General features: G+C 38.1%; 10 protein-coding genes, 1 non-coding gene and 2 pseudogenes across 24 annotated transcripts in view; 4 read left to right on the forward strand and 9 right to left on the reverse strand.

Annotated features, from left to right (window-relative positions):
* Positions 1 to 9,701: 9,701 nt before the first annotated feature.
* Positions 9,702 to 19,022, reverse strand: cab39l (calcium binding protein 39-like). The gene is made up of 9 exons (XM_028470559.1): positions 18,826 to 19,022; positions 15,368 to 15,505; positions 15,001 to 15,165; positions 14,089 to 14,207; positions 13,835 to 14,003; positions 13,684 to 13,743; positions 12,388 to 12,453; positions 11,312 to 11,455; positions 9,702 to 11,237 (listed from the first exon to the last, which is right to left on the reverse strand). The coding sequence occupies exons 2-9, from the start codon at positions 15,467 to 15,469 to the stop codon at positions 11,058 to 11,060; spliced, it is 1,005 nt and encodes a 334-aa protein (XP_028326360.1). The 5' UTR covers positions 15,470 to 15,505; positions 18,826 to 19,022; the 3' UTR covers positions 9,702 to 11,057.
* Positions 19,023 to 20,565: 1,543 nt separating this feature from the next.
* mcf2la (mcf.2 cell line derived transforming sequence-like a) lies at positions 20,566 to 68,527 on the reverse strand. Of its 11 annotated transcripts, XM_028466379.1 has the most exons (34): positions 68,513 to 68,527; positions 68,347 to 68,389; positions 66,635 to 66,732; positions 44,147 to 44,230; positions 41,995 to 42,109; positions 38,701 to 38,791; positions 33,376 to 33,489; positions 33,162 to 33,278; positions 32,919 to 33,068; positions 32,721 to 32,845; positions 31,733 to 31,847; positions 31,527 to 31,646; positions 30,584 to 30,967; positions 30,345 to 30,498; positions 30,112 to 30,164; positions 29,696 to 29,775; positions 29,544 to 29,610; positions 29,353 to 29,468; positions 29,196 to 29,265; positions 28,227 to 28,319; positions 28,051 to 28,143; positions 27,847 to 27,972; positions 27,516 to 27,737; positions 27,336 to 27,428; positions 26,780 to 26,858; positions 26,625 to 26,694; positions 26,436 to 26,539; positions 26,158 to 26,250; positions 25,364 to 25,438; positions 25,061 to 25,129; positions 23,510 to 23,619; positions 23,275 to 23,387; positions 22,211 to 22,314; positions 20,566 to 22,113 (listed from the first exon to the last, which is right to left on the reverse strand). In XM_028466379.1, exons 3-34 carry the CDS (start codon positions 66,690 to 66,692, stop codon positions 22,034 to 22,036), a joined length of 3,537 nt encoding a protein of 1,178 aa, XP_028322180.1. In that variant the 5' UTR covers positions 66,693 to 66,732; positions 68,347 to 68,389; positions 68,513 to 68,527; the 3' UTR covers positions 20,566 to 22,033. The 11 variants fall into 11 exon arrangements, with proteins under 11 accessions (XP_028322180.1, XP_028322188.1, XP_028322171.1 ...); XM_028466387.1 differs by lacking the exons at positions 68,347 to 68,389; positions 68,513 to 68,527 and adding an exon at positions 66,808 to 66,822; XM_028466370.1 differs by lacking the exons at positions 68,347 to 68,389; positions 68,513 to 68,527 and having other exon boundaries at positions 66,635 to 66,815.
* Positions 38,165 to 38,281, forward strand: LOC114479200 (uncharacterized; annotated as a pseudogene).
* A 2,140-nt stretch (positions 68,528 to 70,667) lies between the features above and the next one.
* LOC114475857 (radixin-like) lies at positions 70,668 to 89,412 on the forward strand. Its single transcript, XM_028467006.1, has 15 exons — positions 70,668 to 70,845; positions 74,258 to 74,353; positions 78,847 to 78,930; positions 79,017 to 79,112; positions 80,548 to 80,670; positions 80,762 to 80,913; positions 81,057 to 81,140; positions 81,307 to 81,453; positions 82,810 to 82,906; positions 83,002 to 83,165; positions 83,787 to 83,917; positions 84,131 to 84,291; positions 84,390 to 84,482; positions 85,263 to 85,499; positions 86,540 to 89,412. The coding sequence occupies exons 2-15, from the start codon at positions 74,342 to 74,344 to the stop codon at positions 86,702 to 86,704; spliced, it is 1,746 nt and encodes a 581-aa protein (XP_028322807.1). The 5' UTR covers positions 70,668 to 70,845; positions 74,258 to 74,341; the 3' UTR covers positions 86,705 to 89,412.
* A 1,446-nt stretch (positions 89,413 to 90,858) lies between these two features.
* On the reverse strand, positions 90,859 to 104,587 carry LOC114476045 (probable ribonuclease ZC3H12C). Its single transcript, XM_028467292.1, has 6 exons — positions 104,368 to 104,587; positions 95,764 to 96,608; positions 95,542 to 95,681; positions 95,225 to 95,459; positions 95,043 to 95,149; positions 90,859 to 94,784 (listed from the first exon to the last, which is right to left on the reverse strand). The coding sequence occupies exons 2-6, from the start codon at positions 96,537 to 96,539 to the stop codon at positions 93,205 to 93,207; spliced, it is 2,838 nt and encodes a 945-aa protein (XP_028323093.1). The 5' UTR covers positions 96,540 to 96,608; positions 104,368 to 104,587; the 3' UTR covers positions 90,859 to 93,204.
* A 1,108-nt stretch (positions 104,588 to 105,695) lies between these two features.
* On the reverse strand, positions 105,696 to 105,777 carry trnas-cga (transfer RNA serine (anticodon CGA)). The gene has a single exon. It is a non-coding gene; the product is annotated as a tRNA-Ser (tRNA).
* Positions 105,778 to 106,538: 761 nt separating this feature from the next.
* On the forward strand, positions 106,539 to 110,494 carry smim11 (small integral membrane protein 11). Its single transcript, XM_028467302.1, has 3 exons — positions 106,539 to 106,683; positions 107,384 to 107,592; positions 110,214 to 110,494. The coding sequence occupies exons 1-2, from the start codon at positions 106,669 to 106,671 to the stop codon at positions 107,570 to 107,572; spliced, it is 204 nt and encodes a 67-aa protein (XP_028323103.1). The 5' UTR covers positions 106,539 to 106,668; the 3' UTR covers positions 107,573 to 107,592; positions 110,214 to 110,494.
* An 11,255-nt stretch (positions 110,495 to 121,749) lies between these two features.
* gpr180 (G protein-coupled receptor 180) lies at positions 121,750 to 130,544 on the reverse strand. Its single transcript, XM_028468450.1, has 10 exons — positions 130,339 to 130,544; positions 128,504 to 128,647; positions 128,322 to 128,416; positions 127,155 to 127,260; positions 125,920 to 126,100; positions 125,779 to 125,828; positions 124,774 to 124,931; positions 124,515 to 124,697; positions 124,368 to 124,445; positions 121,750 to 123,087 (listed from the first exon to the last, which is right to left on the reverse strand). Exons 1-10 carry the CDS (start codon positions 130,478 to 130,480, stop codon positions 122,932 to 122,934), a joined length of 1,293 nt encoding a protein of 430 aa, XP_028324251.1. The 5' UTR covers positions 130,481 to 130,544; the 3' UTR covers positions 121,750 to 122,931.
* Positions 130,545 to 131,395: 851 nt separating this feature from the next.
* tgds (TDP-glucose 4,6-dehydratase) lies at positions 131,396 to 134,917 on the forward strand. Its single transcript, XM_028467932.1, has 12 exons — positions 131,396 to 131,573; positions 132,120 to 132,186; positions 132,266 to 132,334; positions 132,412 to 132,502; positions 132,581 to 132,729; positions 132,793 to 132,891; positions 133,549 to 133,608; positions 133,692 to 133,735; positions 133,802 to 133,967; positions 134,032 to 134,087; positions 134,178 to 134,275; positions 134,346 to 134,917. The coding sequence occupies exons 1-12, from the start codon at positions 131,527 to 131,529 to the stop codon at positions 134,447 to 134,449; spliced, it is 1,050 nt and encodes a 349-aa protein (XP_028323733.1). The 5' UTR covers positions 131,396 to 131,526; the 3' UTR covers positions 134,450 to 134,917.
* A 4,687-nt stretch (positions 134,918 to 139,604) lies between these two features.
* LOC114473198 (ATP-dependent RNA helicase DDX3X-like) lies at positions 139,605 to 153,107 on the reverse strand. 3 transcript variants are annotated; one of them, XM_028462647.1, is made up of 20 exons: positions 152,769 to 153,107; positions 150,512 to 150,563; positions 149,890 to 149,937; positions 149,621 to 149,680; positions 148,718 to 148,903; positions 148,532 to 148,634; positions 148,089 to 148,208; positions 147,754 to 147,853; positions 147,544 to 147,679; positions 147,371 to 147,468; positions 146,610 to 146,708; positions 146,370 to 146,530; positions 145,715 to 145,859; positions 145,473 to 145,617; positions 144,228 to 144,278; positions 143,416 to 143,597; positions 143,024 to 143,141; positions 142,785 to 142,938; positions 141,887 to 142,008; positions 139,605 to 141,136 (listed from the first exon to the last, which is right to left on the reverse strand). In XM_028462647.1, the coding sequence occupies exons 1-20, from the start codon at positions 152,811 to 152,813 to the stop codon at positions 141,057 to 141,059; spliced, it is 2,205 nt and encodes a 734-aa protein (XP_028318448.1). In that variant the 5' UTR covers positions 152,814 to 153,107; the 3' UTR covers positions 139,605 to 141,056. The 3 variants fall into 3 exon arrangements, with proteins under 3 accessions (XP_028318448.1, XP_028318456.1, XP_028318463.1); XM_028462655.1 differs by lacking the exon at positions 149,890 to 149,937; XM_028462662.1 differs by lacking the exon at positions 144,228 to 144,278.
* A 3,756-nt stretch (positions 153,108 to 156,863) lies between these two features.
* LOC114477983 (sodium/myo-inositol cotransporter-like) lies at positions 156,864 to 162,834 on the reverse strand. 2 transcript variants are annotated; one of them, XM_028470729.1, is made up of 5 exons: positions 162,736 to 162,834; positions 161,041 to 161,877; positions 160,752 to 160,947; positions 159,829 to 159,956; positions 156,864 to 159,750 (listed from the first exon to the last, which is right to left on the reverse strand). In XM_028470729.1, exons 2-5 carry the CDS (start codon positions 161,678 to 161,680, stop codon positions 158,519 to 158,521), a joined length of 2,196 nt encoding a protein of 731 aa, XP_028326530.1. In that variant the 5' UTR covers positions 161,681 to 161,877; positions 162,736 to 162,834; the 3' UTR covers positions 156,864 to 158,518. The 2 variants fall into 2 exon arrangements, with proteins under 2 accessions (XP_028326530.1, XP_028326537.1); XM_028470736.1 differs by having other exon boundaries at positions 162,701 to 162,753.
* A 1,714-nt stretch (positions 162,835 to 164,548) lies between these two features.
* On the reverse strand, positions 164,549 to 168,352 carry LOC114479088 (sodium/myo-inositol cotransporter-like; annotated as a pseudogene).
* A 21,441-nt stretch (positions 168,353 to 189,793) lies between these two features.
* ptgfrnb (prostaglandin F2 receptor inhibitor b) overlaps positions 189,794 to 246,599 on the reverse strand; it is a 59,480-nt gene continuing 2,674 nt past the window's right edge. Inside the window, exons 2-15 of the mRNA XM_028467596.1 lie at positions 244,498 to 244,610; positions 243,450 to 243,708; positions 235,451 to 235,858; positions 232,993 to 233,415; positions 218,513 to 218,659; positions 218,273 to 218,433; positions 218,080 to 218,200; positions 216,783 to 217,002; positions 215,503 to 215,690; positions 208,451 to 208,558; positions 191,651 to 191,837; positions 191,459 to 191,577; positions 191,325 to 191,375; positions 189,794 to 190,461 (exon numbers count right to left, since the gene is read on the reverse strand). Coding sequence (XP_028323397.1) covers positions 190,349 to 190,461; positions 191,325 to 191,375; positions 191,459 to 191,577; positions 191,651 to 191,837; positions 208,451 to 208,558; positions 215,503 to 215,690; positions 216,783 to 217,002; positions 218,080 to 218,200; positions 218,273 to 218,433; positions 218,513 to 218,659; positions 232,993 to 233,415; positions 235,451 to 235,858; positions 243,450 to 243,708; positions 244,498 to 244,610 — 2,618 coding nt within the window. The 3' untranslated portion in view covers positions 189,794 to 190,348. The remainder of the gene's footprint in view (positions 190,462 to 191,324; positions 191,376 to 191,458; positions 191,578 to 191,650; positions 191,838 to 208,450; positions 208,559 to 215,502; positions 215,691 to 216,782; positions 217,003 to 218,079; positions 218,201 to 218,272; positions 218,434 to 218,512; positions 218,660 to 232,992; positions 233,416 to 235,450; positions 235,859 to 243,449; positions 243,709 to 244,497; positions 244,611 to 246,599) is intronic.

Here is a 246,599-nt window from a genome sequence, read left to right on the forward strand (position 1 = left end):
CCATCGGACGCCGGGATTCACAGGAGGTCTATGGAGCAGTGGGCTGGATCTGTCTGTTCCGGACGCTGGAATAATGGATGATGATTGGATGATCTGTCTCAGGCTAATTCAATTTTGATTGACAGCGAAATGAGCCAATCAGAGAGTATGACGTTGTAAGCACACAGGCGGGTTTTTCAAATATTTCAGTCCGTTGCTCTGTGTTGACACGGAGACTTTGCTGATCCTCTCATAGCGAATTAACTTCTGACAAACCTAGTGTCTGTTTTTGGTGTTTGTGGAGACTGTTACTGCTTGTGTTGTGAGACTTTTGACCAAACACTCGCACTCCAGCGTGCAGCAGCTGTGTGTGATAATCTACAAATAGTTGTTGACAACAAAATGTGAATTCTACTACAATTCACATTTAAATAAACAGATACATTTTCTGAAGTAGGCAGAAAATGAGCTTCCCCTGCATGAAAGACCAGCAGCCGCCACTGACACACACACAGAATGACATAAAAACGACTCCAAAAATACAGATAATGGCTCCAAAACCTCACAAAATGACAGAAAAATGTGCAAAACGATAACAAAAATTACTCACAAAACAACAACAAAAACACAGATATTGACTCCAAAACCACAAAAAATGTGGAAAAAGACAACAGAAATGACTCCAAATACCCCAAAACCACAACAAAAATTACTCACACAACAACAACAAAAATACAGGAAATGACTCCAAAGACACATAAAATGACGAAAAAATAAATAAAAAATATTTCTAAACAACAAAATATATAATAACACACTAAACTCTGTGTTCTTTCCTATATTAATGCTTAGACTGGTCATTATTCTAAATGCTGACATGAGTGATAATACTAATGTTCATCTGGCTTTAAAGGTTCCAATTTTATTTTCATTTACTTTACTATTTTAGTGATTATCTGTGTTTTTTTTTAATTTAATGACTGGAACAAAGTAAGTCACACTGGAGGGAAAAAATACACAATTTACCAACTGTTAAATTATTCACATGAAATATTTTTGCTAATCCCTTTATAGGCCTGTTATAAAATGTACCACTAGAGGGCGATAAACATAGTTTCAGGACAGCAAATTGTAGCGTTGTAGTAATTATAATAAATAAATGTAATTTGAATTAATGACTTAATATTGATAACTGACACTAGAGGGCTGATGTAATTATTGGAAACACCTTTAAATTTAAAAAATAACCACATTTACAGTCATTCAGTGATGTTTTAAAGCCATTTGAAATCCAAAACTAATGCAAGTATTTAAATCTATTACTGACTAATAATTGCTTAATTTAATGTTTAACTTTATCCTATAGTATGTGCATAACACTGATAATATCGTTCATATTTAAATTTCATTCAGCAATGCAAGATGTATTATTATTATTTGCTATAAAGTAAAAAGTGTTTTTTTTATACTAATCATAGATGTTTCACACTCATTTCCTGATGTATTTATTTTATTCTTGTTATTTTTATGAATTAAAGTTTTAATAAAGTTTTGATTGGTTGGCTGATTGATGACGTGTAGTGTCAAAACTCAAACAGCAGGTGGCGGTAATTCGCCGATAAAGCTAAATGTTAGCTAGCTGCTAATGAGTGCTAGTTTGTTTCTCATACAGCGAGCTAGCAACACATTCTCCTGATCTTCATCGCTTAAACCTGAAGTTGATTGAGTAAGTGTGTGTTTTTTTAGGACTTATCGGAGATATTTGCAGGTAAACAGCTTAGTTTCACCGGACAGACCGCCTGTAAACTGTTGCCATGGTAGCTTTACCTTGGTTACCGTAGTCACGCGTAGAAATTAGTATTTAAGGAGATAATATTCAATTCAATCCAACTTTATTTGGAGAGTGCAAAAAAAAATTAAAAATATGGGGGGGCCGAAGAAAAAACTCTTCAAATTTTGCTAATTTTTTTTTTCATTTGTGACAAATTCATTTTAAAACTGCATGTTCTTTATCAAGGGGTTTTCAACTGGTCTCACCGTCGGACCCACATTTTGCAATAGTTATTGAATCGTGATCCACTTTGGTTTTTTTTTTTTTAATTCAACCAACCAAATTTAGTTTTTCAAAATAGCTGTTGAAAACCACACACATAATCTTTTTAAAAACATAAATCTATATAATTTCATGTACAACATGCATTACACAGCATGTCTGTCAAAAAAAAGTTTCTTTCAAAATTAAAGACAAGTCCAACTTGAAAGACATTAAGTACTTACTTATTTTTGACCAGCTGTCCGCGATCCACCCAGTACAGGTCCGTGACCCAACCCACCAGTTGAGAATCGCTGTTCTATATCATTGTTAAAAATGTGTGAACATTAAAAAAATCCGAATGTAAATGTTAAATATAAATGTAAAATTAAAATGCAAATGTTAAATGTAAATGTGACTCTAATTATTACATTTTAATCTAAATGTTAAGTTTAAATCTGAATGTTAAATGCTAATCTAAATGCTGAATGTAAATTTAAATGCTAAATGTAAATGTTAAATCTAAATCCAAATGTTAAATGTAAATCTAAATGTTAAATGTAAATCTGAATGTTTAATGATAATCTAAATGTTAAATGTAAATCTAAATCTAAATGTTGAATGTAAATCTAAATGTTAGATGTAATGTTAAATATAAATGTAAATCTAAATGTTGAATCTAAAAGTTAAATGTAAATGTAAATCTAAATGTTGAATGTAAATTTGAATGTTAAATGTTGATCTAAATGTTAATGTTAATCTGAATATTAAATGTCAATCTAAATGTTAAATGTAAATGTTAATCTGATTGTTAAATGTTAATCAAAAAAATGTAAATGTAAATCTAAATGTTGAATGTAAATCTAAAGTTTGAATCTAAATCTAAATGTTAAATCGGTCACGAAGTTTAAAGCTAAATGTTTAGAAATTACATAAAGTGGGCAGGTCGGTGCCTGTCAATCACGAGGCCTTTGATCATTTTAAAAACCAAAAATAATAATTGACTCGGTAACGAATGGGGGAATAAAAGTAAAAAAGTAAAGATAGGTAAATTTTTAATGCCAAATGTTTTGGGAAAAACCTTCAAAAACTGAAATTCTAAAGAGTCCGTTAGAACTTAGGACTTAGATAATTAGTTATAGATTTATTAGGGCTGTCCCGATCCGATATTGATATCAGATATCGGTCCGATATCAGCCAGAAAACGAATATCAGATTTTATCGGACTGCATCTAAAATCACCTATATGATATATATTGTTATTTTTGGATTTATTTTTCAATATCTTCTGTTTAATTTTTTTATTTATTTTATTCAATCATAGAATATTCTTGTTTTAAAAGGTTAATTATATGTAATCTATTGGTTTATAATAAATGGGTCTGTTTTTTTTTTTTTTAAATAATCAAGCCTTTTCTAACATTCCACACCACAAAATAAATAATAAAAGTATCGGTATTAGTCAATACTCAAGACTGCAATATCGGTATCGTATTGAAAGTGAAAAAGTTGTATCAGGACATCCCTAATATTTATATTACCTTTATTGAACAAGGAAAGTCATTAAAAGACAAGCTGTCATTGCAATAAATACAAAGGATTGCATTTCTAATAATATACATATTTATTAATATTTTAATTATTATTTAGTTCATATTAATAATTTGTTGCTTACTTTTATTAATAATTAATTAAATTAATTATTAAAAATAAAAATAAAATTACTAAAATGTGTGAATAAACTCTGAAATTAAAGAAAAGCTAATGTTATGTAAATATGATGAAAACCAGATATTTTGTTGTAGATAAAAAATGTTAAAACACTGATAACGTGAATGATGATTATCAAATATTAGCTTCATAAATTCATCCCTGCCTCATAAGGTTAAAATCAAACAATGAGAATAAAGTATAATCATTAAAAATCCTTAAAAAAACACATTGTGATTTGTGTTTATTCGCAATGATGAAATATTACCAACATGTCCCTCGTGCTATGAATCAATCTTTGCCCGTTAATAATTTCTGTTGTGTCAATATTTTTTTATTACTATGGTTACAGGTTTAAAAACATTCCATACTATAAAATATTGTATTAATTTCACACAGCAGAGAAATAGGATTCTGGTTTTTCGTTTTATCTGCACTTCATACTCTTGTCCACCAGATGACGCCATTATAACAATATAAAAAAAGATGGAAAGAACAAAAGGTTTTAGTCTTTTATTGTCATTTTTGTGTGTTTTTGGTGGAATTTTGTGCATTTTTGTCCTAATTTTAAACATTTTGTTGTCCTTTAGTATATTTTTGGAGTCATATTATAGATTATTGTTTTTGTTTTGGGTTTTTTTTAAGCCTTTTTGTCTTTTTTGTGTAGTTTTTATAACAATGAATGGATAATAGATAGATATTTGTGTATATCGGTATTTGTTGTAATTTTTTAGTTTTTAGAGTAATTTTGTGTTTTTCTGGAATTTGATGTATTTTTTAGTAATATTATATATTCTTGTTTTTATTTTGGGTGTTTTTGTTTTCATTTTGGGTGACTTATAAGTCTGTTTGAGTATATTTATCATCATTTTGTGTTTTTAGACTTATTTTTTGTGTGTTCTGATATTTTGCATGACTTTATTGTCATTTTGTGTATTTTTGTTATTTTTATAAAATTTTTTTGTTTATTGTTATTGTATATTTTTGTTTCATTGTTATTGTTTTTGGTGTGATTTTGGTTGTTTTTGTACAAAATAAAATACAAAAATAATTCAAGAAATGCACCAAATAAGAAAAAACTCTAAAAACACACAATATGACGACAAAAAAATCCACAAAATTTCAGAAAAAAAGCACATAATAATTCCAAAAATACACAAAAATGGAAAAATACTCAAAATCACTCCAAAATCACACGCACAAAACAACACCAACACACAAAATTACTCCAAAAACACACAAAATGACACAAATACATTAGATAATTCTGAAAATACACAAAATCACTCCAGAAACACACAAAGCAACACAAAAAGACACAAAAAAACCTATGTTCTTTCCTGTATTAATGCTAATATTCAAAATTCGGACCCGAATAGTAATAATGTGGCTCGTAGATTTATGATAAAAGTTTCTCATCTCTGTGTTTTCTTTAACAATATGTGAGCATATTTTGAGTTGAAATATGCAGAATTGTGTGGCTGAATTTGAATTGTGTATTTGTTTTATAATATTTGGAATAAAATCTGTTTACAAACAGCTTTAAAACACAATAAATCAAACATTTACTTTGGGTCAAACAGCTTATTTCCACAAATCTGTAAATGCATGCTTGCATTGCACCTTAGGAAACGTATATGAATTGTTTAGAAACAACATAATAATTTAATATTAATCTAAAAGAATATATAATGAGATCAAATCCCCTTTGTGACCAACATTTTTTTAAAAAACCAATGATAACTCTTAAACCTTAAAGCCTAAAGTTAAAATTTAAATTAACCACACGCAGTTCTGTGTAAGGAGTTTTCCATGGGTCAGTGGGAGAGTCTGTAGTATGCACCTTTAGAGGCTACAGTCTGACATGGGTTCAAATCCCACAGTAACTTAATATTTGATGTTTTAAAGTGAAAACCCCAAACCTAAAACTCAAATACGCCACAAACACCATCCTTGTGATGTGTGCCCCATGGGTCAGTGGGAATGTCTCCTGGACTCACTGCAGTGGCTCTAGACTAGCAAGGGTTTGAATCCCAGTTTGCACCCTTATTACTATCTTAATGTGCAATTGTTTTAAAGTGACAAGCCCAAAACTAAAACTCAAATACGCCACAAGTCTTTCTCTCTGTTGTGGACTCCGTGGGTCAGTGGGAAAGTCTGTAGTACATGCTGCAGGTGGTTGGTGGTTCAAATCCCTGTCAGTACATAAGTTAATGTTCAATGTTTTAAAACTTAAAGCCAAAAACTAAAACTCAAATACGCTACGAGCCTTTCCATCTGTCGTGAACTCCATGGGTCAGTGGGAAAGTCTGTAGTACACAGTTCTGTGGCTGCAGATGAGCGGGAGTTCAAGTCTCGCTCTGTGGCATCCAATCCTTAAAAAAAAAAAATGCCAATATTTTGAAGCTTAAAGCCCAAAACTAAAACTCAAATACGCCACGAAAACATTCCTAGTATCTGGAACTCCACGGGTGAGTGGAAGCGTCTGCAGTACACGGTTCCGTGGCTGTATGGCGTTGGGGGTTCAAGTCCCGCTCTGTGGCATCCAATCCTCCAAAAAAAAAAAATGCCAATCTTTTGAAGCTTAAAGCCCAAAACTAAAACTCAAATACGCCACGAAAACATTCCTTGTATTGAGTACTCCACGGGTGAGTGGAAGAGTCTGCAGTACACGGTTCCGTGGCTGTAGGGCGTTGGGGGTTCAAGTCCCACTCTGTGGCATCCAATCCTCAAAAAAAAAAAATGCCAATCTTTTGAAGCTTAAAGCCCAAAACTAAAACTCAAATACGCCACGAAAACATTTCTTGTATCGGGTACTCCACGGGTGAGTGGAAGAGTCTGCAGTACACGGTTCAGTGGCTGTGGGCTTGCGGGGGTTCGAATCCCAGTCAGTACCTGGAAAAAATCAAAAGTGACGAAGGCTAAATGAGGATGTGATCAGGAAGAAAAGACCTGAAAAGGTGTGATCACAAAGGACTGGGCACCAGTGAAAGAAGTGTGTTGACGGAACAGGTGGAGATGAGTACAAGAAAAGTACCACAGATAAAAAAAAAAAAAAAGAATAAATTTGCGCCGAGAAGTGGTTCTGGTATGAAAGGTTCTTGGTGGCATGATGGTGTGTCTGTCGCACATAAGCTGTGTGTTGAGAAGTTTGCAGGTTCGAACCCTCCCCATGCCAAGACCTGGAAAGATCACGAAAATGATGAGAGAGTCAGAAGCTAAGAATACAAGGCAGGGTGGCACCCCACTTAAAAAAGTGGGGTGGGGGCGCCTTTACCTTCTTCGTGCTGCCCCTTTCACCCTGCCTTGTATTCTTAGCTTCTGACTCTCTCATCATTTTTGTAATCTTTCCAGGGGGAGGGTTCGAACCTGCAACCTTCTCAACACACAGCTTATGTGTGACAGACACACCATCATGCCACCAAGAACCTTTCATACCAGAACCACTTCTCAGCACAAATCTATTCCTTTTTTTTTTTTTTTTTTTATCTGTGGTACTTTTCTTGTACTTATCTCCACCTGTTCCGTCAACACACTTCTTTTACTGGTGCCCCAGTCCTTTGTGATCAGACCTTTTCAGGTATTTTCTTCCTGATCACATCCTCATTTAGCCTTCGTCACTTTTGATTTTTTCCAGGTACTGACTGGGATTCGAACCCCCGCAAGCCCACAGCCACTGAACCGTGTACTGCGGACTCTTCCACTCACCCGTGGAGTACCCGATACGAGAAATGTTTTCGTGGCATATTTGAGTTTTAGTTTTGGGCTTTAAGCTTCAAAAGATTAGCATTTTTTTTTTTTTTGAGGATTGGATGCCAAGGAGCGGGACTTGAACCCCCAACGCCCTACAGCCACGGAACCGTGTACTGCAGACGCTTCCACTCACCCGTGGAGTTCCAGATACTAGGAATGTTTTCGTGGCGTATTTGAGTTTTAGTTTTGGGCTTTAAGCTTCAAAATATTTGATTTTTTTTTTTTGAGGACTGGATGCCACAGAGCTGGACTTGAACCCCCAACGCCCTACAGCCACTGAACCGTGTACTGCAGACTCTTCCACTCACCCGTGGAGTACCCGATACAAGGATTGTTTTCGTGGCGTATTTGAGTTTTAGTTTTGGGCTTTAAGCTTCAAAATATTGGCATTTTTTTTTTTTTGAAGATTGGATGCCACATAGCAGGATTTGAACCCCCAACGCCCTACAGCCACTGAACCGTGTACTGCAGTCGCTTCCACTCACCCGTGGAGTTCCAGATACAAGGAATGTTTTCGTGGCGTATTTGAGTTTTAGTTTTGGGCTTTAAGCTTAAAATATTTTTTTTTTGAGGACTGGATGCCACAGAGCGAGACTTGAACCCCTGCTCATCTGCAGCCACAGAACTGTGTACTGCAGACTTTCCCACTGACCCATGGAGATCACAACAGATAGAAAGGCTCGTAGCGTATTTGAGTTTTAGTTTTTGGCTTTAAGTTTTAAAACATTGAACATTTACTTATGTACTGACAGGGATTTGAACCACCAACCACCTGCAGCATGTACTACAGACTTTCCCACTGACCCACAACAGACGGAAAGAATTGTGGCGTATTTGAGTTTTAGTTTTGGGCTTGTCACTTTAAAACAATTGCACATTAAGATAGTAATAAGGGTTCAAACTGGGATTCAAACCCTTGCTAGTCTACAGCCACTGCAGTGAGTCCAGCAGACTTTCCCACTGACCCATGGGGCACACATCACAAGGATGGTGTTCGTGGCGTATTTGAGTTTTAGGTTTGAGGTTTTCACTTTAAAACATCAAATATTAAGTTACTGAGGGATTTGAACCAGTGGCGGATGCTTTAAGACTACAAGGGAACCTCAGCTTCCCCTAAAATCAGTGGTCAAATATGTAGTGTTGTGTGTACATTTCATTGACTAAATATATGACAGAACACATGTATGTTTAGTTCAGAATCAGCTTCTTATAACAGGAAACTGACAGTGACAGCGTGACGTTCTTCATTCATTACCGCAGCGTCACAGTGTTAATAAACAGTGGTGAAGTTCAGCTTCAATTGACTTCAATGGGAGAGGATTTAGTGGTTGATCCACTGCAGTCAAACTAGACGCTCATTGGATAAATGCTCGGTTATGACGCACTTAGTCCCGCCCATCGGACGCCGGGATTCACAGGAGGTCTATGGAGCAGTGGGCTGGATCTGTCTGTTCCGGACGCTGGAATAATGGATGATGATTGGATGATCTGTCTCAGGCTAGTTCAATTTTGATTGACAGCGAAATGAGCCAATCAGAGAGTATGACGTTGTAAGCACACAGGCGGGTTTTTCAAATATTTCAGTCCGTTGCTCTGTGTTGACACGGAGACTTTGCTGATCCTCTCATAGCGAATTAACTTCTGACAAACCTAGTGTCTGTTTTTGGTGTTTGTGGAGACTGTTACTGCTTGTGTTGTGAGACTTTTGACCAAACACTCACACTCCAGCGCGCAGCAGCTCTGTGTGATAATCTACAAATAGTTGTTGACAACAAAATGTGAATTCTACTAGAATTCACATTTAAATAAACAGATACATTTTCTGAAGTAGGCAGAAAATGAGCTTCCCCTGCATGAAAGAACAGCAGCCGCCACTGATATAACACTTATTTTTGTGGCCTCCGCTGTGATAAAAGTTGCTCATCTCTGGACTAAATATTTGCTGCCTCTTGTGGCACAGAGTGGTACTGCATGTTATCATACGAAAACTTACATTTAAGCAGTAAAAAAAAAAAAAAGTCACAAACACATCATCATGACTGTCTTTTTATTCATTGTGAATATGGTACATTATTAGCATTATGGTGGGAAAAGAATGTGGCTGGTTTATTGAGGAAACCCAGAAGAAAAGTGTAACTTTGAAAGCAGGACGTTTGGTTTACTTTGTGTTTTTCAGAGATGTCGCTGGCATACAGCTCATTAAAGCCAAGAAGTCAAAGCTCATTCATTTTTTTTTTTTTTTTTTTTTTTAAATGGACAAATTTTTTTAATGAACAGTTCTCATCATGTGATGACTTACCAGATGTTTGGTAATAATCCCCATCTTCCAGGTTATAGATACAGTATCCCTGCTCCAACACAGCTGAGACGATCATTAGCAGAGCTGCTGGATGACACTAGATTAGATTCAGGCGTGTTGGAGTAGGGACATTACATAGAAACCTGCTGCACTGAAATGACTGTAAATGCACATTAAATAAAGATTTTATGGCATTATTTGTGTCTTATTTTAACCTGACAAAGGTGCATCACTTCTTAGTTCTTATTTGCAGTAAAAGCAATTCCATAGCTATTTAAAAATAAAGCAACAATCTCATGACAGCGTAACTCAAATATAGCGAGTAAAGATGTTCAAACCAAAAGCATATTTTCATCAAACTTTTCCACCCCTGCACAGAAACCATGGATACATACCACGATGTAAAGGTTAAAATGTAGCCCAAAAACAACAAAAAGGCACCTCTGAATCTGCTTCAGATCATAAGCCAACATGGAACCCAACACATTTGTTACAGTACAGACAGGAGATTAAGGAAAAAAAAAAAAAAAAAAAAAAAAAGGTGTGACAGGCAAACATAAGCCGAGTGCCTCCTCCTCACATGTACAAACCATAAACTGTACACGACAATCCAAATCATATATTCATGTCATAAAAAATGAAAAAAAAAAAAGAAAACACCACTATGGAGCAGTGTGGAAACAGTGATCAGCTATAAAAAACAAAAACAAAAAAAAAAAAAAAGTAAACAACTAATGAATCTTCATCATCTATCATACAGAAAGTGCTATTAGCCACCAGCAAAGAGAACCAGGTATCACAATACAAAGTACCACATGTTAGCATTCAGTAGGCGGGTCATATTTTAGACCAATCACTTCTAATTTGATTAATCTCATTTTAGCCATTTTTTTTCTTTTTTTTACAGATTATAGTTGTCCATATTTAATTTTTTTTTTGCAGGGTTTACAAATGACGATGATAATCCGAGCGTTTTTGGTCGTTTTGGTCAAAGCTTTTCATTTTTCAGCGCTGGTTCTCCCAACGAAACGAATGAGCTGCCTTCGACGAGGCAAGTTATGGCACTACATGCTACGGATATTAAAAAAAAAAAAAAAAAGTAAAACCATCTACAAAAAAAAAAAAAGCAAATCAGTTTATAGTAACGAAACATGTTTTAATAATAAACCAATGAAAAAAAAATGTTTTGTCTCCAAATTGATAGCCATTACTGTTAGTAGTTTCTTTTCTCTATTCTTATTGATAAAAAGAGGCGGGGTGAAGGGAAAGGGGGCGGAGTCTTCTCTAGGAGGCCGGTTTCTTCAGATCCCGGATCTGTTTGATAAGGTACGTCTTCTCGTCGTTGAACTGCTCGTCGTCCGTGCGCTCCTTTTGGAAGTTGCTCAAGAACTCGATTAGTTTGGTCTGGTTCTTGAGCAGGATGTCTATGATTGGCTGTGTCTTGTTGGGGTTTGCGACGAACACCTGGAGGCGGGGTTCAGAGACAGCAGCAGATGGTTAGACCACGTTCCCGTCACCGTTAGTGCAGATGTTTTTACCTTGAAGACGTGGAAGGCCTCAAACTGGATGTTGGGACTTTTGTCTCTGAGCAGATTCATCATCAGCTTCAGATTCTCTGGTTTGCTGATGTAGCGCGTCATCACCGTGAAGTTGTGTCTGTCCAACAGGAGCTCGCCCAGAAGCTTTAGGTACAGATGGAAATATTGAGAGAAACAATCCAACAGAGGACCCAGCGCTTGTGATTCAGAGGTGAAAGAATAAAAGATTGGGATTAAATTAACTGCGTATTTACAAATGTTGGATCATTAGTGAATTACAAACTGAGCAAAAACAAGTTAAAGTTACCCAACAAATCAAATCAAACTTTTTATGTGCCGTCAACTATTTTCATAAAGTGCTGCTCACGCATGGTGAATGATGAAGCAGAAGACGAAATTTTTCAAAATAAAACACCCGGAAATAAAATATAAAAACTGTTTTTTTTTTTTTGTTTTTTTTTTACAAATTTCAGATTTTTACTTTTCTTAGAGTATAAATTTGTCATATATTAATGTTTACAATACAAATAATGTTAGCATATTGTAACACTGGTTAACTATAAACTGAATAGTCAGCATCATCATTTTTTTTTCTTTTTAGTGTGAAAAAAATACACAAATATGAAAAAATATACACACATTATTATATTATCAGATTACTCAATGTGTATCGATATAGTCTATTTTCCTGGAGGTGTGCACTCATTCAATCCCTATTTAATTAAGAGTCTTATTTAATTATGTAAGTTTTTTATTTTTTCTATTTCCCCCTAGGATAAATAAAGTATATCTGATTCAGATTTATATTAATAGAAATCTATAGTGCGAGGATTAATGAAATTATTTTATTTTCTATTAATCTCTAAAACCAGTAATTGACAACCATTGTGAAGCAAGAGATCATGAAATTTGTTTTGAAAAACTCTCCAAGATTTGCTAATATTATAGAAACATTGATGTAGATTGAGCAGCGGGAGATTTTAGCATAAATAATGTGGCTTATTAACGCTTAAACACATCTCTAGACTACAAACAGCATGATTCTTGTGTTAGCCCGTTTTAAAAACGTTGCTAACCTTTAGCGACTGGCGCTTGGTGACGTAGTTCTCCGAGTGCAGCAGCTTCTCGTAGTCCGCAAACACCTGCATTAGAAAGGAAAAACACATTTTATTAATAAAGAAATGACAGGAAAATGACAAGTGCAAACAATGTGACCCGAGTAAAGCGACCCCGTTATTTCAACTTTGTGTTCAGTTCAAACTGAAAGACTCCCTCACAGATTCCTGGATTACATCAGCGCCATTGAGCCCCGAGCATCATCCCCCATCAGACATCCATCAACACACGACTTCCAGGTAACACCAAGCCGTTTCTCAGAGAGTTGCTTCAGACCAGGACCTCTGGGGGCCACCCCCACCTCTCCCCCCGATAGGGCCCCCACTGTCTGAAACATAGAGCGTGGCTTTGTATCCACAGGTGCTGTGAGACGGAGCCACTTCCAGGGATTCTGTGTTCCTGGAGCTTGATTTTGAGAACCCATATGTGTCCGTTTTTAACTATGTGCACAATGACTGGGCCAGTGAGTAAAGTGGTGATGATATCTGATCTGATCAGGGAAAAATGTTGACCTTTCCATGCTTGTGACTGACACCAGTGGGACATTCTCACAGGATTGGTTAGATTAGCTGGTTTATCTCACATAGATATATAGTATTATTACAGTAAACAGAGGGATTGGTTTCTACTTCAGTGAGAAGCAGATATCTAGAAATGTTTAGAAAAAAAAGATGGACACTGGAATTAGGTTTATTGTTAAAAAGCAAACAGGTCCCCGCTAGACATGGGAAACTGGTGGCCTACGGGGCCACATGCGGCCCCTAAGACGAACACACAAAATTACCTTAAAAAAAAAAAAAAAACACAAATTAACAGACAAAAAATTTTTTACAAAAAATATACAAAATGCCTTTAAAACACAAAAATAGATACGACTCATACACACAGACAAGGAAAATACACAAAATGCCTTCAAAAACAAAAACAACTACATTTACAGGAAAAAAGACAACAAAACCACACAAAAATAAACAGAATTGCTCAAACACACAGAAACAAAAACACAAAAATGACCCCAAAAACAGAAATACACACAAAAATATGCAAAATGACTCAAAAACACAAAAAACTTAGACAATAAATACACAAAATGACCTAAAAACTCACAAAATGACTCAAAAACTAAACACAAAAAGCATTCATACTTTTCTGCGTTAATGCTCAGATTGGTCATTATTCTAAATGCTGACATGTTGATCATGTGACTCTCATGTCAGAACCTATTGTGTTTGTGTGTGTGTGTGCGCATCACTAACAGCATCGTAGTTCTGTTCGAGATATTCAGCCACCAGTACTTTGTGTCTCGTCAGGAGGTCCTGAAATCAAAACAAAAAACACAGGTTTTTGTTGAATTTGAGGCCAATTCTGAACTTTTCAAACCAACCAGGCGAGTTTCTCCCAACAAACCTTGAAAGTGGCGAAAGCGTCCGAGGCGATGTCGAAAGTAGACATCTCCACGTAGTTGAAGAAGTTGTTAAAATTCTCAGAATGAAGCACGATCTTGGCGAGCGGCTCGTGGCGAATGCACTCCCTCAGCATGATGCCGCAGTTCAGGGCCACCTGGGAGGTCTCGTACCTTCAGAGTAAAAGCAACGCGGCCAGCAATAAGGTGAGTCTTAGGAGACCGTGTGTGTGTGTGTGTGTGTGTGAGTGTGTCTCACCCTTTAAGCAGAATGAAGAGCACGTCTTGGTGAGAGCAGAAGTATTCCACGGTTGGACTCCTGGTTCCGATCTGCCTCCTCAGGATGTTGTTAAAAATCTGACACACGTCCTTCTTCCCCTAGAGCAACAAAACCACCAAGTTTACTTCAAGACTGACACCTGAAGAGAAGTTAGAAGCAAAAACACCCAACAGACAAACACAAAACCACAACAAAAACACCCGTTTTAAGAGAAAAAACATTGACAATAAAATCACAAAAAAAACAAAGCAAAAACACACTAAATTACCATAAAACAATAAACACCCAAATCAACAGTAACACACAAAAACACACCAAAAATAAAAAAATACACAAAATAACCTTTAAAAAAAACAACATAAACACAAAAACACTCCAAAACACACGAAAAGATAAGATTTGTACACAAAATTACCAAAAAACAACGCAAAATGACTACAAAACACATTAACAACAAAAACAAAAAATGACCCCAAAAACAATAACACACCCAAATTAACAGAAACACACAACACAAAAACACGGCAAAAGATAATTATACACAAAATGTCTCCAAAAAACACAAAATGACCTTTAAAAAAAAAATCCCACAGAAAACAAGAATAAAAACACATAAAATTATGAAAAATGACTCCAAAACACACAAAATGACTCCCAAACCATGAGATGACAGGAAACTGACAAAAAATGTTGAATTTATGTGCCAAAACAGATTTTTTTTAAAGTCTCTCTACTAAAATCAGCTCCCTGGATAGAACCTCACATGGAAATTACATTTTTTTTATTGATTATGGGCGGGGCTTGACTCTTTTAACCCTATTTAGCATGTTTGGTATTATTTCAGGAGGTTTCATAGACAAAGTAATCTAAACAGGGGAATTGATGTTTTACCTCAAAGTCTATGACCTGCAGGTTTTCTACCAGTGATATTAGGAGGCCACTGTTGTACAGCTCCTGGGCCAGCTGGGCCACGGTCTCAGTGTGAGGCTCCTTATCGTTGCTCCCGTACAGAATCTCCTTCATGGACACTAAACACTTGGACACCTCCTCAGAAGCCTGGAAGACACAAGACGGATTGCTTTAGCTTTAACTTGACTTGTGTCTGTGTGTGTGTGTGTGTGTGTGTGTGTGTGTGTGTGTGTGTGTGAGAGAGTGACAGCAAGGTGTCGGAGAACGACGAGGTCCGGCTGCTGCACGCGCTTCATTTCACACTGAGCCGTCAAACGTGGGCCCTGTGAGATGGTCGGCCTTTCTTTACCTTTTCAGTCTTCTTATCCTGTTTTACCAGGATGGCCAGGTTCTCCTTCAGGGTCTTGACGATATCTGCGGGACCTTTGTGTGACTTGCCAAACAGCGGCATGATGGACACGCACACACAGTCACACCTCGAGGGAACCTGGGAAGCACAGATGCACACAAAGAAAATGGTGTTTTACGTTAAGGTTTCCTTTATTCAGACAAGGTTTTTCAGGAAATTGTAATCTTTTACTACAATGTCTGGAGTATGAAAAAGCACTTCCTCACTCAGTAGCTTTATTCTTTGTTTTACTGAAGCAGAAGTTTAAAAAGGTTGGTTTTGTTCCTCATTTCATTCATTAAGGCTGAACTCATCAACTTACTTCAGTTGATGTCCATACATTAGTACAATTATGTCTGTATTCCCTAATGAGAATTGGCTTTGTATGTGATGTAAATCTCTGGGGGGTTTTTTTTAGGCGGACTACAGATTTCTGTATTTAAAACATAATTTATTGTCACTCAGTATCATATACAGGTATTAACAAAATTTCACATCATATGTAACAAAATACATAAATTGACAAAAAATACACAAAAGTACAACAAAACAAGTCAAAAATAGAGAACAAATTATACAAGATGACTCCAAAAACAGCGAAAACTGATCAAACCCTTTGTTCTCAGATTGGTCATTATTCTACATGCTCACAAATTACTACACTTTAGCACATTCAAGGCAAAAAAAACAAGGCTTTTTGTGGTGGATATGGTTACGGTTAATTGTGAGAATCGTGCAGCCGCGCTAAAGTAGGCCAGATCAGGTGCAGCCAAACAACTTGTGACTACTAAACCTCATGTGGGAATGTAAAAGGCCGTAACCCTCCTTCTCAAAGCTGTACTTCCTCTTCATCCCCCCTCCTCTGCCTCACTCCTTCAGCACACAGTCCCTCCAAACCTAAAGTCTTATCTACTCTACCTAATGACACACAAATGGTGGAGGTCTGTGTGCTAAGCAGAACATTAAGAGGAAGAATCAGCACCATACTAAAAATAAAAATGACCTGTTAAAGCTAGAGTATAAAGAGGAAAAGGTTGCCAGATTGGGTGGATTTTTGTAACTCTTCTCAAAAGCAAAACACAGCTTGTAGCAGGTGAACAAACGCCACATTTATGTCAATAAACACATAAAAACAAGTTTTTAGCTTTAAAGCTAGAATAATACTGACCATATTTAAGTAGCTTGCCTATTATTATTTAGTAAAAAATAAATAAATGCTCTTTTGGTCAGACATAGGCAACTGGCAGCTCTGGGGGCCATATTTTGTGTGGCCCCCAAACTAAACACACAAAATGATAGAAAATTCAGAAATTCGCAAAAATGACAAAAACACAGAATGCAAATTTACAGAAAAATACACAAAAACAGCAAAAAGGCTCAAAAAGACTGCAAGGCTATACAAAAAACACACAAAGGAACAACAAAAATACACAAAATGACAACAAAAATACACAAAAGCAGCAAAAATGCTAAAAAAAAAAAAAAAAACACAAATATACACAAAAATACCTATGATATACACAAAATAAAATATATACACAAAAATAACTATAAAACGATAAAAAAAAAATGATGCATGGACAATTCACTTTTTTTTTTCTTGTATAATAAATAGAAAACATTTCAATTTGACATTTTAGCGCTTGGTTACGCGTCACCTGACATTCTACAGATAAACGACCTTTTAGAAAGAGTTGGTAAGTTGCAGAAAAATAAAATAATATCTAAAATAAAGAGTTGTTCATAGAAACTAGATAAAATGAGGTGATGACAGGGAGCTTATCTGATAATGTGACTTTTACTGCTGACTCAGACTCACAGAGGGGCTGAAATTAGAAAAACATCCTCTCAATTTTCATATCCTTTCAGGTTTTGTAATACTTTGGATATATTTCAGCCTGCAGGGACATTTCAATTTAAATAAATAATGAGAATAATTATTTCTCTCTGCCTGATTTATTACGGTAGGTTTCCTTCAGATTCTAAATTTAAAACTCCATCTTTTAATATTTGTTTCATCAGAGGTTTAACTGTGATGTTGAGTCGGTAATGGTGACGGATGACTCTTAACGTATTGATCGTGATTTTCTGGAATGCATAAGCTACGTCCACACAGAGCAGGAATGTAAGAGAAAACAGCCCAAGATACAAGACGGTGATGTTAGTGTTTAAATTGAAGATGAGCAGTTCAGTGAAGGACAACTCACCATGTATGACCTTATCACGCATGACCTTATCACATATGACGCAGCATTATTCCTGCAAATGGAAGCTATCACTAGGTTCTGACTAAACGTCCTCTGCATTTTAGTGATACAAGCTAGAAATAAAAAAAAAAACAAGGTATAAACATTCAATATAGTATAAGAGTGCAACAATACATCTCTTACAGGCAATATAAGCTTCGATATATTCACATAAAAACTAGTATTTCCAATACGTATGTAGGATCTTTAGATTTTTCATAGTCAACAGCAAAACAAAATTCACATTCTGAAACGTAAAAAAAAAAATAAAAAATCAGAGCTGTTTATGAAAATGAATTAGAATTAGTCGCCAACATAATACGAAAATGCCTCACATGCATGTTTTGAGACAATATCACACAATTACACTATTTTTAATCAAAAACGCCCTCTATTAACAATTTTTTTTTTTTTTTAAATAATGAGTAAGTGAAATCACATATTGTAATGAAGGCGACTAATTAATTTGTTATATATATATATCTCAACTGCTGTTATACATTTATAGTGGTAACATATGTCTATAACATTTATGTATTAGTAAATGTCTGGCATTATATTTACTGTAATGGTTGATTATTTTCAATGTTTAGCGATTTATTAACTTAGTTTAAAACAAAACTACTAAATTATTCACATAAATATAGAGAATAAACACAATGTCTATTTTGTTTTTGGGTCGAGAAGACAATAACACGCATGCGCAATTCCATACCTCCATTTTTTCCCCTGCAAATTGTTCGCTTTTATTTTGAAAGTTTTCAGTGGAAGCACTGTTGTTTCCCCTTTAGGCCAACCTGACGCCGCTGTCTAAAGTAACACAGTAGGAAGAGACAAAACACCGACAAAATACAGACTTAGTGTCGGTGTTTGTGTGGTTTTAGGGAGCTTATAGACGCATAGGGAAGTTAGGACACACACGGCCGCAGTAACACTAGCTCACAGAGTGATTTAAACAGGCTACACCCCTCCTTCCGCCTGCGGCCAAACTCCGTGTTTGTGGGGCGGTTGAACACAGCTGTGAACACCGTCAACAAAGCAGCACCCGGCCATGAGTCAGCAAAACACGGCTCGGACCGTCTCAGCACCGTTAAAAGTTACTCTCTCTCACTGTCAAGGGCAGCAACGTGAGGCTGCAGTTCTTCGACAGCAGCGGCTGGTGAAGGTACTCACAGCGGGGAACTGGAGGAGGTCTGGTCCGGTCTGTGAGCGGCTCTCAGTCCGCGTCTGTCCCAGGAAGGCGTCTGTGGTCACGCCAGGGCGGTCAGTGAGCAGCTAGGAGGGCTAAAAATGAGCCTGATCCGGGTGAATATGTGAGGAATCTGTGGCGAAGGCAATCCAGACTGCTTCCGTTTTCAATGTGCGTCTATCCAACACCAACCTTCAAAATAAAAGCATCCAGGGAGTTTCAAACTTTTTTATATTTTTATTTTTTATTATTAAATTAAAAAAACAAAAACAAAACACTTTTCAATAATAAAAAAATCACTACAATAGAAAAAAAAATCAATAAAAATATTTCCAATCAATGTAAAAAACGGTCAAATGCAATTATTTGGTCTCAACAATATCTATATTTTTGCATTTGAACCATTTTTTCTTTGACTGAAAAAATATATTTTTATTTAAATAATTGTTTTTTTTTTTTTTTTTTTTGTAGTTCCGGGTTCCACACAAACCTCAATTTGATTTATTAAAACGTTAAAAAAAAAAAAAAACAAACATTATAATGACTATTTTTCTTTTGTTTTTGTGTGCAAATAATCAAAAGCACTTATTCAACTATTTGAAAATTATCATATGAGCGATGTGATCATTATAAATAAAATTAAGTGCATGTGTGCAAAAGCACAACACATTTAATTTAATTTGTCTTTGTCTGTTATGTTATATATTGTATTTTTATGAAAATCCCCCTTTCTGCCAGTGGAAAAAAACCCCAGCTATGAAAAGTAAAATAATAGTAATATTAATTAGATATCTTATTTATTATTAATATACTTATTTTGCTTTTCTTAATATTTTTTTGTTTAGTTCTTCTACTGGCAGAAATGGGCTTCCATACATTTTTGCTTTTCTTAACAATACCTAAATCTTGGGTTTGAGTTTCGAATTTTCAAAGTTTAGCCTAAAATATTACGCAACAAAAAAAAAAAAGTTACCAACTGTTGTATTTATTATTTTGAAAGGGCGATTAGAAAACGTCACTTCTGGTCGTTGAGGCGACGCCTTCGCCAACTTGACGTTTCTGTACATTTCCACATCTGAACTCTCGTTCACGTGCTCTCGCGTTAGTTTCTTGCTCTGATTTGCAAAGCGAGCCGATGTGATTGAGAAATATCTTCTTCCACCAAATATAAATAATATTTTGAATAACTTCAATACGATTTTAACACGTTTTTTTTTATTCCCTATTCTCATTGAACATCATTTACGGATAAAAACCTCCAAAATATGACAATTGCACAATCATTTGTGGGAATGCCACTGAAACTATATATTATTTTCATGCCAAAATGCACACATGGTTAACATTAAATATGTATTTTCTAAACTGAAGGTGTTTTCTTTGGATTAAACTTAAATACTGTAATCTAAAGTATAAATGCTGTTGAACATGATTTTATGCTTTGCCAAATTATACAAAAACAGAATTATTGTCACCACATTTTGTAACTTTTATAAATTAGTTAAAAATTCCCTAAAAAAGATCCAAACACCAAAAGCACAAGAAATAATTGGTCTGAATGCAAAGATGTTTTTATTTCTCCCATTAATAATAAAACAATTATGATTAATAATAAATATCCCATTACACTGTTATGTTTATTGGATTTCGTAACTATTTCTATGTTGTGCTGGAGTTGAAAAATCTAAATTGTTGCATTAATAAAGCAAAGTTCCATTCTCATAGAGGAAACCACTCAACCTTCATTAAAGTTTCTTTTTATTTTACATACAAGTTAGAATTACATATTTACAAATATACACAGATATTTTCTTTTTATATTATTACAATAATTCATATTCACAACTTACCCAGCAGATATACAATAGGAAAACAGACGTGATTGCTGCAATGTGCTGCATAAACAGGAACAAAAAAATATATAACCTTTTCTCATCTTTTCCACACAATCGAGCCAACTTTAACGTGTGAACATCACCAAACACTGACAAGTTTAATGCCCGCGTCAGCTTTACACACATTGGGCAGAAAAATAGTAGCAACACTCGCACAATTTTCAACAAGTGTGAGGTAAATATGTTGGTGGAACACATGCCACAAAGAGACACGGAGACTCACGGGGTGGGGGCGTGAGCCTGCGAACAATACACATGCTGTAGGAAGAAGACAGCGTGAGGTATAGAAGACACCTGTACAAGTGGAACACCAGTAACACACGACGACAGACGAGGCTTATCAACTGGTTTCTTGCTTCTTCTGCGCTCCCACAGGGAGAACGTGTGATGTCACAATCTGACTTGTTAAGACGACACGTGTTGATAAAAGTCACACATTGGCCATTCGGGCTAGGAAAAAAAAAAAAAAAGTTGTAGAGGATTGTGCAGGAAGATCCTCCGTGTGCTGTGTGGTCACTTTTACCCTATGGAGTGAATCACTGGGTTCTTTACTCGGCTACATTGTGGCATCAGGTAAATCAATATTGCTTGTCGAGCTGAATGAGCAAACAGGTCGAGCAGGTCGGGGATGGCGACTGTTGCATTCTTTAACAAGAGCTGCAGGGAGAGCACAAAGCCTGCTTTTGTTGCTGCAGCGAGTAGAAAAACTTGACTTAAGTGGAACATAAACAATGATCAAAGTCTTTTTTAAAGACCGTCATGTGCTTTATGCACAGGTGACATTAGGTCAGTGAAATGCACTAAAATGTCCCTAAAACAGGCTTTGTGCGTGTGTATGTAGGTTGGATTTGTTGAGTCACACTTGCAGGTATACAGTCACACCTGCCTGCCCACTGCACACGTCACAGAGTGGTGCAATCTGCAGCTTAAACCCAACTTCAGGATCGTTCCCGTAATTCGTCCAAATATTCAATCCCGCCGAGGACGCACGGAGAGTCTTCCTCCCTCTCATTGCAGCCACATGCTAGTTTTCACAGTGCGTGATCAGAGTCGGCGCCACGTGTGAAATACTCTTCTGATACCATCCGAGCCTGGGATGTCACCTGTCCATGCTTCAGAAGAATGGTAAACAACACCGTCCAGCTGATTGTAAGCTTTAAGAGTGTAAAAAAAACAACAATGAAATATTCATTTTTCAATGCAGCACGATCCGACCTTGTTTGGACTTTTCTTAGACCTTATAACAGGTCGCGTTCAGCTAAAAAAAACAACAACATGAAAAACAAAAGCTGGTGGATCAGGGTTTGATGTCAGAGAAGCTGGTGTAGGTCTCGCTGCAGCTGGAGGAAGTGCTGATGTTCCCAGAGACGCTGCCATCTGCAGGACAGTGTGTAAAACAGGGTCAGAAACAGAAAAACACACATACACACACACAAGCTGCTGAAATAAGGTGAGAGAGTCATTGATCGCCCACCTGAGCTGCTGAGCGACTGCGACGACTTGGACTCTGAGATGAGGCTGAGCAGGTTGGTCGCTGCCACCCAGCCCTCCTTACTGCTGCGGAGGTTCTTCACAAACCTGCAACAAACCAACAAGTGCATTACTGGGATTTTACAGATATTTAATTTATTTTATGTATTTATCTATATTTCTATTTATTTACTTATTTAAACAAAATGTAAATACTTATTGTTTGATTTGAATATTGCTTTATTATTATTTATTATTGCTATATTGTGTGTATCTGTATGCAGCCTGTGTATGTGAGCATGTATACACTGTCCTCATGTAGAATTATGTTAATAATAACAAAATAAACTGTTGAATAAATAATGAAAACCGTGTATTGTATTTTATTGTATTGCAAGGTTGGAGTCGTCTGTGTTGTTTCTAAATAAAACTGAATAAAGCACTGCTTTTGCACTTATTCAAGTATTAATTTAACACCTTTTTTTTTTTTAAGATGTTCGTATTGTTTAGTTTGAAGTAATAATATGTATATGTTCACTAAAGAAATGACTATCATGATTTTTTATTAAACATTTTTAATATAGATGTTTTGTACGGGTGGGGGTTTAATTGTTTATCTGTATTTATCTTGTTATTGTTGGTTAAAAAAAAAGAAACATTTCTAAATGAAAACACGGTTAATATGTAAAAGCAATAAAGAAAGTAAAAAAAAATATATATAGATTTTTTTCATTTTTTTTTAACTTTATTAATTTATTCCTTCATTGTTAATAAAGATAATCATGATTATCCTGTCAGAAAATGCAGCTCAGATAAATTAATGGATGATTTCAGAATTATTTTAATAAATCCAAGTAGAAATAATAATAACAAAAAAAAAATATATATAAATATATATATATAGTATATAATAATGCAAGTAAACAAACATCAAGAATAAGAAAATGATTAAATACAAATTATTAGTGATTTGGTCAAAGAGACTAAGTTTTTAATAAATTCTAATATAAATGAAGATATTTTATCTGATGTAGTTTAATAGATTTGAACGGCGTAACGTTTTCGTACCACTGTCCGTCGTCTCCTTCTCTGATCAGCTGAACCATGTCCCCACTCTTGACGGACAGCTCCTGAGGCCCCGCCCTCTCGCAGTCGGCTACCACCGTGTACTTCCCTGGAGCCTGGAGGGTCAAAGGTCACCAGGAGGGCTTGTTACAGGCGTATTCAACATGTTCACGCTCGTTCTAGAATGGTTGCTATAATTTTTTGACCACAGTAATATAATGTTTGTATTCAGGCTCACCAACTTCTTCCCCACTTCCTCCTCTGTGTCGGAGTTCATGGGGTCCTCGCTGCTGGAGTATCCTCCGTTCTCCTCCGACGTATCCACCGACAGGGACGCCTTGTTCCAGCCTGCAGGAGGGAGGAGGTGTAGGTGTTAAAAAAAAAAAAAAAACAGCTCCGTAGGCAGCAGAAAAACAGCTACGGATGTATGTAAAGTTAATGGAAATGGAGTGAAATATCTGCGCCACAAATCTCCCACCACACGTCAGCATTTGCTCCCCAAACACAGCAAACAACGTGCTAAAAGGTGCTCCAACGCTCCCAGAGCAGAGAAGATCCCAGTGAAACTCCACCAGAGATGATATTTAAGGAGTCAAATCTTCACATCATCAAACGGAAAAACACCCAGAGGGAAGTTAGCCACAGTATTAATACATTGATGAGGGTTTTTTTGACACCAGCTGTTCTAAAACCACTTTGTCTGACCATCAATCTGAGGAAAACACACAATCTGACCTTCAATTCAAGGTCATCCAGAAGAAAATACCACCATCTAGCATTTAACTACAAATCAAAATAACTTATTTCAAAGTAAAAGCCAGTGTTTTTAGGAATGGCATCAAAAAAGGGTATCAAGTATTGCATGTATAAGGAGCTTCAACCAAAAGTTGATTTAAGAAAGGATGATTGATTTGATCAGTTATTGTCATTAAGCTTTAAATTGAGGCCTCAAATATACAAGTTTAAAGAGCTCAATAAATACACTGTATGGACAAAGGTATTTGGACAAATGAGTGTTTCATTTTATCGTTTTAATGGCGTGTTTCTGTGGACATCTGTGCCCATTCATTTTAAAGAGTGCTTATGAGGTCAGGCACCGATGTTGGACGAGAAGGAAAAGTTCCACTTCATCCCAAAAATGCTAAATTCAGGGGCCAAATGCTGAGCAGTTAATCTTAAATTGGCCACAGATTTTAAGTAGGAAAATTAGTAATTTAATCATTATTGTGTTCTATTCTTGCACTTCCATGTATGAATGAATTATAAAATATGTGCTGCACCAATAATATCGAAGCAATAAGTTACAGATATTAGTCCCTCTGCAGGAGCTTCACTTTGAATTCATTTTTGATTTTCTGGCCAATTGTTATGTAAATTGAGGGAAAATGCAGGATTTGACCGCCATCATGTAATATACGCATGGGGAAAATGTGAGCACTGCTAATATTGTGGAGCTTCATTTAATTTGTCTATTAATATCTAGCTGAGATATTTTTCAAATGAATTAGTTGGTAATTTACACATTGATTCATGGTTTCTCTGACTATCGTGCTTGCTGCTGTGGGCCAAACTAGATGCTTTAAAGGGCCGTGTTTGGCTCCCGAGCCTCGAGTTTGACACGTGTGGCTTAAGCAATAAGATCGACCTTGAATGGCGACAAATGGTGAAATAATTTTGTCCATATTGCGTAGTTTGAACATGAAATTGATCACTTCCAGGACTGTAAGGCTCAATAAAAGCTGAATGACTTGTAAATCAATCAGGAGCACCACAAACACCCAGTGTGTACCTCGCTGCTTGCTCTGTAACAGACTAGAGGCACTGATCCATCTGACCTTGCTCAGAGTGACGGGGGGATCTGGAGGGGAGGGAAAGGGCCAGCAGATCATTTGGATGAAAACGTGTAAAACGTACAAACACAAGGAGCTGTGGATGCAGGATGAATGACTGACACACACACACACACGTTAGTGCAATGGATGACGTCCACACAGTGAGCACCAACAGGACTGGATCCCAGTCTAACAGTGGAAGGAAGGGTGAATGAGTGACGGCTCCTTCAGTGGTTGGATGAACCCGGGGATAGATATACCTTTGAAACCAAACGGCGTGGGGTCACTCTTGACCATGTGGCGTTTGGAACTGTGTTCGGGGCTCAGGGCGGAGCCTGCGATCACAGGCGGGATAGTGTGAAACGTAGGAGAGGAAGAAGAAAGTCAGGGAGGAAGCAGAGAGGAAACTACAGAACAAGCAGCTTTATTTAGTTTATTAAAGGAAACACTAAATAAAGGCAATATTATCATGATCAGTATAACAATAATAATTATTAATATTATCGTTATTATTTTTACTATTATCATAATTACCTTTATTTTTATGATTCAAATTATAACATTGATATAATCAATCAAAATTAGTATTATACTATTGATTATTATTATCATTTAATATTAAAATTATCAATAAAAATATACTATTTATCACTTTTACTATTATGATAACCTTTATACTATTATAATTTTGATATTGATATTATCAATAAAAAATATGATACTATTTATTATTTTTTACTATTCTACCGTACTTTATTATTATTGCAACTGATTAATCATGGCTCTTCATTTTTTATTTAGTATTTATTTTATTTACTATTTTATTTATTTATTTATTGATAACTAATTTGAAATTAATTTATTCAATTTCATTTATTTTGTTTCTTTCAAGCTGGTAGACTGGACTAGTAATGCTGCCTGTTCACCAGCAGATGGCAGCAGATAGTTAAAGTCAACACGTTTTTTTTACTTTCTGCTAAATAAACACATTCTGCAACGTGACTATTTTTTTTTTGATTAAGACCTAATAAAGTTTTGTCTTTTTTTTTTTTACCTTTTGGACTCTTCAGATTGCTGAAGCCCTGCAAAGTAAATCGTTTTTTAGCCACTGCTGATCTGTCAGTGGTCGGACTGGTCACCGGTTCATCTGAAAGTGATGATTAAAACAGGTGAGAAAGAGAAAATATATGAAGGAGCCACCCCCCAACCCCCCCACCCCCATGAGGAAGAGCGAGAGAGAGAGAGGGGGAGGAGGTGAAGAAGTGTAGCGGCGTTAAAACTTTGTCACTAATGCACATTGGGGAGATGCTGTTATTTGACGTATTCATTCACCTTTGTGTTTTGGTGAGGAGGAGATGGTGTCAGAAATCAGGTTGGACTCAGGTTTCTTCTCCTCCTGCTTCTTCTGGTTCTTCTGACTGCTGCTTCTGAAGGGGCTGGAAAAAGAAAGCAGCGACACAGAGTGAGTGAACACGCAGCTCAGGGAGGAAAAGAAGACGACGACGACGACAAATGACCGACCTGAGGGAGATGGAAGTGTTATTGGAGGAACTCGGAGACATGGAATCGGAGCCTTTCTGCTGGCTGGCATCTGGAATAATGGTTTACGGAGATTTAGGAAGTTGTTGGAGGAGAGACGGAGCAAATTAGCCTCTGAATGTTCATGTTTACTCCACCTCTGCACGCCTTCAGCTGCTCCGTCAGAACTTTACGGATCTCGTTCACCCACAATGTTTTGATCTCTGGTGTGGCAGCCTGTGCAGAAGATGAAGAAAAACTCATTATTTCCCTTCTTGTCTGTAAATTGGAAAAGGATTTGTTGCTGAATTGTTTTTTATCTATTTGTATATTACATGTGTACACACTCCTTGCTTAAAAAAACAAGGGAAGGGTATACTCAAATGTGTTTTAAGTAAGTCATGTCATTGTGATTCATGTGGAAACATGACTGTTCATGTGTAAAATGCTATCATAAATAAATCATAATCATAATTAAAACACATTAAAAGGACTCCCACAATGCACCATTTATTTAAAGCGACAGGCCATGCCGATCAACATAGCATAGTTAATGCCCAAAGGTATAAAATAATTTTAAAAAGTCATTTTAATGTGTTTTTTTTTAAAACTAAAACAAGTTACACATATTTTGTTTATTGGTAATACAGAAAGCTATGTATATTTCCACTACAGGTACCCATTAATGGAGGAAGGGCCTTAATGAAAACCTACCTGGACGATGAAGACTTCTTCTCTGGAGTTGCACCAAACCTCAAACTTCTTGTTGTCTCCCTTTGCGCTCTCTGTGATTCCCACTGCACTCATCTGCAAACAGACATGGATACGCTTTAGACACACGTGGACATCTTTCAGGTAGAATTATGCTCCATTGTCTGCTCTGTGTGTGTGTACTCTGAGCGAGTGCTTGAAGCTGTAGGACGGAGCCTTCTCGTAGCCCTCTCCGTTCTCCTCCCTCCTCTTACAGAACAGCAGGGCCTTCTCGTGCAGGAACAGATGCCTCTGCATGGGCTTGAACCGAGCCAGGTCCTTGACTTTGGCGTGGCCCTTCTTGTGCTCCGTCCACATGCTGAAGGAGCCTTGCATCAGGAGGCGACCCAGCTCCGACAGATTCCCCTGAAACCAAAAAAAGGGAGAAATCCATGTATGGAATTTTTCAAATGTACATTTTAGGACATCCTCAGGTCTCAGAATGAGGCATCAGGCGTGAACGTGCGTCTCCTACCTCGTATCCTGTGATTGCGATGAGGTGCATGGAGTCATTCACAGCTTTTAAGATGCCCAGAATGGAGGACAAAGCTTCCTGCAGGTCATCACAGCCATCACAGCCTTTGCTGTACTTCAACAACTCCTGCATAAAATCCAGAAGTCAGTCCATCTTTCCTCTGGTTCAACTTGGACTGAGATGAAGAGCATGAGCAGCACTCACCTTCAGCAGCAGCTGGTACTTGGTGATTCTCTGGACAGGTTTAAGGAGGTAGGAGTCCAAACCAAGTTTATGTTCCAGCTTCTTCTGGCACTCCTGCGTTTTAGAGAAAAAAAAACCAACTAAGTCAGTCTGTTAGTCAGAAGTTGGGTTGGTGCTGTTGGAGCTGCAATGCTAACCTGGAAGAAGGCACAGTCGGAGCACTGCCTCCACAAGCTCTCTGAGCGAGGCTTGTTCTGGCAGTAGGCCTCGTAGATCTGTAGGTCCTTCATCTGAAGAGCACAAAGGCTAATATTAGCATGCTACAACGTGTTTGTTTAAGGCAGGAGTGTCAAATTCGTTTCACTTCGGGGTCCACGCACGACCTAGTTTAATCTCATATGGGCTGGAGCAGAAAAAAAAAAAAAAAAAAAAGAAACTGATTTTAGAGGTAAAAGAACAATTCTAACATTTTTGTCATCAAAAGTACTCAAAATTGGCGATAATTCACTTAAAATACCCTAGTCACATTAAGTCAAAAAATAGTAACTCAACTATTTTGTCATTTAGAAGTCCCAGTATTTGTGGACAATTTGTGTCAATATTTTTATTGTAATTTTAAGAATTTTGGGGGGGAGAAAATTTTTTTTCATGGGAATAAAGAAAAAAAAGTTCTACCAAACTACCAAATCGTGAAACTATAAGAAGAGAAATTGGGGAGTGACATTAGTTTTTAATTTTTTAATTTTGAAAGAGTGAGATATTTAATTAAATGAAATTTAATTGTATCTAAACTCAAATTTCATGTTTATTTAATTATTTATGGTTAATTGTTAGGCACATACAATAAACATCGACAGCTGAACTAGCGAATGCTAGTTTGAATAAAAGACAAACGGTTGATTAATAAGGACGTTTTTCAGTGACAGTTTTGCAAAAAAAAATAAATAAATAAATCAAACATGATCATCTCTGTTGCAGAAATAAATATCTAGAACTAATCTTCATGTAATAAGACATGATTATGACATCATGATTTGTGTTTATGTTGTAAATGAATGTATAAAAACGAAAATAAAATCCTCCCACGGGCTGAAGTGGAGGCTCTGGCGGGATGAATTCAAGCCACGGACCTTGAATTTGACACAGCTGGTCCCAGGTGTGCTTACCCGTTCTAAAAAGCAGCGGCCCACGAGCTCTGGGCAGTCGATGTACGTTTCCAGCTCCTTTAGAAACGTCCTGGAACATCCACCGCAAAGTAAACACTCTTTAAACAACAACAACAACGACAGTAACGGACTCTCTGAGGTGTTTGACACCTCGTACCTTTTATGGAACTGGTAGATCTCAGTCATGTTTCCAAACAGGATGTCCTTCTTGCTGTGCAGCGCGCTGGGGATGAGGTGAGCCATAGACGGGTTGTCCATCTCTGCTGCGTAGCCCTAATGCATCATCACAGATCAGATCATTACTAAAGCCCATTGGTGATTAAAGAGGATTTATTGTGCTCTGCTCACCTCCAGCACACACAGCAGCTCCTCCACATACGCTCGCTCCGTTTCCAGCAGCTCGTTCATCACGTGTCTGCTCACACACAAAAGCACAAACCATAAACTAAAGCCGACTACACGCCGTTTATGATCATTTATCATCGAATGAGGTCATTTACCGACGAAGCACAGCCAAGTTTTCGTCCTCTTCAGACAGCGAGGCGTGCCGAGTGCCTCCGTTGTAAATCGGCGACTGTGTCTGCACACATAAAATAAAATGAATGAGATGTGAGCACATTTAAAGAAAGATTGTTGAATCTGGCGATATGATACGATATATCTTGATACCAAGCAATGCAATATATCATGATATCAATAAATAGAAATGTAAAAAAGGGTATGAAACACAATTTGTTTAATTTTTTTCTAACTTATGAAAACAAGTAAATGGTAACCAACTGTAATTCAAGTCCTAATATCAAAAACAAGTGGTGTTTTTATCAAATTGTCAAGAGGGTTTTTTGTTTTTCGTTTTGAGTGTTGTATTGTCTAAGAATGTATGTTCTTTAAAAAAAAAAGAAGATGGTGCATTTACCTTTTTGTACATGACGCTATCTGCAGAGTATCGTCTCTCTTTCCTTTCTTGATCTGGGAAAAAAACAAAGCAGACAGTTTTAATGCAGTTTCTTTGAACTACTCTAGATATTACTCAATGCACAACATCCTGTTCCACAACAATAGCAACAAATTAATTTTATCCATTTGTTTTTGTTCCATTTATCACACAGGAAGTTGTGCCCACAGGAGAAAAGGTGGAGTAAGACTCACTGGGTGAGGACTGTGGAGATTTGACTTCAGGTCTTGGTGCTACTGGTTGTACTGGTCTGGTCTGCTTGGCCGCGAGTTTCTTCAGGCTGACGCGTCTCTTCTCAAACATCTCCTGGACGGAGCTCTGCTTCTGGAAGACTCTCTCTACCTGGTCCTGATTGAGGACGGACAAACCGTGAGCTTAGAGCAGCTTTACATGCACTAGGAAACGACGAGCGTAACGTCATCGTCTTTCTGACCCTGAGCTGGGGGCTGAGCACCGCCTCATACTGGCAGCAGATGGCGCCGCGGTCCATGAGGGTGTGCAACGGCGCCGTGTCCTGGTATCGCTCCAGTTCCTGCAGAGCGGCTTCGGCTCCGTCCTGAGACTGGCACCGGTCCACGGGTTGGCTCGCCACCAGGAAGATGCCGTCCTCGCACCACCGCGACGCCTTCTCCAGAGCGTTGTGGAGCTCCAGCGCCCTGAGCAGGAGGCTCCTCTTGCTCCTCAGGGTGGAGCTGATCTCTTCACACGCTCCCCTCAGCTCGCTGCACTTCGGCCTGATGGAGTCCTCGGCGTAGTGGGAGTTCTCTATCAGCTGGTCGCCCTTAGTGGCTAAGGCCAGCGCCATGTCCAGCACGTCCTGCACACACGAAGCGGATCAAAATTATTCATTCTGCCACACGGAAAAAAAAATATGACTTATAATATGATTGTATAAAAACTGACATTTACAAAGTAATTAAATGCAAACCTGGGGAATCGTGTTAAAGTTCTATGGCTTACACATGGGTCTACATAGTTAATTATTCAAATATGTCTTTTATCAAGTTTACCTGTTAGTTCGCTTGAGGAAAAAAGGCTTTGACACCCACACCAAAAATATCAACACTAATATTTTCATGGAAGTTTAAGACATGGGTCAAAAGTGACCGTTATCATAACAGAAAGTTAACACAAGAGGATGATTAACTTTTATGAGCTCATTTATTAATGGCTCAATATTGTATCTAATTGTAAATAAACTTTATTGATTGAGAACGTGACTGTAATTGATTTCAGGGGGGGGAAAATTTGTATCTTTAATTGTAATTAGAAAAAATGCCAGTCAACGTAATCGCAATGTAATTGAGCATGAATAATCGAAGATGGAATTGTAATTCAAAAACGTAATTGACCCCAACCCTTGCTGCGTCTCTTACACAAGCCTTGTTCTCGTGGCCGCTCAGCTCCTGCAGGACGTGCTCTGCATGCGCGGGGCTCACGCTGACCTCAGAAAAACCCAACAGCCGCTCCGACGTCACCTCCAGCTGCCCACGCACCTGGGGAAACCACATGTGGAGACGCGTTAACCTGTGAGAACGGGGGGGGGGGGAAAAAAAACGTTCCGGGATGGAGCAACACTCACTTCACGGAAGTGCAGTTCAAAGTGTCGGAGCTGCAGACACTGCTCCAGCTTGGTGCTGTGACGTTCCCAAAAGTCATCGAACGCCGTTTCTGTTTCATCCAGCTGACCCAGCAATCTGAGGAATAAGAAATACAAAAATTAGGGAATATGTAATCCTTTTCATAGGCGGTGCAATACGAAATACACATCATTATTAAAAAGTGTTATCAACAAATCCCACCAAAAAAACTGTGATTTAAGAAGTTCACTGGACATGAACAGCTCATACTATACAAACATTTTCTCTTTTGTTTAAGAAACCAGCAGAGAGCTTCAGAAAGATAATTAGTGGTAATATTTTCATAATTTCATCCTTCTTTAAAGTTTATGTTTTAGGTAAAAGAAAATGAGAAAAGGTGGAAAAAATCCACAAAAGTCTAAAAAAAAATACACAAAATGCCGACAAAAGGATTCAAAACGTGACAGAAAACAACAAAAATAAACAACTTCGATAATAAAGGAAACAAAAGTTAAAATAAACAAAATGGCTCCAACAATACACAAAATGCCAACAAAACAAAGGCATAACAAAAACGCATAAAACAACAAAAAATAAAAAAAATAAAACACATTAAAAAAAACTGAAAAAACTAGAAAATAACTATTACTCCAAAAATACAGGAAAAAAAACTAAATGACAATAGAAAAATTACAAAATAATGTCAAAAACATACAAAATACAACAAAAAGACAAAATGAAAATACAGAAAATGAAAACAAATAACACAAACGGCAACAAAACAGACAAAATGACAACAAAAAGACACAAAATAAAACAACAAAACATAAACAAACCCTTTGTTATTTCCTGTATTAATGCTCATATTGATAAAGATTTTAAATGCTGGCATTTATTTAGCTAATGTAGCCCTGAGATCAAACACAATCACATTTTTGCGGTGATAAATGTAAATGTGTGATAATGATTTGACTCATTTCCTCCTCGTACCTCTGTACAGTAGCCAAGTTTTCCATTTCATCATGTGTCATGTTGTACTCTGGATCCGTGTGCAGAGGCTCATTGATGCACTCCAGCAGACGTCTTCCCTGAGACAGCGCCACCTGCAGGTCCTCCTGAAGGAATCACATCCTGATTTAGAACGGTGGATGTGTGTGTGTGTGCGGCTGCAGCTCAAACATCTCTGACCTTCATTGTGTCCTTTTGCTGCGTGTGTGCGTGCAGCAGGTGGGTGGTGGCGTCTGCGTCGTTTGGGAGTTCCGTCTCTGCGAGCTCGGTGCCGAACGCCTGCAGGGTCTGAGCCGTGGTCTTCACCATCAGGGCGAACGCCTCAATGGCCTGCAAACACAACCCAGGTGGATAAATGAGATAAAGGTGCAGACAAGAGAGTGTTTAGATACGATTCATGTGTGTGTGTGTGTGTGTACATACCGTGCGGTGTGATATCCAGCTGTCATGGAAGTATTCCTGAGTGCCTCCCAGCTCTGTGGTCAACTGTCCCGGGTCAATGTACGCATGGAGCTCAGTCACTGAGCTCAGCATCACCACCTGGCACAAAAGGAGCAATTTAAGAATGAGCGGCCAGTGAAATGACATTAATCGGAGAACACGTGCTTCAAACAGATCCATGCAGAGGAAAAGTCACCTTCATTTTGAACTCATCCTTGTTGTACTTGAACAGGAAGTCTGACAGAGTCCGCTGCAACAGTGTAGTGGGACGCAGCACCAGAACCAAGTGCAAGTTCCCTGGAAAAGAACCCTGAAAGAGGCAGAATCAGGAGTTAAATCCACATAAAATTCAGTTCCACACAGTTTAGTCCATCCACATTCACAAATTCAAAGAAACTTCCCAATAGTTCTGTGCTTTGATCGCTAATTGTTTTTTTTTGTTTTTTTTTATTAGAAGAACTGCCATTTATTATAAAATCCTGCAAAACCTCACAAACAATCCAACAAAATTACCGCAGATTACATTACATTTGAAAAGAAATTCCAAAATCCAGGAATTCTGAAGTGAACACCACAAAGGTACAATAACAGTAACCTATTGCTTGGATATGCAATATAAGATTTATTGATATTATAGTCCTTTAATTATTATAATAATATATTATTAGTAATTACTATTACATTACATTTTACCAGTAATTATTAGTCATTGTATTGTCATTAGTATTTATCATAAGTAAATTCTATTCTATTCCACTATTATATTATTTTAGGAAATTCATTCAAAATCAATCTAAAATCATATATTAGTAAATTGCAACAATATATTCCATTATTCATATATGATATTAGTAAATGATTAGTGAATCATTATGAATAAACAATAGTAAATTGTCATAAGTAAATAATTTTTCTATACTTCAATATTTTTCTATAATATATTATTACATTATGAAAACAATTTACTAATAAGTAGAGTATTATATTCCAATGTTATTTTACAACCTTTATATTGGTAAATGTTATCTTATATTCCAATATTATTGTTTATTTTGTATGTTATTATCAAAATTGTTACATTATATGCCAATATTTGTATATAATACTAGATTAACTTATTTTTAGGGTACGTGAAAACTGTGAACCAATTGTAAAAGTGGTTTTAGGCCATTATTGCCAAGTCTTATTAAGATAAAGACACTGGTGAGTTAAATGAATGCCATTTAGCAATGAAACTAAGTGTTTCCTATTGATTATCATGATACCGAATGAGCTCACACGTGTTTAAATCCCAGACTAGTCCCTAAGCGTTTACTCCGATTTAATATCTACTCCATCCCAGGAGCTCCCAGTCCGATTACTGCTGGATGACTGGACCGAACTTTATGAGTCCTGTGACTCTGGGACTAACCTGAGCTCTTTGTGTCAAACCTGTGCTCCACATTTAACAGGTTTCAATTCTACCACAGCGGCGCCGAGCGGCCCAGGAGGCCAGTCGGCTGAAAGGCCGTATTCGTTATTGCTTCCTCTAATTCCCCGAGTGAATTACTTCACCTTGTTAGACATCATAAATCAACGTGGGCTGACACACACGCACAAACACACACAAACACAGATGTACACGCGGCACCTGAGCCCATGCGTAAGTGTCAAGCCGGGAACATTTTTAGCGTTCCTTAAATACATTTCAGAGAAAAGACGATAAAACAAAGTATATAAGGAATGAGTTTTATTTTCGATACACACACCGGCATGCACACATGTCAGCAAGTAAGGTGATGTAAGCCTACATGTGTTGCCACGGTAACCGTGCTGCTAGGAAAAAGGACGTAGGCCAACAAAGCACATGAGGAAATACTAGTCAGAGAAATGATGCAGAAAAAATACAATTGCAAGCATTGGAAGAGTGAGCTGCCGCCTTATTTCCGCCTCAGACACACACGCGCGAACTCGCACAGACACACACACCAAAACAACCCTTGTTCTCTGCAGCAGCCACTTAAACTGTCAATATTGAGTATTAACAGTGGACAGTTCATCATTCAGCTACTAAATCTGTATTTCTGATCACACAATAGCCTGACACATCCAGTAAACTGGATCAAACCCCGAGGTTTACATTGAAGCTCCGCATTTACATGACAATAAAAACTGCTGCTCGCTGCGTCCCCCCCGACAGACGAACACGGATATGTAAATGTGCGCACATCCCCGCGTGTGCACTTCAACATTAAAGCCACAAACGTGCATTCACTGCTGAAAAGATGGTGTTAATAAATAATGAGGATTTAAATGTAATTTCTGTTGACCAGGGACATTAATATTCCTTGTGTGAGTCGTGTCCTCAATAATCTGCCTGCCATCGCCGCTTGTCCCAGTTCTCACAAAAAAAATTTAAGTTCAAGTCTCGACGCAGAGTTGAAACGCCTTTGAGCGGATCTTAAAATTATTTTGGTGCAACAAACTCCGGCCTATTGTGGGGACAGGTCCGCCTGAGGCAGTGTTGCCATGGCGACATGTTTATTACCCCCAACAACAAAGAAGAAGTGCTACAGAAGCTTTTAAGTGGAGTGCTTTTGGCTTCACCTAGTTTGACCGGACGGTATTTGCTGCTCATGTGGAGCTTTTTGTGTGTGTGCGTGCTCATGTGGAACCTTTAGTGTATGTGTGTGTCTCTTACAGCTTAAGTACAAAAACATGCACACTTGCACAGTCCAAGGGATTTTTCCTCTTTATTTAATTTCTGTAGGGAAAAGCAGAAGAAAAAAAATGGCAGACCATGACCTTGACGGGCCTTGATAAGCAGCAGCACAAGCCTCGCAGAAACATACTTCACTTCCCAATAAGACTGAGTGCCATTGGCCGGGAGACAAAGCAAGCCAGGCGTGTTCATGACAGGGAGGGAGTGCACGTGAGATGCTCATCACACCACCTGGTCTTCACGCCTTAAGGCACGTGTTTAACTCCTTTAGAGCATCAAATTCGGCCCGCACGTAAAATTTTAGAAGAAACATGAAACATCTACTAAATAATTCAGTTGTAGACATCTCGGGCCCTCCAAATACAAAATTATATAACTTGATGGCAGTCATTTTTAATCCCAAATTGTTAAAAGAACTAATTTTTTCCAAAATCTGACAAATTTTCCTGAAATTATTCCACGAAATTTCCCCAAATTGCCAAAATCTGGGAAATTTTAGTTAAGCTCGTGCAGGGACTGATATACTCACATACTTTATCATTCATATATCATTTATACATGGAAGTGCAAACCAGGGTACATCAATGTTGAATGAGTTTTTTTAACCACAACTTTTTACCATAATTAAGCTCAAACTGGTCTGTATTTGGCTCCTGAACTAGAATGAGTTTGACATTCCCTGCCTTTCTGCAACAGTCTGATGTCCTTCCATAAAACATGAGCACGGTTGAACACTAAACACTACATTTTCTGCTTTATAATAAATCTGATGGCTGACATCTGCCATACGTAGCATCTGCGTATTCAAACAGATGGTGGACATAATGAAGGCCAGTAGACGAGAATGATTGACCATCTTTAAAGCATTTTTCTTTGTTCCTTGTAATAATAAAGATATAGGAAGTAAAACCTTTGCACATTTTGAACTGCTTTGTCAATTTAACACAGCAAACAACTGAGGGGCACATTTAAGACTATGTAAACAAGATTTCACAACAGGCAAAATTGGCATTTTGCAGCCCCCGGATTTGCTTTTCAAAGGACTTCTGTGTGTGGCTCTAGGGCTGCAGAGAGGGAGGAGGGGAGGATGATGAGTGGGGAGAGGAGAGAGAATCCTGCTGACAACTCAGTGCGTTTGGAGGTGAGACACATGCATACTGGCACTTCAGTATTGTTGGAAATGAGAACAAAGAGCTGAACAGAGACAGAGCGCTGGGATGGATTTATTCAGTTTAGCAGTTGTTTATTATTTGGAATAAAAACATGTGACCTCAAGTTGATTTTTCTGTTATTGGTCATTTTGGGCAGCTTTTAAAAACATTTAAAAAAAAAAACAAACAAACAAACATATATAATCGTTATTTTTATTATTATTGTTTTTATTCTCTTTTTGTATCAACAATAAAATACATTATCATTGATGTTATAAATAATACAAACAAAATTAATAAAATAATATAACCTAAATATTATAATATATTTAATTATTAATATAAATAAAATCAACATCAGCAGCTACATGTACCTGTACACATAAAAATGTAATTAAAAATGTATTGGTACCCAATTAATAGTAAACACCAGTCTATTAACATCCCATTCTAAAACAAGGACTGCTGAGCGTATGAACCTGGATAATAGGTAATTATTACCGCAGACACCCTTCAGACGTTTGACTTACTGTCTCTTTTTTGGATTTCAGCCACTGAAGCAAGAAACTCCATAATGACTAACTGGCACAGAGGGGATAGTTTCATAAAAACACCACGGAAAAACCATTAGGTGTGATTGCAAACAGTGTACAATTAGCATACATTTGCATGCATTAGCATATGTGCTGCATGGTAGACTGTGTGTTACAGCAGATGTGAAGCTAAGCTGCTCAGTGAGAGCTATCAATGAAACATATCCTGGGACCATTAAAGATCAGGTTATAGTAAAGGTGAACACAGAGCAGACGTGGTGGCCACAAAAGTAAACCCAAAAAAAACAATAGAAAATGCTTACAAAAGTAGATAAATATCCAAAACGACAACAAAAACAATATGCCAACAAAAAGCACAACATTAAAGGGTTTTTTTTTGACGCAAAAAGAAGTAGGCCAGTGTGATAATGAGACACACATGCAAGAAAAGTTCTTATAAACAGGCACAGACAGCTACCAAGCAGCCAACTCCATTTGAACTCTGATGTCTGCTGCTATAGTTGTGTTGCCCACATGTAAACTCAGACTGAGTAACACACCACCACCCACAGCAGCCTATTTTGAACTCCCTACGGTCTCTTTTCAGGCCATACCAGCCTGTCACTGCCCGATCCCGTTAGATCTCGGAAGCTAAGCAGGTCTGGGCCTGGTTAGTAGTTGGATGGCGACCACTGAGAATTCCAGGTGCCACAGTGGGGGACGGTCACCCCAGTGGTATCTGTCATCGTGTCCTTGGGCAAGACACTTCACCCACATTGCCTAGTATGAATGTAGCGCGAGTGAGTGTTGGTGGTGGTCGGAGGGGCCGATGGCGCACCTTGGGAGCCTCGCTTCCGTCAGTCTGCCCCAGGGCAGCTGGGGCTACAATAGTAGCTTTCCACCACTAAGTGTGGTGTGAAAGAATAATCCCTTAATTCTGTAAAGCAACTTTGAGTGTCCAAAAAAGCACTATGTAAAATGGATGCATTATTATTATTATTCAGAAATACACATTTGAGAGGCATCTAGTGAAATAAAAGAGACTCACAAACCAAATGTGTGATCAGACACACTGAAAACAAAAGATAAAGAAACAGCAGCAACACTGTCTCTTACACCAACGTGTAAACACTCACTGCGATGCGGTGCAGGGCGGCCCTGACGGCGGCCCATCGGTCCAGCCGTCTGTCGATGACCAGGATGAAACCCACGCCTGATGCCTCAGCACTGCAGGAGAAGAGCACACACTGTTATCAGCACACAAAGCACTTCCAAATCACTGTCCTCCTGCAGCACATTTAGGCTGAAACCTTCCCGTTTAACTCCTTGTGTGCTAACAGATGACTGCGGGATCCCTTCAAACTGGTGCAAGAAGAAGAAGGGACTGGGGTATTTCAAATCACATGGTAAATGTTGCTCAAATGACCAATATTTAACCTTTTGTATCAGACCTGTGTTAGATAATTTAAATTAGAGGCGTCAAACTCAGTGGGAAAATACCTATTAGTTAGATTTCAAGTCAGCCGCGGGGAAAAAATAAGCAATTCCAACAAGATTGTGCACTAGTTTTTACTTATGCATATAACTGATAAAAACAGTAGGTAAGGCAAAGACAATATATTCAAGCAATAAATGTGTTGCACGCCGTTTTGTTTGAGTGCACACAGCGTGGTCGATATCCCTCTCTTTCCCTCTGTTCTCTCTCAGGTGAATCCCACCTCCATGATTATCCCTCACTATGTAAAGAGTGCTTGAACACAGCGTGGCTTTGATTTTCTGAATTTGCTTCTTTTTCCCTTTTTGTTTAATTGACTTGTATTTATTACATTTTCACTGTTCTGGAATTGTTCCGATCTTTCTCTACTCCTCCTCTGCACCTACCCGACAATTAATATTTATCATACCCTGCCTCTTATATGCAACGTAATCAATTTATTTATTAGCATATTGGTCATTAAAAGATTGTACTTCATGTCTTAAAATGACAAATGCAGATGTGGGGGAAAAAAAAAAAAAGAGACAAAATAAGGGAAAATGAAGGATTAAAATACATGTGTATATAATGTTATCAAATATGTGTGTTGTATTGGTTTTTACTTAATTACAAGCAAAAACGTTATCCATGTCGGATTAGGTTTTAGGGCAGTGCTTTGTATTTAAAGGTGCTTTACCAAAAAGTAACATAACAAAAATTGCTGTGGATTTGAAGTAACTCCAAATAATCAAAGCATAACAAAGGGGGCACTAAATTACGGAGTATTATGAACAAAACTGATTTTATTCAATACTATAGTTATAATAATTGAATTGATACATAAAAATGAGTTCACACAATATTAAGTGTCTCACTGCATAACAGGACCATAGCAGGTCCAAAAAGGTTAAAGGTTGAATCTTTAATACAAGCTGTAAATGCACACGCATCTGCAGTCGTCATTTGTCATGAGACATTTCCATGGCAACCCTTGGCTCTACACTGATGTGTGTGTGTGTGTGTGTGTGTGTGTGTGTGAAAATCCCACCACTCGTTGCACAGGCACAGCCATATGTAGCAGCCTCATTAGGCCTGTGTGCAGCAGTTGGTGTGTGTGTGTGTGTGTGTGTGTGTGTGTGTGTGTATGCAGCATTTTCTGCAAAGGTTAAGCTGCTCAAACCGACATGCATACCAACACCTACAAACAGCACGAATATACCGTACACAATCACTACGTTCACATTCACACAAGCTCTGAGGTCAATGTGGATTTTACCGCCGACTTAATTCATTCAAACTGGATTATTAAAGTATAGATATAATCTCAAACACACACACAGAAGAGCAAATATTGCTGGTGAATAAACACGTTTTATTACCCAGTAAATGCTGCAACGGCAAATCCTCAATCCATCCTCTAAAAATAGTCTCATCGCAATAACTGGGAAAACCTTGTTATAATTCCAGAAGATGCAACGACAAGAACAGTCAATATTCCTTTGTAAGCGTTACAAAATAATCCAATTGTCCCATTGAGATGGTGTCAATCTTTAAATCCTGTATCCTCCATCCTCTGTGTGCAGCTCGCGGATGCAGAGAGGTGACCCGTCGCATCCTCGCAGAGCATCCCCCCCCACCTATTCCTTCTCCCTCAGCAGCTCAGCCACTCGCTTCCCACCCTCAGCCAATTACAACAGACCCCCACAGGCTCACTCTCAGGCTAACAGCCAATCAGAGCTTGGGATGCAGCCGAATGGCAGCTGCGGCGCGGAGCCGAGGAGGAGAAAAGGGAGGGAATGATGCAGAGGGGAAGGGGAGGGCGATATATGATGAACAAACATTCTTTTAAAAATGAAGCAGCGAAAGACGGCCATGACACACACACACACACACACACACACACACACACATGCAGATAAGCTGATGGTTTCTCCTCCCCTAATTATGTGTGTGTGACTGTAACAGAGTGCAGAGCTCAGCATTCACAGGAAAATGAAAGAAAGGGAGGGGATGAGAGAAAGGGGAGGGAATAAAGGAGGAGATGGGATGAGTGACAGGGAAGAAAAGGAGGATTTTATTCTAAATATAATGCAAATTATACATTTGATTAAAGGTACACACACGCACAAATTGCATTTCACCTCTGACCACAGCAGTTTCTGCATGAACACAAAATGTCTTATTATTTAGCACCCAATATACTGCAATCTATTACACTTCAACAGCTAAAGAAGCTACACTTAGGACAATAAATCTCTTTAATTGAGCCACTCAAGCAAGATAAGTGATCAAAAAATGAAAATACAAGGAAAACAACAATCTTCTAAATGTCAACAAATAAAACAGTGCTTCATATGGGTCCTTTTAACATTTTTAACATGTATTTTCCAATAAAAACACAGCTTTTAAGCCTCCTAGTGGCCTGTGGTACATAGTTTGATTATAGCTACAAATGACTGCATCCAACCAGGTGATACTGAATAAAAGTGGTTGACATCAACATATCCAATAAGTTTCATTCAGTTTTTAGTTGATATATTACTTTTTTAGCTTTCCGCTGATTTAATTGACATTATTACTACGCATGAGCAAGATTGTGATAATCTAACTTGTCTTTTGGTGCCCAGGTTTTATTGTGATGATGAAGTGTTAAGCTATTATTAGTAGTTAAAGTTAAGTCAATATGAGTTTGTGTTGCAACCATGGATGTATCGTGGAGTTACCGCCACAATGCAGCATGCTCCGAGACAATTTGCACATTGTAATGAATAATTTGCTCATATTTGTTCATCTTGAATAATTTTGTGGCCTTAACTCCACGCAGGAAACATCCAGGACTGTGCTGCCATCTGTTGGCTCATTGTGGTGTTACATCTCTCTCACTGTGTTGATAATGACATCACACTACAGTTCTGGTCGGTTGTGTGTCGATGTTGAACAGATATCAGACTCTGACCTTGGTACGCTTGTGAGGTAGCCGAGGACATTTTCAACTTCTTCCTCCCGCAGCTCGCCGAACTCCGGAAATTCAGGGAAGACAATTATGGGACTGCCGTTGGTCCCGCGGCCCCCTGCAGAGTTAGAGGTCAGAGAAAAGATCATATGAAGGTCAGTGCGTTGGGCAGATGACAGCAGGATGCAAAAGAGTAAATGCACAGGATGACTTCAAAAACACACAAAACAAAAGCACACAAAAAAGGAGAAAAATACACAAAATGACAGCAAAAAATGCACAAAGTGAGTAAAATATTAAATTAGTGACAACAAAAAATATATAAAAATAACAAAAAACATGAAAACCATTAAAAATAACAAAAAAACATGAAAAAAGACACAAAATAGGAAAAAACACAAAAAGATAAAAATAGATAAATTGAATCCAAAAACAATTGAAACAAATAAACCATACAAAATAGAGAAAAACTTACAAAATGACAAATTAAACAGAGAAACATACAAAAAGTGATAAAATAAAACACAAAATTGACTCCAAAACTGCAAAAATGATGCCAAAAAAATTCACAATGACAAAAGAAATACACAAAAACACAACAAATACACACAAAACAACAAATACATAGGAAAACAAAAATTAAAAAAATACACAAACTTTGTTCTTTCCAGTATTTAAGCTCAGATTGCTCATTATTCTAAATGCTGACAAATATTAATAATGTGGCCCTGACAATTAATGCTTCACCTTGGCTCATGTTTGTCCTACTTTTTGTCTGAAATGCATGCCATGAAATACGAGTTCAGTCCAACTTAAAAGTGCAAATCTGCCAAAATGCTCAACCAGGAACGAAGGGTAAAATTAGACACACTGACAAACTTGGCACTGTTTCAATCAAGACTCAGGTTGCAAGCGTGCACCATCGCGGTGTTGAATTATTCACACGCCGTCACTGGGTCTGTATTATCGTCATGGTAACCTAACACAGAGCCCTGAGTGTGTGCTTGTTTGCATATACGTTTGGTGGCGCGGTGCTTTTGTGCCGGAGCTGGGTTCAGATTGTCAGTGCGTCGTCTAACTGGGTCAACCTGTCGCCAGGGTCTCAAGAGAAACTTTGTCTTCCATTGGAGGTCCAAGAGGGTTCGTGGGTTTCCTTTCATGCTCATGAGACCACCTCAAAAGGATCGTCATAATTAGAGCTGGTCACTTTAAATTAATGGGAAGCAATGTTGGCATTTCTTTTTTTACTTCAACCTACAAGGAGTGAGTCCATTTACTACTTTCTAATAGTTTCTTGAGCTTCCCTAATCAAAACAAAACAAATGGGGTCCCCTGATGCTGTAGAGAAGGAACACACACAACTTTTTAGAAGTTTTACTGTGTGTCAGTGCTTATTTTGATAAGCAAACTTTAGCTACATCTTCTTCCAAAATCCAAATTAGTTTGTCCGAATTTGGCCATTCAAACTACTTTTTTTTTTTGTTTTATTCTAGTGTCAGTATAATTAATTTATAGCAGGCATGGGTAAATGGTCCTACCGTGGCCGAATACATCCCTTGATCTTATGTTATTCTTTTAATTCCCTTTTATTTAGAAAGGCAAATTTCCATCACAAACATTCACAACAATATTAATTCTAAAATATAAAAAAAGGATAGTTAAATTCAGGTGATTCTATCCATACTGCCTTTCAGTGTTTTTTTACATAATGTACAATATTTCAGTTGAAAACACCAAGATTATCTATACTATAATAAAAACACACAAAATGACTCCATAAAACACACATTACAGAAAAATACACACAATGACTGAAATACAAAAAATAACTAAACAAAAAATACACAAAAATGTGTTATTGCTCAGATTGGTCATTATTTCATATGCTGACGTGAAATGTTGATAACATGGCCCTTGGATCATATATAACATTAAAATAAATGTTTTATTAATGATCAAAGTAAACTTTTATAATGTGCATTTATGAAAATGATTACACACAAGTGCTCAATGAAAAAACATTTGTTTGACTAATTTAATTGCCCATGCTGGGCACTACATGCGCAGAGATAATTATCTGCATTTGTGGTGTGCATAATGCATAACCGTTCTTTAAGTATCTAAACTTTGCATGTGGAAAAATATAAGAACAAACCTGGCAGGATGGCAAACTGTTTCTGCAGTTCAGAGCCGATTTCTGCTGCACACACGGGAAAATCCACCCTCTGCATGATGTCATCTAAACACAGAGAGACAGAAACTAAATGTTACAGATATCGTTACAAGCCCCCTTAGCCAAGTGTCTGCTTTTACAATCAATTATGATAAGGTGCACAACAAAAGTGAGTATTGGTCCATTATCATTAATGTGTCTGCATTTCAGCTTAGAGAGCAGTAAATAAGTTAAGAGCAGTGCAAATGATGGATTGAATGAAAAAATTTAAAGTGGAGAAAGGGACGAGAGGGGGTGAAAGCTAACGGGATGAACAGCGTTTGGATTTCCTCTTCCCACTGGTAAAGATGGATTACTCTAATCCAATTTGGTGCAGAGAGTGAGTGAGAGTGAGGGAAACCACCACCTGTGGGGACGCCATGTGCAAGTAAATACCAGCATTGGATCGGTAATTGTTTAATAATCCTGTGTGCAAAGAAATGCTTTATGTCTGGTGCAAATAAAGTGTGGCAAGGTTTACAAGCAGTACATCATCATCAACCATGGAAACAAAGATTCTGTCATCATCATCGTCGTCATCATCTAAATGCAAACCAAACAAAACGTTCACATTTCAACCCAGATCTTCCAACCACGAGGAAGTAAAGTCTAAACTAGATATTGGTAATTTATTTCTAACAATGATTTATTTTCTAGGTTGATTGGAGTCTCTAAATTGCCCATAGGAGTGAATGAGAGAGTTAATGGTTGTCTGTGTTGCCCTGTGATGGACTGGCGCCCTGTCCAGGGTGTACTCCCGCCCAGCGCGCTATAAGAGCCGGAGATTGGCACCGGCAGACCCCCGCGACCCTGTTAAACGGGAATAAGCGGGTATGAAAATGGATGGATGGATGGATTTATTATCTCCTTAAGTGGAAAAAACTTAATTTAATAAAACATTTGTTTGCATGGGAAGATAATTCAAAAACTGCTGTAGAAAAATTCAGTTTTTGTGAAAAAATTCTGATATTTTCCAAACATCTACCATCATCTTTGGCTGCATTGCCCCTAATTACTAGGATTACTAATACTAAGTAAGTTACTTACTAGTTACGAGTAAGTACATTTGTTTAAAACTGCTTATGTTTCTCTGTAAGACAAGCTAACCTACTCAGCAAAGTTCAGTTATAGTAATTCTGATGGTCGTGGGTCCCGTTTAATTTTTGTCTTTACATCTTTGTGTGGGTTTTAGTCCCTTTTGTTTTCAGCACCGCCATCTTTAGTAGATCCTCCTGATTCCACTCAGGTGTTTCTCATCTCCTGATTACCCCGTACTACGTACTAAGATGTGTTTGCTGGATTCTGACAGTTTGTTTTAATAATTTTTTTGGTCATTATTGACTTAAATTAGTGCTTTATTGGTTTTTGAGGTATTATTGAAATAGTGTAACATTCGACTCATGGTTTGTTACCATTTATCAGAATAAAACTTGAACAAAAAGAAGGAATGTATGAACCACTGTACTTCGCATCTTATTTTGAAGAGTTTGGGATAAAAATCAAACCGAGAATGCAGCAGAAGTTCTATAAAAATTAAGGAATTTAACAGATTAAGAGCTTAGATTTTCAGTAATGCTATATGCTGTGTGTCAGCATGCCATTGGATAGACAGTGACTCACGCTTTAGGTCTAATGTGGAGTTCAGTCTTGGCTTCAAGCTGCATGTGTTGTTGTAAGCAGCCGTTTACAGCCTGTTTGGGATGCACTTAGCCTCGTTTTTTCTTCTTATGATGAGGAATAAACAAGCAGGGACATGCAAAAGAGGAATAACAACGCAAACCAAGAGATTGCAAAACTCAGGACTTTTGTACGCATCTATATATCCCAATGACTCCTTTTAATTCCTTTAAAAATGCAGAAAAGTTAAGGAAAAAGTTAAGAAGGCTAGAATTAAGAAAAAAAAGACAAAAACAGTCCAGCCACAAAATAAAGCAGTTTGGAGGGATAGAAGTAGAACTAAGGCAGGTCCACTTAATAGCCTTAAACAGACCACAGAGCTCTCAAGAGCAGCCTGTAATTTAACCAAAAATACCAAGTCTGCTACAATTAGCCCTGGGGACGGCGCAGACCACAGATGAAGGAGAGATGGCAACAGCAAACTCCAGAAGTCACTTTGCTTCCTCCGAGCTGCCTTTTCTTTACGAGTGATGCCAAAAGTAGTCAGGATGGAATATATGATTACTGTATATATGATATCTACAATGTGTGGGCCTGTGCAGCCATGTAGCTTCAGTGTATTGTCAGCTTACAGGGCCAGCTGTCAGGTCAGAGTGACGCGCTTTAAGCTGAGGCCAAGTCTGACACGTTGGATCACAGCCAGACATGTGCAGCCACTCACACCTCCACACGATGCGTGAGTGAGTGTGTGTGTGTGTGTGTGTAAAATACACTCATCACGGTGTGTCAGTGCACAAAGTACAACATTGAGGCAATCACGTTAATATTGTTATCTCCTCGTAACCCGTGGCTCTAAAAGCTCATAATATGGAGTGTTAATGTACGAGACCAGAAAAATGCAGATTTTTCCTGTAAAAAAGTGCATGTTGAATATTAATGTGCGACTAAATTAATATTTTTAAATGTCCTTAAAAGGTGCATTAGTCCCTTAGAATCTATACTTCATAAACCTTTGAAGTTGCACCACATGTTCTCAATTTAAAAGGGCAAACATGTATTAATAAGAACAGAAATCAAGTCAGTAGAGGCTCTGAGTTTCAATTTCAAAATTTCCCAAATTACGTTTCAGAGTTTTGTTTTTGTCCCTTCAAATGCCATAAAAAGGCTTTTAAACTTCCCAAAAATCAAGCCACAAATGTTTAATACGATTAATCAAAATAACTAACGTTAATTTCACATTTCTCTGCCGTATTTGCTCTGAAATCATGCAACATTTCACTTCTGCCCGTTTGGTAAAGCTGCCGCATCTGTTTAGCGATGGAAAATTTGTGTAGAAATGTGCAATATTGTCCCAAAATATGTCACCAAGTGTGTGTCACAGGGCTTTTTCTATTACAGGAGGTGAACACCGACATATTGCAACATTTCACATCATATTTTGTGGGATAATTTGTCATTTCTGTCTCTTTTGACCACCTGTTTATGATTAAAAAGTGTGAGTAAATGATATTGTGCCAAAACTTGCAACATAATCCGTCCAATTGTAATTTAAGCTTGATTTTGTTCATGGTAATGATAAAAGGGTCTGGGATAACTAGAACTGAATGATTAGTCCATGATTTGTTTTCCTTCCGTGGGCCGAATTTGATGTTCTTTTGGGCCCGATTTGACCAGCGTTCCTCGAGTTTGACACGCACGCAGTCGTCAAGAGGCAAAGTAAGTTTTAGTCCCAATTTATCTACCAGTACTTGAAGAGATGCAGTTGAACACATGAAAATCTTACTTTGTGAATATTTTAGACTGATATTGTTATTTATCAACATTATAACAAACATTTAAACAATATTATAACAATTTAAACGCCTTATTAACACAGACTTGAAAAGATTTTTGGAATTTCTATAATCTGAGCCAAGCAAAAACATCTCATTTCATCAATTTTATTGCCATATGTTTTGTTATTGACAAATTTATGCATATTTATTGGCATTAATAAGCTATAATTTGGGTTTTTTACATGAAATACCGTATTTGCAGCATCCCATTAATAGGCCACCTGACATATTTGTGTTTTAGAAATGGCACGAATCGTAGATATAGATCGAAAGTAGACATTTGATAAAATAAAATACTATTGCCTTCTTCAGTAAAGCCGTTTTCACCGTGCCGTTATATATCAGACATTCAGGCGTCTGAAGCCTAAACTCCCTGCTTTGTTCCCACTGGAATGAATGAAATTTAACTATAGTGGCCTGGCTGAAAGTGAACCCTTTTACCCACTCACAGACACACACACACACACGAATACACGCCCTCTAAAGTGGAAGTGGGGCAAAGCTGCCCAACACAAATAATGATTACGGGGGGCCGAGAAAGAATGTTCCTCCTCCTCTGTCTGTTCACCCTTCCCCCAGGCTCTGACATCCCTTTTCCAATTCATTCATCCTTTTTGTCCTCCAGAGGCTTAACTCAAGGGAAAAAATACATAAAATCATTATTGTACAACAATAATCTCACTTGGCATTATTACATATCAGAGCTTCAATGACAAAATCAGCAGACCACATATTACATATTATTTCAGCATTTTAAGATAAAAAAAATATGTGATTTCAGTGACATATTAGAGACGATTAAACCTTATCGTTTCCCCTGTTTGTGTCTATGAGTGAGGGGAGACACTACGGATGTTCAGGGGTGAATAGATAGTGGAAATGAGGAGGAAGAGGGGAGAGGTAGACCAAGGCTGAATAAGACTAAGTGGAGCGCAGTGTGTCTTTACACATGCCTACATATTTAATACGTTTGCAGGTTGGGAGCTGATACCGTGGCCCTACCTGTAAAAAGGTGGTTACCTCTTTTTATTCGTAATACGTGATGATTTAGTTAAAATTTTAAAAAGGGCCACAAGAGTTAAACAACAGATTACAGTTACAACGATAATTATGCCAAAATCATAATTAATTACAATCATAATTGATACCAACCCCGGGCCTCCACATCCCGACCACCATGACTGTATTCAGTGTGTTTCCAAACAAATAAATCACTATGCTGAGGAGGTCTCAATGTACTGTGGCGCACACTTAGTGTTCATAATATTGTCTATTACATGCACTCACGCACACACACACACACACCCCTTTGTTCTGCAGTCATGTTCCTGCAGGTTCTTTTTGCTAAACACACGTTGTCAGTTCAAAGACGACCACCAGCTGCTTTCTGCTAGTAAATGCTTCCTGGTCCCGGTGACTGGTCAAAGTTCAAAGCCACGGGATGCTGACGGAGCTCGGCTGCTGTTGGAAACCCCACCAAGCACGCACACACACTATCATACACACACACATAAAAGACCCAGACTGAGCGCTATGCAAACAATAATAAGCAGAACATATTAAGAGACAGTAGGTGCATGACTCACAGAAGGGATCTCAGACTTTAACCACTTTACGATGCCGGATGTTGCCTGTGGGCTTCCAATTAAGGTTCGCTGCTGAGCAGGATGAGCAGGGATAAAAGTTAAGCTACATGTGTCAAAACTCAAGGCCTGAGGGCCAAATCCAGCCCTTTAGAGCATCCAAATCAGCCCACAGGAGGAGACAGCAAAAATGACGGAGAAACCATTAATCGTTGTATAAAATATCAAATCATTACGTTGTAAATAACTCAGCCACTCCAATTTACAGGGGCTCGCTATTTTCGTAGCTATATTTTGTGATTCCTCACTAACAATCCAAAATGTACAAAAATGTGTCCCAAAAAAATAAAAAAAAACAGGACATTTTGAAGTATGAAGATCCTGGAGGGACTGATTTGTTGCTTGGATATTGTCAGTTATAGGTGGAAAAGTGGAAACTAAGACACAAATCACTGTTTCATTACATTAAAGACATGAAAAAATAGCTTCTTACCATTTCACCAAACACTACAGCATCAAAACAATGTCAAGAAGCGGAGGATCATAAAATCTACATGGTGACTTTCAAATTCTCACACATTAAATCAAAAGTCTATGAGACCAGCGTTCAGCTGTCACAGCTCGAGCCCAGTGTCTCCCAGTTGTTGCACTGGTATGAACAAATGTACGAGCCTAAGATGGAATGTAGACGTGAAGGCACTATTTAATGGAAACGATGTAGGGTTTGAATGTTGAGGTGTTGGAGTTAAAGGGCAGCAAAAGTGCACAAATGTGTGTGTTTGAGTGTGTGTGCACACTTGTGTGAGGGAATGCAAGCTCTATTATCTGGCATTATAGTCCGGGTTTACCAAACCTCCCATCTGTCACTGCTGTGGGGCATCAAACACACACACACCCACACCACAGTCAGCTACAAATGGGCCACAGAGCCGACAGTGGACTGGTATGTATGAGCGACCTAAAATAAAGGCATTGAATGGGATTACTTTGATGTTCTTATGTAGGGAGTTATCATTCAGATATTGTTGACTATTGATTAAGTAATTATCGAGCGATTGTTTTTCCTGAAAACCTAGTTAACACAATATCGGCTTTAAAAATTGGTCAAAACTATTGAATCAATTGGTCGTCATGTGCTTTTTTATACACTACAAAAGTGAAGTGAACCTTTAAGAAGTGCATGCGTCAGATCAATTAATCGAAAATTATTTTATTCAAAAAAGGAAAAAATGTTAAAATTTTAACTTGAAAGTTTGTTTTCATCCTCTGTTTGCTGACACTTTCATGCATTGCATTGTGGGATGTGAAGTCCTGTAAACTGATGCATAGAAGTGTTTTGACTTCATTATTACTGTGATTTCTTGTTTTTTTTCCCACCAAAGAATACAGTGGCTCGATTCACAACATTTTTGTTCTAGTTTGCTACCAGTATTCCCGGTGATATCAGAAGGAAGTAAAAATACTTTTATGCACATGTCTTTGCGACACCACATCCCACAATGCAATGCGTGAATTGTGGGATGTTTACTGTGACGATAATAATAATTATGTGCATTACATCTGTAACTTTACCTGAAATTAACTCATTTCTGTCAGATTCAGAATGGTTTCCTAATTTTACCAGACTTCAATAAAAACAACTTTAATTTCCATTAAACAGGTGGTTAATGTGTAGTAAGTGTAAACATACGGACATGTCAAATATCACACAAAATCTTGCACTACAAAATCTTGCATGAGTTCACCATTTTGACTTCTGAAGCAAAGAAAAATAATGTTGTTTACAAGAAGACAAGGATAAATGGATTCTAAAAAGTTAAAGAAGTCTTCATTTGGCTTTTCTGACAATACCACTACAATAGAATAGAATACAATGGTAGCCGCCTTGATTCAGTCCCTGGCAACCAGCCCCGATCCACTGAATAGACGGTGGCATCATCATAATGTCAGTAAAACAACACTCCACTGTCTCACCGTCCTCAGTCTGCACTGCCCTCACAACACGCACAGACAAGCGATCCTTCATGGGCTTTCAATGATAAAGATGATTGATTTCTAGAGTGCTGGTATCTTTGGATACAGACGCATATCTGTGCAGGATGAGGGTAATTGCCTGTATTAGTGTAAATAACTTCTGTCACTGGATAATCTAATGGAGATCTAGAACCAGGTCCAGTTATAGGCCAAAAACTCATTAACAAATCTAAAAACAGCAACATGCAGCAAGGCAATCCGTTGTTATAGTCATTGAACTTATACTGGCATGTCCTCACAATCCTGTGGGTTTAAATACAGGTCCTCCTTTCTCTCGCACCATTAGTAAGAGGGGTCGGTAACAGCTCAGCAGATGGAGCATCAGCTTCTTCCGCGCTGCCTCTGGCCATAGCTAGCAGTCAATTACAGTACAGAGAACAAAAGCAAAGAAAACACAGCGAGACGGCATGTGATGAGTGGGGAAAAAAAATAAGGAAACACGTCACAAAGACTGAACGATGAGGTAGGAGTCGATGCGTAGAGAATCTGTCTCTACTTGCCCTCCAAGAAATCTCCATGTGACCCTCAGTATGTTTTACAACCTAAAATGTCTGCAGAGGAAAAGGATTTTGTAGTCAAAGTAAATTTACTAGATAGGGTGGTTGGTGAGCATCAGTAGCACAACTGCAATATATACTAATTTGCATTTCTTATAACATAAATCTAGACAAAAACATGCATTTTAAAATTCCTACAGTATTTTTTGAAGTTGCAGGACTTGTTAAACTTGCTGTGGCTTGTTTACAACAACAATTAAAAAACAATTTATTAAAGGAAATGCAACTTGAGATCAAAACAAACCCTTGAGCGTCAATTTCAACATTTTACATCTTGTATTTTTTTTGCAAATGATCTTTGATTTATTGATCTATGAGGCCCACACATGATGTCTTTATCTGAAACATTACTGTGCCTAGCATCTTTAAGTTGTCCTGTACATTTTACGAAGGTTGAATGCTTTAGTATTCAAGGAACTGGGAATGAAGTTGACAAAGTGTCGAAGGAGCTAAAAACATTTACCTTTTTCCATTTGAAAACTCCTTTTCATACATAAACGTTATTGTTATTTTACGGTTGTATCATCTCTGCAGGCTTAATTGAGTTTTTATACAAATTGTTCGTGTTCCTCTTGAGGATAGTAGATGAGGTTGCATGAGAGCTACAGTGCACCGCAGCAACCGCACATCATCTTGCATAATCCAAAGCAAATAGGCAAATCGACCTGCAGATTAGTGCTTGTTGTTTTTCTGATGCACCACCCTGGACTCAGAGATCCCTGATCCAGACTGATTTATGGTCTAGAGGCAAAGTCAGGGCTGTAAACTTCTAATCCCAACTTGGAACAAAGCTAATAACACGAGTCCATCTACCAGCAGGGCAAATATGTTCAGTGTAGACGCACACAGCAGCAGGAAACAAAACACTCACAACAACAAAAAGGTAACACACAGCAAGATCAGGGCAGTCAAAAGTCTCAAATTATATATGAATAAATTCAGCACCTGAAAATAGCAGAATGGGTATTTTTTAATGCCAGAGTTTGAAAAAAAATACCTGGAAATTCACTCAAATAACTGACTTTCGCGCGCACACACACACACACACACACACACACACACACACACACACACACACACACACACACACACACACACACACACACACACACACACACACACACACACACACACACACACACACACACACACACACACACACACACACACACACACACACACACACAGAGAGCTGAGAGTGCAAACAAGGAGGAGGGGATGTTGACATTCAAAAGCTGAAAAGGGTTTTGTCCCCCCCTGACAAGAGGAAACAGTGCGTTAATGAGAGGAGTGTGATTAACATGCCGTCAGCGTGCTCCAGTGCTTACTGTACTGTGGAGGACTGACCCAACACTAACGCACACCTGACCTCAGGGCAGCACGCTGCACACTACCTACTTCACATTTCATTATGCAACTGTATGACGGCCTGGTCAAGCTCTCAGAACGGAGAAAAGCATCTTTGTGCGTGGGGACAAAAGTCAGTAGAATCATCAAAGTCACGTTCAGTCATTAGGTGCATTCAAAAGGGGATTAATCCGGGTTATTAACGGCCTATGACGTGCATTTATCATGGGATCTTTCTTTCTACCACATCAACTAAAGGATAGATTACAGATTTCATTTATAGTCGAGCAGTTATAATAGCAGCTTTGTGGCGTGATCTTTCTTTGTAGTTTGTTATAGAAATATGGTACGTCCTGAACAATGTGATCAAAAACGTCACCACAATCACAACTTTTACACACATACATTTCTCCTTCAAATATAGGAAAATGTCTCATAATATGCATGAAGTATTTAGGATTTAAGCATCAAAGGTGTACAGGTATTTTTGTGTTTGTGTGTCTTATTTGCAGTCCAAAATAAGAGATTTAATTTTAGCCTCAACCAATTACATTTGATCTAATAAGATCACTTACAGTGCCAAGCACCAAATTTCCTCTTTGTCAAATCCTGATCACACAATCATGATCATTGATACATAAAAGGCTTGGAAGAAATGTATATCCTTATTAATTAACGTACAAGAAGTCCAATTGTTTTTTGTTTTTTGTTTTTTAGAAAAATTGCAATAAAATGCACAATGCTAATCCGATCTAGATGAAACTTGGTGGGAGGATTGAAGAATCAACCTGACATAACTGTGTCAAATTTCATTAAGAACAGGCAGTTACGAACTGAGCTATAATAAGAGATACAGAGCCTTGAAACTGATCCAGAATCAGTTTATTGATACAGTTCCCTGCAAAATGTAATGCAATCTTCCATGGCAACATCATTTTTTTTTTTTTTTGTAAAAATCTGTTCAGTACTTTTGACGTAAACCTGCTGACAGAAACAAACAAAAAATAAATAAACTAAATAAAATAAGTACATTCCTCCTGTGTACATGATAACGAACAAACAGAACGATATTTAAGCGTTGTTTACCCCCAGCTGCTTTTATTTTGGTGAATAGTCACCAGTGGGTTGCACAACTGTCGTTTTGTTAACTACTCCCAACAACTTTCAAATTAAAAGCCAAGTTTGCACAACGATGTGCATCAACCTTGTCATGTGCATCTTTCCTATATAAAGAAAATAGTGTAATCAATACATAATTATGTAAAATCAATGAATATGACTTAAAATGTAGCTGTGCACTGATGCAGCACCTGATGGCAAACTGAAGCGATGACCGAGAGGAAAAAAAAAGCCCCACCTGCATCTTTCTCACAGTGTCATCAGTTTGCAAATAAACTCGTTAAACTTCAGGCAAAGCATCACTGAACACACAATCGTACACCACTGTGATGAATGCAAATACTGGCTACTTCTTGTCATACTCTACAAGGATGCACACACACAGAGTACCTGTCATCATCTTCAGCTGCAGCCACAGTCTGGTGATTTCGTGGCAGAGTTGAGACACTCGGTTCAGAGCCATCCTTTAGCCGGTACATGAATCCCTCACCCACGCTCACACACACCCCACAATTTAAACTAAAATCTCTCACACACACACAGAAACACACAAGGACACATTTTCTGTCAGAGGGAACTTCAGCCACTCCATTCTGCCACGGCCGAGAGCTTCGGACGCTCACTGAGCTGTCACCACACAGCAATGCACAGCCCACACACACACACACACACACACACACACACACACACACCCACTCCTGGTGAGTGCAAAGCAAGGGGGCGGAGTTTCAGCAGGTCCCACCCCCGGGTTTAGATTTCAAATGGCCTTCACTGGTGAGGAGTTGAAGAATGAATGAAAAACAGCTTTACACTGACTTTCAACAGGGCAGGAAATGCATACTGCATGCATATATATATATATATATATATATATATATATATATATATATATATATATATATATATATATATATATAAACACAAGCTAAAAATGTATTCAGTCTGGCTTTTATGTAGCACTTTAATATTTTTATAATTTTTCGGGTTCTTTCTTTCTTTATGCTAATTTTAATATTTTATATTTACAAAATATCTGCTTTGTTTTTATTTTATCATCTTTTTAATTATTTTATTAAACTACTTCTGAGTGCATTAGTCTCTAAACCTTTTTATCATTTTTAACTTTTGTCAATCACATAAGCAAATTTCTGCGAAGCACTTTTATCTACAATTGAATTCGTCAGAAAGGTGCTATATAAACTGTATATTAAGGGTGGGAGAAATATTGATTAATGATTTAACAGGATTTCTTTTTTATGACAAAATCAAAATTGGATATTCCTCCTCAGAATATATAAATAAATTTTTTAAACCATGTCCGCATATCTGCTTAACACTCTGTACTGTGGTGAATTTTCATGTGCAGTAGAAATAAATGCCAGAGTGACTGAAAAAGTAGACTGAGTTTGTAGAAGTGTATGTCTTTTATAAGAAAAAGAAAATTTAAATCCTAATAATCTATGGAATCACATCACAATATCAAATTAGCACCAGAGTATAAAATACATATTTTAAAAAATCTAATTGTGATTAAAATCTATCGCCGGAGCTCTAATCTAATTATTTATGCACGCAACTATCAACGAAATACTTTGCGCTACTGGTTTTAAATTAAAACGTCTGAATATTTAATTCATCTTAAAAGTGTCAACGTGCTGCTGCATCATGTCGACTCAGCATACAACACTGTTAAAGTCAAACTAAACCTTCCTGACATGTTGATGTCAAACTTACCAGTTGCTTATAATAACACATTGCATATCATATTCTGTTAAAACTAGGGATGCACCGAAATGAACATTTGTGGCCGAAGCCAAATAAAATATAAACGCTTGGCCGAGCACGGTTGTTAAGTTTTTCACTATATTTTTTTTTAATAGTGAATAAAATGCCTAGAATACATTATTATGTGTTTTTAAAGAAAGTAAAGGTTTATTGAATATTTTGACATTTTTTAAATATTCCAGTAGCTTTTGCTTTTCAAAAAAAGCACAAAGTTTTTCATTTATATTAGGTATTCAAATAAAACAAAACAAGCAATCCAAAAAAAATAAAAAAAATAAAGTGCATTAAAAGGGAGGTATGATGAAAAAAAAAATCACTTCATAATGGTTTTGCTACAGTGATATACATCCCTTTAGCCTCATTCAGAGGGACAAAGTTCAAAAAGTTCAGTTTCCTCCCTCCCTTGTTATTCCACGTTTTGTAAAAAGTCAGCTGAAAACGGATGAGTTGAATTTTGCCCACATTGGCAGGTGACGTCACCTAACACGCCTCCTAGAATGTGAGCTCATTCAACTATCTTAAAGCTAAAAACAACACTGTGGTTTATAAATATTATACCTTATTGCCATATATGTAAATGCAAACTGCGCTACTTTTTCCGCTGCCGATCATGTTGGGAGTCACTGCTTGGAGCCATGGACCCATTATTTACACACATCAGCTTGTATGTGTAGCATTAGCACTCCGTGCTAATGCTACACCAGTCTATGCAGCGAGACCCGACATCGCTTGTGAACTGAGGAGGAAACAATGGCGATGTTTACGGATTCGTGGCTCACAGTGCTAACAACGGGCTCCATGATGACTGCTGGAGAGCTGTAAGTGGAAAGGAGAGAGTCTGGCTGCGTTTGTGTGCGGAAAGGAGGAGCTGTTGCTGCTGCTGTGCTCCTGCAGCAACGCGCACACACTTTTCCGACTCAAATTCACTGCACTTTGTTTGATTCCGTCGCACGCTACTATTCGGCCTTGCTTTTAACTCACTAAACCAAAGGCCGAATGTGGCTTTTTTTTTTTTTTTTTTTTCAGCCACTGAATATTCGGTGTATGCTTAGTTAGAACAGAAAAAAGTCTGGATATCCATTTGTGACTAGTGCGCTTATTATGTCACAATATTAAAAGGTAATACAAGAAGCGGCCAATATATCAGTTTCTATTATAGAATATACATTCTATGCTTGTTGGTGTAGAAATCCATGTGGAAATACTTTGTTCTTATTTACAAATTAAAAGAAAGCAGTTTTGGGGGGGGTTTTGTCTAGATTTAAGACAAAAACCATAAGAATATTCTACAACCAGATTTCCTTAATGTTGTCAATCTGCACAAAAAACAACTCATTTTTTTTAACCTTTCATAAAATAAACACAGAAGTAATTTTATTGTTGTTGTGCGCAGTGGATTTCTTTACTGTAACATAAATGAGCATCAGCAGTAGATTTTTAGGATCAACACGAAAATAGGTCATGTGCCTAATCCTCAGATATTTTCACAGAGCAAGAATAGAAATGCTTTTTTTTTTTAAATATATGGGAGGAAAACTTTAACTTAGAAAAAGATTACATGTGTAAAAAGATGTAAAATGTTAAAAAAGCGGCAAGGGGCAAGAAAAATATTTAAAAAATAATTTAATATACAAATAAAATCTGACTAGTTTATATCAAAGCTTAATCCGTCTGCCTGGTGGGACAGTAGATCGTCAATAAGCACAGTGGATTAGCAGCGATCTGCATGTGACACACGGCCAAAGGGTTGTGAATTGGTTTGCAAACAGCTGGTTTTAAAAATTAGAGTGTGTGTCAGTGTGTGTGTGAATGATCGGGTTCAGATCAGAAAAGAAAAGACGGGTGGTTTAGATTTGAAAGGAATATAGATGATGCAAAGCGATTATATATATCCTTGTGTGGTGCACAAGCAGCGTTCCTTTCTTTTACTAAAATTATTTCCAAACACTCATCTGTGTACGTTTCAATGCGCTGCACAGCTGGCTCATGTAAAACACGGTTTTGTTTCAGAACGAGGGATGTGGCGCAGACAACAGCTGAATTATTACAGCCTTTATCATTCCCCGCCATCATTTGGGCCTTCAAAGCAAAAACAATATTGACTTGCTCTGCACGGGGAAAAGAAGCTTTTAGTTGGGTGTAAACAGGAAGACGCCGATACAGAAGTGGCTCACAGTCCAAAAAAAACTAGAGGACAAAAACAGGGAAGGTGCCGATAAACTCTTAATGTGAATAATGAAGTGATTACATTAGGTTTGTGGATTGATAAATATGCTTTTAATCTGGATTTATATATTCTTTTAAACTGGTCGATCAGGGCGTGTTGTTTATTTATGCAGCGGCCTGTCATCTACTCTTCTGTTTCTAACTAATTAATTCACTTTCCCATGATGAGAACATAGGGCTAGGCAATTTTTCATAAAAAAAAAAATTCGAGTTTCATCAGATATATTGTCAAAAGTGCAACTTTATTGCTGTGATTGTCCTCAAGAGTTAAAATGCATAGAACAGTCCCAAAATAAAAAATAAATGAGGCTCTGTCATTCAACAATTTCAAGCTTTAACCCAGGTTTAAGCAAAAGTGCAACAGCAACTTCACAGTAGCTAAATTTTTCTGATTCAGAAATCAGATTACTACATATTTTATAACATTACAATTAAAAAAAATAAACTCTTCCTTTATTATCTCAGCATAGTGTGAATAAAACATAAAACATGCCTGTGGCACATATTGCATATAGCCTACTCAAAGGGTAAACAAATGTAAACAAAGAGGGGGGCTGGCTCACGTCGTGCTACGATAACACAAGGAAGGAAAGCAAAAAAAATAAAATAAAATAAATCTATAAATTTCAGAAATCGATTAAATCGATTTTTTGCCCAGCCCTACGAGAACATACATTACATCACTATCGGGTATTTCTTTCAAATATTGAACATAAAACAGTTGTAATTCTTGATTTGTCTAGTTATGTTTATTTTTCATAAACATGATAAAAAGTAATATTCTTAAACTTTTTTTAAAATCCTATCGCTCAATTTTTTTTGTCTAATTTTTATTATTTTAAAAGTGTTTATAAATTTGGGTTAGAGCAGGGGTGTCAAACTCATTTCAGTGCAGGGTCTGTTCAATTGGAACAGATTTTAGGCGGGAAAACCAGTAATTTCAATATTATTGTGCCATAGTTTGCACTTTCACAGATAAGTGCACAGATGTGTAAAGTGTGTGAGGCACCGACAATATGACTGAATTGAGTCTCTGAACAATTTCTAATGAATTTGGGGAAATAATTTGAGGGAAATTGCAGGATTTCGGAAATCTTTGATTTTTTTCCAACAATTTGCAACTAAAAATGATAGAAGCAAGGGAAAATAGAGCCGTGGGAACTAATTTGGAGTTTCATCTACAACTGAATTAGATGGTAATTTACACCATGATTCATGTTTTCTTTCGGGAGTTTTTTTTTTTTTTTTTTTTTTTTTTTACTGCAGGCCGAATTGAAAGCTTCAAAGGGCTGAATTTAACCCACGTGTCAAGCTCAAGCTTGATAAGTGGGTTAGAGCATTCACTTCAACTTTCCAAAAAAAAAGTTGTATTTCATTCTCCACTTTAAGTGTTGTAACAATGTTATCAGACGTAATGTTGCCCAACTGTTCCCACATATCTGGAAGCATAACATCATCCAAAATGTCTTTGTATGCAGAAGCATTAAGAATTCTTCTTTAAATCCCTGAACACACAGCGGGCAGAAATATGAGCTGATGTTGCTCTCGTTGGGAGTAAAAATCAAATCAACAGCACAGTGCCACAGTGCCTTTGTGACACAGCGTTTCTGAGGTAGCTAAAAATACCTCCGTTCTAAATAAAGCCTGAAGGAAAGGTACCAGAATAGCTCCAAACATGATCAAAACAATCATCTTTCCTCAGTAAAAACACACCTGTGACGCTCCTGTGTCCGTACACAGGCTGTCAGGCAATGACGGCAAAATGTATTCGCACCGCCTTGAGTAAATAAGGATGTATCTCATACTGTAATATGCATTTATTTCTTTGTGAACTTTGGCCTGAAGGCTCACTGTAGCGGAGGTAAAGATATTTTGTCAAAGGTGATGCTGAAGATGATGAAGGAATACACACTGTACTCAGTTTATGCACAAAACTCTTATTATATGAACATTCAGTCAAAATAAAGGTGATATATATATATATTAATGAACTCCAAGGTCAATTATTTCTAAACAAGTTTGAGAATATCAATAAATTATCAAGTGGTTGGTAAATGTAGATTAAAGCTTTTTTTGGTAATAAGAAGGTTGACAAAAATTCAACATTTAACAACCGGGGCATAAATTACAACAATTTAACGTGGAATTAAGGTTTGAGATGAGGGATTAGAGTTGGGAGATATATCGAAAGTCAAGATATATCGAGTTTTCTATTTTGGCAATATAGAGATTTACAATTACGACCAATATCGATACATATTTTCATTTTATAGCTTATTTTGTATTATAATACTTGTTTAATGAGTCTCTGCTTTCACTGCTTCTCAGAAATGCATAAAAAGCCAAGTGTGATGGATTTCTGAGTGCATCCTAACCCACACCTTCCCCCTAAACAAGCCACGCTACAGAACTCACTCACACGTGCTGTCCATTAGAAGACAAAAAGGGGCAAAAATGTTACGTATTGAGCCGCTGTTTGTTAATAAATGTTCCTGTGTGGCATTTTGCAGCTCGTAACACTTTATTTGAATTAAAGTTATGGAGATTTATATCATATATCGTTATGTAGACAAAAATACAGAGATTAATTTTGGTCCATATCGCTATGCCCTACAAGAAATTAACAAGAGTTGCGATTAAAGGATAAGAGGAAGAAAAGTCAAGTTTCCCGTGACCATCATGTGCACAATGACAAGAAAGAAGAACAGATTCTTAACAAGGATGTCAACATAAACTCAGCTGACCTGTCATGCATATTTTGAAGCATATTGTGAGGTTTTTCACTACATCCACCTTCTCCACGCACGCACACACACACACACACACACACACACACACACACACACACGCACACACACAGACAGACACACACGTTGACTCACGCTGCAGCTGCTGACAGCACCAAGTGTATCTGTAGTAACTCTCCATCTCCTTCACTGCGATGCACACAAACCTCCCTCCTGCATATTCCCGTTTTCCCACACATTCCTTCATCCCGCAGCTCCGTCTGCTCTTCTCTTCTCTTACTTTGTGCCTCATCCTGCTTTCCTCATTTGTGTTTCCAATCCCTCCCTGTCTGCCTTTCTCAAACACACACACCTGTCAACATCTCTTTAACGATTACACCACTCCTGTTTCCACGGCTCCTCCCTTCTGCTGAGAATATCCACCTTTACCTGCCCTCAGGCAAACCAATATAACGTCAATGTACTTGAGAGGAGTAGTTAGCATTATAAAGATAAAAAGGAATCGCGTTAAGCCCGTGCTGCAAAATCCAAACGATTTACTAGATCTGTTTTATGTATATGATAGCTTTAAGGTTACCAACTTGCAAACCTCTAACTTATGAATAAAAGTTATCAACTCATTGTTGAATTTATGTCATGCATTTAACATAGTCCTCATGGTTTTTTGTAAAACAGCAAAAATCCATTACTGCACCCGTCTGTAGACCATTGACTGCAAAGATAAAATAAAGTTTATTTTCGGGGGTTTTATTTTGAAAAATACCTGATGTGCCATGGGTTAGGCGAGATATATCACAATTTCTGTTTTGCCGGTAAACAATATTGCCTAAAATGATATATCTTTATTTTAGAGCTTAATCTTTTATCAAAACACTCATTTTAGGAGTCGCTGCTTTCGCTACTTCTCAAAAAGCCATAAGATTCTGAGTGCATCCTAACCCAGACCTTCCACTGAACAAGCCACACTATAGAACTCACTCACACGTGCTGTCCCTCATGGGAGAAAATGCCAAAAGTGGCACATATTGTACCGCTGTTCGTTAATAAATGTGCCTGTGTAGCGTTTTTCATCATCAAATTTAACCCAGTCTTTCTGGTAAGACTTTATGGAGTAAAAATATGTAGATTTATATCTTATAACGTCATTTTGAGAAAAAATATTGAGATATTAATTTTGGTTCATATCGCTCAGCCCTACTCACCAGTCTGTCAAAAACATGGAATTAAATTTACCTTGCACAAGTGGTAATTATTCTTCTTTTATTCTGTTAACAACCAAACATATTTCTCGCCCTCTTCCCATTTATGTAAACTCACAGCTTTTCCAAAAGTAACATAAGCTAATATTCACACATCGGAAAGTCAATATCCATCTATAATCCCATTATTTCTTCACCAATCTACCAGAATCAACTGGTAACAGGGAAACATTAGTATCCTAATGAGCCACACGTTGGTTAATCAAGGCTAATCAACTTTACAGTACAAATTTACATCTCGTTTCCTCAACTAAACTACCAAAATAAATGTGACTGAGAACGTTTACAGGCTCATTGCTGCAGTAAAAAACTAGACAGCTGTGAGGACATTAAACCTTGCAAACAAAGAGTATGGAGGGAAAAGTTAATGGTTAAAGACCTCGAGGATGACCCAGGATTTAATTGTTTAACATTCAGGAAGTCAATAATGACAGCACAGACAGAACATCGTGGACACGACATCAAGCCGTCCTTCACGTGTGGTCTATACGATGATGATGAGGAGGAAATGGGCATAGGTTAAAGCTCTTCTCTGCACTCACCTTCTCCAATAGTTTGGGTGAATCTGTGTGTCCGTTTCGTCCTGGCCACATGACGACCGCAGCAGAGGCGGAAGGACATAACGAGGACAAAAAAAAACAAAGCGTCCAACAGAACGCTTGTCTTTCTAATCAGTTCCTCTGAAACCAGTTTAGGTTTGTTTGCCTGCTTATTGGCCAGTGGACAAATAGAACTGCTGGAGCCTTAAGGCAGTGAGTTCCCAATTAGCCATTGACGGGTCTTTGTTGGGTAATCGGTTACAAGGGTCACACACACAGTACACCACAGTGTGTGGCTGCTTCTGTTGGTGCCAACGCTCCATCTTTAGGCGTTTATGTAGCGACAGCTGACTAATATTCATGTTGTATAGACATTTTATGATGGTGCTTATTGTGCAGTGATGCATGTCAGACCTGGTGCATGTTTTAACACAAATTTAGGAAGACATGACATTGTATTAGTCTTTCATGGTGTAAAGTATAGGGGCTCGGAAAAACTGAATTTTCTTCCTGAAGCGGAAAGAGAAGATATTTATTACCATTTTTAAATTATTTGTGTAATTGTTTTAAGCAATATCAAGGAGAAACTGTAATATGGTAAGAAATATACACTTGAATATACTCAGATTTGCACACAATTTTTCCACCTTAAACGGGTGGGCAAAGAGACTGGAATGTGAATTCTCGCATCAAGTCTGATGTAATATGAAGCAGGATGGTCCCTCATATTACAATGAGGCTGTATGACACAAACTAAACCCTCACCAACATATTTTGGGACAATATCACACATATACATGCAATTTTCCGCCATACAACAGGTAGCCTAGTGCAACTAGCAAATGGACGGATGTTAAATCTCACGCAAAATCCTAACAATAGTTACAGTAACTCCATTAACCATATTAAGCATATCTTGTGTGATTTTGGGAATTCTGAAAGCCAGTAATGATGACATGTGATTTTGGATGATGTTGAAATGGAAACAAAAAGGAAATGGGGAAATTTCTAAACAGAAAATCAGAACATCTCCTAAAATTTAAGCTCAAAACAAAAAAAACAACAGAAACCAAACTTGCCGGTGTGGGCCAAGGACAGGAGCCTAAAGATGAAGCCTTTCATTGCTTTATTACAGAACCAAGTATTGTTCACACAACACCCACTATCTATGCTCACCATCACAAACTCACCCACACCCACTGTGTGCCCAGTACGACTTTGGGCATTAAGTGTACACAACAGTGCTGCCAAAAATATAAATACGGTCCAAAAAAAGGGTCACAATCCATGTCCCAATGTTTCACAGACACACTGAGTGCAACCGATCAATGAACACCCAGTGCCAATCCAACCACCAAACAGTCAATTAGATGCGAACACAAACAAGTGAGCATCTAATTTGTCTTCTGGCTAATAGGGCTATAACAATGAGTGATGTTTTCTGTGATTTTTAACTCTTTGACTGCACCCTAAAATGGGTCATGGAATCTTTTTTTTTCAGTTGGTTGCAGGCAAACAATAACAAAGGCCACTAAAAGATATTTTTATTTTATTTTGAAAGGAAACTATGCCACAAAATGCTTTCTAATCACCCAAATAGGTGGCAGCTTTCTTAAATTTCATTTAAATTAAATTTAAACCTATTTTTGCATCAATATTAGGCCATTTTGTTTATCTGTTTTTCTCATTTCTGAGTGAAGGAGACGGACACTCATGAGGAGATCTCTGCTTAGGCAAAAGAACATCCTGTCATGCTGATTGAGAAACCAGACGGGAGCGGAGCACCATTAAAGCTGCACGTATTTCTCCTTTATACATCATGACTCCAGCAAACAACAATCATAGTCTGACCGAACGGACTAACCTCTTCTCCAGGTCGGCCGACAGCAGTGATGGCGCTGCTGTCGTGTTAGCAGGTCGACCGACACAGACACGCTATAAAGCAGACGACTAAAAACGACGTGGCTTTGTCGAGTTGACTCCAAAACTGACATTTTTCTCCTTATAATAAACTGGGAGCTTCTTTGTAAAACCAGTTCCCTTCCGTCAGGGAGGCTGTGTTTGTTTCTTCTAAATGTGTGATTATTTATCTCACTGCACGTCCGTGTTTATCGCAGGAAGCGAGGGGTGGATACATACATCCTCTAATTATAGCAGTTTGGCAAACGTAGCCTCATACCACATCCCAGAGTGCATGAGCTGGATCATGGAGAACTTGGATCCAATTAGACATTAAGGAGGGTTTTTGACTGAATCGTACACTTTCTGGGTGGGTGGATATAAAAAGTCCCTACTTCCCTAAAACAATCACTATTTTAGCAAAGCAGTCAGTGCAAAATCACAAGAATGTTCCCAGTGCAAAACTTCAAAATATAGCAACAAAAACAAGACAAATGTATTTAGTGCAAGTTATTTCCCACTCAATACAACTAAAGGTGCTTTAACCCAGTGGTTCTCAACCTTTTCAGCCCATGAACCCCAAAATAAAGGTTCCAGAGACCGGGGACCCCCACTGTACCTCAAGGTGGTTGAACACAGACATGACAAATCGTGAATGTGGTTAAACTGGAAAAAAATAAGCATGAAATATGGTGAAAAGAGGTTAAAAGTGATGGAAAGGGTCGAAAATGTCTTGAAAGTGGAGAAAATGAGCAGAAAAGGCATTGAAATTTGATGAAGTGGCAGAAATGGGAGAAAAAGTGATGAAAATAGGTTAAAATATGAGAAGTTTGGCGTAGTTTGAGAAAAAGGGTAAAAGTAAGTAGAAAGTCGATTAAAAATGAAACATTAAGACATATTATGAAGTCAAATACAACAATACAATGTTTTTAAACATAAGGAGTCTGTAAAAAAAAAAACTATATTTAAACAAGAGTTTAATAACTGACAGTAAAAGCAGTTAAAAGCTGAGTCACCCTATCCTACGCCTGTGTCCTATGTACAGCAGACATGGGCATCACATGGAGTTTATACTGTTTGCGTGACCAAGACATTTGTTTTCATTCATAAAATACAAAATGGCAACAAAACAAAACAAAAAAAACGAAATGAGAGAAATATTAACATATATAAAACAAAAAGATGCACAAAAAACCTTTGTTTTATACTTAATGCTGGGATTAGACATGATTCTAAATGCTGACCTGCTTCTAAAAATACATTTTTGTTTGCTACAATGTGCCGCTTGAATAATTATACTGTAGCCTGCTTAAAGTCAAAGAAAGGGTTGTAATTACTCCAACGGGAGGGATGATCCTAGAAAACACTACATTATTTTCTGAGGACTTTAAAATAGAGATGCTGATTAAATTAGTGGTGTTTAACTCAAGGCCCAGGGGCCAAATCTGGCCTGCCAGAGCCTCCACTTTGGCCCGCAAGATCCTTTTTTTTTCTTGCATACATTACATTTCTAAAAAAATTACATCAAAAACATAAACCATTATATAAATCACCAAAAATTAGCAACACTCCTCCACATATATAAGGACTTGTTATTTATCTCTGCTCATAGACAAGTGATTTCTCTAGTTTTCAATCGCAAATTGTTTGCCAGAACTTTCTTCTTTTGAAAATAGATTTAAAAAATGCCACTACTTCTTAATATTGATTCTTCAAATTAGTTTAAAAACTGTCCACAGACTCAATTTTAAGTGACTTAGACATTTTTTTAAACATGAAATAAAACGCATTGAAATTGCTTTTTTAGGATCAAAAATATTTTTTTTTTTGCTACGGATTAGAAATGTTAAAGACGAGCATTTTTTTTTTTAAATAACTCCTTACCGTTGATTGTCGCTGCTTGTTCCACCACATCCTCTGTCACAGACGGCTTCTGTCCCATTCTCGCTCCCAGGAAACCTCAACAACAGTTGCCACCTGCTCTAAAAACAAAGAAAAAACACACAAATATGACTTTAGATACGACTTCACGAGCGTTTTTCAGGTGCAACACGCACCACATGAAACCCAGTGTCCACTGTGGAGGAAGAGGAAGAAGAAGAGACAGTAAGGGCTGTTGAACTATTGCGCAACACATGACAATGTTGAAGCCTCTGATAAAAGACGGACTTCTGTCAACAGTGCATGTGCTAACTGAGTTACTGTCATCAACCGAGCTGTGTGCACTTCATCACGTGTGAGGTCAGCGACTTATTGATGTCTCGAGGCTCTTGTGGATAAATCTGCAACAGAAGTGACCAATTGAACAATATGTCACAACAAAGTAAAGTTAAGGCAGTTCAATGACCAGTCATCCCTTCAGCGCAGACAGAGGTTTCTTTCATTTCGTCGACAAAAGAGCAGCATGCGCTTAGTCATACGGACTCAAATCTCGTGATGTGGCGAAATAAGACTGAGGCCAGTTCCTCATGGAAATTCAATCAAAAATAAAAATCAATTCAATAAAAGCAAAAACAATATTTGAGACCCAAATAATTGCATTTTAACACTTTTCTTTGATTGAAAAGTGTTTTTTTTTTTTAAAATTGATTTATTGATTCATCTTTTTTTGTATTTGAGCCATATTATGTTTGTGTCTTTATCATTCAATCAATAAAAGTGTTCACAGATCACATTCGCACATTCACAGGTCGCCTTCTAAATCAGGGGTTCTCATCCTAGGGATCAGGACAGCATTTGGGGTCACGATGCACTGGGAGAGGGTCACCAGATGCCTTCAAGAAACTAAGAATATATTTTTTCTAACAATTTGAGCATATTTTAGCTTATTTAATTTGACCCTATTTCTGCAACTACACGAAATTTGCCATATTTTACCCTACTTCCATCACTTTATCTTGCCATATTTCTCTTTTTAATGCATTTTTGCTACATTACCACCATTTCTGCCACGTCTCCATCAAATTTCAATGCCTTTGATGCATGTTTTTCCACTTTCAAGACCTTTTTGGCACTTTTAAACCACTTTTCCCACCTAATGTTGCATATGTTGACCCATCATTGTCACTTTTAACCTATTTTCACCATATTTCATGCTGATTTTTTTTTTGTCAAATTTAAACTAATGACTCCTACTTTTTTTTTTTTTTTTAATCCCATTTCACCACCATTTTTGGTCACTTTTAACCCATTTCATTTCTGATTAAAACAAGAATTTACATCTTTTTATCTAATAATATACTATGGGGCAAATAATCATAATAACCTTCCTGGATAACAATGGATATTGATCAGGTAAATAAATAAATAAATGTTAAATAAACAGTTCTAAATAAAATCACACTAATTAGGGCCAAACTAAGGGAAATAGCTCAGGGGCGTGTGCAGATATTTAGGCAATCAAAGTGCAAACAAGAAAGTTCCGCTTTCACAAACTTTGGCTGAACCTCGGAGCTTCTTATCATAAATACACATTCAAGCAGCAGGAGAGACTTTATAACCACACACAACGACCAACCAATGCATCCTACAGCATCCAACAGCAGCTTATTCCACTCACTTGCACCTGTTTCCTACGAAGCCAATCAATTCCTCACCTTTACCAACATCCTGCAGCCAAAGTCATTCTCCTACATCCTTCTATAAACCAAATATAGTCTCTAATTAGTTAATTTGCATTAATTTGTTATTTTTTTTTAAGTTTACACCGATAATAAAGGCTAAATAAGTTTAATATATATCATTATTTTTACTCTAACACACCTGCCACGCATCATCATCATCTTCTTCTTCTTCTTCTTCTTCTTCTTCTTCTTCTTCTTCTTCTTCTTCTTCTTCTTCTTCTTCTTCTTCTTCTTCTTCTTCTTCTTCTTCTTCTTCTTCTTCTTCTTCTTCTTCTTCTTCTTCTTCGTTCTTCTTCTTCTCTTTTGAATTCACGTGCCGCGCATCACCTTGTGTTTTAAAATATTGTCGAAAGGTAAATTGAAGGCGGTGACGCCCTCTAGCGACAGAGTTTAGTAAATGCATACAAGAGCATTGCCGTGGCCCCAAACCAGTTCATAAAAAACGTTATTTTTAATGCAACTAGCTTATTTTTTGTCTTTTTAAATAGTATTTTTTTTCTTATAACTATTTTTGATAATGATTGTTGATTTTTGTCTGCTTTACATCCCCTTTTCAAGGTTTTATTTTAATTTTATTTTTTTAGTTGAGGTAATTATTTTTTTTTTTTTAGTAATAATAAAGATGATGTGGAACTACTCAAGCGAAAAAAATCTGAAAATCATTATTATTAGTTACAGTAACAGGGAAGAAAAAACAAGAGCAAGGTTTTTTTTTCAACAGTACACACATACAAAAAAGAGAATTACAAAAAACAAGACTAAATTTTAAAAAAGGACCAACATAACAATAATAATAATAATAATAATAATAACAAAAAGTTCTACAAGTATGAGTTAAAAGTCAGACTTCTTAGATTGATATATTATTTTCGATGAAGCCCCAAAATAAAAACACAAACTGAGTCCAAAAAACACAAAATAACACAAATGGCAAGAAAATTACACCAAATGACTGAATTAACACACAGAATGACTCCATAAACTCAAAAATAAACAACAAAAACATACAAACTAAAAGCAAAATACACCAAATTAAAACAAAAACAGACAAAAATACTCTACAAACACACATAACAAAATTACAACAAAAACACACAAAACAAAAATATAGAATATAAAAAAATATAAAAGTACTCTATATACACACAAAATCACATAAAAGAGAACAATAAATTACAGAAAATGACAACAAAAGCACACAAAATTACTCTAGAAATATACAACAACACAAAAAAAAAAACCATACAAAATAAGAACATAAATGCTCCAAAAACACAAAATCACAACAAAAATACACACGATAAGAGTAAATTATACAAAATGACAACAAAATTAAATTATAGAATATAAAAACCACACAAAAATACACACAAGAATACAATAAAAAGACACAAAATGACTTGGGGGGAAAAAAGGATAAAGAAATGACAGAAATTGCCTGTCTCTACCCCAGAGACTCAGATTTTCTCTTATTTATAGTTGTTCTAAAGTGCAATGTATAAATTTATGTCTGCAACATTAAATAAATCCTAAAAACTAACGATAAACCAGTTTTAAATCCTTAAATACAGTGTTTCACTCCCTGCCGCAGGAGCAGTGACTTAATGCACCTCATGGTGACACATCCTGCATCCACTTCACACTTTCTGACAGCCATATTGAACATCTTCACAAGTCAATGTGTCAAGTCTCACACACAACGTCAAGATGCTACCGGAAGTGAGAGAGTCAGCCTTTACAAAGTAAAGGCAAATCAAGTTCGTTTGTATAGCACAATCCGACATGGCATTTTATTTTTATTTTTTTTTACGTCAAACATAAAAGACACACACATAGAGTGTAAAATGATAATAATATTTTAAAAAAAATTAAAAAAAAACATAGAACACAAAACATATGTTTTAACATTTTTAAATAAAACTAAGGTTTTGATCAGTTTTTTTGACTGATTGATTGCAAAGCTGAAGAAAATGAAAGTTAGAAATTTTGAGTAAAATGTTTTATTTTATCAAACAATTTAAATTATGTTTTTTTTGTTTTTTTGTTTTTTTCGTTTACTCTGTTCAGTCCTGGGTTTAATAAATAATTACTTAAAAGTAGTTCGTTTATGAAGTTGCGAATAAGTGTTTTACAAAATAAAAGAGGAGGGTGCAATCTTTTGAAAAAATATTGAATGCATTGTGTTGCACATTAAATCAGCACAAGGGATATGTACAGGTACATTCTGTGCATCGATGACTCCAATATGGCTTTTATTTTTTAGGCACCAGCCGGAAATGTGGTCTTATACAGCGGATGGCGTGACACAGGAACCCCCAAATCGTCGTACGCCTGTGTAGACTTCACGGGTGTCTTATGTCAGCGGGAGTTTGTTTCGTCAAACGCGGCGGGAGACGAGAAACAGTGAGACACGGAGGAAGCGTTCACCGCACACCGACAACAGGGCGACATATTGGCTTGTTCAGGCTTTCGGTGAGTAGCGTCGTCATCTTCTTCTTCTTCTTCTTCTCTTTTAAAGTATATCTTCTCCCCCAAGTTAGCGGATGTCCTCGTGCTTCAGTCCTCGGTGTGTCTTTTACAAATGGTTCCAACCTGGTCCATCAAACCTCATCTCAACACCTCCGTGGTTCGTTTTACTGCTTTTAAGGGCGACAAAAGTGAAGTTTTATACGCCAATAAACTTCACAGACAAACCTCGGCTCGTCCCGTTATGTGGACTACACCCTCTGTTAGGAGTGAGCGTGTCACTAATGAAGTTCACAATTAAAAATAAAATAAAAGTCCTCAATTAAATTGACAATGTAAATTATATACTTAAAGATGTTTGTTAATAAATAAGTTTTATTTTGTAGCTTTTTTAGCCGTGCCAACGTGTGAAACAGCTGCTGCTCATTGGTTTAATTACTGTATTTGACAGCAAAGCTACAAATAAGTCTTCACAAAACGTTACTTTTCTTCCGTATAATGAAACTTAAACTTCCTCAATTTGGGATGAGTAATTGGATTCAACCTTATTGTGAAAGTTTGGGGGGGGGGGGGGGGGTTTATAGCCTCCAGCCTGAAAGTTGAAACTAGTGAGAGCCAGCATAAGTTTTTACATGTAGATCATCTGAACATGAGTGGAAATAGAAAAATAAAGGGTATTCCTACTGAAACCATTCCGTTTAAATGATATGGTCAACTGGAAGCCTGGGGGACACACATGGCCCCCAAAAGTAAACGTACTAAATGACTGAAAAATGAGGAAAAAAGTTGACTACAGATTACGTGAAAATAACACGAAAAAATATGCAAAATGCACCCAAAATGACTCCAGTAACACACAAAGTGGCAACATTATTGCACCAAATGAGAGAAAATTACACTAAGTTAAATCAGAAATGCACAAAACAACAAAAACACATGTAAAGTGAATCCTTAACACACAAAACGACAACGTAAATGCAAAAAATTACAGAAAACTGCACTAATAAACTAAAATAGTTCAAATACACTGGAGAATTACACAGAAAACACACAATCAATCCCTAAAAACCACAAAAAAGCATCACCTAAAACAGATGAAATGACATCAAAATGCACAAAACAAGATAAAAATGACAGTTAAAAAGATCACAATTACAGTATAAATGCACTAAATGACAGAAACGCCTACACTTAAAAGAACACACACAGAAGGAACTAAAAACAAACAAATGAAATACAAAAAATGGCAATAAAAACACACAAATGATGATAAAAAGAGCAAATATACAAAAATGGTTAGCTTCCATCTTTTTATGTTTTCAGTTTATGGTCAAACATTTAAAGAATAACATTCTCATCGGCATGTGCCTCAGACACTTTTTCAGTTTGGAATGATAACTTTTAAGTAGATTTTGTAAAATTGGTCTCAATAATGCACATAAATGAATAAAATACCACTGACATGGCACTGCTTCTTCATCTGCAGTCACCTTCATTACGATGGTTCGCCAGCCGTCACATGGCTAGCTGACGCAGACAAATCGTCACATGACATGTGCACCACCATCTTTCTCTAATACATTCGAGTTGATCACAGGAAATGCAATATTTACTAATATTTTCATCATTAATTCTACGATTCTGAATATTTAATTTGAGCTATTTTTGTTTTAAAATAAGACGTGTATTCAAACTCTTTTTCCTTGTGTGGAGCCATTACAGACAGAAGATGATGTCATCCACACAAATTCTTTAGAGTACTGCGAGAACATGCAAACTCCATGCAAAACCAGAGTCAAACTTCAGCTTTCTTCCTTTGAAACCGAAGAAATAACCACAAAAACCACGTGCTGGCCATTTTTCTGACTTGACCACATTAATAAGTGTCTTTGGTCTCCCCGAGAGAAACCCTTTCCGTGTCATGTTACGGTTCAACAGAGGTCATTGAAAACTATTTTGGGCTTGTGTTTTCTAGTAAAGGACACCTGGTGCTGTGAACTACACATTGTAGACAACTTGACAGAGAAGACACAAATAAAGCAGTCGGAGAAAACTAAATAAAGTGTTAAATTTCACCCTGTGGGATTTTGTGACCGGGTCATTAAAGTCTGCAGGCGCACAACAGCCAGTATAATGTAAAAGATCCAGTTTTAATTATGTCCAATTCCTGTTAAAAAATAATAATAATGCACTACGTGTTATGGTTAAAGTAGTTTCACAAATAATGTTTTGGGTTGATGTGATGGTCTCCTCAAGGAAAGCACAAAAAGAACAAATGGCTTGAAATAAGAAGACCAGAACATAATTAAGGACATCACACAAAGATTCATTTAAGTGTTTTTAATTAAATAAATCAAAACTCACTAAAAGGGCCTGGAAGCTCCAGCTGAAACCAACAAAATGCAGGGGGAGGCAAGCCAACCCCTATAGGGCCGTTGAAGCTGCTCCCCCTCCCTAAATTAGAAAACTGGTATTAAACTACATATATAAACGAAAACATTGACTACCGGTCACTCCCAGGCCAAGCTAAAATAATAAACTAAATAAATACAACAAAATAGAGCATGTGCCCAGCCCTGCATCCTCTCCAGTCTGTCCCAGCCCCTCTCACAGAATGACGTGCAGGCCTTAAATAGCCAGCAGACTCCCTCCTGCAGCCAATCAAGCAGGTTCTCTCGATGAGGTACCTGCTCAAAGAGAAAAGATTTAGGGGAGAATGTCATGGCCCCACGCAACAGTTGATATCACGCCTTTCCACTGTATTTTTCCAGTCCAACGGATGGCTGAGGAGAGGGTGTAGCAGTGTGGCTAATCTCACATGAGTTCAATGTAACCGTCCCATTTTTGTGACTCATCTGAAGCATATAATCAATAAATAAATAACAGTATTTGACTCGATTTAGCCTATTTAGCATGTTTGGTATGATTTCAGGAGGTTTAATAGCCAGTAAAGGTGCGTAAAACGGAAAATACAATACAATAAAATGGAAAGGAAACGTGATGTGGAAATGGGACCCCAAAATGGAATTTGGGAAGATGTTTAAAGGGATTTTTTACTGTTTTTACAAATGTGAACTAAAACCTTTCAAATGTAGTTATTAGAAGATCTATGCCTAACAAAATGCATTATTTTACACCAAATTTGTTTGAAAAATGGGACTTCTTACGTTACTGTTTTAGAACCTGTTATCTGCCACCTTGAAATCACCTGATTGATGATGTCACATGATCCCATTTGCATATAAACATCCCATCCCATTGTTTTCTATTGGAGTAAAACATTCAGCCTACTTATTAGCTATTTTAGCAGCTTTTTCGGTCAAAATGCCAATTTTTGCTTGTTTTGAATTGCTCCAAATAATTAGGAAAAATTAAAGATGTCAATGTAAACCGTTCCATGTTCCTCTGATGTTTTCAGGTCCAGTAGCACTGGTGTATCTGCCGTCCTCCTACGAAGTTTTTCCATCTCTTCCATCAGGTTTAAGAAGGAGAGGAGGCAAAGATGCCGAAGCCCGTAAGTGCATCAAATGAAAATGTGCTGGGATTGAATGGGTTTCATGTGAATATGAGGCATAAAACCAGCTAATGTACAGACGTTACGTGGCTCCTACCCAGAGCTACGTGTGAGCGTAAAGTGGCACTCGTGTCCCCGTGGCTGCTCCCACTCCTCACGCTGCTTCCAAGTAAACAACAGCCGGAGTGTGAAGTGAAGGGCTGGCCCTCAGGCCCCACTGCACCAACACTGCTGCCATTGTTACTTAAAGGGTGGAGAGAATGCCAAGGTTCTGAGATGTGAACTACATCGAAACAAAACCATTTTATTTCACACAGGCAACGGGCCACACACTGTCATCATCTACGTCCCCACCCCCCCCGTCCTCGAAGTAACCCAGGTTCTGTCCTAAAAAACAGCTCCCAGGATAGCTGAGTGCACAAGGCTGTGCTGAGGGAGACGTTTTGCTTTCATTCACTATCTGACCGACGGGATGGCTTGTCACAGACTTGGCGCTGTGATAACAAACGGAGGAAGTGCGAGCAGGAGCCGTTTGACATGACCTTCCCTCGGATTGATGCCAGACATCAACTCCTGCTCATAAAGTTGTTTTTAGTTTTTAGTGCTGGAAGTAAACGTGTCTGTGAGGATTCTCACTCATCCAGGTCATGTTGGTTCTAGTTGCTGGACTTGAACTTCTGATAGGAACTGAAGTGAACCCCCAGCATTGGATTGTGAGGTTACTTCTAATGCGTTTTTGCAGTACAAATAGGTGAACTATTAGCACAATTTTAACTTTTTTTTTTTAGACTAAAGCCAGTATAATTGGCTGAAGTACTGCAAGCTCTGTCAAAGATCATGTATAATTCTTCAGCTTTGGTCAGGAAACATTTTTCATAAGTGTCATCTTTCCTTCTTAATGGGCTGGCGGCAACAAAACGTGTTGTATTGGATCGTCCACTTCTCTTGCTAATTTTCCTCTTTTGAATCACAACAATACCCTCTTTTAGTCTCCTCCGCCGGGACGTTCGCTCTCTCTCTTGCTCACATCTGTCGCGCAGACCAATCATCTGCTGTGGTAATGAGTAAAACAATATTAAAGTAAATGTGAATAGAATCACTTCAAATACCTAAATAATACACGCCCTACATCACTTCTGGCCAAAAATGGCTGCTTCATCGGTCGTATTTCAAGGAATGAAAGTGTTCTTTTAATAAATCTATATCTGAGTGCATGCACATCTTGTGCTTATTTGCAATATATAATCAGAATTAATGTCACAAGTTGGCATCTTTTTAAAATAATCATCTGTTGAATGGACTCCAGAGAGAAATAAGGGGCCGATAGGAAAAGGCTTTTCTCGCTTTTTTCATGTTTAATAGAGGGGGCCCCGCTGTGTGCTTTGGGGGCTCAGTCTGTGTCAACATCCTGGCCCAGTGGAAGTGAAAAAGAAGAAGAACCCAGAGTATCATCAGATTACTGTCTGAATATTTGTGATCGGAGGTAGTGGCGGGGGTTAATCTGTTCTTGCTCTTCTGACCTGTTTACCTCCTCTCAGAGGAGTGCCTTGCTCTCCACGGGGGGGTTAATCAGAGGGACAGACAGATGATCAGGAGACCAGCAGGACAGATTAGCAGTTCTGCTGACTATAGTGTTTGTGTTTGGATGTCTTTAGTAACACTCCCAGAAAAAGCCTCACTGAACGACTGCACTTTTAACAATAACCTCATCAGTATCTAATTACTCTGGCTTTTGGATGTTTCCAAACCTCTAATTAACCTCTTACTTGGGTGGAATATAAATATTTAACAGCTGGATTTTTAGCTACTTTGATACTAGAAAGTAAAAAAACTAAAAACAAAGTGCGTAATGGAAAGAAGTCATTTTCACTTCCTCTTTGCATGTTACTGAGCTAAAGCAATGTGCCGTAGGTGCAATGCATGCTGGGTATGGCTTTTGTCTTATTTTTGTCTTTATTCGCTCACTTTAAAAATACAGACAAATGTTTATATTTGGCAAAGTGTAATGGGTGTAGATTTATTAGAATGGTAATGATAGTTTTTAAGTGAATTGACAGATTTAGGCCTTGTCCTCAGAGGCCAACACTGCTTGCTTTAGCTCGATTTGGGTTCTGGACTGTCACGTTTTTCCATAGGTCTCTGAATAAAGAAGAAGAAAACGTCTGACGGCTCTGTGTAATTAGCGATGTCTGCTCTCAGCAGGTGGGAGAGGATTAATGTTTGTATGTTTGAGCCTTTAATGGCCGTCTGCTCGGTGCAGGATTTCTCCTTCCTTTGCTCTGTGGCTCATTGGTGTTTTTTAATGTTTACCATCATTAAGCAGGTTTTCTGCTAACACAGAGACTCAAGAGTATGTCACTAAGTCCCCAGGGATTGGTTCACAGTTTCATCATGACTTGTGAGATAGTTGTGATTTAAAACAGTTGAATAATAACTCGAGGCCAGAAATGGGTAACTAACTACGAAACAAGCAGGGGTCACAAAAATGTCATTGTCTGATCCGAGGGCCACATTATTTAAATCAATGTCCGTGCTTGGAATATTGACCAATCTGAGGTGGTTTTTTCTGGAGTAATTTTGTCTATTTTTTTTTTTGTGTGTGTGTATCGAGTCTTTTGTGTTTTTCTTTTGCTTGTTTTTTATCCACTTTTACTATTTTTGTTTGCATTTTGTGTATTTGTCTATTACATTATATTTTGTGGAGTTATTTTGTCCATTTGTTGTGTATGTACTATTTTTGCTGTTGTGTATTTGCATTTTCTTTGTAGTTTTGTATTTATCTGTTTATCTAATTTTGTATGTTTTTGGAAGTCATTTGGAGTATGGCTCCAGTATGGCTTTAATGTGTCTGTCTGTGATTGTGTATGTTTTTTTTATGCAATTATTCCGAATTTTGTAATATTTTTGTTTGAAGTTTTTGCGTAGTCTGTATTTATGTAAGTTTTTGGGATTTTTTTTTGGAGTATTTGTTTTTTTTTTTGTGTACTTTTGCTATTTTCTGTGAATATTTCTGTCATTTTGTGCATTTACTTTCAGGGGCTGCATGTGGCCCTCGTCTCTCTTGGCTTTTGCTCGCCCTGTTAAAGATATCACTTAAAGTGACTCACAGGCAGGACTCCAGTGTCTGGGAATCACACTATCACATAACCTTATTTCCTCTTCCATCATGTGTGAGATTGCAGGTTTTTCTCTGCAGGAATCTGAGCGTCAATGCTGATTGGTGGTGATGAGCTTGGATTTAAAAAGCGTTTTGATTCTTTTTTTGAAATAGTCTACTACAAACTAAAGGGCTAAAAGCACAGACAGAACCTTCTAATAACTGACACAGTCTGAAGTAAAAATGGAAACATGTAGTCGGTTAATCTTTTCCCTGAGTGCTGCAGACATTTTCCAACCAGATAGTTGTGTTCCTGCAAAGCTTTAGACTTCCTTTAGAAAGTATCACTGCAAATCTTCCCGTAGCTCTGCCAACAATGCAGAGAGAAAGTGCTGTGACTTTTTGTGGGTAATTATTAATGAGGGGGACTTGGATCTTAGCTTCATGTGGCACTGGTGCAGCCCCGCTATGTGCTACACAGCCACGGGTTTGTATGTAATTCATTGCAGCGATGATGTGCGAGGGATTGAAGGCTGTGGGAAAGAAGAACTGAAGAGGATGTTTCTCTGAGGTTTAGTGTGTAATTATAGGGAGGAAATGAAAAAGAAAGTTCCTTTGTTTAGTGTCTTTTGGTCATGAGGCAATCTACATTAAATATGTTGTAACTCAATCTCAAAGGGCGCATCTGCCAGATCATCCCTTCAGCTTCCTGTTGCACTCGCTCTTAGTTTCCTTTTCTTGCTAAATTTGCTTGTGCACTCACATTTTGCTGCATCTGTGCTATTTTCTTCCCCCTGTGAACCAGCGTTTGAGGGAGTGTGTAGCTCAGTGTGTGTGTCGGTGTGAGACTAGCTGTAGGAGGACGTCGAATGCCTTGGAGGTCAGCGTTGCTTTGCTCTGTCTTCTGTCTCACTTCTGCCAGTCTTGCTAAGTCATCAGCAGCCAATGGCTGATCCATTTTCTGTGCTCCACCTCAGCACAGCCCTTCAGTATTGGGCCTTTGCAGTGTTTCAGCACAATGAAACTGTAGAGTGCACAGTCACACTGCCTACGTTTACAGCAAACAGGCTTTCATTGTCTTCTTGATTTTCCTTAAATCCTGATGTCCAGCTGCTTTCGACATCAGGCCTGAAGGGTCGGCAACACCACCACTCTAAACTTGGATATATTAATATGAAAAACAAACTCTTGAGAATAAAAAAAAACAGATTTTGAAAGCAGCTATTTTATAAATTAAAAAAAAAAATGTTTTAAGGACATAAATGAGTGCAGAAATTGTCTGTTTTCATAATCAACATTTCATTTTGTGTTTTTACAAATAGGTCAAGTAGCTAATATTGAACTTCCCAGCACAGTGTCTATTTGTAACATTGAAAATGTTGTGCTTCTCTTCCAGATCAACGTCCGTGTGACCACCATGGATGCAGAGCTGGAGTTCGCCATCCACCCAAACACGACAGGGAAGCAGCTCTTTGACCAGGTGTTTCTTTCTCTTAAGTGCACAACAAGTTTTGACAGACGTTCATAATAGGCCGCAGGTGTTAAGTTTTGCGTTTCCTGTCTCAGGTGGTGAAGACGGTGGGACTGCGTGAGGTCTGGTTCTTTGGCCTGCAGTACGTGGACAGCAAAGGTTATTTCACCTGGCTGAAGCTCAATAAAAAGGTCAGCCTCTGTGAAATCCCAGGTCAGCCTGTCGTTTCTTTGGGATTCGCCTTGAAGCAGCTCTGGTGGTGGCGGCGAAGCCTCAGAACAAGCTTCCTCTCTGAGCCAAACAAACATGCCCTCAAGCACTAACACCCCCATCATTACAGCTCATCTGTGTGTCTTCAATCTCACACAACAACAAAAAAAACCCTCTGAAAGAGGGCGAGAGAAATAATGAGAAATGGTAATAAAAAGTTTCAAGACTACAAAGATTTAGGCCAACGTTTCAAGGCGCAGATGTGCTGGTTTGTGCCGCTGTGGGCCAGTGCTCAGCTGTCAGCGTGATTCATGACAGGATTTCTGCTCAACAGTGGGGCTGCAATGGAAACTATTCTATGTGTGTCTTTGTTTAGCTGTCGTTTCTGCACATGTGCAGAGCCCACCCGACTGTCAGGAGCAACAGAAATTAAAAGAGCCTTTTGTTTATGATTTATTATCACATATTTTTATCGTGGATCATCACGAGTCTGACGCAGGTCATTGTTGTCGTCGTGAAGAGAAGATCTGCAATGATTTATGGACAACAGGACAGTTAGAATACTTGAGTCAAACTTGAGGCCCGGGGGTTCAAATTTAGCCATTCATAGCATCCAATTTCTGCTCACAGAGAAATCATGAATCATTGTGTAAATTACCGACTACTTCAGTTGTAGATATCTCAGCCCCTCCAAATAGACAAATTAAATGAATTTCCACAATATTTGCAGGGCCCCCAGTTATTTTTTAATCTCAATTTGTTTTAAAGAATTAGCAGTTTTTTCAAAATCCTGCAGTTTTTATCAAATAATTTCACATAATGTCCCCAAATTGAGTAAATATCGGTCACAAAAGCAAGGAAATCTGTCACTACGAGATGACTATTGTTGTAATTGGTGCTATATATATTTGTTAGTGCCTTAAATACTCAATGTAAAATTAATAACTGGAAGGTTAAACATTAATGGGCACGTTAATGATGATTTCCTACCAAATTGAAATCCAACTGCTCTGACCTGACACCCTTGGTTTAGATCATTAACGGGATCCTGAACCTGAATTACAAAGACGGCTCAGACGAACGAGTTATATACCACAAAATTTATGAACAGTAATTGCCTGAAATCTTCTAAATGGTTACACCCACATATAAAGGGATAATACATGTGTTTGAGGCTACAAGTTGATATAAATAACATTTGACAAAGATGTATTAATTAGCTTTAAACGTATCTAAAGTGCATCAACATGGGTTCACACCTTTTAGTAACGTTTTTAAAAACCAAGCTTGAGTCGAGAAGACACCACTACGATTGCACATTGAATCGTTCTTTGTTCGCGATGCATTTTCCTGCCTCGTGATTTAGCATTCAGACTGTGTTCATTTGGGGCGGCTGATAGCGTTGTTGGTCTCCAGGTGACGCAGCAAGACGTGAAGAAGGAAAATCCTCTGCAGTTCAAGTTCCGAGCCAAGTTTTTCCCAGAGGACGTGCCTGAAGAACTCATTCAAGATATCACCCAAAGGCTCTTCTTCCTCCAGGTCACCTGAAACACAGAGGGAAATAAATACTTCCCACCAACGGCTGTCGTTGTGCATCTGGTTATGAACTCGATGATTTCTCTCCTACCAGGTGAAGGAGGCCATCCTCAATGATGAAAACTACTGTCCCCCAGAGACGGCCGTCCTGCTAGCTTCTTACTCTGTCCAAGCCAAATATGGGGACTACAGCAAAGACGCCCACAAGGCCGGATACCTAATGCAGGACAGACTGCTGCCTCAAAGGTGACTCTCATGACTCGAGGGGTTTACTCGCTGAAATGCTTTTATTTTTAGGATTAAATCGGAATGTGCCTCGATTTCTGTCCTCATGATGTTTTTCTTCAATACTTATTTGTCTCTGTGTGTTTGTGTGTGTGTGTTTGCAGAGTCTTAGAGCAGCATAAGCTCACCAAGGATCAATGGGAGGACAGGATTCAGACCTGGCATGAGGAGCACCGAGGAATCCTGAGGTGTCTGCTTCACTTTCAGGATTCTCTACGAAAATATTTGTTCTTTAGCCACAAATTTTGTTTGTTAGAATCACATCTATAAAGTTGTTTTTGTTTTGTTCAAGAGACGGCACTACCTCCAGAATCACTCAATAACATGAAATCCCCATCTGTTGTGTTGATTTAGGGAGGATGCGATGATGGAGTATCTAAAGATTGCGCAGGACTTGGAGATGTATGGAGTGAATTACTTTGAGATCAAAAACAAGAAGGGGACACAGCTATGGCTCGGTGTGGACGCTCTGGGCCTGAACATCTACGAGCACGAGGACAAGTAGGTGGCAAATGATTATCATTGTGTTCTTTGGTGTTGGGCTTTATACTGACTCTTGTTTACTCAGTATTCCGAGTTTCAAAGTATCTTTTTAATTATTTTTTTTGGGTGACATGCAGTGTTAATTTTTTTTTCAAAAATGATGACAAAATATGTTGACGACTTTTATACTGAGACGAAACGTTGCGAGCTATAAAACAATGACATTTAGACTTGTTTTGGTTATCGAGGTGGGACCAGAATAAGTCTGACGATGTTCGAAAAGAGTAGACTAGATGAAGGCATTGTTGCGGACACCGTCCCCGCTTCATTTGAGTTAGTTTCCATGGCAACGTGTCAGCGTTTCTGACAAAATACGTTAAAGTTGAATTAAACTTCCTTTGCCTACAACCTTTTTACAAATAAATAAATGTGGAAAAGTTTTTTTTTTCCTGAAAAGTGTGTAAAGGGAACAACTGGGATTGATAAATCTGTAATATAGTTTATATCTATGTGTTTACTTTATTATTGTTTGATTTGAGAATTCTTCATTTATGGCATAACATTAGATGCTTATCAAATTAAAGTGCAGTGATTAAAACTCCTTTTCAATTTAGTTTTCAGACTAAGACTAAACCTAAAATGGCCGGTATAGTTAACACTGATGACATGATAATAACATGACATGGGGCTGTTGAGTAAGTTTGGAGGAAACGGGTATTTTTGGAAGGGAAGCTTCAGTGAAAGGTGGAGAAAGGAAGATCAATCTCCTGCATTGTAGGAGAGCTTCTTCCTGTTCTGTGTGTTCCTATTTAAGGTGGAAAGTAGAGATTTAATCAAGATATTTTTCTTTTTTTGCCCTCCTGAAAAGCCTTTGTGTATTTACCTTGAGCAAACTGATCTTTTTTTTTTCTCCTTTATTAAGGCGACAGGAAATGCACAAAGAGAGAAGTTTCACTTTAATTCTTTACTATACTGTATAAAAACAAGTGTTTCTATCATCTTTACTGTCTTCATAGTTCTCACCTCCTCATAAGAAACTGTGTTTTAAATCCTTTTTCTTTTCTTTTTTTAAAGTGGTTTGTGTTTGCCTGATGCTATCTGCTGGGGAAGTTTTATAAAACGTCTTGGTGCTTTGTGCAAAGATAAAATGTTCATGAAAATGTCTTCAAAAATCAAGAATTTTATTTGTTATTTGTGCATACATTAATAGTCCACATGCGTAGGAACTGTAATAAAACATTTAAAAGGACACAATTGATAAAAACACATATAAAAATACAACTGTAGAAGAAAAGTGCATTAAAACAATAAAAAAGAAAGTTTAACAAATAAAAAAAAATAAGCAGATTATCCACCATAAACTATCTCTTTCAGGCTGACACCAAAGATTGGTTTCCCCTGGAGCGAGATCCGAAACATCTCCTTCAATGACAAGAAATTTGTGATCAAGCCCATCGACAAAAAAGCCCCAGTAAGAGTGCGACTCACCCACAACAGCCCAAACAATGGCTAACAATTCCATTTCATTCTCCTACCACTGCTTTTCTCTGTTTGTCACATCTGTAGGACTTTGTGTTTTACGCCCCACGCCTGCGCATCAACAAGCGTGTTTTGGCTCTTTGCATGGGTAACCACGAGTTGTACATGAGGAGGAGGAAGCCCGACACCATCGAGGTGCAGCAGATGAAAGCTCAAGCTCGAGAGGAGAAACACCACAAGCAGATGGAAAGGTGTGATGACAGGAAGTCGTAAAGGGCTCGACTTCAAAGCAATACATCTAACAATAATGGTGGTTCAGCTGTGTTTATATTTTATTCTAACCCAGAGATGGGCAGCTTTTATCACAGCGAGGGCCACGTTCATGTGAGCATTTAGAATAATTACCATTACGAGCATTAATACAGGAAAAAACAAAGGGGTTTCTTTGTTTGTGATGTAATTTTGTGTGTTTGTTTTGTTTTGTATTATGAATCATTTAGTGTATTTTATTTTTGTTTTCATGTTTTTTTTGTTTTTATTATTTTGTGTTGTTTTTGGAATCATTTTGTGTTTCTATTATTTATGTATATGTTTTTTTTATTTTGCATGTTTTCTGTATGTTTTTGGGTCCATTTAGAATAGATTGCATGTTTAACTTTTGTAGATTTCTGTTGTCATTTACTGTCATTTTGTGTGTTTTCTTTAAGGTCACAAAATTAGTCCAATTTGCTCATTTCTTTTCTGCTTTTAGATCCAAGTGATCCGCTACAGTTTTCCCACTAGGGGGCAGCATTGATCCTCAAGTCTCAGTTTTAACTCTTTTTGAAAAAAGACCCAGTTTTCCTGATGAAGTGTTCACCTGACCTCCTCAGGGCCCAGCTGGAGAATGAGAAGAAGAAGCGAGAGCAGGCCGAGAAGGAGAAGGAGAGGATAGAGCGCGAGAAAGAGGAGCTTATGGACCGGCTGAGACAGATTGAAGAGCAGACGATGAAAGCTCAAAAAGGTATTTAAAATATTTTATACTTACCTTTGACTTATCTGTATATTTATATCCATTCATCATGTTAATAATGCTAAATATTGCTTACAAAACATGAATTAGATTTTTCCTTAGAATATGAATGTGTACATTTGACCACCACAGTCCAAAAACCTGTATGTTAATAAACAAGGATGGGTGACAGATGATGTCTCTATTGTGTAAAACCTCCCACAGAGCTGGGGGAGCAGACCCGGCGGGCCATGGAGCTGGAGCAGGAAAGAAGGAGAGCGAGAGAAGAGGCGGAGAGGCTGGAGAGGGAGAGAGAAGCAGCTGAAGAGGCCAAGGCCGAGCTGGCCAAACACGCTCTGGACCAACAGAAAAACCAGGAGCAGCTGGTGGGTTTGTTTGTGACAACAATAATCATTTTAGAAGATTCTCGTTTCACATGTTAGCACTCAGTATTGTGTGTTGACATGTTGTTCCTGTATCGCAGGCGACCGAGTTGGCAGAGTTCACTGCAAGGATTGCTCTCCTCGAAGATGCCAAGAGGAAGAAAGAGGACGAGGCCAACGAGTGGCAGTACAAGGTACACCAGTCCCTGAATCTGAGTTTCTCATTAAAATATTCTATTGTTATATTCTAATGCAGTGTTTTTACTTGAAGTTTTATACATAAGGCTGACATTATGCTGTCATTAGCATGCATAAGGTGTCGTTAGCTAAATTATGATTGGATGGGGTTAGGGGTTGGGTTAACGAACGGCCTTCATGACGCATTATTCATAATAATGACAGCCTAATGTCAGCCATATGCATAACACTTCAAGTAAAGTGTTACTGTGTTTTTCAACCTTGGGGTCGTGACCCCCATGTGGGGTCGCCTGGAATTTAAATGAAGTCTCCTGAAATGTCTAGTAATTGATTAAAAATATATTTACAGGATTAAATTATTATTAAATCAATATATTTGTATGTATTAATCTACATATTAAACGATTATACAAATTGTTAGAGTGCTACGAGATGACTATTGTTGTAATTAGCGCTTGTATGAATAAAGTTGGATTAAATCATTCTTAAATATTTTTGAGAATGAAAGCACTTAGTTTTAAACAACTGTAATCTAGACTTTTACTTTCTCAAATATAAATCTAGAGCAAATAAAATGCAATATGATGTAATCGGTGCAATTTATCACTAATCTTGGCTGCTCTGTTATACTGTGTTAAAGATACAAACATGATCAAAAACAAATTCTAGAAAATAAATGTCTTTTGGGTCGGCAGAAATTTGTGACACAGAAATGAGGTCACGATCCATAAAAAGGTTGAGAACCATTGTTCTAATGTCTCCTCTCACGTCCGCAGGCCATTTCAGCCCAGGAGGACCTGGAGAAGACGAAGGAAGAGCTAAAGTCCGCGATGACGCCAGTGACGACGCACCCGAGCGGAAACGCCGAGAACGAGCACGACGAGCAGGACGAGAACCACGCGGAGGCCAGCGCCGAGCTGTCCAACGAGGGCGTGAGCCAGATCGACCTCCGTAGCGAGGAGGAGCGCATCACGGAGGCCCAGAAGAACGAGAGGGTGAAGAAGCAGCTTCAGGTAAGAGTCAGACACACTGTGGGAGAGATGGCAGCCATGTAGCCAGTATGGGAAATAAGGCGAAACTTCATATCGTTTTTTCTCAAATCTCACAATATAAATCTACATTTTTTTGCTTTATACGGTTTTACCAGAAATTAAAAAAGCAAAAAGCCACAAAGGCCAAGTTGCGCAACATTAACACGTTTGTTTGTGGGCAGGTGAAGATCTATTTGGCGATATATCGCAATATTTCATAGCGCGATTATTGTATCGATCCAAAAAAAAAAACTCCAAATTGATTTTTTTAATCGGGTTTTTTAACACAAATCTCTTTAATCACGCTAACATGCATAGCATGTAAACGCCCAGTCACAAGGTGTCAGTGAACCACATCAGACCTTCTTAAACTACGTCACTCCTCAATGCATTTTAGCCTGGAAATTTATTTTCATAAAACATACTGAGAACTTTTATAGATGTGTGTGGTTACGTTAAAGAAAAGTAATAATAATTTAAGAACATAACAGAATCAGCATCTGTTTAACTTTTTTGATACAGTTTGATAAACATACCTCCTTGTTTTTGGTATCGGTGCTTGAATCTTGTTCTCACGAGTTTAAAAAGAAATGGGGAAAAAAAATATATTTTATACCATTTTGTACGTTTGTAAGGACTGATATTGTTTAGTATCTGGATATATTGCATCTTGATGTGGAAATTGTTAATCGTATTGTTAAAATACAAGTTAATATTGTTATAGGAGATATTTTACATTTTTTTGATCATCTAAAATGTATACCTTGATACATAAACCCCAAATGTTACAACTGGTCAGTAATATAATAATAATAATAGATGCTGAGCCCCAAATGTGAAAAGTTTTTTTTCACAAGTTGTTACATTTTGGATTTTTTAGCCGTTTTCCTGCCTTGTAATTTCCCCCTTCTATCCAACTTCTTTCTTCCTATTGTTACTGGTTTTTTTTTTTCTTTGTTTCTTCGTCTTTTTTGCTCCCTCCTCCTGAACCTCTCCTCTCGCTCTTGTCTTTGCTCTCTCAGACTTTGAGTTCAGAGTTGGCCGACGCTAGAGACGAAACCAAGAAGACGCAGAACGACGTGCTGCACGCCGAAAACGTAAAAGCCGGGCGAGACAAGTACAAAACGCTGCGGCAGATCCGACAGGGCAACACCAAGCAGCGCATCGATGAGTTTGAGTCCATGTGAGAGTGCTTTCACTTGGCGGCTGCTCCATTAATTGAATCTTTGGGGGTTTTTTTAATGGACCACGTGCTGCCATCCGCCACATCCCTCAACGTATGAGGAGACATTTTATCAAACTTTGCCAAAGTTCTGCCCCTCGTGCTCACTCTGGAGTTTAGAATACGTCGATGATGTGGGGCTGTCCGCCTCTAAATGAGCAAAAAGTCATTTTTACTGCAGAGGAGGGACGGGGTAACCAAAATGAAATTATTGCTGTTGGTTTTTTTTTTTTTTGACTAAATAAGCCACAACGGGCATCTCCTTTCTTTAGCTGCCACGGTGACATGTGTGCAAAGGGTTTTTTGTAACTATGCACGTTTTGTTAAAAAATGTTTTTTTTTAAATTCCAACCCACTTTTGTTTCACTTTTTTTAATAGTTTTCAGTTTAAACACATATTAAGGCTGACCTCATGCCCACACCTGTTGTTTTGGATTAATTGTTTTGACTTCTACATCATTTTAGATCATTACACAAGCCAGTATTATCAGTTGTTAATATAACTGGAGTTGAACAGCTCGGTTGAAATGATAGCTGGCGTTAATACAGACAAACTGCAGTGTTTTAAATTATTAGGTTTGTTTGAAGCTAAATGTTGAAGTTTTAATAAAGCAGATATTTTTGTTTGTAAGGGAGAGAGCCATATAACTAATCACATGCTTGTTTTGGATGAACTAATGTAGCGAAAGGCAACAAAGGGAAAAAAAAAAAAGGTCAGGGTGGTTTTTCCAGTCAGCTCGGTGTTTGATTTCCAGTCATCACAGATGCTACAGATGTGACCGCAGACCGACTTGGAACAAATCTCTGCCTAAGACGTGACATCAGTGGTGCAAAGCTAGCGTAGCAAAATGACAAGATCATGACTTTACTGTTACAACTTCATAACTGTGCCTGTATACGAATCCGTCGTCACTTTGCTTCCAGATTTTCCCTAGAACTAGTCCCACGTGAGGATGATGAAGAAAGTGCAACAGATATTTGAAATATTAAGTTTGCGTCATGGAGTACAAACTTTGTTACAAGAAGCTTTTTTTGGGAGGAAATTTGCGAACAAATTATTCCCTTTTGATCCTTATATAGTCTCTAGTGTTATTGTTTATGCCCATGCTTGACAGCTGGTGTAGGTGCACATATTTTACTTTCATCGGAAAAGAGGTCCGTAGACCAGTGGCCAACAGTCCAGTCCTTCTTCTCCTCTTTTTTTTCTGCAAAAACTGAGAAGTAAATGGTGAGTTCTTCACAGTATTCAAATATTTTGAATTCCTGTTTTCGTGGGTTTTATGAGCAGGAAGCCCAAATTATGTAAAAATGAACAAATTAACACTTGAAATTGTTAGCTTGAATCTATAATCTATGAAAGGTTAACTTTTTGAATGGAATTATGGAAATTAAACAACTTTTCCATGATATTCTGATTTTTTGGAAAGGGTCTGCAGTTGAAGAAATCACTCCCAGATCTTGGAGGGTAACATATTTGGATATGTTTCCCATCCAAAGCACCTGGTAGATGAGATTAGAAAAAAAATGTTAGTTAATGATAGATATGTATGACTAGATAAATAACAAACCTAAAAGGTTAGGATAATCCCAAAGTCACGAGCAATGACTTTCCACTGATGTCCAGAGTCAAATTTATTTGAAACATTAAAAGTAATAGAATACACATTAAAACCTGGCTCAGCCATTTTAAAATTAACATGTATTAATGTCAAACAATTGATATTATAACCAAGAGTGAACAATTTTCCCAAACAGTCTGCATTCGGAGTGATTTATTAGCATTTAAAAAAAAAAAAAAAAAATCTAATTTGTTTGATGTAAAATGAAATAACTTTTGTAAGTTAATTTGTAAATCTTTTCCTGAAATCAAAAACAGTATACATCTGTATTTGCTTTGGGTAGCCTGAACAAATAAAAGTGCAAGAAACCATGCAAGAAAAAAAAAATAGATGAATGCAATGTATTCCTTGATTCACTGTGGAACCTGAGAAAGTGCCACAAAAAACAAACCAAAAAATACACATTACGTGTGTACCTTTAAAACTGTCTGCTACTTGTAAAACCTTTATCAAAAACAGTGAAAATGTTAATTTGCCTGGGTTAACATAACAATTTAAAGTGCCAAAAAAAACAATGTTTACAGGGTAACCAACAGTGTAAAAGTGAAGCAATAATCTTACTAGAACTTTTAACCTTTGATGAATTGTGTGCTGCGTTTTGGCATGAAGACTGAAATTAAGATCATGCACCTTGGTAGACGTTCTTTTGTTCCTTTCTTCATGCTCAGAAGAAGACCTTCTGAAAAGCCTTGAAGGTGTATTTTAGTTTCTCAGCTTAGTTCCAGGGCTTAAATGAAGCCCATGAGATAAACACAAGCATGGGCCACACTAGAAACTCCAAAAAGTGTTTAATCTCCCTCGACCGCTGTCCCAACATGCGTCTGGCTTTTCCTGACCAAAAAGTGTTGAGGACAAATGTCGTAATGGCATCCTGGTTGTAAATCTGTGAAATACAGCAACAAGAATCAAACCAACAGCTTAAATATAGTGATGCACAAAGGATTGGCTAGGAAAGAAACACACGCACTAAAATAAAATAATCCCTCCTAAAGTATGTTAAAAAATGAAATGCAGTCCATTTCATTGGTTCAGAAATAAAGTTTGACATTTTGAAGTGTTTTTGTTTTCTCTGCATCACTGATCAATGGACAGAGTTTAACCTTTAGGTCAGAGGTTCTCAACTTTGCAAGGACCTTAAATATCAGTTTACTAAAATGGATTTATAGACAAGTAGTTTGAAAACACATGGAAAGAAAAAAATTTCTCTTCAAAAACTACTATTTTGATATTCAGAATAAAATAATACAAAAATAACTCATTTCACAGCCGTTTTTGTGATTAATGGTGGTATTGTTGTGTTTGTATAATTTCTAGATTTCTGGTAAGAATGGCTGCTTTAGGTCATGATTTTAAAAAAATTAGCAGTAATCCACATATTTCAAAACAAGATATTTTCACTCAAGTGTAAACAGAAATAGTGAATCATCAATAATTTTAAAATTCTGTAGCAGAGCAGTCTGTGGAGGCCTGTCTCTGTCCTGATTTGATATTTATTGGATATCCGCAAAAAAACACAAAAACCAAAAAAGAAAACAAATAACCAATATAAGCACTCCGATATAAAATGTTATTAGATTTAATGAGGTTTAATTATTTAAAAAAAAAAAAAAAATCCATTCAATTATGGAATATTCTTGTTTAAGGTAAACAAGTGGTTATTTTGTACTTTAAAATATACATATTTAAAAAATGTATTAGAGGTATATTTCAGGGTCTTATTACTTTTTTTTATCCTATCAATCATATAATATTCTTGTGAAACTAGTCATATATATATTATTAATTCATTACATTCCACACGACAAAATTAGCCGTAAAAGTACTGTATGCATTTTGCAATGGATCAATATCAAAGCAACTTTTGTACTTTAATCTTTATTGAACAATCAGAAAACACATAGAAATGTTATTATAGTTACAATATGAAGTGATTTACAGTTAAAACACAGAATATGTTAAGTTGTATTAGTTATACAGTCCGGGAATTAGAGGAGTTGGGGTTTAAACACAGCTGAGTTAGCTGATCATGTTGCTGGTTGCTTAGAAACATGCTCTTAAATCTTTATCTGTGGATGTGAATCATCATAAAAAATACCATGACTCACTTGAGCAGCTGCATTATTAGTCGTAGACGGGTGCAGCGTTAAATAAACACGTCAATAAACCTCATATGGGATGCCGATTGTAAAGTTGCGCATGCTAAAATAAAGTTTTTGCAACATTTAACACTTACTATGTTACTTTTGTCCAGAATTACAGCAATATTTGTGACATTCGCTATTCTCGAAAAAAAAAAAATTTAAATCTAAATGTTAACTATAAATGTTAAATCTTAATGTCGCGGGTGAAACTAAATATTTAGCTAAAATGCAATGTTAGATTTAACATCTAAATGTAATATTTAGATTTAACATTTAGCTTTTGATTTAAAATTTAGATTTCACGTTGACATTTTTTTTTTACGAGAAAAAAAAAATCACAAATATTGTTGTAAATCTGGTAAAAGTAACATTTAAAAAAAAAATCATATATGTTTTTTAAACATGGTTTGTTGCTAAATATTGCAAAAAGTTGCTGTTAACTTTAGCATGCGCAACTTTACAATTGGTACCCCATAACCTCACTGCACAGCAGAAACGCAGATATGTACACAAACACAGGAAGCAGAAGAAATCAAAAACATGCATAAGAGTTAGCTGAACATAGTTCAGAGTACTGGATGTGTCATAAGCACAATGCCACGAAGAGGCATTACTTTGAGCCCACGCTCAGGCGCGACACTGACACACGGTGCCAGGAGGCCAGAGCGAAGGCGCTTCTTCAATACACACGGAGGTTCTCTCGCCACAGCCCACACGCTCGTACAAACTCTACACATTTGTACGACGTTGTACAGGAAACAAACGAGCAGACCGCTGTCTTGTTATCAGTTTAAAATGAGACCAGGATAATTTGTTTCTTTGGTGGCCATTTTGAACTTTTATGTTGATTGAAAAAGAAACCCGCTACATCTTACTTGGAACAAAGTTTCAGATGTTTTTGTAAATATTAGTATATTGCGCTTACAGAAGTGTTAAACAGTCGATCCATGGCCTTTCTCTGGTAGTTTACAAGTTATCTCAGTCAAATCGTACTTGAACATGCACAGCTGTATCTGTGAGTATAGTTACTAAACGCTACTACACGATGCACTAAAGAGCTATACGTAGAAAAACAGGACTGCTCGGTAAAAATCTACCACTTCCAGTTGGACGTTTCACAATAAAATCTCCTTCCGTATAAAACATTTGGTGGTTATTTTTGTTTAGCGTTCTCGGTCAAGTCTTAGTTGCATGCAAACATTCAAAATGGCCACCATGGTACACTAAAAGTTTGTTTACATAGAGTTCAGATCTTTCACACTGCATCCAAATCGCAAATATGTGTGATATTTAGCAAATTAATTTTCAATATCGAAAACTGTTTAGTCCAATCTAAGCATTATTTCTTCAGTTTTTCATTATTGGCAAAAATCGTATTGATAAGTACCGATATTCCATTATTATGCTAATATCTGTGTGACCATAATATTGGGTATCTCAAATATTAGGGAATGCTACAAAGTAGCTTCCAAGTAACCAAGCGGACTGACTTCAACTTTCCCTGTTTCCTGGGCTCAGATGTTTTGACCAAAGCTTGAAAAACTTATTCTGAGCTTCAAACCCAAAAATCAGCTAAAGTAGCAGTGACACCTTAAGACCATAGCCCCACAGCATATCGAGTAATTGTCCCAAAGTCATTACATCACGAGTTAAAATTGTGAACATTAGTTTTCAGTTCATTTTGTCATACTTTAGGAAGATTTGATAAATACAGATCAACAAGTCCATGTACTGTATACAACATCAGTGACTAAGTTAATGATACGATTTGTATCAAACACGGATTTTCTCTGTCGAGCATGGATTCAGCCGGAATCTGCTACAGACAGCAGGAGGCGCTGCGGAGGAAACGGTTAAATATATTTACAAGATGAAGATGTTTGGTGAGATGTTGTCGGTCTGTAGCAGATACCAGGGTCGACCCAAACGTGACGGGCCAGAGAGAAAGAGAGTGAGATAGGAAAAATGAGAGAGATGTCCCTTACTAAAACTAAGGTACACATGACAGGGTCACCCATCTCTACAGCTACCACTGGTCAAAAAAACCAAAGCCGTCTTAAATCGGACGACGATCTATCAAACGTCTACTTTTACCAACGGAGAGAAAAACCCACAAACAGCTGCACGGCACACACTAAGAGATAAATATAGTCATCAGAATGTAAATTTAAAAAGCACTGGGATGTGATTATAAATCTAGCATTGCAATATGTTTTATGCGAACTAGAGTTAAAGCCATATTATAGACGTGGGCTGGGCAATAGAAACCAAAAATTATACCACTATAATTTTACCAGAAATAAGATTCTTGATCAAAGTCACTCAAAGTGCAAAACTTGAGTAGTTTGTGTGAGAGGGAGACAGTTTAGGAAAGAAATTACTCATAAAAATAGTATTTTAGCGCAAAATTAGCTTTAAAAAAAAGCTAAATTGATACAAACGATCTTGTAGTTATTTTTAAATTCAATATATTGCCCAGCTCTGATTTGTTTCTAAAAGCAGTGTGTGGTCAGGCAGACATTATTAATGAATGTCTCGCACCCTAAAGTTTGCTGAGACACTACAAGTGCTTTAAAAACCAGTACTTTTGAGTCAATGCTCTACTCGGGTACTGTTGGGCTTGATGTTGGATTATCTTCAGCATTTTTCAGTCCACGTTTCCATCAGAAGGTCACTCACAGAAGTCCAGATGTGTAACTGATTCCTCAGTAGCCACTCTGAGCTTTTTCTGCGAGGATGGCTGCTGCCAGCTCCTGAGGGTCCGTCATGTGAGGACTCCTTGCCATCACACGACTCACCAGCTCAGGGGGAAAAATGTTACACAGGTTGATGTAGACTTTCTCCCTCACTTCGCCATAGCGACTATGAGCAGGGGATTCTGGGTGCTGCTGCAAATAGGCGGGAGCAGCATGCGGAGGCATTGCGAGATGAGAGCTGTGAGGCGAGTACGAAGGGTGAGGGGAGTGGGCTGAAGGTGGAGCTGGAGGGTTTAGGTAGTGCGTTGGTGATGGGTGGAGAGCAGGGTGAGAGGAGTGATGCTGTGTGTAGCCATCTGAGGCCCATGGTGGCGTTTGCCAGGAGGATTGGCGAGTGTCTGGGAGGCTTTGATAGGCAGACGACTCATACCTGGATGACGGCAGTAGTGGCTGCCTGAGGTATGGGTTCCAGCTGGGTAAAGCTTTAGCACGGGGATGATGGTGTGCTGTGGCGAGATGGTCATACAGGTGCGAGTCTGACACACTCTCTGCCCGTGTGGGGGCAAGACATCTGCCAAGTGGAGAACCAGGGGGATGAGGGCTGACCTGAGGCAGTGAGTGGTAGTCTCCTGGGCAGCTGGAACGGGCAGTCAGGGGCTGGTGTTGGAGATGAGGCGGCAGAGGGTAGAGGGGGCGTTTAGGTGGAGTATCAGGGGGAAGTTGATCATGAGCACAGCTCTGGCCACGTGTTGCACTGAGATGATAGGCATGCATGCTGGGATTGGATGCGTGACCATGTTGGATGTTTGTATATTCAGCTGGATGAAGACCACAAAGTTCATGGTTTGACGGTCCGTGATGTGAATACAATCGTCCGTGGGGATTTGGAAAGTGGGCGCTGTCTTCCATTAAGCTCTCTGGAGGGCATCCTGGACAAGAGCGCTCGCTGTATGAGTCACAGCTACTGCCACAGCTCGCACTGCTTTCACTGCCACATTCAGAGCCTGCAGAGCCCATGGAGCCCAATGAGCAGAGTCGTAGATCTGCATCATTGGAGAATCGACAGTCTGGGCTCCGCCTGGACGAAAGGCTCAGGCCCGAGTACGCGCGGGTTACCGAGTAATAGCTTAAGTCAGCGGACTCACAGTGAGGATACAGGTCATGGCTGGGGAGGTTCCCATGTGGAGTCCCTGCTCTCGACTGTTGGTCCTGTGGTAGGCTGACACATGATGGTGGCCCTCCTGGCCCAGAGAGCATTGTTATATTGTTGACGCCTGAAGGGCTACCTCCACTATACATGCTGTTCTTCTGGGCCTCTGCTCTTCCTTTGGCCATCAGCTTCTCCTCGGCATCACTGTAGGACAGAGCTCGAATGCTGGGATCCGACTGCCTTTTCGGGGCCCCTTTCTTCGTCTCGATACTGCCGGCTGGAACACTGTGACTCTTCACAAGGCCAGGGTCACCCTGGATCTTTGAGACGACACAGGTCTTGGCACTTGCACGCAGCTCATCAGCCACAGCACGCTGGGGCTGAGTCCCTCTTTCTGGGTGGTAGTATTTACACTTGTGTCCATAAGTACACTTTTTTCCTGTTGGCAAGATGGAAATTATTATTCAATGTTAATGCTTTGTGCACCTAAAATTTAGTTTGGTTTTAATCCAAGAACAGAACATTGTAATTCAACTGACTGACTTCCTGAATCTTTTGGTTTTAGCCTTAACTGTCTTGAATCTTCATGTCTATAGAGACTGTATCCTTTCAGTTTTTTAACCTATGAGCTTGAACACTGCCTTATTGATCATTATTAGTCAGCATTTCACGAGAATCATGGTACTATAGGTCTCACCATATGGACAAGGCTGTTTTTTCTGCTCGGGAATGACTGGTCTCTTTCTCAGAAAGTTATCCAAGCTGGGCCCATGACGACCCAGAGGATCATCAGGTGGCATGAACCTAAAACAACACAAGAAAGTTTCAGAACGGATGGAAACTTAGATGTGGTGCAATTCTTCCTGATGAAATTTGTACTTGTCGTTGACGAAGGAGTACATAAGGAGCCTCTCATCTATGAACTTCTTCCACTCTGGCTTCTCATTTGCAAGGTCTCTGTAGTTATCATTAGACACAATGATGCCGTCTGACTCATAGGCCAGCTTGACAATGAAGCGGTCGTCATAGCAAACCACACGCCGACCTTGAACGCGACGCGAGGGAGTAAAGACCAGGATTTTTTCCTTCTCCAGACGACGCAAGATCTCTTGATCTGAGGAGAATATGACGGAGAAGTGTAAAAGAAAAACAATGAATTATGGGTCTTTGTCTGTGGATGAGACTTTTCTACTGACCTGTTATTGGGGCGTCAGGGCGGGACTGCTCTTTTCTCCAGGCAGGCACAAAAACTGTGATGTCATGATGGCCCCGCTCTAGGAACCAATCCACAGCTAGCTGAATGCCTTGACAGGAAAACACCTCTTTGTTGCCATGACTAGAAACCAGAAGATTAAATATGGCTTGTAAGAAAGCAGCGATTATTAAAGCGTTTTGAAGCTGTTAATTAATTTCCTCACCTCATGGCGACATTACTGCCATCAACCACGATAGGCCGTAGGTTGTCCTGGTCGCCAACAGAGTCTGGGGGACAGGGTGAGTCGGAGCGCTGGCTATCCAGCAAATCTGAGCATCCACAAGATGATGAAGTGGATGACGTAGAAGAAGCAGAGACTAAAGACCCAGTTGGTTGCTCACTGTCTGACTTAGTGCCAAGTTTGACCAGCTCTCCCAATATGTCATTAATGAGGGTGTCTGGGCCAAGCTTGGACAAGACTTGTCGGACTGTCTCCTCGGAGTAGCCCAGCTTCAGGGCAAACTCTAACTTTGCCTGAAACTCTTTCCCTCTACCATCAGAAGCTGGCTCTGTTGAGGAAGGACTGGATGAAGGTTGGTCATGTCCAGAGCTCGTTAAAGGTTGGTCAGGATTGTCAGGTTCAATCTCTGTTGAGTGTTCTGATAGGAGGTTCGGGGGGCCCTCAGTGCCTAAATCCACACATTGCGTTCGACAGAGCGGCTGATGACTGTTCTTGCTGTGAGTCGAACCTCCTTCAACTCCATCTAAACCTGGGCCAGATGTGAGGGCGGCCCTGGAGTCCTGTACCAACTCACAGTTGGCATCAGGTACCACATTTTTCTCCGGCTCACTCAGTGGAGGGGACTTGGTGGCACAACTCTCCTCCTGCTCCTCCATAGCAGGGGGCCGATCAGCCCCTGCTACGTGGAGATACTCCAGATCCAGTCCCAGGTCCAGGATATGGCCTGCTCCTGCCTCCACATGGTCCTTCTGGCCCATGGATATGTCACAGACATCCAGCACAGTGAACTGACAACCTCCTTCTCAGAAAGCTTGTTTCACTGATGCCTGTAGAGAGATATTAGCATAAAAATATAATTTTTAAAAGGAAAGGTTATAAATCATTATCTGTAGGAGCAAAAACACACTGCATTTATGACAGTGAAAGTAAATTAATATTTTTGAAGTTTTGATTGCAACATATGGTTGTTTTCTATGGGATGTTTTATTAAAAAATAACTTGACCCAAAAAACAAAAAAAAAAAATTCTGCTGAAAACAAATGCATTTGGTTCTATGAAGTAGTGTTGTTCATTTATTCTATATTAAAATTTGACATGTTTTGTTGTAAAAATGTAAGAGGAACTATGAGTTCAAACCCGGCTATTATGGAAGAAAAGATGCACTAAGCACTATAACCACAAGAAACAATAACTGCTGTAGAGAATAACTGGGCTTGTCTTAACTGCTCAAAGAGCCCCGCCCATAATCAAGGCATTTTTTGAATTTCCAGCCTCGACGCACATCAGACAAAACCTGAGATTAGTTACTTTTTAGGGCTTTTAAAATATGTCTAATGCACCTTTCATGCCCCTAGATTTTTTAAAATCTTATTTGGTTAAATGCACCTCTGACTATTCAGTTTAATAACAACAAAATATGACCTATCTCCATCCTGCCGAGTCAAACTAATTCTAGGGCGCAGACAGACAGACACAAAGAGCTAATGGGGCCTCTCACCCTAATTATTATCTCCCGCACTTTTCCACTTTTTTGCATTTATAGGGCTACGCCACGGCACATTAATCTATGGGGGTGCAGAGGGTAAACAGCAAGGAATAAAGAAGCCGTTAGTGCTGACAGAGCTTGTCCCGCCTTCGCCTCCACCTGATGATTACCACCCATATGCTTCTCCCCGGGTGGTGGAGTCACTCATTAAATCAGTGAGGGGTTCGGAGGCTACCAAGCCAATCAGCAGCATGACATTTAAATGCAATGAATAAACTTAATAGAAAAAAGCCTTGCAAAACGGTAATTTCGAAGTAGACTAAATTTTTTTATTCAAAAGGAATCTGTAGAAAATTATATATAATATTAATACAAAAATGAATCCATTAATTTATGGATGCCGTTGAAATTGACATTTAAATATTCTAATCCAGAAACCAAGCCAACGAGGTCTCTGCAAAAACCCATGACAGACAAGGAAGTGACTTAAAGCCAGTAAGAGGAAAGGGAGGGGCGAGGTGGGGTGAGTGTGCATCTTATGAAAAGGCTGCCTAGCAACGGCACTGAGCCACTGTTGCTAGGTTACAGCTGTTCATAGCATTCACCCGTCCAAATGCCAAGACTGGGGCGATCTGCCAGGGACCCGCCCGACCCAGACGTAAAGGTCTGCTGAGCGGGGGAGGGGCGGGCTTTGTGTGTGCCTCCCATTGCCTCCCTGTCTCTGAACACTAGCATTAGAACTCCCTCTACCTCACAGACTGAGTCACCTGCTGAACAGATAGACTGTGAGGCTGCAGGAGTATCACAATAACCCCTGAGAGCCAAGACACGCAAAAGAGTAACAACACGTCTATGCATCGGTCTATAGGACTCCACATCCCATAATGCAATGCGTGAAACTTTTCCAACAGTGTCAATGAACTGAGTTTTACAGTGGAGATCAGAACTAAAGTATTTCACTACTTATAGTGCAAAGTGACATTTCCATTGAGTGTATTTATCAATCATTGATAAACAATGACAGTCCTGACCTCAAATAGTAATAACAGTAAGTTATAAATTCCAGAAACAAGATATCTAACTTTAATTAGATTTAATTTATTCCTAGTACCAACATGAACACAACTTCTGGTGTGATATAATTAGCAGTATTCTACTCATCAATTGTTGGCCATAAAGGGACACTGTAAACCTGTGTTTGCATTAGCATTATCACTGTGCAGAGGTCACAAAGTTTTGTCATTAAAACTCTTTCAATTTAAAGGTAAATCGTGACAGTTCGGCTGGTCTGAAGCCTACAGACAAAGCTAAGGCATCCGTTTTTCCGTTTCAAATTTATTTTGATACTGTTTCAGTGTTTACCCATTCCATCATCAGTTTACACACTTTCGTTTGGTTTCCATATTTAGATTACTTTATATTTACTTACTTCAGATGACTTATGGATGCCATGAGTGTTGCCCTGTAATCGTGTGAGATTACGTGTCTGTTTGCTACGCTCAGCAGAAAAGCCATGGAAACGTGAGATATGGTCACAAAATATATATTATGTGAGGATTTAGTCAGTGTCAAGTTATTTCCAACTCCTTTTTCAGCAAAATACCACCAACCAGGGAATCACCCTTAATTCCCGCACAAGAAAGAACACACACTTTTATGCATCCGTCTGCGGGACCTCGCATCCCACAATGCAATGCGGGAAATCTTTCAGAAAATGTAAATAAAGATTGTTTCCAGTAGAAGCCAAAACAAACTTTCGAGCGGCAATTCCAACTTTTTACATCTTTTTTTCCCATCTTTATCTGATTAAAAAAAAAAAGTATTGTCTCCAGCAGCTTCAATATATGTTTTTGAAATTCAAAACGTTTTCGAATCGAGTCCACCGACGCAATCGGGATGCATGCGCGGTATTAGGACACCAGCTCTTTACTCGACACACTTGAACTGGAACGTGTCCCCCATGAGTCATGCCTTGATAAGGTGTCGTCCCCTCATTTGAGAGCCACTGCTTTAGTTTGCCAAATGGCTGAAGCCTGAACACTAAATTGTCTTCACCCTGGACCAATGGCGTGGGTGCATCTTTCAAACATCAGTGGACTGGGTCACCCACCGCCGCTACGACTGGCTTTGATGGAACCAGTGATGAATGAGAGAAACAGTCGTTTGCAGAGCTTTATATGTGGGAGCTTTGTGCTGCGTGTGCGCGGGAGGGAGAGGAAGGGAAGGGGGCGAGGTGCCTGAAAGCCAGTTGAGAGACGTATAAGACCACAAGGAGGAGGGATTGGGGTGGGGGTGGTATAGTCTGCGGATGCATATTACAGTGAAGGGAGGGGGGGAGCTCAGGCAGACAGCAGAGGAGTGCTCATATAACGCACTGGGCTTTCCCTGTATGCAGTGAGGTGACAGATGTCAACTGAGCTGGACTAGCAACTGGTGTCTCCCCTACACACACACTAGCACACTCTGCATCTGTCATGTAAAAGTTGCACAAAATTCATGCAAACTTTGCAGCTCACACGTATTAAAGTTTCTCGTTTTTTTACCTCTTATAACTTCAAACTATAACATCCTTTCATCCAGTTCATTTTGAACCTAATGACACTGGTTTGTTGCAAACAGAAAGCAGTCCCAATTAGTCAAAGTGCTTTCACATATAGAGTCCGGTTCAGGCAGGGAATCTGGAACACTGTTGCATTTTAATTTGGTCCGGTTTGCTAAGCGCACCAAATTTTCTAAATGTCGGTCACCAATTGGACAGAATACTTCTGCCTTCTCCCTCTTCATCTAGCAGCACTAAATCTTTGCGGTGCTGCTGTTTATAGTTGTCCATCTATGTCCATACTGTTTTTATATACTCTTGTCCCCGTGATGTTTGCAGTTGAACGTCCTGTTTTTGGTCCCACTTCCTATATTTATTCCAGGTTTGGTTTCTCACATCAAAAAAACTGCACCAGGCTTCACTTGAGGCAAACCGAGACTTACGGTGGACCAAACGTCCGCACCAGATTTTGAGTGAGCTTTCACACCACCGCAAACGGACCGGACTATCCAAAAGTTGTGTGTGAAAGCACCCTTAATATAAGAGTAGGTTTGGGGGAAATGGACCCAACTCCTATCTCAATACGTTTTTTCCAAAATGGCGATATACAATATATAAGTAATTCTTCATATTTTTAACTCAAAGTCTTACCATAAAGACAATTCTGGGTTAGATTTGATGATGACAAATGCCACACAGGCACTTTTATTAACAAACAGCTGCACAATATGTGCCTCTTTTGGCTTTTTCTCTTAAAAGGGACAGCATGTATGAGTGAGTTCTGTAGTGTGGCTTGTTAAGGGGATGGTCTGTCTGAGGATGCGCTCAAAAATCCAGCTTTTTTATGCTGTTCTGAGAAGTAATGAAAGCAGCGACTCCTAAAACTAGTATTTTAACACAAAATAAGCTATAAAACAAACTATCTCAGAAATATGTTACATTCTATGAGTAACATGAATTACCTGTAGAATGTGATTCGTACTGTAAGAATGTATAAATAAAAACAAGTTAAAAAATATACATATTGGGGGATATTGTCATTTTCTATATCCCCAAAATAAAAAACTCGATAAATCTTAAATGACGATTTATTGCCCAGCACTGTTCCAGAGGCCCTGCAAAGTTAAAGGATGGAGCAAACATCTCTGCCGGATGCAGTTGAGCTCCACACAGCAATCAAAGAAAGTCTGAATGTCAGATCGATGGAGACACTCTTACCACTCCGAATGAGAGAGGACCAGGGAAGCAGGTTCGCTCATTTCCAAAATAAATCCTCAAAGTCAACAAAAGTCCCAAAGTAGCTGAATCCGGCGCTGATGCTTCAGGCGATAAAATATCACCTCTACAACTCCACTTTCTCAGCTCGACTCTCCCAAAGCTGTTATTCCTCAAGCCGGCAGGTTGGACAATGAGTGTCAGAGCAGATGGACCAACAATGTCCTCCATCCCCTCGCCTAAAGTGGCTGCTTTTCCACCAATCACAGTGCAGATACCTTACAATGAGGCATGGAGGAGGGGGGTGGCTGTGGGCAGATGCCTGCAATATTCAGTTTCCCCAAGGCACGCGTACTCGACGTGCACTGGAAAACACACACACACAAACACACAGTCTGAAAGGGCTTCCCCTGTGTGGCCGATGAATCAACGGCTGAACAATAGAGCCACACAAAGGGGAGGCCGGGGAGGGCAGCTGCAGGGTGAGGGGCTGCTGCTATTACGACCCAGGGCAGAGAAGGACAACACCTGGCTGCAGAGCTCCAGTCACTCACAGCTCTTTGTCTCCAGGCTGAGGGTGGAGGAGGTGGCGGAGGCTTCAGCAGAGAGAAAAGCAACCCCGGCTGGCCGACAGACGAGCGTGGCCTTTGGAGGACAGAAGCTTGACAGAGAGGGAGGTCGAGGGTGTCGCATCAAAAAACTTTTATGTCCTGATGAGTGCGTGGAGGAGACCTGTCGCCATTGTTACGGCACACTTCTGGCGGGAGACTCGGAAACACAAATCTTTGCCTTTGTGTCTTTAACGAGCAGCCCTTCGTGAGCGTTTAAACAAACCCCCAACAATTTAATACCCCTGAACATCCAGCAACTCACCAAACCTACTGTATCCTGAGGGGTGGACGTAATAGATTACAAGTACTCACGTTACTGTAACTGAGTTGCTTTTATATATATTTATATTTATAAATCAGTAATTTCACTTATATTTAAGTATGTTTTAAAAGAAGTAATGTAATCGTTACATTCCTACACCCAACCATTACTGAGTAAATTATTAAAAAATTTGAAGTCGGTGCTCCTACTCGGTAAAGTCTTATATTTCGACGTCCAAACACTGAACTATGTTGAACTCGGAGATGGGAATTTTCAACTGGGAAATGCCGACTTGAACGCAGCATTACGCGTTTCTTGATTGGCTACATTCCGTTCCACGACACAAATCAAGGGGTCACGAGTTACGAGTCATCAGCTTTACGAGGAGGGTCGGGCCAGCTGTGGGGGCATTTCGGATGGGCTACAAAACCACCTTATTAGGGGTTGCGGGTACCTTTTCACCAACCAATTAGAAAGGGTTTGAAAAAAAACGGCATTTCCGCTACTTGACTTCCAGCTTGGTTACTGCTTCAGCACATAGGTCATGGAAAATATAACCCTAACCCTATTACAATATCTTATTTTGAAAATACCTATAAGACTGGACGTTGAGTTACAATTCAGAAGCGAATAAGAAGAAGGGGGTGTACCCACTTACAAACCAAAACGCCCTGTTTCGCTGCTGGTGGGATGATACTGAGCTTTCTACCCACACAGGAGGGGTTTTAATTGTAAATACTGAGCAAGTTTAATATTTACAATTGTCGTAATAATTACAATTGTGATTATCGGGACAAATTCACTCAACACGTCAGACCACAGGATAATCTTAAATACAACATCAAATAATTTGGCGTTTGCCATCCTTGGTAAAAAAAAAAAAAAAGGTGGAAAATCAGGACAAAAACAGCCAGATTACAATAAATCAGGGTCATCACACCAATGGGACTCCACATCCCACAATGCAATGCAAAAACACAAACGTCAATAAGTGAGTTTTTACAGTGACGATAAAAACTAACTTTCAAATGGCAATTTCAACCTTTTATATACATGTATATTTTTTCTCAAACAAATAATCTTCATTTTATTGATCTATAAATGCTTTTTGAAGTTTTAAATGCAGATATGGATGTTTTTTTTTTTTAAAGGCGTTTAAAAGTATGTCGAGAGCTGTGAGAGGAGGCCGGGGCGGTGAAAGGGAGGACAGCTGAGCCACACACACACACACACACACACACACACACACTCTATGTGTGTGTGCTGCAACAGGACTAATGCTGGCAACTGTGGACCAAACAACAACAGAGCTTCAGCTGTCAGGGTGAAAGGAGTTTTAAATTACTGAAAAAAAAAAAACATGTGCACATGAAGTCATAAGACTTATCTGAGTTTTACGGTTTAATGATCATTTATCTTAGTGTTAAAATCACTAAAAACACTCATTTCAGGACTAAAGGGCCTCCAATTTTCCACGATCACCAGAAATGAATGAAAAAAATTGATTAAACTTTCTGTAATGAAGAAATTAATATGTTATTAATCATTTATTTATGCATTTCCCTCTTTATTTCCCCAACATGATACAGATGCCTCACGTGCATGTTTTGAGACAATATCACGCATTTATGTGCAATTTTTCACCGTAAAGCAGGTGATTGAATATCAAATAAGTGTGACAAACAGACAAATGTGTGCAAATCCGCCCACATACCCATTCAAAATCTTGCGCTACGGTTTGAGTAGTGCTCATGTTATCCTGTGACTGAAAATAATAACAAGCAGCTCAGATTATTACGACTGTATTCAAATGTGACGGTGTTTTAGTTGAACTCAGAGGTTCCCAACTATTTTAAAGTGTGCCACAGAGTTCGATTAGAGCACAAAGTGGTATTAGCAGCATCAGTGACACATGAGGATGATGTTCACTGACAGGTGACAGAGGCAGCAGGAGGAGACCTCATGCTGTGACCTCTGACCCCCCCAGAGCACTGAAAACACCACAGACTAGGTTAGGATGGTATTCAGACAACAGAGGCTGGTGGGATGGATGGATGGATCAGAGGCTGTGAGCTCTGGTCCATGTGAGGCAGCACCTCAACACTCAACTCCTACATCAAAGCCAAATTATGAGGCCCTTCAGGAGCTTCAAAGAGGCCCTTACAATCATTTTTGTCCTAATTTTTAAAGTAATAATTATTATTTAGTACTTTTTTTTTAAAAAAATAATGTTATTTTGCTGAGGTTATTGGAAAACATGAAGTTTATTATTTGTCAGCACACGGTGGGGAAAATAAATGTGTCCTTAAAGGGAGAATTCCGGTCCGTCCCATTTGGGAATAAACGGAGCCTAGAATAAAAGGCGTCCTGAAGCCCTGAACTACATCATGGATGTCTGGGAGCGCGCAGACAGAGGCACGGTCACCGCAGCACAACACGTCACGACCATCCGCGCGGCTCTCATATGACCGACCTGCCGATGAGGCGCGCGGCCCGGCCCGGCCCGGCCCTGCCCTGCGCGCGGATCCAACGGCGAGCCCCGGAGCGAGCACCGTGCGTCCCATCGTCCACCGGAGACACGAGCGGCACCCGCTGTCGTGCGGCGTGACCCGGACGGACAGCGTCAAACCACACGCAGCGAGGTGCGGAGGGTGCTTCCGACTGGGTTTCAAAATAAATGCCGCAGCTGAGCGCGCACAACTGCGCATCTGTTGTTGTCGAGTGAAAAAGGTAACGTTAAGGAGAGCAAATATGTTACAACAACATTAGACAATTCCTTTAAAAAATAAATTTCCCGATTGTTTAAAAACCAAACAAAAAAAAGTATTAATAAAACAAACAAAAAAGGTAATCTATTGCTGCGTCTTCCGGTTTAAAAAAAAAAAAACCCCGTTATAGTAGTTCTCCACTGTGACCACAGGAGGGAGGTATTGGACCGCATCAGCGTCAGAGTGAGACTTTGTTTATTACACATTTATAATATCAATCAATCAGTCAATGTTTATTTATAGAATTAATTTCATACATAGAGATGCAGCTCAAAGTGATTTTACATAGTTTGAAATACACCCACTCACAAACCCCGTCCACCACACACAGACCCACACGGTAAAATAAGGACAATGGCACATGTAAAAAAAAATAGACTGGGTGCTATTTATTTATTTATCAATGTATTATTAACAACAAACATTTTTTGTAGATTATTAATTATAATAAATGATCAATTATTTGGGAGTATAAATATCAAATTATATTTATACTCCCAAATATTTGACACAAATATATAAATAGGTCTGTAAAAATATGTATTTAAAAAAATTGCATTCTAAAGACAATATCAGTAAATTGCATATACAGTGTAAAAACACACATTTAATCACTTATGTGGAAAAGTAGCAATGATTAATTAATTTTTTTTTTATTTTGATGTGTCACCAGTGGGAGGCGCTGTTTTACATGTTGAGCCAATGAGTTCAATGGAAGACACTTGACCGTATTTCACACATATCAAGTCGGAGAGACAGATAACCTACGTGTTTGAGACCTACCAGGTAAAACAGAATAATAACAATAATAATAATAATATATAATTGTAGTCGACTACAATACACTGACTTTTGAATGAAAGCCGTGGGTAATGGGAAACGCAACGCAAAATTAAAAAAAAAAAAAACATTCCTCTCGTCTCAAGTTTTTTACCATCACAAAAACTGTTTAGATTTTTTTTCCTTTAAAGAACAATGAAAACCAACTAAGTACAGTAAAAATGATCAGGATTGCGTGAAAACAAAAAATGATCGTCACGAACAGGATTCGAACCTGTGCGGGGAAACCCCATTGGATTTCGAGTCCAACGCCTTAACCTCTCGGCCACCGTGACTACAAGGATGTATGGCGATTCTAAATGTATTATATTTTGTTTTAAACCTTCAGTTACCAATTAAACGTTGTTTAAATATGGGTGGAATCAAGTACATTTTAAAAGAAACACACTTAGTTCACATAAACATTTTGTCTACAATCACACTGTCATAATTCCTCGAAGATAACATTTTATCAAACATAACAACCTTGGATCAATCTGACACTGAGAATGTTCATGTACATACCTTTAATTTAAATGTTCTACTGCACTACTTATCAATGCTCTACTGCACTATTTTCCTTTTATTATTATTATATTTTATTATTATCTTTCTTTTCTATTATTTTCCTTCTTTTATCTTATTTTTTAATTTTTATTTTGTATCTATTTATTTATTTTTTATACTATTATTATTATTATTATTATTATTATTATTATTATTATTATTATTATCATCTTGTTATTTGCACATTCTAGTCTAACTACTGTTTATATTTATACTTATGTTTATACTTATTATCATCTTTTCTAGTTGATTGTTTATTGTTGAATGTTTTCACTATTGGAGAGAACACAGTTGACCGAGTCAAATTCCTCGTGTGTACAACATACACTTGGCGAATAAAGATGATTCTGATTCTGATTCTGATTAAGACAAGTGTGCCTGTAAATATAAAAACAGTTATTTGATAATTTACTAAACATTATATTTAGAATATGCTAGTAATTTTTTATTGTATTTTTTTTTTTAGAAAATTCTAGTAATTCCGTGAAACCATGAATGCAGCATGACGTCTTACTACTCCAATGCAATTGGTCTGTGAATACAAGGCCCGCCTTTTTTTTGACTAGCATGTAAATACTGGTCAGTCACAGTGAGAAGGAACATCAACATCAGCAGCGAAAATGATCAACTGGAAGGTAAATAAGGCTTATAGATGTATCATATGATAATGTTGTCGTCCTTTGATAGTTTTTTTTGTGTTTTGAATGTGTTTGAGAGGCTGTAAAACTGGCGGATAATGACATTGAAATGGATTCTTCTGGAAACGTGTTATAACTTAATACACATAAACTAACGCATTATTACGACCAGTGAGATGGAAATATGATTTCTATTCATGCCGAAATCAATAACTAACACATCGAAGCAATTTATGAATGTGTTGTTATGTGTAGAGTTTGTTATTATTATTATTATTATTATTATTATTTATTGGTACAGAAACATGATGTAGTTTATTAGTTAAGTATAAGGAGGTTCGCCTAACAAAAAACAAAAAAAAACAACTATTGGATTATTACGACCACTGACATGAAAATGCGATTTGTATCCACGCCGAAATCAATAATTAACATGTCGAAACAATTTAAGGATGTGTTAACGTGTGTAGAGGTAATTATTATCATGTATTGCTACAGAAACATGTCGTTTATAAGAAAAGTGAAAGAGGTTCGTCCAAGACTGCACATGGTACGCAGCTGCTTGTGTGACTACCTTTCAGTGACGAAATCAACAGCTGGTGTGTGTGTGTGTGTGTGTAGTGTGTGTGCAGTGTGTGTGTGTGTGTGTGTGTGCAGTGTGTGTGTGCATTCTAAAATAACCCCTGTCTGTGTTCAGGCTTTGGACAATGTCCCCGTCCTCTTGTACATCCTGGCCCTGAAGACGTTGCTGCTGTGCTTGGCCTTCGCTGGGGTGAAGATCTACCAGAGTAAGAAGGAGGAGGCCGCCCTGAAGAGGCAGCAGGAGGAGAAGAAGAGGCTGGCCCAGCAGACGCAGCATCTCATCGACCGCCTGAAAGAAGACTGAACCATGAGGGAAATGTGCAGGTACGAAATTCACCACAACATTACTCCAAAGTCATTATTAGCAGAGGCGTAGACTAGAAAGTACTGATACATCCTACTCTAGTAGAGGTACTACTAAGTCACGCATAAAATAAGGGGTGAGTATTGGCAAGGTTGCGATACGATACGATACTTGGGTCATGCTGCGATATTATCGCGATATACAGTTAATATCAAAATTAAACGTAGAGATGAAAAATGGAGATGCTGTATATGCAGGGGTACAGAAAAAAATCTACTTAAGTAAAAGTACTGTTACTTTGATTAAATTTTACTTAAAGTAAAAGTAAAGTTAGTGGTGTAAAAGTAAAAAGTAAACGTTACTTAGTCTGAGAAAGTCACCACCGTTAAAGGCTGTTTTGGCGCCGTGCATTACGTTTTAATGTGATTGGTCGGTTGTGATGTGATGCATTTGATTGTTGTCCGGTCATTTAATTTTTTTTTTGAAGTTTCACAACGTCCGTTGATCATTTTAAGACAAAAAATAATAATTCAGTCAGTAACGGTTGAGTGTAGTAATGTAACAAAGTACTTTATTTCTTTTAAAACCTATTCAAGTACAAGTAAAATGAATGATTTAGAAATATTCTAAAAAAAAAAAACTACAAATACCCATAAAAGCACCTCTGCTTATTAGAATGGAGTGTCTTTAGTTACTGTAAATGTAATACTGAAATTAATCACTGTATCAAGAGTTTTTTAATGAATTGTAGGAAAACAGAATTCACGTTGTGAAACAGAAATTCAATCTGAATCGTTTTTTCCTTTTCTTTGTTAAAAGATTAAATTAAAATCAGGCCCTAATATGAATAAATACCACACATGCATGCTTAATATCACACATTCAGACTTAATGTCTAGCAAACGTAGCAAATGGATCAATATGTCAAATTTAGCTGTAAATCTAGTTATCTAAAGTAGTGGTTCGCAACATTTTCAGCCACAACCCCAAAAATAAAAGAGCCAAAGAAATGTTGTTTTAAAAACCAAAAAAATTGGCTGAAAGTGGCCAAATAAAAGACAATAAAAGTTTAGAGTCAATATTGGAACAGTTAGTGTGAACAATTAGTTTAAACTGGCAAATAATGGGCATGACAAATTGTGAATGTGGTTAAATTGTCAAAACTAAGCATGAAATTTGGTAAAAAGATGTTAAAAGTGACAATAATGGGTCAACATATGCAACATTGGATGTGAAAAGTGGTGGAAAGGGTTTAAAACTGCTGAAAATGTCTTGAAAGTGGGAAAAAAAAAATTTGCAGAAAAGGCATTGAAATTTGGTAAAGAAGTGGCAGAAATGGGAGTAATGTAGCAAAAATGCATTAAAAGGAAGAAAAAGTGATTAAAATAGGTTAAAATATGGCAAGTTTGGTGTAGTTGCAGAAATAGGGCAAGAATAAGCAAAAATGGGGTCAAATTGTTTAAAAAACTTTTCTGTTTCTTGAGGCATCTGGTGACTCCCAGTGTTCACTCATAAAAAACAGATGTAATGACAAAATGAATAGACAAAATAAGTAGTACGTAAAATAGCAAAGTAGTATATAGTTATAACATTTGTTCAAAGTGTATTTTATTTTAGATAAAAGTACACTAACCTTTTTACAGGTAAACTCTTCACCAATATACACAGTTTGTGTGTAAACCAAATAAGACATAAATCACTCATAAATAAAGCTAAATAAACCCACTGGGAGACTTTCTCTTAGATTAACAGCAGCATCCTGTAATACACACAGTCCACCACCAGATGGCAGCAAACCTTTAGACACTCATTGTCTAAAGATTTGCTGTTGTTCCTGAGCAGAAGTGCATTAATATATGAAATAGTTGTGTTAGTATTATATAAAGATATAATATATACAATCAGCAGAAGGTCCGAAATAGGGATGGTTTGTTTGTTTTTTTCTTTCATTTTTGTACATTCTTGTTCCTGTGTTTTTGGAGTCGTTTTGTGTATTTTTATGTCATATTGTGTATTTTTGGAATGATTTTGTGTGCTTTTGTTGCTTTTTTGTGTGTTTTTTTAGACTCATTTGATGTGTTTTTTTTGTCATTTTGTGTATTTTAATCTAGTTTTGTGTGTTACTGCAGTCTTTTTGTGTTTTTTTGTTGTCAGTTAGTGTATTTTTTGTTGTCATTTGTTATCATTTTCTGTGTTTTTTTAGTCGTTTTGTATGCTTTTGTTGCCATTTTGTGCATTTTTGTTGTTGTTTTGCATGTTTTTTAAGTTGTTTTGTTGCCATTTTGTACTTTTTTATTGTCATTTTCTGTGTCTGAAATTATTTTTGTGTGTTTTTGTTGCCATTTTGTGCATTTTTTAAGTTGTTTTGCATGTTTTTTAAGTTGTTTTGTAAATTCTTGTTGCCATTTTCTGTGTTTTTTAAGTTGTTTTCAATCTTGATGGAGCTTTTTTGTGCATTTCTGTTGTCATCTTGTGCATTTTTCTGTCATTTTGTATGGTATTCAATTAATTTTGTGCATCTACTTTGGAAGACGCACAAAATTAGATAAAGGGCCATATTTGTTGCTCATGTCTGGAATTAAAAATGTCTTTCATGAATTTCTCTTGATATCTGAAAACTGCTGTCCTCTCTGTCCTACAGGGACACGTCACCTGACCTGAGACGCTTGGTCCTCATCTGAGACCCTCAGTGTTATTTAATGTGTGTAAAAAGAGAGAAACAGGTGTGTGTGTGTGTGTGTGTGTGTGTGAGGCTTGGTTCCTGTTCCTCTGTGAGAGCATCATGTCACTGATCCGCTCTCATTCACGACTGCGTCCTGGTACCTGGCGACCAGGCTTGGATTCCACTTTTCTACACGTGGTTCATTTTATAGCCGTTGATGTTTCTTCTCTTTTCTAAATAAACATGTGATTGCTGAGTCAGCATGCCACGTCTCTTCTTTACATTCTGAACCTTAAGACTCCAGGGAACTTTGTTTATTAAACATAAAAACCAAAAAAACTTGGATTCATAAAGAGAAGCAGTTGATCCTTCATTCATTCACCAGGATGCTTTGGGGTCCAATCCCCAAACTAACCTTGAGCTGAGTTAAAAGGCAGTTGTTGAGTTTCTTGCTCTAAAGTAAAAGTCAAATACGCCACGAGAAGTGTTTGCAGTAAGAGCACCTTTAGTGTTGTCTTTGTAGTCTGTGACTCTGGTACAGCAGTGCATGGGTTTGAATCCCATCCCTCCATTTCTTTGTATCAGTAACATTTTTCAACGCAAATAGCCTGAAATAAAAAGCCAAACACGCCACGAGAAGTGTCAGTAGTATGAGGTGCTTTAGTGTTGTGTGTTAGTCTCTGACTCTGGTACAGCAGTGCATGGGTTCGAATCCCATCCCTCCATTTCTTTGTATCAGTAGCATTTTTCAACGCAAATAGCCTGAAATAAAAAGCCAAACACGCCACGAGAAGTGTCACTAGTAAGAGGTTCTTTAGTGTTGTGCGTTAGTCTGTGACTCTGGCACAGCAGTGCATGGGTTCAAATCCCATCCCTCCATTTCTTTGTATCAGTAACATTTTTCAACGCATGCGTGCGCTCGTGTGTGTGTGTGTGTGCTTACCAGTGGCGGCTGCTGATCTTTCATGCAGGGGAAGCTCATTTTCTGCCTACTTCAGAAAATGTATCTGTTTATTTAAATGTGAATTCTAGCAGAATTCACATTTTGTTGTCAACAACTATTTGTAGATTATCACACACACACGCGCGCAGCTGCTGCGCGCTGGAGTGTGAGTGTTTGGTCAAAAGTCTCACAACACAAGCAGTAACAGTCTCCACAAACACCAAAAACAGACACTAGGTTTGTCAGAAGTTAATTCGCTATGAGAGGATCAGCAAAGTCTCCGTGTCAACACAGAGCAACGGACTGAAATATTTGAAAAACCCGCCTGTGTGCTTACAACGTCATACTCTCTGATTGGCTCATTTCGCTGTCATACAAAATTGAATTAGCCTGAGACAGATCATCCAATCATCATCCATTATTCCAGCGTCCGGAACAGACAGATCCAGCCCACTGCTCCATAGACCTCCTGTGAAGCCCGGCGTCCGATGGGCGGGACTAAGTGCGTCATAACCGAGCATTTATCCAATGAGCGTCTAGTTTGACTGCAGTGGATCAACCCCTAAATCCTCTCCCATTGAAGTCAATTGAAGCTGAACTTCACCACTGTTTATTAACACTGTGACGCTGCGGTAATGAATGAAGAACGTCACGCTGTCACTGTCAGTTTCCTGTTATAAGAAGCTGATTCTGAACTAAACATACATGTGTTCTGTCATATATTTAGTCAATGAAATGTACACACAACACTACATATTTGACCACTGATTTTAGGGGAAGCTGAGGTTCCCTTGTAGTCTTAAAGCATCCGCCACTGGTTCAAATCCCTCAGTAACTTAATATTTGATGTTTTAAAGTGAAAACCTCAAACCTAAAACTCAAATACGCCACGAACACCATCCTTGTGATGTGTGCCCCATGGGTCAGTGGGAAAGTCTGCTGGACTCACTGCAGTGGCTGTAGACTAGCAAGGGTTTGAATCCCAGTTTGCACCCTTATTACTATCTTAATGTGCAATTGTTTTAAAGTGACAAGCCCAAAACTAAAACTCAAATACGCCACAAGTCTTTCCATCTGTTGTGGGTCAGTGGGAAAGTCTGTAGTACATGCTGCAGGTGGTTGGTGGTTCAAATCCCTGTCAGTACATAAGTTAATGTTCAATCTTTTAAAACTTAAAGCCAAAAACTAAAACTCAAATACACTACGAGCCTTTCCATCTGTTGTGATCTCCATGGGTAAGTGGGAAAGTCTGCAGTACACAGTTCTGTGGCTGCAGATGAGCAGGGGTTCAAGTCCTCAAAAAAAAAATATTTTAAGCTTAAAGCCCAAAACTAAAACTCAAATACGCCACGAAAACATTCCTTGTATCTGGTACTCCACGGGTGAGTGGAAGAGTCTGCAGTACACGGTTCCGTGGCTGTAGGGCGTTGTGGGTTCAAGTCTCGCTCCGTGGCATCCAATCCTCAAAAAAAAAATATTTTAAGCTTAAAGCCCAAAACTAAAACTCAAATACGCCACGAAAACATTCCTTGTATCTGGTACTCCACGGGTGAGTGGAAGAGTCTGCAGTACACGGTTCCGTGGCTGTAGGGCGTTGTGGGTTCAAGTCTCGCTCCGTGGCATCCAATCCTCAAAAAAAAAATATTTTAAGCTTAAAGCCCAAAACTAAAACTCAAATACGCCACGAAAACATTCCTTGTATCGGGTACTCCATGGGTGAGTGGAAGCGTCTGCAGTACACGGTTCCGTGGCTGTAGGGCGTTGTGGGTTCAAGTCCCGCTCTGTGGCATCCAGTCCTCAAAAAAAAAAACAAATCCAATATTTTGAAGCTTAAAGCCCAAAACTAAAACTCAAATACGCCGCGAAAACATTCCTTGTATCTGGTACTCCACGGGTGAGTGGAAGAGTCTGCAGTACACGGTTCCGTGGCTGTAGGGCGTTGTGGGTTCAAGTCCCGCTCTCTGGCATCCAGTCCTCAAAAAAAAAAAAAATCCAGTATTTTGAAGCTTAAAGCCCAAAACTAAAACTCAAATACGCCACGAAAACATTCCTTGTATCTGGAACTCCACGGGTGAGTGGAAGAGTCTGCAGTACACGGTTCCGTGGCTGTAGGGCGTTGTGGGTTCAAGTCTCGCTCCGTGGCATCCAATCCTCAAAAAAAAAATATTTTAAGCTTAAAGCCCAAAACTAAAACTCAAATACGCCACGAAAACATTCCTTGTATCGGGTACTCCACGGGTGAGTGGAAGCGTCTGCAGTACACGGTTCCGTGGCTGTAGGGCGTTGTGGGTTCAAGTCCCGCTCTGTGGCATCCAGTCCTCAAAAAAAAAAACAAATCCAATATTTTGAAGCTTAAAGCCCAAAACTAAAACTCAAATACGCCACGAAAACATTCCTTGTATCGGGTGCTCCATGGGTGAGTGGAAGTGTCTGCAGTACACGGTTCAGTGGCTGTAGGGCGTTGGGGGTTCAAGTCCCGCACTGTGGTATCCAGTCCTCAAAAAAAAAAATTTGATTATTTTGAAGCTTAAAGCCCAAAACTAAAACTCAAATACGCCACGAAAATATTCCTTGTATCGGGTACTCCACGGGTGAGTGGAAGAGTCTGCAGTACACGGTTCAGTGGCTGTGGGCTTGCGGGGGTTCGAATCCCAGTCAGTACCTGGAAAAAATCAAAAGTGGCAAAGGCAAAATGAGGATGTGATCAGGAAGAAAATACCTGAAAAGGTCTGAACACAAAGGACTGGGGCACCAGTAAAAGAAGTGTGTCGACGGAACAGGTGGAGATGAGTACAAGAAGATTACCACAGATAAAAAAAAAAAAAAAAAAAATAATAAAAATAATTTGTGCCGAGAAGTGGTTCTGGTATGAAAGGTGCTTGCTGGCATGATGGTGTGTCAGTCGCACAAAAGCTGTGTGTTCAGGAGGTTGCAGGAAAGATCACTGAAATGATGTCAGAGTAGGAAGCTAAGAATACAAGGCAAGGTGACAGCGGTAGTATAAGTAAAGATTAAAAAAACTTGGGGGTGAGGAACACAAGTAAAGCGCCTTTACTTTGTGCTGCCCCTGTCACCCTGCCTTGTATTCTTAGCATCTGACTCTCTCATCATTTTTATTGATCTTTCCAGGTCTTGGCATGGGGGAGGATTCCTGAACACACAGCTTATGTGCGACAGACACACCATCATGCCACCAAGCACCTTTCATACCAGAACCACTTCTCGGCGCAAATTATTATTATTATTTTTTTTTTTTTTTTATCTGTGGTAATCTTCTTGTACTCATCTCCACCTGTTCCGTCGACACACTTCTTTTACTGGTGCCCCAGTCCTTTGTGTTCAGACCTTTTCAGGTATTTTCTTCCTGATCACATTCTCATTTTGCCTTTGCCACTTTTGATTTTTTCCAGGTACTGACTGGGATTCGAACCCCCGCAAGCCCACAGCCACTGAACCGTGTACTGCAGACTCTTCCACTCACCCGTGGAGTACCCGATACAAGGAATGTTTTCGTGGCGTATTTGAGTTTTAGTTTTGGGCTTTAAGCTTCAAAATAATCAAATTTTTTTTTTGAGGACTGGATACCACAGTGCGGGACTTGAACCCCCAACGCCCTACAGCCACTGAACCGTGTACTGCAGACGCTTCCACTCACCCATGGAGCACCCGATACAAGGAATGTTTTCGTGGCGTATTTGAGTTTTAGTTTTGGGCTTTAAGCTTCAAAATATTGGATTTTTTTTTTTTTTGAGGACTGGATGCCACAGAGCAGGACTTGAACCCACAACGCCCTACAGCCACTGAACCGTGTACTGCAGACGCTTCCACTCACCCATGGAGCACCCGATACAAGGAATGTTTTCGTGGCGTATTTGAGTTTTAGTTTTGGGCTTTAAGCTTCAAAATATTGGATTTTTTTTTTTTTTGAGGACTGGATGCCACAGAGCAGGACTTGAACCCCCAACGCCCTACAGCCACGGAACCGTGTACTGCAGACTCTTCCACTCACCTGTGGAGTACCAGATACAAGGACTGTTTTCGTGGCGTATTTGAGTTTTAGTTTTGGGCTTTAAGTTTCAAAATATTGGATTTTTTTTTTTTTGAGGACTGGATGCCACAGAGCAGGACTTGAACCCCCAACGCCCTACAGCCACGGAACCGTGTACTGCAGACTCTTCCACTCACCTGTGGAGTACCAGATACAAGGAATGTTTTCGTGGCGTATTTGAGTTTTAGTTTTGGGCTTTAAGTTTCAAAATATTGGCATTTCTTTTTTGAGGATTGGATGCCACAGAGCGGGACTTGAACCCTTGCTCATCTGCAACCACAGAACTGTGTACTGCAGACTTTCCCACTGACCCATGGAGATCACGACAGATGGAAAGGCTCGTAGCGTATTTGAGTTTTAGTTTTTGGCTTTAAGTTTTAAAACATTGTACATTAACTTATGTACTGACAGAGATTTGAACCACCAACCACCTGCAGCATGTACTACAGACTTTCCCACTGACCCATGGAGTCCACAACAGATGGAAAGACTTGTGACGTATTTGAGTTTTAGTTTTGGGCTTGTCACTTTAAAACAATTGCACATTAAGATAGTAATAAGGGTACAAACTGGGATTCAAACCCTTGCTAGTCTACAGCCACTGCAGTGAGTCCAGCAGCCTTTCCCACTGACCCATGGGGCAAGCAACACAAGGATGGTGTTTGTGGCGTATTTGAGTTTTCACTTTAAAACATCAAATATTAAGTTACTGTGGGATTTGAACCCATGTCAGACTGTAGCCTCTAAAGGTGCATACTACAGACTCTCCCACTGACCCATGGGAAACTCCTTACACAGAACTGCGTGTGGTTAATTTAAATTTTAACTTTAGGCTTTAAGGTTTAAGAGTTATCATTGGTTTTTAAAAGAAATGTTGGTCACAAAGGGGATTTGATCTCATTATATATTATTTTAGATTAATATTAAATTATTATGTTGTTTCTAAACAATTCATATACGTTTCCTAAGGTGCAATGCAAGCATGCATTTACAGATTTGTGGAAATAAGCTGTTTGACCCAAAGTAAATGTTTGATTTATTGTGTTTTAAAGCTGTTTGTAAACAGATTTTATTCCAAATATTATAAAACAAATACACAATTCAAATTCAGCCACACAATTCTGCATATTTCAACTCAAAATATGCTCACATATTGTTAAAGAAAACACAGAGATGGGCAACTTTAATCATAAATCTACGAGCCACATTATTACTATTCGGGTCCGAATTTTGAATATTAGCATTAATACAGGAAAGAACAAAGGTTTTTTGTGTTGCTTTGTGTGTTTCTGGAGTCATTTTGTGTATTTTCATAATTATCTAATGTATTTGTGTCATTTTGTGTGTTTTTGGAGTAATTTTGTGTGTTGGTGTTGTTTTGTGCGTGTGATTTTGGAGTGATTTTGAGTATTTTTCCATTTTTGTGTATTTTTGGAATTATTATGTGCTTTTTTTCTGAAATTTTGTGATTTTTTTTGTCGTCATATTGTGTGTTTTAGAGTTTTTTGTTATTTGGTGCATTTCTTGAATTATTTTTGTATTTTATTTTGTACAAAAACAACCGAAATCACACCAAAAACAATAACAATGAAACAAAAATATACAATAACAATAAACAAAAAAATTTATAAAAATAACAAAAATACACAAAATGACAATAAAGTCATGAAAAATATCAGAACACACACAAAAATAGTCTAAAAACACAAAATGATGATAAATATACTCAAACAAACTTATAAGTCACCCAAAATGAAAACAAAAACACCCAAAATAAAAACAAGAAAATATAATATTACTAAAAAATACACCAAATTCCAGAAAAACACAAAATTACTCTAAAAACTAAAAAATTACAACAAATACCGATATACACAAATATCTATCTATTATCCATTCATTGTTATAAAAACTACACAAAAAAGACAAAAAGGCTTAAAAAAAAACCAAAACAAAAACAATAATCTATAATATGACTCCAAAAATATACTAAAGGACAACAAAATGTTTAAAATTAGGACAAAAATGCACAAAATTCCACCAAAAACACACAAAAATGACAATAAAAGACGAAAACCTTTTGTTCTTTCCATCTTTTTTTATATTGTTATAATGGCGTCATCTGGTGGACAAAAGTATGAAGTGCAGATAAAACGAAAAACCAGAATCCTATTTCTCTGCTGTGTGAAATCAATACAATATTTTATAGTATGGAATGTTTTTAAACCTGTAACCATAGTAATAAAAAAATATTGACACAGCAGAAATTATTAACGGGCAAAGATTGATTCATAGCACGAGGGACACGTTGGTAATATTTAATCATTGCGAATAAACACAAATCACAATGTGTTTTTTTAGGGATTTTTAATGATTATACTTTATTTTCATTGTTTGATTTTAACCTTATGAGGCAGGGATGAATTTATGAAGCTAATATTTGATAATCATCATTCACGTTATCAGTGTTTTAACATTTTTTATCTACAACAAAATATCTGGTTTTCATCATATTTACATAACATTAGCTTTTCTTTAATTTCAGAGTTTATTCACACATTTTAGTAATTTTATTTTTAATTTTAATAATTAATTTAATTAATTATTAATAAAAAGTAAGCAACAAATTATTAATATAAACTAAATAATAATTAAAATATTAATAAATATGTATATTATTAGAAATGCAATCCTTTGTATTTATTGCAAGGACAACTTGTCTTTTAATGACTTTCCTTGTTCAATAAAGGTAATATAAATATTAGGGATGTCCTGATACAACTTTTTCACTTTCAATACGATACCGATATTGTAGTCTTGAGTATTGACGAATACCGATACTTTTATTATTTATTTTGTGGTGTGGAATGTTAGAAAAGGCTTGATTATTTAAAAAAAAAAAAAACAGACCCATTTATTATAAACCAATATATTACATATAATTAACCTTTTAAAACAAGAATATTCTATGATTGAATAAAATAAATAAAAAAATTAAATAGAAGATATTGAAAAATAAATCCAAAAATAACAATATATATCATATAGGTGATTTTAGATGCAGTCCGATAAAATCTGATATTAGTTTTCTGGCTGATATCGGACCGATATCTGATATCAATATCGGATCGGGACACCCCTAATAAATCTATAACTAATTATCTAACTCCTAAGTTCTAATGGACTCTTTAGAATTTCAGTTTTTGAAGGTTTTTCCCAAAACATTTGGCATTAAAAATTTACCTATCTTTACTTTTTTACTTTTATTCCCCCAATCGTTACCGAGTCAATTATTATTTTTGGTTTTTAAAATGATCAAAGGCCTCGTGATTGACAGGCACCGACCTGCCCACTTTATGTAATTTCTAAACATTTAGCTTTAAACTTCGTGACCGATTTAACATTTAGATTTAGATTCAATCTTTAGATTTCCATTCAACATTTAGATTTACATTCAACATTTAGATTTACATTTACATTTTTTAGATTAACATTTAACATTCAGATTAACATTTACATTTAACATTTAGATTGACATTTAATATTCAGATTAACATTAACATTTAGATCAACATTTAACATTCAAATTTACATTCAACATTTAGATTTACATTTACATTTAACTTTTAGATTCAACATTTAGATTTACATTTATATTTAACATTACATCTAACATTTAGATTTACATTCAACATTTAGATTTAGATTTACATTTAACATTTAGATTATCATTAAACATTCAGATTTACATTTAACATTTAGATTTACATTTAACATTTGGATTTAGATTTAACATTTACATTTAGCATTTAAATTTACATTTAGCATTTAGATTAGCATTTAACATTCAGATTTAAACTTAACATTTAGATTAAAATGTAATAATTAGAGTCACATTTACATTTAACATTTGCATTTTAATTTTACATTTATATTTAACATTTACATTCGGATTTTTTTAATGTTCACACATTTTTAACAATGATATAGAACAGCGATTCTCAACTGGTGGGTTGGGTCACGGACCTGTACTGGGTGGATCGCGGACAGCTGGTCAAAAATAAATAAGTACTTAATGTCTTTCAAGTTGGACTTGTCTTTAATTTTGAAAGAAACTTTTTTTTGACAGACATGCTGTGTAATGCATGTTGTACATGAAATTATATAGATTTATGTTTTTAAAAAGATTATGTGTGTGGTTTTCAACAGCTATTTTTGAAAAACTAAATTTGGTTGGTTGAATTAAAAAAAAAAAACCCAAAGTGGATCACGATTCAATAACTGTGGCAAAATGTGGGTCCGACGGTGAGACCACTTGAAAACCCCTTGATATAGAACATGCAGTTTTAAAATGAATTTGTCACAAATGAAAAAAAAAATTAGCAAAATTTGAAGAGATTTTTTCTTCGCCCCCCCCCATATTTTTTATTTTTTTTTGCACTCTCCAAATAAAGTTGGATTGAATTGAATATTATCTCCTTAAATACTAATTTCTACGCGTGACAACGGTAACCAAGGTAAAGCTACCATGGCAACAGAGTTTACAGGCGGTCTGTCCGGTGAAACTAAGCTGTTTACCTGCAAATATCTCCGATAAGTCCTAAAAAAACACACACTTACTCAATCAACTTCAGGTTTAAGCGATGAAGATCAGGAGAATGTGTTGCTAGCTCGCTGTATGAGAAACAAACTAGCACTCATTAGCAGCTAGCTAACATTTAGCTTTATCGGCGAATTACCGCCACCTGCTGTTTGAGTTTTGACACTACACGTCATCAATCAGCCAACCAATCAAAACTTTATTAAAACTTTAATTCATAAAAATAACAAGAATAAAATAAATACATCAGGAAATGAGTGTGAAACGATTATGATTAGTATAAAAAAACACTTTTTACTTTATAGCAAATAATAATAATACATCTTGCATTGCTGAATGAAATTTAAATATGAAAGATATTATCAGTGTTATGCACATACTATAGGATAAAGTTAAACATTAAATTAAGCAATTATTAGTCAGTGATAGATTTAAATACTTGCATTAGTTTTGGATTTCAAATGGTTTTTAAACATCACTGAATGACTATAAATGTGGTTATTTTTAAATTTAAAGGTGTTTCCAATAATTACATCAGCCCTTTAGTGTCAGTTATCAATATTAAGTCATTAATTCAAATTACATTTATTTATTATAATTACTACAAAGCTACAATTTGCTGTCCTGAAACTGTTTATCGCCCTCTAGTGGTACATTTTATAACAGGCCTATAAAGGGATTAGCAAAAATATTTCATGTGAATAATTTAACAGTTGGTAAATTGTGTATTTTTTCCCTCCAGTGTGACTTACTTTGTTCCAGTCATTAAATTAAAAAAAAACACAGATAATCACTAAAATAGTAAAGTAAATGAAAATAAAATTGGAACCTTTAAAGCCAGATGAACATTAGTATTATCACTCATGTCAGCATTTAGAATAATGACCAGTCTAAGCATTAATATAGGAAAGAACACAGAGTTTAGTGTGTTATTATATATTTTGTTGTTTAGAAATATTTTTTATTTATTTTTTCGTCATTTTATGTGTCTTTGGAGTCATTTCCTGTATTTTTGTTTTCGTTTTGTGCTTTTGGAGTAATTTTTGTTGTGGTTTTGGGGTATTTGGAGTCATTTCTGTTGTCTTTTTCCACATTTTTTTGTGGTTTTGGAGTCAATATCTGTGTTTTTGTTGTTGTTTTGTGAGTAATTTTTGTTATCGTTTTGCACATTTTTCTGTCATTTTGTGAGGTTTTGGAGCCATTATCTGTATTTTTGGAGTCGTTTTTATGTCATTCTGTGTGTGTACACACATGTACAGGCCTGCACGCCTAAAGTTTTATGGCTCCACCTCTCATAGTGTGTGCGTGTGTGTGCGTGTGTGCGCGTGTGTGTGTGTGTGTGGCAGGAGGGAAGTGATGAATAAGTGATTGCAATAGTTTGATATAGAGGAAGAGAAATATAGATAACTGAGCAAATAAATAATAAGGGAAATTAATGTACATAAATAAATACAATAAACAATAAAACTTAATTGACTACATCTCAACTGGTGGTCCGTTCATGGACTTTTTATTTAATCAGAAGTGTAGAAATGGTTAAAGTGTATTCAGATGACGCTCGTAGACTTTTATTTTGAAGTCAAAGAGAATTTCTCCTCTATCATTAGTCATTTTGTGTTTTGAGCCTCATCTACTCTGACACTAATGATGAGGATCTGTCAACAGCACGATGCATTGTGTGTGTGTACGTACGTATAGATGGTAAGTGTATTTATTATGATTCATTATTTGACAAATGAATAATGTTTTACATCCTGTGCAGCATTAAAATAACCAAGTCTCAACATTGAGTTTATTAAAAAAAAAAAAGAAGTATTTATTTCATTGCATTTTTCCACAGTTTATCATAACAATGTGAACTTTATTCACTTTTGATCTGATTGTCAGTGTAGAATATGTACAGACCAGCTACAGACGCTCAGGATCAGAACACGAGTGCATTTGTTTCACCGTTACCTAAAGCAGTGGTTCTCAACCTTTTCAGCACACGGGCCCCAAAATAAAGGTTCCAGAGACCGGGGACCCCCCACTGTAGCTGAAGGTGGTTGAACTCAGACATGAACATTGAAGAACATTCATGTGCAGACAGGGACATCTGTCAAAGGGGAATAAAGGGGAGAAATTTTTGGGGTCCATCCATAAAGTCAGCAAAAATGATGGTCCATTGTTCTATGAATTGATTTATGTATCTGAATATTATTATTATTATTTGCACCATAGAATATTGTAATCTTAAAGATGTAAATCCTTGTTTTAATCAGAAATAAAATGGGTTAAAAGTGACCAGAAAATGGTGGGAAATGTGCTCAAATGGGATTTTTAAAAACCACAGAAATTTGCTAAAAGTTGCAATTTCGAGTGGCCAAAAGCAGACAGAAAAAGTGGTTAAAAAATAATTAAAAATTAAAGTAGTTGGAACAATTAGTTTAAACTGGCAAATAAATAATGGGCATGACGAATCATGAATGTGGCTAGACTGCAAAGAAAAAAAAGCATGAAATATGGTGAAAAGAGACTAACAATAATGGGTCAACATGTGCAACACTGGGTGGGAAAAGTAGAGGAAAGGGTTCAAAATGTCTTGAAAGTGGAAAAAACGTGGCAAGAAATGTAGATAAAATGCATTCAAAGGAAGAAAAATATGATGAAAACAGGTTTAAATATGGCAAGTTTGGTGTAGCTGCAGAAAAAGGGTCAAAATAAGCAAAAATTAGCTGAAATTGTTGAAAAAATATTCTTCTGTTTCTTGAAGGCTTCTGGAAACTCCCTCCTAGTGTCTGGCGACCCCAAGGTTGAGAACCCTGCCCTAATGCAGGGAAACGATTAAAAAAAGAAAAGAGGTTTGACGTCGAAAAAAAGTGGATGAATGTCGTGGAGTTCAGATAAATAAACATGTTGACAATGAAATATTTGATCCTCCTCCTTTAGTGACATCATCAATCATTGTAAAAATTAAAAAATATGACTGAATATAAATAAAGCTCCGTTTTCATCTCCATGATGGATGAATCATCACGCGAGTGTCCTTAGAGGTAGGCACGTTTCTCTCTCTGACTCAGCAGGAGGGATGAGACGCCACAGTGCAGTAGCCCCGCCCACCCTGGCCTCAGTAGCGTCCCCTGTGGTTAGTCCTGGACATGGTGAGCGGCAGTGACACGGAGGACAGCGAGGACACCTCCCAGTAGAGAGATCGAGACAGGAAGAGCTGGTAGAGCGTTACCATGGAGATGGAGCGGCAGAGGATGACACCGATGGTCACCACCTACACAAGGACGACAGGTAGTGACATCACAATGAGACGGCGCGCACTTTAGGATAAAGATGGACAACTTTTATCACAGCAGAAATGTGACGATCCGAGGGTCACATGATCAACATTCAAGTCAGAGTTCAGAATAAAGACTAATCTGAGCTTTAACACCAGAAACGACTTGGGTTTGTGTGTTTTTGTTGTTTTGTGTATTTTTGTCATCATTTTGTATCTATTTATGTGTATCTTTCTGTTATTTTGTCTACTTCTGCAATCATTTTTGTTGCCGTTTTGGACTTTTGGAATCATGTACCATTTTTATACTTTTATGTATGTTTCGACCCTTAAAAGCCATGAACAGTGGTGGCCTAATGGTTAAGGAAGTGGGCTTAAAATGAAAGGGTTGCTGGTTCAAATCTACTGTAAGACAGTGAGCAAGTCCCTTAACTGCTCCTAGGATGTCATTGCAAATGAGCTCCTGCTAAATATATAAAATAATGTTTGCTTTTTTGGAGTCATTTTGGTTCATCTTTACTATGTATATCTGTGCGTTCTTAGTGTCCTTTTGTGTATTTTTGTTGTGAGGTAAATTTTCCTTCCATCTTGTGTATTTATTTGTGTCATTTTATGTGTTTTATTTGACACATTTTGTGCATTTATGTTGTTTTGTTATTTTCTGTTAGTGTTTTTGGAATCGTCTTGTGCATTTTTGGAAGTTATTTTGTGAATTTGTGGTGTCATTTTTGCAGTTTTGTGTGTTTCTGGAGTCATTTTTATACATCTTTATTTGTATCTTTTGTATATTTGTGCATTTTTGTTGTTGTTTGATACATTGTTCTTTCATATTGTGTATTTATATTGTTTTGTGTGTTTTTGTTATTTTGTGCGATAGTGTTTTTTGAGCCATTTTGTGTATTTACTTGTGTTTTAGAAGTTATTTTTCATGTCATTTTATGTATTTCATTCATTGTTTATTTTTGTGTTCATTATGTGTGTTTTGGGAGTCATTTTTGTATATTTACCTGTATATTTGTGCATTTTTTGTGTCCTTAAGTGTATTTTTGTTGTTTTGTGTGTTTTTGGAGTCATTTTGTACTTTTACTTTGGGGGCTTCACAAAATTAAACCACCAGTTTCCATGTCTCTATTAGGGGCTGCGTACCCAGATGGAGAAGCTCCTTTTTTAAGATTGAAACTCACATTTCCAGCCTTTTTTTTATTTATTTTAATTTTTGACATTTCTTTTCTGTGAGAGGCATAATGTTTCCTGTTTGTGGAGAAACGTGTTCCCACCTTTTCTTTCTGGTGCTCGTTGAAGACGACAGACATGAGGCTGAGGACGGGATGGCAGAGGAACCACAGGAAGCAGCCCTGCACAGACAAAAACACTCAGTGAACATTGTTTTTATGGGTTTCTCTTGCATTGAGGAGCAGCTTTACTTTGGCAAAGCAGAGGTAGAAGTCTCTCTTTAAGGTGCTCCTCTCTGTGGAGATGATCTGGTAGAGGATGGAGGCCAGCAGCAGGGCCAGGCCCACCCTCAGGGCTAGGAGCAGAAGGCCGGCCCGGCTCTGTTGTGAAGGATCCCTGTGATGCTCGTATTGCTCCCACAGCAGCAGCAGACCCTGAAGGCAACACGGTCCGTCCTTTTAAAACAGCTCACCAGCATCAATGTGTCCAATCCCAACCCTGACCTCATACCTGCGTGAGCACGCCGCCCACGGCCACGGCTGTGGAGGGGGTGGAGCGCTCCCACTGCAGGGGCCTGGACTGAGGCTTCCTCCCCCGGCTCAGAGTCCATCCCATGCACAGACTCAACAGCATGTAGAGCACAGACACCTCGGACACCATATCCCAGCCTGCACCGGGACAAAAGCAGTGAAATCACAATAATATGTTCCTGTTTCTTTTATTCAGACAGCTTTTTTTCAGGAAACTGACAGGTTTTCCACTGCCAACTCGAAAACGCATGCTAACGTACTACTCATACTAAGTCTGGCGTCAAAATGAGTATGTAGTGTGTTCACATTAGATAGTGTGAAAACATCGAGTATGTGAGAAACACCTGGATGTATACATTTTTTTAAGTATGCACACTAGTCATCCTCAATCGCCCCATCATGCATTGTGAGCGGAACGTAAAATCATCCTGAGACCAGCTTCAAGCTAAAAGTCAAACATCTCCTTTTCAAAATAAAAGCATCTCTTCCATTACTTTTTAACGCTTTTGTAAACAGGGCTCTCGTTTTGAAGTTAGCCACAAGTTTTGTCAGTAACACAGTGAATGGAGGGTCTCCGAAAATCTCCAAAATGTTGGCATGTAACGTGTGTCCGTGAGTTTTATGGATTAAATGAGCACATGTTGATATTCTACTTGGTCACTTTGTGGCTTAAAATATTTTCAGAATTTTCAAAGGTGGAGAATCAACAGATGTTTAGCCTCAGTGTGCTTCAGGTTTTTGTCGCCGCTGGTTCCAAATGCATCTTGGGAAACATGGACGTATACTTCAGTGGGCGTGGCAAGCCTGACAGAACTGTCGAGTTTGCCACGCCCAGAAATAACTCATTAGGAGACTCCTCTGAGGACTTGACAGTGGGCAGTCAAAACATGTCACAAGATCAAAGTCAATATCAAAGTCAATTTCCTGAAAAGACAAAATTAACTTTGCTGGAATTACTGTAATTCTAATTCTACTAAAAACGTACACTTTGCTTGAACAGCCATCAGTGGAAAACCAGCGCCATCTCTGGAATATCTGCAGATACCAAACAACTTATCATCATCATCATCATCATCATCATCATCACATTTTGATGAGATCAAAGCTGTCTTTGGGCCGACCTTACCGAGCTAAGTGGACGTAGTTGCAGAGCGCGGCCACGCCCTGTAGGGCCAGCGCCGCCGTGAGCACCCTGAGCACGCCGTGCATGGGGCCCCCTTTCCTCAGGGCCTGGGACAGGGGCCTGAAGTAGATGCAGCAGGTGATGAAGTAAGCTAGCAGCAACAGGAAGTAGAAGCTGTGGAGGCCTGAGGGAGGGAAACAGAACCTACAGTCAACTCTAAGGACTTGGCGTCAATTATAAATGTGATCGCATAATTGATAATTACTTACAATTACGACACAATTATAATTGTAATCGTAACCAAAAAAAATCTGTTACCATAGTAATCGTGGATAAGGACGCCTAACAAGGTAACCAAGAGATAAAAAACAATATAGATGATATTTGGTAATACTTTACATGAAGTTTTATACATTACGCTATCATTAGCATGAATAAGGTGTCATTAGGTCTCGTTTGCTAAACACCTTTGGAGCTATGTTGGCATTTTTTGGGTTAGGTGGAGGGATCTAGTGGGGTTATGCAGGGTTTGTGGCGTCACTAATTATTATTATTATATATTATTAAATTAGCGCCAAATATATATTTATTTTCAAAAGAATTTTTTTTTTTTTTTTTTTTAAAAATCAACTTTCTGACGGTCCTTGAACGCCCCTCGTTTACCGTACGACAACAGCGTGACCAAATTTTCCGTATTCTCACCATTTGTCCAGATTTACATGGGGATATTTTATAAATTTATCAATTTGTCCTGGTTTCCCAGGGACATTGAACGCATCTTGGGGAACACGTTAGTTTAAAACACTGTAACTCTGCTAATATTTGCTTTATCTGAGAAATTCCACCAGTTTCTGAAAACTAAAGCATTTCCCTTTACACTCACTATCATGTATCCTTTAAGGAAAATAACAATGTATTTTTCTACTACATTGTATTTCGCCGCTACATGGTAAAGTCAAGAAAACGTTGAGTACTTTGATGAGGTCAAACTATGCTCAACCTAAATAACATAATAAATGAACGATGAAAAACACTCACTTTACTCTGAAATAACTTGAAACGTCAAGTAAAGTGTTACTTATTATTTTTTAGTGTATTTTACAGCTGATTTAAGACATGGGTCCAAACTGACGCGCTATCATAAGAGATGCTAACAGAAAGCTAACACACGAGGAAGGCTAATCGTTGTAATTGATGAATTTAATTGACCACGATCAGCCATGGAGCTGACGTCTCACCTGCTTCCTCTGCACTGAAGTGTTCTAGAGGGTTCCCCGCGGAATCTGGATTAAAGAGCAGGAGCGTGAACGTAAGGTCAGCGTGGGACGGGATGGAACCACTTTCCTGACACGAGATGATAGAAACATATAAAGTAGAGAAAAAAAACACAGTTTTAACTTTAAACACATGGACGCAACCCTGTCAGATGCTTTGTAGCTCCTCCCACAAAGTGTAAATCTTACTAGTTGAATATTTAGATATCGTTTTTACTTAAAACTACGCATTTTAATTATAGTTTTTGACTATCATGAATTGGTGGAGGGAAAGCACTAAAAATAAAAATGAAATGAATTTAAATTCAATTATTTGCTCTGTAAACTAAATAATCTTTTTCTTACAAAACTAAAAATGCATATGTCAAATTTTATGGAAATATTAATTTGTTTTGGGGGGATTTCAGTAGAAATTGAAACATTTCCATAAAAAAAAAAAAAAGTTTTCTGGCTATATTTTGTGTTTTCAGGCTTTAGGGGTTCAAATCATTCTAAAATAAATACAGACTATCATCTTTTTATTTATTTATGTTTTACAGTATTTCAGGACAATTTTTATTCTTCAACACTTTTATTTTCTCCCTAATAATTGATTAATTTAACACACCCTGACTAAAAGCCTGTATTCATGAATGAACTAAAACAACAGTGAAAATCCAGAGTTTCCTTCACTAATATGAGCTACTATGGGGAGAAAAGTGAGTTAAGCTAAGTAACGCATGTCAATTTTGTACTAAATATATTTTAATTGCAATTAAATTATATTAAAAAAGTGTATTTTTACGTGCAACTTAAAGTGTGTTTAGTATGCTTTACGTATATGACTTTAAATGTACTAATATATCCTGAACTAGTACTTTTTTGATATTATAAGTACATTAAAAATGCATTAATAGTGTCTAGAAAATATGAAACATTATATTTTTTTAATATATAATCTTACTGTTGTGTTACTATGCTTGATTATATAATTTCATTTCATTAAGTGATTATTAAAAAGCATACTTTGTAATTAATCATGAAGGAACTGTCATTACCTTGGCTTGCATTAGAACTTATTACTCCATCCCCCCTAAACTGACGCCCGTGTGTGTGTGTGTGTAATGTGTGTGTGTGTGTGTGTGTGGTTACCTGACATGTGTGTCTATCAGCGTACACTAGTTGCCAGGTTGAGGGCGAGGGCTGATGGGGGATGCTCTGGTTGTGTTCCTCCAGACTGAGGCTGACTGAAGGAGTCACACACATGCACACACAAAGACAAAGGTTGAGGTTGAGTCAGTGAACGCATCACGTGATGGTTGATGGTTTCTTACTGGTGAGCTGGGCCTTAGCGAGTCGCTCGGAGCAACTCAGGTTGTCCAAGTTGGAGTTGAGATTCTGGAAGAGAAGCAGCCTGGACTCTTTCTCTGTAGCCAGGGCTGGATTATCCACATGACACACCAGCAATCCATTGTCACCTGCAGGGAGTTTAGAACACACTAAATGACTCTAAATATACACTAAATATCCACAAATTAACCCCAAAAACACAAAAAATGACAGTGAAAATACATAAAACTACAATGACAATATGGAAAATGGCTCCATAAATACACAAAACAACAATAAGAATACACAAAATGATTCCAAAAAGCACAAAAAATGACTCCAAAAACACAATACAACAAAAATACAAAACTTTCTTCCAAAAACACACAAAACTACAATGTACATACAGAAAACGGCTCCATGAATACACAAAACAACAATAAGAATCCACAAAATGACTCCAAAAACACAAATCGACAACAAAACTCCAAAAAACACAAAATCACAGACATACAGAATGAAAAAAAAAAAAAATAATCCACAAAATGACTCAGAAATTACACAAAATGACAACAATCCACAGAATGACTCCAAAAAAAAAAAAAAAACAAAAAAAAAAAAACACAAAACATTACTGCAAAAACACACAAAACTACAATGTAAATATAGAAAATGGCTCAATAAATACACAAAACAATAACGATACATAAAATGACAACAAAAACACACAAAACATAAAAAAGAATTAATCCAAAAACACAAATCAACTTCAAAACACAAAATCATAGAAAAACAGAACAAAAAAACAAACAAAAAATGACTCAGAAAATAACAAAAACAAAACAACAACAAAACTCCAAAACATTACTCAAAAAACACAATGAAAATACAGAAAATGGCTCCACAAATACACAAAACAACAAAAACAATGACTCCAAAAACACAAATCGACATCAAAACCCCCCCCAAAAAACACAAAATCAAAAATAAATTACACAAAATTATTTCCAAAACCCACAAAACAAAAATACACAAAATGACTCAATACACAACACAAAAATATGACAAAAAGTATCAAAAGTGACACGTAAAAACACACTAAACTACCAAAGAAAAAGCACGACTCCAAAAATACAAAAACCAACAAAACACAAAACAATGAAAATACAGACATTGCCTCCGTACATGTGCAAAACAATAATAATAATAATAATAATACACAAAAACATACACAATGGCTGTGAAAACACAAACCTACAACAAAATACAAAAAACCTCCAAAAAGCACAAAACAGAATGAAAAAATACACAAAATATTAATTACAAAACCCCCACAAAACATGAATTCTCACTCAAAATGATTTAATATACAAAACACTAAATGACAAAAAATATACAATGACTCAAAAAACACAAAATTAGATTAAATATTTATACATATACAAAACAGCAACAAAAATACACAAAATTATCAAAAATATACAAAATGACTCGAAAAAAACCCCACAAATATATCAAAGAAAAGGCACATGACTACAAAAATCAAATAAACAAACCTCAAAAAACTGTTAAAAAAAAAAAAAAAAATACAAACAACAAAAATACATTTAAAAAATGTAAACAAAAAGAAGACTATACTGTGTTGATCTTCATATTGTTCATTATTATTCTAAATGTTGAGATGATATTTAAAGTTAGAGCCTGAATAAACAAATCTCAGCTCTAAAGTGGTTTCAGAATGACCACAATTTCCTCTTTATTTACTATAATTATTAAAGTAATGTAGGCCAGTGTGTGTGTGTGTGTGTGTGTGTGACACGTGAGCAGAACATCGTCCTACCTCGGAACATGAATGAAGTGATGAATTGGCCTCTCTCGCGTCTCGCGGCTTCGCTCGTGAAAAGTCCCGTCACTGCTTTGCCACGAGCTTCCGGTGGACAGAGCAGCAGCAGCGGGACCAGAGCGGCCCACAAACCCCACATTTCCCACAGCGGGCACTTTAACGTTATTGTAAAAAATAAATAAACGGCGGATCATCAATTCAATGAAGACACGAAGACAGAAGTGAAGTCGGCACAGTCAAGCTGTCCCCAGTTATCCAAAATGGCAGCGGAAGCATGGGGAAAGGTCACCAAAATAAACGCTAATCAGAACCAGAATCAGGAATACTTTATTTATTCCAGGGGGAAAAGAAAGGAAAAAAAAAAGAAAAAAAACGTACATAATAAGTAAAAGACTGCAAATTAAATAAGGATAAATCACAAGAGCAAACTACAAAATAAAAAATAAAATAAAATAAGACAACAACAATAATAATAATATAATAATAATAATACAGATTAAAATACTACTACAACATAATCAGTTAAATGCGCTCAATAAACACAGTGAAATACTACTGAAGCATTTAGTAGAAATACAACAAAAATGTAAATAGACTAAAATGCTGGTATAAAAATAGTGAAATATTACTAAAACATTCAGTAAAATACAACAAAAAAATTCAGTAAAATACTATCAAATAAACATAAAGTAATAAACTAATAAATAAACGTAACATGTGTGTGCAAAAAAATAAAAGCAAGGATTTTCCCATTTTTTTTTAATGGTGCAATTTTAAAATGTATTTCTTTTACCGCAATATTTTCTTTCTTTTTTTTTTTTTTTTTTTAAATACAAATGAGTTACTTTTACTTTGAAATGCACGGTTTAACTTCGTATAAATGTAGCCTTTTTAAGCTTGATGGCGCTGATGGTTTGATCTACTTCTCGATCACCCAATCAAATTACGTGTTTCCTTTACAGCCCTCTCAACAACCAACCAGCGAACAGAACACATGTGAAAGCCCCACCCTCTTTTCAACGTGTCAACACTGCCGTAAAGCGTCACGCAACTGTCGCGCACCGCACAAAGCGTCCAATGTACGGACGAGAACAGGAAACCGGTGCAAACAGACACGCATGGAGAATATAATGATCCATTTTTAATAAATAATACACGTTGATGTGAAGTGACAGCTGTCTGAGGATGGACTTCAGCAGGATTGTGCTGGTCACTGGAGGCTCTGGATTCATGTGAGTTTGTAGCATCCACATTTTATAAACACTTATATTCATAAACACAACTCTTGACGAGTTTGTAAAACACAAGGTGGGAAAAAGCAGTGCATATTATGTGTTACTGGAACCACCTTTGGTCCTTGAACGCACCTTATTGTAACGTCAACCTGTCTTGTATTTATTTATTTAGTATTTACTGTTACTGACGCTGATCACATGTGAGTGGTTAAAAATCTCTCTAAATATATATATATATGTTAAAAAAAATGCATATCCACATACTTTATTAGACAATAAAGTGTATACATGTATGTATATTTAGGCCTGTTTTATATACACATTAATCAATATGCCGCTTATATTTGTTACTGCTATAAAGACCAAATGAAGTCCTGTCAATCAATCAACCACGATCCAAAGTCATTGGCTTCTGGGAAATGTAGTTCAGGGAGATTGTCAGTAAATAAAGTTAAAGTGGACATAAAGAAAAATCTCGTAAAAGTACAACAGTGAAGTACTTTTACTTTGTTACTTCCTGTGCACCTCTGTCTCCTCTCCTAGTGGGTCTCACCTGGTTTGTTCGCTGGTCGCCAGACACCCCGGATGGAAAGTTATCAACCTGGATAACGTAAGTGTGCAGAACATACTGTATAAAGGCGTGGTTTTGTTTTGTTTTGTGTGAGTTAATCTTTAATGATCTCATTCAGATGGATTACTGCTGCAGCCCTCGGAGTCTAAGAAACATCGAGGACAAAGCAAACTACACGTTTATCAGAGTTAGAGCTTCAAATGTCATTTTATTTTATTTTTTGTCTTTTTAAAGTACTTTAACACTCCTGTTTGTCTCCAACAGGGAGATGTGTGTAACTCCAGGCTCGTACGTCACATTTTCAAAACAGAAAACATCGACGTCGTCTTTCATTTGGCGGCTAAAACACACGTTGGTGAGAAAACACACACTGTATATGGATTAATAATGATGTGTAAATGTGTATAAAAAAGGTGGTTTGTTGTTCCCTCAGAGTCATCGTTTGAATCCCCGTCCAGTTTCCAGCATGTTAACGTAGATGGGACCAGAGTGTTACTGGGAGCCGCCCATCAGGCGCCGCACCAGCTGCAACGCTTCATCTACGTCAGCACAGATGAAGTGTACGGCGCCGGGCAGGATGAGGTCAACCACGCTTTATCAGTGAAACGGCTCTGATATGAAGGTTCTAACATTTATTGTGTGCAGGCGTTTGATGAGGGCAGTCCTCTGAGGCCCTCCAACCCCTACGCTGTGACTAAAGCTGCTGCAGAGAATCTGGTCAGATTCTACTGGGACAATTTTAGGGTAAACACTTTGGCTGAGGACTGATGTCCATATTTTACCCCCTCACTTAAATACAAAGAACCTCTAGTTCAGGGGCCAAACACGGAGCATTTTGATCTCAAGTGGGCCAAGTGCGGGGAGAAAAAAAAAAAAGAAGTAATTTCAACATTATTGTGCCATAGTTTGCACTTCTATGTATACTTAAAGTTTAAATATGTGAGAAACAGACTATATCCAAGCAATAAATGAGAAATATCAGTCCCAACTGGGTCTTTCTTTTAAATTTCCTTGATTTTATGACCAATTTTTATTTAATTTGAGGAAAATGTAAGGACTTTGCAAGAATTTTGAGGACTATTTTAACATTAAACATGTTTTCTGAGTTACACTTTCTCCTGTGGGCTGAGTTGGATGCTCCAAAGGGTCAAATTTGGCCCCCGGGCCTCAAGTTTGACACCTAATCTAGTTGCTGTAGTGAAATTAACATACAGAATTACTCTGTATACTCTATCATATTGTTCTGCTGGCAAATTAGGTAAAAATATTATTTGTTATGCAAAAATAAGAAAAATACTTCAACTTTAAGTAAAACATTCAGGAAGCAAAGCTGGTTAATTGTATCCATTGTGAATTACTCGCTAGATGAATTTGAACATTATAAATCTTTTCCATCCTTAGTTCCCGGTGATCGTTACCAGGAGCAACAACATCTATGGACCCAGGCAGTACACAGAGAAGGTACTGTAGTGTAGTTTGGAGATGAACACAAAGTATTGGACGTTAGTTCACGTTGTGACCTCGTCTCGGTCCTGATTCCGTAGGTTATCCCACGTTTCCTCTCCCTCCTGCAGAAGAACCAGAAATGGTAGGTTCTTTTATCTCAGCGTGCCGACTCACTTCCTGTGCCGAGTAGTTACCAGCGTCTCTTCAGCACCATCCAGGGAACTCTACCTCAGTCCCGCCACTTCCTCTACATCAGCGACGCGGTCGACGCTTTCCTGATGGTGCTGGAGAAAGGCATTGTGGGGGAAATTTACAACATGGGGACAAGCTGTGAGATCCCCATTGAACAACTGGCCAGGGAGCTCATCAGGAGGGTGAGACGCACACGGATAAAATCCAACACTTCCAGATACTTCATGTAGGATTCTTGTTTTGAAGGTCAAGAACGTGCCGGAGTCGGAGCTCGATGATTGGCTGGCGTTCGTGCCAGGCAGGTGCGCACGGGCTGAGAACGAGGAGGCACTCGTGACGTGAACATGAATGATGAAAAGCTGTTTTCTCAAACTTTGTTCTCGTGTCTGCAGGCCGCACGTCGACCTCTGCTACCCCATCACTAGTGAGAAGCTGCAGCAGCTCGGGTGGAGGGCACACGTGTCCTGGGCTGAAGGCCTCAGACAGACTGGTAACCACACGCACACACCAGTACGATCAAGAAGGAAAAGACTCATTTCACTCGTGTTTGTGTCTTACAGTGAAATGGTACGAAGACAACCCCGACTTCTGGTCAGATGTGATCGACGAGAACCGTCCAATCAGAAGCGAGCCTGCAAAGCCTTCTGACAAACATCAACCCTGAACCTTTGGATCCGAGTCGGACATCAGTGCTACCTCGAGTCATTATCGGCTGAAATTTGATTAACACGATTAAGCACTTTATTCTTAGAAGATGCAACTTTTTTAGTCAGATCACATGATTAACTATATGTGATGAGTAAAAATCTGTTTTTTCTGAATAATTATTATTTTTGGTTTGTTTTCCCAGGCAATTTTTTCCTTCATGTTTTTAACTCTTTAAAAAAAAAAAAAAGGCACTTACTCTGAAAAACAGGAAAAAATTGAGTCAGATAAATAGAAAAAAAAAAGAAGCCAAAAACATTAATTATTCAGAAAAAAAAGATTTTCCTTCATTATATGTTAAACCAACATGTATTTAAGTTTATATTATACAAATACCAGAATTTGTTTTCTGTAAATTACTATTTCAAATTATATGACCAAATGTTGAGCTTTTATAACTTTGAATAAATACAAATATGCATTTCAACTTTGGAGTATCCGTCATGTTTTAAATCACAACACACACACAATCTTTGTATTTGCAAATCCAAACCTTTATTTGTGGTAAAATCAGAGTAGTTGCAGGTTTTTTTTAAAATTTTATTTTCGTGCAGTGCTCTTCGTGCACAACTGCTAAACTAATACATAAAGCAAATCCTAACTACCAGGCCCGGTGCTGCTGTGGATCCACAGTGACAAGTCCGACCATTCAGGAAGTGGCTTTGGGGGATTTTAGATTTCAAAATAAAAGTTTTTTTTTTTTTTTTTTTTAAATGATTGAACCTCAAAGAAAGCCACAGCGTTTATATTTCTGTGTTTTCTGCACCGCGGTGCTGTTTTGCAACCAAGAGGAAAAAGCCACAGAACTTTTTTTGTGTGTGTGTGTGTGTGTGGCTGATATCTAAATGTAGGCTCATGCAATTTAAATTCAGCTACAGTGACAGGGCGAGGGAGGGAGGGGGCGTGGTCTGAGGTAAACACCCACCTCTGATTGGCCAGAAACTCCCCACTGTGGCAGCGTGAGCACGTGGACGCCCGAAAATATGCAAATCACAACAACGTAGCAACAGAACCACAATTTAATTCTGTGCGTAGATTTTCAAAGATCACCACTGCCAGACGTTCACAACAAGGGCATCAACGAGAAGGAGAAGTGTAGCGTTTTGAAAAGTAATGGGGGGAAAATAACAATAACAGACTTGGAGAAAATCCGGACACTTGTTCTTTGTACTGCAAGTTTACTTTTTCTTACAAAATGGACTTCATTAATATTGAATTAAATTCACTGATCAATTTTTAATCCAAACCTTGGCATACATGTAGGAAATTCCTTAAAATCGCCTGCCAATTGGAAAAAACGGCTGTTTTGTGGTAGATTATTGTCGTTGGCGCTGAAGCCTGTCGCCCAGGCATGGTTTGTGGATCGGATACTGAGTCCAATGTGACTTTTAAAAGGTAACTCGTGCAGGGCGTTTTCCATTCGTATGTCACGACCGCGACGACTCGACTTCCGGGCTCGTCTTGAAATAATCAGGCCACGTTTCAAACTGACAGAGGAAGGAGCATCGCTGGGATTATTTTTATTACAAAAAAAAACAAACAATAACTTAAATTAAAAAAACACGTGCAATGGATAAAACGTGCTAGAAATATCAGATTTAACATCGGAATCCTCACCCTTATTTGTGCAAGTTACGGGCATGACTTTAGCTAATGCTAACAGTCTTTTTTTTTTTTTTTTTTAGTCGTTGGTACATGTGGAACATTATTGTCACTATTTAAAATACTTTCAGTGTTAGGAAATTCTCCAGCGCCCCTTCCAGGAAAAAGGCAAGTATTGTACATTAAAAAATATTGGTGAAAGTAGTAGTAAAAAAAAAATAAATAAATACGCAGCATTTATTTCTAACCCTCTCGTCTGTCAGCTCGGCCCATTTTGGCGACATACCGCGGGAAAAACGCCCCGACAGGTTGCATCTTCAACATTAAAAAGCTCACACTACCCCAGAAAAATAGAAATTTTCACTCATCCCAATGACATTCAACATTCAAGTGCCAGTGTTTTTGTTTACTGTCTTTTGGTCAAGTCACGTTAGTAAAATATCAGCTTTTCGTAATAAGGCTTATAAAAATAAATATTTCTCAAAAAATGCTTGATAAGTTACACAAATTTAGCAGCGAAAGTAGACTCGAGAACTCAGTGTGCAAACAGCTGAATCCTACAGTTGCTGTTAAATAGAAGTCACCTGATCACCCCCCCCACCCCCCCTGAAAACAACAGATTCAAAACTGGAAGAGCTTTCCATATGACACATTCACAAACCCCCCCCCCCACACACACACACACACACACTGAACTGAGTAGTAACCTCTCGTTTTGGTTGCTGACTTGGCACTCGCTCTCATTCACTCACACACACATACACGTTTCTGAGCTTTGAAGGACATGTGCTACACGAGACTTCATCTGAGAGTCAAAACAAGGTAAACAAGGATCTTTACTGTGGAATTTTAAGCCTTTCTACAACGGAGGGCCCTGCAGGCCGCAGCAAAGGGAGCATAGCACCATGAACTACTCTCTGACAATCACAGTTCTTTTCACCGCGGTTGCCACGGCGACTCTAGTCGGGGGTTTTTCTGTTGCATCCGGCTCAAATAGGGCTGGGTCACCATCAAATTTTTAAGGCATCGACAGGCTTTTAGAAAGTGATAAACACTAAAGTGCTGGATTTTTTTTCTATTTATTTTTCTTGTGAATGAGAACCGAGATCCACTCGAGGTTGAAAACGCTTCCGTTCAGCTAGCACAGACCTGCTGAGTAACACCTGTACACGGACAAAAGAAAAAAAAAACAACACTTATGAACGGGGAACATCTCGCAGGAATTGTTTTTGCTACAAGCGAAGGTGCGGGAAGTCACAGGAATTATGCTGACACGGCACCCTGCTAAAAGCTGCCAATCTTATCAAAATAATAAATGGCAACTACGTACAGTATTCATGAATCATGGGACCCAACCAAATACATGCCTGCTCATTGCTGCAGCTGCCCTTGTGAACCTGATCAAACAAGACTTTGAATAACGGGGGAAAAAATAAAACACCCATTCAGTCATTTCAACGCACGAGAACCTGCCTGGCTTCACGCGTGCTCGCCAACAAACACACACCATGCAAAAGAGGTAAACTGACCATCAATTGTGTCTCTGTACAAATCACAACTTAAAAAAATAAAAATAAAAAAAAACTGTCAACAACCCCACTCACGTCTGTCCACAGTGGCTGTCAGAAGGCACAGCAACATCCATTCCGTTCCACACCCTGAACCAGATACACAACGTAGGGACATGTGGCTAAAACCTGCACGCCTTTCCTTGAAATTATACACAATAAGCCTCACGTTTTGAAATAAAAACACCATGGACTGGTCGATATTAGCTCAGCTGGAAACCAAACTCCACTGCAGGATTGGAGCCTGCAGGAAAAAATAGCTATTTCCTATTAGTTTGCCTGTGACTCAACCCAAGACTGAGTAATTGTAACTCAAACCAAAGCTATAGCTTGAGTTAATTGAAATCTAATGGAAAAATCCTTCAACATTGATTGTCAGTTGCAACTTATTGAACTGTCGGGTGTGTTCTCCTTCATACTCGGGTGACGGGATGATAAATTAAATTATTGCTCAGGGTCACATTAAAACTATCTGTAAAATCAAAAACACATAAAAAAAAAAAACCAGCAACCCTGGTTGACGTATTAATTTGCAGACTGAACAGGTGCTGGGAAAAGTCAAGCCTATATTTGACCTTCACTGAAGAGTTAAATATCGCACTGAAATTCTGAGATTTCTTGTATTCATGAAATTTTCAGCCTAAAAAAAAACAACGCTCAGGTCGTCAAGTTAACATCCTTGGTCCTTCAGTTTAATATTAGCAATAAAAACAAGTCATAATGTAACTAAAGCCAGCATTTGTTTGGCGTTTTCTAATACTCCTTGACCAAAAAAACAACAACACTTGCATATGTTTTATAGTCTTGGTCCAGCCTGGTCATTTAACTGTGAGCACTTTTGAAGATTCGGTTTCCGTCTAAATCCGTGTCTGCCTTTAACGCAGCCCGCTGAGTTCAGCTCCCCAGACACGGTGTGGTCCAATGTTTAATGATCAAACATGAACACTTCCACACATCAAGTGTTTGTTTTGCTTCGACTCCACGTTTGTTTTTAGGTGGAGTTTCAAACTTCGGTTCGTCCGCGATATTTGTGTAAACCAGACGCGCTCGATATTCGGCGTTATTTTTGTTGCTGATCGACACAGTGGGGGCGGGGGGACAACTGCATTCATCCCACTCAAACCAAATGAACAGTGGAGTTGATTATATGGAGGAAGAGGATGACAATGATCGAGTGTGTGACATGGATGTGGGCTCAGAGCGGGCTGATGAACCACAGAGACCCAGGCATGACAATGACATGGATGTAGACGTTAAAATGGCGAGTGACAGAATGTAGCTTAGAGAGCTACAGGGATGCAGATGAAGATGCATTTGTAGAGGATGAAATGATTGACAATTTAAACAGGGTTGCAGAGCAGCCTCCTCCTCCACCAATGCTTCCCTCTGTCCCCACCGCTCAGTGGGATCAACCAAACCCATTTACTGATGCCTGGGCAGAACCTCTAGAGCCTGAACAAGCTCAAAGATTCGGCAGCAGCTAGCTGCTATGGGATGTATGGCAAGCAGACTAAGATGCCAACTCAGGCCCCAGATGAGGCCTGGATTGAACTTAGTTCTGCCTCTTTAGTTCCTGGAAACCAAGAACTTCCAACACTTGGTGCTGTCAACAGTGACTTACAAGAGGTCGACATCCAGACGTATATGGATCACTTCAGTCAAGCTCCGTTGCAAACTCTGATTTCAACCCCTGGCCTGTCAGTGTCCAGCAACCTGAGCAGTGACCAGCACGCCTGAGGAATAAGGAGAGCCAAGACCTCTCTTAGACACGGAGATTAAAGGGGTTACAAAGGAGGCAGAGATAGACAATCTTGCTTCCAACCCTTCATTGTCCTCTGTGACGAAGTGAGTGATACTGAAGGAGAAGCTCTGCTGGAAGAGATGAGATTTAAAAAAACAAAAAAACAAAAGTGTTGAATCATGGGTGAGCAAGAAAATTTTGAACTGAAGCTTTTGGCAAACACGCGTCTTTCACTGTTCGAGCCTGTTTCCCAAAAGCAAACAATTGCACCGAGGGTCAGTTGAGCAGCCACAGCCACTGAGGGGGGGCTTTTTTCTCCTTTATTTTTTATTTTTTTTTGACTGACCCTTTAACACTACATGGCTGCTGCAAGTGACCCCACACGTCGCGACATGGTGGCTTTGAGAAACTCGTGCTGTGGATGACCGCCAGGTCCGTGAGCAGGACTCCAAAAACCACCCAAAGCAGAAAACCACTGCAGGTCCCCCCCACCCGCTCATTTTACATACAAAAGCTATTTATAAATGTAGTTACAGTGGTTATATGCTTCCAGGCTTCACCTCAGAGTCCTGATGCTTTAACTTAAATAGAAGAGGAACATCTTTGACTTTCCTCGTCAGTTTTTTGTTAGTTTTTGTTTGTTTTGCCAAGGTTTGATTTAGTTCAAGCCTAGTTTGTTTTCTTCCAATGGGAAATTAACATGTTTGAACTCATACATGACATCAAATACATATTTTCTCTCTTTTTTTTGTGTGTTGTTGTTGTCACTGTTGGCCTATATTTGTAGCCACTAACATTTCATGGCAATAAAAACAAAAATATGCGACAAAAGTTCAAATTCTGAAAGGCACAGTACAGAAACAAATGATTCTCCGTAAATGTTTTTGACTTAAAACAAAGAAATCCTCTTTGGAGTCAATGATCACTGATTCCTTAAAGAGGCAGCAAACGTCTTTTGGTCAGTCCAACCTCTTTGTCTCAGCGATTTCCTCCCGACAACCTTTACTGAAGATTTATTTCAATGTTTTAAAAATGTGAGAACAAAAGTGTCGTCTGCCTGCGTGGCCTCTTTTTTAAGAACCTGTGAGACCTCGGACAGTCTCCATGTTTTAACATCAGTTTTGATGTCTTCTTCATACGTTTTTAGAAAAGTGATTTACAACATGACCATGCGCTATACACAATGACACCAGAGCTAAACTGGGCAAATGCAGACAAAAACTACGAAAAAGGTTTCTCCTCTTTCTTTCTACTGCTTCACGCTCACACACTTAATCCCACAAAATCCATTCAAGAATTTAAAGAAACGCCCCAATGATCAGTTGGTCATTTTGTTTGAATAAATCCATCCAGTATTTAAAAAAGTAACTAACCAACCAATGGGAAGCTCTTTTAAATTGTGACCTATGTTGAAAGGAGAAATGGCAAAATAGGAATGGACACTTTAAATAGACAGAAAAGGAAAGAAAAGCACAGGAAGGAGGGGTGATCGGTGATGGAGGGGAGGCTATAAATGAGTATAAACGGTTTAATACCATGCATGTGGGTTCCTGGGGTTAATGGAGGTGACGAAACGGCAAAGGGCACAGATGACGAAAGATGGGAAAGAAAGGAGGAAGAAGGGAAAAGGATGAGTGTCGAAGGCATGGAGAGACCTAGTTGCCCCACCAGTCCACTTGAGAGTGGGAGTAGTTGCCTCCGTAGCCATCGCTGGTGTAGAAGTTTCCAAAACCACCTGAAGAAGAAACACAGAAGATGGCGACGCATTGATATACATACGAGGTTTAAATATCTTAAATACTTTAACATGTTGCTCGTGTTATTCACTTATGGTTTTTCCGATTTTTTCTTTTGTCTCAATTTTTTGTATTGTTTCCAAAATAAGTCAAGTTAAATGTAACTTTTTGATTTGTAAATAAAATTCACGGACTTTAGAGTTAAAGAGAACATTCCAGCTGAACACAAATAAAATACTTTGACATTTTGGCGTTATCAATTAATACCAGGAAGAAAACTAATCAAAAAGGAATTACAATGATCGGTATTATCTCAAAATTCAATTCAATTTTACAGTTTTATTTCCAGCGATTTGCAAATGCAATAATACAAGAAACAATATTAGAATAAACCAAAGATTTGATGCAGGTGGCTTCTCTCCAGAAGAAAAAAAACATTACATAAATGACTGCATAAACATACTTTTTCTTTCTTTCTTTGTTTAATGTTTATTTGCAATATTTCTTGAGCGGCTGTAAAGCAAGTAATTTCGCCCCGGGGATAAATAAAGTATAAACTTATAAGTCCCACCTCTTCCCTCTCAATGAAGAGCTTTTGAATGTTTTCCAGGAATATTATTGGCCTTAAATACATTTTATTCAATTAACATGTTTTAGAATTTTAATCATTTTAAAGGAGCTCCCCAGGACTGGATTTGTTCACCTTTATTCTGAAAAGCCAAGTGTGTGTTCAGACTCCTAAATCTCACCTCCCCCAAATCCGCGGTTTCCTCCGTGTCCAGCCTGGTTACGATTTCCACGTCCTCCAAAGCCTCCAGCGTTGCCGGCAGCAGTTTGACGGTAGTCACGTGCTCCAAAGCCACCGGAGAACCTGTCGATGAAAACCAAGCATAGAACGACACTCATTTCACTGGGATTTTAAATTAAAGAATAAAATAAACCCCGTTTTAAACATCGCAAACACATCACACTTGATTTGAATCAACTGCTTGTTAACTATTTCATACGAGTCACATGAACCTGACACAAACGCGCTCAAAGATCACAGGCATGCTCATTTATTTTAGCCAGTTATCTTCTTGGTATACAATTCTTTATTGTAAATGTTATATCTTAACGTGAGTTTGTTGGCTTTCCTGTCGAGTTCCTGATGGTGGAAATAGTAGTTTTTTCTTCTTCTTTGTTTTGCTTTATTTGGTTTGCTAAGTCGTTCCAGGTGTATGCTGTCGCGGTGTCGTATCGTTGTTTGTTTCCGCCTTTTGTCTTGTATGTTGCAAAGTAAATTAAAATAAATTATTTAGCCAGTTAAACTGATCCTTATGGTTTTTTTTTTTTAACTATATCGGGGTACTAGGCTGCAGGAAAAACAGGATTTTATTTTGAAAATGTCAATAATAATTATAGCAGGAAGCTGCAGCTTGAGCATTGTTTCTTCGTCTTTGGTAAAGTATCCTCGGTTGCCTTGAAAGGTGCTTAAATGTAATTATAATACATGTGTTTATTATTAAAAGTAAAACTCAGTCAGATAATTTAATGCATCACTTGTTCAAATCAATTATTTGTTCCAAACAACTACAAAGGTTAGGTTTGCTCTACTTGATCATAATTAAAGTCATTAAATAATGATAATGTAAATAATTAACGCACCTCTTAGATCGTCCTCTGTTGCTACTTTTATGTTGATGTTCGTAGGCGAGGCTCTCTAGCCAAGAGGGAACTTCCTGTTTGGCCTCCACCAGGATGTCCAGGAGGTCTTTAGTGATGTTTCCATTCTTATCATTAAAGAACGATGTTGCCAGTCCTAAAGGATGGAAATGGGACACGTTTTAAACGAACAAAACAGGAAATCCAATGAGTGAAGCAGCGCTGGACAGAGCCTTACTTACCCAGGTTTCCTACTCGTCCAGTACGTCCGATACGATGGACGTACTCTTCAATGTCGCTTGGCAGGTCAAAGTTGATAACATGCTTTACGTTGGAGATGTCCAGCCCACGAGCAGCGACCTAATTACAACATTAAAACAAGTCAAGTTTAAGGTGGTAATGACGATTATTTCAGGCTCAATATGGCAATTGTGATTATTGTAATTGAACTTTAGTAATTGAGAATGTATCTATAATTGACTTAAAGAGGAAAAATAATTGTAATTGGAAACAAATATTGGTCTCCATAACCGTAACTGAACTTGTATAATTGAAGACAATTGTAATTGAAAAATGTAATTGACCGACAGTAATTAATGTGTGGATTTTTATTCTGAGTGGGTTGTCCACTGACCGCAGTGGCCACCAGGATGGGACATTTTCCTGATCTGAACTGGCTCAGGGCCTCCTCTCGGTCTCTCTGGGATCTGTCGCCATGGATGCTTGTGCAGGCGTAGCCCTCGCGGTACAGGAAGTCCTCCAGGGCGTCCGCGCCTTTTTTGGTCTCCACAAAAACCAGTGTCAACGAGTCCTTGCCTGGTCAGTGGGGAGGGGACAAAATCAAAGTGTGACGTCCATTTTTGTCTACAATTTGCTTTTTTTTTTTTATTTACCGAACCTTACTCATGCACGTTGCAGTCAGACACAGGTGTGCTATTGTCATAATTGCAGCGATATACTTGAGATATGATGTTTCAGAGTGATTCATTATTTGAGTCTGATCCATGCTTTGCAAAAACTGACCACATCACATCATGACGGGATGTTTTGAATGAACAGGAGAGTACGAAAAGGAGTGAAGTGTGAATAAAAACAAAAATCACCAACACTTGTCATGCAGCGGGGGAAGAGCTCCAGTCACTGATGGAAAGACCTTGGTCACCAGGTTCTGTATTTAAAACTGCAGCTGATTTGATTTTTATAATGACCAGAATCTCTCCATTAACTTAAAGACACAGCAGCCAGGAGGGACCGCACATGGGGGTAGGTGGTTATGATATGCTCTTGAACTAAGAAAAATAAACTGGCTATTTAAGATGAGCAGGCCTGATTGGTGAAATGGTACACAGATCGCTAGGAAATTAATCCACTGATAAAAAAATAATAATAAAAAAAATCATTTCAAATATGAGATGGTTAACAATAGTCTCTCATTAAGCATCTTACCAGGTTTCTCTATGTTGTCTCCAGTATTGTCCTGTACCTCGCTGGGGATGACTTTGAATAAAACCAGACCAAACCACCAAACATGTAAACTAGGCTCAGGAAGTGACATGAAGTGTTTCTTCAACTACAGTTGGACTATGAAAAAGTGGTGAATGCATATTTTCCCAATAGAGAACATACACTGTATGTAGGGCCTCCGATTATCCGTGATCGCAGGAAACTTTACCGAAAAACGCATTCTGAAACGGAAAAAGCAATGTGGCTCATTTCTTGTTTTGTTTTTTAATCCAGCCTCACATGTATGTTTTGTAACATTATCACGCATTTTTACGCTATTTTCCCACCAGAAAACAGGTGATTGAATGTCTAGAAAACGTGACAAACGGACAAATGCGTTACATTTTTTTATTCTTGTACATATCTGTATTATATTTGTACTGCAGCCTCTCCAATTACATGGGATTTAGTGAAAAATGTGAGGGTGATTTGCCTAATAGCACAGTAAGGTTTAATAAATAAGGTTTTGAGACCAGATCATAGTGTGGCTGATGGACATTTTAAGTTCTCGTAATCTTGCGCGATTTTAGCATAACCTGTTTTCGTAAATTCTCTGAAACATGTCAAATGAATAACAGTAGTTGACTTATCCCTATTTAGCATGTTTGCTAGGCAGTAAAGTCATCTAAAAATCCTTAAACAAAATTGGGAAAATTTTAAAACGGAAATTCGGAGCCCCTACGTATGGACAGGAGTATTTCCTCCCCTGTTTTTAATGGTTTCAGGCCCTTCTCCTCAGTAAAGTGCAATATTCATGCTTCAGCATACAAAACATTTTAGACAATTTATGCTTCCAGCTTTCTTATTCCAACATGGCTGTGCTACAGCACACAAAGCCAGGACCATTAAAACCTGAATCTCAAACCCATCAAGCACCGATGGAAAGTACTGGAACAAAATATGTGGGCCATGCATTCTTGTCCAATATCAGTGCCTGACCTTATACATGCTCCACAAAATTATTGTGCACAAATTCCCACAGAAACACCAACATCTGACAGGAAGCCTTCAGAAAAGAATGGAAGCTGTTAAAGCTGCAGTAGGACCAACTCTTTAGACTAAGACTGCTGGGTGGAAATTTGATGATGGTAAAAACAAAAGGGGAAGAAAATGCATTTATTGTTTGCAAATGTTTGTGTTAATCTGGTTCGTGTGAATAAAGTGTGGGCAGGGGAAGAGTTTCCTCACCCGTAGCACTGAGCAGGTCCAACAGAAAAGACCTTTTGTCGCTTTCCTCCACCCACACCACCTTCTGGGTGATGTTCTCTGATGTGGAACCCACTCGGCCCACTGCCAGGAAGATGTACTCCTCCAGGAAATCCCGAGCCAAGATCTACAGAGCGTTTAACATGTTAATGCAAAAGCCCTGGTCTATGTTTGAATGGAAATTCTTAAAGTGTAATAATAACAGGGTTTATTTTTGGTCATACCTGGATCTCTTTAGGGAATGTTGCACTGAACATCATAGTTTGCCGAATGCCTTTATGAGGCATTGTGTCCTGCTCCACAATGCGTCTTATCTGTGGTTCAAAGCCCATGTCGAGCATGCGATCTGCCTCATCTAGGACCAGATACCTCAAAGAAACAAAGGAAAAGCTCAAAACACAAAAAGCAACCGTTTGATTACTTCATCTATTTATTTTCTGCTATGCAATAACTTAAAAAAAAAAAGATATCTTGCTTTGATAACATTATTCGATATAATTTCAACTACGATTAACTATGTGATTTGGATAACAGACATTTGTGAACTCAAGAGTCTCTGATTGGTTTAACATACATTACTTCAAAAACCTACAGGCAGGTTAGCGCCAGCTTTTTAAAGTTCAAGACAATTTACACTTTAAGTTAGTGATACTTAATTTATTCATATCTTTTATGATTTCTATAGTATTTTATGAGTTAAATATAACTACACTACAAATACATGTTTTATGTCATTGTTTTAATTCCTCCCTGTAAAACATGCCGTCACAGTTAGTTGCAGCTCGAGTTGTCTCAATGAGAAGGTATTTTTTGGCTCGGGAAGGAAGCAAAATGGCTCCTTTGAGAGTAAAGGTTGCAGACCGCTGTGCTAGGCCTTACTTGCAGTAGTCCAGTCCTATCTTTCCTCTCTCCATCATATCCACAAGCCTCCCAGGCGTGGCCACCAGTAGGTGACAGCCTCTCTCCAGTTCTCTGATCTGCTGGCCAATGTCTGCTCCTCCATAGACGACACAGGGCCGAACTCTGGAGCGGTAGGAGAACTAGCAACAGGAGGAACAACCCAGATGTATTAAAACCACTCATCGACAGCGTGCTACTCCCCTGTTGTTGTTTGTGTACCTTCCTGGCCTCGTCGTAAATCTGCAGGGCCAGTTCTCTGGTGGGAGCCAGCACCAGGGAGATGGGGTATTGTTTGCGTCGTCCGTATTTTCCGTTCTCCTGGAGTGAGAGGACAAAACGTTTCAGTGATCATCAATGCACTTTGCGTCTTGGCCCAGAGGTGAAAGTAACAGATTACAAATATTCACGTTACTGTAATTGAATTGCTTTTTTGGGGTACTTAAGTAAAGTACTTTGTTACACTTCTACACCCAACAATTACTGAGTAAATTATTATTTTAAACTGATCAACGGACATTGTGAAATGACAAAATAAAATGGTCAGACAACAATCTTGTGTTTTGGAGTCCATACATTTAGTTAAACTTCTCTTTACATTTTATTAATTGGTGTTATTTTATAATGAATTGTACATTTTAAAAATTTATTTTCCACATAGACATCTGCATACAATAAAGGTTTAAGTTACAATTGTGTAAGATTTGGTCTCTTCCTTTTTAAGTTTATACATGAGACGTTTACTGTATGCAAAGGAAACCGTGGTAAGATATATTACCAAAAATAAACATGGGGGGTGAGTAACAAGTAACTTTTACTTTGCGTACTCTTTAAATGAGCTACTTTTTACTTGTACTTGAGTATCAAGTAACAGTACTTCTACTTGAATAGGATATATCAGTACTCTTTACACCTCTGTGTTCACCTTTACTTGCTGAAAGAGGTTCATGTGAGCTTGGTTTTTTTTTTTTTTTATCCCCTACCTGTCCAGAAGCCTTGGATGCATTCAGGGCTTCTCCTGGTCCTTCAGTGTAAATCTGGCTAAGAATAGGCAGCAGGAACGCTGCCGTCTTCCCAGAACCTGAGGTCACAAATTCAAGTGCTCAGCCTTCGGTTCAGGAAGTCGTTTAGTTCCCGAAATCTAGTTTATTCCTACCAGTCTGTGCGCAGGCCATGAGGTCCCTCTTAGATTTGACAATAGGAATGGCGTATTTCTGGACAGGAGTTGGTCGGGTATAGCGACTCAGCGCAATGTTGCCCATTATGATCTCACCCATGTCCACATCCTGGAACTGTAAGATCAGAAAGGCACAGATTGTGGCTTGGAACAGGCAGTGGGAAAGGCCAATCACAAAGAGTGGCTTACACTTTCGATGTGGTGAGGGCAGTTCTGTCCTGTCGCTTCAACGGGAATGTCATCGTATTTCTCAAAGTTGATCCCAGTGTTGCTGGCTGAGAACAATTCACTGCAGGGATACGGTACTGGTCAGTTTTCCATGAATCAGAACATAGAGCTCTGACCATTGGTTATTAGGGGTGTAACAAAATAGCTAACTTACAATACGATACAGGGCTCAAAACACAAAAAAGATACAAAACAAAAAATTTTTTTTAAAAATTCCCGGTGAAGAGAAGCATTTTACTTTGAAGTTACTAAGTCATCATTGTGTGCAGAAGTGACACCCTGCAGCACAGACTCACTGTTCCAGGCGTTCGTTCCGTGGCGTTGGCTTTGACCAATCTCCTTCATCTCTGGGCTCCTCCACCCAGCGGGTATTTCCTCCTCCTCCACCGCCACCACCGAACCCACCATGTTCGAACCTGAGGAGGGCAGATACAAGAATTTCAAGTTTCTGAAACTTACATTGTTTTATTCATGGAAGAAAGTTAATTAAAACAAGGAGACATAGTTAACATCCCCCGCCAAAAAATAAAACCATAACGAAGGCAATAGCTGCAGAAATGATAATTGCTTCTCATTTTCGAACTCAATCAAGGTATTGACACCCTGAAGCCACACACACCGAATTTGGTTATCCTATCTTAAACAGTTTCTGAGAAAAGCCGTGCCCTTTAACTCGGAGGGACACTTTGTGGGGCAGGAATAAAAAAAAAAAAACTCCTTAATGACAAAACTTACTCACCTTGTTCGGTTGGAGTTGCCTCTGTCGTTGAAGAATGCAGACTTTCCTCGATTGTTACCAAAGTTGCTGTATGCGTCCTTGGCAGTGTTCCAGCCTCCTGCATCTGAACCAGAAACCAAACGCACTCTTTCATACGCAAGTGAGGGTGAGCCGTGTGAGCATAAATCTATCCGTTTCCACACTCACCAAAGGCCATTGGTTGTGCAGGGTTGATGGGGTTGAAGCCCCCTCCCCTGTTTCCACGGTAGCCTCCTCCCCCGACCACGCCTCGTCCTCGCTCCATACGCGGCGGCCCTCGGTTAAAAGAATTACCGGCCATGCGGTTGTCGTGGTAGCCGTTGACAAAGTTGCTGCGCCCTGCGTCCCAACCATCTGCAGAGAAAAAGAGAGAGTGAATAAATACAGCAAAGAAATTCTTTATAAACATCTACAGTGAGACACTTAAGATATATTTAACTGCAAGGTCTAAAAGTTTAATCTCCATCCATTTATTCAAAGCAACTATTGGCTCTGCCACCTACTGGGAGTGATACAACAAAATCCTGTTGCAAAGTCAATTATATCTTAAACATTTATCCAGCATTAAAAAAAAAAATATCTATATTGGAGGTACCAATGTTTATTTTCTCTCTAATTTAATGTGAATGTTAAAGTGGTGGATCTTGCATCCTCCAATAAAAAATAAATAAATCTAACATTGCAAAACCAAGTACAAACTAAAATCTTCCAAGTGTCCAAAAGGACATTTCTTAAAAGTTCACTGGCATTTGTGTGTGGATCTGCAAGGTGAAAAATTTTTGTGTCAAAACTTATGTGACAGTTTTTTGTAGTCGTAAGATTTTAGTTTTATTGTAATTTAATGTGTAAAACATGCTGTATTCTGGTCTAAAACACTATGTATTTATTTGATAGGTATGTTTCTTATTTGCAAAACAAAATGCTTCAGTTTGTGAATGATGCTTTGTATCTGCAAACCACATTGACTTTGTTTGTCAATCATCAAGTGTGGGTAAATAATTTTCTGCACATTTGTGAGTTTTTTTTGTGTTGATTTTAACTCCATACGGAACAGTTAAATCAACGACTTACAGGTGGCTGCGGGCGCCATGGCGTAGCCTCCAGGTCGTCCAGCAGCGAAGGCATTCCCTCCTAAATGATAGAAGCAGATTCTATTACACATACGCAATTTTGTCTTCAAACCATCTTAGGCGTAGAGTCATCTTTAGGAGTAGAGTACCTTTAGCACTCAAAATAATAGATCAGTTTCAATGGAAGCATAAATGATATGTTGGAAAAGAGCTGCGAATGTTTTAATGCATAAGCAAAAAAGCTAAAATCTGTTCTTTATTCAAACCTACCATTTTTGGGAGCATCTTTGTTCCGTAAATGTGGTGGAATATATCGTCCTGTGACAGGGATAGACATCAGGTACAGTTAATGTGAAGATAAATAATTCTTCAAATTAATTGTTTTGGTTTTTTTTTTTAATTATTAACTTTTACTAAACTGGCAACCACAAACATGCATTGGCAGATAGGGTCACTACAGTGCGCCCAAAAAAGGCGTGTGAATTGTATTTATTAGTGATTCTTGTGTGTATTGAAGGGTCTTTGATTTGCAGGTCATTGATTGGCTGCAGTGAGATGGGACAATCAAAAGCAGCTCGCTTTAAGGCTGCATTTCTTCACTGATTTGACTGTGCATTACGCGAATCATGTCACTAATTAGACTTTGGGGAATTAAGTTTTGTAATTTTTTTAATAAACAATCTTTTCTACTGTTAGATACTTTTGGCTCCAGGTTTCCTCCCTATTACCTTTCCCTAACTAATTTATTTAACTACCATTGAGATGCACCAGAACGCAAAGATAATTGGTTTGTAATTTCACTTTTTTTAAAGTCTGTAATGGACAATCTGATCTATCTGCTGTCGTTCAAACAGCACCACAACCTTTTAGCAGATATATGGGATGTGCTTACTATTTGTTCCCCCGCCTTGTCCTTCTGCACCACTCAGGTCCAAGACGGCGAGCTGTAGGAACAAAGAAAAAACGTGATGTTTTCTTTTTTTTGATAAACCTTCTGAAATGAAATGTTTTCTAAATATCCTCCATATGGAAATTTTGCGTTTTCCATGTGAGATGTTGGCCGGGGCCCTTCATTTGTTTTGTACAGTAATTAAATCACCTAACGCAGACATGGGAAACGCACAAACCAAATTATTCCAAAAGCACACAAGACCATATAATGACCTAAAGTGACTTCGAAAAAAACGCAAAAAAAAAAAAAAAAAAAAAAAAAAAAACACAGATTCTACTAATGAAAACAAACAAATTCTTCCAAATAACACAAACTAACAAGAAAAAAAAAAAAAAAAATCACTAACTCAAAATTACAGAAAAACACAAAATGAGTCCAGAAATCACAAAAACAAAACCACAAAATGATAAAATACACAAATAAAAAATGTTGACAAAAAACAAAACAAAAAACAAACCCAAAATGATGCCAAAAGCATACAACACCACAAAATCACATAGATGGACTCTGAAAAATACACAAAACAATTCTAACATACAAAAAACTATTCCATAATCGCACAAAACAAAAATACATAAAAGAACTCCATTAATACAGAAAATATGATTCTAAAAAAAAAATAATCCACACAAAATGGCTTAGAATTAACAAAAGTAGGGATGTCCAGCTACAACTTTTTCACTTCAGATATGATACCAATATTGCAGCCTTGCGTATCGGCCGATACTAATATTGATCCGATAAACACGAATCATAATTACTTTACTTATTTTGTAGTGTGACATGTTAGAAAACGCTTGATCAAGTGATGTTACTAAACAGAATAGTCAGCAACAGTAGGTTACTTTATGGAGTGTAAACCACAGTCACCTATGGATAGATGTGTTGGAGCGGAACATTTTTTTTTTTTTTTATCGGGGGCTTATATCGGTGATTTTAGATGCAGCCCGATAAAATCCAATATTCATTTTCTGGCTGATTTTGGACCGATGTCAATATCGGATCGGGACACGTCTACACAAAATGATTCTAAACACACAATGACGGAAAAATTCACTAAACATACAATTCAATGACAAAAATATTAAATGATGAACAAAAAACACACAAACTGATTAATCTTAAGATTTGAGAGTTTAAGTGTGAATATCTTTAACATGATATCAGACTCTCCTGATTCGGACACACTTAGATGTTCCTGTGGGTCAAAACTATAAACTGATGTGTTGTCTTTTTTTCTGCATAAAATAGAAATTATTCAGACAAGTTAACTCTTCTGATATAAAGCAATGAGACAGCACCCACTTTCATTTGTACGTGCCAGACCGCAAATTCAATTATTGGTCTTGGAACACTAATTCATTTATAATTGTTGTTGTTGTCGTGTTTCAATCTAATGCTGCCAAAAACAAACATGCGCCAATCATTTTATGATGACGTAAGCAAACTGCACGCCTCAAGGGCCGGAGGATGGGCAAAGATCACCCTGTGCGCACTGGGAGGAATATGTAATGTGTTTTAAATGAGTGATGTAAGGGCCTGGGTCGGTGGATGATGTGCACATCAGCGGAGGACATGCAGTACTTTCCCGTCGCCGTCGTGCTTGCACTACGTTGCTGGTGACGCAGAAGAAAAGGCCATTTTTTAAACCGGGACGAAGCCAAGCGGCGCATGGAAACACTTATGAACGCATCTTACTCTTAGCATCACTTCACACAATGACGGATCTAACACCGCGATGTTTCACATTGTGCGGATGGCCGCTAACCACCATTTTATCCCTGAATCTGGCCTCAAGAATAAACATAGTGGACGGGTGGCATTCTTTTACTGACCATAGGGGGGCGGCAAACGCATGCTATTAAGATGTCCGTCATAGCTACAGCAGTTAAATCACTTTTGATGACAATGGCACTTCATAAACACGAGCACGCTAAACAACGTTTAAATAACCTACATACAGTTATTTTTTTAAATTTATTAAATAATTAGGAAATGGCGTGAACGTTTCAAATGTCGCGTGACGTGCTAGTTTAAACATTCTGCTACGCTAGTGCGCAATAGAAAGCGCACCTAGCGCTAACTAGCATGATAGCATCTCGCGTTGGATTAGCCGGCATGCTAACATCTATCTGCAACATTAAAACACTTTTCTAGCCAGAATTGGGAAAACAACGGTAAAAGCATCGTTTCTTACCTGTTGCTCTAATCCGTGGGCATTCTCGACGGCCACATGACTCATAACTATTGAGTACGGGGGAAAAATGGTGACGCTGGAAAGGGACCTCTTTGTTTGCCGGGTTTGCTGTTGTTTCTCTGCCTGCAGCCGTCTCTGTGTCGACCACAGATGACAGCTATCTCATTAGCTTTAGCACGAACAGGTGACACAGTAGGCAGCCGCTGCTGAATTTACGTGACAAATGTTTAAAAGGGCTTTAAATACTCGAGGTGCAAACTCAGCTAATGTCGGTTTGCAGTCCAGCTGAGACGAAGCCGTCATGGAGCAATCAGAACACCGCGCGGGGGGACACACGCTTCCTTCCGCCTCGCCAAAATAAAAGCCGTAACCCGAAAAACCGCAGAAAATAAAAGAGGGAACAAGTGTCAGTGTTCGTAAAGAAAAATGAATAATCTGATACGGTGATAATTTAGCAGGGTTTAATCAATTGATGCTCATGTCAAAATCAAAGGATCCTGCAAAGGAATTGATTGACATGAAGTGTTATTACAGCAGAGTCCTGATACTTCTGTAAGTTATTGCTCGTTGCACTGTCCCTACATTAGTTATACTTGCAATGTATTCTTTTTTTTTAATAGTTATTTGTTTATTTTCTGTATCTTTATGCTGCTGTAAAACAATTTTGACAATTGTGTTGTCAAAATCAAAATATTTGATTGAAAACTAAGCAATTTATTTACAATTTATAAGCCCTAATAACTGATATAGACATTGTTATAAATAAAATGTTAAGAGACCGAAAACACTTTCACACTATGATCTGAATGCACTTAAATTCATCTAAAGCCCAGGAGAGGGCAGCATTTCCCCACACAGTATTTAAAATAATGACCAATCTGAGCATTAATACTGGAAAGGACATAGTGTATTTTTAATTTTTGGAGTCATTTAATTTACGTTTTGTTGCCAGTCTGTGTATTTGTTGGTCATTTTGTATGTTTTGGAGGTTATTTTATGTACTTTCCTTAATCTTTGGTGTATTTATGTTGATATTTTGTGTAGCAACTTTGTACATTTTGTGCCTTTTCCTGTCATTTTCTGCCTTTTTCTGGGATTCTGTGTGTTTTGAAGGCTATTATTGTTTTTTTTTTTCGTTACAATTAGTGTGTTCTTGAGGTCATTTTGTGTATTTATGTTAGTATTTTGTGTACTTTATGTTCATTTTGTGCACTTTGGGGGTTAGTTCATGTGATTTTTTTGACGTTCAGTGTGTTTTTGAAGTTATTTTGTGTAATTGTTTACATTTTGTGTAATTTTGGAGTAATTTTGTGTATTTCTATTGTCATTTTTTGTGAGTTTGTTTTTCATTTGGTGTATTTATCAGTTATTCTATGTTCTTAGGGTGTTATTTTGTATATTTCTCGTCACTTTGTATATTTTTCTGTCATTTTGTCTTTTATTCTGTCATTCCGTTTGTTTTGTGTGTTGTCTAACTTATTTTTCTTCACATTTAGTGTGTGTTTGAAGTCAATTTGTGCAGTTGCTTCTGAACAAAATGGAATAAGAACTCCTAAAACATAAAACAAGCAGGACAGCGGCTATCCAGGACTAGCCACAAGGAATACTGTACTGATGCTAGCTCCACTGAAAATATCCAGCCAATCAGAGCTTCCGGTTTCGGCCCATGGCAGGATTCTGTTCAAAGTAAAAAATTAAAGACAAAATATAAATGAATCGTAATGCGATGCACCATGAAGTTTGATTCCAAATATCTCAGCTTTTCCAAGTTCACAAATTCAATGAAACTTTCACAAGATGATTGCATATAGGTTTTGCACATCGTTTGAGAGAACTCACAATATGTTTTTCTTTAAGACTCTAACTTTTTACTGCTGTAGTAACACATGTGCACGGCAATGAAAACCTGGTCGTAAAAGCCTCATATAGCAAGAAAAACAGGCAAAAACTATTTGAACAATTTGATAAATGAGTTGTTTTCTTTAATCTTTCCCACTCTCGCACAAAAAGTCGATAAAAACCTGAACGTACATGTCTCCAGATGAAAAGGTTTGATACGTGGTGCAGCTCCTGTTTTGTGTCTGTACAAGTCATGCAGTCAGAAGACTCTTTTTGTCTGTTTTTCTAATAAGTGTTTTGGATTTTGTTCATTGGGATTGTCTTTGGTTGGGATTTTTTTTATTCTCTCTGTTGGGATACAGTCCAGTTTCCAAATTTTGGGTTGGGATTTTGACCAAAAGGGATTATGTTTGTTGGGATTTTGTAAATTGGGGTTTTGTCCATTGGGATTCTTAGGTTGGGTTTTTGTAAATTTAATTTTTGCTCTTTGGGATTTTATCCTTGGGATTTTCACCAAGGCCTTGTTTCCATTGGGATTTTGTAAATTGGTTTTTTGGCAGCTGGAATTGAGTCTGTTGGGATTTTGTCCATTGGGATTTTTTTTGGTTGGGATTTTCACCAAATGGGATTGTGCTCATTGATAATTTGTCAGTTGGGATTTTGGAAATTGTGTTGCCACCGAGTGTACAGCAAAGAACCTGAAGTTGTGCTGCTGATCAGGTCCTATTGTGTTCACTGTGCGTGTTTGCCCATTTTGCTGATACACACCCACAATAACCAGTTCTGCATTTCCAAGTTACTTCAGCCTACAAAACATGTATTATCTGTAAATTGCTGCTGAATGTGGACGACTCGCTCATTGTTAGTATTAAACTAAGATGTTTTGTTTTTTTTGTAGCAGAACCTAAATTTGGTTGAGGAACAAAAGTGCAGTGATCACATGATTAGCAGCTGTAAAATGTTGTCTTGGGGGAATCTCGTGGACTTATTGGGATTGTAAAAAAATATTTTAATCCAAGAGTAATAAAGGGTTTGCAGCACAGCCAGGTTTTGGCTCCCCAGGGCAAGTTTTACGCCATAAACTTTGTTCACATAACAGAATAAAAACAGATTTACTTTTTTTAAAAATTCCACTCCCATGTGGGTAGCTCAGCTGAGGATTTGATGCAGGCCAAAACAAAAAGGATGTAACAGGCTTTGCCTTTCAAACTAATTATGACTTCAAAGAGACTTGATTTTCACTATGACACTGTCATGTCATAGAGGAACCCTTGGAGCTACTGTGGCTACAATAGCAGCTTACCACCACTAAGTGTGGAGTGAAAGAATAATCCCTTAATTCTGTAAAGTGACTTTGAGTTCCCAAAAATGTGCTATATAAAATCTATGTATAATTATTATTATTATTATTATTATTTATCATTACTGTTGGTGTGTGCTAAAGCACCAACCCTCTCACTTTGACACAGCAAAACCTCGATGTCAACTGTAATAATGAATCCAATCCATCTGAGGGAATTGTTTAAAGAAAATCCGTTCTTTTATTTGTCAATTCTATATTTGCTTTATGATTGTTTTAAAATGGCAGTAAGAAGACGTGCAGGATTATGACCTCAAGGACAAAAAAGAGTCTAACCTGAGTAGCACCTTCTTCTTTTTTTTTTTAAGCTGTTGATGAATAGCTCCCGTGTGAGCTTGTGTGTGTGAATCCAAGTACTGTAACTTTCCACTTACTCTCAGTGATCTTCCACTTTGAAAAAGTCTGTTTGTGTAGCCTCTGAATAAACAGCAGCATGGTTCTTTATTATTTTTATTTGTTTACAGAGTTGGAAGATAGATAGATTGAGGATAGATGGATATGTGTCATGTGTGTTTACTTTGTATTTTCTGTCCCAGGTGTCTAATCAGTCCTCCAACTTTCTTGAATAAAGATAGAGGAAGATAGTTATCAGTCTAGTTACTATTATTCACATACCATCTTCAATCACAGATATTGTTCATGATTTAACCCACAAAAAAAAGGTATTTTAGGTGCCATCAAACTGCAATATTCTGTGTATATGAGTAAGACACCAATGGTTAGAAAGAATCCCCAGATGCCAAAGCATGACCAGGCCTCAGATGACACTGTTAACCATCGATTTGTGTATTAGAAAGTCATTTTGTTACAAACTGACACAAAACATATCCCGTTTATTATAAATCCATTATTATTATTATCATTTTTTTTTTTTTTAAAAAAAAGCCAGCTTTTGTTTTTTTGTCAAAAAGGTTCTACTTAAAAGAGTAACTTTTACAAAACTGACGAGTTCAACATCAAAATCAGTTTTTACAATTCTGAGACAGTCATAAAAATGTGCTTCAAGTACACATTCAGAATGATTTCTAGATTTTCACAGATTTAATCAAAAGTGCAATATCATGTTGGATAAGTGCTTTTATCTAACTTTATAAATCAAACATATAACCTGTGTTTCAAATTAGTGTCTAAAATGGGGACACAAGACCAACGCAAACTTACCTATTTACATTTATTATTCTAGCTTTAAACCTTAATATGTGAACTTTTAAATGAGGTTGAAGGCAAAGTATGAGTTTGTTCTTGTACAAGAAAAAAAACTCAATCCAACCAAAATCTAAGGGTAAAATGCAATTAACCACCATTTTTTTTTTTTTTTCTCGCGCCCTGTTGTAACAGTTTAATACAATAACAGTGTTGAGTAGAAAGAGCAGCTATAATATAAGTCATGAAAGTTGGATTTCATGCACTAAAATTCATAGTTTCATTCATTGTTTAAATGCCCTTTAGCACTGAACACATTCATCCATACATTACTTCATGCAGACACAGACAAGTTGGGACAACGCTCATAATTTAACAAGTATAAGTTGAGATTCTCTCATTTTAAACTGTGGGTTTGTCTAGGGTTGGGAACTCCCTGAAAGACAACAAAACATCTCGTTGGTGAGTTTACAGTAGAGATAGTAAAGAATGTCACAGCTAGGCTACAGAAAATAAGAAGAAATAGTGACAATAATATAATAGTTAACACTCCTTTTCCAAACTGACATATATAAAATGCATTCATCTAATCGCTTCAGTAAACGTAACTTCTACTGTCAGACACGTGGAGAAAAGTCAAAATATTAATAAATAAAATTGCTGACATTTTTGGTCAAAATCTGCTATTATTGTCCCTCTTTTCGTCACCCTGCTGGGTGTTTTTTCGCTGACGCTGTTGCCAATTAAAGTGGCTGCTTCGAAGGCTTTCCTCACACGCGCGCGTGAAATTATCTTAAAGACAACGTCTTAGCTTTCAGGCAACTGTTGGTCATTTCACGATAAGGCAAATATTGGACAAAAAAATGGCGATATAAAGTGTGCAGGCAACACTTTCAGTGGGAAACCCCGAGATTACCATTTCCATTTTCACAGAAATATGGGCCAAATTGCGTCGCTTAATAGTTCAATGGGGTACGCATTTCTTTGCATTAAAATACAGAACAATGCAACTTATATCAAATTATCGGCTTAGAGCATCATTAAGTGTTACATCTACATCATTGGTTTTACCAATGCCTCCTTTTTCGGAGGTAGTAATAGGTAGTAGTTCAGTGTTGTTCATATATACACAATAAAGCATATTTGACTTGTCCAAAGCATCTCTGGATACCTATTTACAAGACAATATAATGTGGACAATATCTGGAAAACAAAGGGGAGCCTCGTACAGTTCATGATTCTAATAAATGAAAATATGAATGACCATGAAGTATCCATACCACCACTTTACTAATTTCTCATGTGACTTATATCAAGGTGAAACTTATTTGTAGTTTTTCCGCAAGAAACATACATTTTGTGGAAAGCGACCAACAAATTCCAAAAATTACCGTAAATTAGAAATATTCTAAACAGAAAAATAGACATAAAGAAATATCCCGACAAAGCAAATTGAACCAAGCCCAATATTCAGGAGGATCTTGGTTTTGGGAGGTTCATGTAGAAGCTCATCCAAAATTCTTTCCTGTTCTTCGGGTGTTATGATCAAAGCTTTAGCAGGTTTCTTCTGGATTCCGCAAAACCAGTGCAAGGCATTGATGCAACATCCATTTCCCACTCCATCACCATCAAAGCATTCCTCCATCCCTTTTTTGTTGTCCTCCTCATTCCTCACACCTTGTCCTCCCTTTTCTAACTCGGGGCCAGATTCCAGAGCATATTTAATATTTTGGATTGAACCGGAAGTTTGTCTGTCTTTGTTACTGCTAATTGATCGATCAGTAGCTGCTGCATTTGGAAAATTTGCCTCATTCAAATCGTCATGCACTTCATTCCTAAAGACATTGTTGTCATGTAACACATTTGAATTCAGGAGCTTTAATGTGTTGGCATCGTCTCCTACTTGCACCTTTTCCAGACTTTTTTGCTTCTTTCTCTGATTCAGACCCCAGAGAGTTGAAGTGCTCATCTGTTCTTTACTGGGCGGAGGTGTGCAAAGACTCACAACGACGGTCACCAAAGCCGAAACCCAAAACAAAACAACTGCCACGTACATGAAATGGACATCTTTGATAAAGGAAGGACGCTCATCTGGCTGGTCGCAATGTGGTTCACGATAAATGAACCCGAGAGTTAAACGCAAAACTCCAAGAACAAATCCTACCAGCCCTCCCCAAAACGCTCCCGTCTCATTGCAGCGACGCCACAGGACACTCAGCAGGAACAGAGCTGCGACCGGAGGAGTCAGGTAATTTGACACTTCTTGGGTGTAGTAGAACATCTGGCCTCCCTGCATCTCAATAATGACGGGAACCCAAGCAATGCTGATGAGCACCATGAAAATCACAAACAATCTACCCACGATCATCAACTCTTTGGACGACACCTGCTTCCGAAGCATCTTGTAGATGTCCAAGGTGAAGATGGTACTTGCAGAGTTGAAGATTGAGTCCAGGTCACTCATCAGTGCTGCGATCATGACCGCCATCATCAACCCACGCAGCCCAACGGGCATCACTGACATCACCAGCCTCGGGTACGCAACATTGCTGCATCCTGCTGCCGAACCACAAACTTCCATGCAATGTTCTGGACCGATACAAGCCAACTGATCCGCGAACAAGATTCTGGAAATCATACCTAGAAACACCAGAACACAAGCATGAGCAATTTGTGACATTACAGGGAAAATTTCCAGAGCAAATAGCGATGACATACCTGGGATTACAATTATAAACATGGGCAAAACTTTGAGGAAGCCAGCCATGATGGTCGACCCTTTGGCGTGAGCGATATTCTTTGCTGCAAGAACCCGTTGGACAATCACTTGCTCTGTACACCAGTACCTGTAACGCACAGTGAAGGACATTTGCCTGTAAAGGTTTTCAATTTTTCATTTTGAATATTGTTAGTGAGTTGGTGGCGGTTGTTCCACAACGCCTACACACTTCGTCGGTTCATTCTCTACTTTCTGGGCTTCTATTATTATTATTACTACCTTTATTTTACCAGAAGAACCAAAAGCGTGTCCTGTTTAAAGTTTCAGGAGATTATACACTTTTATCAGATAAAAAGATAGATCAATGAATCAAATATCAATATCAAATTTTTTTTTAAATTTTTTTATCTTTACTCTAAATACATGGTTTATTGACATTATCGGAAAAGTTTTGTGATTTGCATTGTGGGATGTGGAGTCCCGTAGACTTATGCATAGAACTGATTTTAATTCAGTCTTCAAGAATGATTTGTGATTTACTTGACTCAATTTTTGTTCTAGTTTGTTCCCGTTAATATTTCCTCACTCCGCCAAACATTACATTTCTGACGGATTTGGATCTTTCCAAGAATGTTTTTGGGAAGCCACTTTGGCTGACAATGTCATTAAACCGATCGAAACAAACTTTCATAATTTACCTTTTACATATTTTCTTCTGGCAAACGGTCTTTGTATTATTGATCTATGGGGCCTATGATTTTATCTGTTAAAAATATATTTGTCTCCCATCAGTTTTGCCTAGATTTTTAGCATTTAAAGTTGTCTCCTCCTGCCAAATTAAGAGCTAAATGTTGCTGTTTGACAGACATGAGGTATATTTCATATTCTGCAGAACATTTGATAATCAATCAGAACAGCTTACCAAAGAGAGGCAGGCGTCTGGCCAAATAAGAAACCCGGCCAGGGTAGGTCGGGATCCGTCGGGCCTCGAAGGATCTTCAAAGCATTTGGCTTTGGGTTCAGATGGTTCAGGCAGGAATTGGAGTATGTTAAGTTTGGGTAAGCCTGCAGGATGGCAGTGATATTGGGAGTAGCATGCATATACTTGGTCCAAACTCCTTTAAAAGACAAATGATAGTCAAGCATAATAAGGTTAGGTTTAGGGATAGAGTAAAAATACATAAAAAAGCATGAAACCCATCAATAAATACCTTCAAATCCTCCCACTTTGAAGAGACTGATGCCTGTAAGACACATTGCCCCCGCAATCATGAGCAGAGCTTGGACAGTGTCCGTGTAGATGACAGCCACCAGCCCCCCCGTGACTGTTAGCAAAGCTGTCATACCAATGAGGAGGATAATGGACACGTAGATGTTCCAGCCTAAAGACTCCTGAATGAACAAAGCTCCCGAGTAGAGATCCACGGACAACTTGGTGAAGATGTAGAGGACAAGCGTTAAAACAGCAGAGTAGACCTTCAGGCGCCTTCCTCCGTAGCGTTTGGACAGATACTCGGGCATGGTGTAGACTCCCGAGTGGATATACACGGGGATGAAAATCCAGCCGAGGAGCTGAAGCAACAGAAGAGCATTCAACTCCCAGGCGGAGACGCTGAACCCACTGGCGGCGCCGGATCCTGCCAGCCCGATGAAGTGCTCGCTGCCGATGTTGCTGACAAAAAGCGAAGCCCCAACAGCGGCCCAGTTCATCGAACGACCAGCCAGGAAGTAGCCGCTCACCGTGCTGCGATTGGCCTTCCACATGGCAAAGAATCCCACCGCAATCACTACAACGAAGTAGATCGCCACCACAATGATGTCTGCTGTGTCCATAGTGTTAGCCGTGGCCATTTTTGAATCTTTTTAAAACCTTAAAACAGAACTGAAACTAAACTAATCAATCAGAAACATTTCTTCATCAGCAGCACACTTCTGGAAAGGTCAGAAACATCTGATCCTTGATCTGAAAGAACTGACTGAATGTAGTTTAAAATGTTGGAGCTGAGCAATGATAAAGGGAAATGTAGACGACTAAGATCCTCTGGGTTCTGTGGGGGAAACAGAAATCAAATTCAGCTGTTGAGTGAATGTTAGAAAAGTGAAAGTTGGGGTGGGGCAAGCCAATAACTTAAATGTCATGGCTATCAGTCCACAGTTTATTTTTTGCACAGGGAAAAGTTCATTCACATGCATCACTTCACCACACTCTACATTAATTTTCATAGCATCAGTTATGACAGACTGTTTGTTGAATAAATAGTGCATGTCTACACGAAAACACATGTAACCTTTACGCCTGCGTTTCCCTGTTTATAGTAGTTTTTTTTAACAATTATATTTTTTACATGTTGGAGGAACTGCTTCTATTGTGTCAAAGTCAACAACACCTCTTTGTGGCCCCTTGCAAGCAAGTCAAAATACCCTTTTCACTGACTTTATGATGACAACCACAAATCTAGAACATCCATAAACAAAGTAAATTTGATTGTATTACAAATTATTTGTGTAGCATGTTCACCAACACGTATTTATTTTTTCCTGAAGGGTTATAAAGCTAGATCTAATGCAGAAGAACCACATATCAAGTTTCATTCTAACATTCAGCTTTCCAACACATTTAGGTTTTATCATAATTGTTCACCTATGTAAGCAGCACATTTTTACACTTTATTTAAAAAATGACTAATCCTCATTTTTTTCACTTGTACATCCATTAAAGCACATTTTCTATATTCTGTCATATTTTTGTTGCACTGTATTGATACACTTTGTGCGCTTTTTTCAGTGCACAACTTTTTTAAGGCCTTTTTTGGTATCATTAACAAATGAATATCATAATAAATGCTAAAATAAAATAAAATAACAACCTACCAAGTTACTTAGTGAAGGACTGAAGGCTTACTTACCTAATGTTGTGAACCAAGGCATGCAATCCCAAAGACTGCCGATTGTAAGCATATTTAGACCAGGCTGAGGCTCCGCCCACTGCAGCTACGTCATTGTCCCCTGGGTGGCGACAAAATCACAGGCTGCCTCGTGCACAGGTGTGTGTGCAGGTATCACACTTTACCTCATGAACGGAAATGCTGAAGTTCATTTGTCCTAAATATGACAAAGTTAAAACAACCTGACGCTGATTCAAAGTGACCTTTAATTCAGTGCAGATGTTGTTACACATGGAAGTCATTTTCAAAAATATAAACTACTAATAACATGGAAGCAAACACCGTATTCTCTACTAAATAAAAACATATATTTGAATTTGCCAAATTTAACAATTAAAAAAAAAGTTTCTTCTAATAAATCATCATTGTTATTATAATTTTTTTTACTTCAGGGGGCGCTATTCTCATCTCGACTAATTAACTATTAACATACTAATACAATTGTTTGAAAGACAGCCCTATTATAGCTTTTACTATAAATGTTTATATTTTATTACCAAATTGTTAAAGAAGTGAAATGAATCGCAACATTCCGACACAGTGCAGATATTTAAAAAGATTGACACTCGTGAGATTTGACAGCTAAAACGAATCAGTCGAAATCATCTCTCAAAATATGATCATGTTGTTATGTTCCGGTAACTTCTTAGAAACGAAAGAATACAGCATCAGATGAAAACTACGTAAAACATCTATTGGTATTTCTAGCAAGTACCGTAAGTAAACCTGAATTCGCGACAGGCAAATAAAGAAAAATATTGCTCTCAGGAAGCTTTAACTGATGTAAAGTTTGTTCGTTGTTGTTGTTGACAACTATGAGGGAGTTTTTCTCTCCTCTTAGACATTGTCTCAGCCAAATAAAACAGCAAAGATGGGTTAACCTTTGGATGGAAGAGGGACATTGGTGCTAGTTTGGAGTCACGGGTGAGGTTTGACCTCCACAGCTACGAGGATAACTGCTTTCTGATTAGTCACTGACATCACCAGCCTCGGAAACGCCACGTTGCTGCATCCAGTCACTGATGCACAAACTTCCAGGCAAATGTTCTGGGCCAATACAAACAATTTCAACATTATTGCGCCCTAGTTTTCAATATCAGTTTAACTCACTTCAAAAAATTATTGCTTTAGTCACTAATTTTTGTGTAATTTAGAGGAATTTTATGTCATTGTTTGTGAAACATTAAAAATAACTGCATTCATGTGGTATAAATGATGGAAACAAGCAAGTTTTTCAAGTTTTCTGTCATTTTTACCTTTATCTGGGCCTTAGTTCAATATAAAAATTACAAGGAAAACATAAGTCATTTTGTAAGAAACCATAGAGTTTATTAGAGATATTTGAGCTCCTGCAGATTCACAAAATCTAAGATACTTCTCATAATATACAGGGGCTTGCAATTTTTTTTGGTTCATCATCACGATTGCCAAGGGCGCGGCAATAATGGAGGCTACTGTTACTTGCAAACTGGCACAAGGATTTCCCACAAATTAGAAAATTGGATTCAAATTGATACCTGTTGTCATGGAAAATAGGGAGGGGGTAAGCCAGCATGTGTCCTGGAATGTGATATAAAAAGAATGAATTTGCAACTTTGCATGAATAAAGTTTTGTTGTGTAAAATCGTGTAATATTTTCCACCAATCAGACATTTTGGTTTTGCATTAAACTTGTCCCACCGTGATATTCTGTATTATCGCGAGGACATAATGCTTCCTCTTTCCATTTAATAAATTGAGTTAATTGAACATTGTGAACCAAGAAACCCGAGGATCATACCAAACAGAAGCAGGAGTCTGGCCAGGGTAGGTCTGGGTCTCCTGGGCCTAGAAGGATCTTCAGAGTATCTGGCTTTGGGTTGACATGACAAAGGCAGGAGTCGGAGTACGTCAGATTGGGATAAGAAATCTATTTAATCCTCACTCCTTTAAATAAAACTGAGAAGTGTTTACAATATGAATTCACATTCAAAAAATGAATAGAGACCTTCAAATCCTCGCACTCTCACAGTCAGAGCCAAAGCTCCAGCAACCATGAGAAGAGCTTGGACTGCGTCTGTGTAGATGACAGCCACCAGACCTCCAGTGACTGCTAGCAGAGCCGTCATACTAATGAGGAAGATGATGGATAGGTACAGGTTCCAGCGTATGGACTTCTGATTGAACAGAGCTCCAGTGTAGAGATTCACGGACATCTTGGTGACGATGTAGAGGACAAGCGTCAAAATGGCAAAAAAACACCTTCAGCCTCTTTCCTCCGCAGTGTTTGGACAGATACTCGGGCATGGTGCAGACATCAGACTGGATGTAGATGGGGATAAAAACCCAGCCTAGCAACTGGAGCAGGAGAAGAGCCTTAATTTCCCAGGCAGCCACAGCGTAGCCGCTGGCAGAGCCTGATCCCCGCCAGTCCAATGAAGAGCTCATGGTTCGACCATGCTGGGAAGTAGCCGCTCAACGTGCTGCGATTGGCCTTCCTCATGGCCAGGAAGGCAACAGTCAAAACAAGGAAAAAGTAAACTGCTCCATGATGATGTCTGCAGTCAACATGGTGTTCATAGTGGATCCCTTTAGTTTGGAGTCTCACAAAACTGAATTCATTAAAGCAATACGACAAATTCAAATTATTCTTCTGAGAGTTGAACCGTTAAAAGAGGGAAAAAAATACTCAGGGCTGTTAATCCTGCAGAGCAAAAGAGACCAAATAAATATTAGGGCCGATGCAAATATACAAGAGTTCTGTGGAAAAGACAGACAGCAGTGCACATTGGAGGAAACCTCCTTTTTCCATGTTTAAAAAGCAACAATTGCCAAAGGACTGATTTTTAAGCCAAAACCTGAGAGAGAAAAGATCTTAAACTCCTGTTTTAACCCTTGCAGAGTCGACAGGTGTATGTTTTTATAGGAGAGGCGGGGCCAACAGTGGTGGTTTATGATGTAAGAAGACACCAAAACGTCCCCCAAATCACCATTCTCAGCCAATAGCAAAATTTGATTGTAATAGCAAGGTCTCAACCCATAGAGGGCAGTCACTCATACATTATTTATACAACAAAATACATCAAATTGGAATACTTTGACTAAAATGTGAAGAGTTGGACCAGGATCAATCAACAACAATATTTTATACCAAAAACATTTGTTTTTGTCAGAAAAAAAATGTTTTTTTACTCTTTACAGTAAAATGAAAGCATGGTTATTAACCAACCTTTTTACCACTTTATCGTCTGTTGTATCATATCGTGATCCCAGTGTATCGTCCCACCCCTAGTAGTGACGTACCCCATAGACATGAGATTGTAGATATCTGTAATGTTCGTTTTGACTATAGGCTGAATTTAATTGCTAACCAATGATTAGGAAGATTGTTGATGGCTGGTGAAAAAGTTGCTGGATTTGCTGCAAGTCACTTTTTTTTTCTTTTTAAGTAACTGATTGGCAGCTTCTTCAGCCAATAGCGTGCCTCAAAAGAAAAAAAAAAGAAAAATCACCAGATTATAGTTTTTACTGTACACTTACGGTTTTACACTGAACAATCTACTGTTGTAGAACTGTAGTTAACTGTACTTGTATTTTATTTTATTTATTTATTTGGGACAGTGCATGTTAATGGACATACATAAATAAAAAATACATGAATGTAAACACGCCAGATTGTAGCCAGTGGCTAATTTCCATCTGTTTTCCCAAATGGGGCCGGGGTCACAGAGGGCTGGGTTACAAGGGGCTGGGGTCACATGGGGCTATGTACAATGAACTAATTTCATTGATGGCACCAGTATCAGTGGATTGAATGGTTGCCATGTGCTGTTACGTAACCCTGTAAATGACATTTGTAAAACGTGGACTGATGATTGACAACATGTTGTCAGGCATGAGTTCAGTGTGCAGTAAGATTCAGTTTGTCTAAAATTCAATATATTCCAACTATTGTGCAAACTAAATGTTCCCCAAGGGTAAATGAATATTGTGGTTATATAATACAAGTCTCACAGAAACAAGTATAAACATGCAGCATTGGTTTTGTTTCCAATACAAGGTGAAAGGATGATATGTGCTCCATAATGAGATCCACTACCTTTATATTTCAACCTAACTTTGATTATCTGAGTTCAGGGACGGCGCTACACCGGGGCTAGTGGGGGCTATAGCCCCGTCAGGTATTTATGTAGCCCCAGTTAAACTCCTTTAGCATTTTATTTAATATTTTAACATATTTTAATTATTATTTTATTGAATTCAAAAACATTACAAAGTTCCAGAGTAGCCGTTCTGTTCCAATTAAATCCCTGCTTGTACCCCATTGATTAACATATACTACAGTGTGTGTGTGTGTGTGATAGGGGATGGGAGGGACAGAGGAGTCTTCTTCGTGCATCATTTTAGGGTTCACTAGCAGTCCAATGCAATGGATAAATAAGAAAAAAAAAAAAGAGTTCCCGTTGAAAACGAGAACTCCCAGGGAGCCTCTACAAACTTTTACCCGTTTCTGTCACCTCCGCTTCATGAGAGCGCAGTTATTATGGCATGTGGCGCGTTGTAACATACCCGAGAAACCGAAAGGCAAACTCTCGACTCAGCAATTTTGCCTGCCTGTCCAAACACGCAGAAACGACAACGAACACATATTTCTCCTATAAAACAACGAGGGTGAGTTAGTTCTTCCCTGACGTTTTGCATTTTAGATTTACTGTCTGATTATTGGCAGGCGAAAGAGTGGCTGTCAAGTGTTGAATACGTCACTTTTGCTCATTATTTGTTTGGTTGCCATATTTCCTTGTGCACTTGTATTATGCTTAACTAATTTGTTAAATATTCTTTGACCAAATTCAGTTAAAACTACATTTATAGCTAACATTCTGTGTTGCACAACTTCTTTTATTGAAGAAAAAATGAGAAATTCCTTATAAGTAAATATATATATAATTTTTTTTAATTCTCAGCACCCCCACATATCAATCCTGCACGCCCTTAGCAACGAGAGAGAAAAAATCCTGGTGCCGTGCCTGTTTGAGTTCATCACTGGTTTGTATTAAATGAAACTTTTTCGGTAACAAACCCAAAACTGCATCCTACCTTTGTTTTCTTTGGAAAAATCACGAGTTGTAATGATTCCCATCAGGCTGACAAGGATTCAACAAATGACATCATACCCTGTACTGAAGGCGTTTAATGGACAACGTGCATCAGTCATTAAAGTTTTATGTAACACATTTAAAAGCTTATTTTCGTCAAAACTCCAAAAATCCTCTGCAACTAAAGGTCTCTGAAGAATTATGTAAGTACTCTTTTAAAAGTATTTGCATGTCGGCGTGTCTAACTCTGCATTATCAGTAAAGTAAGGGATTTCATCTCATCTGAAAATAACAATTATCAATTTGTTACGAAAGAAACACATTCTCTATTTATTCTAAGTTGGAAGGATGAGAAATCAAACCCTAAAGTGATTAAAGCATTTTGATTTCCAACTTGTGCATCAAATATACCTGCACTGATTCTTCACCTTCAGTCCGGACCCTTCCTGGGTGTCAAGTCTATATTTACAGTCCAGTGCAGGCTCCGCCCACGGCTCCAGCATCACTACACGCGTGCACGGTGGGGAGGACGTGTGAGTCTCTTTCTGCACCAAACCAGTGACAACTATACCTATTCCTATATTTTAGTGGTTCAAAAAAAACAAAAAGTAGAAAATCCAGCGTTACAGCAGCAGACGGTTGAAAACATAAAGTTATCATCAGGGACCAAAAGGCGTCACTCACGGGTCCACAGTTATTTAGGAAAGACTGCATCGTCTTGTATGGATCATACCACAATACAGATTTTTAGGACATTTAATGGGCTTTTAAACAGAAAGGTTTGGTGAATGACATCCTTAACCTTTTATTCTATCTGTGCCTTCTATTTCAACATCTAACATGTTCACTTCATGCGGTTTCTCTTATTAAGTTTGCCGACACAGGCTAAATGCACACGCTAATTCACAAGGAAAACACAAATGGTTCCTCATAAACCCGCAGAATGAGTGAGTCGTGACAATGTGGAACTGACCTGGTACGTACAGAAATGCTGATTTCTGCATGTGCATCATTATTTTGCACTTAAAATAAAAAATAAGCCAAATACTGCGTGAAGCGTAGGGGTCAGATCATAAGACGAGTGGTTTTTCACACCAAAGGTAGCGAGGACAGGTGGTTCAAACGTGCAGATCAACAACATTTGTTACACTTGTAAGAGTTAATGGATAATAGCATGAATGTTAGCATTAGCATAGGGAGGTGGTGCCAGGTTTGTGCAACTCTGACGGTGCGTCCTAATAGTCCCTTCTATCTCCTTTCCTATCTTCTTATCCTTAACCTCGTGACATCGTTCAAGGGGTTAAGGAAAGGTGTTAGGAGACTTCCTAAAGGTGTTAGGGAAAGGCAAACACGTCGTTTTGAGAATCAGACGCACTTCCACGAGGCGACGTAAGAATCCGACGGCGGCGAAGGTTAGTAACGTCTGCCGTGGCGAAAAAACTACAAATTTCCAAAACATTTGAAGAGAGTAATTTTTCCAGTTCCAAGTTTAAGCCACAAGATGGTGCCAAATCTAAGTTAATATGTAAAATAAAGTCATAAAAACAAGTGTAGTTAGAGGCAATTTAAAAAATATTATTATACCAAAATCGAATGAAAATTTGATTTTTTTTTTTGGGAAAAAAGAGAAAATCGAATTCTGGGAAATACAAATTAATAAATGACAGTTTACGATATAAAACTCATAATAATGGTGCATAAAGTGACAATTCCAAGTGGTGGTGAACAATAAAAACAGTCAGAAAAAGAAAAAATATTCATTAAATGCCACAACTTTTAGCAAAAAGGATGTGTTTTGTAATTAAAGTCATAATGACAAAGCAAAATTCAAGTTAACGGACATTGGAAAGAAAATGTGAAAAATAATGATGAAATCTTCTATTTCATCTGGATTTAGTGTGACATAAGATTGTTGATTTCAGATTTTCGAGGCGATAAAACAAAGAAAATAAATATTTAGATAAAAAGAGCATTTAAATCAATTATTGTATAATTTCTAAACGTAATGCAATGAATATAAAAATTTTAAATGGAAAATAGATGGTGTTTTTGGGACGTCTTTTAAATAATTCACTTAAAAAAGCCATCCAATGTAATTGTTTCCTACTTGGACTGTAGGTGGCGCCACAAACCAATAAACTGTCTCGTTTTTAACTCACCTTTAACATGATTTGCTGCATGATTTGTATGATTTACTGAGAACAGCAGTGGCCCACAGTGCAGAAATCACTTTGTGTGATTAGTCTGAAGATGGTGTGAAATGTAAATGAGGATTTTGACGCTTAAACCTCATTAAAAAGCCTGAAAATAAGAGCTGAGGCTCTTTTCACAACTACTCAATTATTAAAAGGTGTGTGTGTGTGTGTGTGTGTGTGTTATTTCAGGAATCTGCTGTCAGTCAACAAACACAAACATGCTTCCCTGCTGAGAAAAAGCACAACATCTCCAAGTTATGTTGAACTGCACCCGTGACGCTGCTCAGGTTTGAAACAAGATTATGAAGCAGAAATAATACTCGGGATGAAACACACACCTATGAATCCTAATAAAGTCTTTGAGTTTTATTCCGTTTATCTTGGAAGAAAACACGTTGGATGTTGTGCGTCATCTTGTCAACTGATGGGTTTACCTGCAGGATTGGGATTTATTTATCAATTTATTTTCATTTAGCACACGGTTGATACACTGAGACCTGTTCAAAATACCTGGAACTGAGCCAAACATCTAGGCTTTAAAGCAATATAAAATTACAAGCAAGGATCTAATTTTTAAACTTGTGTAATTAGAAATAAAATGAGTTTTCATGAGCATTTTTGCCTGAGGACTCTAGAATTACAATTACTTTATTCACCGAGTTGGGGCTCTGATTCTACGTGATCATAGAAATGGGCAGAAAAAACAGAATTCATTTCCTAAAATAGAAGAATATGATTTTGCAAGTGTTAATTATGTGTCTGAGAATAGTCTAACTCAAAAACTAATGAAATAGATTTTTGATTAAATTTTCAGGAAATATCTGAAATGAGATAAGGAACAAGTGTTTCCATTTTGGGGATGATCGGGATCCATATACTGATTCTGGATTAGTTTGAAAAATGGATAAATCCCTATGTTCAGTTCTCTGAGCTGGTATTGCAACACCTCCTGCTGGTGACTTTGTGCATTACATTCTCTGTTCAGTTTTGTTTTACTTTTTTGTTTTGAGCATACATCAGCACAGCCACGTGCTAGAAATGTGTTCCAAGCCTTTGAAGCAGTGTGGTTTTTTTTTCCAATATTGGGAATTAAAAAGATGTCGCCTAAAAAAAAAAAAAAAAAAAAAAAAAAAAAAAACAGGTAAAAATGTTTTTTTTTATTATATTTGGGCCACATTCAATATTCACGTCAGCATTTAGATTCAATTCTGACTTCAGTATTTTTAGATGTTTTGTGTGTAAAGAATCATTCTGTGTATTTTTCTTGTTGTTTTCTGTGTTTTTGGTCTTATTCTGTGGGTTTTTTTGTTGTTGTTTTGTGTATTTTTGTATTCATTTTATATATTTTCGTGTTATTTTGTGGTACGTTTCAGTTATTTTGTCAGTTGTGGGTGTAATTTGTTATATTTCTGTTGTCATTTTGTGTACTTTTCTGTAGTTTTGTATGTCTTTTGAAGACATTTGTCTTTACTTTGGGGGAGGGGGAACACAAAGCTAGCCCGAGCCAAATTTGGTTTGCCAGTTGCCCATGTCTGCTTTATAGGGTTTAAAAAACACTAAATATTATAAACATATATATATTTAAGTCCTCAAATAAGAGGATCAAAGTACCAGAGGACAGCACGTGATTGATGACGAAATAAATATGACACACAAGTATAAAAAAAGGGTTGAAGCACAAATACTATCATTCATCATTTGCCATTAAAGATACACTGGGAGCTGAGCAGCTCTAATGGATGGCAATCTCCAGTCAGTTATCGCCATGGCAATAACAGCAGGTTCCCATACGTTGCCATGGCGATACATGGGTGAAAGTGGCGAGTGTGTGTGAGCTGTGAAGGAGTGAAGTGGATGAGAAACTTGAAAAGCACACATGACTTTGTGACCTCTGCAAACACAGACCAGACTGTGTGTGTGTGTGTGTGTGTGTGTGTGTGTGTGTGTGTGTGTGTGTGTGTGTGTGTGTGTGTGTGTGTGTGTTAAAATACTGTAGAGATTACTAAATATATCAAAATGTCCCTTTGCATCAGTTTAATCTGCTTTTAAGTCTGGCAGGTAATATTTAAAAGTGCTCATTTTCACTTTCACGTCTTGAAAATTAAAATTTCATCTTAATAACACAAAAACAGCAACAAAAGGATACAAATAAAAAACAGACAAACACACAGAATCCTGTCAAAAACCCACAAAATGACAACTGAAAAGCTGAAACCAAACACACACACACACACACACACACACACCGACTACAAAAATACACAATCAACAACCAAAACACACAAAAATGGCAACAGAAATACAAAGAATGGTGCCAAAACACACTAACAGCAACAAAACTGTCAACAAATATGCACACAAAATGATGTGAAAACACGCACACTGACTCCAAAAATAGACAAAAAACAACAAATACACACAAAATGACTCCAGTAATTACTTTTGTAAACACAAAGTAAACATTTTAATCAAACAGCTTGATGATAAAAGTCTGTAATCTGCTGTAGAAGTACACCCCCTTCAAAATAAAAGCACTAAACCACTTGTTGGGGACCTCAGGACAGTTGCACTTCTTAATGGCTCATCTCTTAAACATGAAACCAGTCATTATTTCCATTTTAAACTAATCCTGCGTGGGATGAAAGGCTGAAGCACAAACAGGTAGATAACATTAGGAGAGGCACTCACAGCAGCTGATAAAAGACAACATAGCCATTAATGAGGATCTAAGAGGGAGACACGAGAACCTCTCCATATATGGACAACTGGAGGAGGACGAGGCTTTAATGGGAACCAGTCATACTGGAGATTTTAATTGAATTCTTTTGAAGTGTAGAAAATAGAAATGATACAAATTGAAATTGTAATACCACTTTGTTGTGGTTGGTGGCAGTGTTGAGTCGTTTACTGATGATAATATTTAACATTGGATATTAAAACAATACAACACGTTTGAAAAAGGCAGTAAATATGTTGTCTTAAATTAACAGCTTGCGCTGGATTGGGATTTTTTTTTTGTTGAAGTCAGTGCTTCTCAAAGTGCGGCGCGCACCCCTCTTGTGGGAAATGGAGACGTGACAGGTGGGGCGTGACAAACAGGAGGACATGTTCAATTAAATGCCTTTCGTCATTGACAAAAAAAGGTCATTAACACTAAACAAAACACCTGCGCACACACAAAGAAAGTAATAATGAGAATGTAGCAGAAATTTAAATAACATTAAACTATTAGGTATAAAATGTAACGTGGAAATAAAGTGCAAAAATGATGATTTACGTTGGCACGTTCTTCACATGGAGTGGAATAAACAAACTTTCAGTTGACTTAAAAAAATACATTTCATTTTTTGTTTTCTTAAGCTTTTTGGCACAGATTTTATACCCCAAAAAAAGTGAATGTCTATGTTTTATAGTTTGATCTGAATCAAACAAAGTGAGAAAACTTGACCTAAACCGATCAAAGCGTTCATGGAAAACTCACTCAACGCTTGCCGTTGGTTTCGTGTCGTGTTTCAGTCCCGTGGAAAGTTTGTGCTGCAGTCAAATGCGTCCATGCGGAAATGGCGTCTCAGGTGGAACAAATGTTTCATGCCGTGCCACCATTGGCCACCACGTAGCTCCGCCCCTGCATCTAAATCCAAATAAATTCCAAAACACTTTGAACTTCAAATACGTGCAGAGAAGTCAAATTAATTCACTATGATAATAAACAAAATAAATATATAACTAGTTGTAGTAAAGTTGCGCATGCTAAAATAAACAGTAACTTTTTGCAACATTTAGCAACAAACCACGTTTAAAAAACTTTGGAGTATTTTTTTTAAATGTTACTTTTGACCAGATTTACAGCAATATTTGTGAAATTTGAGATATTTACTGTTCTTGTAAAAAATTATGTCATTGTTAAATCCAAATGTTAAATCCAAATGTTAAATCCAAATGTTAAATCCAAATGTTAAATGTTGCATTAGCATAAATATAAATATTGAATGTAAAGGTTGAATCTAAATTTTAAATGTAAATCTAAATGTTAAATCCAAATGTTAAATCCAAATGTTAAATGTAAATGTTAAATGTTGCATTAGCATAAATATAAATATTGAATGTAAAGGTTGAATCTAAATTTTAAATGTAAATCTAAATGTTAAATCTAAATGTCATAGGTGAAACTTAATATTTAGCTAATATGCAAATTCACCGGAATCACCAAATAAAAGCTAATTGACGGATTGATAGACGGAATAGATTTAGATTGAACATTTAACACTTAACATTCAGATTTGATATTTAGCATTTAGATTTAACATTCAGATTTGATATTTAGCATTTAGATTTAACATTCATATTTAAATGTAACATTTAGATTTAGCATTTAGATTTACATTTAACATTTCGATTTACATTTAACATTTAGATTTCACATTGACATTATATCTTTCCGAGAAAAAAACATCACAAATTTCACAAATAATGCTGTAAATCTGGTCAAAAGTAATATTTAAAAAATTCACAGAAGTTTTTTAAATGTTGTTTGTTGCTAAATGTTGCAAAAAAGTTGCTGTTTATGTTGGCATGCACAACATCCAATCAGAACAAGTGTAAGAAATGGGATCTTAGTGAGTGAGTAGCTGCAGACATGGTGGTTGAACCATGGGAAAAACCATTCGTTTAAATGTAAAGTGCAGCAGTGAAGTCCAAGTCACTGTCAGATGTTTTTTTTTTTTCATGCAATCCAGTCAAAATAAAAGTCACATCTCGATGAGTCAGGTTTTTCTCTCCCTCGCCTCATTTCTACATTCCTCGACCGTCCCTTCTCCAACTCTCCCATCTTTGGTGATTTTATAAAGGGCATCTTATTGTCCTGGGGGCATCTAGTATTCTCTTTCCTGCACACTCTTACTTGCAGAATATGCTGACACCAAATGCTTAGTCAGCTTTTTGAAGAGAGACAGAAGTTGACGGACATCAGGAGGAAGAAGTCAACCTTCAGACAGATGACGCAGAGGAACCATCACTCTTTACTGTGGCTCAATACCAAACAAATCTAAAGAGGATGAATTCGAATAGAAGAATGAGCTTTTCTTTGTTGGAGCAGCCAATGATGTTGGATCAGACTAAATGAACCAAAGATGTGCAAATTCATTCATAAAACAACCTTAAAAAATACTTACTGTATATATATAGATTAAATGGGTGTGAATGATTATCTGATGCAGAGGGACAGTAGCTGCCAGAGACATGGATAATTGTATTATTGGAGTCATTCTTGTTGTTTTGTATACATTTCTGACATTTTGTATTTTTTTCAGTCATTTTTTGTACTTTTGTTGTCATTTTCTTTATTTTCGATGTGGATTTGCATATTATTCTTTTGTCATTTTGTGTGAATTTTTTTGAATAATTTTTTTTTGCATTCAACTTTGGGGCCACACAAACTTAGACCAAGGGCCACTTTCCTTTGACACCAGAAATGTGTTTGGAAGTCACTTTGGCAGAGTTTTTTTTTTTCTGGGGAAAAACACAAGAAATCCCATTAAGAACAACGACTTCCATGCATCCGTCCATTGAACTCCACATCCCATCATGCAATGCATGAAACTGTTAATGTTAATAAATGTTTATAGGTTCTAATGGTTCACTAATGGTTCACAAATTACATTTTTTTATCCAGCAAATGGTCATAATTTCATTGATCTTTATCTGGTACAGAACTGATGGCGTTAATAGCTTTAAATTCCCCGTGTTGACGTGAGTGGAGTTCCAGATGACCTTTGACCTCCTTCCCTGTGAGATTATCCAACCATCGACATCCCAGTGATGAAGTGCAGTCAGCTGTTGTGTACAAACGCACTCAAATAACCTCCTGATGTCACCGCCCGTCTACACAGTAAAAGTACACACCCTGTAATATTGTAGCGACTTGTGTTTATTTCCATTGTTCAGGGAGATAACCTCCAATCCAGACCCCTGTGAGGAACCTCGGTGGCCCTTCAGCGTCACTGCTTATCCCCGGTCCACAGACCTGCAGCAGCAGTCCGCCATGGGAGTGGGTGTGATGACCCCGCCTGCTTCACCCTCGGTGAACAGCGTTAGCACACGGTGGGAAAAACATTTTCCCCAGTAATCATAAGGTGTGAGGGCAGGGAAGATGGAACAGGTTGCGACAAGAGCCGCACACTGGGATCAAAGTCACACAAAAGGTGTCACATCATGGAATAAATGATGAAAGTGGTTCATAATAAAGGTTAAAAGCATCTCTTCTTTAAGGACCTAAAAGAGGGTCACGGACCGCTTTTCAAACGGTTGCTTGAATTTGCAATAACTGAAAATCTAAAAAGAACGAGTACGGGTATTAAGAAATTAATTAAATACATAAAGCAGGCATGGGCAACTGGTGGCTCGGGGGCCATATGCGGCCCTCGGTCTAATTTGGTGCAGCCCCCAAAATGAGAGAAAAAGATACTAAATGTCACCAATAACATACAACAAAGACACATCCAACAACAAACATAAACAAAATTACAACAAAAAGACACAAAATAACACTAGAAACAGACAAAATGACAACATAAACTGACAAAATAACAGCAAAAACATACAAAGTGATAGAAAAACACACAAAATGACAGTTAAAACACACCAAACGACAACATAAACACACAAAATGAGAGTAAAATATACTACATGTCACCAAAAATACACAAAACAACAACAAAAACAGATGAAATGAGAGAAAAATATACAAAATGGAACCAAAACCACACAACCAACAACATATCAACCAGTTAGAGGCGCTGTTATGATATTTAAGATTTCCCCCATAAACTGGAAGAAAGATGCAGCTTTTTTTTTTTTACGATGGTCTTGTTTTTAAATTAAAAAAAAATAATTTTAGTCATGAGGTTTAATCCCAAAGCCACTTGAGTGTAATGATATTATTAGACATATCTTATTTTGAAATGTGTGTTTGGTTCAGAGCTTATTTTTAGGGGTTACCATTAAGTCAAATCAGTCGAAATTCGCTAACCTAAGGGATATTAACTCAATTAGTTGATTTCCAAAGTCAAATAATGAAAGATTTGGTTTATTGCTCACCATTGTTTACATTTAGCCACGATCAAACGTACATCCACACGCAACCAACACAAGGAAAGATCGACGGCCAATGTGTGAGCACAACTCTGGGTCACATGATCAAGGGTTAAATTCAAATTTTAGAGTTTTTTTAATGCTTTGAAAAAAAATAAACACTCGTCTCTTCTTTTAAAACTGAACTCAATTCAAACCAAACCCCTGGAGGAAAAAAACTCTTAAATATTATATTATTTTTTTCTTTAGCAGGATTTAAGGACTTCAATGTGTGTGTGTGTGTGTGTGTGTGTGTGTTTGTGTGTCATGCAGTATTTAATAGCGCGTTTGAAGTGTGACATGTTTTCTTCTCTCCGGCTGTGGGAAAACGCAGAGATTTAAGAAGAGACCGTATACATTTTACATTTTACAAAAACAAACCCAAAGATAAAAGTCACGGCCTCTCGATGATTCCAGATGAAAAACATCCCGGTCACGGAAAGTCACGCCTCACATTTTGGTTGCACGTTAATCCAGAGAACAGTCATTGTCCTACATTCATCAACTCCACTCCCTTAACTTTAAAGCTGCTGTCGCCATGGCAACAGCTCCTTTATGTGATGGTTTTGCATGGTTACTAAATCCAACACTGTCACACACTGACTCGGTGAGGATGTGAATGCTGTTAATGAAGAATGAGTAATAAGAAAACAAATACATAAAGCAAAGGTTTGGGCAAATGGTGGTTCAAGGGCCACATGCGGCCCTCGGTTTAATTTTGTCCGGCTCCCTAAAAGCAAACACACAATTGTTCCACAAAAATATGAAAAACATACAAAATGCCAACAAAAAAATTATGACAAAAACACACAAAATGAGAAAAAATATACTACATGACATCAAAAACAAAAAACAACAACAAAAACACACAAAATGAAGGAAAAATTTCATTAATGACACAAAAACACGCAAAATGACAACAAATAGGCACAGTAATGACATCAAAAACAAACAAACCAAGAACAAATATAGAGAAAATGACAACAAAAATACACAAAGTAAAAGAAAAACACACAAAATGACAGAAAATGACAACAAACACAAAAAAAAATCCCAACAGTAAATATAATAATGTAATAATAATGTTTATAACGTGGCTTTCAGATCAGGCAATCACATTTTTGGAGTTGTTCTAGTTTTCTGGAGTCATTTTTGTGAATTTTTGGTTTCCTTTTATGTGTTTTTGTGTATTTTTCTGTAATTTCTCCGTGTTTTGGAGTAATTTCTGTGTTTTTTTCTGTTGCCTCGTGTGTTTTTGAGTCATTTTTGTCTATTATTCTGTAATTTTTTATGTTTTGTAGTCATTTTTGTGCATTTACTTTGGGGGCTGCACAAAACTTCTTCTAGACGGCCCATTAGAAACTAATATTACAGTTTCTTAAAGGAGTAAAACGACATATACTGAAATGTTGGGATGTAAACAGCCTATTTTTAGACTCTCGCTCGATCCTTTTCTACTTGTTTGGATTATTGTCTCATTTCTAATTGAGTTTTCTCAGGAGCAAAAAGGCCTCAGAAGCTACAAATCTATTAAATCCACAGGCCGAACTGAACGAGGTGAACAAATCCAGCGTGGAAGAGAATTCCCAATATAAAAAAAAAATCAAGCTCTGCCTTTGGTGAGAGATGCTGTTCGATGAGTTGTAAACCCTGTAAAGTATCCGTGTGTGAACCAGGGATTAGCAGAGGCCGATATGAGGTTTTAGAGGAAGTTTTCAGCTCGGTAAAATGGAACAGGGACAGTTTTCTTTAGCGCGGGAAAGGTGAAATGGATGTTTTCTATCATTGCTATGATTCACGAGACACAATTTCTGCGTGAATGGTAATATAAAGTCACTAAATACTCATTTCAAAGATGAAATCATTGAAAACAAATGATCTGAAGTCTAAAAACAGCATGTGGCGCAGCTTTAAAAGCCGTCAAACACAGAGTCGTCTAAAAGTCACTCTCATCCAGTTTGCTTTAACGCTCCCTCATGACGCATTAGCTCAGATTGCTGCCACATTGTCCCGACACACATTGTGCACAGGGATTAGCGAGCGTGCACGTGTCTATTTAAGGAGACGTGAGGTGAACTTTGGCCTTTAACATGCAGTTAACAAACGGTAGAAAGCCATCTCTGGCTTTATCCGTGATGTGGTGTTTGTCGGAGGATCTTTTCTCTTTCTTTAAATCCGTCATCAAACCCTGAGTTTTATTTACAATCTGGAAGATGAGCTAAACAGTCCGAGCAGCCCAGATATTAGCTGGCCCCGAGCCACAGAGGGACAGACAGTGTGGAGTCACACTGGAGGTGTGTAAACTTGGACGTGTATGCATTCAAATGTGTGTGTGTGTGTGTGTGTAGATAGCTGGCACCGCGCCACGCTGGAGACACATCACCGTACAAGGACAAGTGGTGGATGATGATGATGATGATGTTAGTGACTGTCCCTGTTTGGCCTCAGCACAGTTGACGCCAAACGCTGCACGACAGCAACATATTTGAGATCAAAGGTTTGGTTTATACGCGCACATCAAACATTAAAGGCCGACGTCATAAAACTGTCAAAGAAAATCTTTTATATTCCATATTTAACTCAAAGATAACGAGTAGGACAAAAAAACAAAAAAAAAAAAAAAAAAACTGAGATGAATGGCACGTCGTTGATGAAAACGGAGGCGTCCGAGAAAGAAAACAGCGTTTTATCTGGTAATACTACTTTGCACCACAAGAGGGCGTAGAAGAAACTCTCGCAGCTCAAAAGTGTTTTAAAGAGTCAAATTTGCGGCCCACTCGCGATCAAACCGCTCCATATTAGGAGGTGGGACTCAACTAAAAAAAAAAAAAAATTAATTCCAGACTTTGTAATTAATTAATTAATGTCGATTAATTTAAATTAATCGCATGACAATATTTGACACGAGAAGCGTGTCAAATGTTTTTGCCAATTTAAATAGATGTTGGTAAATGACTGAATCAATTAAGTTTTTTTTTCCATCACTGTGCTAACATAATGTGCAATATGAATAAATAATATTATGACTGTATTGTTCACAAAGCACAAACTTAAATTTAAGTAAACTATATTCACAGTTTTCCAAATTTTCTGTAAACTTTTAGTTTTTGTGTATTAAAAAAAACATTCTAGTGAAGTAGAAACTGAACAGTGCAAAATAGTTAGAATATCTGAAATATGAAATAAGCAGAGCAACTGATGATTTAGTTTGAAATAGTTTTTCGACAGAGCAGTTCATAAATTGGGTCAGGTGATGCCATCCGTAGCAGCGCTTCTAGCCCCGCCCACTTCCTCTACCACCGAGAGTGGTTACCAGTCCACTACAATCATTTATCCACTGACTTATTCATTTTGGCTTCTAACCCTGTCATCTTGTCCAGTGTGGTTTGCATGTTGTTCGTGCTAGCTGCTACATGGTTAGCATTGCAGGTGGAAAAGCTCCTCTGGAAGGCTAAACTAAAATTAACGCACGCGAAGCACGACGACGACTTCTCCTCAGGTTCTAGTTGTAGCCGGTGCATCAGTATTACGGGTATACCGGGAACTCGTGCAATGAGAAAACGTTCCGCACTGTTTGGAGTGCAAAAAAGAAAGCGATTGCGATTAACTGCGTAATTTTTTTTTGTTTGTTATTTTTTTGTAATTAATTCATAGCAATTAACGGGGGGGCAGCAGCATGCGTCTGCTACATCTCATCTACTAAGAAGAAGAAGAACAGGAACAAGAACAAGAAAAACAGGAACAAAAACAACAAGAACAAGAAAAACAGGAACAAAAACAACAAGAACAACAACAAGAACAAAAACAACAAGAACAACAACAAGAACAGGGACAAGAACAACAAGAAGAACAAAAAGAACAAGAACAACAACAAGAACAGGGACAAGAACAACAACAAGAACAGGGACAAGAACAACAACAAGAACAGGGACAAGAACAACAACAAGAACAGGGACAAGAACAACAACAAGAACAGGGACAAGAACAACAACAAGAACAGGGACAAGAACAACAACAAGAACAGGGACAAGAACAACAACAAGAACAAAAAGAACAGGGACAAGAAGAAGAAGAAGCACATCATCAAAGATATAATTCTTTTGATCCAACGCTGAAGATAACTTGGACGACCCCGACTAGGGATCTTATGACATTTTAATATGTTGCGATCTGGTCCCAGCCCTAATATCTATACCAGTTGGGGAGCAGAACACATTGTGGGTCACTTTGCTGGTTTTGTAGAACCAGTCTGTGTTTCTTCTTCTCTCATCTATCTCAGCTTGTTGCACTTCTAAAGCGTTGGTGTCTGAATGTTTTATAAATCAAAGTGTATAGAAGATGAAAGTGAGTCTGAGAATGATCTAACTGCTCTAAAGTTCATATGCACAACAGTGTGTGTGTGTGTGTGTGTGTGTGTGAGAGAGAGGGAGAGTTAATGCAGCACAGAGATTGATGGGGATGTAAGGTCAAATATCTTCCACCTAATAATAAATCACACACACACACACACACGCGCGCGTGAGCACGGCCTCGTCTCACACACACTTTCACTGACTCCATGTGTTGACATAGTTTCCATAGTGAAGGGTAAAAGCTGAGAGCCATCGCTGCATTCCTGTGAGCACACACACACATTAACATTTACCCAGAGGGGTCAGTTCACTCTCCGTCTCAGGCCTCCAGGCGAGGGCGACCATTTCTAAACAGGACAATTACTAGGACTGGACAAAGGCAGGATAAAAAGTCACATTATATCAAATAAATAAGTAATGTCTTCATGTATTTTACTTTTTCTGTAGAATTTCGCCAGTGTCTCAGCTACAATGTATATTTTCAAGTGTTAATATAACTTCAAAATTACAATTACCGGTATTTACAGATTTTTTTTTAATATATATATATATATAGTTAATTTTCAGCACAAATTTACCCCGAAACCAGCAACTGTTTTCAAGCAAATAAACGTCATAAGCAGAGATTCTACAACTTTTTTTTCAACGTTTTTTCTCCCGTTATTGTGTGTAATTTTGTCATTACTTTGTATAATTTCTTTTTCCATTGTTTGTTTTTTTTATTATTTTGTGTTGGTTTTGGGTGTTTTTGGACTCATTGTTTTGTTTTGTATATTTTACATTCATTTTGTATATTTTTGTTCTTGTTTTGTATATATTTTCTTGCCATTGCATGTTTTTTTTTTTTTTTTAATGATTTTGTCTATTTTTTGTTGTGGTTTTGTGAGTCTTTGGAGTCATTTTAGTGTATTTTTCTCTCATTTATTTTTTGTTTTGTGTAATTTAGTTGTTATTTTGAATATTTTTCTGTCATTCTGAGCAGTTTTGTCGTCATTTTGTGCATTTTTTGGCTGTGGTTTTGTGAAATTCTGTTGTCTCGTGTCTTTTTTTCTGTCATTTTACCTTTTTTTTTTTAAATCCGTTTGCACACACTTTTAAGGTCGCAATCAAATTCGATCGAGGGGCGCCAGTTGCCCACGCCACAGGTCACTAAAAAGAACTATTTAATAAGTCTATGAAGAACTAAATTAGCAGTTTGTCTTCTGCTTATTTACCTTTGCTATTCAACAACGTGTCAGCGTTTGTTTGAAGTACTACACACGCGCACACACACACACACACACAATTCAGTCTGCTATGTGTTGCCAGATTGAGCTGCTAATTCTACCATGAAACTCTACCCACCGCATCCTTCTGAAACTCTACACCCAACCTGGCAACAAAGCAGAAAATGAAAACTTACTTAAAACTTTCACTCAGTCACGTCTAATTCCCCCTATAAATGATATTAAAAGGCGTTTATTCAATGTTAAGTGATTTATTCAGGCCTAATATTTATTATTTCCATACAATTGGATTAAATAGAAAATAGGGATTGTCTCAGAAGGAGAACACCTACTCTCTGCTGCGTGTACTGTGGACAAAGGAAAGCAGTTTAGAGACTTTCTGAGTCCTGTAGGTACAAACGTCCCCTCTATGTTCCTGCGTGTCCTTCGCGCTCACCCTGCTACGTCTACTTAAGGTGAACCGAACTCACAGATTGAATTTAAATTCCCTGAAACCTTCGGCAGCGGCGTGCGCTCAGCCTCAGGAGGATGTAACGTTATTACAAGCAATCACTCATAAATGTCTACTGTACACTCCAGCTGCATTCTGTGTTAAAGCAACACTAGTGATGATGAAAGACGACACTAAGTCCGCTCTGAGCTGAAAATCTGTCGACGTATTCACTTTGTATCTGTATGAATACAATAGTGTGATGAATAAACTCTGTTTGTCTGCACACATTTAGCCAGAGGTGAAGAGCGTTGATGGATCCTACTCAACTTGATTTAAATTGTACTTAAGTACAAGTAAGTCATACATAAAATATATTAGTACAAGTAAAAGTAGCCCAGTTAAATAGTACAAATCGATTCATGTCACCATTTAGAATAATGACCAATCTGAGCATTAACACAGGAAACAAAGGGTTTTTGTTGTCAGTTTTTATATTTGTATAATTTTTGTACTTCTCTTGTCATTTAGTGTTTTTTTAAATCAATTTATAAATATTTCTTTAAGTGTGTGTTTTTGGGGTAATTTTGTGTATTTTTGTCAAGTCATTTTTTTAATTATTTTGTTAATTTGTGTGTCTTTTTAAAATCATTTTCTAAGTATTTCTATAATTTTGTGTTTTTTGTATCTTTGGAGTCATTTTGTGTGTTTTTGAGTCATTTTGTTGATTGAGGAGATGAAATAGTGCATAACACTGCATAAGTGCATGCTGGCAGGCCTTCTGTTTCAACACACAACTGCTAACTTTTGGATTCTTGAAGGGGAAACTCATAATCGTTCCATGTGTGGTGCCATACTTGGGAAATTGTTGCCTCAAACCCAAACACGAGACTCAAACAGAGTCTTAAATTCCTTTGCTAACCTCAGTAATCCAAGACACCATTAGCTTTAGCTGTTATTGACTTGGAGCTACAGCAGCAGCAGAGATCAGGCTACGACGGGATCCCTGTGGAGAAGCAAAACACACGAGTCGACTCTTGAAGCTTTTGTTTTACTCTGATGCTGAAAAGTTGGAGCTCCTAAAAGATGTGACATGACTGCACAGATCATAGCGGAGACCTCCTGCTGGGGTTGTTTGCACAATAAGTCTTATTGTTGAGCAGGTGAGTCAGTGTGTATGTACAGTAAGGCCTGGGGAGGAAGAAGATGAAGACCCTGTGGTGTGAAGAGGAGGAAGAGGAAGCTCCTGGTGTGTTTTCACCACAGGAAAACAGGCAGGGAACCAAACAGGTGGCCATTCATAGCGGCTCGTTACTTTGAACGCTCAAAATAAGAAGAAGTTTTGGTATAAACAAAAGAAAAAGGAAACATTAAGTTAAAAATTTAGTTTGAATTGAATTGATTGAGCACAAAATGACTCCAGAAACACACAAAATGACAGTTAAATCCACAAAAAGACAATGAAAATCCACTAACCTGACTCCAAAAACACAAAAAGGACAGACGAACACACAAAAGCACAACATCAATACACAACTTGACCACAAGATACACAAAACAACTCAAAATAGAGACAAAATGACTCCAAAAACACACAAAATGACAACAAAATACTTAACAAAATCCACTAATCCGACTACAAAAACCTTGAATAGACAACAAAATGGCTTCAAAGATGCAAAAAATACAAAAGAATACACAACAGCAAAAAAATACATAATGACTTAAAATAGAAACACATGAAATGACAGAAAAAAAAATTAAAAGACAACAAAATTGCACAAAATGGCTTTAAAGACACAAAAAATACAGAATAATACACAACTTAACAACAGGATACACAAAACAACAACAAAATACTCCAAAATACAGACAAAATGACAACAAAAGCTCACAAAACAATAATATAAATGCACAAAATGTGAAAAAATGGAATAAAACAGCAACAGTAACCATATAATGTTCTTTCTTTTTAACTAATAGATGCAGTATTTCTACCACAGCTTTAAATCTACAATAATGTTGACTTTAAAAGTGTATTTTTTAATGCACAAAAAAACGTTAAAACTTTGAAGCTCTTGTAAAACATTAGGTTTTTTTCACCCAGATGATTTTAATATCTTAACTAAAAAGCAGATCAAAACTGGACTAAATCATGAAACTATCCAATAAACAAAAATCATAATAAAAAGACATTAAACAAGTGGTTTAGAGAAATAAATACCTAAGTCTGTGCTCTAACACGTCTGCGTCTGAAGCTGCTGCAGACGTGAACATTTGCTGACAATAAAGAGGAGAAACCGTGTCTCTGAGGCTCGTGGGAGTCCGGGCTCACTTGCCTCCACGCGCGGCGCTGCTAAATCTTTCCGTCTGAATTCTATTTTGTAAAATGTAGAGCAACCCTCAAGCTGTGACAGGCAGGACACCACAGTGAGATGTGCAGTCTACTCCGCCCCAGCGCCAGCTGCAAATAAGGACACATCCAGTGCTGGCTTTAATCGCACACGTGTGCCAATTAAAGGGTCATGTTTAGAAACGCAACCCTGACAGGCACGCGTCACCAAATGATCCATCGGAAAAGCACGAACGCACATGTTCACGTACGGGAGAAAAAATGGGTCAAAGGGACTCGGAGAAGGAACATGTGCAAATGTGAAAATCCACAGCCAATCAATGGCGGATCTCTGTCCTGTCATCATCATTATCATCATATGAGAGGAAGAAGAGGATGTCAAAACAGTCTCAACTCCTTTGATTTCACAATAAGAGCGAGCTGCTCCGTGCACAGAGAGACGGGTGTGTAAAATATTCATTATTTCCTTCCAAAAGTTTTCTTTCTGCACCATTTTTTGGGCACTTTGAAAATCTTTCTTGATGGTTTTCAGAGACAAATGAAGACCAAAGAACAGTCGTTCCACATTTGTCACAAAGGGACGACAAAGGAGAACATGAGTCTGAATGGATCCGTACAGACACAAAGGACCTCAACCCAAATGTGGACTCACAAATGACAGATTTACTCAAATAATCTCAACAGAGGAAGTCAAACTCTGGTGATTATGTCAAAATAAAATACCCAGATATCTCCCTTTGCTACCAGCACTGGCGCCAAATGACTATTTATAATCCCTGAGTGTTGTGAACGCACTAAAAAGCTGCGACCGATGATCATTCTTTTATTAATTAAGATTATAGCGTAGATTATTTATTGATCAATAAACCAAAGACAATAATGAAATAAAAAAAGATATATGTATCCGTCTAATGGAGTGGTTCGCGACCTCCAAAATAAAGGTGTTAGAGCCTGAGGACCCCCACTGTAGCTGAAGGCGATTGAACATGTGGAAACAGGACCATCTATAAGGGGGAATAAAGGGGAGAGATTTTTGGGGTCCATCCATAAAGTCAGCAAAATGATGGTCCATTGTTTTATTGTTACAACCACATTTATTTATTTATCTGAATAATATCCACTTATATCCAGGAAGTTGATTATTATTTTTGCTAGTCATCTAGAATATGTAAATCCTTATTTTAATCAGAAATAAAATGGTGGAAAAGGCGGTGAAATGGGATTTTAAAAAACACAGAAATTGGTTAAAGGCTGCACATTAGAGTGGCCACAAATTGGATAGAAAAAAATGGTTAAAAAAAGAGTTCAAAGTGTCAATATTGTAACAATTAGTTTAAATTGGCAAATAATGGGCAGTGCAAATTGTGAATATGATTAATTTGGCAATTATGAGCATGAAATATGGTGAAAAGAGGTTTAAAGTGACAAGAATGGGTCAACATATGCAACATTAGGTGGGAAAATTGGTGGAAAGGGTTTATAAGTGTTGAAAATGTGTTGAAAGCAGAAAAAAGTGCAGAAAAGGCATTGAAATTTGATTAGGAAGTGGCAGAAATGGTGGTTATGAAGCAAAAATGCATTAAAAAGCGCAAAAATATGGCAAGAAAAGTGATGAAAATAGGTTCAAATGTGGCAAGTTTCGACCGCAAATGGTTGAGAACCTCTGGACTACAGAACTCCACATCCCACAATGCAATGCACAAAAATGTGTTTACAGTGGAGATGAAAACAAACTTTCAAGCAACATTTCCTACTTCTCCCTTATCTTTTTAGAGTAAATAACGTGTGATTCATTCATCTTTGAGCCAGAAAAATACTGATTTCTTGCAGAATAAAAGTACGATCAGATGTATGTAATTTTCTCGAGAACATCCTTAAGCATAAAGCAATAACATGAATGTCTAGTATTTGGCTTTAAGAAAATATGAATTTGCATTACTTGTTCTTAAAAACTGCAATTTGCACACATTTCTACGTGAAATGTGAAAAAAATTGTGACTTAAAAATACTGTAATCCTTTAATAATGACCATAGAAGGATCGCAACATTTTGCAGCTATCAGATAAATCCATGTAAATGAAAATAAACCACATGGTGATAGTTATTTTCATTCAGGCAGGTGTCGACTCGACACCTATGCTGTGCAGCATCGCAAACAAAACCACACCAAATCTGATCAGAATGCTTCTTAGAAATCTATTTATTAAAAAAACAAACACATCATCATTGTTTCAGTAATTGAAATGAAATGAAAATTAAAAAAGACAGCGGGGAAGCCCCAGGGATTTCTTTTTTTATTTAGGCTAATGTACGAGTGCTTCACACAAACGCACACACACACACGCACGCACACGGGGGAAAGCAAATCTGTGACTCATCCTCAGTCAAACAAAAACACTGATTCCCTTAAAAAAATGTTGTTAAATAGTGAAAATTTATGCCTGTAAATGTATTTTTTGATATAGTGATAAGTTGTTTTTTTCTAAAGGAATATTTTAATATTTTAACAGCCGTGCTGAGATTTCCTGTATTTGTTAAAACATTAGCCTTCATATAAATAAAGTCGATTTGTCGTCATCGTCTCTCACCTGCACAGCAGCAAATACATGAAGCTGGCGTCAAATTACAAAAAAAAAAAAACTATGGTAAAATATGACAAAACAAAACAAATGCCCCTCCCCGCTCCTTTAATATCTTGGCGTCGACTGAGGGTGAAAGAGACTGATAGCAAGCCCCGCCCCCTGTGGTTAGGCACTAACAGGTCCAGTCAGATCCCGCTGTGCCCGCTCACTTCCACACTGTGCGTGTTGTTGCCCAAACTGTGAGTGTGCAATCACACAGCAGTCAACATGACACACCACTTACACGTTAACAAAAAAAAATAAAATACTAACACACAAACTCAGATACACCACTTCTGCCATTCGTTGGTTATTGCAGGTTTTTTGCAAAACAGTAGCTTTCCCCCACTAAAGGATGCATTCACCTGTGGAAGCTTAAATCTATGAAACCACTTTGTGTTTTAATTTATGCAGGAAAAGAAAAGTTGAATATTTGGAGAAAATTGAAAGTTTTTTTTAATAATCCTTAGCCCGAGTTAGCCGTCATCTTACTAAAGGCTACCTACCAGTTTCTGTACCACTATTCTGACACATTTATCAAAAACACTTGCAGCATTGACACAAAAATATAGTAATATATCGACGTTACTATTTATTTATATTTTAGTTAATATCATCATTAATGTGCCCATATATTTAGATTTTGTTATAGTTAAAGGGAGATCACCACTGCTTTTTTTCTTCAATATTAAACAAATATCTCACTATAATCATGTCAATAAAACTACTGTACACTTGTCGACTATAAACTATGACATTACAAGATTTTGCATGTAGATAAATGTGTCAGAACGGTTCTTTAATGTGATGGATGTCCTCGTTTCTGTCTGTGGTTAGTCTCAAGCAAGATGGCCGCCATTTCCGTCCAGTTGCACAAACTCCAAACGTGCTCTAGATTTACCTTCAGGTTGCAAATGAGTGACTGAAAATGGCTGTTAAATGTCACACAGGTCGACGTTTTATGCTAACGTAGCATAAACGTAAAGGGTCACATTAGCTTATAATGCTAACTTTAGCTAAGCTAAAATGTGCTTAGCTAAGTCAAGCTAAGCTAGACTGAGCTTCAGTTAGCTGAGATGAGCTTAGCCAAGTCAAGCTAAGCAAGAACGAGCTCAGCTAAGTCATGCTAAGCTAGAACGAGCTTAGCTAAGTCAAGCTAGCACATTTCTCAAATAGTGAAACTGCTCCTTAAATAGACTAAAAATAAACAAATAAAGACTGGGAGTCATGTCACCACAACCTGACACCATCACAGAAGGCGTGTGTTACTCGTTAGCTCGCGACATACCGCCGTCATGACGCGGTACATGCAACTCTTTATTTCACGTACTGTGACACGGCACTTGCACACACACGCACACACACACACACTAGACTCAGGCAAAAAATCACAGCTGGATACAACTCTGTATTTATAAAAGAAGAGTGCTCACTCACTCACTCACATGGTTGGTTGGTTGGTTGGTTGGTCGCCACATTGAGCGGCTATTCAAGTGTTGATCTGGCGTAATTAACCAAGCACACCTCTGAGTTTCAAAAAATGGCACGTTGTACATTATTATACCTCACACACAAACACACCAACTGCATATCTCCTTGTAAAGCTTAAAAAGTTCTATTATTTTAAAATCTCTTGGTAAAAAAAAAAAAAAAAAAATGGAGTTGAGAGTAAAAGTTGATACTGTCTTTTCACAAAGGTAGGAATACTCTGAGGTGGTAGTGCAATACCTCTTCCTGCAAACCAAAGGTCACAATCCAGGGCAGGTGTTGGACCATCGCGGCGCTCTGTGCGTGGTCCGCTTGGAGAACCTTTCCATCAGTTTGTATCTGAAGTGGTTTTTCGAGGCAGTAGATTCGACGCAGTGGTCCTTTCCCCCCCCAAGGTGGCAGTGATACCTCCGAACGCTCAGTACCTCCAAAATCAGAATAAGGAACAAAGAAATCAGCAAAAGACTCACAAGTCACAGAAGTCTGAAAGGCTTTGTATCCATTGGCGAAGTGTGAGAAAATCCCCAGCTCCTCCACTGCAGAGATGAAAAATGTCCTCAGCACCGTTGAAAGCGTACCAAAGGTCCTTCTACTCCCAGTGCCCGTCGCCTGGGAACAACTGTGTGTCCCAGAAATCGTCCACGGGCGTGTGTCTGTTGTGTGTGTGGTGCTTCCTGCAGTGTGTGGGGGCGGGGGAAACTGTTTGTCAGTCCATCTCCAGGTCCATCAGTTTGTTGCGCGAGCGCGGGGTGTGCGTCGTGTTACGGCAGCAACAGTGGGCGCAGACCAGGCCCAGGACCAGGGAGAAGAGACCAACACCTGGAAGACATCAGACATCAGGTTGGATGGGCAGGAAACACAAAAATGACTGAACACAAGGGGCGGGGGTATGATTGTAACATAACACGAGGGGCGGAGCTATTAGATGTAACGTAACAAGGTCCGGAGCTATAAATTGTAACGTAACACAAGTGGTGGAGCTATTATATGTAACCTAACACGAGGGGCGGAGCTATGATTGTAACGTAACACGAGGGTGGAGCTATTATATGTAACGTAACAAGGTCCGGAGCTATAAATTGTAAGGTAACACAAGTGGCGGAGCTATAATTTGTAATGTAACAAAAGGGGTGGAGCTATTATATGTAACGTAACACGAGGGGCAGAGCTTTGATTTTAACGTAACACGAGGGTGGAGCTATTAGATGTAACGTAACAAGGTCCGGAGCTATAAATTGTAAGGTAACACAAGTGGTGGAGCTATTATATGTAACCTAACACGAGGGGCGGAGCTATGATTGTAACGTAACACGAGGGTGGAGCTATGATTGTAACGTAACACGAGGGGCGGAGCTTTGATTTTAACGTAACACGAGGGGCGGAGCTATGATTGTAACGTAACACAAGGGGCGGAGCTATGATTGTAATGTAATACGATGGACGGAGCTTTGATTGTAACGTAGCACAAGGGGTGGAGTTATGACTGTAACGTGACAACTGTAACTGTAATAAAACACAAATGTAAAACCTTTTTAACCTGTTGAAAGTGTGATTTATTAGCTTTAAATTGTGTTTCAATGAATTAAATTTGTATCAGGTGTGTTTGAATACTACAATTTTAGAGAGGACCACCAGTTGTCCATGTCTGGAGTGCAGTAATGTTCAGTGTGAGAGTTTGTTACCAAGTGATGCTGATGAACCGTAGAGGAGAGGCAACTTTAGGGACTCCCACACTGAAAGGAAAGAAACACTTTTAGTGTTAAAGTCACATTAGTGAGTGTTATGTTCACTTTGTCCTCTCCAGCTCACGGCTTACCAGCAAATTTAACAGTGAGGAAGACTCTGGAAGATATCAGCTCCCCAGCCTCGATCCAGGAACCCGTGGAGGCCGACATGTACCAGGGCGTGGCGATGCAGTGGTACTCGCCGCTGTCGCTGAGGGCACAAAGCGAACGCGTCGTGATGTCATTGGAGATGAAAGGACAACCCGCGGCGAGCTTTCCCTCACCTGTCCTGTGTGCCGAAGATGTTCAACAGGTACGTGTGCGTGTCTTTTCGCTCCACTGAGATGTCGCTGGAGGAGTTGCGGTCGGACTTCTTGACCACGCCGAAGCGGTCCATGCTGGCCACCTGCGTCGTGGTGGGGCCGCCGCGCAGCCTGGTGAAGAACCAGCTCACCTCGTACGCCAGGTCGTCTGAGAGATTTAGTCCAAAGGGAGGAGATGCATCATAAAAACTTGCACCAGTCCAAAACAGCACCACCTTGACTGAGGTGAAGATATTCATTTCAAGGATGTACAAATAGGTCATCTTGGACACAAAACACAGAAGTTTTTACTGCCGACTTTAATGTTCTTATTGATTTTTAAACTGTTAAATGTTTTCTGTTGTACTTTTTAAATCATGTAAAGCACATTGAACTGCCTTGTGTATGAAATGCGCTATACACGTACATTTGCCTTGCCTTCCTGAAACAGAAATGGCATTATTATTTATTTTAATGAATTCTTTGTTTAACCAATTTTGGTTTGTTCTTAATTAACTCGCAACATATGACAAAAAATGTAACCTCACACGTGTGTACGTTTTATAACGTGGAAATATGAAATCAATAGCGCTAGTTGACAAATTAACCATATTAAGCATGTTTGGCAGTATTACGGTGACTTTTAAAGCCAATGGACATAAAAATGTGTAAAACTGAACTGTGTAAACTCAGAAACAGAGAATCAAAGCCTTTACTTAAGGCACTTTTACCATCAAGGAAGTGTTATAAAGCATTTCCCTTTCTTTCATTACTGTAAAAGTCTCCCATTAGAGCAGAAAGGACACAGGATTGGCTTTTAAAGATGCTCTAGTGGATAATTTTCCATATAATAGTGGCAAAAATTGGATTGTAGTTTAATCCAAAATTTGTATATTATGCACAAATCAAAAGAGAAAGTGTGTTTTTTCACACCAGCAACTCTGGAATTAACGTCATTACCTGCAGAATAAACCGACTGATGATGGCGATAAGGATGACAGGAGGATGGACACGTGTTATAAAATGTATGATTGCGACGACGGAAAGAGGAAAACGGGGAAAGGAGTTGGCGAGATGCTGCAAAGTGGATGGAAATCTGTGGAAAAGGTGGGCGAGCGAGCTAATTATTTCCAAGAGAGAGCGAGAGACGGGAGCGACAGACAGAAGCACAAACTAGTCATTAGTCTGTCAGGGAGAGAGAGAGAGAGCGACTATTAGCACTGAACATCCTACACACACAAACACACACACTAAAAAACCACATGGAGTCTGAGTCATCCTCTGTCATTTAAGAGACAAATAGACGATAGAAATGAAAAATAACGAAACATTTGCAGGCGACGGCAGGAAAAAAAAAAAGACAAATGATAATAAAAAACAATTATGAAAGAGGAAGTGAGAGCAGTGGAAATCAAAAGAAAAGAAGAGGAGGAGAAACACAAAGAGAAAGACTCACCCCGAGCTGAGGGTAATGAATCACATCTCTTTCTCACTCTCTCGCTTCACTAATGGTTTAATATTCAAGTGCTACATCATTAAAAATCTGTAGTAACACGAGCAGCAGCAGCAGCAGCAGCAGCAGCAGCAGCAGCAGCAGCACGAAATAACAAAAATATAAGAAATTACTACAAAAACACACAAAATCACAGCAGACAAAAATTTACTGAAACACAAAGATTTGAAAAACACATTACGGCAAAATAAGCACATGAAGCAACAAAAAAACAAAAAATTACAGCAAAAATACACAAAATTATTCCTTCACACACTCAAAACAACATCAAAAACACAAATGATTACCCCAAAAACACACAAAACACACATTTCTTTCCAAAGCACACAAAACTAGAACAAAATATACAAGAAATGTCTCACATAAAATGGCTCCAAAAACACACAAAATGACAGCAAACAGAGAAAAAAATTACACTTAAAACACAAAGACACGAACCACACGAGGCAAATGCAAAAAATGACCACAGCAAAACACACAAAATGACTCCAAAAACACACAAAATGATTCTTAAAGCACACAAAAGTGCGACAAATAACACAAAAATTACTCAAAAAACACAAAATGACAGCAAAACACACTCAATAATATTAACTATAATAATATAATTAAGTCTTTTTGTCATATATGTACAGGTACATACACAAAAATACTAAAAATATCTCCAAAAACACAAAATGACGCCAAAATACACAAAATATTCCAAAAACACAAAAAAAAAATACTCATTGTGATGAAAAAATACACAAAATGACTCCAAAAACATGTTTTGCACATTAGTCTTTGGTTCTCTAAGAGACAGCACGTGTGTTTTTTGTGTTTCTGCAGTAAAAACTACTCCCTTTGTTTCTGTCTCGCTTTGAATTAAAATACTTAATGAAGATTAATGAGTGTTGAAGTGTAAGAAGAGCACACAGTAAGTTATTTTTTTTCTATCGGACTACGATCCCTCTCCACCTTCATGTCCTGTTAGTGGAGACGTGGACGCCAATGATTCCTGGAGCCTCCTCTGATGTTAGGATTCAGACGTTCTAGAGTAAAAAGCCACTTTGTACGCTGTGAAGACGCACGCCGAGGAAGATGATGGTGACGAAGACGCGTCATGACAGCGCGGAGAGCTCGCCACGCTTCTTTTTGCACCAAGGAAAGTAGCCGAGATCTTAATCCGACCAAACAAGGGGGGGTGGACAACAAACGAGGGCGAGCTGGTCCACTGACCACACACACACACACACACACACACGGCTAACTGACCACAACTGAGTGAGGGCTGAAGTTTGGACACTGAGCTAAGTTAATGCTAATGTCCTCTGCATGTTTCCTCAGTGTGACATGGACACTGATTGGAGGATATTCAGCCCTTGAACACAAACATGCAACACGTTAAAGATGGAGAATGCGCCACTGGTTTTATACATAGTTGCACTTTAATTCACTTACAAAATACAGCAAAAGCAAAAAAGTAGAAGTTCGTCTACACAACCTGGGCTACTTTAATTGCAGATTATTTGATTTGAGGGTCACATGATCAATATTTATGTCAGCATTAGAATAATTAAATATCTGAGCATTATTATAGGACAGAACAAAGGGTTTGTTTGTGTTTTCCATTCGTTTTTTGTACTTTTTTTCCTGTGATTTAGTGAATTTCTTGTGTCCTTTTTGGATAATTTGTCGTATTTTTGTTGTCATTTTGTGTCTTTTTATTGCCATTTCATATGTTTTCTGTTGTTTTTGTGTATTTTTAATCATCTGGGTGTTGATTTGGTGCATTTCCATTGTCATTTTATATGTTTTTCTGTGATTTTGGTTATACTTTTAAAAAATATTAAATGTATATACACTTTTATTATGATTTTATATTAATGTTTATAATTTATATATACATTTTGTCATCTTTTGATTTTGTTTTGCTTATTTATGTTAATTTTTTTGTCATTGTAAATATTTCTCTAATATTTTTGTTAGGGTGTATTTTTCTGTCATTTGTTTGTTGTTTTCTTTTTAATCATCTTGTTTGTTTACATTTGGGGGCAGCACAAAGTTGTCCGTGTCACAACATTGAAATCACAATTTTGGAAAGGCATTTTTCTGATTTCAATGATATCAAGCTTGGCTGCGTGTGGCCCCTGGACACAGCCTGGACCATCCATTAGTCAGGCAGGGCCCATGCGACACAGCACAGGAAACTCAGGCTGTGGAGAGAACAGACGTGCACTCACAGTGACCTGATGCAGAAACCCCGCCCTGGGCTCACATGATCTTCCAGTGGGACACAATCGAAACCGCAGGATGTTCCCCGAGAAGGAAACAAACGTTGCACAAGCACCAAAACTGGGGCCCCTGAATAGTTTGTGGGTCTTTACAAAACACACGAGAATGTAAAAATCAACACGAGCTGCAGATCTTAAATTGTCGTTTTCGTCATTTAAAATTTTTTTGGTTATTTGTGTGTTATGAGTAATTTTGTGTTTCTTCTGTGTGTTTTTGAGTATTTTCTGGATCGTATTTTTTGATTATTTTATAATTATATAATTATAATTATTATTTTATAGTTTTGTGTTTATAGAGTCAATTTGTGATTTTACATGTTCTCTAACATAATTTTGTAAATTTTTTGGTGTTTTTTTGCAGTCATTTTGTGTTTTTTAGTTATTTGTTTGTTTTTGTATTCATCTTGTGTATTTTCGTTGTGTTATGAGTTTTGTGTATTTTCTGGGTCTTTTCGTGGATATTCAGTGTTTTGACGTCGTTTTGCGTATCTTTTAATTATTTTCTTGTATGCGTGTTTGTAGAATACATTTCTGGGGTTTTGTGGCCTTTTTGCGCATTTTTCTGTGATTTTGTATGTTTTCTTAAGTAATTTTTATCTTTTTGGGGCACTTTTTTTAGTTTTTTAGTTATCTGGTGTTTGTGTTTTGTGTTAAACAGCATTATGTACAAGTTCGTAAAGTATGTAAATAAAGTATCCTCATCTTGTTTTTTTGTGTCGTTTTCTGTATTTTCAGTGTTTTTTTTCGTGTAACATGTCACTTTTTTGTACTTTTAAGCATGTTTCTGTTGTTTTGTATGTTTTTTGGGGTCATTTTGTGTAGTCATTAAGGACATTAAGGATATTCTGACTTATTTTTCTGCGTCTCAGCTCCCACTGTTTGATCTTTCATCACTTTAAGTTAAAAATGCTTTGTCAGTCATCCTCCAGCCGTTACTTTCTCTGCTCTGACGGCGGGGTGGACTCGTGACGGAAGAGTCGGTTTTGTTTATCAAACAGCTCTGAATCAACAGTGAGAGGCTCTGGAGTTGTTGTGTTGACGGAGAACGTTCTGTAGCGGGGCCCCCACACCCTCCTCATGGGAGTAATCAGCACAGCTGTTCCTCTGATAAATGCTCCCCCTGCAAGCCTCCAGACATCGCTCGCTACGTTTCTAACCTCCCACCACACCAGCTACTATTTGCATCCTACTTTATTCACATGCAAACGTTTTTAAATTGTCCTTTTATGCATTTTTAAAACACAAACATAATCGTAAATGTGTGCAATGACAGATATCTTTAAAGTCTCACTGAAAAGCAGCTGAATGCTTTCAAAATAAAGCTCTTGTACGTTTGTGATGTTGCATTTTAACGCCACACTTTAAGCCAGATGTGTGCAACTGGTGGCCCGGGGGTCACATCTGGTCCTCAGTCAATTACTGAGATGTCCAGAACAAAAAAAAAGTAATAGGCTGCGCACCGATGACACGCAAAACCTAGGGAGTTTGGCAAAATTTAGCAAAAATTATGCTATATGGTGGCTTTTGGTGCATTATATTAGCATAATTGTGGCTATTTTGTAGCGCTTTTCTTAGCATGATGTATTTTCTCACCTAGTTTTGCATTTACAAGTGGAAATCTGGTATACATGATAATGACAAAGACTTGAACTAAAAAAAATATACAAAATTACACTAAAAATACATATAAATGACTCCAGAAATACAAAAAACAACAGGAAAATACACAAAACAGCAAAAATTAAAACACATAAATTACTCAAAAAATGCAAAACAACAACAAAAACATACAAAATGACAAAAAAAAAAAAAAATACACAATAGCACAAAACCATGGTCAGATTAGTCATTATTATAAATACTGACATTTTTGAGGCCCTCACATTGAATGTAGTGATCTGAGCAGTTCTGTTTCTGACTGAAACACATCTGCTCTGGTTCCTTTGGTTTCTGGTTACAAAATTCTCCCAAACCTTTGCTTTGGAGCAGCAGCAGCTTCACTGAGCTGACCAGAGGCATCGGCTGCGGTGATTGAACGGCAGAAGAGGATCTACAGTGCATCTCTGATTGAATATCCAGCTCCTGTCAGGGCTAATAAAACTAAAATTGCTGTCGGTGGAAATGAAGTCAGTCTGATTGGATTTCTCTGGATTAATCCCTAGAGGAGAGTCCAAGGCGTAAAAACTGCCTAGAACACACACACCGACACACTAAAGACTGACAATTACCACCAGTGGCTTTAATGAAAGCGTGTGTGTGTGTGCTCTCTGCTCCATAAAGCAGGACAGCACTGCTAAAGTGGAATGCTAAACACTATAAAAACATCATTTAGCTCCACAGAAACAAAGCCAATGGGAAGCTCAGGCTTCCTCGTTACTGGCTGCATGTTTAATGGGAGCGTCGGTAAATGAACGCACATTCTCACTCAGATTCTGTAACTTTTACAAGCAGGGGAGTGTGAAAACAAACAGCTTTACTCACTGATACTGATTTAACAAGGCTTGGACCGTCCTGTGCATTTAAATGTGCTTTAAGAGGAACTTTCAGAGTGATTCCCATCATTTCGCCGCACAATGCTCAACCTTAGAGCGATAGAGTGAAACTATACATCTGTGCTGGCCTGGGAACACTTTGGGGTTATCAACCTCCGACACTGGGAGGGTGTCGCCAGATTACTTCAAGAAACCTATTTTTTAAACACATTTTTACCCTTTTTCTGCAACTACGCCAAACTTGCCATTTGCATTACTCCCATTTCTGCCACTTCTCCATCACATTTCAAAGTCTTTTTCGCACATTTTTTCCACTTTCAAGACATTTTTGGCAATTTTAAACCCTTCTCACAACTAATGTCACACATGTTGACCCATTATTGTCACTTTTAATCTCTTTACACCATATTCCATGCTTATTTTTGCCATATTAACCACATACACACCTAAGAGACTCCACATCCCATAATATACCGCAAGAATCTTTTCAGACTCCGAAATCTAAAAACATTATGAACACAAAACATAAAAAAGTGCAAGAACACAAAATGATGGAAAGAAAATAAACAGAAAAAAGCACAAAAGGAACAATTTTTACAAACATACAAAAAATATTACAAATTAGCACCAAAAAGCCACAAGATGACAATACAAATATAAAGAAAAAAATGAAAAATATACAAAAGGACACCAAAAATACACACAAAAAAAAGAGCAAGAATACACAAAAATATCAAAATAACATGAAAAACGTCCAACAATGCAGCGCAAAAAAACGAGTATTCACGGTGGAGATGAAATCAAACTTTCAACCTTTTACATCTTTATTTCGAGGAAATAATCTTGAATTTCTTGATCCTTTCCTCCAAAAACTCCAAATTATGTTTGTAGAGGTTGAACAGTGACATCCTGCCTCTCTGTGCCGCGTACACTGCTGTTGTTGTGCATGTTTCTTTCTTCACCTGCCTCTTCATCTCACTGGGGTATTAAATATTATCCATGAACATGTGTTATGTTCAATGCATTTTTTATAAACAACTCCACTACCTGCAGCGTTCCCCGAGCGATGAATTCAGTTTTTACCTGTCTGAGTAATAATGGAGGAGAACAACACCAGGAGGGTAAATTTGTCTAAAGTTGGAGGTAATTTGAGTTTATTTCCTCTTCGTCTCACTAGTGTGTAGTTGTGTGATTAAATCCCAGTCATTCTCTCTGTAGCGAGAGTAAAACCCTACATTTTCACAGATTTCTTCAAGGCTGCATCAGCGACGCCACCCTGCTTTTTACAGGAAGACCTAATGAAGTGAAAATGATGGCGACGCTCTGATGTTTCGAGCTGCATGTTCAATGTGTTCAATTTGACTTTAAGTGCCGCCTCTCCTCCACACTCTCCTCGTGCACCCGCTTTCTCACTTTCCACCGACTGTTTGCTCTACTTTCCTACAGCAGAGTTTGACGCTCTTCATCTGTTCGACGTTCCCTTTGCCTGTGCTGCACACCTGCAGACGGGGCTGGATTCGCGCAGTCATCCAGACGCCACCGACGACAAAATGAATACGTGACGAGTCGACGCTTCTTAAAACGAGCTTTTCTCACTGACATGAGACGAGCTTTGTTTTACCATCAAGTCAATCCGCCGCCGTCCTACGCTTTTATCATCTTTCATTAGTGACTCAAGCCAGCATTTAAAAATAATGATCAATCTGAGCATTAATACAAAAAGGAACAAAGGCACACACAAGACAACAGCAAGAATACACAAAAATGTCAAAAAATGACACCAAAAACACATACTGTAAACGACTTAGAAAACCAAACTGACAACAAAAATAAACAATTTTACTTTAAAAACACGAGACGACTAAAAATACCCAGAAAAAAACTGAGAAATTTACAAAACGACACTACAAATACACATAAATGACTCCAAAAATACACAAAATGACAGAAAAATACACAAGACCACTGCAAGAATCCACAAAAATATCAAAATAACACCAAAAAAAAACCACAATGACAACAAAAATACACAAATTTACTACAAAAACTCCAGACAACTACAAATATACAGAAAAAAAACCCTAAAAATTTCACAAAACGACACCACAAATACATAAAAATGACAGAAAAATACACAAGACAATGGCAAGAATCCACAAAAATATCAAAATAACACCAAAAAAACACAGTGACAACAAAAATACACAAATTTACTATAAAAACACCAGACAACTACAAATATCAAAATAACACCAAAAAACCCTATAGATGATATAGAAAACTAAACTGACAACAATAATACACACATTTCCTTTAGAAACACGAGGCAATTACAAATACACGGACGTAAATGACTTCAGAAATACACAAATAACTACAATAACTACAAAAAAACATCCAAAATGCCAGAAAAATGGTTAGAGGACAACATAAGTACACAAATTCACTTTAAAAACGCTCTGAAACACCTTGCATACAGTATCCAAACCACATCATTCAGACATGCGACTTAGGTGAGACTTATTTGTTGGTTTTTTCCACGCAAAAACCCTGAATTTCCTGGAAAACGACCTACGCTCCGGTGCGACATATACTCAGGAAATTACAGTATTTTCCTTTTCATGCAAAGGCCACATATAAGCAGTTTCTACGTGACTTTATTAAACGCAATGGAGCTCTGAGCCATCGATGTGTCAACAGTTTTTTATTGGTCACTAGTTTTGTGGTTTTGTCCTCAATTGCATTGAAAACTGTGCACAACAAATGACGTCAACGTCTGTTCTAATATTAAATAAACTACAGACTTCAGCACCTCAATCCAGATAAGTGGACGTAGAAGATGGATTGACTTCCAATATGCAGAGGCAGCATTAAGGGAATTAGAATGTAGGTCAAAGCAGCAGCCAGTCAATCATCAGCCTGATGTGGAGCAAACTTTTACCTTTTGTTTGGCAAATGAGTAGATTTAGCTTCCCAGCACTGTTAGCATGAGACCTGTAGCATTCACGCACTGACAGCCTTCCAATGGACTCCATTGGTGGTGTTTTGCTGCTGTCACTGGTTCATTGGGAGCAGTTAATGGTGTGAGAAATCTTTACCCACTCACTGCTCCGCTCCCACCGTCTCCTCCTTCAACAGCTCTTCCCATTCTTTCCCTCGCCACTCAGGCTGAATCCCCCCCATCCACCCCCACCCCCCCCCGTCCCACTTTCTCCCCTTTTCTCAAACTTCAGCCCAGTGTTCTGCAGCCCCTCTTCTTCTATTCAACACTTCCTCTATTCACCCTCTTCCATTTCTGGGCACTTTAACAATCTGTTTGGCTACGACCGTTTCCTCACTCGCTCCCACCTTCTCTCCATCTCGTCGCCTATTCTCCCCCCTTTTCCCAGTTCGGTCTCCGCGGCCGGCTAACGGAGCGTGAGATTGGCTAATTAACGGCTGCCTGTCGGCCCTGCAAAGACAGCTGGGTTATTTGGTGAGAGTGGCGGAGAGGAGGGAGGAAATGAGCAGCAGGGGAAACCGAATGAGGCGAGCTGAAGGAGGAGTGTGGCTTGGTTTAAGGGTCCAGGTGTTACCCAGGTGTGTCTTTAAAGAGCAGACTTCACTTTACACGTGTGCCACCGCTTTTCAAGACTGCACATTTAAGTGCATTTACAAGAAGCGCTAAAAACACCAAGCTAATTTTTATGCTGATGAGCTTTCACACCAATGAAAAACAACTTAGTCAAATTAACCTTCTACCAATAAACATTATTCTAAAAAGAAATATTGACCTGTAAAAATCAGTATATTTCAAATTATTTAGGCTTTTGCAGAAATAAAACATGTCTAATCATGCAAAAAATAAATAAATAAATAAATAAAACTGAAAAATGGTAAAAAATGTATTGATAAATATTAGCATTTAAAGAGAAGTGAGAATGCCGCACAAACAACTTCTCCCGGTTGCAACAGAGTTTGTTCTGTTGCCATGACGATAGCTTGTGTCCTTTGGCTTTTAGCCTGTACGGGCAAAGTGTGGAGGACGTACGGTCTTCGGTGCAAACACTTCTCAAAAGCACACGTGGCCATGGCAACAGTTGTGTCCTTTGATCTGAGCCTTGTTGGCTTTGAAGTCGAATGTACATGAATCTTCAATAGCAAATAATTGCAAAAAAGTTGTCATTTATTAATTATTGAAAAACTACCAGCATCATCTGGTATTTTCTGAGCGTTTGGAGATTCTTTTGGTTTACATCGGAAATAAACTGGAGGAGTGTGTTATAACACTCCTTAGTTATTATCACTGTAGAAAGAAAACATTATGATTGACATTCATATCTATTACACCAGAGTTACTTTTCATCTTCTTTGTGGTGAAAGGCCAACTGCTACTCAACAATGCACAAAGCCTTGGTTTTTTTTTCTCAGCTGAAAGTGCTGTGAGGTGACTTTAGGGAGGAAAAAACCCACTTCAAAGCACTAACAGCAGCAGCGGCTTCTCATGAAGCCGACACGCGTTCAATGGCAGCGCTGCAAAAAAACAGACATATCTGCAACCATGATGTCATCTCACTGCCTCCGACTTCCTCACAAACTCCAAGTCCTGTCGTTCCTCCGCTGGCATTAAAGGCTGCGTGTGTGCAAACAGCTCAGCGAAAATATCAAAAGAAAAAAAGAGGCAAAAAGCAGTGTTTGTCCAACGTTTGTCTGATATATGTCATTTCATTGTAACTTTGTGCTTCCACGACCAGCAAACATACAAAGCATGTATTTAGCTCCTCAGTGCCCCAGAGTATATGTCGCACCGTAGTATAGGTCGATGTCCGTAAACTTTATTACTACTTTCATTTTAATGTCACATTTCTAAATATTGATTTAGTGGTTCGGATACTTCATACCAGGTGTTACAATCAGTCACCAGAATGTACCTGATAGAGCAATCCAGCCTTTCTTAAATGGCCAACATAGTCTGTTTGATGCATATGATTAACTAATAAGAAAATAACAAATTAAAATTGTATCCACAAGATGGCGCTGCTGGTCAATTTTTACATTTCTTTTTATAGTCGCATCATTGTGTAAGTCGCATGCCTAATTAGAAATTTAAAAAGTTGCGACTTATACCATTATTAGGAAATAAAAATAGTGTATGAACAATGAAACAATGAATGCCTCGAGGCAGGTGCATTTGACCTTAAATACAAACACTGCTTTGCTTTTTCGCCTCAACGATCGCAGATCATTCCGTACATTGGCTTAAATGTGGATTTAAAATGGAAATGGGATTCTCCGGTAAAGAAAAAGGAAGATAAACAGGTTTGAGGTCGGTGAGGAATAATGAGGTGTATTTGGTACGTTCTTAAAACAAGCTCGCACAGGAGAGCTGCTGCCTTAGGAATGCAGTGCAGCTCCATAGTCATAGTCACATGCACGATTTCCCAACATTCTCAGGGATTGCCTGAACTCTCCTGAACTTTCCGTCTCATCTCGTGTCACAACATCGAGGCGAAATGGTGCGGAAGTGCCTCGACGACAGAAACGCACCTCGCTGAGAAAACATGAGCAGGAAGTCACTTTAGCACCTTTTCCTCGGTCAGTGCACGAGAGTAAAAGCACAGGCGGGTGCTGGGAAGTGACACCACACCTTTGTTGATACGTGTCACTTGATACGTGTTTACAGCTTTTGTAATAGGTGTCATAGTAACTCAAAACTGCAGACTCACCTGTCACGCCTACACTGTCAAAAATGATTTTCTACTGCAGTGATTACCTTGTCTTAGTTATAAGGCAAAATGAACACAAGTGGGTCAATTCTACCTTTTCTACTTCATCAATTGAATAAAAACTGAATTTCACGCTCCTGTTCTGTACATGATGTTTTTTGACTCATCATTAGTCACGATACAAACAGTAGGGGTGACATCCTCCTGTTATACTGCACTGAAACTAGTTCTGCAAAATATGACTCATTTATTGGATCAGAGTTTTAAGTGAGTCACTCACTAAATAATAATTTAAAGCAGTTCTAATGGAAATTAGTGTGCAAGATTACACTGGGTCACAAAGGTATTCAGTTGTGCATTAAGGTGTGCACCAATAACCAGTCAGACGTTCCAAATACAACAAATTGTAAAATTATGACACAAAAAAGGCAAAAACACAACAATAACTATATGATGAATATATTACGCATTTTTAGGTTTATATTACACGTGTAATATTCACAATTTGTCTTCGTAAACGTGCGGTCAGAGAGACAGAAATGTCAATTCTCACGCAAAATAAGACTAAGTTCCCTATAATTCATTAAAAAAAAAATCGCAATAAATAATTAAAATGTATAAATAAAACAAATAAATACGACAGACTAAACCCTCACCGACATATTTCGGGAATCTCGCATTTACGCGCAGTTTTTCACCATAAAATGCGTGACCTAATGTGTAGCAACTTTAGCAAACGGCGAGATGACAAATGCTCAAAATGTTGCGGGATTTCAGTGCAAAAACAGTGGCAAAATATGAAAAACTCAATTAACAGTATTAAGCATGATTGACATGACTTCGGGAAGTGACATCGGAAACCAAACAGAAAATGTTAAATGACGTGGAAATTAGCAAACTCAAATGAAATTTGGGAAAGTTCGAAACACAAAATCGGAGCCTCAAAAATAAAATCTCTTTCATTTTATCCAATTTTGTCAGTACAGACAAAGGAACGATTGCAAGTAGTTTAAACTGAACTTATTTGGTCGAATCTACTTCATCTACATACTTTATTACAGTGCAGAGATTCAATCAGTTTTACTTTGAAAATCTGACTACTTCTACACACACGTGGAGAAGCTCACAAAGCACAGCGGCAGTAGAAGCTCAATCACTGAGCACGTCCATGAAAAGGATCAGGTGAAATCAGATCAGGTGCTATCATGAATTTATCCTCAGCCAAGTGTCAATCAAAGCCCCGAGAGGAGCCAGATGTTCAGCCGGGGGGGTAACGACATGTGAGCATCACTAAGGACGTGATTTTCACCTCAGGTTCAGAGCGACGACTGTACAAGTGATCCCACGTGTTCCTCGTGTTAAACACAACCAGAGAGAGACTTTAGGTCATCACCGACACCGATACTGACCAATGTGGCCCCCAGTCTAAATTTTGTGTAGCCCCCAAAGTAAGTATACAAAACAACTCCAAAAAAACCACACAAAACGACAAGAAAAATACACAAAATAACAGAAAAATATATAAATTAATGACAACAAAAATATAAAAAATTACTACAAAAGCACACATGACGACTACGACACAAAACAATAATATAAAAAACAAAACGCATAAAATTACCCCAAAAAAAGCAAAGATATGGAAAGCCAAAACACACAAAATGGACAAAAAAAAATACACAGATTAAGAAAAAATAGACAAAAGGACAATGAAAATACACAAAAATCACATTTGAAAAACATTTGAAATGGAAGAAAAGTACAGAAATTGACAAAGTACTATACAAAATGCCAACCTAAATACACAAAATGAATACAAAAACACACGAAAGGACCATAGTGCTACACAAAATGAAAGAAAAATCAAAAGTACAACAAAAATACACAAAGAAGTTTACAAAAAGACAACAAAAATATCCTATTTTACACTAAAAGGACCCCAGATGACCCTAAAAATATACAAAACGACAACAAAAACACGTAAAAAAACAACAGATATACTCAAAATTACTCCAAAAACACACAAAACTGCAACAAAAATACACCAAACTCTTTGTTGTTTCCTGTGTTAATGCTCAGATTGGTCATTATTCTAAATGATGACATGAATGTTGATAATGTCGCCCTCGGATCAGACAATCACATCATTTCTGTGGCCCCTGCTGTGATGAAAGTTGCCAATCTCTACTAATAGATGCACGAAATGATTTAGAAGCTTTTGGTTTTGCTGTCACACATGGATGCTAGTGGGTGAATGCTATCGCAGCGGTCGGAAAAGCACTTACCCTTTTATCAAAGGTGTGCAGAAATGAGTCTACACAACATGTTGCAGGTAGATGCTGGAGCTTTGGGACATGTATGAAGAGGCATGGGAGTGTAAGAGTTAAAGTACGCACAATTAGCTGCTCTGTTTGCGTGACTGAAAACATTTAGATTAGCGTTCATAAGCAAATAAAAACAACAAAAAAACCAAAGCATATTCACATGTTTCCCTGCATACCACTGCTGCTGCTGCTACTTTCTGCCCCACAGTGAACACATCCTATGTGGAACTCACCTATCAGCTGTGGCACACTTTCCCTTTCCTCCCACCAGTATGCAGCTGTCTGCGAGTACACACACACACACACACACACACACACACGGAGACACGCGCCATCCATCAGCCCACCAATCCCCACAGCGCTCCCCTGCTGCGAGGCGATCATTTCTCCTAATGCATGGGCATACATTACTACACAAGCACATTGCTGTTAAAGCACAGGTGTAAAGACATATGCTGCTTGCACACGTGCATACGCAATAAAATAAAAAAAAAAATGAGGAGAAAACGCATGTTGTACAGGAGCGATGAAGCTCGCAAAGGAAGAATAGGAAAAGTGACAGATGGGCAAAGGGAGGTGATGAGTTATGCATGCCATCATGTGATGCATTAAAATTGAAGAGTATAGAGCGACAGGAGGAGGGGGGGGGCACAGTAGATGAATAGACTGGTGGATGAGGGTGATGGAGGAGTGGAGCAGAGACAGAAGGACCAATAGATGAGATAAATGTGGAGGGAAGAGGTGGGAATGCCACTACAGATGGATTCCAGAGTGATGGAGGCATCCTACAGCTCAAGTCTACATTCAAGTCTCAATAATTGATGTGTGCACTCGTATCATGGCGGAATCTTTTTTTTTTTTTCCCCCCCGTTACTACAGAGGAGCGGATTATGGCTCCATGCTAACCTGTCGCCATCATTTAAATGTATAATTCAGATTCAAAAAGCTGTAAAATTACTACTCATGAATATGGGAGTGAATACATACAAAAGTTCACTCAATTCGATTTGCAAAGCAGAAAAAACGCATTAATGTGTGAGCGTACGGTACGAGCAGAGACAACCCGTGGCTCGGGGGCCACATGTGGCCTTTGGTCTAATTTGTACAACAAAACTGTACAACAAAGAAAAACACAAAAAGGTATACAAAGAAAACGACAAAAAAAGAAAACACATACAAAATGGAAGAAAAGTACATAAAATACACAACATGCCTCCCAAACACAAAAGGACAACACAAATGCACAAAATAGAAGAAAAACACAAAGGAGAACAAAAATACACAAAATGAAAATGACTTAAAAAAAAACCCCATACAAAACGGAAGAAAAGTACACAATTTGATGAAAAAAAAAAAAAAACATTCAAATTGAGAACAAAAATACACAAAATGACTTTGAAATTAAAACCAAACAAACACAATAGAAGAAAAGTGCACAAATTGACACACAAAATCACAACAAAAATTCCTAAATTACCTACAAATCACACAAAAGGACTACGCAACTACACAAACAAACACAAAAAGGACAACAAAACTTCAAAATACGCATAACAAAAAATCTATACTACACAAAAACACACTAAAGACAACAAAACACAGGAAAAAAGGACAACAAAAACACACAGTGACTACAAAAACACACAAAAGGACAATAAAATGACAAAAATATACAAAAATGATTAAAATATACATACAAAAAAAACTAAAAGCCTTCGTTCTTTCCAGAAAACAAATTAAAATCACTGAAATAGTATTAGTGCATCTAATAAATACACATTAATACATACATATGTACACTTACAAAAGCAGAGCCTCTGATTTTCTGTGATAAACCAATGCAAAAACCTACCCAAATTACGGAATTATGCAAACTATTGAAAGGAATTGAAGAAATGTAACAGAAAACTAGAGGCTCTACAAAAGATAAAATAAACTTTGAAAAATGTTTAAATCTATTCATGACGACTGACTGATATGCTTGTAAGCTAAAGCACAGCCCCACATGACAATAACTTTCCAATGCTCATATTCAACAATCAAAGCAGATGTTAAAAGCCTTGTTACGTGTGGAACAAGATGCTCCTAAAATTGTGACAAATTTCATTTTCTAACCAATGGAACCAGTGCGGTCACGTTTTGTGACTCTTCACAGTTTCTCTACACACCTGCTGATTAAAAGAAAGCACTACGACGTGACATAAACTGTCATTGATTGCTGTATTGGGATGTTTCTATGAAACCACACCCACGCAAACACACAAACGACCTCGGTGAGAAAGTAGCGAGCGTCGTCTGAGAATCTGTTTCATCTGAAGCCATTTGAAATGCAGATCCCTCTTAACAGCAGTGCTACGTTGACAGCTTGGCAGGTGAGAAGTATGAGCAAAGAATAAAAAAAATAAATAAAAAATAGGCAAACAATAGAGAAGCCCGAGACTGGAGCCCATGTGTGGGTGTGAGAGAGAGTTCTACCAGTCTTTGGTGATGATCCGGAGACGCTGAGCTCGCACTCCATCTTCGCCGTTTCCCACGGATAGACGCTGCTGGTGTCCGAGTGGAAGGCGATGGAGAAAGAGGGGCCTGCAACGACAGCACAGACGCTATTATTGGTGGACAACGGAAAGTTCTGGAGAAAAAGCAAACTTGTACGAGATGTTTTAGAAGCTTTATGATATGCTGTCACGCATTGGATATAAAGGTTGAAATTAAAACACTCTTATTGACATAGTAGGAAAAGTTTCACGCATTGCATTGTGGGATGGGTTAAATACAGCTGTGACTCCTCCCACTACTTTTCAGGCTTGTACATGAAAGTTTTATTTCTGTTTTTACAGTTCTTTTAATCCTGTTGATGTTGACGTTTTGTTTGTTAGATGTTTGAAATAAACCCAACAAGTAAATTACATAATTCTTTGATTACTTGGTGACTTATTGTCAATAGGAGTAAATGGTAAATGTTTTTTTTAAAACTTCACTGACAGAGATCTCACACACACATCAGAACAGTGTTCAATGTTCTAACAAGAGTCTCCATAACCATAATCATGAACCACCTCCAGGCACTTCACGACTACCCCCGGACTGGCCAAAGTGGTGCAGTCCGAGGCAAGTTTGGGATTTAAATGTGGAGTGCAGAACGCAACCTCTCTCATGTGCAAATTCATGAGATCAAGCGTGCGGAGGGAAAACGAGCTGCGAGCGTTCTCGGTTGTGCTATTGGAGGCTTTCAGTGTACATCCAAAGCCATCTCTCATTACGTTTAAGACGTTCTGACAGTTTTCTCTTTGATGGCGGCGTCAGTGGAGTACAAACACTAGAGCTGCATAAACAGCACGGAGGTAAAACCAGTCATCCTAACTAACCCTGGTTACTTTGTTCTTCCAGGATTACCGAGAAGATCAAGCTTTAAAATTGTAAAGTCTTTTAAATAAAGACTTAGTGCTATTTCTTATCGCTTTCCCTCCATCATAAAACTACGTAAGCCCCAAACCAACTCCTCGTTTAACTTTAATCACATTTCAAATCCAACCTCAACCCATCTTCACTACAAGCGTCTCCTGTCATTTCTTAGTAATACAATAATATGGGTGGGTTAATGATGTAAGGCAATAAAGGCAATAAAATATGTAGTATGGGAACATATATCAGTAATGGTTTTTCATACATAATAGAAAACCAGTTTGTACAGCCTTGATGCGGCAGTAAACGACTACGCTGTCGATGCTTTTTATGTATGTAGTCGCCTTTAGTAACAGCAGTGTCATTTTCTGTTGAATTTCTTATAAAGCTAGAAGTGCATGGGTGCCGTTTGTATGTGTTGGTTCAGATAGTGGGCATCAGTTCTGTGTTGGCATGGTCATTGTACATTACACTTCTTGATTACCGAATAATCACATTAATGCTAACTCACTGTAAGATTAAACCTTGACAGAGCAGATTAACTAGTGTTAAAGTAGATTGAGTGAAAGTGTTCATTTGCATTAAGCTAATTCTGTTAGCCTTCTAATGAGATTTCACATTATTTGTTAGCATTAAGCAACTGAACTTTTTTTTTCAACAAACTATAGCCACAAAAACTTTGGTCATGTGACTGCTCTATGTTGATGTGACCTAAATTTAGTTTCATTAGGAATACTTGTACATCAATAAGGGTTAATATCGAAATTAGGCGTTGGAAGTTATCAGCTAAATAGTAAATAATGAAGATTTCTCTTATTGTAGACAAACTGAATAAAAATCCTCCTCCAACAGCATAAAAACTTTTAAATCAATATCTGCCTGGTTTTGGTTATTGTTGTGCCATTGTTGTACTGCAAGTGTATGAATTCAAAGAGTAATCCCTTGATTATGGGCGGGGCTCCTGAAGCAGTTAAGACACGCCCACTATATACAATAAAATATCTTAAGAACAATCTATGCCATGCAAACTAGTATTGCAAAATCAACAGTTGCTCCTTTTTATAAAAGGGGCGGGGTTTCAACTCATAGAAGGCAGTCACTGTGACATTTTGATGACAAAATACGCCAAATTGACTTAAATGTCAAGAAGAGTTGGACAGGAATCAATCAAGAACACAACTTCATACCAAAATACATTTGTTTTTAGCACAAAAAAGTGGTTTGGGGTTCAGTTACACTCCTTTCTCTTTCTAGGGTTGCTATTGCTAGTGGCTTGAGAACCAATCTAAATGTCCATAGGCCAGGCTTTTATCCTTGTGGTGCTTGGACGACAGGTGTTATGGTGTAAGTGGTGATCATTCTAACTGGTGACCAAAGGCCAAAAGCCTCCAGGTTGCACCGAGACACATTCACACATACTGTAAATAACTCTAAACAAGAGAAAAACCAATCAGGCATCAACGAGGACAGCCTGTCACTTTAGTCCTGGAATGACTCCCGTGAAAAACGATGGTAGCCTACACTGTAATTAGTTGGATAGTTGCTTATTTACTTGTTTATGCTGTCTTTACTCTAGACTGGAGATATCATGAGTTTCCTGTGGCCACACATTTATGTTGCTCTTCCTCCACAAAAATCTCTCTAACACTGAATTATTTATGAGTAAATGTGCTGCTGAGACTTTGGATCTCCGCGTATAAAAACTCAGAGAAGATCAGTGCGAAGGCAGAAACAGCCCAACATGTCTAAAACATTCAAGATCCAGCTGGAACACTGGGAGGGTTGCCAGTTCTGTGGATGCACTCGGGTCGCACCGGGGCCCACGACTGCGCAGCGCTTCCATCCCCTAAGGCAGGTTAGAGGAGAGGGCGTCTTCACAACTGCACAGCGTCAAGCATGAACGTTGTATGTGTGTGTTGTGAGGTCAGCTCAAAATGTTCAACTTGGATACACATTTTAGCTCTTGAACAATTTGCACACACAAACTGGCATGTAGCAAGAAAAGGAAAGCAGCCGTGCAGATCTTTGCAGATGGTTGCTTGGCCAAAGGGCTTCACTTTGAAGAAGTCCCAGAGAGAGAGGGAGAGAGGGGGAGGGACGGGCGGTGGGGGGAGACGAGTTAGTCGAACAGGGGAGGAATGATACGGCAGGAGATGGAGAAGGAGAAAAGACGACGTGATGCTGAAGGGCTTCTGCCTTCCCCAGGGGACAGAAGATAGTCTTCAGTTTATCCTCCGTGTTCTCAGACGTCAGATTCCTTTCTTCTGCCTTCACTCCTGGACTCTCCACGCATCCTCTCCAACACTCCCTCAGATGATTGGGAGTGTTTGCGCCGAAACATAAAAGCAAGAACTCACTTACTCCGATGTTGACAGCTGGACCGTCTCAAACTTAAAAGAATCTGTGTCACCGATCAGCAGAGGTGGAGGACTTTTAGATGGTTGGCACACTTTTGGATTTGGGAACTATGTTTATATCTCAACGCGAAAAACTGCTCTTTTACAGAAGCGGATAAGGGCCAATTGTGATGGAGAAAATTATTTTGGGCAAATCAAAAATAAAGTCAAAACATTGAGAATGAAGTTGAAATTGAGATTAAAGATGAAATTTTAAGAATAAAGTTGAAAATCAATGTTGAAATTAAGTCAAAATTTTGAAAATTACCTTAACAGTCGAAGGTTTCCTAATTAAGTCAAATGTACGGAAGCTGACAAGGGCCAATTCACCATATGACAACAAACAGCAGATCGTGGGGATCGATGAACGTATTAAACTATGCTTTAAAGTTGGGTTTAATAACAAAGAGATTCTTTCTTTTTTAGCTCATAAACACCTCGTATTCTCTTTAATGACTTTAAGGAGATATTGCCAAAAACGTACTCTCTTCAGAAGGAAAAACTCTTCAAAATAAGCTTCTTAACGGCACGTCCAAACACATTGTTGACAGGAAGTTAAACGAGTGCCTGAAATATTCGGAGCACTGTTCACTCACTGTGTGAATGAGTGATGATTAAATCTGTAGTTTGAACTCCCCGTCTTCACAAACAAGTCTCAACATGTTTGTATTTTTCTAAGCACGACAGGCTTGTCTATTATTTTAATGTAGAAGCTTCAAAATGCTTCCTTGAACCAATTTGTGTATATTTTACAGATTGGAAATTTAACTTTTAACTCAAAATTAAGTCGTTTTACAAAATGTTGTTGGACAACAGAGTCTGCAAAGTGCGCATGCTGATAGTTATGTAAATACCAATTCTGGCCAGAAGGGGGTTCTATTATGGAATACAGTGGTGTTTCAACTCAATTGGTGATTATATTGACTGGTGACTGAATCCGACCAGTACAAGTTTCAGAATTCAAGTCCGAACGTGTTCAAACCGATAAATTTTGCAGTAATTTATTTTACCCATACTAAAGTATATACTTTTAAAGTTACATGTTGCTACAGTGCACTAATTAACAAAATTACTTACTTTGTTTCGAACACGCATAATTCCTGCTTTACATCTATATTAATTTAGCAGACAAATTGCCTTTAAGCATTATTTTTTATTAAATTTTTGGCCTGAGAAAGATATTTTCTGTGAGTAAATACAGTTAAATACCTCGTGTTTAAAGTCTTTCTATTGCATATGCAGCCATTTATTCCCACTAGTAAACGTTACATAACAGAGTCTAAGTTGGGATGTCTTGAAGAATCCCTTTAAGCTACAAAAAAGGTCTAATATAACAACAGGGTTTTTAAAATGAACGTGGGCTTGTTTTATTTTGAAAAATCAATTTTCCCTCCTGTGAAGAACTTGAAGCTGAGATTACGCCATAGCAAGCAGAGGTTGGAGTGTTTCCACGGCTCTGTCTCCATGTATGTGGATGTTTGTGGGACCGTTGGTGAAACTAAGTGATTCCTTATAAGGAAGTCGCACTTTAAAGAAGAAATGTCTTCACATTTTCCATTAAGCAATAAAAAACAAAGGGTAAATAAATTAATGTAAACTTCCTTCATTTTTAACAACCGTCTTCACCCGCTTCCCTCTCCTTTTCACCCTTTGTCCTCGCCATCCCTCCCGCTTTCCTCCTTGTCGGTCCACTCAAACACCTTCCTGTTTTTGTCATCCTGCTTAGCACCTCCCTCCTCTTCCTCCTCTCCTTCTTCACCATCCTCTTCCTCCTGTCTCCCTTTTTTTTTTTTACCTCCGCAGCTCAAAGAAAGTTAAGTAGGCCAGTGGCTGTGGTGGGCGTCAAAGGGCTTACGGTGTGAGTGGTTATTTTTGTACACATTAGGAAGTTTATGTTGCTCATCATTAACACCGGGTGGGTGGAGGACGTGTTGTTGTTATTTGTCTGAAAACGCACCAGAAACATCTGCTTACACGTCTCTATTCTTAGCTCGCCAATTTCCAGCGTAATTGCAAGGACCAAACCCTTTTCTATTCAGGCGCACTTTTCCCTCACACAAAGTGAATATGTGATCGAAGGACGAAAGAGGCATTTAAATAATACATTTTACTACCATGTTAAAGTGGTTTTTCTGCACACTGTTATGCTCTTTGTACATCTTAGAAAGCAAATATTTATTCAGTAACCCTAAACCTGAAGGCTTACACACACAAACAATCAAGGGGAAGTTTGTTTAATTGAGCTCAACATGTTGCTCCTGGAAAACAGTTGAATCAGGTCAAAGGAAAGCCTTCATCTCACAGAAGGTATAACAGCTACTTTACTGATGTAGACAAATTAAGGAGAACAAAACAAGAAATTTTGATTTAAAGTCAAAGAAAACCCACGAAAATTACTTTCTTCAAACTTGTAGATAAGAACATAATTAGTTCCCTGAGCTGAACCAATCTCTTGGCCTGGGCCGATAATCGATAAATCAATTAACTGGACGGTAAATAAAATCAACTTGATAAATTTGCCGGCATCGGTATATTCTCATTCATACATATTTGGCAGCGTGCCTGTCGGTGGCAGAGGCTAGTGTTAGCAACAAATACTAAACAGCAGATAACTCAGTCAGTTTTAATAATTTCTCAGTGAACCTGCAGCGTAACTACTTTAAAATCGTCTCCCACCGCCAGGCAATCTTAGATTTAGGTAAATCAAACCGCTATAGTCCGTTAGATGCTACGGACCTAATACGTAGTTTTGGATTGCTACGCCGGCTACACCTACATCTTACTTGCGGCGTCCGCCAGCAGAGGACAAGCAAGTAGTGTGATTGGAAGCAGGAGCGGGCATGCCGAGCGGGGCTAGCAACCAAGCTAAGTATTTAGCGTTCCTCGTTTTTCGCCTCCAAACAGGCTGAATGACAAGGGGGTTCAGCCTCAGCACCTGCATGTTTGTTCCATAGCGGAATGAACGGGAGTAAACTAGAAACTATTTGGTCCATTCTGTATGGTTTAAGACTGAATGAAAACAAAACAGAATGAAACACGGGGAGGCGGGGCCACTGGCATTTTTGTTTACAAAGGTTCTAACTGGATTGGAAGTGTTCCCTGTTAATGAATGTACAACTGTATACCTCTGTGCCTCAATGTTCCATATCTATTGCAAGAACAATTTAGTTTTTTCGAGAGAGGCTTGATAAACCATTTTATTTATTGCTTTGGTTGCGTGTGGTTTTGCATTCAAGGTGTTTTTCTTCTTTTCTTAACAGAGACAGGGTCTATGTTATTGTTTTTGTTTGTGATATTTATTAAAGTGCAGTTTTTTTGCTAACAGAGGCTGAGTCCATTTTATTTTACTAGTTTGTTTTATTTGTTTAAAATATTTAAAAGTTCTTGACATTCCAATTGCAATGGTAAAAGATACTAATGAGAAATACAAGTAGAATGCATTTGAAATGGTGTACTTGCATTTTTATGGTATGTCATCAATACATTAGTGGTTAAATTGGTCTTAAAAAAAAAATCGACAATAATAATGTTTATCTGCAATAATTTGTGAGACAATATATCGTCCAGCAAAATCGGCCCAGGCCTAAATATCTCATTCTTTCTGTTTTAACAGATTTTCTACCAAAATAATGTTTTACTTACTGACTTCAAAACCTGTTTATGAATGTTCAGATAATCTGTGAGTGTAAAATGTCCTAAATGACCGCCACAGTCGGCTCGAGGACTCACCGTTTTCTTGAAAATTGATCCTGACTTTGTTGGACTCCGAGCTGGTGGCTTTGGTCCACATCTGTCCAGGCTGCTGTTTGGTCCACGCCGTGATGGCACACCAGTAAAAGCCTCTGTCAGACAACTGGACACCGGCCAGGCGGAACCGAAACTCCGCTGGGCCAAACTTGGTCAGCACTAGATTGTCTCTGTGTGGGTACGCGGAAACAGGAAGATGCAGTTGAAAATAAAATTTCTGGTATATTTTCACGGGGACTTAAGCTCAGGAATTTTGGGAATCCTCAAAAATATCAACTTTTAATGGTAAATATTCATTGGAATTCATTAGAAATTGGGAGTCATTTTTAAGTAACTGATGCTAAGATTTTAGGTGATGCTAAAATATATTTTTTCAACTATGTTTACCATCCCAAATTTAAATTTTGCCGTTAATTCCCATGGAAAAATTTAAAAATTCCCAGAAGATTACAGCCCTATTTAAAATATCATGTTTTTATAATTTCTAATGGATGCTCATATTTAAGTTTGGATATGATAGTTATTGAAAAAATTATTTTTAACCTCAATGGGACTTTTCCTGGATAAATAAAGGTTAAATAAAAATTTAAAAAAATTTCTGGTTTATGTCGACAGGAACTTAAGCTCAGGAATTTTGGGAATTTTTTAATTGCAATCAATAAATTGGAATTAACCAGAAATTGGGAGTAACGTTTAATCAACAAATGCTAACAATTTAGATGATGCTAAAATATATTTTCCCAACTTTATTTAGCAGCCCACCCTTATAATTCCTATGGAAAGTTTACAGTTTTGAAAATCCCTGGAATGTTGCAACTTGAGTTAAAATGTTATGTTTTTATTTGTATAATTTTGAACGGATGCTAATATTTATGTTTGTATATGATACAGTTATTCAGTTAATTATAATAAACAATTCCCATAAAAAGGTTTACATTTTTGAATATTCCCCAAATTCCCAAGCTTCAGTTCATGATGAAATTGAGCATAGATCTTCAGCCCAACATGAATGGCAATGCATTTAAAATAACAAGAAAAAGCATTTCACACTTGTTTCTGCATTAATCTTTAAAAAAGAGAAAAAAATGCCAAAGAAACCCTAATGCTTGATGTTGCCATCACCATGCTTTACTAAGAAATGTTGACAACACAAAAACTTTAACTTTTAGGAGATTTAGGCCAAGGGCTGCCCTGCCACGCCCACATATTAGGCCAATGATTGGCTTTGTGCATCTCCTTTGTGCTCCTGCTTCTTTGCGTACCTTCTGTTTGGGTCTGTGGCTCCGCCGTGCTGCAGAACGTTATCTGGGCTAAGGGTCATGATGGTCCTCACATTACCCTGCAGACTCTCCTGTGACTGGATGAGAACAGAGTATCCCGCCTCTCCAAGGTTCTCCGCGTTCACGGAGCAGCTCATTTCAAAGGTAGCCCCGCCCACAGAGGCTTCACGAATACGTTTGGCGATGACGTTTAGGGTCGGACCTGTAGGAGGAACCCACACACTAATCAGTTGACATTATATATCACAGGAGAGGTGGGGTGGGGGGATGTAGGGGGGTCCCTGAGTGAGGAGGTGATGAATGATTACAGCGCAACGCTTTACAGACACACAAATACGCACCGCTGCAGTGACATCATGGCTCAATTAGCTAAATTGGGGTCACGGGGTTCAACATGAGAAACTGAGCTCGAGAGGAAGTCAATGTGAGTGTGTGCATTGTGTGTAAAAATGCTGTGGAAACAGAAGATCTGTTGTGGGAGTTTTCTGTGAAGTCCAGGAAGGATGTTTGCATGTTAGAGCAGCGAGCTGCGTTCTATCCAAAAACACCTCAGAAATATGACCGTGACATGATGACAACATTTGTCACCTCGATGTAATAACAGGATTGAAATCAATTTAACATAGAAATCCGTCAAATGAGGAAAATATTGTGTAAAAAGTAGGAAAATTGTGTATATTATAATAATACCAAAGTCGATTTTTACTAACTTTTTCTGATTGTAATTTCACATATGACCAATAATGTAGAAGTAATTAGAAAAATTAAATACTAAACAAATATTTAAAATGAGAAAAATTAAATACTAAAATATTTAAAATGAGAAAAATTAAATACTAAAAAAATAATATTTAAAATGAGAAAAATAAATAGTAAAATAAATACAATGATACATATGAATGAATGAATAAAAAATAGAAAAAAATGATCAACAATAAATAGAAAAAACTCATAAAAAACACCAAGATAAATAATATTTAAAATAGAAAAATGTAAAACTTAATCAATGAATAATATTAAAAATAAAATACCTATGATGAATAAATACCTACAAAAAATGAATAATAAATAAATAGAAAAATTAAATAAAAAATAAAGAAAATGATTAAGAAATAATATAGATGTATAAATGAATGAATAGAAACATTGAATAATAAAAAATAAGTTGATGCATCCACTTGTGTGACCAACATTGACTGGCAGCCAATCAACAGTCAGAGAAAGTTGACAGCAGTGGCGTGCTAACAACAGGGTAGTAGAAGAAGAAGAAAGTTCCTACGTTTGGTGTCCCATCGCACGGCGAGTGCTGAGCTTCTGGCCTCGGCGGTCTTCACCAGGTCCCCCTGGCTGCTGACGCTCCACGCAGACACCGTGCAAACAAACTGGCCCATGTCCACGTCCTGCAAAGCAGCGATGCACAGCAGTGAGTCACGGAACACTGGTTTTACTGGTTTCTGCTGGTGTTTTTCTACCTGTATGCGAACAAATCGCAGGTTGAAGGTGTTGGGGTGGACTCTGCTCAGTGATAAGGCGCCGCTCTTTAGTCTGTCGGCATACATGGAGCCTGACACCAGGTTCCCACGCCCGTCCAAAGAACCAATCAGATGTGAGGTGCGTGCAGTGCCGCCAGTACCTGCAGCAAGAAAACCTTCAATTATTCTGTTTCTCTATTTTCCATGAATACTGACAACTATTTGTGAGGTTGAACAAACCAGGAAGTGGATTGTGCTCCCAGTCCACAGCCAATCTTCCTCCTGGAGGTAACTGGGTGATGTTGGTCACGAGGCACGTCAGCTCGGCAGGATCGGACGCCATCTGCGGGGTCACTGCAGCCTGCAGGGTGACTGTGAAGCTCGGTTCTACAAAATAAGAGCACAGAGAAGAGATTAGAACTTGGGCATTTGACACGAGGGCGATTACGGGTTGTTTTTAGGTTGTTTGTTGGAGTCAATTATAACTGAATTTGTGTAATTCATAAATAATAACAATTATGAGATATATTACATCATAACACCAAATGCCTAACAAGGAAACCAAGAGATGGAAAAAAAATTGGATCATTGATTTAAGACCTTGCATCATAAGAGATGTTAACAGAAGGCTAACACAAGAGGAAGGCTACGTTCTATGGGGTTATTTTATTTCAGCCTCAGTAATTATGATTAATTCTAATTTACCTTTTGTAATTCTGAACGTATGTACAATTCAATTGAAATGGATTTTTTTTTTTCTTTAATTGTAATTGGAAACTGCTTGTCAATGTAAACGTAATTTAGTTTTAATTGAGCATGGATAATTATATAATAATTGAAAAATGTAATTGACCCCAACACTGGTTGTTTTTTTTGTTTTTTTAACAGTTAAACCCTACAAAATTGGATCTTTAAGGGTGGTCTGTGATGAGTTGAATAACCTCCCTCACACACTGAGCTCCTGACCTACTAACTTTAAGATTAAGCAAAGCACCAACTGCTAGACTGGATTTACTGGCCAACAGCAATGACTCAGCCGCCAATCTTTCGCCTCCGCACCGCTCGCTTCGAACACACCAAAATAAAAGGAAAACATGTACCACTGTAGCTGATTAGTCCTAAAGAATTGGTGTATCTACAAATATTAATCTAATGGTAAAAGAGCTCCTGATACTTTGTGTTATTATTGCAATTTAATTTCAATCAATGGTATCTCTAACTCTGTTCTGTCCCTTATTTTCACTTATTGCTGTGCCTACAGAGATGTTGATGCAATGTATGCCAAATAGAGCTGGGCAATATATCAAGTTTTATTTTCTTTACACAGCTTATTTAAAATACTTGTTTTAAGGGTCACAGTTTTTACTACTTCTCAAAACAGCACGAAAAGCAAAGTTAGATGGATTTCTAAGTGTGTCCTAATCCAGATCTTCATCTAAACAAGCTACACTACAGAAGTCACTCACAAGTGCTGTCCCTTAAGAGGAGAAAAAGACTAAACTGGCACATATTGCGCCGCTGTTTGTTAATAAATGTCCCAGTGCCATTGTGTACTTTTTTCTCTTTTTGTGTATTTTGTTGTCCCATGTATTTTTGTTGTTCTTTTGTGTATTTTTCCAGTAATTTTGGACATCTTTCTGAGTCGTTTTGCGTAATTCTTGGTATGTATTCTGTTTTTGGATTTTTGTTGTCCCATTGTGTATTTTTTCTCTTTTTTTCGTGTATTTCTTTGTTTGTTACTACATTTTTGGGGTGCTTTTTTGTTGTTCTTTTATGTATTTTGTTGTCCCATTGTGCATTTTTTCTCTTTTTTTGTCCTTTTGTTGTCCTTTTGTGTATTCCTCCATTTGTTTGTATGTTTTTGTAATTTCTTTGGTGTATTTTTGTTGTCCTATTAAGTATTTGTGTATTTATCTGTTAATTTGTGTATTTTTTGCTGTTATTTTGTGCATTTACTTTTGGGGCTGCTCGTTGCAAGCTCTTTTTTTAAACCAATCTTAAAGCACCGTGATGCTATTTTAGCCTGTGTGGCATTTTGCATCAGCAAATTGAACCTAGAATTGTCCTTATGGTCAGACTTTATTTGACTTAAAATATCAAGATTTATATCGTATATCACCATTTTGAGAAAAAATATTGAAATAGGAATTTTGGTCCATATCAGCCCGAGAATCAACTGATGACATTGTGACCATTATTTCTGCTCTATAACAAAGATGTGAAGCAGAGTAAGAAGGGAAGTGATTTACACCCATCCGTGTACAACACAAACATCTCACGCCGACTCTTTTTAATTAATCCCTCAATCAACAGAGTTGAAATTAATTCTCTGCATCCACAGCGCTATAGGAGGGACTGGGCGGCCTCCAGAGAAATAATTCCCCGTCCCAGTAGGTGTTGCTTTAATCTGCCACAGCCAGGTTTGGTTTTCTCATCACAACAGTGCAGCACGAGCAGACAAATGCATTGCAAAGCAAAGCCTCCCCGAAATAGAGGTGTGTGATAGAGCTGGGCGGGGGGGGGGAAATAGATCTAAAAACAACAGTGTTAGCAGTGTGAGATGAACCGTGCATCAAAGCGTTAACAGTGTCAGGTATAGGTGGAGGAGGCGGGTACTGCTTTGACATCCAGATTGCACCTTTAACATGTCAAGGAACAGGAAACGAGAAACTCCCCCCCGTCGGACTGGCTGGCTGCTGTGAGTAGTCAGACACCAATGCACACAGTGGAGGTGCTAAAAATACGACGAACACGGGCAATGCATGTGTTGGGAAAATGATTTCACACACGCACACGCACTCTGACTCATGCATTGTCACCATCTGCTGTGAACACACACACACACACACACAATCACACTTGGATTCATATTTGAATGAAAGGGAAACTTAGCTGCTAATTAGCTTTGTGCTGCTCCGATGCAGGCGAGGATGACAACCCCCGAGAAACAATACCTCAGATTATTTATTCACACTTTTACATTTAAGCAGAGAACAATCAAACGCAAACAAGTGTACATTATGGTGAGAACAACTATGAAGACATCACTGAATAAAATGCACGCATGATCAAAAAAAAAAAAATTTGTCCAAGGATTTTTTTTAAGATAATTTCAACAATTTTGATTATTAATTCGTAAAAAACAAAAAAATAAATAAATGTTTAACCCACGTCGATGTAATTTTTTTAAATTGTCTTATTTTCTGTTGAATATTAAAAAAAATAAGCTTTAATTAAGGAAAAGTGCATTTTATTAAATTACTCAATAAAATAATCGATAGAATACTTGCTCTTTACCACAATATTTGATGGCTGGAGCCCTAAACTAAATGACAAAATATAAAGAAAAAAAATTATAAAAAATTTGCAATAAAGAAATACAAATGATGTGCTTTGATATTTGTTAGTGCTTTATTTATTTAGAACTTTATTATTACTTATTTTAAATATGTGATTGCGCATTTTATGGTATTTTTATGAGTTTTTAAAGATGAATAATCACAGTTTTTCTTCAAAGGGGGCGCAAGAGAAAAGGCTTGGGAACCACTGGTGAAACAATGTTTATTCTTAACTCACTCAGTGCCATTGACTAGATAACTCGTCATTTGCGTTTTTTCACGGGGGTTACTAGATAACACCCTGGCGGAGGTCCCTCATCAATATCTAAGCTGTGGGGTGTTGTACTGACCAACTGTGCCCTGAAAATGGCAGCAGTGTACCTTTAGATGAGAGAATAGCCACTGATGCTACCCAGAAAAGCAGGAAGAAGCAGGAAAAAGGGAGATTATGGCGCTACAGAGTGATATTGTGATGTATCCAGCAGCTCACAGCTCCACATACTCACAAAGAACATGCATGGACCTGAGTGGATTATTGATAATGTTGTGATCGTGAGATAAAACCATCAACTAACAGGGCTAAAAGGGTAATCCCTGCGTGTCGGGGGGAGGAGGGGGAGGGTGTGGAGGGGGGGGTACAAAATACCCCAGCCTGTGAGCCAGATAGCAAAATAATAGGTGACATGTGGGAGGTAGCAGCGCACCTTTGGATGAGAGATCATCCATGCTCCGCAGAGCTCAGAGGGAGAGAGGAAAGGCGTTTTTATGAGACAGAAAATGGCGCTACCTACAGAATTGACGTTCCCAGCAGCGCACACTCCACCAGAGCATGTGTGGAACTCATGGATAATGCGGCGATGGTGAGATAAAACAATAAAAAACCAGGGCAAGCAGTGACACTCTGCATGTCGGGGAGGAAGAGGAAGTTGCGTGTGTGCAGAATGACGGGAGAGGAAGTTGGAGGAACGCCACAATACAGTAAGAAATCTATTCAACTCTGACCCAGATAGCAAAATAATAATTTTGCCATCAAAAGCCTAGTCTCAGTGTTTTTATTTTGTTTTATATAAGGAAACAATGTTCAGTGTATGTACAAACATAAAATTAAGGGGGAATTAGTTACTTTATTGTGCTAATATTGCAGTGGATTGCAAATTAATAAGATATTTTCATGTTCTATTTTTTATTATCAACTACTCTGTACCTTATTTCCACTTATTATTGTACTTCCTTCAAATAAAACATTTTGTTTGTTTGTGCATCCAGAGATGCTGATACAATGTATGCCAAATATTGTTGTTTAATAGATGAAAATAAAAAAGAAGTATGGGAAAAGCGACTTTGGGCCTGAGCACCGCCTTCAAAATAAAAGTCTGTGTAAGCCTCGTCCAATCCTCTCAGCTATTTAACTACAAAGACACAAAAATAAAGTTTAATATGAAAACAAAACCTAAAAATAAAAAAAATAAACAAAAGGTTCGGGAAATACAGTCGTATGAGTCATTTAAAAAAAAAAAAAATATTCATAGAGCTGTATCGTCAGGTAAGGGCGAGTTAGTGACATATTAACCAGTTTTAATGAGTTGCAGGTGTGTTTCTCCTGTCAGGAACCCAGATGATGTAGAACCAACTGACACAATGTAACCATTAGATTTCTGCTATATAACGACCTAACGTAACCACCTCCTGTCTGACCCACACACATCGTCGGTGTCTTGCTGCAGCAAAACTGTTCCCGAGAATAGTCATTAAAACAAGTTTGAAAAAGAAGAAAAGGCTCCGTGAGCGCACGGCTCCGTGAGGAAAATAGGTCAGTGTTAATAAAACAACCAAACTCCTCTGTAGTGTGAATTCAAAGGTAATGGTTTCCAACAGCATGACAAGATGTAAATGTAAGGTTCAGCATCATGGATTTCACTGTAGCCGATCAGAAATTACACATCCAACTGATTTAACCATGTGTTCATTTTGACAGCAAATTTTGATTTAGATCAAGTCCAAATTTCTCAACTAAAAAACATTAGGAATTTAGTCGACCAAATCTGTTACAGATATAGTTGGATAAAATAAAAAAGCACAAGAGTTTATGGGATAGTATTAATGTTTGTAAATACAAACAGACAGATTTGATGTCATTAATGCGTACGTACATGATCACGCAAGTTCTGATTAGATCTTGTCCCATGTCATGTGACCAAATTACTGTTCAGTTTTTATCATTCGACAAATATTTATATATTTTTTTCAAAATAAATCACAGTCTCGTGAATGTCACTCCAGTTGACAAAAACTACGATACATTTTTAGTAAACAGAACTAACTGGATTTGGCGCTATATAAGTAAAGTTACATTTCAGCGAGTTAAAGGATTGTGAAGTAACGCTTAAACATGCAAAACATTACAAAAAAGATGCTGCTGCCATTCGTTCCATCTGAGAAACGGGAAAACTTAAATTTTTTTTTTTTTAAAGCTGCTGGAGACAATATTAGTCTTTTATCTGATTCTTAGGCATTTTACAGGCCTCGTCGATAGATCATTTGCTTGGGGAAAAAAAAAAAACACAAAACATTTTACTCATTGCATTGTGGGATGTGAAGTCATAGGCGTGTTTTGCCATCATTCTTACCAAAACTGTCATGTTTGTGGTCATAATGAGCTGCTAAAAATAGCCTAAAATCATTGAATGCAGAGCTAAAAAGTGAAATCTATCCATGTGAACTCTCTCAGGTGGCACACACACAGACACACACACACACACACACACACTACTCTAGTATCAAGTAGGTTGTCAGCACACATGGCCCTGCTTTCAGCTCTAACACCTGAAAGCACGTGGGACGCCCTGGCTTCACGGCTGAGTGCAGGCGTACACGTTGGTTCACAGTTGTGATAAGAATCAGATGCTCCTGCCACACTCTGCCAACACGCCTCACGTCTCGCAGGGCGAAGAGGAAGCACAGACAAACGCTGGGTCTCACCTTCCCAAATCAACATATCACCCAGGGCAACAGCTATTATCCGACATCAACGTGGTAAAGGGTGAATATTGAAGATTAAAATGAAAAACAGCGTAACAACATTGGGAACTAGAATAAAAATCAACCATCAGCAGACAGGAGCCACCATGCATTGCCACACATTACGCATGCAGCAGCAAAGCCCCCTCATGCAGCCTCAGACAGAGAAACAATCTCATCAAAAAAACTAAAATATGAAATTCAGCCAAACATTGTAGAGTTCTGTGCATTGTTTCAACCCCTTCGTATTTAAAGTTTTTCACTTTAAAGATTTTTTTAATCATATATTATTCCTGAACAAAGTGGGTAAAATTCAGTGACACATTTCACTGTTGGGCTACATTGTATCAGACATTATATTAATATGTTTTTTAAGTGTGCAGGAGGTAAATGAGTGAGGGGACTTGGGAACAACTGCTCTACATTACACCAACAGGACCACCAAAAACACCTTTATCTTCCTTTTAAGATACTTTTACTTTGAAATCAAACTGAGCATGCTTAATAACTTCCTGTTTCTTAATACGGTAACAAAATTGATAATTCTGCTGCAGTGCAAACCAAAGCAGAAGCAGGATGTAGCTGACAACGAGCCTGCGGGAAAACCAATCCATAATCCTCAAAATAACAACAGACAACTGCATCAATAAGAAAACTAGCAGGTCTCCTGTTATTAAACCCCCCCACGGTGCAGAGAAATCCTAACCATGCACTACTTTTAAGGAGTTTAGAGGAAGCAAATAGTTTTCTCACAGTTTTCTCTCTCATTAGGAAGACACGGCGGCCCTCGGGGTGCCTGCTGCAGCATCTCAGCGTGTCCTGTCAGTCAATGTGAAGGGTTGAAGGCCAATCACCCCCAGCCCTCTCAGTGTGAAGGAGCAGCTGAACTCCAGAGGGTCCCTCATGGTACAGAGTTTTTCCTTGTGTCGCAGCACGACACCAGCCATGCAGCAAGGCTCTCTGATCCCCGCCATCGCAAAACACTCAAATGTTCCTCTTTATTCCAGCATTCTGAGCCGCTGCTGAGGCTAAAATGTCCGCTGAAATTCAGCCGGACTTCAATGTTTCTGCGTAAACCCTGAACATTAACATGCCCTATTGTTTTGCTGCAACCTTCAGTTTGGGAAAAATACCATAAATGTGTTGGGAAGTCACGTCGGCAGAGTTTTGAGTGAAAAAAAACTCAAGGAATCACTGTAAGAATGAAGTAAATACACTTTAATGCATCCAGCTATGGGACTCCACAATGCAATGCGCAAAACTTTTGACAATTTAAAAAGAAAAAAAAAACCGCGGGGAGATCTATACAAACTTTTAAATGGAAAATTCAAACATTTACATGGTAATGAGCAAATGATCTTTGTTTTTTTTTTTTTTTTAAATCTATGAGTCTGACACTATGTCTGTTTTCTAAATGGCATACTCAATGAGTATATACTGTCTATTATATATTAAGTATGACTGAAGTATACTTCCAAGTTTCCCAAGATGCATTTTGAACAAACAACGACAAAAACCTGAAGCAAACTGAGACTAAATATCTTCTGAAAACATTTTAAGTGAAAAAGTGACCAAGTAGAATATTAACATGTGCTCATTTGATCCAAAAAAATTGCTGAAAACACATTTCATGCAGATGTTTCGGGGATTTTCATAGCATTGTGCGACTGACAAAACTTCTGTTTAACTTTAAAACAAGAGCCCTATTTACAAAAGTGTTTAAAAAAAACTAATGGAAGACTAGAAGAGACGCTTTTATTTTGAAAAGTGGATGTTTGACTTTTAGCTTGAAGCCGGTCCCAGGGCAATTTTACGTTCCGCTTGCAATGCATCATAAGGCGGTTGAGTATGACAAGTGTGCCCACCGTGCATACTTAAAAAATACATCAGGGTATTTCTCACGTACTCAATCTATTCATACTATCTAATGGGAATGCACTACATACTTCTGATGTCCAACTTAGTACGAGTACGTTAGTAGGCGATTTCAAACACAGCCTATGACTTTATCTGATAAAAAAAATATCGTCTCAAGCAGCTTTCATTTTAAGAAAAGTTCGGAGGACACTAAACTTCTCGATTGAGCTTTAACCCACTGCACACAACACAGCTGTGTTTACACTGTCTTGCAACACTTTAAGTGCTTCACATGCAGCAGTTTCCCTCTCCCCAGGAATGCAAATATTGTAAAAAAAAAAAATATTTCATCAACCATTAAGCGTTGAATTTATCTTTTTATTATGAAGGCCACTGAGGTCTACACGCAATAGCAAACAGTGTTTTGATAATATTCAAACAGGTAATAGTGAGTTTTCGTTGGTGGAGGGACGCTCGCAGAGTGTAAACGTATTTTTAAACCAATTGCAGAGCTACTGATGTGTATGCGCAGTGTTCAAACAAGAGTGTGGAGAAAATGTAAGAAGCCATATGATTGGCTGACAGCAAACACACCTGATTGGCTGATGAGTCTGTCTATCAGTTTTATCAGCCAATGGTGACATTGACCCGTGACATCAGGGCAGTCTCAAAATTCACCACACACACTTCTCTCACAAATGCACAGAGGTTTCACAGCACAGACGCAGTTTGTAAATACACACTCAGCAATTTGCATTATCTGTGGATTTATATTACAAGTGTGCCTCAAAATAATATTTGTGAAGTAGAGCGTGTGCATTTCAGTATTTATATTAGAAGTTTGCATAAAATATATATTTGCGAAACAGATCGTGTGCATTTGTGAATCTGAAATACAACTGTGAAACAAAGCGTGTGCATTCGTGAAAAACCCTGCATGAGTTCATTCATTATGATACTGTTCTGATTCCATAGGTTTCCTTCAATAATAGAAAAAACAATCACGTTTCTATACTCCACACAGTCCATTCCGTGAAGGGAAAAAGTCACGAGTTGTAAAAAGTCATTAAAAAACATCCCTCACACCCACATTGACTGTATGCGTGTGTGCATGCGTGCTTAGGGGAATGTCGAAACAAGCAATCCAACGCTTGGTGTTTCCTGCGAGGCCGTGAATATAGCAAAGCATCGTGGGAAGAAGGGGCAAATTCAAGGCCGTTCATCAACTGAATGGGAACTGAGTGGATATGAAACACACAAAGTCACACACACACATTCACAGAAATAGTTTAGGCTGCAGCGGAAAAGGAAGATATATGTGAGCTCTGGTACAGCGAGTTAGATTGTTGCTCTCCTGGTGTATGAAGGAATGAGTGCCCTCAGGCCAGAAAATGTAGGAGTCCTATGAGTGAGAGCGGCTTCAATATGTGGGAAACGCACGCGCAAACGCACGCACACGCACACGATTGTATTGTATGGATGGACGTCATTGCTGGCTCTGTTAGTGCCCGTCAGGCCTCGTTGCTGGTATTTCTAAATGTCACACTAATCCTCCAGGCTTGAGGAGTCTCTGTCTTAGAGATGCTTGTTATTTTAACCAAAAGCCTGTTGACAAAAGCATGTCGCGCACACTCCTGTGCCTAACAAGGCTGATCACGTCCACGCGTCCCACTCGGGTGATCACTACAAGCGTCGGCCAGATTGGTCACACCCCCCTCTACCAAACATCTGCTTATAGCAAAACCACCAAACTGCACATTTAAAAAACCAAAACCAAGCAAATCTGTAAATGACAGGGTTTTTCAGTCCTTGCCACCTTTTCCTTAATGTAAGTGTTCACTGCTGCCATCTATTGATATGTGAGGGTATTAAATCACGCAGACGCATAAACGCGCAGATCCTCCATAATACAGATGGCAAAATAATTGCATTTTGTGCCATGTTGATTGTGAAAACACGTCTTTGATCTGATCAGGTGAAACTGTAAAGTCGTACACGACCCGCAGTCGCATCGCTCACAACACATATTTGGTGGGTGAATACATGCAAAGCTTGACTTTAAATATACAACACAGAATAATGCTACTTACCTAATAATATCAAGCAAATTGTTTCCTTTTCAAGAAGAATTGGCATTTATTTCCTTCAGATCAATTTTGCAAAGTAGAAAAAGATTTACTCCAAAAACATACACAAAATGGCAACAAAATTACACCAAAAAATACAGAATAAAGAACAAAAACCAATGAAATCTTTTGTTCTTTCCTGTATTAATGATGTGAATTTTGTGATAAATGTTGCTTTAATTGAATAAATATTACTGGTGTGTACTTATGAGAAGCACATACCAGTAATGTAAATCCAAAACTAATCTGGATCTGAAGCTGAATATTGACCCAGTTGAAAGTCAAAGCAACGCTACACAAACAAAGCCGAGCTGGGATCTCTGCTGAGATATCAGATATCAGCTAAAGGCTCAGGCTCTGTTGAAGGTCACCAGTGACGGTGAAGGTGTCAAACGCCATCTGTAAACAACAAACACTGTTCAACGATATTAAGAAATGGCAGCAGAGTTAATACTTATCAAGCCAGGTTATATTGCTTTTACGGATAAATCTAGTCTGCGCTTGTAGCGATGCAGTCATCTGCCAATCAGAGTATTTCAGACACAGACAAGTGTAAAATGTCATGTCTTCCTTATGCAAACCAAGCCAACGGCAACAGAATGAACCATAAGGTGCCAAATCTCACAGAATATGAAGAGATTTGCGTGCCAACAACATTTGAGCATCCAATAAATACTTCCTGCGACTCTTTGATGCCACACATATCTGGCATTCATCGCCTCTGAACTCCTCAGGGAAGTGCTTCACAATCATTCTGTTTTTGATCCAACAATACTTCAGCCAAGCAGCACTAAAGCCAAACAGGGCTCTATAAATACCATTAAAGGACATTTGTTCTCATCTTAAAATGGTTTGAGTCTGAAAAAGAAACTGTTGGATTTTCCAGTATGCGCTATACTTTCAGTTCCTCAAAAAACTTACTGGGAATTCCCCATAGTGTTGAATAGAGAACAGTAGATTGACTGAAAGCGACTACGCAACCAGTATTTATTTATTCATTAAAGTGAGCGTTGGTTAGGAAAACTGGGAGTTTGTAGGAAATTCAGCAGCTCGCCTTTTGATTAGTCAGGATTGATCAAAAAAATATGGGATATAAGAAAAAGTACGCCAGTCAATTGTAATAAAATCTGTAAAAAAGTCCGAAAATTGTACAATTCTACTTTATATAGGGACAGAAAGCTTCTGTGGAGCTCCATCTTTGTTTTCAGTATGAAAACAGAATGTGAAAGTGGAGATCAAGCCTTCATTCTTTGGATCCTTCAATGTTTGCTCTTGCATTTGTATTGTTCACCCAAAACAGGAAACATAAACCATTACACTAAGCTAACCCAGTGCCCAATACATTTAAGTTTTACTGTACCGATGAGCTGTTGCTGCAATCAAACCCTCGTTTTTACATAAGGTTAGTCCCAAAGTCAATGTTATTCTTCTTGAGTGATTGATTATATTTTATCAATCCCCAAGGGAAAATTCAGTTTCAGTTACATCACAACCAAGAAACATGAAAAGACAATAACATATAAGATGGGGGGACAGGAACGGGAGAACTGTGGAGCAGCCAGCAGCAGGGCGGCGCTCCATTTCTTAGATGAGAAATATGTAGGGATGTAACGATTCATTCAACTCCCGATACGATTCTCTCACGATTTATTTTACAAAATGGGACTGTAGACAAATGATGATTGAAAAATACTGTGCTATTTTCCTTTTATTTTTCATTGTCAAAAGAATCCCTTGATAAACTATTCAAAACAATGTAATTTAACTAAAAATAAATCTTCAATGAAATAAATAAATAATACAAATGAAGAAGAAGCCTATTAATTTAAATTCTGGTTCTATAGTAAACAATGCAAAACTGCATAATAGTTCTTTTTCTTTTTAAAAGTTCAACTGAAAATGTATTTTGTGCCTTAATAATTGGACTTAAAAAACCAGTCTGCTTTGTATTTACGTCAGATATTTGTTTGGACCAGTACCCCAGTGGTCGGTTGGCATGCAGCTATTCTGTGCAGTGAAGAAGAGATGCTATGCTAGCAGACAGAGCTAATAGAAAAACGTGACTCTTACAGATATTCTTTCAGTGCTAAAGGGGTAAGGAATCATTTATGAACATGTTTAAGAGTAGAAGGCGGCCAGAAAGAAAGTAGTAGCAAATTCCGCCTGCCGCTTCAGCATTTGGACAAGAGAAGGATAAATATATAGCTCTCTCTGCTGTAGAAAAAAAGTACTGCGATTCAATTTTCAGAGAATCGATGTGAACTGTGATACCTATGAATCGATTTTTAACTGCCTTGCGATTAATCGTTACATCCCTAGAAATATGGAACAATGGGTGAGAAGAAGAGAAGAAAACCGTGAACATGAACACTGTGTTCATGTGATTTTCAGCTAGCGTGACAAAAGTGACAAGCAAAGGTGAACCAAGTCAGTGACTCCCTGACTCGTTTCTTCTCGGTGATATGTACGTGTTCTCTGACTGATTAGCGAGTTGACTACATTGGACAATTCCTGTTGGGATCAGAGCATCGCACACGGATGCCCACACACAGCAGTAGCGTACCCGGAGGTTGCAAATCGCAGGACAGGCATGACTAATCAATCGTCCTTGCTGACGAGCGGATTAAGAGATCTTTCACCTGGAGACTCCAGATTCATCCGTAGCACAGAACGGAAGCCAATCACAGTTGAAGCTTGTTCCTGTCAGATCATCCTCCGACAAAAACCACTTCAATGTCGCAGCCAACGCATTACGAGAGCACAAACCAGAAAATCATTTCCATCACTTGCATCCCAAAAGCAGAAATCTAACATTACCATTGAATGGTCCTTTAGCCTAGAAATAATGATTATCCCGAGCAGCAGCGGGAAAAACAGAAGAGCAATGACGATAAATAGGAACCGCTGATGATTCTCAGCTGCATATCACAATGGCATTTCCCACCTTTTCCACCCGCGTGGCCTAAAGCAACGAGCAACCTGCGGCTCGCAGTGCTCGATGAAGATAGAGTCTGTGAGCCGTCTCAGCACACACACAAAAGCTCAGAGAATTCAGAAAGCTCGCTCTCACCAGAGAACATCCAGCTTCTGCAGGAGGAAAACATTATGTAAATGCTTTAAGTTCATAAGAAAACCCCCAATTTAAAACGTTTTGTTTGTGATGTAACTAAGCTAGTTGACATTTAAAGACTCTTTAAAGAGAGAAATGGTACAATGTGCTTGACTTAACTAATTGTTAAATGTGTATTAAGTCTGCAACAAATGAAAGACAAGGACATACTGGAATTGTATGGAATTTTGGTTAATTGCAGGTCATTGCGTTCCGTCTTACAACAACAAAAACCAGTCGGTTGGTGAAAACGGACCAAACGTAACAAGGACCAAACTGTACCCATAGATTTGGTGCGTAGTTCTGTACGTGTGTTTAAGTGTTGTACGACCGTCAGAAACCATTTATCCTCTTGTCAACTTGAAAACATGTAGGAATTAAATCAACAAAAAGTAAAAGCGCTGCCTTTCATTCGTATGAAAAGTTAAAACTTTGTCAAACACTTCAGTAAAGCCCCTGAGACGGAAACATGCCTCAAGGTTTTGGGAAAATATCTCGCATTTTCACAATATTTTACCATAAAAACTGTGGTTAAATGTGGAATAAGTCTTTGAAAGGTATCAACAAACCAACTTTTTATGATAGTACAAACTCTCGCGCTACCAAATCCCGCGAGACTAACCAGCACCTTTTAAGCCCATAAGATTTGGCGCAATTTCGACTTCTTACTTACAAGATTTATTTTTGGCATGTGTTGGGGATGTTTAGTTTATTAGTGAGTACATAAAATAAGGGAAAGCTGATTAAACTGAAATAAAAGAAAAAGGAATATCGGCCACTTTCCAAACCTTTAACCACAAAGGCAACAACATGCTTGAACTACGCTTTAAACCAAGTCTGTTTTTAGCTGCAAACAATCTGTCAGCAAAGCTAATGTACCACATACACAATCATCAGAACTAATAGAGGTACAACAATACGCCTTCATTGTATCAGACCTCTGATAGTAGCCATACTCACACCCACACAAAAAAATGTATATTTAGAAAAAAGTAAATTAGTTGGACCGAGAGTGCATGTAGTAACTAATAAAAAGCATATAATAAATCACAAATAATGTTTGGAGATGCTTGAGTGTGTAAATAATATGATGAACAAGAAGAAAAAAGGAAAAAGAAGAAGAAAAATGGATCCAGATCAGTTTGTTCAGATTATGAGGCAAAATCAAGTTTTGGCTTCAAATCTATGCATATTTCCCAACAAATATGACAAATTGTAAGTTAGGCAGTTATGACAAGATTAAATAAGTGTATCAAAGCTCAATCCACTCACTAATGTCAGACACCGTCACAGTTTGGGGGCTGGACATCTTCTCTGCCGCCATGTGCCACCGCCCTCCACCTCCCACGCTCCTCCCTTCTTTCTCCACGAAGGCTCGTGTCCTGCATGTGTACGCCCCTCCGTCCTGGTCGCTCACGCCCCTCACAGACAGCCTGTACTCTCCAGCGCCAGTGCGCTCCAGACTGGCCTCGCCCCGCTTGGCCAGGGCAGCGCCGTTGGACGTGTTGGAGATCACCACCCCGCTGCGGTCCATGGTGACGATCTCTCGCCCGTCGGCCAGCCAGCTCACCTCCAAGGCCAGGGCGGCCAGGTTGTCGGCGGCGACGGTGCAGAAAAGGGTCAGCGTGTCGCCGGGGGAAAGGATGAGAGACGAGGAGGAGGAGGAAGATGAAGCCTTCACGCTGAGGGAACGACCTTGAGAAAACAGAGAAGACACTTGATTAATAAACAAATTATTATCACAAGCAAACAAATTAAACAAATCAACTAGGGCTGGGCGATATGGACCAAAACTCAAAATAACGAACTCACATCAATCATTTTTGGGACAATGTAACACATTTACACACTATTGATCCCTGGAAAACGGGTGATTAGCTAATGAATAAATGTCAAATTTTGCCATAATCACGTTTAAAATCTTGCGTTCTGCAAGGCTGGGCAATATGGACCAAAACTCGCATCTTGATATTTTTTCTCAAAATGGCGATATACAATAAAAATATCGATATTTTTGACTAAATAAAGTCTTACCAGAAAAACAATTCTTAGTTAAATTTGCCACACAGGCACATTTAATAATAAAAAGCTGCACAATATGTGCCACTTTGGGCTTTTTCTCCTATAAGGGACAGCACGTGTGAGTGAGTGAGTTCTGTAGTGTGGCTTGTTTAGGGGAAGGTCGTGTTTAGGACTCACTAAGCAATCCATCTCACTGTGCTTTTCATGCTGTTCTCAGGAGTAGTGAAAGCAGTGACTGTTATATATATATATATATATAGGCGATATTGTAAGTTTCTATATCGACAAAATAGAAAACTCGATAAATCTTCAATCTCGATGTATCGCCCAGCCCTAAAATCAACCCAAAAAAAAAAAAAAACACCTCAGACCCTGATGGACATAATCAGGGGTTTACTTTGGCTTTTCCTTAAACATTCCTGGACGAAGACGACCGAGGAGAAATGTACAAACTCATTTAATGTAGATAAGAAACAGCAGACTGTAGGACACAATGTCTCTACGGTGTCTGGGATTGGACAAAAGACACAAAGCCGTGACTGTTTGACTTTTCTCATCCTATTTACTCGGCTCAACGGGTCAATATGAAGAGGCTGCAACACAATGGAGCTGAGATGTGTGTGCGCACACGTGTGTGTCTCATCCCTGGTTTTATTACAAACCGCTGGGTGTTCCTCAGCACTTAAGAGGATATGGCAACCCGGAATGATATTAGATATGGTGACCAAAGCAACCACAGTGTGTGTGTGTGTGTGTGTGTGTGGAGGCCTCCCTCAGGACGGAGCAGGACAGGCAGGCAGTGAGGGTCACTAACCCTCTGGGAGACTGGAGAAAAAGACAAGAGTCTCCCAGACTGGAGGACACCTCAGATATAAAGACGGCCTCAGAGCGCAGTGGGAACTCTCCCACGTCCTTCGCTTCATATTCTCCTCACACACAAACACACTCTCTCTCTTTTATTTCCAACAATCACAGACAGGATTAGGATTATCTACTATCTCAGAATGTGTGAGGAATGTGCACAATCGCCCCCAATTACGATAACTTTGGCGACCGGCTCGGATAGTCAGAGTGATGGCGTACTAGTGAGCAGAATGAAAGATGACCTTGAGCTTTAAACGACCATGAAAACACCAAAAACCGATAAAAAAAAGTGGTAAAAAAAAAAAAAGGTTCAAAAAGGGTGTCAATATTGGCTTAAAAGTGGCAAAGAACTAGTTTATACCGGCAAATATTTGACATGACAAATTGTGAACGTGGTTAAATTGGCAAAAATAAGCATGAATTATGGTGAAAGGAGGTTAAAAGTGACAATAATGGGTCAACATGTGCAACATTAGGTGGAAAAGTGATGGAAAGGGTTTATAAGAGGCGAAAAATGTCTTGAAAAGTGAAAAAATGTGAAGAAAAGGTATTGAAATGTGATAAAGTGGCAGAAATGGGAGTAATGTCGTTAAAAAATGCATTAAAAGGAGCAAAAAATGGCAAGAAAAAGTGAAAAAATGGGCTCAAATTGTTAAGAAAATATTGCTAGTTTCATAAAGGCTTTAACAAACTCACTCAAATGTTTTGGATATTTTGGGGTTTTTGTTGCTAAAATCTACGTTTTTAGTTTGCACGGCATGCGGTCCTTAAACCAAACCAATAGCCATCATTCAAATTGGTCAAATTGGCAAATACAATGATTCAAATCAAAGGCGTTTCTCACCTGTAGGCGTGACGCCGACAGTCCCCATCTCTTTCGTACTCTCCACTATCTTTATCCACTTCCCTCCGTCTTCGTGCGTCCACTCGGTCCCGTTGCATTCGTAAATCCCCTCGTCCGACGTCGTCACTCGAGTGATCACCAGCTCAAACTTCCCGTTCTGCCCAGGAACCAATCGGATGCCTCCGTCGGCGTAACGGCGGGCGAACCTCGTCCCGGTCACCACGTCTCCCTGTGGACCAAATGTCAAAATCTCCTCCGACACCGCCCCCCTCTTCACCGACCAGGTGACGGACAGGTAGGTGGGGTGGGTGAGTTCCCGGGTGACGTTGCAGGAGAGGGTGAGGTCGCTGCCCTCGGAGACGGCCGGGGGTGGGGTTTGGGGCGACACTTTGAGGGTGTTTGGGATAACTGAGGGGAGAACACAAAGACGTGTGTTAATATTCAATCAATCAGCAAGTAATGCCCGTTTGTGTAGAAACCACATTCATGTCAGAACTTAGAACAATAACCAACCTAGAAAGAACAAAGGGTTTGTGTGCATTGTGTATCATGTGTGGTTGTTGATGTTTTTATGTCATTTTTGTTGTCACGTTGTGTATTTTTGTTGTCGTTTTAGGTTTATTTCTGTCATCCAAGTACATTTTTGTCATCATTTTTTCTATTTTTGCTGTCATTTTGTACATTTTTTTGTCATTTTCTATATATATATATTTGTCATTGTTTTAGAATCAGAATCAGAAATGTTTTATTTGCCATGTACAGTTTTAAGGACAGTACAAGGAATTTGACTTGGTGGTTGGTGCACAAAACAAACAACAAAAAGAAAAATTTATGTGGTTTTCTGCCATTTAAGGACATTTATGTTGTCATTTTTGTGTATTTTTCTCATTTTTTTGTACATTTGTTATTGTGATTTTGTATATTTTTCTGCCATTCTGTGTACATTTCTGTTGTTTTGTGTGTTATGAGTCCTGTTGTGTGTTTGGAGTCATTTTTTATGTATTTTTGTGTACTTTTATGCTACTCTTTTGGGCTATGTTTTGTTGTTTTTGTGTATATTTGTCAATTTGTGTATGTTTCTGTTAGTTAGTGTATTTCTGGAGTCATTTTGTGCCTTTACTTGGGGGAATTTTATTTTGTCATTCTACTATAGTTTTGTGTTATGAGTCATGCTGTGTGTGTGTTTGAGTCATTTTGTGTATATCTGTTGTCTGTGCGTATTTTTAATACAACTTTGTATGCTTTATTGAGTTATGTCTATTTTTGGTTATTTTTCTGTATGTATCTGTTATTTTGTGTGTTTTTAGAGTCATTTTGTGTATATCTGTTGTCATTTTTGTGTACGCACCTGTCATTTTTTGTGTTTAAGTTTTTTTGTGCCTTTAAATCTGGGGCCGCTGTACCAAGCAATGCATGCATGTTTTTCTACTACAAGATTAAATGTGTACCCCTGACTTTAAAGCCGCAGCCACAGAAAACGTATAAAAAAGAGATTGTCTCATAATTCCATGTTAAATGGAAGTATGTGCTTCAGTTTTCATGTTCAACAGAGCAAAGAATGACAAAATCATTGATGTTTAACAACAATGTTACACATTAATGATGTGTGAATATGGTTTGAAATCAAATAGGAAGAAGAAGTGAAAAACTGTGTGAAACAGAGACAACAGTGCAGCACCTATTTGTGAAAATAAGTGCAGCGGTGACTTCACACAAACACCGACTGTGCTTTAATTGGCTGAGCTCCAATAGCTGGGATCTCACAATGTGATGAATGACGGTCAACTTTAGCCACCAAGCATTCTCAGAACACGAAGAACAGACAGCAGCGTCGATACAAAACATCTGGCAACAATGCATCTCTGTCTGTTTCAGCTCCAATCCCACGATGAGCTAGCCTTTTCTTGTTTATCTACATTTAAAGTCGTCTACAAATCTTATTTTCTGAAGAAATGGGCAATTTTTATTCACAGTGGGGGCCACAAAAATGTGATCATTTGATACTAGGGCCACATTATTAACATTCATGTCAGAATTTAGATTAATGACCAAATTTGAGCCTTAACACAGGAAGGAACAAAGGAGGGTTTGTGCGTTTTGTTGTCCTTTTACATTTCTGGAGTCTTTTTAACATATTGTTTTTAGCTTCTTTTTTTGGTGCCCCTCTTCTGTGTTTTTGGAGACATTTTGCATATTTTGTAGTCATTTTGTAATTTTTTGTTTTATTTTTGTCAGAATGTGTTTTTTTTTAGTAATTTTTGCATATTTTAATTATCGTTTTAGAAACTTTTCACTTAATTTTGTACGTTTTTGTAGGCGTCTTGTGTGTTTTTAGAGATATTTTGTCTATTTTGTTGTCATTTTGTGTATTTTTGTTATCGTTTCATATACTTTTCAGTTATTTTTGTGCATTTTAGTTGTCGTCATGTGCGCTTTTGGTGGTATTTTGTGTATTTTGTCGTCCTTTGGTGCATTTTTCACAGTTTTACATGTATTTTGTGAATTTACTTTCGGGGTCACAAAAATGTATCCGAGGGCTAAATGCAGATTTTTCAGCGAAAATTCTAAATTTTGCAGAAAGTGACCAATATTCCAGTGTGATTTATATTAAATTATATCAATTTATTTATGTTTTTTGTGTAAAACACACTTGAGTGTCAAATTCAACCTTTCTTTCATCGTCCACTCCTTTTTTTTTTTTTTTTATGCCCATTTGGTTTTGTTCCAAATCCACAACTGTGACATTGGAGTCTAAACAAATGCCTTTTGCTAATGCTTTATAAAAATCTTAGGCACAAAAGCGCCTCATGAGTCACTCAGAGGGAACTCGAAAATAAATTGGAGAGCTTACGACTGCTGGATTTCCTGTTGGGAGAACAACTTTGCTTTCAAATTCACAGGCAATAAATACGAGTTCCACCTCTGCTTCTTCGCAACAGGCGAACGGAAACGGGGAAGACAGCTGCTTTGATGAGCCTCAACTCTGCGGCAAAGACATGGGGGGCTAATAACAAAGAGCAGCAGCAATTTGAGCGGTGCGAGAAAATGATGCTCGCTGCTTTATCATTGCGGCAACTTTTTTTTGAGCTTTTGCACAGAAATCACAAACTTTGGCTTTAGTGTGTCCTTAGATGCACTGTTACAACTTCAGATCATCAATACTGAAAGGTTATCGCTTTGATCTTTACTCTCCACCAATATCTGCTAATTTTAAGTGTAATCGAGATGAATCCAAGAATTGACAGATGGCTGGAAATGCTAAATATGGAGCCGAGCGTTTTTGTGGGAATTGAGAAAATGATGCATCGGTGTCCAGTGGGGGAAGGGGGCTTTGTGAGCTTTCTGGAAAAGAAGATATTATCCAAGCTTTGGATGGCAGTGAGGGACACGCACAAATAATTTACAGGGTGGTAAATGTAAGATCAGCCTGTCAGTCCGAGCAACAGGAAGTGCAAGAGAACAAGCACGTGTTGCAGGAGTTTTAAATGTCATATACTGACTCATTCCAGACAATAAGTCAGGATTTGTTTGATTAAAAATTGAGGGTCCGACTTATACGCCCACTTTTTGGCAAGAAGCACCAGTTCACTAAAATGTGAGCTGGTTCTAAAGTGGGGCCACCATTTTTATGCCAAATGTCATTTCAGGGCATACCCCCTGTCAGTGTCATAGGCTTTCTCCAATTTGATACTGAGATACCAAACTACACATCCATACCGCAAGATTTTGCGTGATATTTGACAGGTCTTTTATCTCTTCCAAGAAAACAACCTTGCAACACATTTAGCCACGTGTTTGATGGGGGAAAATATGTTAGTATACTCTGTGTCAGGATGTTAACTCTATGATTTCCATCTGTTTTCCATGACCACAAAAAAATAGAAGATGCTCAAGAAATAAATAAAATCTTAAATTTAATGGAAAACTACCTATATTTTCAGACATCACGGCACTTTGCTTCTGTATCTAACACAAGCAGCTCCGTATTTGTTCTGTAGTTCCCCGAAAAATAAGCAATTTTAACAAAAAGGGTGATATTTTGTAAATAAATAAAAGTATTAAAGTCAATGTCCAAACACAAAGACTAAAATAAATTCAAAAACAAATAATAAATCAATAAAACTAGTGAAACTTAATATTAGCATCCGAGCTCGTCCCCCAAGGGGTTTCAAACATATTTAAAATAGGGGAAATGGGATACGTTTGGAATTTTGGTATGAAAATGGATGCCATTTTACCATAAAAATTGTCAAATATTTTTATATATTTAACTTATCATTTGGCAAAAAATGGCTCAAATATAATAAATGGGAAGTGTACTGTAAATGGTCGTATCAGATATAGGTTGCAAAAGATATATAAACTACCTAGTTAGCAGAAATGCTAGAGGTTAGCATGCTAACTGGAAAAAATAACAGTATTACCTTATTTGAATAATTAGTTAACTTGCTTATGTTTACCAGAGTCAAAATAAACATTTTGAGAAACCCCCAATTGAAGATTATTTCAAAAATAATAAAGTTTTACATGAATGTGTAAAATATGCTAATTAGGGAACGTAGCATTAGCAAACGTATATCATTATGTAGATTCCATAGCTGTCCAGCAAGAGTCCTAGAGAGTCTCTTATTTTGACAGTATGGGGCCAAGTCACATCCACATTGTGCTACATTTCTGTTTATTTATTATAATTTATTGAACATTTGGCAAAAAGTGTCTCAAATATAATAAATGGGAAGTGTACTGTAAATGATTGTATCCGATATAGTTTGCAAAAGATTTATAAACTATCTAGTTAGCAGAAATGCTAGCGGTTGGCATGCTAAAATAAGGGTATCATCTTATTCGACTAATTAGTTAACTTGCCAATGTTTACCGGAGTCAAAAAAAACATTATGAGAAACCCTCAATTGAAGATTATGTCAAACAAAATGTAAAACAATAATACATGTGTGCAAAATACGCTAATTGGGGGATGTAGCAATAGCATGTAGCTTCCACAGCTGTCCAGAAAGATTCCTAAAGAGTCGTATTTTGACAGTCACATCCACATTATTCTGCACAATCCTGTGCCTGTTAGCGAGTGGACGACTCATTGCTAAAATAATGAGCCCGAACCACAGCAATGGTATTTAATCATGCTGTGGTGAGAAGATAAAGCTCAGCTCCTCCGCTAACACTGATCCTAGTGTCGATGTCGGATAACTGAGGCTTTAAAATGGATTCGTCTTTGGCTCTATCAATTAAAATTAGCCTGAAAGGAGTTTACAGGTCCTCAGCGACCTCTACTTTACTCACTTCTTACATAATCAAACAGCCCCAGTGGTGTGTTTCAGGCTCTGTGTGTGTGTGTGTGTTACACGTCTTGACTGTTGTGAACCCAACTCATCATCACCTATAAGAAACGTCTTGGCGGCACAGACGAAGAACACGTTTTACATTCAATATCTGCGACGTCAAAACAACAGCAAATCAGATCTAAATTTAACAAAGTGTCCAGGGAGGCATGCTGGGAATTAAACACGATGATGACGCACTAGTACGGAGGTAAACTAACTAACCTGCTGTCAGAATACGCCTGGTTTTCTGAACTTCACCTTGAATATTCATGTTGTTCCAAACAGAAAACAAAGAGCAGGTTTTGGTGTTAGGCCAACAGCACGCCGACAATCTGTTTCATTATCAGCTACAGAAATGCAAACCAGGAATCTAATTAAAAGAAAAGTGCTGAGGCCATAATTCCGTGGGAGAAAACAGCCCAAATTATCCGTGCACACACTCAAACTTAAAAGGACGCCTCAGGTTTTCCAGAGATTGTTTCATGGAAGGTTAAAGTCAAACCATGCTGCAACACAGCAAGGAAAGCCTGAGCTTGATTCTCTAAATCGGGGGTTCTCAAACTTGGGGCCAGGACACCATTTTAGGTCGTGAAACAGTGGTAAGGGGGTCACCAGATGCCTTTAAGAAACTAAAATAATTTCCTGAACAATTTGAGCCTATTTTTGCTTATTTTTACCACTTTTCTGCAACTACACCAAACTTTCCATATTTTAACCTATTTTCATCACTTTTCTCACCATTTTTTGGCTCCATTTAATGTATTTTTGCAGCTTTACTCACATTTCTACCACTTCGCCATCAAATTTCAATGCCTTTTTTCAATGACATTTTCGGCACTTATAAACCCTTTCCACCACTTTTCCCACCCAATGTTGCACATGTTGACCCCTTATTGTCACTTTTAACCTCTTTTCACCATATTGCATGCTTATTTTTGCCAATTTAACCACATTCACAATTTGCCGTGCCCATTATTTACCAGCTTAAACTAATTCTTCCTACCTTTTCTGCCAGTTTTAATCCAACTTTGAACCCTTTTTACCACTTTTTCTGTCCATTTTTGGACCAATTTCTGTGGTTTTTCAAAATCCCATTTCACCACCATTTTATTTCTGATTAAAACAAGGCCTTATATCTTTAAGATGACTATATACTATACATCGTAATGATTTAGCTTTTCAGTTCATCATTAGAGAATAAAAGCTTGGCAGAAATAGAAAGATAAAGATTCTGATCATCGACCAGCAGATCCAGGTGGAAAATTCTGGTCAAAGGCTGCGTTTGTGCCTGTTTTTCTCCTTCTTCTGGGCTTCACCCTGCTGTGCTACTCTATCACACCTATGTGTACGATGCAGTCAGCTTTAATATCAACGGGAGGAGTGTAATGTTAATACGGCGTGAAAGGTAAAAGACTTTAACTCATGAAATAAGCAGACTCCCAGGTCTCATTGGGTGATAATTGTGGCTCAAAGTGCCTCCTTAGGAAAACCTGTTAACAAGGATTTACATTGAGAGGAAAAATAGTGGAAAATGAGCCTCAGAATTCAAACAATTTATATCTGTTCGTCACGTAACATTTCTCCCAGCTGACATCTGCTCCCCAACAGTGTGTCGATGTGTGTGAATTAGAGCCAGTGACTGTCTAAACCAGCCTGGGTGTGTTTGTGTGATCTATATATGGTCAGCAGAGCATTAGTAAACCATGAAAATGGCTGTTAAATGAACCAACAACCCAGCGACTATCAGATGTGAAAGTAATGGATCACAAGTACTCACGTTACTGTAATTGAGTTGCTTTTATGGGTACTTGTACTTAAGTGCGTGTCTTAGGAAAGTCATTTGTTACATTTCTACACCCAACCGTTACTGATTAAATCATATTTTTTGTACCTTAAACCACAGTACTGTACTGATTATAGGTCAGCAGTTTATCAAACATAATCCATATGTTCTTAGTCGTGCCATTTCTGATCAACGCTCCCACTTTCTTGTGTCGTCACCCACATGGCACATTTGGCATTGCACCGCTTTAGAGTTCATTAATGTAGTAATGGGAATTCTTTTATTATTTTGAATTCATTTCAATGGAACAATTTTATATTTTTAAAAGTATTGTACATTTTGACAAACCTAAATAAATAAATGAAGTTCCAATTGTGCATCTTTAACTTTATACATGAGTATGGAGTGATTTTACTGGGTTTTGGAGTCATTTTCTGTGTTTTTCAAGTCGTTTACTGAATTTCTCTGTGTTTTTCAAGTAATTTTGTGTGTTTATGGATAATTTCATGCATTTCTCTGTGATTTTATGTGTTTTTTTGAAGTTGTTTAGTGTGTTTTGGAGTTATTTTCTGTGTTTTTTGAATATGTATATATATATGTTGTGTTTCTTTTGTTTCCCTTTTGTGTGATTTGGAGATATTTTCTTTATTTCAGTATGTTTACTGTACGCAAGGGCACGGTGGCAAGATTCATTACGGTGAAAGTAACTAGTCACTTTTACTTTGATTACAATTTCAATCAAGTAACAGTACTACTTGAGTAGGATATATCAGTACTCTTTACACCGTTGACATCTGTAAAGAGCTAACGCCGCGTTAGCTTCTCAGTCGGTTCATGTCAAATCATCCAAATAGGAATGTTTAAATCAGAATCGTACCCGTGAGCTGGACCTGGGCTTCGTAGTTTCCTGTGACGACGACGTCCGTGCTGGGCGTCTGACACCAGTAGAATCCGGCGTCCAGCAGCTGGACCTCTGCGATCTTTAGCTCCGCCTCGTCGTCCTGCAGACGCACCACCGAGATGTCGCCCGATGCCACGCGCTTGCTGAGCGACGGGTTAGAGAAGCTGGTTTCAATGGTGGAGATGATCTTGATCTTTTGGCCGTCGGCCTCCCTCGACATCATCCAATCAAAGTCCTGTGGATGGAGTGAGATACTGATGATGATTACAGTTAGAAATAAATGGCTTTTAATTAGTTAATACGGTTATGTCCTTAGTGGGTTGTACATATAGGGAATACACCTATATGATCCTACCCCTCGTAATATCTAGTACTATACATATAATATACACCTATTTACATTATAAATATACACATAATTCATTAATATACAGTATATCTATATAATTGTACATTCATCTGTCCACATATACTTAAGTACAGTATGTACACCTATTTACATGTTTTTCCCTTTAACACTTCTACTACGAGAAGATTAACTTTATGTATTTACGTTTAAATTGCTTTAAATTCAGACTTTTTTTTTTTCATTTCAACACACAAACTGTTCCATAACCTGTCCAGATGTGCAGAAGCGTAGGCGGCAGGCGGAATCACCTTCTATTCTTTTTCTGGCCGCTTTTTACTCTGAAACATTATCATTGATTAGGAATATGAGGCCTAACAAGGTAATCAATATATGACACGTTTTTTAATAATTGAGGGAAAATATTTTTTGTAATCTTAGTTGTAATTGGGAAAAAATGCCAGTCACCGTAATCATAATTGAGTACGTAGTAATTGAACTTGGATTAATTGGAGAGGTAATTGTAATTGACCCCAACCCTGCTTGATTTCAATCCTTTGACTTCTCAGTCGTTACGATGCGTTTGAGTTCCTTTGTGTGAAGGCTCGTATTTTAACCACGCCCCTTTCCTCATTCCATGTGAATCATGCAGCATATCATTAAAAACGTGACACTCACCTGCTCACGGGGTCCTGCGTAATCTTTGACGTCACACCTGATAGACACTTGCTGACCCTCCACCCGGATTAACGGCCCCGGGGACACTGTGACCACACGAGCCGAGGCCCCGCCTTAATGGACAGAGACAAAGTTTGGAAAGAAGACTTGATCAGATTCTATCATCCAGTTATAATAAAGCCCAAGAAAGTATTTTTGAAGTCGTGTAGTGTGTTCTGGAGTTATTTTTTATGTCATTTACTGTGTTTCTGCCCTTCTGGACCTATTTTATGCTTTTTTTCTGTCATTTACTGTATTTTTGATGTTTTATTGAGTGTTTCTGGACCTATTTTATGTATTTTTGTGGCATTTACTGTGTTTTTAAATGTCGTGTGTGTTTCTGGACCTATTTTGCGTATTTTTGTGGCATTTACTGTTTCTGAACTTGTTTTGTGTGTTTCTGGATCTATTTTATGCATTTTTCTGCCATTTTCTGTATTTTTGATGTTTTAATGAGTGTTTCTGGACCTATTTTATGTATTTTTGTGTCATTTACTGTGTTTCTAGAGTCATTTAATGTAGCTTTCTGTCATTTTCTGTGTTTCTGGAGTCATTTTATGCATTTTCTATGTTTTTTTAAGCTGCTTTAGTGTTTTAGAGATGTTTTTGAAGTCATATAAATATGTTGTGGGTTTTTTGTTTCTCTTTTGAGTGATTTTCAGACATTTTCTATATTTTCTTTCATTCATATTGTGTTGTGCATGTATCCCGTAGGCCTTCAGGTGTCCATGCGCTGATAAAAAGGTATTGAGGACACCTTCACCTAATTCCGGCAGAGACAAAGTTTGGAAAGAAAACTTGATGAGATTCTATCATCCAGTTATAATAAAGCCCAAGAAAAAGCCTTCAGATCTGGAAAACCAAGCCCTCTACATGGTGATGACACCCTTCTTCCACATAAATGTGCGAGGGAAGATGCTTCATGAGATACAGATGACAAGCTGACATCTTCTCCCCGTGTGAAGGAACTGTCAGTATTGAAGTAGCGCTGCACGTGCAGCGTCTGTGAGGTACTGTAAATTGGAGCTTCTTGACATGAGTATTTCTGACTTAAAAAGGAAAACACACAATTACGCACACACAAACGCACACCAGGCGTGTTGCAGCATGGCCAAAGTATTGACAATGACTGCATTGATGATGATGACGCTGATTGAGTCGAAACCAGAAACAAAATACACACCTATGAATTATTATTATTTTTTTCTTGGTGGTTTCTGTTGTGGGTTAAAGATGAAATGATTTACAGCGTAGTTTTTTCACTCCTCCTCCTCCTCCTCAGAGTGTTCATCTCTGACATTCTCACTGAGACCAACATGTAGGAACAAAGCAAAGTCGACGAAAGCAACAGAGAGAGGTTGTACAATTCTTGGATGCACCAGTAACCGGTTGGTGAAATCTGGCAACGCACGAACATGGAGGCGTCGCGTGCTGCTGTAAGAGGAGCATTCAAAGGCTTTCTCACTATATAACCATTGTTTGTTTGGCCTGTGAACGCCTCGTAACGTAACGCGCATCAGGATGTACCCAAATATCCACAGGCCACGTGATAGAATAATGGTCGGACAGGAAAAATAAAGGTTTTTTACGGTTTTGGTCGTTTCCGTTGTTGCATTTTCATTGTTAATTCATGTCATTTGTCTGTGCTTTTGTTGTCATTGTGTATTTTTCTGTAATACATATATTTCTGGTCATTTTTCAGTCATTTTCTGAGTCTTCTTGAGTTTGCTTTGAATAATTTTCTGTGTTTCTGGACTAGAGTGATTTTTGGAGTTGTTTTCTGTGTTTTTGAAGTCATTTTCTATGTTTCTAGACTCATTTAATGCTTTTTTTCTGTCATTTTCTGGGTTTTTGAAGTTGTGTAGTATGTTTCTGGAGTCATTTTATGCACTTGTTTTGTCATTTACTGTGCTTTGGAGTCAATTTCTGTGTTTTTGAAGTCGTTTTGCATGTTTCTGGACCTATTCTAATGCATTTTTGAAGTTGTTGCGTGTTTCTGGAGTCATTTTATGCATTTGTGAAGTTGTTTTGTGTGTTTCTGGACTCATTGTAAGCATTTTTCA

This window comes from Gouania willdenowi, chromosome 2, assembly GCF_900634775.1.
Source record: "Gouania willdenowi chromosome 2, fGouWil2.1, whole genome shotgun sequence".
Taxonomy (NCBI): Eukaryota; Metazoa; Chordata; class Actinopteri; order Blenniiformes; family Gobiesocidae; genus Gouania; species Gouania willdenowi.

Excerpts from the sequence above, each read along its gene's own strand:
- cab39l (XM_028470559.1), bottom strand. The coding sequence starts at position 15,469 with ATGCCGCTGTTTGGCAAGTCACACAAAGGTCCCGCAGATATCGTCAAG. Across the intron at positions 14,208-15,000 it reads TGCAGGTCATAGACTTTGAG|GGGAAGAAGGACGTGTGTCA; the intron begins GTAAAACATCAA and ends TTGTTGCTCTAG. Across the intron at positions 12,454-13,683 it reads TCGAACAGAACTACGATGCT|GTGTTTGCGGACTACGAGAA; the intron begins GTTAGTGATGCG and ends TTTCTAATGCAG.
- mcf2la (XM_028466337.1), bottom strand. The coding sequence starts at position 61,345 with ATGAGGCACAAAGTAAGAGAAGAGAAGAGCAGACGGAGCTGCGGGATG. Across the intron at positions 32,846-32,918 it reads AGCAAAAGGACACAATGAAG|GAGGACCTGCAGGTGGCGCT; the intron begins GTCAGAGATGTT and ends TGATTCCTTCAG. Across the intron at positions 23,620-25,060 it reads GTTACAGAGCAAGCAGCGAG|GCTGGAACAAGGCGTCCCTG; the intron begins GTACACACTGGG and ends TCCCTCCTGCAG.
- LOC114475857 (XM_028467006.1), top strand. Across the intron at positions 78,931-79,016 it reads GGAAGCAGCTCTTTGACCAG|GTGGTGAAGACGGTGGGACT; the intron begins GTGTTTCTTTCT and ends TTCCTGTCTCAG. Across the intron at positions 84,483-85,262 it reads CCAACGAGTGGCAGTACAAG|GCCATTTCAGCCCAGGAGGA; the intron begins GTACACCAGTCC and ends TCACGTCCGCAG.
- LOC114476045 (XM_028467292.1), bottom strand. The coding sequence starts at position 96,539 with ATGGGCCAGAAGGACCATGTGGAGGCAGGAGCAGGCCATATCCTGGAC. Across the intron at positions 95,682-95,763 it reads GGCAGTAATGTCGCCATGAG|TCATGGCAACAAAGAGGTGT; the intron begins GTGAGGAAATTA and ends TCTGGTTTCTAG. Across the intron at positions 95,150-95,224 it reads TACTCCTTCGTCAACGACAA|GTTCATGCCACCTGATGATC; the intron begins GTACAAATTTCA and ends GTGTTGTTTTAG.
- gpr180 (XM_028468450.1), bottom strand. The coding sequence starts at position 130,480 with ATGTGGGGTTTGTGGGCCGCTCTGGTCCCGCTGCTGCTGCTCTGTCCA. Across the intron at positions 128,648-130,338 it reads CACTTCATTCATGTTCCGAG|GTGACAATGGATTGCTGGTG; the intron begins GTAGGACGATGT and ends AACTCCCTGCAG. Across the intron at positions 124,932-125,778 it reads GATGGCTGTTCAAGCAAAGT|GCTGGGATATGGTGTCCGAG; the intron begins GTACGTTTTTAG and ends GTCCCGGTGCAG.
- tgds (XM_028467932.1), top strand. The coding sequence starts at position 131,527 with ATGGACTTCAGCAGGATTGTGCTGGTCACTGGAGGCTCTGGATTCAT. Across the intron at positions 133,968-134,031 it reads CCAGGGAGCTCATCAGGAGG|GTCAAGAACGTGCCGGAGTC; the intron begins GTGAGACGCACA and ends CTTGTTTTGAAG. Across the intron at positions 134,276-134,345 it reads TGAAGGCCTCAGACAGACTG|TGAAATGGTACGAAGACAAC; the intron begins GTAACCACACGC and ends TGTGTCTTACAG.
- LOC114473198 (XM_028462647.1), bottom strand. The coding sequence starts at position 152,813 with ATGAGTCATGTGGCCGTCGAGAATGCCCACGGATTAGAGCAACAG. Across the intron at positions 149,938-150,511 it reads ACAAGGCGGGGGAACAAATA|GACGATATATTCCACCACAT; the intron begins GTAAGCACATCC and ends TCCCTGTCACAG. Across the intron at positions 146,709-147,370 it reads CATCCAAGGCTTCTGGACAG|GAGAACGGAAAATACGGACG; the intron begins GTAGGGGATAAA and ends CTCTCACTCCAG.
- LOC114477983 (XM_028470729.1), bottom strand. The coding sequence starts at position 161,680 with ATGGCCACGGCTAACACTATGGACACAGCAGACATCATTGTGGTGGCG. Across the intron at positions 160,948-161,040 it reads CAAAGTGGGAGGATTTGAAG|GAGTTTGGACCAAGTATATG; the intron begins GTATTTATTGAT and ends TGTCTTTTAAAG. Across the intron at positions 159,751-159,828 it reads GTTTATAATTGTAATCCCAG|GTATGATTTCCAGAATCTTG; the intron begins GTATGTCATCGC and ends TGGTGTTTCTAG.